The following is a 230,011-nucleotide window of genomic DNA, read 5'->3' on the forward strand; positions in this document are numbered from 1 at the left end:
TAATACTCTGGAAAAAAAACAAACCAAAACAACACACTGCCCATCCTGTCCAAAAGCCTCACCTCTGGAGAATTAAAATAGTTTTGGTAGAGGTCGTGATGTCCTCAGTATCTTAAAATAAAACCTAAAATAAAATAATCATCCCAGTTGTAAATTCTTTGTTCCCCACAAAAGCACCCTCGGGAAAAGCTTCGGGATTCCTCCTGGCCCTCTGAAAACCGTGTTTCTGATGCAACCGGCCATTAAGAAAACACAATCCCAAATTGAAAACCCAAAACACGGGAGCAGCGGGCCCGGCGCCGTCGCCCCGAGGCGAGGCGGCCTTTCCCGGCCACACCCGGCGGGCGCCCGGGCCCTTCCCGGGCAGTTCCCGGAGCTAAATAAATCGCTCCTTGTTTTTTCCAGACCTGAAATTAGCAGTGACTCACAGCGCTCGGTATGGCCACCGTCGCCTCCGGAAGGAGGAAAAATGGACAGATTTTTTCTCCCCGCACGAGGGCCCGGCGTGCCGCGCTGGGCCAATCAGGGGCGGACGGCGGAATCGCACCAAAGTAGGTAAAATATGCGGGACGCGCGCCCTCCGCCGCCGCCCGCGCCTCCGCGCCCGCGGCTCCCGCTCGCAGCGCCCTCCGCGCAGCCCCCTCCGCGCAGCCCCGCCCACTCGCCCCGCCCCGCCCCAGGCCCCGCCCCCCGCGCGGCGCACACCTGGCCAGGTAGCTGCTTCCTTGTACGGCCCGCGGCTTTCCAGCGGGCGGGGCGCCGTGAGGCTCCGCCTCCTGGGGGGGAAGGGCCACCCGCCCCGCAGGTGCCAGTCCACGCTCCGCCTCCTCGCCCCCAGCGGAAGAGAGAGGACCCACCCCCACTCCCGTGATGCCCGAGCTGGCGAGGAGCGACCCCAGTCTCCAGAAGGTGAGGAAGACCCCCCGCCGCCGGTAGTCTTGAGGGCCGCCCGGACGGGGCGTTACCAGGCCTTCCGGTTGCGTAGCAACGGCGGGCCGCGCGTGACGTGCGCCGTCGTGTTTGGGCCCGAGGCGCGCGTCCGCGCTCCCTCCCCTCCGCAGGCTCGCTCCCGGCGTCGCCGCCTCGCTCGGTCGCTCGGCCCTGCGGCTCTGAGGAGGACGCGCAGCAGACTCCGCCGGCTCCGCAGACCCGGCACCCGCCGACCCCCTGCCCCGCGTCCTTGCGACCGCCGCGGCGAAGATGGTGAGTGGAAGGGAGAGCGAGGCGTGAGCTGACGCGGCGGGGGCGGCGGGGGTCTGGGCGCCGCGGGGGTCGCGCTGAGGGGCGAGCGCCGCCTCCTCGCCCACAAGGGACCGGGGTCGGGCTGCTGTCCTCCGGCGGGGGAGGCTCTCGGGCGTCTGCCGCCTGTGGGCCCGCTGGGCCCCCGGGTCCCGGGGCGGTTCCGCGGCCGCTGCGTCGGTCGCAGCTGCTGCTTGGCCGCCGCCCCGGAGCGACGCCTCCGCCGTTCCTCCCGCCCGGGCCTTGGTAGCCCCAGGCGGGGTTGAGCCCCCCCTTCCCTTGGTGCAGTCGATTGGGGGTCGGGGGTCCCGCAACCCGGGGTGGGGAGCGGGAGAACCCGGAGCGGGCCTTGTTGCGGCGCGTTTCCCCAAAGCCCGGCGCAGATGCGGCCGGGAAGGACTGTCCATCTCGGTCTGGAGAATAGGGCCTGTATTGGACGGCCGTAGAGGGCGGAATGACCACTCCGAGCGGGACCGTGGCGGCGAGAAGGGCGGGCGGGCGGCCTCGCAGCCGCGCCGTTGGTCGCCTCCGGCCCTCGGCTTCCTGCGGCGCCCGCGGCGCCCGGCCGAGCGCGGCCGCGGCCGCTTTAACCCTCGCCCGCCCAATCTCCGTGCGGGGCTCGACATTTTCCTTTACCTGTAAACCGTTTGGCTGTGCCGGACCTCAGCGTGCGAGCTGTGGGCAGGACGCTGGGATACTAATAAAAACAAAGGAAAAAACTTTTACGTAGAAGTCCGTTAAGTTTTCCGAGCATCTGAAAAGTAAACAGATGCTCAGTATTTGCTAGGTGATGGATAATTTGCTTAACTGACACATTTCCCCGTCTACGCCGTCGTTCTAGTGTGCTGTAAAACTGTGTTCTTGCGATCAAGGAGAACGTTTTGTCGCTTTCTTTAGTCCGCACACGCTGTTACCATTTTTGGTCAGTGATTTGCAGGCAGAGGCTCACCAGACTTTGCTAGAAATATTACACTGTTGCATCTGTCTGCCTGGAAGCAGTTGGTACCGGTTTATTTGCATACAGAATGTTTCTACTGAATAATAATTTTGGTTTTCTTAAGATTTGCAACTTTCGTGACTGTGCATACGGTCTCATTAGTGGAAGAAAATGAGATTAATCAGTAGTTTCTTGGTGATTGAGGATATGTATCAGGAATTTGTTACTGTTCAGTTTCTGGTTCTTCTTTGGTTTAATTCTGTAAGCCACAAAGAGGATGAGCATTTTAAGACTTTTTAACCTCTTTAAGACTATAAATATATATTCTACTTTATACTGAAAGACTTTGAATCTAGGGTTTTGCATTCTAATAATAATGTAAGACCATCAGCTCCGATGAAAGTGCTTTGGAACCTGCTTTAGGGTCTTCTGATTTGGCATTATATGTTTTTGAGTTGCTAGACTGCAAACTATTTTGTTTCAAGCATTTTGTTTCAAATGCTTGAAAATAGGACCAAGCATTTTAATTTTAGTTAAATGGTTAAACTTTAGTTAAAGCTTTACTTCCATATTTCTGTAATTCACATAAAATGAAGAATCTGTTTTATTTACTGATTCCTGGGGGAGGAGAAATAAAAATCAAGATGGGCGATTCCAAATACCTTTCAAATACATTCTCTGCTTGGCGTAGAGAGGGCAAGGAGATCTTATAAAGCTCGTGGTGTTTGGATGCTTGCAAAGGAAGTTCAGAATATAGACTGACCACTTCTAAGGTTCCTCTTGTGTTTAGCCTCATGAGAACAGAGTGTTTCCCTCTGGTACAACTATTAGAGAATATTGTTAAGATGGAAAGTTCCTTTATTATCCCAGATTTTAGTATTTCACCTCTGTATCTGAAACTGTTTACATCTGTTGGCTGGATACTTGGTTCAAATTTTTAATTTTTTTAGGTTACATTTTAACTGCTGATGGTTTTGTTCTACATTAACAAAATAACTTCCTGCTACTCACCAAGTCTTCTAGAAGCACTTTCGAGTAAAGCAATTTAAAACCAACTCAAAAGATAACACTCAGAGCACTTTACCATGAAATTTCATGTTTCAGTCTCACTTTACAGTGCCAATAAGAGAGGGAGGGAGGGAGAAAAGAAAGGAAAAAAGGGAAAGAAAGAAAAGAAAGAAAAGGAAGGGAGGAAAGAAAGGAAGAAAGAGCCTACCCTCCAAGTTCTTTGGGCCATCTACTCAGTAGTTCTGGTGTTGGGTGTGGATTGAGACATACACAGACCCACCTAGCTCCTCTTGTCGCTGATAGTATGTGCGTTTGCAGTACAGCTATATTGCTCTCTGGGAAGTAGGAGTGTAGTGTTGCCCCTGAAACAGAGTAAAGGTCTGTATGATAATCTAACCCTTAACTTTATCCTAATCCAAACACTGCTGTAACAAACTGAACTAATTGACTCAAACTGAATTACAAACGTATTGTACCACTTGATGACTAGCAAAAACACTTATAACAACCAAGTGGAATATGTTGGGCATGTATTCATGTGCCTGTTTAACGTATCAGAAAACTGACTAGCAGACTGACTTGTGAATTCACATCAAGTTTTAAAATAATTTAATAATTAATTTAGAATTTTGCAGAAAACTACACAGAAGAACAGGTCCCTTTGTACAAAAACTAGAAAAAAGGTTTTTGCTGTATTTCAGGTTACATTACCATTTTATCTAAGTGTGCATCTTCTTATCCCAGTCCCTCCCCTCCCCAGAGATAACCAGCCACTCCAGTGTCAAAGACATAATGTGCCATAACTTAAGGAAATTATTTATTTGTTAATCCTCACCAGAGAATATTTTTTCCATTGATTCTAGAGAGAGCGGAAGGGAAGGGGGGGAGGGGGAAGAAGAAACATCAGTGTGAGAGAGCCCCAACTGGGGATGGGGAACCTGCAACCCAGGCATCCACCCCATTGTGCCCTTGACTAACCCTTAACTTTAACCCTTAACATTGTGGAATTGAACCTGGGACCCTTCCATGTGCAGGCCGACTCTCTAACCACTGAGCACACCAGCCAGGGCAAGGAAATGATTTTTTTTAGGCTATTGCAATTGGGAAGACATCAATTAATGGGATCATCTCCCCAAAAAAGGGGTGGGGTGGGGACATGGGGCAGGTAAACCAGGAGCCTTAAGCATATGCCGGGACTGGTCTTAACTCCCAGTGAGCAAGGGCCGAATCCTTTTGTTAGTGCTTCCCAGAACACAAAATGATGGGGGTGGGTTTCTTAACCAGCACTACTTTCCAGGAGCTCAGGGCTCAGGTAAAATTCAGCATAGTCACCTGAAATTAATGTGTTTCATTCTCATTGATATTTCCATACTTTTAGCTATACATGTACGCATCTGCAGTAATATATACTGTATTGCCTTGTGTTTTTAAATTTTATATAAATGTTATGCTTTGTGTCTCCTGTTGCGACTTAAAAAAATTAAAATTGGTCAGTTTTCAGGGTGGTGATTTTTAGTTTTAGTTGTGTCTCTAGTTCTTTATTGTAATGGCTGAATACTTTTCATTTTATGACTATATTAAGTTTAATCATTGCCCGGTTGGTAGAAATTTGCCCAACTTTTTGTCCTTTTAATTTTTTTTTTGTCTACTTCAACTATTTTTGCAATAGATTGTTTCCATTTTTGCATATTACTATATATTGCTTCTCTAGCCCTACAGGGTGTCTTCTTGGTTTATATCTAGAAGTGCAAGCCCTGGCTTGGAGACCATGCATATGTATTTTCTTTTCTACCAGCGGAGGTTCTAGTTTGCAGCCATCTCATTGTCTACATTCAGGAGCCTGTTTGTCGGTTTCTTTTCACTGCTTGCTATTATGAGCCTTAAAACCTTTGCCAGTCTGATGGGTGTGAAATATTTTCTCATTCTTTAATTTGTATTTCTCTGATTAGTAGTAGTTGAGTATCTTTTCATATGTTTATTGCATCTTATGTTTTTATATGCATGCACATTTGGTGAACTTGGCATTGTGTAAAATACTCATCATGTCTTCATCTAAGCTAATTTTTAGGGCCATCAAGTAAATCCAGAGTTAAAAGAAAATCAACGAGAAAGTGATTGTCAAGGCCTGAACTGCATACAGAGGATTCATTCCTCTCCTCTGGCACCTAGTTTCTTTGCAAGACTCTCAAGCTAAGTAAGGAAAGTTCAGTACACTCTCTCTTAATTCTAGACACCTGTCATTGTCAAGGCCTGGTAGTGGTAGAATACAGAGTGATCCAGGATAGAGTTTCATTTTTGCATCCTTTGCTTTATACTTGCACCTGTCTTTTTCCTAGGCAGTTCATCTAGCCAAAAATGTTAAAAACAAACAAAACATGATATATGGGAACTCTGTACTTTCTGCTCAATTTTTCTGTGAACCTAAGAGGTCTCTGGAAAGTAGTCTATTAAAAAACAAACAAACATGCAAAACAAAACCAATAACTGTGACTATTTTTTTATAAATAGAATTGGTTTAAATCAAAATGGTGTCCAGCCGGCATGGCTCAGCATTTGAGCATCAACCTATGATCCAGGAGATAGCGGTTCGATTCCCAGTCAGGGCACATGCCCGGGTTGCAGACTCGGTCCCCCCCACTCCCCCCCCCCCCCCGCTGCAGTGGGGGGCTTGCAGGAGGCAGCCGATCAATGACTTTCTCATCATTGATGTTTCTATCCCTCTCTCCCTGTCTTTGAAATCAATAAAGATATATTAAAAAACAAAAAACAAACCACCTTTAAAAAAAATCAAAATGGTGTTTAACTTACTATACAGGAAGACTCCAAACATTTGTGTTTCTATAATAAGTAACTATATTTTCTTTCAGTAATAATTAAGATACTTTGAGATGAACACCATATTTGAAATTTGAAAAAAATCTTGAAATTCTTGAAAAACTGGATTTAACATATATATATATATGTATTGCTTTTATCTACAGAGCAATTCTCTAGTCTTTGAGTAACTAGGCCTAGTCTTTTTACTGTACAGGCATACCTTTTTTATTGTGCTTTGCTTTATTGCTCTTCACATACGTTGAATTTTTTTAACAAATTGAAAGCAAGACCCTCCACCAGCAAAAAGATTACAGCTGGTTTTATTGCAGTGTTTTGGAACCCAAGCCACAATATCTCTGAGATATGTATGTATGCCTGTATTCTCTGCTATTTGCATACCTAAACCACAGAACATAATAAAGAAATAAGTAGAAGATTGTTACTGAAGTATCTTGAATTTCCTTCCCTTGTAGCATAATATTCCTCTCTAGATTGTCCATGAAAGCCATACCCAAAGATTTACACCTAACACTTCAGAAATATTTTAATCCCAGCTTTTTTCTTCTCTCCCTGCCTCTTTGCCTTGATGTTCGACGTTACTTTTCACTTGAACTTGTGCTTCTAAAAGCTATCCCTTGTTCATTTTTCTTGAAATTTTACTTTGGGAGAAGTATAGAAAAATAAACATCAGATTGGTTCATGTTAGTAATACTTTGACAAACTTGTTACTGACATTCGTCATGGAATTTTCTGTACAAGGACCCCCATAGAATTGAGTAGTTTTTAGTCTAGTGATTCTTAACTCCTGAAGATAAGTTTTTCAGTAGCTGACGTTGTAATATATGTCATTTGCTTTGGTATATTAAAATTTAAGAATCAGTTTTTATGTAGGTCTTTAAAAAGCCATTGACTTAAGTAAAAATGCAATTAAAATTCTAAAATTCACATTTTAATCTGTTGTTGAAGGTATGAAAAGACTGAGATTTTGGCTTTTTTTAACCCGGTGAGTGAACATCAAAGAGCTCTGTTTTGTTGCAGCAGGGCACAGGATGAGCATTTGAAAGTTGGATGCTTCAGTGCATACTGTAGCAGGAAACGTACATTTAAAACGAATTTCTTACTGTGTTTGTGCTTTTGGATTAATTCAATTAGTGTTTACTTTAAAGTGGTTTCTCATAGCATATTTTTGATGGTGGTAGTATTTTCATGTTGTAATAGAACAAAAACTAAAGCACAGGCAAATACTGGCAAGACTCCTTCAACTTGCTGGGGAGCAGTCTTGTAAGGAATTGTTGAAGCTCTAGAGCCTTGAGGAATTCTCATATCATTGAAATCTTGTTTTAAGAATGTTGTAAGTAACCTTTCAACCAGTGTTGTCGAACAGAAATAAAATACGAGTTACATATACACTTTCAAAAAATTTATTAGCCCGGCCAGTATGGCTCAGTGGTCAAGCATCGACCCATGAACCAAGAGGTCAGTGGTTTGATTCCTGGTCAGGACACATGCTTGGGCTGCAGGCTTGATCTTCAGTGGGGTCATGCAGGAGACAGCCAATCAATGATGTTTCTCTCTCATTGATTTTTCTATCTCTCCATCCCTCTCCCTTTCTCAAAAAAATCAATAAAAACATATTTTTAAAAATGTATTAAATTTATTGGGGTATTAGTTAATAAAAGTATATAAATTTCAAGTGTACAATTCCATAATGCGTCATCTGTATATTGCATTGCGTTCATCACCCGAAGTACATATGTACTTTTAAATTTTCTAGTAGCCCCATTAAAAAATAGAAAATGTGAAATTTATTTAACCCAACATATCTGAAATATGTCGACATTTAATCTATATAAAAATTAATGAGACATTTACATTCCTTTTCATACAAGTTTGAAATCAGTATATATTTTAAACCTACAATACATTAATTAAAATGTTCAGTTTTTGTAAGAAATATTTGATATGTATTTAGATTTAGATTTAAATTTTACTGTTGAAAAAGTAGATTCACATACCTAATTTGTTCTGGGCATACTTACAAGTTTTCCAGTAATGGAATTGATAATCAATTTTAAAGCTTAAGTTAATTAAAATGAAATAAAACTTAAAATGCAGTTTTTCAGTCCCATTAGCCACATTTAATAGACACACTAAACCATGTGTGTGTGGTTAGTGACCACTTTAATGAACTATCTTCAGACTTTGTGAATTGGCCTATTGGTAATGGGAAGTTAGTATGGATACTAACACTGGTGTTAATTCTCTGCATTTCTGTACATGTCTAAGGACCAGTGCTAAGATAGCACATGAATTCCTTTTATGGCACTAATGTAGATGTTTTTATTTTATTCTATTTACTTTTAAATCCTTAACTGAGGGCATGTTTTTCCATTGATGTTAGAGGGAGGAAGGGAGACAGTGAGAGCAAGAGAGAGAAACATTGATGTGAGAGTAAAACACTGATAGGTTGCCAGCTGGGGATCGAACCCTGAAACCTGGGTATTTGCCCTGACTGGAATTGAACCTTTGACCTTTCAGTGTATGGGACGATGCTCCAGCCAACTGAGCCACACTGGCCCAGGCAAAGGGCATTCTTAGTTGAGAGGGATAGGATCCCATGGAGATGGATTACTTTAATTTTTATAGTTTCTATTCCAGTATACTTTTTTTTTTTTAATATATCTTTATTGATTTCAGGGAGAGAGAGATAGAAACATCCCTGATTAGTCATTGATTGGCTGCCTCCTGCACGCCCCCTACTGGGGATCGAACCCACAGCCCGGGCATGTGCCCTGACCTGGATCCTAGGTCGATGCTCAACCGCTGAGCCACTCCTCCCCAGGCTCCTCTATACTTTTTAAATGCAATGGAAATTGAGTTTTAACTACTAAATTGAATAGTACCTCCCCTTTGTACACTGCATTGCATTTGTTTTATTTTATTGATTTTTAGAGAAAGGAAGGCAGAGAGATAGAAACATCGATTTGTTGTTCCACGTATTTGTGCAATCATTGGTTGATTCTTGTATGTGCCCTACCAGCGATTGAACCCACAACCTTGGCGTATTGGGATGATGCTCTAACCAACTGAGCTGCCACGCCAGAGCTTGTTTTATTTCTTTAATGTTATTTTACTTGGAATCATTGTATTTTCTCAACTTTTTTTCATGACCAGCTTTTTAAATTTGATTTTTCAGGTGACTCAATTCTTGATTAAAAATACCTTTTGGTTATTAAAGAGTTAAGTAACTGTTATATTTTTCCTGAAGTAATTAATGGAAAATCAAATATAGTTCTTCATTGTCTGCAGGATTTAAAATAGCAACTATTTGTTCAGTAAATAGTTGAGAAATTTGATATGCCAAGAATTGATCCAGGTACTAGGGATACAGTACTGGAAAACAAAATCCTTTCCTTGTGAGAGTAATTCTGTGTGGGAGGAAAAATTAAAAAATGACAAGATCATGTCATAATCATAAGTGGTATGAAGGAAATAAGGTAACAATAGAGAGTAGTTGAAGAATTGGCTTCTTTTAGGTAGATTGTTAAGGAAGGCCTCTTAGGTCATATTTGAGCTAAGACTAGCATTGTAAGAGAGAGCGGGCCATGTGAAAAACATTTCAGGCAGAAGGAAGGAACTCTTAAGTAAAATTCCTTGAAAAGAAAATGAGTTTGACATGCCGGGGACAAAAAAGGTTTGTGTAGGTAGAATTCAGTGCAAATAGGGGAGAGAAGTAAGAAATGGATTGTAGGCAGGAACTAGAACAGGAAGTCTTTAGGCCAAGGTGAGGAATTTGAGTTTTATTCTGACTCCCTCAGGAAACCACTGGGTTTGTGGTGGTGGGAAGTGGTAGGGTGTAAAGTAGTGGAATGGGGTGTGATTTATCCCTGTCGCTAATGTATGGAGATTTACAAATGAGGACAAAGGCTAATTAAGAAACTTGCTATTGTTCAGGCAATTGATGATGGTGGTAGCTTGGATTGGGATTGTTAATGGGATAGTGAGAAGTAATTAGATTGGATATGCCGTTGACTCTTGAACAACATGGGGATTAGGGACACTGACCCCTGCGCAGTCGAAAATCCATGTATAACTTTTGACTCCCCCAAAACTTAACTACTGTTGGTATCTGTGGGAAATTGGTTCCAGGACCCCCCTCGGATACCAAAGCCCATGGATGCTCAAGTCTGTATAAAAAGAAGTAGATCAATGCATGCTGTCAGCCCTCTGCATTTGCAGGCTTCCAACCATGGATCGAAAACAGTACAGGTATTTATTGAAAAAAATCCTTTTATAGGTGGACCTGTGCAATTCAAACCCATGTTGTACAAGAGTCAACTGTATATTTTTGGGGGGAGAGCTGACAGAACTTACTGATAATTTAGATGTGTGGCATAAGGGAAAGAAAGACATCAAGAATAACTTCTAATATTTAGACCTGAGCTACTAGGTAGTTGGTGGTGTCATTGTGCTAGGGACCTGTAAAAGAAGCTAAAATAAAATAGTTTGGCAAAAATTGAGGTTCTTAGAACTTTGAAGAATATTAATTGATCCAGAAATATTACAAATCTTTAAAATACCTTAACTTCATATCGGATTATAATAATAACATATGTTCATTGTACAACATTAAGAAAAAGTTTAGTTGTAATGGGAATCCCAACCCAAGTATTAACATTTAGCTCATTTTATTCCAGGCCATTTTAAATATGTGCTCATTCTTTGAATAAATGATTGCTAGGTGTCTTCTAGGAACCAGGTACAGCAGATCCTCGTTTTATGTCACTTCATTATAATGCCATAGGAACTTATCTCTTGTTTATATCAACTAGCCTATGGTAAAATTGGCTTTATTATATGACATTTCTTTTAAAGTTGCTGAACCTATTGATGATGTTAAGGGAGGAGTGTGTTGTTGTAGGTTCTGGGGATCCAAATTCATTCTTTTGCATGTGAATATCCAGGTGTCCCAGCACCATTTGTTGAAGACACTATTCTTTCCCCCATTGAATTAGCTTGGCACCCTTGTCACTTTGGAACATGGGAAATAAAGAATATAAACTGTTATAGATGAACTCAACTGTGTAAGAAAAACCTGTATTGGTAATCTCCAGATATTCACTTTCTACCTTATTTTCATGGTAGTACTTATTACAACCTGCAGTTATCTCATTCAGTTGTTCATTTATTTCTTACCTGTTTCCCCATTATAATGTGCACTTCACAGGGACAGACACTTTGACTGTTAAGCTCCTTAAGAGAGGGTTTGTATATCTCAGTAGCAAGATGACTCTGTCATAGTAGACCCGCAACAGATGTTACTGAATGAACATGAATAGGTGAATAAGAGGACATTCTTAAATTTTTATTTATTGATTGATTTTAGAGAGAAGGGGGTGGAGAGAGAACCATCAATTTGTTGTTCAGCTTATTTATACATTCATTGGTTGCTTCTTGTATGTGCCCTGACTGGGTGGAGATTCCCTCTGGTGCTGACCGGGTATCTTAGTTGGTTAGAGTGTCGTCCTGATATTTTAAAAATACGCACATCACAGAAAACTTTGAAAATACAGAAAACTAGAGAGAAGATAAAAATTACTTGTATTCCCAAAGAGATAAACTTCCTTTTCTCTATGCTGTTTTACATAGTTGAGATTACACTGTATGTTAAACTTTATATCCAGCTTCTTTTTTTTTCCACTTAAATCATAGTTTCCTGTGTCATTAAAAACTTTCCATAAACATGATTTTAATGGATGTACCATTTAATGGATGTATCTGTGGATATACTATAATTTTCTTTGAAATTCTCCTGTTTTTATTTATTTGGGCCATCTGATTTTTAGTACTATGAAGATTATTTCCCCAAAATAAATTCCTCAAAGTGGGATTACTGAGTTAAAGGGTCAGAGGGTTTGGGTTATTTTGAGGCTCTTGATATAAATGGCCAAACTGCTTTCTGAAAGGTATGAGTGAATAATACAATTGCCTATGGTGGAAGATGAATCTGGAAAAGTAGGTTAGTTTGGATGATAAAGGGCTTTTTATACTCTGTTAATGAATATGGACTTTATCTTGTAGGTGCCTGGGAATTGGTGAAGACTCTTAATCTTGATAGTGTTATGAGATTTTAAGAGGAGATGAGAAGAAATAGAAATTCACATGTAAGGAGGAATTGGTAGGGCTTAGAAACTAAATGTGACCATGGAACAGAGGTAGAGCAATTAACCAACATCATCAAATCTGTTTTGTTTCCTATCTTGGGTTCACTTAATTAATCTTGGTACATGTTAGTTAATCATCCAGAGAGAAGCCAAATTGTTAAACCAAGGAGAAATCTTTTACCTTTAGCTCAGCAATTTTCAACTGGTGTGCCACTAGACTTTTTTAAAAATGCAATACCTGACTATTTAGTCAGGAGGCACTGACCTCTTTTCCCTTAGATTGTCAAATAAAAAAATGACAACAGCCAGCACAATAGCCCTCCAGTGTGAATGAGTCAAAATTAAACCTCTTTTTTTGTCAGATCGGCAAAAAAATATATTTTTTGGTATGCTGCAGAATTTTAGTAATTAATTTATATGTGCCATGAGATGAAAAAGGTTGAAAATTGCTGCTTTACCTTATTGTGTGTGCAAAACAATCTTTCTGAAAGGTGAATATAATATTTTTATATTGTTGCTCTTGAAATAAAGACTAGAACTAATGTATAATTTTTCCATCCAAAATAATTTACATAAAGTAAAATTCACCATTTTTAAAAATTTAAATTTATTGGGGTAACTTTGGTTAATAACATTATGTAAGTTTCAAGTGTACGATTCTATAACACATCATCAGTATACTGCATTGTGTGCTCACCATCCAGAGCCTCGTCTCCTTCTATCACCATACATCTGACCCCTTTACCTTTTTATCTTCTCCCCATTCCCCTCCCCCTCTAGTAACCACCATACTGTTGTCTATGAGTTTGTTCATTCACATGTTGATTTCTATTTTATATCTCACATATGACTGAAATCATAAGATTCTTGTCCTTTTTGTCTGACTTATTTCACTTAGCATGATACTCTCAAGACCCATCCATGTTGTTGCAAATGGTAATATTTCATTTTTTACGGCTGAGTAATATTTCATGTATATATGCTTCTAAGTCTGTCTGCAGGTTTTGGCAAATGTATACAGTTATATAACTACCACCATAATAAAAATATGGAATAGTTCCTTCACTCCAAAAAAATTCCCCATGTTAATTCTTCCTCCCACCCTGAACAATCACTGGTTAGACTTTGTCCCTATAGTTTTACCTTTGCAAAAATGTCATATAAATGGAATTGTCCAATCATGCACTTTGAATCTGGCTTCTTTTCGCTTAGAATAAGGCATTTGTGCATCAGCAGTTTGTTCCTCTTTATGGTGAGTAGTATTCCATCCCCCAGTTGTGGAATATATTCTTCTGTAAATTTCCTGTCTTACTGAAGGATGAGAGAATATTATAGAGGTCTTTTTCCAATATTGATAAATGCTTGAAACAGTCATTCTTTCTACCTGGGTAAACTTACTAATAGATATATTTTTACTTAATAATGCCTTTTTTATTTTTTGAGCTGCACAATCAAATAGTTATTTAAGAGGGGTATAGATTGCAGAAATTTTGAATTGTGTCAGTGTATTTTATGGGATGTTGATTTCTTAAAGGTCATGCTCTTTGTATATTGATTACTGTATACATTATTGGCTCTTATCTAGCATTTACCCTGAAATTAAGTGAAGCTTACATATCAGACACTTTAAAAAAAATACAATATATATATTTGTGACTTTTAAAATAGAACATGAAGTAGAGAACTTGTATTGATTAAGTGAACACTTACACAGCTTCACAATTCTGGGTAGATGGGGGATTGTGTGTATATGTTGGGCAGAAGGAATTGATAGAGATACTAAGAGTTAAGGTGATGTCTCACGTGGTTGTGATTTGTACTTCCCTGTTAATGTTGAGCACCTTTTGGCCATCTGTATGTCTTCTTTGGGAAAATGTCTGTTCAGATCTTAACCCTTTACGGGATACGTGATTTGCAAGTATTTTCTCCCATTTGTTAGGTTGTCTTCTCATTTTGTTTATGGTTTATTTTGCTTTGCAGGAGCATTTTAATTTGATGTAGTCCCACTTTATTTTTTGCTTTTGTTAGCTTTGCTTTTGGTGTAGGTCATTGCCAAGATCTATGTGAGAGTTTATAGCCTGTGTTTTCTTTTAGGAGTTTTATGATTTCGGGTCTTACATTCAAGTCTTTAATCCATTTTGAGTTAATTTTTGTGTATGGTATAAAATAGTGATCCAGTTTCATTCTTTTGCATGCGGCTGTCCAGTTTTCCCAACACCACTTACTGAAGAGACTGTTGTTTACACACTGTATATTCTTGGCTTTTTTGTCGTAAATTAATTGACTATATATGTGTTAGAATGGCTCTTATCAAAAACACAAGAAATAACAAATCATAAATTTAAATAATACACTGGTTTTTCAAGGTAGAAAAGTATGTACTATGTTTTATAAATTTGTTTACTCAAAGCATACTATTTTAGTATTGAGAGTTATTTTTATGTTAGTTTCTGTTAAATTATTTAAAATAAAATTAAAAATTTAATTCCTCAGTTGTATTAGTCACATTTCATGTGCTCAGTAGCCATGTGTGGTACTTCCTCCCATATAGGACAGTGCAAATATAGAACATTTGCATTGTCACAGAAAGTTCTGTTCGACAGTCGGGCTTCAGGATGGTGGGATGGTGGAAAGTGTCTTAGCATTTATTTGCATATGTTCTCCTATTTTCAGTATGATGACTAAGCCAGGAAGACCTACTGTGTACCCTCTCCAGATGATAAACTCCATAATTACAGGGATATAGGGGAGGTGGCAGGTCAGGAGGGGTCAGGGTCGCAAGTGCTTCTCAGACTAATTTCACTCCTTCCTTATTTGAACTCCCTTTTCCCCCCCCTGCTCTCCTTGTTCTTGTGAGTTTATGTTCTTTTTCATTTTTCTCTTTTTTTAAATCACCTTTTGCACTTTCAGTGGAGTTTTGGGAGGGAGATAAATTTTGATGGATGCATTGAGCTCCCATTTTAACACAGGGCCCTCAACACTTCTATATTGAAATGTTACTCATTTCTTAAGCACTGTCACTAGATTTTTTGTTGCTCAGAAGTATCAGCCAAAAGCCCAAATATTTTCTAGGCAGTTTTCTGTTTCTTTTGGTCCTTACACAAGACATGGTGTAAATAAAGGAGAATTGTGAACCCATTTTTAAACTCCCCAACTCCTTTGATTAGCAGTTATGCTGGGTTTGCAACAGTTGGTAGGTTAAGAAAGGAACTATTTTCTGCCAGGTGGTTTATAAACGTATTTTTCTGCTATGCAATATCCTACTGTAAAATATTTCAGACTCTCTTTGCTTAGAAAAATAATTTTTTTAAAATTAATTTTCTGAGGGAGGAAATAGCTTTTATTCCTGTTTTCTCCAATAAGGGAGGCTTGGGTAAAGTGTAGTTGGCATTAATTATGGAGCCAAAGTCAGGTATCCTACTTGAGTTAGTAGTATAGAAATAGACCACTGTTTCTGATATTTTGTTTGGGATGGGCGGCTGTAAATTACTACATTTAGGGTTTGAATTGGTTTAGTTGTTTACAAAAATTGATCCAGAAAAAACTTGATGCTCCTTTCAGAGATCACTACCCTTATGCTAGAATTGAGAAAATTGATGTTTTAAGTGTGTTCTCTCATTCTCAACTTTAAAATATCCAGTGTTACAAATTTTCTGTAACATTTACTTCGCCTTCTGTTTGTGAGTAGTAACTTTATTTAAAGAAGAGTATATTGAGTGAATCTCGAGTATTAAAGCAGTGCCTCAGATTCACTTAATCTCTGAATCAGTGTTTACAAAAGTTCTTCCAGTGGATACTCAGACAGGTTTGAGATCCATTATGCTTCATGAACAAGCTAAAAACTGGTAGTCAGGTGAGATAAAATACAGTGAAGTAATTATTTAACAGTAGCTGTTTTGACATGGGGTGGAGTTCTAAGAGCAACTGTTCTTCTCCAGGGGTCACTAGTACAGAACACAGTGAAACTGAAGTTGTGGATAACATATCTTTTTAAGGTAATCACAAAGCTCTTGTTGCAATAGCAGTCTATTTTTACTCCAGATTTTCCTTCCTAGCTGTGCAGCAAATTTTGGTGCTATGTTCAGAGTATCCTTTAATAGTCTTCATTCTTAAAACTTTGTAATTGAATATAAAAACTAAAATTTTAAAAATCAAAACAACTTGATTTTGCTTTTAAAAATAAACTTTAGCTTTCTCGACAGCTGAGTATTTAATATCTTAGTCTCTCACATTTTAGAGAAATACTGAAAAATGAGTGATGGGAGAGGACATTTTCTTTTAGGTAAAAGCACAGTGTAAAGGAAAAAAACAAATGATTCTGTATATCACAGCCATTTTGAGATTCATCATAATGTTTCTTTGTGATAACAAATCCAGCAAAATTAATACTGTCACAGGAATTCTTTTTTTTGTTTTAATTTTTATTTATTGATGGAGGGGGAGAGAATGAGGAACATCTATTTTTTATTCCACTAATTTATGCATTCACTGGTTGCCTCTTATATGTCCCCTGACTGGGGATCGAACCCACAACCTTGGCCTATCGGGACAGGGCTCCAACCAACTGAGCTACTTGGCCAGGGCTCTCACAGGGGTTCATAATCATCATCATAGATGAACTATATTTCAATATAGCCTGGGGCTTCTTTTGTAATGCTACATATTTTATTTTATTCAAAACATCATTTTGTGAAAGCACCCATAGGCTTCATCAACAGTCTGTGGCACAAAAAATGCTTTTACTTTGATACTCTTATTACTGTTGCTTCATTATAAAAATTAAACTTGTCAGCCCTGGCTGGTGTGGCTCAGTTGGTTGAACCCATACACCAAAAAGTCACTGGTTAGATTCCCAGGCAGGGCACAAGCTCTAGTTGTGTTTCAGGCTCAATCCCCAGTAGGGGGCGTGCAGGAGGCAGCTGATGGGTATTTCTGTCTCACATCCAATGTTTCTGTCTCCCTCTCCCTTCCTCTCTCTAAAATCAACAAAAGCATATTTTTTTAAAAAGGAAACTTATAGGCAAAGAAGTAAATTAGCATTGAACTAAGATTTTATTATATTTCATGAAATTTTAGAACTACATTTTAGTGATCTTTACCTGGAGCTTATTGGCAATGTAAAATCTCAGACTGTACCCCAGATACCCTGAGTCAGAATCTGTGAAATCTACATTTTAACGGGTTCCCCAGTTGATTCCTGTGCATTTTAAAATTTGATAACTGGTCTAGTGCTCTACCCTAAATAAATTAGTTGAAGGACTTAATTTACTTTGAAGATGTTAAATGATGTGCCCAAGGTTACAATAGCTAGTGAGTGGAGAAGCATGGATGGATTGGTTGCTCACGTAATTCTGGTGCTTTGATTTCAAGTTACCTTCTTTTGGCCTCCAAGATAATTATAAACTATAGTTACGTAAGGATTATTTTATCTTCTTTCCATCCCACTAATCTTTTTCCAAGCTTTCCAGTTCACCCCCTAGAATCAAAGGTAAAAGAATTACCAGCTTGTTGAGAGGAGCTATGCTGGTGCTAGAGGGTAGGAAGGGAGGAGCCCTGCAACAGTGTCAGACCAGGTTGTAGGAGCAACATTCCCTGCTTTCTCAGTCTGTCCTCATGGTTTTAGTTTTACTTTATAAAAATCATTGTCACGAATCTAGGGACCAGTTGTCTAATCTTTCATGTCAGTGCTAGTTCAAGGATATGCTAAGTAAATCAAGGTATAACAAATTTAAGCATATTTGTTCAATACAGTTGACTCTAATACATACTTTACCTGGTGGATTTTTTTCCTTTTTTAAAAATATTTTTTACTGATTTTTAGAGAGAGGAAGAGAGAGGGGAGAGAGAGAGAAGCATCAGTGTGAGAGCAGAATATCGATCTGCTGCCTCCTGCATGCCCCCTACTGGGGATTGAGCCCACAACTTGGGCATGTGCCCGGGCCGGAAATCGAACTGGCAACCTCTCGGCCCCCGGCACAACACCGAACCAACGGAGCCACACAGGCCAGGGCGATTTTTTTTTTTTTTTCATGGAAAAATTTAGTAGTATGTTACTAGTCATAGAGAACCATACTTCTCTAGCATCAACAACTCTAAAGCCATCACAGTGGAACGATGGGAGAAGATGAGCATTTGGAGATAATAATCAGCCACCTTTTTTTTTTAATCCTCACCTGAGGACATGCTCATTGATTTTAGAGAAAGGAAGGGAGAGAGAAACATCAATTGGCTTCCTCTCATACACACCCGAACACATACCAGCCTGGGGACTGAACCTGCAACGTAGGTATGTGCCCTGACTGGGAATCGAGCCTGTGACCTTTCATTGTACAGGACGCTGTTCCAACCAACCGAGCCACAGTGCGTCCAGGGCCTTAACCAGCCTCTTGACCACCAGACTAACCACTTTATTCTGACTCCTTCCCCCCATCATCCCTCTCCCAGCCAGCAGTCAAGCACAGATGTTTATGCCTGCACACTATCGGCACCCAGCTCTCTCTCTCGTACTCCCCCTACTGCCCTAGTGAAGGCTTTGATCACCTCTTGCCTTGCTTACTGAATTAGCCTTTTAGCTGGTCATTTTCACTTTTCTTTTTTAAAAATATCCATTGTCTCCAAACTCTTGAGCCTGTCATTTGTGGTCTTTTCCTCCTGAACCCAGTCCACATCTCAATTTCCTCCTCCCTTACCCTCCTCTCATACCAGATGTGCCAGGTTCCCTTTGCCAGGAGCTGTCCTTTCATCCTTCCAGTCCTCTTATCTTGGGGTGCTTTAGGTCATTTTATATGTGAGCCCCCAACTACCTGTGTCCCACTTTCCCTAACTTAATCCCTACCTTCTTTAAACTCCCATTCGAGTTTATCACGGAATCATCTCTTTACACCGAGTATTGACAATTTGTGTATTGCTGTCTTTATCTTCTCCAGTAGTCAAGTAAACCACATTGGGAGTCTTACTCCTCCCTGATTTTCTCAGAGGAACAGTAGTGAATAAGATGGACATAGCCTGTTTGGGGGGGACAGTCATTAAATAACCTTAAAGAGAGAGCATTGGAACTGGTTAAGTGCTGTGGGGTAAAGATACGTGATTTCATGGAAGCATGAAATAGTGGTTTTGACCCAGAAAACTTATTTGCAAAGTGAGAATTGATCTGAAAAGTGTATAGCAGAGTGTATAGTATGAACAAAGGCCCTGAGGTCAGAAGGAGCATGGCAAATAGGACTAAAAGAAGGCCCAGGTATTGAGGTTGCAGAGCATGAGGTATAAGATAAGGCTGGAGAGGTGGGTAGGGTGAGAGCATGCATGCTAAACAATTATTACTCTTTTTACCCTCAGGTCAGTGGAAAGCCATTGAAGTGTTTTAAACATGGAGGTAGGATTGGGTTTCAGATCCCTGGCTGCAATGTAGAAAATGAATTGGCGAGCGGAGGGGGCTCAGCAATGGGTATGGGCAGTCTGTTATATTTTAACAAACTATGGTAACAAATTGAATCCCAAATCTCATTGGCTTAACACAGTAAAGATTTCTCTCTCTCATGTAGAGTCAGCGGAGTTGGGCAGCCCTCTTCTATCTTGAAGTGTATCTCCCGAGGTCATTTTATCAGGGGAAGATGGAGCTAGATTACTTTTAAAGAGCCAGGCCAAGAAGTGGTTTATAGCTCTGTGTCCACCTGTTGCTGAGCAGAACTCAGTCATTTGGCCCCAGGTGAACTTTCAAGGAAGGCTGGGGAATATAGTCTTCCTGTGTGTCCAGGAAGAGAAAGTATGGTACACACATCCTGTTCCCACTCCCTTCCCCTGCAACCACTTGGGAGGTTATTTTAACAGTTAAGATAACAGGCAGTGATGGCTGGGCTGGAAGAGTGGCAACAGAGAGGGAGAGATGAATGTCTTGGAAAAATATATGAGAATCCAGAGAGCTTAGTGAGGCAAGGGAGAAGGAATTGTTGAGGGTGTCTCAGGCTTGGGGCTTATGTAACTCGGATGATGATGTCTTGGAAAAATACATGACAGTATCTTCCTGAGAAATCCAACTGACTAGAAGGGGACTCTGGACGTGCTGAGGGTCAGAGCCCTTTGAGACATCCAGCTGGAGATGTTAGGTAGCAAATTGGATGTAAAGGCTCAGAATAGCAGAAGTCTGAACAGTGTGTGAGTCATTGGGATTAGATGATTGAAACCTCAGGCTTGGATAAAAACTCCTGGAGATAATGCAGATTCCTTTCTTTCCACCTGCACTGCCATCCTGTCAGCATCTGCTTTCTGCCAGAGTGCTCTACCATCGCCGTCTCTGACCTCAGCTGAAACTTCTGATGTTCTCAGAGCCCTGTTGTTTGTCCTTGGGTGATTCCCTTTGGAACTCCCCATAAAAGCAATTCTAAATCTTTTTTTTTTTTTTTGCAATTCTAAATCTTGACCTAGTATGCTCTCAGACCTCTGTGCTACTCCTGCTGGCCTATACTTGACAAAGAAAATGGAGCCTGTCAAACACAATTTTTAGCAATGTCCCTTCCTCCAATAGTTACCCTCATTTCAGAGGAAACTAAGACTAACGTCTCCATCGGTGCCCTCCATCCCCTCAGTCTCTTTAGAGTGCTGCCTCTTAATTAGGAGTGTTTATGAGTATTCTGTGGAGCCAAATTGCATGAGTTCAAACCTCAGTTCCACTACCAGTTTCTGTGTGACCCTGGCCATGTTACTTAATCTTTCTATGCCTCAGTTTTCAAATCTGTAAGAAGCAAATAGTAGTAGTAGCTTTCTCATAGAATTTTTGTTATTTAGAAGTGTCTGACAATAATAAGTACTCAGTATTAGGTTTTTGGGGTTTTTTCTCTTTAGTGTTTGGCATCCTTTCTCTTGTTCCCTCAAGAGCTCTTAAACTTTTAGGATGGTCAGAATTTCCCTGATAAGAAGACAGCTTCCATGGTTAGCACTCGATCTTCCCTTTTCCCTTCACCATTAATCCTGTTTTCACCTCCTCAATTCCCTGTGGATCCTCAGCCCGTTACCCTGCTTCTGTCCCATTCCTCCAGTCTCCTGAAGTGCTCTGAGGTTTTCAGACATTCTCAAACTCTACAGTTTTGGGTATTAATAACCTCCTTCCTCAAAATACTCTCCCTTGGCTTCTGGAATGCTGTTTTCTCCCTTCTTTTACTTCTTAGCTTTCTTATCATTTCTTAGTCCCCTTGACCTGTTTCTCTTTTGCTACTTAATGTTGGTGCCTGTGGTAGACTGTAGTCCAAAATATCTGTTAGATCCATGCTCATATTTTCAGTTGAAATCTCCACCTAGATGTCTTGCACAATCTTTAAAATTAACATGTCAGATTGTACCCATCTCCCCTATCTGTTTACAACCTTTCTACTCACCAGTCTAGAGAATCCTGGGTCTTCTATGATGCTACTTCTTTATGGTTTCACTCAGCTATATTGGTTCTAGTTTGAAATGTCCTTGGATTTGTTATTTTGTTTTCAACTCCACTGCCTTAGTTCAGAGCTTTCTCCCCTGGATATTTGTAGCTGTCTCAGAAGTGGTCTCCCTGTGTCCATTGTCTTTGCCAGTTTCTCCTTGACAGTCTTCAGTGTTAATTTCTTCACGCAGAGGTGTCTCCTCATCAGAGACCTGCACAGACTTCATTTTTTTATAGAAAAAGCCCAAATTCCTCCTTACTGAGCTTTTTAAGGTGCCTGTAAATTACAACTTGGTTTGGCTGAGGTTAGTTGTTTTTTTAATTGCTGAATACAAATTTCTTTTCTGTTTTCAGTTAACTGGTGCATAATCAGTTTGATTAATTTCTAAGAATGTCAAGTGTTGGAGATACTTCACTTAGATGTTGACAGCTATTCAAATATTGATTGGTTGATAGAAGGCTTTAAATACCGCCTTCATGCTTTTAAAGATGGATTGGCAAGTGGGACTAACAAATTAACATTTGTAGACTTGGGAGTTGGAAGAATTGGGGTCTGTTTTTAGTTATTCACTATTTTGTTACTTTGAACATTTTATTCATCTTTGTTCAAAAAAGTAAACTAAAGTTTATTACCTTGCTGAACACAGATGAATTGTGAAGATTAGAACAGTACTATTCCTTAAAGCAGTTAGAGGTTGAAGAAGTGCTTTTTAAAAGTTGGAAAGTGATAAGATTGTGTAGTTTTTGAAGTAATTTTCTGGTCTTAATTTTCTGTATTTACCATGTCGTTATTTTAGAGTGAATTGTTCATTTATAAACAAAATGTGGATTAGATTAGATAGGAGTGAAGTAGATTATGATTACCTGTGGATAATATTAGATGGAATTTAAAGTGGATTATAGCTCTTTTAATTAACATGATTAAGTAAATGCTGGGATTTTAGTGTATTTTAGCCCCCAGAATTCTTACATACATTTTTAAGTAACAGCTTTATTGAGATATAATTCACACACCATAAAGTACAATTCACTGGTTTTCAGTGTATTTGTAGAGATGTGCATCCACCATTGTGCTATCAAGCTCCAAAACATTTTATCACTCCCAAAGAAACCCCATATCAGTTAGTAGGCAGTCCCATTCCTCTCTCCTCTTAGCTCCTGGAAACCACTGATCTACTTCCTGTCCATGTATTTGCCTATTTTAAACATTTTGTGGAAATAGAATCATGCAATGTGGCCTTTTATGTTTGGCTTATTTCACTTAGCATAATCTTTTTCAAGGTTCATCCATCTTGTAGCATGTATCAGTACCTCATTTTTTATGGCTGAATAATATTCTATTGTATGGATATTACCACATTTTGTTTATTCATTCATCAGTTCTTTTTAATTCTTGGCTATTACGAATTACACTGCTGTGAACATTCATGTACAAGTTTTTGTATGAGCATGTGTTTTCATTTCTCAGCATTCCTAGGTATTAACTGCATGTTTAACTTACTGAGGAACTGCCACACTGTTTCTTCTTGAAGCAGCAGCATCACTTAACAGTTCTGTCAGCAATGTATAAGGGTCCCAGTTTTTCAACAGCCTCACCAACATTTGTTGCTATTTTCTTTTTTGTTATAGCCATCCTAGTGGGTGTGAAGCAGTAGCTCATTGTGGTTTTGCTATACACTGTCCTAATGACTAAATGTCCTGAGCATTTTCCCCAAATGCTTATTGACCATTTTTATATCTTCTTTGAAGAAATATCTCTTTTATTATTGAGTTATAAGGGTTCTGTATGTATTCTGGATACAAGCTCCTTATTGCATGCATGATTTGCAAATATTTTCTCCCAGTGTATGGGTTATCTTTTCATCTCATATGTATTTTTATTTCTTAGTTAAATTACTTGACATTAATTTTGGGTTATCAATATTTTTGCATTGTTTAGTATTTATTTTCTATTAAGTTTAAATTATTGCTTTAGAAAAGCTAACATGCAAAACCAAAGTAGTTAAGCATACAAATATTATAGATATAGTAAAGTTAATATATAAACATTCCTTAAAGAAGACGAGAAGATTAAAAACTGGTTTTGGAGCTTTTGCTATCAAGATTCTGTGTAACTAAAATTAAAAAATCTTGTGTAACCGCTTTCTCACCTCAGAATAGCAAATATAACATGGTAAAAAGTTTATTTTTCTGGTCAGTATAATCCCAAATTAAGCTGTCCTCTTTGTCACAGCAGTAAATATTTTCTCATTTATTCTTTTTTAAAATTGAGATATAATTGACATATAACATTGTGTAAGTTTATGGTGTACAAGGTATTGATTTGATACATTTATATATTGCAATATGATTACCATCGTAGCATTAGCTAACACCTCTGTCACATCACGTAATTATTGTGTATTTTTTTAAATCTCCACCCGAGGATATTTTTTCCATTGTTTCTCAGAGAGAGTGGAAAGGAGAGCGAGAGAGAGACATCAGTGTGGGAGAGACACATCGATTGGCTGCCTCCTGCATGCGCGCCGACCGGGGCTGAGCCTGCAGCTGGGGTACGTGCTCTTGGTCGAAATCGAACCCAGGACCCTTCAGTCTGCAGGCCAACTCTCTAACCTCTGAGCCAAACTGGCCAGGAATAATTATCATTTCTTTTTGTGGTGGGAACAATTAGGATCTAGTCTCTTAACAATCTTATTTATTCTACTCTTAATTTAAAATTTGGAGATTTTTTTAAGTGAAAATTTAAAGGCATGTGACTATTATGTATTATGTTACTGAATATTAATCAAATAATTTTGAAATGTGAGTAGAACAAAGACCTTTTAATTATTCTTTTTTAAAAAATTTATTGATTTCAGAGAGAGGAAAGGAGAGGGAGAGAGAGAAATAGAAACATCAATGATGAGAAAGTCATTGATCGGCTACAGCCCACAACCCGGGCATGTGCCCTGACCGGGAATCGAACCCTGATCTTCTGGATCCTAGGTTGATGCTCAACCGCTGAGCCATGCCCGGCTAGGCTTAATTATTCTTTTATTAATGAAAGCCATGCCATAGGAATGGAATTTTTCCAGCCCAACCACTCTGACCATCTATTATGCATTATGAAAAGAATGGGGGGTAATATTAATAACCAGACTGGGGAGATGACTACCCCGTTAGGGCTCTGAGCAGCCTCTATAAGAAGAAAATAATCCAGTACCTCAGAAATAATTTTTTCAGGATTTAGGTACAAGGGGTTACATCGATGACTCTTCCCTAGTGATGAATGGTTTATATGTATAATCTTGTAAAAGTTCAGTGACTGAAATCAGTGGTTGCAGCACAGGTGTTCCAGTTTCCCTGCTGGATGATAAGTATACCTTAAAAATTGTGTCTATCAATCTGTAATCAAAAGTTACATCGTGTTTTATATTTGGAACAATAAAAATTATAAGCCTCTTTCTGATTTCCTTTTCTCATTATAGGCCTCAGGAGTGCAAGTTGCTGATGAAGTATGTCGCATTTTTTATGACATGAAAGTAAGGAAGTGTTCCACACCAGAAGAAATCAAGAAAAGAAAGAAGGCTGTCATTTTTTGTCTCAGTGCAGACAAAAAGTGCATCATTGTAGAAGAAGGCAAAGAGATCTTGGTTGGAGATGTTGGTGTAACCATAACTGATCCTTTCAAGCATTTTGTGGGAATGCTTCCTGAGAAGGATTGTCGCTATGCTTTGTATGATGCAAGCTTTGAAACCAAGGAATCCAGAAAAGAGGAGCTGATGTTTTTCTTATGGTAAGCATTGATAGAAATATTGAGCCTCTGTAAAACTCAATTAATCTCACTGCTTTGGAGAACCAGTTCCTGGGCTCTAAGTAATTTTCAGTCAAGCTGTCTGCAGTCATTGTCATTTAATTTTTATTTACAAGGTTTCATAAGGGCTGGGTGGAGGTGGGCAAAGGGGCAGAAAATGGGGGACATCTGCAATAGTGTCAACAATAAAACATTTAAATTTTTAAAAAAAGAAAAAAAGTAAAGGTCTTAGCTGGATTGATGTGGGGTTTTTTTGTTTGTTTTTTTCCTTACCCGAATATATTTTTTCCATTGTTTTTCAGAGAGAGAGAGAGAGAGAGAGTCGTCAATGTGAGAGAAAGACCTCGATTGGTTGCCTCCCACATGCGCCCCAACCAGGGCTGGGGATAGAGCCTGCAATCTAGGTACTTGCCCTTGGCCGGAGTCCAACTTGGGACCCTTCAGTCTGCAAGCCAACGCTCTGACCACTGAACCAAACTGGCTAGGGCTGGATTGATGTTTGTGGGACCAAAACTAAGTTTTAACTACTCTTTGTTTACTTGAAAGATGACTAAATAGTTGATTATTTTGGTGGTGGAAGGGGACAGGGGGGTAGATTTCTATGAACCCCATGTAAGCTAAAATTTCTCTAAAAATTCTTTCTAGAATACTGAGAAGAAAGTTTATCTTGCCAAAATCCTCTAACTTGCAATGCCAGGAACCAGCCTCCTTCTTTTTTATACACCTATGCTTGTGCCTCTGTGGTTTGCTACTTTTGACGTTGATACTATCATTGCCTCCAACTGTGATGGCTCAGTGTTCACACTGTCCATAAGGGTAGCCACTAGCCACTGTGGCTATTTAGATATAAAAGAATTAAATACAATTTAAAACTTATTTTCTTAGTTGAATCACCACATTTCAAATGCTCAGTAGCCACATGTGACTAGTGGCCACCTTATTGAGTAGCACAGATATAGAACATTTCCATGATTACAGAAAGCTCTGTTGGACAGTGTTGTTCTAAATCGGGTGAGGAACGTCTGGCCTGTGGGCCATATAAGTAAGGCCCACGAAATCATTTGGTCTGGCCCTGCCAAGGCAACCACAGGCGGGCCTCAAAATTCAATAATTTCAATGAAATGTTTGACCAAATGAGCAGGCTAATTTTTAAGTTGATAATTTTGTATCGCCTGCAATTGATGTTATAAATATCCAAATGGCCCTTGGCAGAATAAAGGTTCCACACTCCTGTTCTAAAGTGAAAAGGTGTTATATATGTACATACATAAAAATAGTAGTTGCTGAGACAAAAGGAGCACATTCCTGCTTTGAGTAAAGGTTCATTCATTAAACGTAATTTCTCTTACATGCCAGGTACTGTGTTAGGCCTGGGGAAATAGCTGTAAATAAAGCAGCTATTCTGAGATTTACAGCTGAGTGGCAGATACAGCAGCTAAATAAATAATTTAGCTTAAAAAAATTTTTTATTCGTAAAAAACGTATTTGGTAAGGCTTTAGCTTTTAAATTGGTGAATACAGGATAGGGGAAAAGTAGGCTTACAGTTGTGAGTACACAAAACAGATTTTTTCCTTGTATTATTACTTATTAATTAATGTCCTATTTTCCATACAAACAGCTATAAACCTAATTTTGCCCCACCCTCTTTTTCCTTTGTTTGCACTATTTCCCCCTAGTTTTTATGCTTTTTTCTTAAATTATGAAAATGATCCTTCATATAAAAAAGCATTTGGGGGGAAAAAGTAGAAAGACTTTTTGCATTGTTGCTTTTTTAAAGAAAAGGTAAAGCCATTAGGAATGTTCCATGACAAGCTCTGTTTAAAGGGCCCAGGGAACAACTCCTACTTAACCGAGTTGTAAAAATCTGGTCAGAGTACAATCAGAGCAGCAAATACTTGTTCCAATCCTTGATCTATTTTGCATAAGAAAAGTACCCACTTTGCAGTTCAAACATTTGCCAGACCTGAGGTGATTGTTATGACAGCCTTCCTCCTTGGACCTTAGAGTGAGGAAGAAGCTTCTGAGAGAGAGAGAGAGCTGCCCTTTTCCTGGTTCCCAGGAATAGTCTCTGCCACTGTGGGAGGAGTAGACTAGGTGAGGTCCATGCCAGCCCATGGTGTTAAGGACTGTGGAACATCCTGGAAATACGGCAGGGAATGGAGTTAAGTGCTTTAAAAGTATTTAACTACACTCCATTTACACTTCGGTATCTTGGTAGTGTGGAGTAGTGGTAGGCCCCGGTTGAGAGGTGATGCATTCACAGACAGCAGTTTGAATAGGCTGAGATTTTTCTGTCAGTTGTTAATACTTCTGTTATTTTTCAATATTGCTGGTGAAGAAAGTGGTGAAGCGTGTGTTTTAATTCCAGTATTCATTCAAGATGGGGCCAGCACAGAAAACCTTGTAATTACAAGATAGTAGTAATATTGACAATTAAGGCATAACTATAGCTGAATTGCCATTAAGCTTTAAAAAAGAAATCCTTTGGACACGTTTCATTATGTTAGACTAAGATGGAAAACAAGTACTTGTGGTCAGAATTTGCTATTGGAATAGACATAAATGAAGGGGTAATCAGGGAACTTTCACTTTATAATCTTTTTAACAAAACAATCTGAAGCAAAAATGCTAAATTACTAGCATTTAATTTGGGGTGGCAGATACTTGATTTACAGATTATTCTCAGTATTTTGAAACTTTTTCTAACCAGAAGGGGTTAAAAACCTTATATAAAGGTGGTGGTTATTACCTAAACTCAAGCTTTTATTGATAAAATTAAAAAAAAAATTATTGTAAATACAGAAAACGAATTCTGTAATACAGTGAATTATCCAGTCAATGTTGGTTCTTTTACTCTGGCCCCATTAATCTGATTTTTAGTCAGTGGTTCTCTCCTTTTTTCCCCAGTTGTTCAGCCTGAGTCATTCTATGTATGCCCACCTGTAACAGTTCTGTCTGAGGAGGTAGGGACATAGAAAAGTTGTGTAGTTAGGAAAACTCTCCCAGGATATTCTGAGGACCCTCCCCCATCACTGATGCAAATGTTTAACATGATGTAAATTGTACTTTCTCTAAACCAGTTTTTTCATTTTTGGCCTCTCTTTATCCAGGGCACCAGAGCTAGCACCCCTGAAAAGTAAAATGATCTATGCGAGCTCCAAGGATGCAATCAAAAAGAAATTTCAAGGTATGGTCTAGATTTACTTCCAAATACTTTAGAGGTGTGGTGAGCCCCTGGAATGGGGGCTACATCTTTTCTAGAAAGCACCTTATTTTCTTTGGAGCGCCTTGACCACAAAGAAGGGAAGCACTGACGGTTCTGAGGAAAAACCCAGAAGGTTGAACCTCGTTTTCAGTGTGTCCTCACCTTGTGCTCGTCATTTTGGGTCTGCATGGCCCATATCTAATAACTTTATTTCACATTGTGTATCACTTGTTCAGGCTGGTTTTAAACTCATTTGAGATGCTGCCAAGTTCTCATGTAACAGATGGAGACTAAATGATTTACATTGCTCATACTAAATGATAAATTTGCTCTTGCCTTTGATTGTAGTTGACATAAAGTTGAAAAGAGAAATGCTTATAAATGGGAAAGAATACTTTTATCTCTAGCTTTACTTTGGAATGGTATGATTTTAGGTAATTGACTCATCTGTATCCAATGGAAAGTTCCCTCCTTGAGCTGGCCAGTTATGTTTGACTTGCCCACTGGGTGATTGGGATCCTGATGAGAGGCCTGACCATACTGTCTCCAGCCAGGAGGAAATGTTGGTATGCTGGAAAGAGCATGGGGCAAGTGCCCAAAGGCCTGCACTTAGGGCTAAGCTTGTCATCTAACTGCTGTGTGACCTTGACCAAAACTGCTTAATCTCCTTGGGCCTTGATTCTCTCAGCTGTAGAATGAGATCGTCTTGGTTGTATGAGCTCGGTCTCAGAGGTTGCCCTGCCTCCTTCCTGCCGTGCTAGCTCCAAGCAGCTGGGTGAGCCAAGGTCACAAGGACTTGGCCCAGTGTGTTTTTTGTTTTGTTTGTTTGACTGTGACTGATTTTTACATTTTTGTAGTTGTACAGGTTTAACCTAACTTATTTTACTTAGGAAAACAAAATTCTCGCTTTCTTTCCTGGAACCTGCTGCTGCGTATGCTGCGTAGTTCAAGCCTTGCAGGTTCTCCATGCCTTTGAGTTCACACTGGGCCGTTTCCCAGAAGTGTGTTCACCAGTTGGTTAACTGATGTTTTAACATTGACTCCTTAGCTTCAACACTTCCACAATGCAATTGAAAAGGATTCAGGGTGGATTCCTCCTCACTCTTACTCTGCATTGCGTTTCAGTAAGGGAATTGCTACCTATACTTGATAGGGTAATATTAAAGATGGCCACCTTGTCACCTTTCTCCAGTGAAGCCATCACTGGCTTTTTCCAGTCAGTCCTAAATGGTCCAAAAGCTAGCTGACCTGTTACGCTTTCAGCAGCTTAAGAAATTATCTTAAAACTATGGAAAATCAGCCCTGCCGGGCATGACTTAGCAGTTGAGCATCTACCTAGAATCCAGGAGATCGAGGTTTGATTCCCGATCAGGGCACCTGCCTGGGTTGTGGGCTCCATCCCCAGTAGGGGGTGTGCAGGAGGCAGCTGATCAATGACTCTCATCATTGATGTTTCTACCTCTCTCTCCCCCTCTCCTTTCCTCTCTCTGAAATCAGTAAAGACATTTAATTAAAAAAAATTATGGAAAATCAGAAACAATGCAGGTAGTTAAAAGATAGTTATTTACAGAGGAGCTACTATATGTAGCTCCATAATTGAGCTCATTCTGCACTGTGGTGATGTAATTTTTCTGAGAAAGCAAATTAGTAACACATTTTACAATTTTCATTGTGATCGATTTCCTAAACATGTAATACCACTAAAGAGCTGTTTTATAGAACAAAAGAATGCCGTTTGTAAATATTCTTACTCTTCAGCAGTTGACTAAATCAGTTACAATCAAAATATCAAATTCTTATTTCTGTTTTAAAAAACAGGAAAAAATATTTCTAGACTTGCTCTTTAACTTTGTATTGAAGTACGTCATATCTATAAAAAAGCGTATGTCATAAATTATTGTAGAACTCAGTGAATTTTCAAACTGACATAATGGTGGTTTCTTGATTCAATGACCAGTCCCCGCAGGTCTCACTCGAGCCCCTTCCAGTCACACCTCCACTTCCTTTTACTCTTCCTCCAAAGGGAAGCCAGTACCCTGGCCTCTAACAGCATAAAATGGCTTTGGCTGATTTTGTGTTATACAAATAGAATAATCCAGAATGTATGCTTCAGTCACATTATGTTTGTTACTCATTTTTATGCATGTAATTACAGATTATTTATTCTCATTACTGTGTAGTATTTTGTTGTTTGTGTATACCACAGCTTTTCTATCCATATTAGAACTGGCCTTTTAAACAGCTTGATATCTTAGAGAAATAAAATGGGTAAACTACTGCCATAATTCTAAATAGAATTGTTATTTTTCCTCCCTAGGCATAAAACACGAATGTCAAGCAAATGGTCCAGAAGACCTCAATCGGGCCTGTATTGCTGAAAAGCTAGGTGGATCCTTAATTGTAGCTTTTGAAGGATGCCCTGTGTAGATCATCGTTCAGTGCCACAAATCAAAAGCTTCCATGTTTAATGTTATCCTCTTGCTATATAAGTAAAGCAAACATGTTTAGGCCAGGGTCTCACTGAGGGGGAGCTATCTTGTCATCTGTTAGAGTAAACTAAATAATCTATAAACATGTGCAAACACCCCTAAAGTAAATCTAAAATCTAAAGTTTTATTGGTGTGAAATTAAATTCTTATTGGCCAAATGCCTGTTTCAATGAGTTAGCTTGTAAAGATTTTTGCTAAGCTCATGATTTTTAATAATGCAGTTCACAAAACAGTACAAGGTCATATAAAGAGAATTACTGCAACTTTGTTAACCTCAGCAATTACTTTGTTTCTTTAGCTTAGAGAATTGGTCATAATGTGGTTATAATTTGCCCAAATTCTTTATTCTCTCTTGAGCTAAACTGAATGATGGAAAATAATTTTCACAACATGTAGTAACACTAATATACTAACTACCGTAAGATTAAGTCAGGCAGTCTTTTAATTCTACCAGATGTGTAATGAAGACTGTCTCAGAATTGTGTATGCTTATAATCAGCGCTGAGCTTGCAAAGCACTATTTCAGGCACGTAGTTGGAGTACAGGAAACTCCTTGCACCTGTGGTGAGCTCTCCACTTACTAGATGGGAGACTGTTCTGCGAGTGACCTTGCATCTTGAGAATCATGTGTCCTCAGGAAAATGTGCAGTATCTTGTAACAACCAATTATAATGCAAATTAGGGCTCCATTGTAATGTACCTTGTTAATGAAAATGATAAAACAGTATATTGATAAGCTGGGACACTTGTGATAGCTTTAATTATGTCCTTCTTCAGAACTGTTTCTGGCACAGTAAGGTGTGGAAGAGCATTAGGTATGTTTACTCTGGGGCCTGGGAGAACTTAATTTCCTAGAGCAGTTTGTCAGCTGTATGTGAAATGGGGAGCAGGTGTGACAAATGATGACACCCACAGAAAACTGCTACCTGATGACACTTGGAAGTGATTGTCTTTAACATCACAGGCATAGCAATATAGAGATGCACAGTTGAACTTAGAAGTAGCTGTATTGGCTTTATGTAATAAAGGAAGCATTTTTAACTTAATCTCTTGTGTATTATTCATGTTTGAATTGGGGATAAAGGAGTTTGTCTCCGTATATGGGGCAAGTTGTGGAGGTTTGGGTATTTCGGACAATTATAGTTAAGGTCACAGCTCCCTCCCCTTACTGAATGAGAAAAGTTGGTATAAAAGTTGCCGATATTTCTTGTTCCAAATGTTTATCCAAATACCAGGCTTTTTATCTCCTCTGATTTATTTGGGGTGCAAAAAAAGACTAATCAAAGTACTTCTTTCAAAATTGTGTAGAAAATAGTGCTGGTTATTGACTGTCATTCTTTCATCCCGAATTTTGTTTTTCTATTGCAGAGCTTTTAGTGACAGTATATAGTAAGAGGCCTCCTGAGGAGCATTGCAGGCCTAAGGTGTCCCTGCGCAGCCATCAGCCATGCAGATAGAGCCAGGTATTTGGTCAAGGAGTTCTAGGAGAAAGTCTTTCTGTGGTTTTTAGCTTGGAACATGGTACAGCTTGGTCTAACCTCGACTCTCTGCAGGTGTGTGTCCGTGTGTGTGGGAGATGCATGCTATGGGAAGGATTTTAGGCAGTGTACAGGGATGTAATACAATGTAAACAGCTCCCAACACTTCACTCTTATTCCAGAAATTGGGAATGTTAATCAGATTTCTACCTAGGGCAACTTTTGAGTCTTACTGGATTCCTGAGGGTTGGGCCCAAGAATCCTGCTAACGAGCACTCCAGGTAATTCTGATGCAAATTAGTTTGGGACCTCAGCTGACATTGGTAAGAAATAAAACTGCAGGTATATTCTGGTTTCAGCAAACATATTTATGCTTTTTCAAGAGTTAACACATGACAAAAATGTGTTTGTGGAAAGCTTAGGGTTCGTGTAGTGAGTATTCTTTTGCCCTAAGACAGCAGCAGATAATGCCACTGCTAATAGAAATTCAGAACTTGACTGTGAAGTTTGTTATTTCAGAGAACTTGAGAAAACAGTGAACACAAGGATTTGAATAGAATTAGGCTTAGCTAGGTGGTTTCCTTTTTGCAGAACTGCCCAGAGTGTTGGCTTGGTCAACGCACAGAAAGTGCAGCTTCTGTTTCTTGATGGTTTGTTGCTCTTTGAACTACCAGAGACTGGATATACCCAAGGGCATATCACTTTCTCATGATGTGGGACCTTTCTGAAATAAGTATCCAGACCAAGCTCTGGCAAAAAGGGCCATTAATTGCATTGTGGCTGGGAGAGAGGGAAGTTCCAGGTGCCAGGCTCTTGGAGGGGAAGGTTGGTTTTGTAAGGAGCTGTGTTGGGTGGGCCAGGGCTCTCCTTGGGTTCTGCTCAGGGCCAGAAGGGTAGCAGAAAGGAGACTTACCCAGCCTGTGGCCAGTGCCCTCAGTAGCCAGCCCTGAGAGGTCAAGTAACTTGCCTAAGTTCACACAACTCATGAGTAGCACAACCAGGGCAACTCGGGTTTTCTGGTCCTTAGCTCTTCCCCTTGGACCCTTGGAGAGGTCTTCATTTCTAACACCTGGAATTCTAGGTTAGAGGAGACTTGAACTGAGAAGGAAAACAATTCTTTTGGGCTTTGAATCCTGTTAGACTCAAACCTGAAGGAGGCTCTCTGAGGCCTTTGTGGAGGGTGACCAGTCCCAGCTCTGCTTGTTGGTGGTCTAAGATGGCGATTTTCAACCAGTGTGCCGCAACAATTTGTAAAACATGCACTACCTATTTATTCAGGGGCACTGACCTCTTTTCTCTTAGATTGTCAAATAAAAATATGACAACAGCTGTCTGGTGTGAGTGAATCAAAAGTATACCTGTGTGTTTTTTTGTCAGATCAAAATACATTTTTTGGTGTGCCTCGGAATTTTAGTAATTAGTTTACGTGTGCCGTGAGATGAAACAGGTTGAAAATTGCTGGTCTACAATGAGCATTCTCACTGCGCCCAGGCTGTGGGCTCTGCAGCAGGCTTTGGGATAGTGCTTCCTGATGGCAGGCCAGCTGGTGCCATTTAGTTGACAAATTCTCCATCCCAGCCTGGGTGATTCTTGCCTCCACACAAACTTCATTCCAAGTGACTACAAAGCCAGCACTCAGGTGCTGTAGGGGTGTCACTATACTTGCAGACCAGGGCCTGTGAGTTGCCAGGGCCATGAGCCAGGCTCCCGGACGTCAGTCCCATGTGGTGGGACACCAGGGGGCCTGTTGGCCTGTTATGCTACAATCTGCAGAGGGCGGCTGCCTCCGAAACCTTCCCAAATGTCTCTTTTCCTCCTTCCCCAGCCTGGTGATGAAGCCTTGCCCAGTAACAGTCCTCGTGACAAGGCCAGACTGAAGCCTGGCAGGCTGCCTGGAAAACTCTGGCTCCCTCTGCCGGCCTGGGAGATGCCACTGCTGGGCCTCAGAGCTTGAGCTCCAGGCAGCCTCTAAGGTAACCTTTTTCCTGAGCCCCACAGAACCTTGCACTTTTACACTCCTTCCCACAGGCAGACACTGAGTCCCCACCAGGTGGTCTGAGGAGGGAACAGGGCTGCAACCAGAACCCAAAGGCAGCCGTTTGGTACCCCCAAGGTTTCTTGTGCCTTTTCTTTCCCTGAGGTCCTCCCATTCCTATGCCTTCAGAGGTCATCTGCCCAGCCAGCATAGTTCTCAGTTCTGTAGTCAGTGAGGCAAGGTGGGGAACTTACTGGAAATGCAGGCTCCCAGGCCCATGGAGGGAACTCACCAAGGCCCCAAACACTGACCTTACATAAAGCCATGGTATGGGAGGACAAGTTGTGCCCCACAGGGCCAGCCCTCCAGTGCCAAGCCCCTGCCCCTGCTCCTGAGAGAGACACAGGGCACATAGGTGTGGTGTGAGGGGCCACAGGTTCATGGGGCTCAGTGGCCACTCTTCAGGGGGTCTGAACACTCTAGATGACACTCTCCCTCCCAATGACCCCCTGGGCTGCCTGATGCACTGCCAAGCATTGGAGATGGGTTCGTAACCTGCCTGCCTTTTACATGGTGCACTACCTTCTCTTCGTGGGATTGTCTGCAAAATGGGGGGAGTTCACCTCCCATGGGAACTGAAAAATTCACAGGAGAACCAGGCAGAGGACTAGGCACGTGGCTGGTGGCAGGTGTTAATAATGGTCACTTTCCCCTGCTCAGCCAGGAACCATGACATCCAAGTCCCATGGGCTTCCCTCAACTTCTGCCCTCTCTAGAGTTCTAGATCAGGTACAGGTGTTTTCCCTTGCTTAAATACCTGGGATCATTCCTACTGCCTTACCTGTCCAGACCCTCTATACTTCATAACCTATCCTGCACACCTGTCCCTTTAGCCTTAACTCTTCTTTCCCCTGACAAACGCGTCTGTTCTGGTTAACTCCAGCTTCAGCTCACTTCTCTGGGGAGGCTTCCCAGAATTCCCAGCACCGATTCCAATATGATTTTAACACACAAATGCCACGCAGCATGGTGAGGTGCCCATAGACCAGGCACTTCATGAAAGCAGGGGCAGGACTTGGCCATGCAGCTTGAGGTCAGCACTGCCCAGCCCCTGGCAGATGCTCAGTGTGGGGGCTGAAGGCAGTTCAAGGATACATATGCACAGTACTTCCCAAGGTCTTGAGGTTCTCATGACAACCTACCCGAGGGAGTCAAACCCGCCACCTGAAAGGAAGGCTGCATGAGATGCAGGGAGGTCCCAAAGCAGGTGGTGGAGACTAGCTCTTGGGCTGCCTTTCTCTGGGAGCCCACCATCCTCTCTGGCTGACTGGACCTGCTACAAAGTGCCTCGGCCTTCCCCCAGGCAAGTTCAGCCAGTCAGACCCCCCTCCCAGGATTCTGAGGGTTGGGCAATGGAAGTGCTTGGCTCAGGCAGCCCCTTGACAGAACTGGTTGATGTCTGCCCCCAAGAGCCCAGGCTACACAGATTCACCTTCCATTCTTGGCGTGTTTCAATTCCTGTGACAGCCCCTAAATCCATTTTTTGCTTAAACTCCAGGTTCCTAGTTCTCACAAAGTCCCCAATACACCTCTTGGCCCAAGATTTTTCTGGACCATGCTGTCTTGGGCCACCAAAGACATGGGGTCCTGGAGATCACACAGGAAGTCTCAGCTGGCTGCTCCAACCCTGGTCTGCCCCTCCTGAAGCGTGGGTGTTTGGACAGGGCCCAGCCAGAAGGACAGGGACCCCCCCTTATTTACTCACGGAGCTCAATGCACAAAGCAGCCGAGGCCACCCACAGCCTTGCTCAGATAACCTCAGATCCTCAAGGGTGGGGACTGCATGCAGTCAGTGCATCTGGCCACCTGGCATCCCAGGCCCTGCTCATCCTGCCTGGTGGGCACTGGGGCCTGGGTGTCACAATGGGGAAAAGTGCTGGGGACCAGGAAGCAGTGTGTTTCACCCCCCACTTCAGGCAGAGCTGCTGATCCCAATTGCAGAGAAACCAAGAACCACACTTGCTTTCTCCTAAGGGATCCAGCCCCTCTTCATTCATCCCAGGCCCAGCAGCCAGTGGGGAAGCCTCAGCAGAAGAGAAGACGAGACCGCAGTGCCGGGCGACAATGTTGATTTTAATGGCATTAACATCCAGGAGGTCACACATCAGTTCTGGTTGGCAACTTCTTCCAGGGGCAAGGGGCTGCTGCCTTGCTGGGCTGGGCTGGGCCCCTCCAGTCTGTGCCACAGCCTTTGAGACTCACCACCTGGTCCGCCCGCCTCCCGACCCACTGAGAGACAATTGCACTGATCTCGACATACAGACAGCCAGAGGTCCCGGCCTCCCCAGCACAGCCCCAGGATCTGTCACAACTGGTAAGGGCTTTGGTGTCTGCTCTGCGGTGATCCAGGGCTGGTCCTGGGGAATAGTGTTTATCGAATGTGACAAGTTCTTTTACAAACGGGGGTCTGGAAGATCTACTTCTGTGGTTCTAAGAGACTCTGGTCTCTAATGGCTTCTCAGAGCCACCGGAGTTGGGCCTGGATAACGCTGTTGGTTTGTGTATTTGTGAGGAATGTGTAAGGCATTTTGGTAAGTTGAACAGTAACTTCTTTTTCCACAGAGGAGACTCAGACAGAGGTGCCCTCCTTTGAGCTGCTACCATCCTGTAAACAGAAGGCAGAGGGAGGGAGAGAGTGGGGCCAAGGAGCCAAGGGGAGCGCTCACCCCAACTCCTAGGGACCTCCAGTTCCCCTGGATTAACACCCCACCACTCCAAGCCCTTCAAGGACCAGAGCTGATGCCTGAGGCTGGCAGAGACGCCTAAGGGTTGGCGGGAGCAGAGGGCCAGAGTTTGGGGGAGAGCCTTGGTCTCATAGGCCTTGGGCTGGCAGTGGGTCACAGACGTGCTTCTCACCAGAGAGCCATGGAGACTGCACATCCAGAGCTGCCTTCAGAAGTCTATCCCCACTATCATCTGCCCCAGGTCTGTGTCTCCCATTGGTCCTGCATCCGGGAGTCCTGGGGCTCCCAGCACCATGCCCAACCCTTCCTAGCAGCCCTTGAGAGAGCCAGTGGCCCTGCATGGCCAGGACACTCACTGTTTTCTCCAGCTGCTCCTGTAACTTCTTCACTGTGTCTTTCTCTTTCGCCAGCTGCTCCTGGGTCGTCTTCAGAAGCTCCTGTAATTTGGTGGCAGCACGGCCCAGGTCACTCGTTAACTTCTTCTCTTTTTCTAGTCTCTCCTGTGGATCAGAGGGTTGGAGGGGATCAGCCCTCACATGCCACACATCAGGAATGCCCCCTGACTGAGCCTGCGGGGCCCAATGCCGTGGGAACTGGGAGCCCTCTGGGGGCAGGAGGACGCTGTCCCTGGTCACCCAGATAGGCAGAGATGATCGGGAGCATATAGCCCAGGTTACAGTTAGGCCTATGCCCTGTGCACCAGCACAGCCAGCAGAGCTTCCTGTGACACTGGGCATGTTCTAATGTGCACTGTGCAACACAGCAGCCACTGGACAGACATGGTGGCTGCCAAACACGTGCAATATAGCCACTGTGACAGAGGAAATGAACTTCTAAATTTGAATAGCCATTCTGACTAGTGGCTGTCTTAAATGACACTGGAAGTTTAGGCAATGCCCCCAACCACCAAGTTAGGCTGCAGCCTGCCCGAGGAGTCGAAAGATGGCTCCTCTCCCATTCCTGCCCTAGGTGGTGACAATGGGAAGCCGGTGCCCAGAGCTGGCCTTGAGCAGAGCCACCCTTCTACCTTCAGCTGTGTGACTGCCTCTGCTTCTGTAGACTCGAGGGGGCTGGCACGGAGCTTCTCCAATTCCTCCTGCAGCCGACATGCCGCGTTCTGAGCCTTGGCAGAGAAGGGGCAGTGGGGTTAGGGCATGGGGTCAGGTGAGCTGCATCACAAACCCAACTAGCCCGCTTGGGGATGGAAGGGCACCCAGCATGATGGGACAACAGTTCCAGCCTTTGGACATGAGGCAGGTGACCAACTGCACAGCAACACTCTCAAGGGAGGGACCCTCCAGACCCGAAACCACTTCCCTAGGCCACACCCTCCACCATCCCCAAAATAGCTACTGGCTCAGGGCCGCCAGGCAGGGTCAAACCTCCTCAAATTCAGCCGTGAGCTTCTGCCGCTGCGTCTGTTCATCCTCCAGGATGGCTTCTGTCCGCTCCAACTGCGTTTTCAGCTGCATGGAAACACCACAAACATGCTTTGGGATCTGGAGAAGGGCCCTCTTGGGAGCCCAGGGCTCCTGGGCAGGCTGAGTCCTGGAGGCCCCACCTAGCTGCTTCTAGTGTTCCTGCCTTTCCCTGCCTCTGGCCCCCTGGAGTGGCCTTTGCCCACAAGCCAGCCAACCAGGTTGTTTCCACAGCTCTCCCTTTGGGGAAGATGGTGCCTCAGCCTCTGGGTACGAAAGCTGATGCGGCTGAAGGGAGATGCTGATGGACCTCTGCTGACTTCAGGCACCTTTAATGAGGCCCACAGGACAAGGCTGCCTCAGAGCCACTGGGCAACCCCCCCCACAGCGGTATCCCCACCCAGCAACCACCCACTGCTGCTCTGGTGACAGGCCCCGACCTCCTGGTGAGGGCTTTCGGGGGCAGTTACTTGGGTTAGAAGTCTGGAGAGCAAGGACCCTGCTAGTGATGTCCCAGCAAGCCCAGAGTGGGAGGTCAGACCCTAATCACAGGCCTGGAGCCCCACCTCCCTCTTGCAGTCCCTCTCGCGTATACACACACGTTGTTAGGAACAAGCCCCCAATATGGCCCTGTCCAGACACCTTCCCTGCCCTTTCATCTGCTCTGTGGCTTCCTCGGAGCCTAGATGACCCCCTCCTGGGTATCGGGGCAGAGTGGGGTGGGGACAGCAGGCAGTGAAGGCTGCACGTAGCGGTGTTTAGCCAGAACAGAGGCCTGCTGTCCCTGTGCTCCAACTGGGATGGAGGGGGCCCAGGGCGGTTAGTGACAAACATCTGAGGACCAGCTCACCACCCTAACCTCGACAGGGTCCTGCTCTGCTGGGGGAGCAGCCGGAGACCCAGCTACGTCACCATCCTCTACGTGGCTCTTCATCTCACTCAACTGCTGCCTGACCTGAAACAGGGAGGGGTGGGTTTGTGCAAATGCCCAGCGGGAAGCACACCCACCTTGCGTGCACACACAGATCCCTTAGGGAGGACCGCAAATGCTCTCAACAGGGGACTTGGTTTGGTTATTGTGACCTGTGCCAGAGTCCCCATGCAGGTTCACTGGGGCAGGGGGGCCAATGACACGACCCCTCACCTGTGCCAAGCCTAGGCCCAGGGCCCAATCGGGCCTGGGCTGGCCTGACCAATATGTTCTGCTCCAAGACCAGCTGGCACAAAATCTCCCCAGGAGCGAAGTGACCCCGGATGGACACAAGGCACACAGAGCTAAGGAACACAAAAGGGAGTGAGAGGCGGCCGACCAGCATAGCACACAGCCTCGGTCTGGATTCCTTCTAGACATAGTCCACTGTTTAGACACCTTTATGGAGTCTAGCAAAGATTATGAGATGACACTCTTGCCTAATAAGATCCCCCCAACACCTGAGTGCCACTACTGGGGCCAGGTGACACATCTGGTGGCCCCCAAGCCCCCAGACCATTGACCCTCATCTGAAGAGGCAGCATCACCCATGAAGCTCAGGTAAAGGTTCCAGTTAGGGGGTCTCCCTTGGCATGAGCTTTCCAGGGGATCAGAGTGATCTCAGACACCCAAGTGTCTGGGGCCTGCTCCCTCACTCCCAAAGCCCCAAAGGCAGCACCAAATCACGCAGGCCAATGAGGAGGACTCGGGCATCTTACCCACGTGTCCCCAGACTGGGCAGTGTCCCAGGAGCCTGTTACCCAGACTTTGCTTTAGGGAGCGGCCCCTCGGGCTCAGGCGGTGACTCGGTCTGTATGAAACCCACACTCTGGTGTGAGTCCCAAGTTAGGCCCCCGGGGAGTCAGGAGCGTGTGCGCCATGCAGGGGCTGGCTCAGCGGATGCTGCTGTGGGGATGACAGCCCACACCCAAGACGTCTGGTCCCCTCACAGAAACCCAGACACACACATTTGTACTCAAAAATCTCCCAATTTCTAAATATTAACTCAAAATTTTAAAAACGACTATGAAGGTCAAACAGAACACACGCCTGTGGCCTTCCAGGCTGTTGCTTGCAGCTCCAGCCCTGGAACTGGTACTGGGACTGGTGGGGCCCGCCTCTGTAAAGCTGGGCTGACCCTAATGAACCGGATTGTGATCAGACACCAACACTGAAAACCCAGAGGCCAAGTGCACAGCAGGGAGCCCTACAAGTCTGCTTCTACTACAAGTCTGCTTCTACTGCTAGAGCCTGGACGGAACTAGTCTCAGCCTCTGCTGCAGGCAGGAAAGGCCCAAGGCCCACAGAAGGCAAGGCATGTGTGACAGCCGGGGGGGGGGGGGGGGGGGGGGGGGGGGGGCAGAGCAGCCAAGCCCAGAAGCCCCAGGTGGCACTGGACTCGCAGAGATTAGACTTCCCTGGGTACCCAGCCCTGTGGCCTAGGACCAGTTTGCCCCAGGAGAGACAGGAGGTGGGGCCTGAGCACACTGGTCCTGGCAGCCCCAGGCCCAGCTTGGAGTTTTGAGCAAATGAGCAAGGAGCCCCTTCGGCACAGCCAATCAAAGCCTGGCCCCGTTACACTGTGTTACCTTTGATAGGATGTAAAAGCAAGACGAAGTTAATCTCACACACACACCCCCTCCATGTCTCACCCCCTGCCCCACCCCCGTTCACTCACCAGGGCAAGCTCATTGCTCTGTTTCTGGGCTTCGCTCTTGGCTGAATCCAGCTGAGATTGAGATTCTAATAAAAGTTGCCTCAGCTTGAGGAGTACACAGACCCAGGTGATGGGGGCAAAGGATAGAGAAGAGAAAACCAGCTCCTGTTAGCACCTAAACACACAATCTAATCCATCCCATCACCCTAACCCTTAAGAACACTGCAGGGCAGAGGAGCCCAGTGGGCTCACAAGCCTCCGACGGCTCCATTCTTTTTTGAAGACTTAGGAAAGCTGGCATCCACTGTCCGCCTCATCTGGAGCCTTTGCAAATGTTTACGGATTGTCTTGCAAAATAAGGCCAAAGTCTGAGATCAAACCAGAATCGGGGTGCCTGGTTTGTGCTTTCTGCTTCTGACATCAGAAAACATTATCAGATTTAAATCCACTTCCTCAGCAATGGTGTCACCAAGCGAGGTGGAGAATTCTCTTTCTGACAGCTGACCTGGCTCTACCCCGGCCCTGTCGGCTGGCCCATGGCCTACAGCAAAGCCTGAGAACTGGGGCTTCGAGCTCATCTGAATGAGAGCTGCTGAGGAGCAACTCCAGGCAGGCCGAGACCCCGGGGAAACTCACCCCCGCCACCTCCTTGGCGTAGCTCTGGCAATCGGCACTAGCGGCTGCCATGTGCTTCTCCAGCTCTGCCTCCAGAAGCGAGGTGTGCTCCCTCACCTGCACACGCACACGCACACGCACATGTCAGAGGCTCAAGTCAGCCAGCAAGGAAAAGGGTAGGGTGATGGGGTGACAGGTGTGGCTGGCCCTGGGATAAGGGCCTAGAGAGACCTACAAGGCCCGTCGGCTAAGCAGCCAACCAAAGCCAGGCAGAAACAAGTTCATGGCAACAGAACCCCTTCCTAAAAATGGTACCCGAACTCCAGCACTCCTGGGTCTGTGTCCTCAGACCTCAGCAGTCGGGGAGGAGAGCGTTCGGACTGGCTTGCTGGGTGGATACCAGGGGCCCCTTCTTCAAGGCCAAGGCTGACTGTCTGCAGGGGCAGTGGGGCCACCTCACACACCTCCCACGACTCCGAAGGCACTGCAGAAGCCACTGCTTACCAGGGCCGGGCATTCTGCACACGGCCCACATTGTCTCAGGCTGCTCGGGCTGGAAATGGCCCCCGCTAAGGAAAGCAGGGTTGACAAGCACCCCTAGCCATTAAGACACGTGGTCCTCAAGGGAAAGTAACTAACAGGCTCCGCGGTAACGCTTCTCTGTGGTAAGGAAAGCAGCTGTGAGCAGACCCTCGCACGTACCTGATCTGAACTTTCAAGTTCTCCTTTTAGCTTCTCTATAATCTCTTCGAGATGTCTCACTGTGACCCGTGACTACGAGGCAAGGGGAAAGCCCAGTGTCAGGCGCGAGCCCCATCTCAGGAATCCCAGTGCCCCCCCCCAAGCATGACCCAACAGCCTCTTCCTGGAGGCGAGGACGCAGCTGTCATTCCACAGCCACCGTACAAATATGGCATCACCGAAACCCAGCAAAGGGGACTCCTGCTTCCAAATGATACCACCGCCCCCCGGATGCTATGGAATTCCGGCCCAGCCACCCTCTTAGTACACTCTGCCTCAACTGCTAGGGAGGTGGAGCCCGGGCGGGGAGGGCAGCGCCTACCTTCTGGAGCTCGTCCTCTGCGGCGCCGACCTTGGCCTTCCACACCTGCTCCTCCTCCTCCACGCTCTTCTGCAGGTGCCTGAGCATGCCCTCCTGGGGGGCAGGCAGTGAGGCAGGGCCCCCGCGAGGCCCGCCCCGCCTCAACACTGTCCTCCTGCCCTCAGTCCCCCGGCGATGACCACCCGATGGCCAGCGTGGCCCTGCTCTGTCAGTCACATAGGGAGTGGGCCCTCTGGCCAGGGTGTGAACAAAGGCTTCGGCCACACATGGACTGAGGCCTGTGACCCACAGGAGGCCACAGGCACTCATCTCTGTTGAGTCCGCCACCAGTGCAACTCCGTGACCCAGGGTGAGGAACACAGGACAGACCTAGCACTGCTCCTGGAGGCCACAACTTCACACCAGCTGTCAGCCAAATGCTCACCTCTTCCTCTCCCTTCACAGACCGCTCCTTGTTTTTGCCAAGTCTTCCCACCCGAGGGCAGCCCCAAACCTCACCCCAGCCCTCGCCATAGCTTAGGAGCAATGAAGGCCCGAGCACCTTCCGCATCCCTCCCACCATTCAGCCAACAAAATGGGGCCCAGACTGGGGCAGTGACTAGCCCAAGGTCCCACAGAGCCTACATCTGAACCCAGGGCTCTTTCCAGAACGGCCATACCACCACCTGTCTCCTGCCCTAAAAACTCTTTCCTGGAAGCCCCCTGGAGGGTCGCCCAGCCAGAAGCCTAGCCAGAGGCCCAACCCTTGTGCCTTACTGTCTCTGCCAGAATGGTGCGATACTGGTCACACTCGGCCTGCAGGCTGCTCTGGGTCTCCTCGGCCTCCCTCAGCTTGGAGGCCAGGTCCTAAGGGGAGAGGGCAGAACAGGGCTCTGCTTAGCCAAGCACCAGGGTTTCTCGGGTGGCCTGCCGAAACCAAAACATCTCCCTTCCCAGGGACAGGAAAGCCATGCAGCCCTGTAAGGGCGTTTATGCCTCGCTTACCAAGGGTGTCTCTGTGTTCACTGGCAGCTGCTTCAGCAGTTCCGGGCCTTTCTCTTTGAGTTCTTGGAGCCACTCAGTGTAATTCTGCAACAAAATGTGCAAAGAGGGCTCAGTGACATTCTTGATGGGCAGTGGGGTTCCAGGGAACAGTTCCCCCTTCTACCTGGTGGGCTGAATTGGGAAGTGCTGGGAACAGAGCCAGCAGAGCCTCCTTGGTCTGTGCCTCCATCAGGCTGAGCTGCTTCTCGGATTCCTCCTGCAGGGGGGAAGGTGGTGTTCAGACAGGGAGGTTTAGGGCAACCCCCGGGGTTGTTCCTGGAGATGCTGGGGTCTCCACCCCAGGAAGGGGAGGGACAAGGATGAAAGAAGAAGGTGGGTGGCTTCGTGGCACTGACTGGGTGCGTGTGTTTAACCTCAGTGGCCAGTTCTGGCCACCCCAGCCTGTGCATGGTCTATATTAAACAGACTCAGCTCTAATAAAGGGAGATAGCAGGCTGGCCTATGTGACAGATACAGGTTAATCCAACACCTCCCAGCAGACACTCAGGCTAAATCAGTTCTCAATTTCCAGGCTGTGTGTGTGTGTGTGCACGCGTGCACACACACTATGGGGAGGGTGGGGTCCAAGCTGCTATGGGAGCCGACAAGGAGGCAAAGAGGTGTCTCTACCAGTAGCCACCAGAGTCAGGAGCTACTGCTGGCCAAGGGTGGCGGACACCTAGCAACCCTGGAGGGAGAATCACTACTCCCACTTTGCAGACGGAAACCAACTCGGTGGGGACAAGGCCTTGGTTGTGGTCACATCCTCCCAAAGCATGATCATGCTGTGGCCATGTAATGCTCGGCCAGCGGCCCCATTTGTCCTCCTTGAGGCTCCCACTCAAAGCATGGAGAAGGGCCAAAGTAACTATAAAGCAAAGCCTAGGACAGCGGCGTCCCCTGGACACAGGTAACACCCTTCTCTCCATACCCTGGGGGGGCGGCCACAGGAGACTTCTGGCTAAAAGAAAGTTTCTCTGATAACCTGTCCCCAGCAGGCTGAACCTACTGCCAGCTCTGCCACAATCTCTGCTCAGCTGGCCCCAGAGGCAGCAGTAGGAACTCCCCCTGGACTAGCGCTGTGGATTGGTGCTCGGGAGCGTGCACATGGGGGTAGCTGACACACCCAGCCTGACCACAGCGCCCACATGGTCTGGACTCAAGTCTTAGAAGCAGATGCTTCTTGGCTCACCAGTGACCCACAGGCAATGCCTGTGGCCTGCCATTCAGGCTCCAAATTATGGAAGTCCAAAGCCAGAGCAAGGGGACCCAGAGGCCAGCTCTTGTCTTTATCTGGCTGTGTGACCACAAGTAAGTCAAGCAACATCTCTGGTCATAGATTCTGCATTTGCCACAGAAAGGTCAGGCAGGCTCTCAAGTCACTTCTGGGAGTCTAAGTACAGCTACCACAATGGAACCCAAGGCCAGCCCTCCACCTCCCGCCTCATCTCAGGGGCCCATTTTTATACAGCCATCAGGCTTCCTGGGAAGCTCATGAAGTCCCTGCAAAGCTCCCGATAGCAGGACAGACATGAGACACGGTGGGCGAGGCTCCAACTGCTGCTGCTGCAGGCCATGCCCCCCTCCCCCCACCCCAGCCTGAGCCTCAGCACTGGCTCCCAGCCCAGGGCGCCGGAAGTGATGTGAGGGCCCCAGACACTGAGATGCCTGCGCTTTCCCCAACCCCAACTGCATGGAGCCTAGAACCAGCGTGGACTTCAGGGCCTGAGTGCTGCTAAACATATCTTTCCCCCTGTGACTTACTGTAAAGAGCAACCACAGAACCTACTGGACCATGATTCCAGAGGGCCTGAGAAAGCAGCAGGACCAGACAAAATATAAGGGTTTCAGAGACGGCCCAAGGTCGAGCTCACAGCCTCCACAGCCTCTACGGCCTCTGTCTCTACCCCCTGAGAGCAAAGGGCCCAGATAAGGAAAAGCAACCAAAAGTACACTTACACCTGTTATCTTAGGGCGCACTCAGAGGAGGGGGGGAGGAGGAAGGTGCAGGAGCGGGGCACTCTGGGTGCCGGCCTCCTGTTGGACCCTGCTGTGGATCTGAGACACCCCAGGGCCAAGGCTGCGCTGCATGCAGTTTATGAGTTTTGTGCTTTGCTAAACTACACAGGTGCTGCTGGTCGAGTCTTTACTAACAGGCAAGTCTAAGACGGGATTCTGACCTTGGCCTGGGTCAGGGAGCGCAGCTTCTCCTCGGAGGCTCTCTCGGCTGAGGCCAGTGCCTCCATTGCCTTCCAGTTCTTTTCTCGGAGATCCTGGAAGAAAGACGGGAAAGTCAGCAGCCAGGCGGGGCAGCACCCGACACATCCCACAGGAGCTGCCTCGGCGAGTCTCAGCAGGGCAGAGCTTCCCTGACCCCACTCTGGACCCCACAGGGGGCCTGCAAAGAGACGAAGCAGCCTTTCTCTTAGGCCACACCCACTGGGCCTCTCTCGGCAGCACTACCACCAGGCCAAGGTGCTGCAGGCCACTATGGGTGGCTGTGGCACAGGGCATGAGGCAGCTAAGTATCTTTTTAGGGAGGCTCTACTCTGGAGGAGGAAGGATCAGCCTGGCTCCTAAGAAAAAAGAGGTTCCTATAACCAAACAGTAAGCACTAACCCCTTGGCTGGCTCTGGCCAGGCCAGACACAGAGAGGTGTAGGTGGAACTTCCTCTGGGGAAAGCAGACAGGGCTGCCCGAAAGCCCAGGCTCTGTGAGGGGTGGTGGGTGGGCAGCTGGGTGGGGAAGACACAGCCAAGGCTCCACTGCACCTTGGCCTTGTGTTAATGCTGCCGAGAGGCCCAGTGGGGACCCCCCCCTCCCTACACACAGACAGTCGAGGGACTTCCACATCCCCCTCTCCTGACACTAGCCTCTCCACTTCAAGGTGACTGACCACGTGACCCCGGCAAGGACAATCAGCACATTCTGTCCCCATCATGGGAGTTTCATGCTGGGACACTGACCCAAGCTAATCTAATGGGAGTCTGCCCCAGGACTCTGGAGGGACCCCAAGGGCAGGCTTTCAGCGGTGAGTAGGCCCCTTCCTGACATCCAGACCAGCCCCATCCCCGGCCCTGCTGCGCACACACATTCTCAGTGCCTCCTCCACGTACACACGCGCCCAGTACTCACATTGTTCCTCCCTTTCTGCTGCTCAACAGCCTCCTGGAGCTCGGCGGCCTCCTTTTCCAGACACCGCACCTGGGACTCCAATTCCTCAAGGCTGAAGGGAGGTAGTGGGGTCACTGCTGGGCTCTGAAGGCACACGGTCCCTGCAGTCTTGTCTCGGGAGGGACCCTTCCTCTGCCTGGGTGGCCACCTTAGCCAGAAGCACCTCCCACTCCTCTCACTCATCCTGAGTGCCCAGGGACCAGGGTGCAGAACCCAGAGGCCACCAGAGTCCCACCTGGTGATTACAGTCACTGAGACTGTGGAGGTAAGAGCAGCCACAGCAGCCAGAGCAGGGACGGGCCCCGCCAGCAGGGTTTGCAGGAAGCTTTTTCCTCTAGTGAACAAAGCCCACTGCCTGGTTACACGGCTCTTGATCAACCTGGTCCTGCTGTCCCCAATGAACTTGTCCGCTGGCCCTTCTCAGAGTACACCTGAACTAGGCTCATGCAGCACTGTCACCTGCACACCTAGAGACTCAACGCCGCTATTCTCAGCAGCTCACTGGGTACAGTGGGACCATCCTTTGTCCAAAACCTAACTCCACTGAGACCCAAGGGCTCTTCCCTCAGTCTGTGGCCCAGGTCAGACCCCAGGAGACAGGGGGTTGGCAGGATGTCGGCCCCATCTTTTCACACTTCTCTCCAGATTCAGTGGCCCAGTGGGCTTTGTCCAATCTCACCATCCAGAAACTCAAAGGCTGACATTAGAACTGTACTAGCCTTTCTGAGGAACAGCTTCAAATGGACACATGGATATGTCACCTTCTGCATTAAGATTTAGGACCAGGCCCTGGACAGTATGGCTCAGTGGTTGGAGCGTCAGCCCATGCACCAAAGGGTGGAGGCTTCGATTCCCGGTCAAGGACACATACCTGGGTTGCAGGTTCCATCCCCAGCCCTGGCCGGGGCATGTGCAGGAGGCAACCAATCAATGTGTCGCTGTCACATCAATGTTTCTTCCTTTCTCTTTCCCTCCCTCCCTCTCTTCTCTCTCCGAAAATCAATGGAAAAAATATCCTCAGGTGAGGATTAACAAAGTCACTGAAGGGATGGAGACAAGGCAGGGGGCCTCTGAAAGGGGTTCCTGCCAGGAGAGCCGGGTGCCCTGCTGCAAGGCCCAGCTCCCAGGGTTCTGGGCACCCTTGCTGAGGCTGCGGCCCTCCACCTCCACCTACCGTGCCTGCTGCTGGTTGGCCTCCACTTGGCTGGCCTGGAACGAGACAATAGCACTCCTCAGTCACCATGCGTCTTACCTCATTTGGCTACTAGTTGGGGGAGAGGAGACTTGCTCTCATCCCCTACACAGTGGTGGTGGGGTCCGGGTCAGGTCCTATCAGCCCCAGGGAGGAAGTGCCAGCTGACCTGGGCATCCTGGGCATCCCGGGCCTGCCCTGCCTCCAACAGGGCTTCGATGGACCGGATTCTCTCTGTGAGCTGGGAATTTTCCGCCCTGGACTCCTTGAGCTGCCCGTGTAGACCACTCAGCTCCTTGCACTTGCTCTTCACCTCCGCCTCGGACGACTGTAATTTGCTGTGCAGCTCTGGCCAGAAGGGGAGCAAGAACCTCATTTCTAGTCCCCTGGACCACTCCTGCCCCTCCAGTCCATTCTCCACCCAGCATCAGAGCATCCAGAAGTGCAAATGAGACCATGCCATCCCAGCCCCAAACACTCTTAGCATTTCCATCCCTGAACACAGCACCCAAACTGCACAGGGAGGCCACCTACCTGGTCCCACACTGGCCACTTGCCTTCTTGCTTCAGTTACTCGCTGACCTTCTATTTCTTGCACAGACCAAGTTCAAGTTCATTCCCATTCGCACGGGTCCCTGCCGACCACTCTGCCCCTTCCTTCTCATCATCCAGACCTCAGCTTAAACACCCCAACCCAAACTGCCCAACTAAAGCCACACCTGGCTCCAAGAGCAGGGGTCAGCAAACCAAGCCCATGGGCCACCCGTTTTGTAAACAAAGCTTTATTGAAACACAGCCAATCCTGTCTATTTATACATTGTCTGGAGCTGCTTCTGCACTATGGCAGCAAAGTTAAGTTGTGACAGATACCATCTGGCCCACAGAGCCACAAATATTTACTACCTGGTTCTTCACAGAAGCAGCTTGCTAACGTGCTCTAGGTTGTGCTGTTCATCTGGTCTGTAGAACACATTCTGTCTGACCCTGTCGACGTGTGTCTATCTATCTGTCTGTCTCTCCTGCTAGAACGGTGCCCAGATGCCCACTGCTTCACTCCTGGCCATGCCCCAGGTGCCTACAGCAGTGCTCAGCCATGGCAGTCACTCAGGAAATACTGGTGAGCAAGTGACCATCAAGCTGTCACTGACATTGTCTGTCTTCTTTCCCTAGGGGCCCTAGATGCCCCGACTTCACCATCCTCTCCTGATTGTGAAGCAGACATGTAAGCACAGGGGGACCATGGGCCCACCTTCCAAACCTGGCCTCTTGAGCTAACTGAACCAGGAGAGCCAGAAAGGTCTAGAAGAAGTCAGCCGAGAAAGCCAGCAATGACCTCAGGAGCCCCTCAGCTCCCCGACAGACACAGCTCCAGGTGGGGCTTCACAGCAAACAAAGCTGGAGATGGCAGCTCCTTCGGCCAGCACCCAGCCCTCAAAGGCTGTTCCCACCTATCGTCCCCACACCCTGCCCTCACAAACTCCACCCCAATCCAGCTCTCCCACGGGAGTGAGACACACCCCTGCATCTCCAGTCAGTCCTGACAGGGCGCAACCTGTCTCACAGACTAATAGGACTAGCACACTCTACAGGTTCTGGCCCCTGCATAGAACCTACCGCCCCCCCAGGGGTCCCCAAGCCAAGCCTCAGCCCTCACCGGCCAGCTGCTGCTGCTGCTCCTGAGCCTTCTCGGCGTCTGCCCGAAGGCTGGCGTGGCTGGTCTGAGCGCGGCAGAGCTCCCGGCTGACCTCATCCAGGCGTTTCTGCAGGGCCTCCTCACTCTCCTTGTGAGACGCCTGGGGAGTGGGCAAAGGGAGAAGTGCCATGAGGACTCAGAAGGGAGGCCAGATCCTCAGCCAGCTGTGAGGTCACGCAGAACACTGTGCCAGCCACCCCGATGACTTTTATAAAACGCGCCCAGACCTCTAAAGTCAGTTCATCCACTGGAAAAAGCCAGAAGGCTATGACCACCCTGGCCCCTGAAGAGTTGGCTCGGGGTGGAGGGGCCCCAGGTGAAGGGGCACAGTCACAAAAGGGAAAAAAACCCATTTTCATTTCAGCACGACACAGAGAGATGCTTCCTACAATTAACCCCAGTCTAACTTGGAGATTTCCTGTGTGGGCTCTTGTATGGTTCACATTTATTGAGCCCTTTTTCTGTACAAGGCACTGTGTATGTGTTACAAGGTTAACCCCCAGCGCCCATGAGACAGGTACTACTGTCATGTACGTGTCACAGACGGGGAAACAGAGGCTCTGAAAGCCCACAACAGACACCAAGGGCCTCACTGTCAATGCCATGCCCTGGTCTCCCTCCACACATGGCCAGCCACTCCCAGAATCTTTGGTATCAGGAGGGGAAAGAATGGACACCCTGGTGTGGCCCGAGGCTGAGGAGGAGGCCTGAAAGGGCAGGAGATGCTCAGAGCCTAGAGCTTACTGATGAGCCAGGCCCAGGCCTTGGCCCCAGGCCAGGTCCTTAGAAATGACACATGGAATGGCAACACCCTGGGCACTGGAACCATCCCGTCCAGGAGCCGTTAGAACATAATCATGGCCATGCCTAGCCCAGCAGTTCTGATTTCATTGGTCTGGTGGACCCGCTTTACATGAAAATCAGTCACCACCACAGTTTCCACCTCAACTCCACCAGAACAACCCAAACATGTTTATTCATCCATATTCCGTTTTATAAAAGTCTCTGATATGTACACAAACACATTGGTCTTCGAGTTTTGTGTCATTCTAGTCCCTTCCACAAGACAGCCCCATTGCCCCATGTGCTACAGCCTAGCTTTAATGACTGGGCAGAAAAGAGGCCCAGAGCCCTTTGGACAGCAGGACTTCCTTGTTACCCAGAAAAGTTAAATGCAAAGCAGGCATGGTATCAAGGCTCCCCACAACCTGTCACCCTTGCCTGAAACAGGCCAACTTGGGGAGCCAGAAGTCATCAGGCCAATAAGCAGCTGAGTGGCCACACTAGATGCTGCCCAGTGCACTTTGAGAACAGGGGGACAATCTTCCTTCCCCTGGAAAAGGGCATCCTCCTGGGAAAAAGGAGTTGCCAGGCGACATGTGGAGGCTGAGAAGGAAGAACACTCACCCCACCTTGAGGCCAGAGGCTGCTAATGTTAGCTTGGATGGCTAGAGCCAGAGGTGTGGTGCCAGAGGTGGTAGTGAGTGTGGGAGCAAGCTCTGGGGCCTGACCCAGAGGTTGAAATTTTGCCTATGTGAACTTGGGGTAGTTGCTTAACTTCTTTGTGCCTTGAATTTCCTTATGTGTAAATTCTAGATAGTAACAGAATCTACCTCTTAGGATTACAGTAAGAATTAGCTGAATTAATGCTTGTAAAATGCTTAGACAATGGTTAGCACATAGAAAGCACCCATTCAAAACTAGCAAGCTAGCACTAATACTCAGGAGGCCATGGCTGAGGGCTCCAGCTCCAGCCCTGCCTGAGTCTCCAGCTGTCAGTCATGACTGAGAAGGCATGACTGTGTGGCTGGCAAGCCCTGGCCCATCCCTGCTACACAGACAGGTTTGCTGGGTGGGGTGAACAGTATACAGAGGTGGCCGCCACTCTGACTCACTTGCAACTGCAGGATCTGCTTCTCTAATGCAGCTGCTTTGGACTCCAGAACCTTCCGCTGCTGGTCCTCTTGTCGTGCTGCCTCCGACTTCTCTGCCAGCTCCTTGCTGACCTTGCTGAGCTCCTGCCGGAGCTTGGCCAACTCTGCATTCTGCCTGCAAGACAGTCACCAGCCCCCAACTGACAGACAGAAGAGGGCTCAAGTCAGCTGTTGCTAGCCTGAGAGCTGCCCTTGGCTGACTGTGACTGTGACAGAAGCCTTCCCTCGGGACATCTGCTCTTTCCTAAGTAGTTGCCTGAATCTTGGCACTATTGCTAAAGCCTCTCCTGCATTATCAGCCAGGTGGGGTTTGACCAGCACGCTGTATGGACCAGAGAGAGCAAAGAGCAAAATGTGCACTAAAATATCCCATGGGCGCCCCTCCCAAACATCTGGAAATTCAGATTAAAAAAAAGGCAAGACACTCTCTTCCTCACTGCCAACCGGGGTCCAAACAAGCCCTGGGATGCAGGCTGGCAGCAGCAGCCCTCTGGAGTGAATCCATGTGCCCCATTTCACTGGAGGCCACCTGAAGCGGTAGGCTGAAGCACTTGACAAAACAGCTTTCAACACTGCACAGAAGGTGGGTGTCAGGACCAGAGAAGTTCAGGAGGGAAGAAGACTTGATTGACAGGAAAAAGAGGCAGCTCAACAGCTGCCTTTCCTAGTGTGAGGAGGTAATCAGCATGCAAGACAGGACTGACGGTCCAGCCAAGGGACAGCACCAGGCAAGATGAAGGGGCAAGACAAGACTGTCCACAACCATGGGAGGCAGAACACCTGGCCAAGACCAGCTCTGGCTGCTGCTGGGAGTGGACTTGGGTTTCCTCATCTGCACCAGGGAGGCCATCCAAAGCCCTCTGCAGGGCCGTCAGCTCATGCTGTGTAGTACCAAGATCCAAGGCTGGAGAGCTCACAGGAGAGGCTAGACTCCAGGATCGTGGATGAAGGTGGGCGGCTGAGTGGGTGGCCCCTTGGGACTGATCTGCAGCTCTGCGAGGGGCCTGGGAACACCCATACACATGGGCAGAGCTCCCACAGACTGACAGTCAGTGGCTGCCACCTCAGGGCAACAGGACTCCATGCTTTGGAGCTTTCCCCAGGATGGAGCCACAGTAAATGCTCCGTGATGGGAAGCCAGAGTGCTCCTCCATCCCCATGTTCACCTTCTGCTTGTGGCTGCTAAAAAGAAACTGCCACAAACCTCCAACCGGCTGACAGACCAGGGTGGAGATGAAGGCATGTACACCCAAAGGGGACCTCCGGAGAGAAGAAACCAGCCTGGGGAAGGTGGCCTTAGGATCTCACTCTGTGCCAGGAGGGCCACCAGCAAAACAGGCGTATGGGCACTGATTTCCCTCTCTGGTCTACATCCCGGGCATGTCCGTACTCTCTACCTTAGTCCATTCTCCTCTTAACAAAAGGAGATGCTCTGTGGATAATGCAGATCCCCAGAAAGTCCCTTCAGGATGCTTCAGGCCAAGGGAAGACAAAGAAATGTGAATAAAAAGAAAGTGCAGGGGGCGTCTTCAAGCCAGCCTGTTGAGAATGTAATGCTCAAACTAGAGTGTCAGAAGAACGCCAAGGTCTTTAACATGGTGAGGCTCCGTGCTGCCCTCTGGGGTCAGACACTTGCTGTGGACTTCCTAGCACTTCAGCTCCTGAGAGTCAACGCTGAGATCAAGAACTCTGCTAAGCAGGCTGGGCCGGTGTGCTGTGAAGCAGGACTTATCACCAATGCATCAAAAGCAAATGTTTCTCTAGCACAGACCCCACCCCCAGTGGAGAAGCAAGGCGCTCAGGCCCATGGCAGGTCCTTACACCACATCAAACTCTGATCTTGGACAATCCACTTGGCCTTGATACTTTAGGTCACAATCAGAAGTTTTTAAAAGCCTCAAATCAGGATGTTGTGAAGAGAGACATGGAAAAAGTATCTGCTCATCCAGGGAAGCAGATGCTGGCACCAGCCAGGACCTGAGGGGCACTTGCTCACAGGCATGGGCACGGGCATGTTGGAGCTCACTTCTCTCTGCAGCTTGGCCAACTGAGAGGATGCCAGCCAAGTGCTAGAGGGCTCAGCCACTCGGAACCAGCTAAGGGATGGAGGATGAGGGCAGAGCCCCAAATGGAAGGTGCAGAGGCACAAGCCAGGCCCAGATCCAGTGAGAAACTAGAGTGCACCAGCCACAGCCTGGCAAGAGGCTCGCGGACCCACCCCAGCACTGGAGGCCCACAGGACTGTGCCACTGCAGTCTGATTGGGGGCACTGAGCTTACTTGCTCTCCACCTGGCTCGTGGCTTGGTTCAAGGCATCCCTCAGGATAGAGTTCTCCTGCTGTAGGCGGGCCAGCTGTGTGTTGGGGCCATTCTCCAGCTGCTCCTGAAGAGTCCGGATCTAAAAACCATTGATGGGAAAAAAATAAAAAAAAAGTCATTGATGGGGTATCAGAGTGCTGCTCAGCCTTACACAAAGAGAGCTGACTTCTGGAGCAAGGTCAGTGAGGTCACAGCCTGCAGACAAAACCCTCAAGGGCTCCGCTTCTCCACACAAGGTGGGAAGGGCCACTAAGAACAAGCAATCTAAAAACTGAACAGCTCTAGCATCGGGAGCTTAGGGCAAAAAGTGACCCCCAGCCACAAACCTCTTCTCTCCTGAGGCCTCCCAGCTAATGGTCTCCAGGCGGCAAAGTGTTCAGCCGAGTCCCAGGCAAGCTTCACACACACTGCCTCTTAGGTCTGAGACAAAGGACACAGCCACAGCCACGGCTACACCTAGCCCAAGGAAGCCTCAGTTTCTGCCCTCTGGCCTCCTGTGGCCCACCATGAGTAGAACGCAGGCTGGAGAAGATGAGGCCCAGGACTCTGACTACACAGGTCAAGCTGGACAGGCCTTCCCTTGGCCCCATTCCAGAGCTGGGCAGTTCTTGGGCCTTTTGCTTTAGGTGATCCTCCCAACCTCAAGTGGAAAAGGCAGAGCCAGCATTACTCCAGGGTCACATGGAGGCTGAGAGCTTGACTCACAGGCACCCAGGAAACAGGACTCAGGGCTGGCCACTTGGGACCAGACTGTTTTCAAAAAGTGCTCTTTCAAATGTATGTTACATCTTCCCAGTTAGTAACATGAAACACACAGTAGGCTGGTTGCCACTATCTGGCCAGATAAAACAGGTGCTTCCTCCAAAAACGAACCAGATTCTGTAGCTCCCACCTCCACCCCCCAAGGGCATCCTCAGCTGCCCTTTGGGAAGCACTCCAGCCCACCCTGGTCCCCTGACAGTGCCCCCACACCACTGCGCACCTTGCCCTGCAGCTGTTGCACCTCCTTCACATGCCCCTGGTAGCTAGCCTGCATTCGGGCCTGCATGGCTGTGATCTCCTGCTCCTTGGCCACCAGCTGCTTTTTCACCTTGGCCTCCCCGGCTGCTGCCTTGGCCTTTTCTGCTGTGAACTCCTGGAGAAAGCAGAGGGCTGGTTAGGCAGGGGCAGAAGCTTATCAGATGGGACCAGATCATCAGAACGCAGAGCATCAAATGGGGCTGGGGCTGAGAGGAGCATCAGAGCAGAGCCACAAGACCCCTTTTCCCAAGTTCTCAGGCAGATCCACGCCAGCCACAGCAGACAACAAGCAGGAGACAAAAGGTTACCAGAAAACCCTGTTGGCCTGGCCAGTTAAGGGCTGGATGTCAGGCCTTAGCCACAATAGATGTAGTGGACACAGGCAGGAGGTGAGTAAACACAGAACACTCTCCCTGGGCTCTTCAGGGACCCTGGCTCAGCCCTGCTGGGATTACGACACTCCAGTTGGCTTGGTCCCTGACATCCAGGCCCCAGAACACCTACCTCTACTTGAGCACCTTTGTCAGGACTGACAAGGCTCCAAGTTTTGATGGCTGGGGTGGGGACATGGTTCACTGCCTGTCCCACCATGGCTGAGGAGTCAGCCCCCCTCCTGGAGGGCCTGGGTCTGTGTGGGCGGCCACTCAGCCCAGGAAATGTCTGCTCTGGGCAGTGTCAGATGCCACGATGAACACAGGATGCTGGGCTAAGGGAGAGAAGTTGGCTGGGATCTGCGTCAGCCCAGAAGGAATGGCAGTAGACGCAGCCTTGTGGAAACAGGGAGTCACAGTGCGAGGAAGAGTTTAGGCAATAGGCATCTAGGGAGGGGGTACTCTCTGGCCAGTGGCCTTCCAGCCAGAATGACAAGTACTTGGCATGGGTCCAGTTGGCCTGGGTGACTTGAATCCCATGAGATTCAAGGCCCTGTCCCTTCCCCATCCTGGGCAATGAATGAGAGAAATGGGAAATCCTCTCCTTCTCTAGGCCAAGGCTGCCAGGGACACCCATCCCAAAGGGCCAGAGTGTCCCTCCTGTCTGAGATGGGAAACAATCGGAGGCAAGGGGTGGGGCTGGGTGCATCATGGGCCATTAGGTATCAGCGCTGCTCTGTGTGGTTGAGATCCCTGGAACCCACTAGCCCTACTTTTCAAAGATAACTCTCCTCCTGGCTCCACCAAGGAGAGAGCCCACGGGAGCATGAGGTCCAGACTCCGGAACACTTCATTGATTATCTACAGAAATGGGAGGGGAGGCTGACACTGTGTGCCCTGCCCCCCTGGGTCTCATTCCTTACTCTCCATAAGGTAAGGATCTTGATCACCAGTTTAAAGTTGAGCTCACTGACCCTTGGGGAGGGGATGTTGTCCCAGGCTGGGGAGCAGCTGTAAGTGGCAGCGGTGGTCTGGAACCTGGGACTGAGTCCACAAGGGTCCCAGAAAGTGGGAGGAACAAAAAGGTGCCCCACTCCTCTGGCTGGCCCGGCATCTCTGAAGAAGCAGGGCAAGGCAATGCAGCAGGAATTCAAAGCTCCACCAAGCTTCCTCTAACACACATGCCCCTGCCAGCCCCACCAGCAAAACTCTACACACTAGCAATGCAGGAGACCCCTTCTAGTACAGGATCCAGGTTCGGAAGAAAAAAACCAAAACTCAGAGAGATCCTGGAGTGCCCACAGCCACACCAGCAGCAAGTGGTGCAGCCACATATGCGTCATCCTCTGCCCACCTCTGCTGGCCACACCTAATGGATACCCAGAGGCTGGCATTGAGCATCTGTCTAGGGACAGCTTTCCCCACCCTGGGCAGGACTCCTGCAGTTCTGGGCATCCAGCCGGGGTCCCAAGGCCAGCAGAATTCAATGGGATTTCCCTTTCTTTTGCCTCTGGGCTTTTTTAAGGGCATAGAAAGGCCAGCTTTCCCTCAGGGCATTTGTTTAGCCCTCCTTGGCTTCGTCTTCTTCTAAGAGCTCAGAATCCCAGGATTCCTCTTGTTTGTCCAATTCTTAATTCAGTTGCAAGGGTCAGATTCAGGGTCATTTTCTTGAAAGGCGTGCCCAGTGGTGGTGGGGACTGGAGGACTGGAGCCCAGTTTTCTTTGGGCTGGAAAAGGAGGCTTGGCACCATCACAAGCACTGCTGGCTCAGCAACGGCACTCTGCTCTCCAGCCCCAGAGTGGGCCCTACTCAGTGTGGACTTCCAAGGCCTGCTAAGGCACGGACAGAAGGCAGCGCCTGTTAAAACAGTCTGCCACCAAGAATATCTCCCACCCCACCCCTGGGAGCACATCCACCCTGAGGGTCTCCCTGACTGCATGAAGTTAGACCCCGATCTCCCAGGCTGAGAGAACACAGGATGGGGTCTACTCCAGAGCTTTGCCTCAGGACAGGGGCCCCATGACAGAGCACCTGGTACCTGAGAAGACGACAGCTAGAAAGATGGGGTTTTCCAGAGGGCTGCACCAAAGCCATGCATGGTTCCTTAAACCCACGCACAGGGCCCAGAGGACTGTCAGAAAGCCAGGACAGAGGTCTAGGGTGCCCACACCTGTTAACTCCTGCAGCTGGTGCCTGAAATGGTCCTTGAGCCCAACTCTGCTGGGACTTCACCCATTTGTGAAACATGGATCTGTCGCAGAGAATAATCCACAAGGGAAAGAAAACACGTGGAGGGAACAATATCCTATCCCTCTCACCAGCTCCTATGGGGAATGAAGAGGAACTTCCACACTCCCTCAAATTTAGTTTCTCATTTAACTTTCCTCATTGGTGCTGGGCTAGGAGACGTGACAAGAATGAAGTCAACACATCAGCTCTGTCCAAAATTCTCAACCGAGAAACGCAGGGACCTGATGCCCACAGGTTCCAGAAGCAAAGGAAGGAAGGATGACAATGCAAAACCCATTCGAGGTATCCTCTTAGCTGGCCTCGGGCCTTGGTAGCCACTTGGTGATAGGTGGCCTGCTGGGCCAATCCAAGCAAGGTAGCCAGAAACACCAGAAGGGACAGGTACAATGAATGGCACATTATTGCAATGATGACCACTGTGCTGAGACACAAGACTGGGGCTCTGGAAGGATTCCCAAGGGAAAGCACATTGAGTCTTCAAGGGCAGGGAAAACGTTTCCAGCCAGCTCAGCAGTGAGAAGCATATGAAGTTAATGGAAGGCAGGAGAAGGGGACCAGAGGAGGCGATCAAGGTGCAGCAGGTTGTGGAGCAGATGGGGATAGGAGACAGAGGTGGTGCTCAGGGTGCAGACTCAGGTCTGAAGATTAGGAGCCACTGGCAGAACTTAAAGAGGGTCTCGCAGGACCAGGTTAGCACTTGAGAGCCCAAGAGGACCTCCTTAGGCTACAAGGAGGAGGGTGTAGTCAGAAAAGGGAGGGTGGGACGCACCATCAAACATCTCCTCACCTTGGAGCCAAGGCCTGGATTCCTGGAGGGTGAGATGAGTAATGAAAACCAAGGGCTGCGCCCCTGCATATCTCACAGGCCCCTGCAGTTGGCAGCCAGAGAGATCTACCATGGGAGGGCTGGAAATGTATCTAGGCCTGAGGGGAGGGTTTGTAAACTAGCTGCCACGGTGGCTTTGGAAATCTTGTGAAGTAGCCACCACTGAGGGAGAGCAGTAAGTGTCCGGCACAAGGGGCAGTGTCTAAAGGACCTCTGCAGGATGCACTTGCCCAAGGTGGCCGAGACACCAGCAGTGGGGAAGAGGCCAACATAACTGTCAGAGGCTGCACCTATTCACTCATCACACCTGCCGAATGCAAGGAACTAGCCAGGCAACCACATGACCAACCAGCCGTGGAAACTCTCACTCCTATTTCTTCTCACTTGAACTTTACTTTGGGGGTGTCAACAAATTTTCACAGGCATTATCAGTTCATCCAGAAAGAGGGTATGAAAGAATGGCTCCCCTAAACCACAGACTCTTAACCAGTAGTGTGCTGGTCAGCTGGCTCTCAAGAGGGAGGGCTGTGATTTGTAGTGCAGGCCCACTTCCATGGTGTAAATGCTCCTGGCATAGGGCACACTACGGAGTGTCTACCAGGAAGAGACATGTGCAATCAGCTCTTGGGAGGAGGGCAAATGGCTCCAGCCACCCTGCATTTAACCAACAAAAGGTAGGCTCGCATGAAGGCCACGTGTGGACAGATTTGAGAAGAGAGGCACCCACACCCTGCCCTGGGCAGAAGCTACCAAGCTCTAGTGAAGGCCGAGACCTGCCTTTTTCTTTCCTTCTCCTGGGCAGAGCATTAACCAAGAGTAATCAACCAAAGGCTCGTCTTCTACTCCTGCCGTCTCCCACCAAACTTTGTCATTTGGCTCAGAGCCATAGCCCTCCGATTTAGGACAGAAACTCAGGCTGCCTCATTTCTGATTCTTCTCCAATGGGCAGATGGAGATGCCCAGAGGAGGGGCTGCAGCCCAGACATCGTGAGGCATCCCGAGGCCCAGGCAATCCCTCTGCGCCTCCTGCACCAATGGAGGAGGCAGGTAAGCAGGGAGAGGGTGCGAGCAATGCTCAGTGTTTTGCTGGGAAAACCTAGCCCACAGGCTAGGGCACCAGGACATTCTCCTCAGGAGAGGGGAGAAGCCCCAGTGAGTTCTGGCAGCAGAGAGCAGCCCCTTGTGCATGTGCCTGACTCATCTGACTGTTGTTCACTAAGTACAAAGGTTACACACCAGCCATCAGCTGACACAAGAACAGGCTTTCCCTGTAGGATCACTCCACAGACAGCAGAAAGGGAGAAAAGCAGCACCCCCTGCCCAGTTCCCCATGAGTGTTTGCTCCAAGTCTCAAGAGAACTACTGTGGACCAACTGTGCCCGTCCTCCTTCCAGGGTGTATGCCCTAAAACGATGGCCTGCCACTGTGGGGCAGGCCAGTGACGTCATGCCGCACCCCCATCGCATACTGAGGGCCCTAGCCCCTACTTAACGACCCTGCACTTAGTCCTGAGAAGGCAGCCACCACAGGGGCTTCACAGGCTGGCCTCAGGCGCCAGGGTCGCAGTGGGCGTTGGTTTGAGGGAGTTACATTTGGCAGGCCCGAGTGAGGAGCCACAGTGGGGAGGCGACCCCACAATCCAGGGGCAGCCCTGGCCACAGCCCAGGGGCGCAGGGACAGGGCTTGCGCTCAGCAGTACCTTATTAAGTTCCCTCAGTTTGCTCTTGGCAGCAGCCGCATCTTCCTGCTCTGTGGCCAGCAGCTTTTCCTTCTCTTCCAGCTGGCGTTTCAGAATCGCCACAGGGTCACCCTTCTGCGTGGCCTAGAAATGTCCACAGAGCCACATTAACAGAGGGTACAGACAGACCCTTGGTTTGTCCCCCCAACCCAGCAATCAGAACCTGACCCAGGAAAAGAGCAGTGTACCAATGAAGTAGGAGGAGTTTCAAGACAAGCAGATTCCAACATGATTCCAGACACTTCTGGGGGGAGGCACCTCTGCCTTAGCCACCCACTCTGTAGAGCCTCCAGAACCCACGTGCACAGAAGCTGTTTAGCAAAAGCATCTTTGAGGCAGTTTTTAGAAGCATGGTGTTTCCGATGAACTCGGGTCAATGGTGGCCAGGGCCTCTTCCTGCCCCACTGAGGGCAGTGGCCATTGTTTCTGCTCCAGTGCCCACTGTTAGTGGCTGTGTATAGCCTATAGGCTGCTGGCTGAAGCACAGAAGCCATGGGAGGGGAAGTGTATTCTGGGGACAGTAACCTGAAGGGAGTTCAGGCCTCTCTCCTCAGAGAGAGTGGTCATCCTGACCTTCTCCAGCCACTCACACCCAGGAAACCTCCCCCCATGCTCACTAAGTGAGCAGCTCCCTGAGACTGCATGACCCATCACAGCTCAGCAAGGGCAAGGAGCAGGGGAAGCCCCACTGGCCTCTCAGGACATTCACCAACGTCTTGAACCACTAAGCTGTTACAAAAATCTCCATCAAAATTTCCTACAACTCCAACTCTGATTAAGGAACAAATAAATATGTGTCACGCAGCACTTGGCCAGCCTCTGAACTGGCCAACAGCAGGAGGGAAGGTGCTTCTGGGCCCATCACAGGGTTCCCTCACTCACAGTGTATCCCTACACACATTCCTTCCTGCACCCGGAGCCCTGGCCACAAACCGGCCAGGCCCCAGCTACTGTGTTCCATCCCTAGCTCTGCACTGGTTCTTTGTGTTTCAGTGGTCCGGCCAAAGCTGGTCTGTGGCTAAAGCCAAAGGATGTGCCAGGTGATTCACGCAGCCTCTGCTTGGGAAAGGGCAGCAGGGTTTTGCTGAGAAAGGTAAGTGGAAGCTGTTCCCTGTGCAGCTTAGCCAGCCAGGTGTGACCAGCCTTAGGACCAGGTAACCACTACAATTCACAGGTCCCTGAGTGGGAGAGAATAAGGGCACAACTACCCAGGCCAGCTGCAGAGGCCACTGAATGTGGACAGGGGAGTGTGGGCCCACCTTATGCCAGGTGTCCTGAATGATGCCAGCTTTCTCAGACAGGATCTCAATCAGCCGCTGGGCCTCACCCTCGCTGAAGACCATGCTTCCGACTGTGGAGACCAGCGTTTTGTAGGGGAGGTAGAGAGGACTGTCGGTGTCCAGGGGCCCTGTGCAGAGGGAAGGAGCAGGGACTCAGACATAAGTAACCAAGCCCCTCACACCCCGAAGCAGCAGGAGCCAGTCAGAGCTGAGGACTCTGTCCAGCTGCCTGGAGTACGGCTCCTTGATTTACGATGGGTTTACGTCCCAACAAATTCATCGTAAATTGAAAACATTGTAAGCCAAAATGCATTTAATGTACCTAACCTACTGAACATCATGGCTCAGCCTAGCTGACCTTAAACGTGCTCATAACACTTACATTAGGCCACAGTTGCGCAAAGTCATCAAACACAGAGCCTATTTTATAAGAGAGTGTTGAATATCTCATGCAATTTATTATGTGTATCACTTTCAAATCATCATAAAGTTGAAAGACTATAGTAGGAATGATGGGTGAGTCGGGGACTGTCTGTACTCAGAAATGGAATAGACTGAGGGCCTTGCTCAACCTTCCTGACTGTCCAAAGGTAGCCGAGGAGGTCCCCAAGCAAAGAAAGGCGGAGTTTTCCTGGGTTGAGGGAGATACTCCCCACCCTTATGATCAAAATAAGCAGAATTAATCAAGGCAAAGGTGCTTTTTCCTTCTTTCTCAGATAGGATCCTTCTTTCTTCCTTTTTTTCTCAAACAGCCCAGCAAGGCTCACCCCCTGCATGACCAAGCCCTATGGCCCTGTGGCCCTGATGACCAGTGAGCCTGTAATCCCCCACAAACACAGGTGCCCACAGCTGCACCCCATGGCCAGGGGAGAAGCATGGAAAGCAAAAGGCCCAGGTCTCCAAGGTTGCTTCTCTGAGGCCCCAGGGAAAAGGAGGCTGCCTCCCACACATCCAGGTTCAAACACGATTTCCGGCTCTCCCTGGATAAAGCTTAGGCACATTTTAGGAGACAGATGCTGGGCTGGGTTCTTCCAGAATGGGCCTGAGCCCTCCTCAGTCCATTAGTGACCTCTGGAGGAGACAGAGACATTTGCCGAAAACTGATGGTCACTTCTGAAACACTTCTGATGCCACCCCTCAAAAAACTTTGCTCTCATTGCAGGCTCTCAAAGCAAGAAAGATTGAACTGAGGTGCCCCGTCTAGCAGGAGCCCTGCCTGAAATGCCCGGGGAATTCCTTATGCTGAGGCTCAAAGCTGCCCTACCACTAAGTGACAGGGCCAAAAATGAGCTGAAACCAAGAAAACAAGCTGACCTGTAGCGGCCCCTTTAGCTAAGCCCACCTCACCAAGGACAATGAATGCAGGAGGTTTCCATAGCAACCCTAAATTCTCTGGCTTGTCACAATATTTTCATCACAAATCAAAACATTTAGCATGATACCTTAAGAAGGGGAATGTGGGACATGGGGGAGCTGGTTGCTATGAGCACCTTCATTTTAGAGCTTTCTACCTTGGTGAACCTCAAGATTAGAAATAACCATGGTGACATTAAAGGTCTAAGAGCTCAAGGGTATACTGAAAATGGGTGGTTGTGTGGGTGGGGGAAGGCCTATCCCCTTTAGCCTTCTGTCTTTTCATTGAAATATATATAAAATAAGCAGTAATTTTAATGGTAAACTTATGAACACTAGAAAAAAATTCTGAGTACAGCTAAGCCAAAAGAAAATTAAAAACACTCTCTAGTTCACTATCAGGAGAAAACCCCACTGATAGCATTTTGGTTTAAGGGCTTCCTGTTTTCCTCCCTCAGCCTGTAGACAGATGTTTACTGCCAGTGTTTTCCAGAAGGAGGACCACTCGTTTCAAATACACCACTGGAGTAAGACTGGGCAGCACAGTCTCTCTGAAGCTGATCACTGCACAGACAATTTCCTGTGATCACTCACAAAGTCCACTCCTGGGCTGTCTGGTACACTGGCCACCAGCCACAGGGGCTACTGGACAAAGGAAATGTAAACTGAGGTGTGTGACAAGTGGGGGTACACTATGGATTTCAAAAATTCCATATAAAAAAGTTACATATCTGTCATAATTTCTTATATTGATTGTATGTTGAAATTATAATATTTTGGATAAACTGGGTTAAATAAAATACATCCTAAAATGAATTCCATTTGTTTCTTGTTTGCCTTTTTAAATGTGGCTACTAGGAAGGTTTAAATTCCATACATGGTGCACACATGTGGCTCACACTGTATTACTACTAGACAGGCCAGTTGGCTCCTTTTCAGCCCCAGGGACCCCAAAGCACTCCCCGCTTAAGTCCTGGCAGCCCCTGTCCCCACAGAGGCCTCAGAGTGACCACGGGCTTGGGCCTCTCTTGAAGGCCATCCTTCTAGGCCCCCTGAGGCCCCAAGTGCACTGCTGGGGTGAAGGGAACATCAAGGTAACACAACTACACTTGTCTGTGAAATGTCATTTCCTTCACAAGCATCAATCACCCACTGGTCTTGAGAAATGTGCATTCCCTCCTGGAGGTCTAGGAGAGATGGACCCCAAGACACCCAGTCCACAAACCATTTCTGAGAGTACTCTGTGAGAGTGTCATTCTAATATATCTTTAATTAAACTTTAAGTGTAATTATATTAAATTTTATTAGATATAGTAATGAACAAATAAAAACTTCTAACAAGTGAAACAATCCAAAGCTATGTACAGCAAAACTTAATTCTCCCCTATCCATTCCCCTCACAGAAACTTTCCTGGCCTTCTCCATCCTCATACAAACACTATCTTCTACATTATTTTTAGAGGGCTATAACTTTACATTTTCATTAAGTCTTTTAGGTAAGAATGGTGCTGTCTCTATGGTTCCCAAATCAGGGAAGTAAAACTGAAAGGAAAAAAGACGTGGAAGCAGGAACCAGAACTTGTGGACATCTGTGGGGGTCACATTTATCTCGGTTTCAAGATCCTCTCGCCACATCAGCAGCACTAAGCCCACCCTGACGAGGTACCCGTTACTAGGAGACAGGCACACTGACTACATCAACAAACAGCATACTAACAGGAGTTAATACGTGTCTGCACATCACACGTCTCCAGCCAATACTCAGAAGATTAGAAATAATCCTTGGTATTGTGAAATCTTAAGGTACTTAAATAAATTTGTCAAAGATTCAACATCTAATCTCTCCAACCACAGACTTCATAAAGACTGTGAGGCAGTGAAATCTTATGAGATCAGCTCACTGAGGGCCTGCTCCTGTAGCTGATGTTTTGCCTACTTTGGTAAATCTGCAATACCAGCAACAGGCCAGGGAGGCCAGGGGAGGAATGAGGCAGCAGGAGAGTGAAGAGGGAGAGGCAGCATCCCACTGCTCTGGAGTAATCCAGGCGCCTGTCTGGCAGGGATGGGACAGGCCTGGGCTCAGGGGGAAGCCTCTTCTGAGCAGGGTGGCCTTGGGCATGTTCCTTCACCTCCAGGCGATGGACCTCATGATCTGAACCAGAAGCCTCAGGGCTGCGGACTTGTTTAGGAGAGCTGGAAACAGATTTTTATGTGCCATCTCCTGACCTTTAGTGCTGACAGCAACCTCAATGAAAAACAGATAAAGAAAACCACTGTGGGGCTAACCAAACACAACCATGGGTCAAGTCCAGCCTTCATGTCACCTCTGCCCTTGGGCAAAGGCACCATAGTCACAACAAGGCCCCTGGTGGCCTGAGCTCGAATTCCAGCTCAGCTCCTTCCTGCCTGCTCATCCTGGACAAGTGGCTTCACCTCTGTTTGCCTGTTTCCTCATCTGTGAACTGGGGGTGATTGTTCCTCCCTTACAGCCTCACTGCAGCTGGCTGGAACAATGCCTGCTACAGGGTAAAGCACTGAAGAATCCACTCACAGGGCCACCTTCAAGCCCCAGTCGCAGACGCTGACCTCTGCCCGGACAGTGCACCTAGGAGGGAGAGCTCAGGGTGGCTTAAGCAATTCTGCCCCTTCTCCTACTCCCATTAATGGAATGGAAGTCATACAAAGGGGGTGCCCAGGAGCCTGCCCTCCATGGACAGAGCACCACAGGCTGTGGACCCTCTGACTCCTGCCTTGCACTGCTGTCCTCACACAGCAGGTTAAAGGGGCAGCGCAAAGAGGTAAGCAAGGAGCCATCTCCTTCCTGGGCTCTCAACTCAGATAATGGGCATAATGCTTCAAATTCCAAAACTAAGCTCCCTTTTGTGACCACAATGGAGGCTTAATCACTTAAAATTAAACGTGTCTTTCAAAAAAAGGCACACAGGAATCTCTGTCAACTGGGGTCCTTTGGGAAAAATTTCTCTCTACCTGCATAGTTACCAGGCTCCCCAGCTGGCAGGTTCCAGCCAAAGAAGACTCATTGGGTCCCACAGCCCAGCACTGCTTTAGTACCAGCCCCTCCAGTACACAGTTCCTGGAACTCTCCTGGCACTGCTCATGTCCAGCTTACTAACTCAACACAGAGGGCATAGGAACCTCTCCAGTAACTGCCTCCTGAGCTCCAGACAGCTGGTGATCAATGGGAGACTATTGCCATAGCCCTGCCACGGCTCCAGCTCAACTCCAGCTGTTGTTGCAGGTGCCTGGCAGTCCTGCCTAGGGCAGCCAGATCCAGGTGGTCCTCATACACAAAGTATGGACCTACTGTGTATCTGGCAGTTTACAAAAGGCTGGGCCTGAAAAGGTAAGCTGGGGTGAAAGTGCCAGTTAAGACAGGCGGAGGAGACACAGGACACGTGGTACTCACGCAGCAGAGCCACAGAGGGAATCTGGGGAGTGTGCGTCGCTGCAGAAGCAACTATGGCTGTTTCCTTGGATTGGAGAAAAAAGCGATCTGTTAGCTAACTGGGAAATTGTGCTCTTCATGATGTCTAATGGATTTTTTTTTAAATCCATAAGTTGCATGACTTTATTCCCCTCAAATTCCAAAAAAAATCAACTTCATATCTGAACCATGAACACCACCTACAGCTTCTCTAAGACGTGGCAGTCCCACACTAATACTTGGCTTGCTTCCCTAGGAGATGCTTTTGTTCTTTTAAAAAAGAAAAGAAATGGATCTGAAGAACTAAGAGAAAGTGAATAAAGGCTCAGAAGCCCCACAGAGATCCCTTCAAAGCTGCAGACCCTGAAGAACTTAGCTAAGTTCAAAAGAAAGAGTATCAAACTTACTCTCAACACACAGCTGTCTGGCGCCTCAGCCCTCAGGGGGCGCCACAGAGGCTCAGGCTCGAGCTCTGATCCCTGCCTTGGCATTTGCTGGCTGCGTATTTCTGGGATGTCTCAAAACAGAGCTGAGCTTGGGTTTCTGTTTTTGTAAAACAGGTAAAAATACAAATCTACCTTTCGGAATGTTAGGGGCATACATTCATGGAGGAGAACTTCATGAACCAAGCACCTAACCAAACATCTGGTTGAGAGCAATGGCATCACGTTCCCTGTGCTGCCCCAGCACCAGGCCCCAGACACAGCAAGCCCACAGCACAAAGGACAGCATGGGGGGAAGGGAGGTGGAACAGGAGGAAGGAAGGGGTGGTTTCCTTATCAAGTTACACAGTTGAAGATGAGGCCCCTGCTAAGCTACAGACACCTTGAGTAAAGTTTTCCTGGTAGATCTGAAAATTTCTCCACATCTCCCTGACCTCTGGTGACCCCTGTCCCATTCATTAGGTTATAAAACATGATCCTATTTACATTTCCACCTGCTCGCTCTGGCAGAGGGAGGAGTGGCCTGTTGAGCCTGGCACAACATGCAGCTGCTAGGCCCCCGGTTCGCAAATGCAAGACCCACCTTCACATTTCCTTCTAAGCTCAGTTCCTGAGCATTTACTGGGAACCCAGGCCTGGGGCAGGCATGAGAAGAACTGGCCACTTTCTTTCTCCACCTGACCCCCTAAAAGTACAAGGACATCTTTCTGCTGCTCAGAGGACGCTCAGGGGACCTCTGGTCAGGGCTGCACTGCTCACAGCACTCAAAAGGACAGGAGTTCTGGTTGGTACAACGAGGGCCTGTTTATTTGACTCAGACAAATAATAGAGTTTTTGTTTCTTTTCTATTTAAAAAAATACATGTTACAGAAAAACTGGGAAATAATGCAGAAGAGTGAAAAGAAAATACTAAGTTTTACCCATAATCCTGTCCCCCAAAGATGCCCTCTTTCTCCCACATGGGCTGTGTGTCTGACAATGTGGTCATCATGGGGTTGTAAACACCTGTCTCCTGGAGGGTGGCTGGGCTCTACTGGACCCTGTCCTAGTGGCCTTCTGGCCCCAGAGTAAAGTCTGCATCTGTAGACAGGGAGTGTGTCAGGTATAAAGCCATCCAAGAGAGGAGGGCCATGCCCAGGGCATCCATTGGTTTCGGCCTTGCTCAGCTGCTACTCCACGCAAACCAAGCTCCAGCAGAAGCCCTATGTCCTAGAGCACATCTAAATGGGGAGTCTCCAGCACGAGCATCCTGTACATGCCAAGGCTAAGTCTTGGTTTATCCAGGGCCTAGACCCACACCGTGCTAATCTGAACTTACTTCCAGGTCCTAGGACAAACAGCTCTCCTGAAAGTGTAATGCTAACATGCCCATAGCACACGCTAGGTTTGGGGGAGGCAGGCCATCATAACTATGCAAGCAAGGACTGAGGACAAAAATAGGTTTTTAAAAAACCACCACCACCACATACACACATTTCCTGTGAAAGAAACATGGCTTTCCTAACGGGCACCACGCACACGGGCTGAGTAACTATCAGAGAATGAATCAACGGAGGTCCGCATGGCACTGCGAACGCTTAGGAGCTTTAATTCTGGGAAATTTCCACTTCTCTATGGTTCCGTGAATTCCCTCTTCTCCAAACACTGAGACAAGACAACATGCCCTTTGTTTCATAAACAGGTATTTTCTCCTTGTTCCACACCTGCATTTATGACCCTCCCCTGAAACTGTCACCATTTCCATGGTGCCACGAGCAGCAGTCAGCAGGAGGGCGATGGAAGCATTCATGTGGGCCTCTTGTGCTCTGCGACAATGGTAAATAGTGAAATGTGTTTGAAGAGTGAGGCTGTCTTGTCTTCCTAAATTAAAAACGTACCTACCTTCTGACTTAGTGATCACATGTCTAGGTCACATGTCTATTTTCTAGAGATACTCACACAATATATAATTTTAGCAGCAAAAAACCACACACTACTTAACGTCATTTAAATAATGACACATTCATGCTCTGAAAAGTGGCAGCCCTGTAGGAGATGTCACCAGTACGCTTGTAAGTAAAGAAAGCCAGTTCCAAAGCTGCGTGCACTGTAGGCCCCATCCAATGCGTCTGATGTGATGAGCAGAGTATCTCCTGGGGGTCCCCCTGGGAAGTGAGTGGTAAATGGGACAAAATGGAAAGAAAAACTTTGTATTTTCACCCTCCATCAGTCTATACCGCTTGAATTTTGTTTGCTGGAAGCACATATTTAAAAAGCAACAAATTTTAAAAAGCAAGGATTAGGAAGGCAGGTGTTCACTGTCAAATCTGGCCTCAGACAAGTGGTAAAAGCTGTCACGTGGCCCTGATCTGCTCTTGTAGGAAAATTAGATCACAAGTTCTGGAATAGTTCCAAGTTGGACCTGTAGAAGTGTGTCCTGTGCCCGCCTCCACACCTGCTGGGTCTCCCTCTGGGCATCTGTCAGAGAGGGCCCCATCTGGTGATGACTAAGGAAGCAACCCTGCCTCTGGTGGACCCCAGCTCTGGGGCAGGTTTTGCTACTGATTTGTCACATGTCATGGCCAGCCGTAGCCTCCATGACCTCCTTTGCCACATCTCACTGTGCTATGGAAGACAACAGGAGCTCACCCCCACCCCACTCAGAACACAGGCAGACAGAACAAAGCAGAAAGGAGCTACATGTACCACAAGGCTACAAGCACATTTGTTTGCAGAGTCACCTGTAAGGTGACCCAAGAGACCATCACCCTAATGACTCTTGTTTAGAGTAGCGCTGTCCAGCAGAAGTTACTGTGCTGATGGAAACATTTTCCTTCATCTGTACTGCCCCAAAGGGCAGCTGCTGGCCACATGTGACCACTGAGCATTTGGAACATGGCTAGTGTAACAGATTCTTTCATTTTATTGACTTTTGATTGACTCAAATGTTAACTTACATGGATGGCCCCATGTGACTAGCAGCTTCCATAGTGGACAACACAGACCTAGACTCTAGCTCTTTGGTGCCCATGGTCAAAACCTCATGGCCCTGGAACCTTCTCTGAGTCAAAATCTCCTCAATTTGGAGGAAGAACTCCCTTCCTGGCCTGCTCCACACCAGTGATTGGGAACCTACTCCCCAAGTACTTCCCCACTGTCATCAGGCCACCTCCCCGCCAACTAAGGCTACTCTCCAGGTCCCTGAGTTTCTGGACACCCAGGGCCAGCCAACCCACCCAGAGCTATGACCACAGTTCCCTTCTCCAGGGCATGCATAGCCCTGGAGAAGCTGGAGGTAGAAAAACCCTGGACAGACACAGAGAAGCTCAACCTCAGTTGGTAGGCAAGGTCAAGAGCATGCAGCTGGGGCTAACTCAAGGGACATGAGGCATAACTTTGTGAAAAGAACATGGCCTGCTTCTCACTCGGCAACACAGTCAGAGCCACAGATGCTAAATATGAGTCAGATTAATTCTGGAACACTAAACTCCACATATAAGATGTAATGACAAGATGAACATTACCTTAAAAGAGGGCAGTGTGCCCTCCCTCCAGCCTGTGGAAGCAGGGCTGAGGCTGAGCGATTTGGCTTTCAAGGGCCTGAGAGGCTGACCTGACCTATGGGGCCAGGTGGCTGGTCCCTGATCCTCAGCAGGAGCCCAAAGCCACTCACAGAGGATGGGTCCCCTCATATGAAGCAGAGTGCTGCCTAAACAAATGCCGCCACCTAAAAGTTGGGGGTGGGAGCCTGAGAAAAGGTAATATAACTTCACTAAGGGGCAAGAAAGGGAAACCCAGCTAAAAACATAGGACCTTGTGCTACCCAGCATAGGTCCAAACATTTCAGACCCCTTCGTATGCCTCATCAAGACAAATGCAATTCATTTTCCAAATCTACTAGGAAAACAAGATTATTTTAGCAAGGAGTGATGAACATGAAATAGAAACTCACTGGCCCAATTTCTACAGTAATATGAACTAAAAAGATAACAAGAAATTAATGTATATTATTTTATATATATAAAATGCTCCATTAAATAACTGGGATAGAGGGTAAGGAAGACAGGACTCTGGGGGTGGGAGGGGTGAAAACCATTGCTCCCTGAAAACATTATCACTCAACACACACAGAGAAATGAATGAGGCTATGCTAAAATACCAGGTGCCATACACAACAGAAAAGGCTTGCAGGAGGCAGCCAGACATTTAAGCAAGATTTGCCATCCCAATTCAGGCTCACTTACATGACTTGCTCTAGCCAATAGGACACTGGTTTGAAATGTGCCCTATAACTCTGTCATCACCATGAGAAGGGTCTCTGCCCTGAGAGTCGCTGAAGTCTCAGCCTGGGCCCCAGAATGAACACATGTGGAAGAGACCTACGCTCAACCTGCAGAAAGGAGTCAAACCCAGTTGAACCACAGTGTGAACAGAGCCACTCAGCAGAGCCAACCCAGATCAGTCAACCTCCAGCCAATTCTACAGAAGCATGAGCAAGAATGACTGCCGGTGTAAGTCACTGAAATCGGAAATGTTTGTTATGCAGCCTTGTTGTGGCAATAGCTAACTGATATAGATGGCTTCCCCGGCTAAAGGGAATCAATAAGCCATTTTAAGATAGCCTTTTCCTCCAAGTTCATAAAGAAATCAAAGCTACTTACCAGGCTCGCCTTTCTTCTTTGAACCAGACTTCTTCTTTGCAGGAGCCTCTTGCTTTGGTGCCTCCTGGCTCTGAAGCATATCTGCATTTTTGCCCTGGTTAGGAGCTGACTCTGCCTTTTTACCCTGATTGGCAGATGCATCTGCCTTTTTGCCTTGGTTGGGGGACCCTTCTGACTTTTTGCCCTGGTTTGGGGTTCCCTCTGCCTTCTTGCCTTGATTGGAGGCCCCATCTGCTTTTTTCCCCTGGTTCGCAATACCCTCTGCCTTTGTGCCCTGATTAGCAACTGAATCTGCCTTTTTGCCCTGATTCTGGGCCCCCTCCACCTTTTTGCCCTGATTCTGGGCCCCCTCCGCCTTTTTGCCCTGATTCTGGGCCCCCTCCGCCTTTTTGCCCTGATTCTGGGCCCCCTCCGCCTTTTTGCCCTGATTCTGGGCCCCCTCTGCCTTTTTGCCCTGATTCTGGGCCCCCTCTGCCTTTTTGCCCTGGTTGGGGGTGCCCTCTGCCTTTTTGCCCTGATTGGGGCCCCCCTCCGCCTTTTTGCCCTGATTCTGGGCCCCCTCTGCCTTTTTGCTCTGGTTGGGGGCCCCCTCCACCTTTTTGCCTTGGTTGGGGGCCCCCTCCACCTTTTTGCCCTGGTTCTGGGCCCCCTCTACCTTTTTGCCCTGGTTCTGGGCCCCCTCTGCCTTTTTGCCCTGGTTGGGGGTCCCCTCTGCCTTTTTGCCCTGGTTGGGGGCCCCCTCTGCCTTTTTACCTTGGTTGGATGTGCCCTCTACCTTTTTACCTTGGTTGAGGGTCCCGTCGGTGTTTTTGCCTTGGTTTGGGGCCCCTTCTGCCTTTTTGCCCTGGTTCTGGGCTCCCTCTGCCTTTCTACCCTGGTTTGGGTTTCCCTCCCCCTTTTTGCTCTGATTCTGAACTTCTACCTTTTTGCCTTGATTGGGGCTCCCCTCTGCCTTTTTGCCCTGGCTGGGGGCCCCCTCCTCTTTTTTACCCTGGTTTTGGGCCCCCTCTGCTTTTTTACCCTGGTTTTGGGCCCCCTCTGCTTTTTTACCCTGGTTTTGGGCCCCCTCTGCTTTTTTACCCTGATTCTGGGCCCCCTCTACTTTTTTGCCCTGGTTGGGGGCCCCTTCTCCCTTTTTGCCCTGGTTCTGGGCCCCCTCTGCCTTTTTGCCCTGGTTCTGGGCTCCCTCTGCCTTTTTACCCTGGTTTTGGGCCCCCTCTGCCTTTTTACCCTGGTTTTGGGCCCCTTCTGCCTTTTTGCCCTGGTTCTGGGGCCCCTCTACCTTTTTGCTCTGGCTCTGGGACCCCTCCGCCTTTTTGCCCTGGTTCTGGGCCCCCTCAGCCTTTTTGCCCTGGTTCTGGGCCCCCTCTGCCTTTTTGCCCTGATTCTGGGCCCCCTCGGCCTTTTTGCCCTGGTTCTGGGCCCCCTCTGCCTTTTTGCCCTGGTTCTGGGCCCCCTCTGCCTTTTTGCCCTGGTTCTGGGCCCCCTCTGCCTTTTTGCCCTGGTTCTGGGCCCCCTCTGCCTTTTTGCCCTGGTTCTGGGGTCCCTCTGTCTTTTTACCTTGGTTCTGGGTCCCCTCTGCCCTTTTGCCCTGGTTCTGGGGCCCTTCTGCTTTTTTGCCCTGGTTCTGGGGCCCCTCTGCCTTTTTGCCCTGGTTCAGAACCCCTTCTGACTTTTTGCTCTGATTTTGGGCCCCCTCTGACTTTTTGCCCTGGTTGGGGGTTCCTTCTGCCTTTTTGCCTTGGTTCTGGGTCCCTTCTGTCTTTTTGCCCTGCATGGCTCCAGTGGCCTTGGAACCCACTGGGGGCACAACGACCATAGGCACCTCCTTTGGAGCGGTTTCCAAGATGGCAGCCTTTGAGGCAAGAACCTGGACAGAATTCACCACAGAACTGACTGCTGGTTCCACTTTTGCTACTTTTTTCTCTTTCTTCTTTTTGTCCTTAGGGGAAGAGGCCAGCTTCTCTTGGGGCATGGCTGGCACCGTGGCTATAGGGAAAATGACCACAGGGGGATGGACTGAAGTTGGAGCCACAGCCACTGCAGGTGGCCGCCCTGGGTCTTTGAGGAGGACGGTCATTTGAGGGGCTGGCTCGTGGTCAGGGATCTTCCCGTTGGGTTTCTCATCTTTTTTCTTGGTCTTTCCTTTCTTCTCCACCGTTTTCTCCTTCTTTTTCTTTTCTACTTTCTGATGATAAGTTTTTGCCATCTCCTTGCGCTGGTTGGCTAGAGCTTCTTCATAGGACGTCTCCTTCATGGAGAAGGTCGACACCAGGAAAATGCCAATGGCGGACACCACCATGAATCCACCAAAGACCACAACGCCCAGGGTTTGAGTGTCGTAAATGTCCATTCTGGCTTGCTTTCCGTTCACCTGCCAAACACAGACACACAGATTACTTTCTACAGAAACTGGGGTATTCCTTTTCCATTCCCATCCCCACCAATAAACTTAAGGTTTCATTAATTCTTCAAACTGATAAAGTCAAAGAAGAAACAAATCCAGGCAATCTCTGATGCCATACATTCTCACCTGCCCCTCCTTAGAAGCAGATACAAAGCACTAGAGAGATGGCAGAGGGAAGGTCTGTACTTGGGCATGTGATACCCTGGGGACTCAGAAGCCTCAATCACAATTCAAGATATTCCCCACCACAGGAGTTAAAGATGCACATGAGCACAAGCACAGGTCAAGAGTAAAACAATGGGGAGTACTGAGGACTGTGGCAAAAATGCCCCACTAAATTAGGAGGCAGGTGTCAACCAGGCATAGCTGAAATGTAAGCACTGTGCAAAAAGAGCTTTTTCTTTTTCATATTAGGCCAGAAATCTTTACTCAATGTGAAATTGACAAATTAGAAAAATATGTGAGCCTGATATAGTAGGCAGTTAAACAGGCACAAGCAAAGCAGGAACTTGATAAGCCAGGTATGGAAGGTCATGAGTGTGAAAAGCCCCGGGAGCCTAGCAATGGACACCTGTAAGGTAGGACCTCACACCCCTAGGGTGACCTTTCCTTCCCTAACATATCGCAGGTAATGCACTTCAGATCCCCTGACCTTTCATATTGCTGGTCATCATGCGATTTGGACCCTCCTCTGACCTTTCCTCCCCTGGCATATTACTAGTCATGTGGTAGACCCCTTAGAGCAAGAACAAGGGGGCTGGAGAAAAGCCTCATATGATTCCCATATAAGCCCTTGCACAACCATTCCCTTAAGCATTAAGCCCCCAAGATGCATCAAATAATCTTAGGAACAAAGCCTCAGGTCTGTTGACCACTGAGACAGAGTATTAGTCAAACTAGAGATAACATCCCAGGCCTCAGTTATGTTTCAGCTCCAGGCCCAGAAAAGCAGCAAAGCCAGGCCAGGTGAGGCCATGGCTGACATCAAGATCAGCTATGGTAATGATCCCCTGCCCTAGTGCTGACCAATCAGTGGAGACCATGACCCTGAGGAGACACTCCTGGAAAGCTGATGAATATTCTATTGAGATCCTCCCAAGACTTCCAGGTAAAAGACCATAAGACCCAGAGGATGGTACCCCCCCCCCCCCAATCTATGTCCAGGCAGCCTAGCTAGCTCACATCTTCCATGGCTCACTTCTCTACCTCTGTGACTTTCTAAATAAACTTTCACTTGTATTTCGGTCTTGGCTCTGAAGTCTTTCAAGGACCCAGGTCTAACATCTGGTGGCATTTGCCATTAATGAGTCAAAGCAAACATTTCTAGTCTTTCAGCTATATACATTCTGGCCAGCAAGCCCCTGGTGTGCCATCTCTACTCTGTTGCCTCCCTTTCCCCAGTGTTGATAAATACAACTACGCAGGGTCAGGAAACCTTTTCATTACAATTCTGAAAAGTAACCAAGAATTTGGTGAGGAAAAAATGGCCTTCTGCCAGTGATAGCTGCTGAAAAGTTATGGAACCTGCAATTCACACATTAGGAAACGGGAGGTACCAGTCTTGGGAGGCTTCCACGCAATAAAAGACTCCAGGTTTGGAATTTCACATCCGGAGGCTGCAAAGAGGGAGGGAGGAAAGTGTCACCAGGCCCAATCCTCACCCTGGGGAGGGGGCCCTTTGCCCGGTGACACACTTCAAACCTAGAGGATGGATCACCCCTTCTTACTGTCCATGGACCAAAGTCCAAAGAGTCAGAGGCAGCCTGGTCCACACTTTCTTGGCTGACAGGCCAGGCTAGATTCAACTTTAGTGAGAAACTCCAAGAGGTTTATTTATTTGGATACACTCAACTTTTAGCAACTAATTTTGATGTTAGCACATTCCCATCCCTCTGAACTAGAGTGAGAAACAGAGCCTAGCCCCCTACAGAGGATCAGCGATGCAATTAGTGAACAGAATGAGTGTTAAGACAGGTAGGTAAAGGAAAGCTGAAAGGGGGAGAAGAGAGAGGAGCAAGAGAGGTGAACGCCCCTCCCTGGCATAACCCCTCCAAATCTCTAGACACAGTGTCCAGGCTTGTCATTGGCTTCGAAATTGAGATTCCTCTTTCCGTGGGAGTGGGAAAGGGAAAGAGAGTAGGAATTTCTAAACAATCATGAATCTAAATTTTGACCATAGGGCATTTAAAAGAAGGAACTGAGAAGAGAGACTGTTTTAAATGTCTCAGCGTTATGTCCTAAGAAAAATTACTCATTGCAGAACAAGCACAATGCTCCACTGTGCCTTTCTAATAAAACCCTGCTAGGCAGAGGGTTCAATGTGCTCCTGACAGACACTTCACCCAAGTGCTTTCCACGGTGGAAACTGTCAGCTGTAGCTGTGATACTGCTCCTAGTCTACCACCCTGGGTCTGCAGAACCAAGTCAAACTTTTCATTCCACTCGGAACCTCTGCAAATGAAGTCCGAGGTGGGCTCATGGAACCTTCAACCTGGGCAAGCAGATTCTGACCTTTCACGGTGCAACCCACAGCCAGGGCACTCTCATTTATGACAGTCAAGAGAGGCTGTCCCAAATTAGTCCTTCCAGGAACACACTTACAAGCTAAGTGTTGAAGAGGAAACTGCCTGCTTAGCCCTGAAGGGATCCACGAGTTGGGAAGGCAGGAACAAGAAGCCCTGGAATATTCTATGGTCAACCTCCATTTCTTGGTGAGCACCCACCAACCGAAACACCAGGTCCTCAGAAGGATCGCTCAGAACTTCGCCAACGTGGACACACTCAGGTACAAAAACTACTTTATCATCCCTATACTCAGTCTATTCAGATGACAGAATTCCTCGGAAAGAGCCCCCTTCTCCCGAGGCAGCACAACACCAGGGACGTGAGTCACCCAGGCAAAGAAGGCTCCATAAGCTCCAAGTGGCTTCCCAACAACTCTGCGCTTGAGGGGTGGTCTCCCAGGGAGCTGCAGGGTCACCAGCTACTACAAAGAGAGCCTGTCCCTTCCAACCACTGTGGGGCCTGTGCAGCCTTGTGGTTTGGGTAGAAAAGCCAAAGTTGCAAATCAGCCTTGAATCTTGCTCAAGCTAGGCAAACATGGGATCCAAAATATATTCTCTGCTGGGAGCTCAGAATCGGGAAAGGCTCGCTTGGGAGAATATTTCCCTCTGCAGCACACACAAGTTTATGTTTAATAGCAGTGTAAATGTGTCTCCCCAACTTATGCAGAACGAGTTGCTCTAAAAAGGAATTATATCCCCACTACTAATTCCTAGGCTAGAATTTTTTTAAAAAGGAATTATATCCCCACCACTAATACCTAGGTTAGGATTTTTTAAAAAGAAATCTTTCACAGAAAAATACAAAGCCCTAGTCTTAAGGAGTAATACACTGAAGCATTTTAAGGCTAAGGCCGTATGACCACAAACAGCAGAGAAACCTAAGTGAAAGCCAGCCTTCCTGCTGCTCTGCAGGGTCAGCTTGGGTGGGAACATCATGGGAGATCCCGGATTCCCAGGAATGATAAAGCCAGTGATGCCTCACAATGTGCTCTCAAGATCAGCATTTGGGGTGCTTTGCTTCTGAAATCCCCACTGGGTTTCCCATAGGCCATGTCCAGGTTGGTAGAGAAGGTGTGTGCCTGCCAGTTTCAAGACATAATTGACATAAAGCACTGTATAAGTTTAAGGTGTACAGCACAATGATTTGACTTACGTATATCGTGAAATGATTACAATAGGCTTAGTTAATATCTATCATTGCAAATCGATACAAAAACAAAAAAGAAAAAATTATTTTTCCTGTTATGAGAATTCTTACGATTTACTCTCTTAACTTTACAGCAGTCATCATGTCATTATATTATACATTACATCCCTAATATTTATTTATCTCACAACTGGAAGTCTGTACCTTTTGACTGCCTTTCTCCAATTCCCCCTCCCCTTTCCCTCTGCCTATGGTAACCACAAATCTGATCACTCTTTCCATGTGTTAAGTTTTTTAGTTAAGATTTCATACATAAGTGAGATCATACGGTATTTGTCATTTTCTGACTTATTTCACTTAGCATACTGCCCTCAAGGTCCATTCATGTTGTCACAAAAAGCAGTTCCTCCTTTTTATGGCTGAATAATATTCCTGTGTGTGTCCCACAACTTCCTTCTCCATTCATCTGCGGATGGACATTTGGTTGTTTCCATGTCCTGGATATTACAAATCGCTGATTCAATTTCAATGACAACTCCTGAACCAGCTTTTGGGTTTGTGATCCAGTATATGTAATTCTCATTATTCCTTCCTCCAGCTTCTATTGGTTTATTTTGTTCTAACTTCTTGACATGACATTTATTAATTTTTGGGCCTTTTTTTTTCTTGTAGAAAATCTTTAAGGTAATAAATTTCCCTCTAAGTACTGTTGTAGCTTCACCCTACAAGCTCCAACGCATAGTATTTTCGTTACTGTTCAATTTTAAGTATTTTCTAATTCCCATATGATCTCTTAGATTTGTGTGGTGGCAGTTTCCTTACCTTTCCAAGCACGTGGGGGATTGAATTACCACTGACAATTACTCGTTTAATTTCAATGTCATCAGAGAATCTGTTCTGTATGATCCATAAAAATAATTTTTTATGTGAACAAGGACGGACACACACACACGCACACACATACACTAGTATGCATATGTATGTATACACACATAAATAAAACATTCATGAGATAGTAACTCAGTATTAATAAGTGGGATACACTGATATTTTCTATGCCATCAAAAAATGTTAAAAGGTTTTTCACAACCAACTAAATTGACTTTGAGGCTCACAACAGTTTGAAAAACACTGATTTAGAGTATAATATTTGATGAGTTTTGTGAGACTGTGGTCAATTTTTATAAATACGTGTGTAATCTATGAAGTAAAGGGTTCCACTATATCCATAGTTGAGCTTAATAATCTTTTATAGAATGATAGTAATTTTTTGCCTGTTTAATCTAATAGTTGAGAGCTTTAAAAATCTCCTACTATAAACATGGACTTACCAATTTCTCCTGGGAATCTGGGAATCTGTGCTTTATTTGGAGGCCATCGCATTAAGTGAATGTGGGATCAGAATTGTTACACCCTCCTGATAAAGTAGCTGCTATTCCTCCCTCCCATCATCATGTAGTGACTGTCTTTATCCCTACAATAAATTGTGTGGGGTTTTTTTCATTAAAGTCTAGTATGTCTGATCATTTTAAAAGTTATTCCAACTGTTTTGGGGTTAATATTGACCTGGAATCATTTTCAATTTTTTACTTTCAAACCTTTCCGTGTTCATATATTTTAAGTAGCACTCTTAAAAATAGTGTACAGCTTAATTTTATTTTAAGACCAGTGTGTCAATTTGTCTTCTGAACGGGTACGCTTAGCTCATCAGTATCTACTGTGATTTCCTATACACTGGACTTACTTCTACCCTTACTTTGTGCTTCCTATTCACAATGCTTTTTCCTTTGCTTACTCTCCCCCACCTTTTTTTGCATTCTGTTGGACTATTTAAGTTATATCCCCTTTTCCTCTATGGTGTTTAAAAGTTATACATTGCACTTCTATTTTTTAGTGACTATTAAAATTATAATTAAAATGATTTTTACCTATACATTTCCCCAACAAACATATTTGACCTCATTTCACCAATGCCTCCAGTCATTTCCCCAACAGACCTGTAGAAGGCCTGAAGTTTGGCAGCCTTCCATCTGACGTGAGCCCCTTTTCTACCATGGTGCACCCCATCCCCCTTCTCCATCACACACACCGTGACTTCCCATTGTTGTTTTGTTCCAAACAGCTCGTTTAAATTAGCCAAATGTTGCCCGGCCGGGCGTGGCTCAGCAGTTGAGCGTCGACCTAGGATCCAGGCGATCGGGGTTCGATTCCCGGTCAGGGCACATGCCCGGGCTGCGGGCTGCAGCCGATCAATGACTCTCTCATCATCGATGTTTCTGTCTCTCTCTCTCTCCCTCTCCTTTCCACTCTCTGAAATCAATAAAGATATATTTTTAAAAAAGTAAAATAATTAAAAAAATAAATTAGCCAAATGTTTAGCAATTTACTTGCTCATCAATGCTTCTTGCATCTCACTTCCTTCTTTTTGGGTCCTCCCAAAGTATATTCTTGATGAATTTTCTCAGTCCTTATAGCCCTGAAGAAATTGAATGGATTAACTGAGTATAGATGACAGTTATTTTCTCTCATTGCTTTGAAGATATATTTTGTCTTCTGTGTGTTTTTTTTTGGGGGGGGGGTAGTTACTATTGAGAAACAGGCTGTCAATCAATTTGTCATTTCTTTATAATACCTTTTTAAAAATCTTTTTCAATGTGTACTTATTTTTATTGATCTTATTCAGGCTCATTGTGCTGAGTTTGAGAAGTCATGTTTTTCATCAATTCTGGAAAACCCTTGACCACTTAGTTATTTGAAAATGTTCTTGCCTGTTTCTTTGTGATAGAACTCCTAATTAGACCTCAATCTCTCTGTGCTAACTCCTCAGACATCTGGGAAAACTCCTCAGACATACGTTCCACTTCACCAACTGTCTGTTTAGCTAAATCTAACCAGCTCTATAATTGGTCCTTTAACTTATTCTATTTGTTCTTTTCAAGCCATTCTGTTTTTTCCCCTACTATTATTTTTCCCATTAATGTTTTTCATTACCTACTTCTATGCCTTTAATAATGATTTTGTATCATATCTTTGGTGGGACTTCAACAACGGCAATCCTGCCTGGCTCAGTTGTGGAGTTGTCTCTACAGAGCTGTTTTATCTTTGCTTCATTCAACCAGGCCCTACACTACTTTTTTACAACCAGCATGGACCCCCAGTTACAAATTCTCAGGAGACTTTGCCTCCCCAGCCTCAGGACAAAACAGATAAGCTCCACAGGTTACCACCCCTTGCCACTAGTCTCCTTTCATTGAGGGTGTGGACCTTCAAGGGTACAGGCTTTACTTGGGTGTATGAGGGGAGGCTCCTACTCCCCACCTTATACAAACCCCTGTCCCCAACTGGACATTAAAACCAAAGGCCAAAGACCCAAAAAGACTCTGGCTGACAATATCCCACCCACACCCCAGGGTTAATTTACTCCTGGATGCCAGTCACTCCCCTCACCCTTGGTTTATGACCTCTGGCAATCTCTTTTACTATCTTGTAAGCTCAGCTATGCTTTTAAAAGCATGTTTAGCCCTGCAGGTTGAGCACTGACCTATGTACCAGGAGGTCCCCATTCAATTCCTGCTAAGGACACATGCATATGCCTGGGTCTCAGGCTTGATCCTCAGCACGAGGTGTGCAGGAGGCAGCTGATCAATGAATTCTCTCTCATCACTAATGTTTCTATCTCTCTCCCTCTCCCTTCCTCTCTCTCCAAAAATCAATAAAAACATATTTAAAATAAAACAACACAACTGATTTGCTCATTATAACAGAAATGGAATTTTTAAAAAAATAAATAAAATAAAAGCAGGTTTATTCACTTTATTTAACATTTCTAAATGGAGAAGGTAATTTTCAGATCACCTGATCTAAAATTTTAATTATAATCACTGAATTTTTTTTGAATTTTTTTTTACCAAGAGAAATGCTGTAACTAAAAGATGTAGTCTGAAATAATTTATTTGATGCTTTAATAGGATGCAAGTAACTTTCTACTTTAAAGAAACAATGCTACTCATTTTAAAGAAAGATTAAACACTAAAAATAGAAATGTATTCTATTATAAGCCTTTGCTTATTCATCGGCCATTTCAGATTCAATTTATTTCTATGCCTAAGGAAAAATAATGAATTGACAAGTTTTTGTATTTCTCCACAATAGTCTTTGGAAAAGTAGGTACATAAATAGACCTAAATCTTCTGAGAGCTTATAAGAAGGCTATAGGCTTTGCCTCATTTATGAAGACAACATGCCTACAAGGTAGGAATCAAGAATCCTGACTTCTCAAAATGGACATGAACAGTTAGAATGTGCTAGCCCACGACAGAATTCTAACTGCAGTAGACATCAGGCTCCCAGAAAGCAGGGACCAGTCTCTTCTTCACTGTATCCACCAAGCAAACCTCAGCACATCCACTGAATGAAGGCTCTACTAAATATGACATCAGGATAGGAGTCACTCATTTATACGGTTATAAAGATCATATCTAAACAGAAAAACACAGGTATCCTGGTAGAGGAACTTTGATGCACTTGGGGACTTTCATGCTTTTGGAAAGTGATTTCCTGGTTCTTCATGGTTTTTACACTATTGCCAATGTTTCTCTTTTAGGTTTCATTTTCTGTTGTTGCTGGTATACAGAAATGCAATTGATTTTCCCCCAGCAACCTTGCCTAGTTCTAGTAACATATCTGTAGATCAAAAAAAATTTTCTACATATAAAAGCATATTGCCTATGAATCACAGTTTTTGTGCCTTTCTTCCCAATCTTTAAATCTTCTGCTTCACTTTTCCTGAATTTTGCACAGGATAGGACCTCCCACACAGTGCTAGAGAGAAGGAATGAGAGCAGACATCCTGTTTTTTCTAATCTCAAAGGGAAATTTAGGTGTCTTGCTATTTAGTGTGATGTTTGCTATAGGCTTGTCGTAGATATCCTTTTTATTAGGCTCTTGGTTCTCTTCTTGGTTCAGTGTTTAAGTTATATTTTCCTAGAAATTTATGTTGTCAGAACCTGCAAAACTATTGCCACGTTGAGAGGTAGAAAGAAGTCTTCTATCTATGATGTGTGGTACAGCACCCTCTCTGGATCTTTCAGATATTTTTAATGAACATCTATGATACTGACTTATTTTTATTTAGGACAAGTTTTCATAATAATCACTCATTTTTCTAATGCTGACCACATCTGTAGTGACGTTCCATCTTACATTCTTGATATTAATTATTTATGCCTTTTTCTTGGTCAATTTTGCTTGATATTTGTCAACACTATTCATCTTTTGCAAGAATAAAGTTTTGGCTTTGTTGAACTTTTCTGCTGTATATTTGTTTCCTGTTTCATTAATTCCTTCTTACTGTTACTTCCTTCTGATTGGTTTAACTTTATTTTACCTTCTGTAACTTCTGGAGAGAGATGCTTACTTAGCTCATTTATTTTTATCTTTTCTTTCTTAATGTATGTTTTAGTTTAAATACATACATTAAAGGCATATATTTAAGGCAAAGAAATGAAAAATAGATCCTAGATTCCAAGCTGTTTCTGACCAGAGGTGGTGTTTAAAATTGGTGTTAACCACTCCACTGTCTTGTATTCTGACAGATCTCTCCTCGTTCACGGTGCTCTGTACTCTGTGTTCAGTTACTCTTAATGAGGGGCTCCTCACTTTCCTCTATAAATTACACCTGGGGGTTCACTGAGCCTGGAATAAAGGTGCAGTCCTTCAAAGATCTGTTTGCTTGTGGCCTGAACCAAGAGTGCTATTTTGTCCAGGTCAACTCTAAAATAAAGAATTTAAAAATCGGCTTGAGAATTTATCATTTAGGTCATGGGATCTACGTGAGGGGCAACTTGTGAGTTCAACTTCACACCAGGCAAATGGGCCTACTTCTGACTTGCCTTCAGCCCGAATGTATGGGAGCCCTCTGTGGTTCCAGCTCTAAGCGTGAAGGTCTTCTGTCATCCTGCCCCCTGTGCCCAGAGAGTGCCATCAAAACTCAGTTTGCCCAGTTCGCCAAATGCCCTCAGGGTTGTGCTTGCAATCCAGGGTTATTCCTCATGGAGATTTCAGCTTCCTGTCTTCCTCAGTATCTTCCACATCTTTCAGTGCTTTCAGAAGATGTCTGTATGTTATGCAGCAATTGCCCTACCCAGCCCCAGTCCGATCACGCAGGCCACCCTATCACCAGAAACACAGTGCCCCTTCCTCTTTAAGCTACTGACATTTAGCGATGTTGTCACTCCTAGTCAACACAAATCCCAGCCAGCCAAGCTCTTGGAAGAAAAAGGAGATCATTTCTGTTACATGACAGGAGAAATGACTGTGCTAGGGAGCCTTCCAAAGCCAAACCTGGATATGTAACAATCCAGGAGGGGGGGAGCCTGCAGTGTCCTTATACCACCAACCCTGGGCTCTGCACAGGATTCCAGGAGGTGTGCAGATTTTCAGGTTAGAAACTGTGGGTTAGGGCTGAATGACCTCCGCCACCCAACTGCTGGCTCCTTTGTTTTTAAGAAATCCACTTAATATTCCAACACTCAGTACATTAACCTGGGCGGGGAGGGGGTCTGAGGAAAACCTCAAATCTCCAGATCAGAGCACTGCCGGGCTCCTCCCCTCACTTAACTACAGTGAGAGGAGCGGCCTTTCCGCTCAGATTTGTGATTAAGAGACGGCAATAAAATCTGACCCTCTTTCCAAGCCTTCTGCAAAGGCCCATCTTTGATTAAGGAATTCTGCAGCCAAACCTTCCCATCTCTCTAACAAGGGCAACTACGGCATGAGAGTTAGTTCTTATTAACAGCAATGGTAACTCGAACTTCATTCTGGCTCATTTTTAAAGTCAGCCATTGTATAATATATTCCAAGCTCTCATATATTGCCGGTGGGAGTACAAATTAATACCAGCACTTTGGAAAAAAGTCTATCACTCTCTTCTAAAGCTGAGCCTATGTCTCCAGGGGTCCCGAGATCCCACTTGTAGGAAGGAAATATAGACACGTGGTCAAGACTCTGTATTTTATAATATATTATAGGGCCCGAATTAGATACTATCCAAGTACTCATCTGTAGTGAAATGGATAAACTGTGATGCATTCACATGACAGAGTACTACACAACAAGAATGAACTAGCCCAACAGTATGAATGAACCCCACACATAACCAATGAAAGACCCAGGAGGGCATATGCCATATGATTCCACTTACATCAAGTTTAAACGCAGGCTGAATGAACCTGTGTGCTAGACAGAAATCAGGACAGCAGATATCCTGGGGGTTGGACAGCAACTAAAGGGGGCACAAGAGGAGCTGTGGCAGAGGGTGGCAGGGGGTGTGATCATCTTTGATCTTCACAGATTTGGCTAAACAGGGTGCTTAGTTTGAGTAAGTTATTTATACAGGGGTGTGCAAAAGTAGCTTTATAGTTGTGGGCATGCAAAACAGAGTTTATTCTTACATATTTTTCCAAAGGAACAACTGTAAACCTACATTTGCCCACCCCATATTGATCTATAGACTTATGACTGTGTTTTCCTGTGTATGTATTTTACTTGAGTAAAGAGAAAAATAGTACACATATGCCAACCTTGGTAGAGAGATGATCATGTGGACCTTGAAGGAGGAGCATCTTTAATGACTGGAGAACCTGTTACAGCACTTTCACTCCTGCCACCTCCCAGGCCTTGCCTGTGCGCGGGTGCACAGACGATGTTAGCTGGAACCAAGGTCAAGGCAGGCACCGTCCCAAGACCCTCACTGTCTGTGGCCAAGCCCACTGTGCCATCCTTCTCACCAACTTTTAAAAATCAAACTGTTCAGAGTAAGGCTCAGGATCTTCCAACTTAAGAGGGAAGCGAGGGAACACAGCAAAGAGTGGCTAGGCTTCAGAGTCATGGCTGAAGGTGACCTTTTAAATCTCCCTTGACACATCACTAATGAGACTTTCTATTCGGGGTGTCAATAATTCACTTATTATTTAGCACTGACTCCCTCCTTCCCTCCATCATCATGATTACTATTAAATTCTGAAAATTAAGATTCTTTCTAATTACTACAAATATCTAGAACTCACAAAGAAATGAAAATGTATTCAACAGAAATAAAGCTACATCTAATTCCTATTCGGGATGGGTCTTAACTGAAGAGAAAACACTTTTTGATGTAGTTGAGTTGTGCATTTTAACGACTGAATGAGAAGTTCCAGAAAAACATACCAGTTGAGCTTACGGCCAGACGAGTAGGCCAGATCCTCTGGTCAGAAACAACTAGGAATTCTAGGATCTATTTTTCATTTCTTTACCTAACAGCAAAGTAGGAAGAGAAGAGGAGAAATGAAGGATGGGGGCTAGGCCTGGAACGGCCTCTTACCAACCAGACCACCTGTCCCAATAACTTTCCTATACTCCCGACTTCCGCTGGCAAGTCCTCCCAGAGGAAAGAAAACCACCGTGCAGGGAGGCAGGAGGTGCATCTCAGCAACATTTCTTACTCCTCAGTCTGACTAAAAGAAGAGAGAATGGAATCCCAGCTATAATGAAAGAATTGTCCCTCCTATCACTGAGGAACACTGGTGCCACTAAACACAAAGTCTACCTCTCTTCAGAGCAAACCAGCTTTGTTCATACCAAAAATAACTTTGTTTTCTGGTGAGTGTGTCATCATTGACATGCTCAGTTACTCTGCAAGCCCCACCTGATGCTCATCAGCTACACAGGGAAATACAGAAGTGAGCTGCCAATTCACAGGGAACTGGAGTAAGGATCTGGGAAGAGCCCAGGCTGGTGAGGGATCCTGGCGCAAATGATGCTGCAAGGGCAAAGACGACAAAATAAGTTACATATGCAAACTGTCGGGTGGTGGTAATCAAGAGAATATCACACAGAGAAGTGGGGCAGGGAGCTGGAGCAGGGGTGGGGGATTGTCAGGGACTGTCACTTTAAATAGGGCGGCCAGGGAGGTAACACTTCACAGACTTGAAGAAGGTTGGGGGAGCAAGCAATGCGGCCATATGGGAAAAAGCTCCCCACTGAGAGCAACAGCATGTGCAAAGGCCCTGAGGCAGAAGCATGCCTGAGAAACAAAGAGGGAGCCAGTGTGACTGGAGCAGAGGACAAGGAAACAGTAGGAGTGAGACCAGAGTGAAAATGGGGTCCTTGGAGTGCCACTGTAGGCACTGTGGCCAAGGAGAATCTGAAACAGAAAAGTGACATTATTTTCTCTTAGAATAGTCTAGGAGGGAGGGGGTGAGAGCAAAAGCAAGAAGACCAGTTCAGAGTTAATGAAATAACCCAGGAAAAACAATATTTAATAAATATTTATCAAATAAAAAATAGCCCAGGCAACATGAGAGGGATTTGGATCAGGATGGTATCAGTGAAAGCAGTGAGAATGGCTGGATTCCAGCTCGGACCTGAAGGTAGAGCTGACAGGATTTGCTATTATACAAGTAGGAGAAAGCAAGGAGTTAAGGATAAACCAGGGAGTGTGGCCTAAAAGATGGAGCCATCTGGCCTAGTTTCATTTTACACGAGGAGGAAACCGAAGCCCAAGGAAGGGAAAAGTCCAAGTTCATACCACTTACTTCTGAGACTGAAAACCCCAACCAGTGCTTGTCCCACTGCAGCTCAACAGTAGACACTGGTGACCACTCAGGTGCCCCCCAACTCCTCTCTGCTCTCTAACGCTGGAGTAGACAGTGCCCTCTCAGGGATGGCCAATACTTACACAAGTCATGTAAACCAGGGTAGGATGCTGGTGAGAGAGAGTATGGCCCTTGCCTGCCATTCAAGAAGGGAGATCTGGTATGGCCAGAAATTCCCATTTTTCCAAGAGAACCCAAAAATCTAGATTTTATGGAAAAATTCTCCATTTTAAAAAAGTGGTTTAATTGTTTAGTAACGTGAGGTTGTCCAAGCAAACATCATGTGCAGACCAAGTTCTACATGGTGTCTATACAGGGCACCAGCCTGGAAGCAGTCTCAAAACAGTCTAAAACATATCTTGTTTGCTCATACCTCAACCAGGGTTAGGTTATGGAATTAAAGGTTTGGGCTTAAAATGGTCCTTTATCCCAGCTTTTGAGCCAGCAGATGATATTCATTATCACTAGAAAGAGCTGATAACTTCTGGCACAATCTTAGTGGGCCTCCTCCCTAACCAAGAAGAGAGTAAGTAGCTGCCCATCATTCTGGGTTGTTACCTTTGGTTTTATGTTATTCTACTCAGAGTACCAAGATCAGCCCACTAGTATAATAGAGCCTTGCAAACAGTCACTGACCCAGGAAACAATTTATGTCAGCCAAGTATAAAAACGCCAGTATATTGTAATATTTAAGGTTTGGGAACTGGCAGCTGTTCCAGTCTTGTCAAAGTAATTGAATATAGAAAACTTTCTTTATAAAGTTGTGTCCCATTGCTAGACAGGTGGGAGACACATGTCACTTATAGCACTTAAAAGAAATACACTAGCTACGCCTGGTTTTCAGATCTGGGAGTCAGGTTGCCTGTTTCAAGAGACTCATCAGAATTTGTTGGGCCAAGAAAACAGCCTCCTAGGAAGTACCCAAGTTAATTTTCTATAATACTAAGTGGCCCTCTTGCCCAGGTTCTCTCACTTAGAATTAAATATTTACTTTCCCTACGAGCCATATGCTTTGTGCCCAATAGTGATTTTTGTGTGTTTGGTTTGTCATTTTGATGCTATTGTTATTAAGGAAGAATCTCTCCAGGGCAGGGCCACTATCTGTGTGCCCACCCTCCTTTCTTTTTCTTGGTATGCAATTTACAATGTACCCAAAGAGTTGGGAGTGTTTTCTAAAGGTGAGATATCTCATTAGTTTGAAGAGCATGAACTGCTACTAGTCACTGTTTTTGACATATAGAATGGGCAATTTCATATAGTTCAACATATTAATATGCCTAAATGATCCAAGGAACAGAGTTGAATGTTTAGAGAATACTATCTCTAGACTAACACTGTCCAAGAGAACTTCTTGCGATGATGGAAATGATCTAAATCTCCACTGACCAAACACGTAGCTACTGAGCACTTGAAATGTGGGTAGCATGGCTAAGAATTTTAAATTTTATTTAACGTTAAGTTTAAATAGCTCTTTGTAGGTGCCATATTGGACAACACAGTTTTCTAGATGGAAGCTTCTTCAGGCAAGAACTAGGTCTCACAACTTTGTATTTATAGTGTTTGAAGGCCCAGCACACATGAGATGCTTGAGAAAGAAATGAAAAGTGCCCTCTTGCATTACCACATATTCAATTTAGTCCCCAACTTCCTTCCAGTGAAGCTCTTAAGAGCCTCATGCTCTACAGACTGAGCTAGCTGGGCACCTGAAGCTCTTAATTTAGATCTTTCTAGTTCCATGTCCTCCCTTGAGTAGTTACTATCCCAGCAAGTATGGAATTATATGGACCTATAGGTAAACATTATTAAGGCTGTGCCCACATCAATCAGCAACTGGGCAGTGGGAAATGGCCTGACAAGCACCTGACCAGCTGAGTCTCCATGTTCTCATCCACAGAATGGGGACAACCATACCTACTCTACAGAATGGGGTTGCTGCAAGACCTAGATGTATGTCAAAGTTGTGGAATCTAATTCTAAACAGTAAACCTTTAAAACCAAGTCGGGCTCAGCTTTATTTGTTCAATAAGACTAAGTTAATAGGTATTGTGGTGTACCTCATTTAGCCAACTTTTATTGTTTTACAGGCTAGGCCTTAACCGTTGCAGGTCCAGGATGTACAGATGAAATAGCACAGTCCTGCCTTCATAATTCTGACTGACCATTTTTTTGTCCAAATAAGATTTAGCAAACAAAAATCTGTCTCAAAAGACCTGCTCAAAAAGAGTCTCAAAAGACTCCCTGCCTATGTGTCCTTCACCTATTAGTTTAAGCTCCCAGGAATAAAAGAGCAAGAATCTGTGGTATGGTCACTTTTAAAAAGTGTCCTTGCTATATAATAACCAATATTCCAATTAAATCACTTGTATTCAACCACCTAAATGGAGTTTGGTGCTGTATAATTACTGCAGCCTGTTCACTTAGGGCTCATTTCAGCAAAGAGGAAAATTGCTCAAAGGTGACTCAATGATTTGGGATTTATTTAAACTTTCCCAACACCAAAAAATAATCATACACCAAGGTACCACTCTAACTTCTTAATCTCTTTATAGATGGTCAGAGGCAGATTCCTAACTATGAAAGAATTCTGCTATAGCATGCCGTTAGCTCTACCCATTGGACACCTTCTATTTTCAAACCCCAAGACACCATTCCTGTTCTCCTCCTGCCCTCAACAGGGCCCAGAATCCCTGCAAGCCAGGTTCAAATTGCTGTGTAAAGGGAAAACAACCTACCAGGTCTGTCCCCATCTTCTGTCCTTTACTTAAATAGAGAGGGAAGTGTTATCTCCAGGACCTTAACCAGAAGCTACTCTCTGGAAGGGAAACAGGTTGGCAGCCCATAGTTGGGCTGACCTTTGGAAAGTTCATAAAGAACTGAGACATCACCACAGTAAGCAGCAGTGTTGTAGGATGACCAAGACTTCTCTGGTGTCAAATTAACAGGAAGTTAGTTAAGACAACCAAGCACAGAGGGAAAGTATAAAGCAGGAGGCAGGGTCAGTGGAGAATACATGCTCCCCAAAAGCATAGGGATGGTGTAAAACATGCAGCTGCCCCTCCTGGGAGTGCTGGACAAAAGGCCTAGATGTCTGGACCCTCTGCAGCAGTGTTCTTGAAGAGATCTCTAGCCTGGGATGTGAGGCTAGAACTCCAGAAAGTGCCAGCCAGGTTCTGGCCTCACATCAAGAGATTCCAGCACACTAAGCAAACAGTGACACGGGAGGCTCCCAAGAGTCTTATAAGTTTCATTTCCTTGATGCTTCCTAGTCTCTGCTGACCTCCGACCCCTAGGAGGTATTGCCAAACTGCCTTCTGTTTGCACAAGGTCCTTGTTCTATCCAGCACTGGCCTGGGAGGCTGCCCAGCTCCCAATTGTGAGTGTGTTTTACTATTTCCAGGCTACAGATAAGGAAACCCAGGTTCAGAGAGGTTAAGGGACCTGTGCAGAGTGTAAGCATGGTGGCACAGGGATGGAATCCAGTTTGCAGCTGGCAGGATGGAGCCAGACCCAGGCTCCTCTTCCCTCCCGTGTCCCACAGGCCCCTAGAAACTCATCCCAACACTTGTTGACTACTGCCTACGTGTTGGGTCTTCACAAGTTTTCTCTTAAGTAGAAACATCAGCAGCTCTGATATGCACACAGGGAAGTGGAACCCGGAGTGAAACAGCTGGGTCGAGGTCACCCTCAACAGTGCTGGGGTTTCAGAAACCCCTTCCCATAACCATTTCAACATACTGACCTATCATTTATGGTCTGTAGTCTGGGGAGGGGTGCCTGAACTTCCCGGAAGCCCCAGTGGAAGCGCCGACCCCAGTCTGCCCTCCCCTGCCCCAGGGATAAGGCCGGGGCGGGCGCCAGGCCGGGTGCCAGCGCGCTTGGCCGACCGGGCCGGAGGTGCCTGCTTCCGCCCGGGCCTGGCACCGCCGGCCCATTCATCGTGGCGCGGCCGGGGCGGGGCGGGCAGGGCCCGAGGTGCCCCGGTCCCCACGCTGGGCACTCGAGAGCTGAGCTCCGCACCGCTGGGCGGGGAAAACGGTGCCCCCAGCCCCGCCGCCAGGGGGAGCAGGGAGCCGCCTCCCGCACTCCGGGAAGTTGCCACGGCGGCCGCGAAGGCTGAACTGGGACCGACCCGGTTCAGCCTTCGGTCCCCGCACGGCCTCCCCCACAGCCCCGCGTCCCAGGCCCGTCCCGTCGGAGCCCGCTTGGCCCTCAGAAGCGCTTCCAGGCCGCGGCCCGCAGGCGGGCGCACTCGGCCCGCCGGCCCCTCATTCAATCCCGCCCTCCTCCCCCAGGCCAGCCTCCGCTGCCTTCCGCCCGTCCCCCCACCCTCCCCAGGCCGGACTGCAGCCCGGCAACGTCATCCGGCCGCTTCCCGAAACGTAACCCCTTCCACCGCCAGCTGTGCGCCGCCCCGCCCCGCCGACAACTTTCTTCGCCCAACTTCGGAGCGCGCGGGGCCGGCCCGACGGCCCGGCGGTGAGGGAGGGGTCGCCACGTCGCGCCGCGGGGCCGCTGCAGGTGACCCGACAGCGAGGGGCTTCGGGTCCCCATCGCGGGGCGCACTGGGCCGACGCCCCTGCACAGGAGCGGCCCGGCACACGCCCCCGGGGCCCGACCCGACTCCGAGGGTCCGCGGCCGCGGAAGCTGCTGGTGGCGCTGCCGGGGGAGGGGCCGCCAAAGGAGACGTGTCACTAGCGGCGCGGCCGGCCCCGGCCCGGGCCCCGACGCCCCGACGGCCCGGCCCACGCGCCGTCGCCGCCGCTGCAGGGCCCGGCCAAGTTTCTTACCTGCAGCCTGAGAAGCGGGAGGGAGAGCGTGAGGGCAGAAGCCGCCGTCGCCGCCGCGGAACCGGGAGAGAGAAGCCGGCCGAGTCTCTACCGAAAACGCGCCCCCGAGCAGCTGCAGGCGCCGCGACCCCGACGCCGCCCGCCCCGTCCGCCGTCCGCTCCGGCCGCTAGCTGGCTGCGTGCGCGCGTGTGGAGTCGTGGCACTTTCTGCCTAAGAGCGGGCGAACGGCCCCCACCGCTGGGATCGCCGCCTCCTGCCTTCCCCACCCGCGCCAGCCATTCATCGGGCCGCCTCTCTCCATTGGCCCGCGCCCCGCCACTCCGCCGGCCGCTGGCCAGTCAGAGCCAAGTAGCGGCGGCGACCATTGGGCGGAGAGGAGGGTCTTCGCCTTGGCCAATGGGAGAAGGGAGGAGCTGCAGGGAACCGGAGGGCGGAGCCTGCGCGGGGCGGGGCCGCGCTGCGCAGCTCCCGGCCCTGCGCGGGGGCGGGGCGGGGCGGGGCCGGACGCTCCGCCAGACGGGGGAGGGGGCGCCGACCGGCCACGCCCACTCTGGGTCCGCCGGACTGGAAGCCCGCTCTGCCCGCGCGGGTGGCGGAAGGTTCGAGTCCCGGTGGCGCCGAGCCTGCGCCCCTGCACCCCGCCAGGCTGAGATCGCAGTGAGTGTTACCCTGAGCAGGGCTGCACAATCCACCAGCAGCCGGAAAAAATGCTTTATTTACACCCAACTAACTTCCCCCAGAACAGCCTCTGCTCAGGCCCGGGGTGTGAGAACAGGCTCTGCGGGGGGGGGGGGGGGGGGGATGTCAATCCAGGGAGGTCAAGTCTCTAGTTTCAAAGAGACTGAAATCAGCACCGGAAAGAATTTTCTTGAGTAAATGGAGGAATTGGGTGGAAAGGCCAGAAAATGCATAAGGAATTGGAGGATGGACGTCATTGCACTCATTTTTAGGGGGGGTACAACTGAGGCATAGTCTGAGTTTCTCATCCAAACCACAGCTGGCAGAGCAATAATCACAGGCCACCATATGGCTTTTACTCCTTGTGATGGGAGGGCGAGCGGGTCTGACTGAATAAAACATCCATTTCCCAGAAAACTGAGCGAACAGTACTTCTTCATTACATGAAGTTATTTCCCAGTGTAAGCCAACACTCTCTCTTCATAACCAAGCGAGTCTTTGAATTAAGATCATTTTAAGCCTGGTTTTTAACTGTTATATCAGTGTCTCTTAAAGCTAACTCTTTGAACTTGTCTTTGAAATTAAGGTTTCTGAGAGGCCAAAAGGGCTGCCCAAGCCTGATCTGCCCCACATGACTTCCCTGGCCCCTGTGGCTGCAGAATCCTGTTCCTAATATCCATTTCTTGGACAATTTCACATAACCGCCTTTTTGGTCACTGGTACTATACTAGTTAGTGTTAGGAAGATGTGGAAAATATAAGCTGTCGAGGGAATAAAGAGGGGCTGGGTTGAAATAACACCATTCATTCCTATTTTTAATCTCAGCAGTTCCTTAGCATATTAATGATTAATCAACAGGAATTAACCTGGATTAGCTTTCCAGTGGCGAGCTCTGGCTTGAAATAAAAATCAAGAAATCCAGCTCCTAGCTGGCATATGCTACCATCTAGTTCTAACTGAGCATGAGTAAACCAGTTAACTTCTCCAAAAATGGGTATATGCCTCTAGCATGATAATTGCCCCCTCTAGGTTTTAGACAGGAAATTCATTCATTCATTTGTGTTCGAAAGCTGCCTTGAGTGATACACTGACCCAGTAAAGACCCAACTGTCCTCAAGGGCCTTTCTGTGGGCAGAGGCTTCCTTTATATTACTTACTGTTTAGGTTTTCTCAGAAAGAGATCCTGACAGGAGGGTTTGGGTTCAAGTCACTCATTTTGGGGATGATCACAGGAAATCATGGCAGAGAAATCGGATGGGAAGGAGCTGATAAAGAGCACAGTATCAAGCGACTCCTGTATGCAACCAGGGCTCACTGTCTCTGGGCTTTCAGAAACCATGTGGTACACACCCCAAAGATGTCCTACCTGTGGGGTGAGGAAGTGGGTTATTTATCTACCCACTCCCAGGCCTTGTTGGTTGAGAGCTTTAACTTGTCTCCATCAGCCAGAGCAAAGCAGCAAGGAGCCCTTGGCTGAAGGTGAATGCCTAGAGGGCACAGAAGGGGGTGGGAGTTAGGAGGGGAGTGGTCACAATAGTGTCTTCTACCCAATTCTGACCTAGCACCTTCACAGAGTAGAGACTCAGTAAATACATGTTCCGTAAATATTATTCTGAACCAGAGAGGAGTGTGTGCGCGTGTGTGTATGGGGGAGGGGCGTGCAACAGGATTAAAAAAATGAAATATTGTACATGTTCGTGTTGACATTTCTGCACACATCTCACTCCCTGTCTGACTGTGGACTTGGAGTCAGTGGCTCTATCTGCTGCATCATTATGTTCCCTAAACACCTAGCCCAATGCCTTGGTTCTGGTAAAATTTCACCTTAGGTTGGAGGTCCTCAGATGACGACCTTGAGAAAAAGATTCGAGTGAAACCAGTTTATTTGGAAGGTGATCCCAGGAATCACCAGAAAGGAAGTAAAGACATGAGACAAGGAAGGGGAGACAGCCAGTGAACAGTGTATCATCAGCAAGGTCCACTGTGGACAGCTGAAGCCTAAGCCATTGAGGAACTCTGGGAGACAGTATCAAGGATGCCTCCGAGTTGCCCAAACTGAGAAGCAAGGATGCTGGAGTACTTACTCACCAACTCCTATCCATCATGGGTCAGCATGGCTAGGCAGCTCCTGGCGTTTCCAGCCCAAACCCCAGAGAAAGCCCTGGGGAAGAAGGTTGCTGGTATTTGAAATCAGAGGCTGTTGTTATGCACAGGAATGGCAGAGGGGATGTGAACAAGGCAACAACAGTGTTGGTCCAAAACTCATAAATATTTCTTTAATGAATGCATGAATGTAAGGACCTTTGAACACAGATGTAGCGTTTAAAAGTTTAAAAACAGAATGCAGATCCTTCTACTCTAAAGCCAGCACATTTCTAGAGCAGAGGACCTATGATATCCCAGACAATTTAAATTCTGAAGTATTGTTACTCAAAATCAGAGTAATGTTGTTATACACGTAAAGAAAAATCACTCCTTCAACATATGCAACATATGCAGATTGATCAGTGTAATACACCACATTAATAAAACAAAGGATAAAAATCATATGACCTTATCAATAAATGCAGAAAAAGCATTTGATAAGATGCAATGTCCATTTATGATTAAAACACTCAATAAAATGGGTATAGAAGGGAAGTACCTCAACATAATAAAGGTCACATATGGCAAACCCTATCAGCTAATATCATATCAATGGTGAAAAATTGAAAGCTTTTCCTCTAAAATCAGGAACAAGACAAGGATGCCCACTCTCACCACTCTTATTCAACATAGTTCTGGGAGTCCTAGCCAGAGCAATAGGGCAAGAGAAAGAAATAAAAGGCATCCAAATTGGGATTGAAGAAGTAAAAGTGTCACTTTTTGCAGATGACATGATTCTGAATATAGAAAACCTCAAAGACTCCACCAAAAGCAATTAGAAACCATAAACAAATACAGTAAAGTTGCAGGATACAAAATCAATATACAAAATCCACTGCTTGCCTGTATATGAATAGTAAAATTTCAGAAAAATAAATGGAAAAAAATCCTTTTGCAATTGCAGCCCAAAGAATAAAATACCTAGGAATAAACTTACAAAGGATGTGAAGGACCTACTAAAAACTACAAAGCATTATTAAAACAGATTGAAAAAGATACAATGAAATGGAAAGATATTCTGAGTTCATGGATTGGAAAAATCAACATAGTTAAAGTGGCCATATTACTCAAACCATTATACAGATTTAATGCAATCTCCACTAAAATCCCAATGTCATTTTTTAAAGAAATAGAATAAAAGAAAATCAGATTTGTATAGAACCACAAAAGATCCCTGATAGCCAAAGCAATCCTGAGAAAAAAGAATGAGGCCAAAGGTATCACACTACCTGACTTCAAATGATACTACAGAGCTACGATAATCAAAACAGCATGGTATTGGCAGAAAAACAGACACACAGACCAATGGAACAGAATTGAGAGCCCAGAAATAAAACCACATGTATATGGGCAAATAATTTTTGACAAAGGAGCCAAAAGCACACACAATGGAGAAAAGAAATCCTCCTCAATAAATGGTGCTGGGAAAATTGGAAAGCCACATGCAAAAGAATAAAACTACATTACAGTTTGTCCTCATGTACAAAAATTAACTCAATAGATTTAGGATCAAAGACCTAAATATAAGATCTGAAACAATAAATTAAGAAAAATTAATAAGGTAATAAACTTAAGAACCTTGGTCATAAAGAACATTTTACGAATTTGGCCCCAAAGGCAAGGGAAGTAAAGGCAAAAATAAATGAATGGGACTATATCAAACTACAAGGCTTCTGCACAGCAAAAGAAACTGACAAGAAAACAAAAAGGCAACCGACAGAATGGGAGATGATATTTGCAAACAACAGCTCCAAGGGGCGTTTATATTCAAAATGTATAAAGAGCTGATATAGCCTGGCCAGGCGTGGCTCAGCAGATGAGCGTCAACCGAGGATCCAGAAGATCGCGGTTCGATTCCTGGTCAGGGCACATGCCCATGTTGCAGGCTTGATCCCCAGTCAGGGGTGTGCAAGAGACAACTGATCAATGACTCATCACTGATGTTTCTATCTCTCTCTCTCTCCCTCTCCCTTCCTCTCTCTGAAATCAATAAAGATATATTATAAAATAAACAAATAAAATAAAGAACTCATATAACTCAACACCGACCAAACAAACAATCCAATTAAAAAATGGGTAAAGGACCTGAACAGACACTTCTCCCAAGACATACAAATGGCCAATAGATATATGAAAAGATGCTCAACTTCACTAGATATTAGGGAAATGCAAATCAAAACTACAATGAGAAACCACCTCACACCTGTGAGAATGGTAATTATCAACAAGACGGGTGACAAATATTGGCGAGGTTGTGGAGAAAAAGGAAACTTCATTAACTGCTGGCAGGAATTTAAACTGGTACGGCAACTATGGAAAACAGTATGGAGGTTCCTCAAAAAATTAAGAATAGAGTTATCACATGACCCAGCAATCCCTCGTCTGGTTATCTAGCCAGAAAACTCAAAAATATTTATTCACAAGGATATATGCACCCTATGTTCATTGCAGCATTATTCAAGGCGGCCAAGACATAGAGACAACCAAAATGTCCTTCGATAGAGGATTGGATAAAGAAGATGTGGTACATATATACTATGGAATACAACTCAGCCATAAGAAAAGATGAAATACTGCCATTTGCAACAACATGGATGGACCTTGAGAATATGCTAAGTGAAATAGGTAGTCAGGAAAAGCTAAGAACCATATGATTTCACTCATATGAGATACAAAACTAAAACTCATAGACACAGACAAGAGTATGGTGGTTACCAGAGGGAAGAGATGGGGGTAGTAGAGGGTAAAGGGGGCCAAATATATGGTGATGGAAGATTATTTGACTTTGGGTGGTGGGCACACGATGCAGTATACAAATCATGTATCATAGAAATGTACACTTGAAACCTATATGATCTTATTAACCAATGCCACCCCAATAAATTTAATTTAAAAAAAAGTTGGTCCAACAAAACTTTTTTAAAAATTTCTATAGATAAGTTGTAATAATTGGCAAAAGAAAAATAAAACTTACACAAAAAAGAGAGATGGTAAGAGTGAACCCAAATTACCAATTTTTATGGTTGCTAAGGGTAGCAAAAAATAACCTGGTTAAGAATGGTTTGCTGTGTGGATGATACTGGAAACTGAGCTTAGCTATAGGAGCTTTTGCAAAAATGAGGATTGATCCAATGGCTGGATATGAATCTCCAAAGAAAACAAGATGGGGAAACTAGATGAATGAGGGTTGCCTGGCACTTTCCTGTTTCTAAAGTGCTTTGCAAATGATCCTTACTAGAACCATGAGAGGGGGGAGTTATCATTACCCTCAGTTTACAGGTAAGGCAACTGACATTCAGAAAAGTGCAGTAGCTTGTTCAAGACTTCACACTTGTAAATGACAAAGTTAAATAAGCCTTGGAGACTCCAAAAATGGCATCTTTCCATGATTCATCTCTCTGCTTTTCCATGGAAAAGCCAATGGGGAAACGAGCAAGTGTAACAGATCCTATGACTTATTGAAATGTTTCTCCTTTCCACTGACCTTCCAGGACTCCATGGGGTCTCCCCTTCAGTTTACTCCTTGGAAAACAGTGAGCATTTGGTAAACTATCAAAAATGTTTTAATTGAACTGTAGACACTGTCCAGTTGTGCTGCCTAGCTATGTTGTCCTGGGAATTCTGGAATTATAGCTCTCTTTCTCAGATGGGAAATATCAGTCATGAGAAACACTTCATGGCCCTGAGGTCAGCCTGGCATGGCTAGATGCCTCACACTGATTGCTTTCCCCCATCTCTACTTGTCTATAAGCTAACTGAACATAGGGTCTTATTTTTCTTGAGACAAAATCCAAGGGCCATTGAGTTAGAAGGCACATGGGGCTTCATTCATTTTTTGTCCCTGAGCGGAAAGTATCCTTAACTAACCTAGATAGTCAGACATCTTCACTCTTCTCTAAGATTACCAGTGATGAAGAACTCAGGACTAGAACTTTCCCTGCAATTTCTGGTTTATTTACTTTATCCATAAATATTTATGGAGCACTGATGCATGCTAGGGCCTATACTAGGTGCCAAGAATTCAAAAGAAAACAAGAAAAATAGGACCCTATGTTCAGTGAGCTTATAGCCAAGTAGAGATGGGGGCAAGCAATCAATAATTCATTAGACTAATGTTCAGCTTGTGGTAAATGCTCCCAAGTAAAGAGTGAAATGGTATACAGATACTATGAAAGACCTATTTTTCTCTTTGTCTTTCCAATCCATCCTGCTCACTTTTAGCAAACCTAACATTCTAAAACCATTATTTCCATCTTGTCTTGCCTCCCCTTCAGGAGCCTAAAATGATTCCCGTCACATCAAACCTTCATCTCTCCACCTGGCTTTTGTGGAATCCCATAGCCTGGTTCCACCCCCTACAATTTCCACCTATTCCCATCTATGCCCACTTGGTACCTCTGCCCAAAGCACACTTTCCCCAACTGTGAACCATCTTCTCCCACTCCATCTCTCAAGGGCTGCCTTTGGTCACTCATTCTGGAATCGAGCGTTAGGTTTGCCAGGCACCCTCTTGTTGGTGGGGGGCACAAAGTTGGACTGAACTTGCTCCTTCTTTGCCCTTGAAGAACCCACAAAAAAACCGCTTCCTCCACAAAGTCTCTGAATACATTTTCTCCCCATGACCTCATTCATTGAGAGGCTGCTGCAGGACAACTGGGCACCAGAGTTTGTTGGTAGATTCTGTGTACAAGAATTATAGCTCTTCAATAATGATAAAAATTTATAAAAGGCCTGAGTCTTGTGTTTTTCTCTGAATTCCCTGTGATTTCCAGTTCTGCAATGAGCTGCTTTTAGCTTCGGGAAATCCTTTCTTACGTCTGTCTTAAATCACACCTACCTCACTGTGTACTCTGTTAAGTGTTCATGGAGTGTGTGCTAGTAAGTGCCTGGCACTTAAAAATCATTATTCTATCCCGTCTCCTGGGTTCTTCCCTCCAGACTTAAAAACAGCAGCTCCCTAAAGCTTTCTTCCATGTCTTTTCCTCAACCACGTAATCATCGTGTGGCTCTTCTCAAACTCTGTTAATCAGCTTTAAAGATTATTAGTGAGAATTTTGAAGAGAGTCTTTAAACCAGAAGCAAAAAAGAAAGAATAATAAAATCCAGAAGGGCCTGGTAGGGCAATTAAGTCCAGTTTTTTGCCTTTGGCCTGGCAGGCCCTTCGACCAACTAATAGATCAAGCAGACTGTCTCGGCTCACAAAACACTCCAATCTCCTATCTGAATGTGTGCTGCAGAAAGTTCCTATTTAGAGAGATGAGAACTTATTTGGTAGCCCCATTTGACACTCTTCAGATTGCTGTTGGTCACTGTGGTCAAGAAAACCCAGGCCTGGGCAGAATTCAGTTAGCCAGTTTAATTTAGGCAACTTCCATTCCTTCTTACAGTGTCATTTCATTGTGAGTTTACAGACTTACAGAGTTCTAGATGCTATCTGAGGGTGTGTGTGTGTGTGTGTGTGTGTGTGTGTGTGTGTACGTGCTTGTGTGTACATGTGCGAGAGAGAGAGAGAGAGAGAGATAAACTAGACTAACTCAGACTAAAGTTTTACTGACTTACCGTGCAATGCTCCTCAAACATTTTCACCCAAATGCCTGTAACGGCAGGAGAGAGTGAAGGTGGATGCTGAGGATGGAGGTCTCTGGCCTCTAAACCATTTGTACCAGGAAGGCGTTCAGTTTAAATTAAGGTCCATGGGATTTTTTGCATTATTTTCCAAAATACATCCACAAAGGCAGATTTTCTAAAAATGGAAACCATTTCACTGTTATTTTTATGACATGAGAGCGACGTATATGAATATATAATGAAGATAATACAACACAAAGTATCAAGAAAAATGTAGAAAATCACCTGAAGTCCCAAACACCCCAGGTGACATTTTCCACTCTTTCCTTTCTACACGATTTTCTATGAATAAATACGCGTTGTTTGCTTTAATAGAAAATGAAGTGTTACATTACATACCACTGTGAAAAAGATTCTGGCTATTTAAATGGTGGTGTCAAGTCCAGGCACTGGGGACGGCCCACCTGTTTTCCAGTTTGAAAAGCAGGGCCTCAGCTGTGACCGCCTCCAGGAGTCATGCACGTTTCAAAAGAGGAAGGAAGAGAGAGGGCAAAAGAACTTTCTGGAAATGTACCGGTGGGCACTTCAGGGAGAGACAGAGGTGCATTCCCGCCCCTGCTCGAGTCTCTGAGCAGTGCCACCCGGCCCTCGGCCCCGGGCAGCGCCGGGCCCTGGGTGTGGAGGTGCTCGGGCCTCGCAGGCCGTGGAGGCCTTGGCCGTGTGCTGGGTTTTCCCCGAATGACCCACCTACAACCTGGATTAATCCTCCCTGCAGAGAGGCCTCGCTCTCCTTCAGCAGCGCCCTGAACACGCCAGTTCCTAAAGAAGTGTTTTCTTTCTTTCAGGCAGGAAAATTAATGAGCTCCATCCTTGGCATGGATTCGAAAATTCCACTGTGGCGCTGGCAGGGCTTCTTCCGAGGCAGGAGCACTTGAAAGAAACCCCGCGTGGAGAGCCACGGGGAACAAAGGTGAGGCTGGCTGGCCCCATTCCGCCCCAGCAGTCGGGAAAGGAGGGGGGAAAGAGCAGGAGCAGGGCCCCTGGCTGGAAGAGGGGTGTGCAGTCGGAGGGGGTGCTTGCCCAGCCCTTCTCAGAGCCCCCATCTCTGTGGGCAGCACAAGGCTCCCCTTGTTCCCCGGGTCCTGGCCACACGGCGCTGGCTTGGAGCCTCACCCAGCACAGCGTCCGGGGCAAACATTTGGACCCGTGGCTGCCAGGCACGTCTCGGGCAGGGTCCTTCGGCCACTGGGGTGCCTTCCCGCTCTCGGCAGAGGTGGGGACCAGCGGTGTTTGCCTCATAGTCTCTTGTTTTTGGAAAACAGTTGGCAGACTGAACTGGATAAATAGTGTGTCACCTAGTTATCAATAAGTATTTGTTCATTCATTCAATAAATGATTTTTGAGCACCTCGTATGCTCCAGGGGCTGGAGATGGAGCAGCGAGCAAAACAGACATCTACTTTCTATACAAAACAAAGTGATTTCAGATACTAATAATAATAATACAGGGTCGGTGAGGTAGAAAATGATAGTGGGGAGGAAGCTATTGTAGGGTGTTTAGGTAAAGCCTCAAGTGACACTGGAATCGAAATCTGAGCCATCTGAAGGGACTAGCTGAGGGAAGAGGTAGGCACAATGGTCTTCTAAGCAGAGGTAATAACATGTGCAAAGGCCCTGAGGCAGGAATGTGCTTGACAGTTTTTAGGAACCTGAGTGAAAGATGGTGAGGAAAGGGTGAGGAAAGGCAGGGACCTACTTTATTATGAGAAACATCACAACTAACATTGTAAAATGTGTCCTAGTTTGCAGAAGGCTATGAACATTCTTGTACAATTGTGGATATGTTTTCATTTCTCTTAGGTAAGTGCCTGGAAGTGGAATTGCTGGGTCATAGAGGGTAGATCTGTATCTTTCACTTTATAGAAAATACCAAACAATTTCCCGAAGTGGTGGTACCATTTCATGGTGTCTGGGAGTTCAGTTTACTCCACAGCCTCACCAGCACCCAGGATTGCTGCTCTTCTTGGTCTTGTCCATTCCTGTGAGTGTGTGGTGGTTTTAACTTGTATTTTCCTGATCATTAATGATGCTGAGCATTTTTCACAGGCAAATGTTTTCGTAGTTGTAATTATTTATATTCTCTGTTTTTTAAATTTACCTTTAATCTTAACATTCTTCTCTGTTACCCTGTAGTCTTCATGACCATTAAATCATTAACAGCTCTTAATAGTCCAACAAGGAGATTCTCTACAATGTATTTAATCATTTCTCTATTAGACATTTAAATTATTTCCAATTTCCTACAATTCTAAATAATGCTGAAATTAACACATGAGTGCACAGATTTCTAGTTATTTAGAAATATCATTTCTATGTATATTTATATATATGTTCTATATAAAACAATATTTTTTGGTTTTTCCTTTAAATTAATCACAAAAGTAAAATGATTGGGTCAAAGGCATTTTTGTGGCTTTGGGTGTGTAAAATATGAGGTGGACATTGAGACTGCTATCTTTGAAGACATATAAGCCTTTTAAACCTCTTAGCTCTGTCCTGAGCTCTGTCAGAATTGGGCCCATTCATGATGTGATTCTTTTGTTTAGACACAGAGCTAATAGCTGTTTTGTAGCCAATTATTTTTTGAGCCCTGGGTAATGCTGAAAAGGTTAATACTGTTATTGACTCAGTGCTCTACTGCAAGAGGCTTCACTCTCCTTCTAAGCAAGTTGAAATGTGAGGAAAGAAGAACTTTGGAGTGCTTTGCTCCCTAAGATGACCTGTGAAATTGCCCAGCCAAGCAGCGACTGGGTCCATTCAGGGGCAGTTCCGGAACTTCTGTGCATGAAGGGTCTGATTAAAGGGGGGTGGGATCTTGATGTAAGGAGTATTTTGATGCCATGTGCAGTGTTGTCATTTGGACTGTATGTTTGTGTGGAGGGACTCTGGGAGGACTGCTGATGATAACGGAAAGGAATACATGGGAGGAGTTGCGGGGACTGTGGCCCATTTGAACACAATGGAGGAGTTGGATTAACTACAGGTGTGAGGCTGGGCACAGCCATGACTGGGGCTGGGCACCTAGGAAATCATATTAATCCGATCAGGCCAGCAGAGACCCCCATCAACCCTTCTCCAAGCATCCACCAGCCCCTGGACCTAACAGAGTCATATTTTATATGGTGCCAGGTCCACCTGCATATTTTTATCTCAGGAGGAATTGTCCGGAAAGGTGAAAAGCAGGAGGAATTTGCATAGCAATCAGTGCCCTGCCAGGTACCACATACTGGCCTTCCTGTGTGGAAGAAAAGGTCTGTGGGCCAGGTTGCCAGGCCCTTTCTCCCTGCTTGCCTCCACCTGAGAGTACAGGCTGAGCTCCCGCATTTCCCCAAAGCACCCTTGATGACACTCTAAAGGGCAACCAGCAGAACACCTTCATCTGCCCAGAGACCTGAAACTATCAGCAGTTCCTAGAAATTCCTAATCATGCGAAGTTACGTTATTTGTCTTACCCCCTCTAAATGTGAACTTAAGGACAGAAACCACTCCTTATTCATGATGTCTTAGTTTGGATTCCCCCAAAAGCAGACCCTGAAACCAGGACTCAAGTTGCAAGTCACTGACTTAGGGGGCCATCTCAGAAAACTCGGGGCAGCAAGGAAGTGAGCCAGGAGAGGGAGGGCAGCAAGGTAGGCTGCGTTATCAAGCCAGTTACCACTGTGGGCAGCTGAGACTCGGTCTTGTGGGGACCTCTGGGAGATGGTACTGGGCACGCCTCTACATTACCACACTGAGCGGGAGGGAGCTGGTATTTATCTACCAACCGCTAACAGTCATCAGTTGAGGATGTTCATGGGGAGACTTTAATTCCTGGCCTTGCATCTGTACCACCTGCAGGTAGGTGGGCTCCAGCAGCTGGAGGCAGTCCCCAAGCAAAGAGACACACACAGGTCGTGGCAGCAGGAAGTCAGGCTACTTTTGTGCCCTGAAGTGATAAAGCCAAGAGGCTGTGGGCAGGACACACACATCAGCTGTGCCTTCCCAACATGGCTCAGCATTGGCAGTGAGCAGATCTTCAATGAAGCAGGTTGGTGGAACCCAGAGGCCTCAGCTCCTGTTTGCTCTCCGGCAACCCCAGAATACTGCTGTCAGCCGGCACTGCTATTGTAGAATCAAACCCAGGAGCCCAGCACCCCTTACGTTTTCAAGCACTGTTGCTCAAAGTGTGCTCCCTGGACTAGTGGCAGCATCACTTGGGAACTTGTTAGAAATGCACACTCTTGGGACCTACCCCAGACCTCCTGAATCAGGAACTCTGGGGGTGAGGCCCAGGAATCTGTATTTTAATAAGCCTTTCAGGTGATTTAAACAAACCTAACATTTGAAAACCACTATTTTAGACTTCAAATTTTAGACTCCAAGGCAAGCTCACTTGCCCCTTTGGTAAGAATGCTTCTCGCTCCCAACCTGAAGCACCGGAGGAGAAAGGGGGTGGAGCTTCTAGAAACCTTTTAGACGTTGGCCCTTTTTGTGAGTTTTTCTTTAGGGAGGGGGCTTATTAAATATAAGTTGTGCCTAATTACCAATGACCGCCAATGGAAAAGACAAGCATACTATAGAAGATAACCTGAAAGATATCTGTGTTGGATTTGACTAAAGAGACAGACAGAGAGTGGGGGAGATTTATATTCCTGTTTGTTTTCCTTTATTCCTTTGGTTGCCCTCTGAACACACCAGGTGGGCAATAGGGGAAAAGTCAGAGGTCTGCCCTAGACTTTTAAATCAAACATAGAAAGTGTGCAAAGGGCCCGGCCGGGCGTGGCTCAGCGGTTGAACGTTGACCTGGGATCCGGGCGATCAGGGTCCGATTCCTGGTCGGGGCACATGCCCAGGTTGCAGGCTTGACCAATGGCTCTCTCATCATTGATGTTTCTCTCTCTCTCTTTCCCTCTCCTTTCCTCTCTCTGAAATTAATGAAGATATATTAAAAAAAAAAAAAAAAAGAAAGTGTGCAAAGGGAATGGTGAAAGGTTAGGATTACCCCCTTCGGTCTATTTGTGTGGGAAAACTAGGCGTGGTGTAACTGCATTGACCCAGGCTAGGCAGGGGTAAGAACTTGTGGCATTGGGGTGGTTTCTCCCAGGCTGACTGATCTCTTCCAGGACAGGCACCTCTCATTTTCTCCAGCTGTGCCAGCCCAGAACAGTACCCAGATGTGCTAATTTGTTCAGGAGGAGCTCTCAGTCCCCTGACACCAGCAGTGACAGCAGGTCTTGTGGGAGCCACCCCAGTGGTATGACATCACAATGTAGTCCATTCAGGATCTTGGGACTGACTTGCCCCTGGGCCCAGGATATAAGCTTACCTTCATAGGGCTGGCTTGCACTTACAGGGCCACAGCAACTGAGACAAGCTGACCTGTGCGCTGACCTACCAGGCACTCTTGGTGAGTATTCAGACTTCCTGAGACCCATGCAAAGAAATACAGCCGATGGCAGGCTGGCCCAGTGCTTTACTGGCTGCAGAAAGTGATATTCTAATCACCTCCAATACCCAGTTTACCACCTGCTCCAGCTCCCTGGACAAAGGTCAACTGCGTGTTTGATAGAGGCTCAGGGCAGAGAGGCCAGGCTCTCAGGTGGGAAATCCACTGGAGCATCTCTCCAAGTGTCAGCCGAGGTCACAGGCAGTCGTTGAGCCAATGAAGCTCCTCAGAGCAGTGTGGGTGGACACAGCTTCCCAGTGGGACAAGGCAGGCTGCAACCACCTCCCCTCCAAAAACGTGCATGGTGGCCCCTCCTCTCTGACACTTCGCCTTTTCTCTTTGGCTGTTTTTTGGGGGTTTTAAAAATATATCTTTATTGATTTCAGAGAGAGGAAGGGAGAGGGAGAGAGAGAAACATCAATGATGAGAGAGTCATTGATTGGCTGCCTCCTGCATACCCCCTACAGGGGATCGAGCCTGAAACCTGGGCATGTGCCCTGACCGGGAATCGAACCCTGATCTCCTGGATCCTAGGTCGATGCTCAACCGCTGAGCCACGCAGGGCCTGGCTCTTTGGCTGTTTTAAATCCAACTCCCCATGCCCCCAGGTTTATCAAATCTCTTCCTTCCCTTTAGGGACAGTGAAAGAGATTTGAGACCATGCTGGGAAGTGGGCAGATGGATTAGAACACCAGTAGAGTAGGCAGAATGGAAACTGGTGGGAGCATGGGAGCAGGGCTCCCATGAAAGCTGTCTCTCTGACAGGACGCTGGCTATTCCCAGCTGGGCCACCAGCAGTTGGTTGAGGGTGGTCTGAGGGCCACAGGCCTCTGCAGCCAACTGTGGGGACCGGGGCACCAGGAGGCAGAGCCAGCCTCCCCCACTGTGACGCACTCCACAGCCTATATGTCCCTCAGCTTCATGCATCCAGACGGGCCATTCACTGCCTGTGAGAACCAAGAGGTCTGCGCAGCTGCGGCACCTCCCACACAGGCGGTTTCTCAGGGGACCCAAGATTTTGAGCAGCTCCTGCCTTTACCTGAGTGTCTAAGGCAGAAAGCGAGGTGAGTGGGGGGGGGAGTTTTCTACCCTGAGGCTGCGCCTTCCTCCTTGGTCTTACTGTGATGGTGGACACAGTCCTCTGCTTCACGCAGAGTCTGCCAAGCCTGCCAAGAACACGTTAGGCCCAGCCCAGGCCCCACCAAAACGAAAGAGCTGACGAGGGGAACAGAGCTAGAGGGCCCGTGGTCCTCCGCCCGACCAGTTCTCCTTTGGAGAGCAGGGAGGGAACAAACACTTATTAAGCACCTACTGTGTGTCAAACCCACTACCTATGTTATTGCTCTTAATTCCTATCACCGGGAAGGGGAAGTAGGTATGCTCGTGCTCGCTGATAGATGCAGAAACTAAGAACTGTGCTCTGTGATGGTGCCACATTGTAAGAGGGACATTAACCTAGAATTTATATGCACTCCACATAGAGAAGTGTCCCTAACATTAGAGCTCTCTGAAAATAGAAGGGGAACAAGAGTGTGCCTGTGAAAGGGTCCAGGCAAAGTAGGTGCCTTCCATCAGTAAGGCTGGGACAGGATCCTTGTGATCAGTTGGGAGCTGGACCAAAAGATCTTTAAAGGTTGTGCCAAATCTCAGATTGTAGGATGTGGGTCTTGATACCTTGCAAATCCTCCAAGTTGAAACCCAGGTAGGTCAGGACTTCCAGGGTGGCTGTGAGCTTCGTTAGGAAGGGAAAGCAGGAAGGAACTGTAGAGATTAGCTCCATGGACCTGCTGGGCCGCAGGTAGGAACCAGGAAGCCAGGCTGGTTAAGGGGGTGGTCCAATTCGCAGAATGGATATTTGTTGAATAAAGGAAGGAGTGACAGCCCAGGATTGGAACCAGCGTGAAGGCTAATCAAACATCCCTTCGCCCATCTCTCTTCGTTTCCCAAGATTTTCCCATCAAGATTCTGCTTCGGCCAACATTTACTGAGCACCTACTGTATGCCAACTGTGTCCACAGAGATTCTTTCATGTAATCAGCCCCAGCTCATCAGGTGGGTGTCATTGTCCCCATTTCTCAGATAAAGATGGTTATGTAACTGTCACAGATGTTAGGAAACTTGTGAAGATGCCACAGATACTAAATGTCAATGCAGGTCTCTGTAACTCCACGGAGAGAATGCACCCGCATCTGCCGCCTCCAGGCATGTGCAAGGAAGCATTTTCCTATTTATCCGTCCGAAAAACAAACCACCAGTGACTCCTCCGTCCTCGGGGGCTGTTATTTCGCCCCTCTTTGGTTTTTTTCCTGGCTGATATTGGGCTTCCTGTAGGCCCTCCTGGTCCACTGCCCATGCTCCTTGCTTGACGGGAAAGATGGAGCAGCTGTTTCCACACCATTAGATGCTTTATACCAAGGAAGAAAATATGCTAATCGAAATCAGCTCTGGCTAATTGTAGCAATTTCCTTTCTGCATGTTGCCCTGAAATAGTAGCCATGCTCTGTTTTTGTTTTTTTTTTTCACATCAGGGAGCCCCAAATTGACAGCTTAAATGAGGTTGCAAAGAAGTCAGTTAAACAGGCCTCTTTGCTGCCAGTTACCATGGATGAGGCCTGGAACATGCCCTCTGGGTAAGACCCCGGTTTAGCTGCTCATGGCCTTGGCATCTCGCTGTGGATAATTTGGACCTACTGTCAGGCTGGAAGAGCCTCATTTAATCCTGGAGAAAACTGGAACCTCAAGGGATTTAATGAAGTACGAATGCCAAGAGTACATGGTTTGACCTTGAACCTTGGCTTACTTCTTACTTGTTCCATAGCCAGTGCTGGCCAATAGGACTTTCTGCATTGACGGTAATGTTTCATCTACGCTGCCCCGTATGGTAGCCACATGTGGCTATTGAGCACTTGAAATGTGGCTAGTGGGACTGAGGAACTGACTTTTTCAATTATACTTAATTTTAATGTTAAGTTTGAGTTTAATGTAAAATAGCCTTGTATGGCTAGTGGCCAATAAACTGGATGGAGCAGCCGTAGCCCTGACGACTTTTGTGACTTCATCTCTTGACCTCACCTCCCAGCCTCAGCTTTCCTCCTTCGGTCTGCATTCACCATCAGACAGCAAGCATGTCCCTACTCAGGGCTTTGGCACTTGCTGTCCCCTCTGCCAGCGTCACGTTTTCCCCTGATCTTTTTACTATTTGCCCCTGCTCAACATCAGGGCCTCAGATCAAGTGTGTGTCCTCAGAGAAACCTTCCTTACAGCCCCTTCGAGTGGGGATGGGGGTGATATCAGCTGTTGTCTGATACTGTCCCCATCCCCACTTGAAATTGTTTCTTATCTCTCTGAAACTATCATGTGCCTTAGTTCAGGCTGCTATAGCGAAGTACCATCAACTGGGTAGCTTATAAGCAATAAGCTTATAAGCTTATAAGACATTTATCACAGTTCTGGAGGCTGGAAGTCTGAGATCAGGGTGCCAGCGTGGTTGGATTCTGATGAAGATCCACTTCCAAGTTGCAGACAGTCATTTTCTCAGTGTATCCTCACATGGTGGAGGGAGAGAAAGAAAAAGAGAGCTAGAGAGAGGGAAAGAGAGAGAGAGAGAGAGAGCAGGGCTTTTATAAGGGCGCTTATCCTCATAAGTGCTGCACCCTAATTACCGAATGACCTCATCACTTCCCAGAGTCCTCACCTCCTATACCATCACACTGAGAGTTAGCATTTCAACATGTGAATTTGAGGACACAAACATTCAGTCCACTGCATTGTGTTTTCCCATTTATTGCTGTCTCCCTGCACAAGAACTTCAGTTCTGCAAAAGCAGGAGTGTGTCTGTCCTCATCAGCACTCTACCCCAGACCTGGAACAGTGCTTGGAACAGCACCTGGCCAGTGGAAAGTGCTCAGCCCAGGGTCCAAAGTGAATGAACATCCAGCAGATGGCCTGGGGCCATTCCTCAGCCTCCTTTCACTTGGAAGAAAGACAGTCACTGCCTCAATAATCTTTTGCTGTGTAACAAAATAGTCCCAAAACTTAGTGCCTTAAAACATCAATGATTAATTATTTCTCTTGATTCTATGGGCCAGAAATTTGAGTGGGGCTCAGCTCCATGTAACACCAATGAGGGTCACTTGCTCAGTTGCATTCAGCTAGGGGCTGGGCTGGACTAGGCAGTCCTAGAAGGCCTCCCTCAGTTGCCTGGAACTCATAGGTCCTCTGGTGGCATCTCCATGCAGTCTCAGAATAGTTGGAATTTTTATATGACAGCTGGCTTCTGTTGGTCCAAGCAAGTCACAGGGTGAGCCCAGAAAAAAGAGGAGTGGAAATTGTCCACCTCCTGATGGGTAGGGCAATGGTGCATACAGGAGGAACTGGTGATGGCCACCTTGCCTGCTACCAATAACTCTGTAGTGGTGCTTCCCAAACTGAGATGTGCACACGAACCACCTGAAATCTTGTTACAGTGCAGGTCCTGATTCAGCAGGTCTTGGGTGCGGCCTGAGGTTCTGCATTTTTAACAAGCTTCCAGGAGATTCAAAGACTGCAAATCCACAACCACAACTGAAGTAGCAAGGCTGGATTAGGGTACATGGTCAGGGCTGACCCTGTGTTTAGATTTGGCCTCACAGTGCCCCAAATCCCACCGGGGGTGCATCACTACACTGGGTTAAGCATTACCCACTCTTGCTGGAGTCCCTGTGATCAGTGATGAGCCCCTTCTCCTGGGCCTGTGGGCTTATGCTCACACCCTACCATGGGGAACCACCCACCCCATCTCCTGAATGCTTCCCACACATTTTCCACAAAGGCCTATGGCCCCTACCTCCTCTACTTTAATATTTGATGCTCACCATGTCCCTTGTACAACTGATGGGGCGGCAATTAGAAACCAAGAAGAATTAGAAACCAAACTCAAGCTAGTTTAAAGGAAAATGACTGAGGGCCACAGCTTCAGGACTGGTTGGATCCAGGCCCTCAGTGATACTGTCAAGACTCTATTTGTCCCCATCTTCAGTTATGCCTTCCTGTCTCAGGCATGCCCTCCCCAAGTGGGCGAAGAGACAACTTCCTGTTTTGCAACTACAGAAAAATGAGGGACAATTTATTTTCTAATTTTTCCAGCAAAAGTGCCTGAGTTCTCTCTGGTTGGCCTAGCCGGAGCCACATGCCCACAGTGAACGAATCACTGTGGCCAGGAAGAGTGTAATCTCATTGGGTAGGCCTGGATCGTGTGTACTCTCCCTTGGAGCCAGGTGGTGAGGACAGCCCCACCCAAGCCACACGGAATGAGAGTAGGAAAGGTCTGATTCTCCATGTAAAACTGGAAAGGAGGGAGAGCTGATGGGAAGCCAAGAAATCACCACAGTTGGCCATGAGAACAGATGTTCTGTGATGGCTGGCAAAGCAGAGGGCAGGGGCCTTATCAATTCCAGGAGGCCCATAGCTAACCAGGCTTCCTATCTCCCAGCACAGACTCAGAGGTACCATTGAGCTAAAGAACTTTAGCAGCAGAAGAGACTTGAAAATTAGCCAAGGCACAATCCATTGAACACTGGCCCAATGGATGTTAACTGATATTACTGAAAAGGCTGTGTGGCCCAGGAAGCTCAGGAAATAATGGATTAGGCCAAGTCAATTGTTCCCTCTCTGTGCAGGTCTTGTCAGGGCCTTGAATAAGCTGACATGCACTGTGAATCGCCAGGAGTATGGGGAAATTATTAAACTGACTCCACGTCACCCATTTTATAGATGAAGCAACTGAGGCCAAGAAAGGGAAACTGACTTGGGCAAGGTCACGCAACTAGTTAATATCGGACTTATCCCCTCCTGCTGTACCGTGCCATATCTGATGCTGCAGAGAAGCATGGCCGTGTACCTCAGGGCAGCCCTATCCCAGTGCTGGTTGCTTTCCTTCCCTCTGGAGAGTGTTTATTCTCTTTTCTCACAAACATCCTTGATTAACTGCTCTTAGGCTTCTGTGGCATGGCCTCTGTGAGGGGCTACGGGAGCACAGAGTGCTGGCCCTGCCTGGGACATGTCCCTCGCTGCTGCAGACCTGAAGGGAACTATTCAAAGTGCAGAAAGCCATGAGGGACTGGACTTAACAACACATGTCTACCTGACCTGCAAGATGACGCCATTGATGGGGTTGAGAGGCTCGATGCTTAGCCAAATGTGAAAGAATCATCAGCAACAAGGGTGCTGAGAGTGCCAGGAAGGACAGGCCAGAGGAAAATCTTGTTCCTGGAGGCAGGCATATGCCCTTTAAGTCAAGACAGATTGTGCATCAGGGCTGTGGCATGCTGACGCCAGGTGATTGTTATAACAGGATCATTTTTGAGGATCTCTCTAGTCTGGGCACTTCATACATGCTCCTTTTATGCCACTTAATGGCCCACAGTTATAAAAAAGAGAAAGTGGACATCAGTTAGTTGGCAGAACTCACAAGTATTAGCTAAACACAAAGGATTCAAGCTCTCCTTGCCAAGTGCACACTCTTGGATGTGTTATTAAACTCTCTAGGCCTTAGTTTCTTCACCTATTAAATGGGGCTAAAATGAGTTCCTGCCTTACAGCTTTGTTCTGAGAATTAAATAAGATAATGTCTGTGGAATTGCAACGTGCCTAACCTATCCATAGTAATGATTCCTTACGTGATGGCGGGAATGGAGAGGCTCATCAGATTTGAGCTCCCAGCTAGTAAAGGGCAAAGCCAAGATCAAACACAGATCTAACCAGCTCCAGCTGGGTGGCTCAGTTGGTTAGAGCATCATCCCATACACCAAAAGGTTGAGGGTTTGATTCCTGGTCAGGGCACATACCTATCTTGCAGGTTCGATCCCCATTAGGGGCGCATATGGGAGGCAACAGATCGGTTTCTCACATCGATGTTTCGCTCTCTCTCTCTTTCTCTCTCTCTCTGTCTCTCCCTTCCTCTCTAAAAATCAATAAAAACATATCCTTGGGTGGGGATTAAAAAATAAAATAAAATAACACAGTTCCAGCTAATGCAAAGGGCTTTTCCAAGTCTTCCTCTATATAAAAGGAGGGGTGGTATATGTGTCTCTTTACTCACTTTCAGGTGACTCTATCCAAAGGCCAGACAGAGAACTAGATGTAGACCAGGTTGGGGCATGTGAACCTGACCCCTCAGAGAAGAGCCAGTGCCAAGCATGACTTGGGTGGGCATCAGTCATCACACTCAAGGCCACCTGAGGGGAAGAGACTGGGGACCACTCCCTGGCATGCACTGGAAATCAAGTCTTCACCAGCAGATGCTTTTTTTTAAATTGAGATATAACTGGCATATAACATTACATTAGTTTCAGATGTACAACATAATTATTTGAAATGATCACCACAATAAGGCTACACCACACATAGCTACAGATATTTTTTTTCTCCTGAAGAGAACTTTTAAGATCTACTCTCTTAGCAACTTCCAAATATACAATACAGTATTATTAACTATAGTCACCATGTTGTATATAACATTCCCATGCTTATTTATTTTACAACTGGAGGCTGACCACTTTCACTCACATTTTGACCACCTTCACTCATTTTTCCCATCTCCCACTCCCCACCCAACACCTCTGGGAAGCACCAGTCTGTTCTCTGTATCTGTGAATTTGGTTTGTTTTTATCTTTAAATTTTTTAGATTCCACATATAAATGAGATTATATGTTACTTGTTTTTCTCTGACTTATTTCACTTAGCATAATGCCTTCAAGGTCCAACCACATTGCAAATGGCAAGATTTCCTTCATTTTTTTTAAAAAAAGTATTTTTCAATTGATTTTTTTTTTTTTTTTTTTTAATTTTAGAGCGAGAAGAAGGGAGAGGGAGAGAGAGGAATATCAATGTGAGAGTGAAACATCAATTAGCTGCCTCCTGTATGTCCTTACAGGGGATTGAGCTTATAACCCAGACATGTGACCTGATGTGGAATCAAACTGGCAACCTTTCAGAGCACAGGACAACACCCAACCAACCAAGCCACACCAGCCAGGGCAAGAATTACCTTTTTTTATGACCTGATATCTCACTGTATATATATATGCTACATTTTCTTTATCCACTCATCCATGTCTTGGCTATTATGAATAATCCTGCAATGAACATGGGTGTGCAGATATCTCTTCATGTTAGTGTTTTCATTTTGTTTGGATAAATACCCAGAAGTGGAATTGCTGGATCATAGTAGGTCTATTTTTAATTTTTGAGTAACCTCCATACTGTTTTCCATAGTGACTGCACTAATTTACATTCCCGCCATCAGTGCATATGGGTTCTCATTTCTCCACATCCTTGCCAACACTTGTTGTTGCTTGTCTTTTTTATAATAGCTATTCTAACAGGTGTGAATTGATATCATTGTAGTTTTTATTTGCATTTCCTGATGATTAGTGATGTTGAGCATCAATGGATGCTTTTGAGATGAAAATCCCAGTGAGGATTTAAGGGAAGGGGCTAGGAGTAGTGCCTGGCCACTGGGTGGAAGAAGGAGTGGAAGCAAGAATGGTGGCTACCCATTTGTAGATATCCTTGGGAAGATCAGAGCATGTTCCCAGGTTGAAGATGAGAACAACTCAGCCAAAGTCGAGGGTTTCATAAGAGCTGAAACTTGACAACAGAGGTTCCTAACCTGGGACCTTGGTCCACAGCCCCCAAAACTTGAAGTCAAACTATATATGTGCAAGTTGGGCATTTTGCTTGGAGGAAAGTCCGCAGCAAAAGAGGCTAACTGGTGGTGCAGCTTTGTTTTGTTGGGTCCATGTTGCATAACAGATATTTGAATCACTGCCCAATATTTTAAAATTGGTAACTTGCACATAAAGATCAAAGTTTGAGACTTCTCTTAAAATGACTCATAAGATCTGGACACCTGGGACCCACGAGGGTGCTACCTCCTTTTGGTGGGATGTGAGACCCCAGGCAACCACAGTCCATGACATTTTGTGACCTCCCTGATGAATGCCAAATGTCAGTCCTTGTTTATCATTGCCCTTGCACTGTCTTTGCTCACTGATGTATTTTTTTCACTTGCCTAGATTCTCTGGTTTTTGTGTTTGTAACCTCTAATCTGAACTTTTAATAGATACTCAAAAGGGTGTCTGATTTCAAAAAGGTGACCATGACTAAGATCCCTTCCAGCTTAAACTCTTTCCTCACAATCCAGCATTGAGACAAACCCTTACTATAGGTTTGTCAGGACATAACCCCATCAGGGTCCAGGAGTATCTGTACTTGTACTTAAATTAGACTCTCAAAATTGGTGACTGGGAAACTCAGCTTAAGAGAGCAGTTAATGCTCCTCCAGGTTCCCTCGGGAACACTGTCCTGCCCAGACCAAGGAAGCCAGAATCTCTTCCCCTTAAGGAATATGGTTATGTTCTGTGTCCATGAGTGTGCTTAAATAAACAGGCCCATCTTTTGATGGCTCCAAAAATCCAAAAGGTCTGCAGAAATTACTGAAACTCCTTCATACAGTCTCTGCAAGAGTCCTGTTTGTAATACAAATAGTTCATTATCTGCTCAGATGAGAATTCCATCAGTGAAATCAATGGCAATCTTTGGGAAATCCTTTCTTTATGGCTTTGAAAACCTGGCTTTTGAATGGATACAAATCAGAAAGAATATAACTCTTGCTAAGACCTCCTTTCTGAAGCCAGAGTCAACAAGGCTATGATTTTATTTATTTATTTATTTAGTGATTTATTTATTTATTTATTTATTTATTTATTTATTTATTTAAGTCTTTAGTAGGTCTTTGCATTTGGGAAGATTGGGCAAGTCACTTAGAGCCCATTTCTGAATAAAGACTCACAGATGCATGGATGCATACCCTCAGACCCTCAGACCCAGAGACATGCAGAACTGGAGGGGTCCTTAGAAGGTACTGAAACTGCTGTGCTGAGAACCAGCAGACAAAGGAAGGTGCACAAAATGTGAGCGCCAGAGGGATAGAGGAAAGTTGAATCTTGGACTGGGTTCTCTGTCTGCCCAAGAACAAGTAGAAGACACATAGAATGTGGGCCTTACATATCTTAGAATGGAAGCAGTGCAATGCTTAAAACACCAACCAGTTGTACAGCTCCACCTATACAGTAAGATGCCCCTTGCTAGCTGACAGCCAACGCTGCAGCCCCAGTTTGTATTTGCACCTCAGTAGAGGAATTCAGTCCAGAGCTGGAAAGAGAGAAAGTGATTGCTCAGAGCCCAGAAACCCAGTGGAAGCCTTTCTTGATGACCGAGTTGCTTGGAACACAGATTTAGCCTGAGATACACTTGTGTTTGAGGTGCAGCAATGCCCGGAGTCAATTAATGTATCTTATCTGTAAAATTGGGCATAATCATAGAACCTTACCTCCTCACATAGTGGGCAGATTAAATGAGATAACACATGAGAAATGCCTGGCCCTGTGCCTTAAGAAGACTGGAGGAACACTAACTACTCTGTTAGGCTGGGTTTCCTGGTCCCCAACTTTGAGAATCTAATTTAAGTACAAGTACAGATACTCCTGGACCCTTGATGGGGTTATGTCCCTGTAAACCCACGGTAAGTTGAAAATGAGGTAAGTCAGAAGTGCATTTAATACACCTAACTTACTGAGCATCACGGCTCAGCCTAGCCGACCTTAAACATGCTCAGAACACTTACATTAGCCCACAGATGGGCCGTCACCGAACGCAATGAACACACTGTAGAGCTTTGGTGGTTTACTCTCGTGGTCTCGTGGCTGCCCAGGAGCTGCGTCTATCTGCCGCTGCCCAGCATCACCAGAGTATCCTACGCATACACTAGGCTGGGAAAAGACCAAAATTCAAAATTCAGGTGTGGTTTCTACTGAATGTGTACCTTTTGCACCACCATAAAGTCAAAAAATCATAAGCCGAACCATCATAAATTGGGCCATTTGTAGTTAATCTGGGAGGGAATCCAGGTCACACAAGTAAGGGAGCGAGGCAGCAAGACAGGGAGGGGTAACTGTGATGGGGAGCAGGCTCCCTCCACAGGCAGTCGAGGCGCAGGCCCTCGGGACATCTGGGAGGCGACTTGGAACAAGCCTCAGATGCTCTGCCTGAGGGGCGCGGGGACTGTGTGTTCATTTACCTATCGGTGCTTTACCCACAGGTGCCTGCAGTGGGGACTGTGAGCCCTGAGGGGATGTCGGTAGGCAGGGGGGCATCTGCTACAATCGATTGCCTTTGCTCTTCTGACTGTGATCCTGCAGAGGGAAGAGCATGGGCTTTGGAGTACATCCCAGTACTGCCTTTCCCCCTGGGCCTCAGTTTCCCCATCTCTCAAAATAGGAAAAATTCTCTGGTGCTGCCAAGTTAATTTCGAGGGTTAAGTATGATGATGGCCATAAAGAGACAGGCGCGTAGTAGGTGCTCAACAAACACGGGCCCCCTTTGGTTCCGTTTCTCTCGCTTGCCTGCAACCCGTATTCTGTTCCGAGTCTCAGGGTGAGCCTCAGCTGGCACTAGACGTTCTTTCCAGATGAGCAGGGACATGCTGACGTCCAAACTAGTGTTTGTCTCTGAGGTGACTTCTGAGTGACATGTTGTCCTACCACAATGATCTCCCTCGCTATGTATTATTATGTTGTTTCCTCTTTAGCTCGAACTTCGTGAGTCCGTGGCTTTCAGCAGAATCAGAGTGGGAGGAGGCAGAAGTGGTTTGCCTGAAAGAGGCTGAGCCAGGAGCAAAACTCCAACAGGAAAACTCTCTGACTCCTGCAGCTCACTCAGTAGCTGAGGGTTGGGAGTGGGAGCAGATCTCGGGGCTTCTGCCGAGTCAGATGGTGTGGAAGAGGGCTGCCAGAAAAAATGCAGGATGCCAGTTAAACTGAATTTCAGATAGACAACAAATATCTCTTTTAGTATAAGTATGTCTTGTTAAATACTTGGATATACTAAAAAGTTACTTATTTATCTGAAATTCAAATTTAACTGGGCATCTTGTATTTATATTTCCTAAATGTGCCTATGCTAGTTTGGGGGAATGGATCCTCATGGGAGGTTTGGGTTACAGACCAGCCCAGCAGCCACCCAGTCAGCCCTGCAGGCAGAAAAGTGTGAAGTAGTCTTGACTGCCCGCCTCCAGACTGCATCCCTGGGAGTCTTCCGCCAGGGCCTGTAAACCCCTCATTAGAGTCACTCTTTCCTTAAGACATTGATAACTACACAGTGGAGACAGTCACAAATTCACTTGCATTATGCTTAGATGTGCAAAGAAAATGCACTTGTTTATTCTTAGGCACCACCCAGTGGTACAGGGACAGGTAGCTAAGTCAGCAAAGTGTTATGTCTCTGGCTGGTTCCCCGAGACCAGGATTCAGGTGCGTGTGGCCCAGTGAGGGAGAGAGCGGGGAGAGCAGGGCCGGGGAAGAAGCTGAGCAGGGCTGGTGCCTGCTGGAATCATCTTCCGCCTGATCCCACAGGAACTCTGGAGTAGGGTTGTGGCAGAGAGTTCATCCCACCTAGAGACAAGGGGTCCGGGTTGTTGTACCGCAGTGTCAGGGGTCATTGGCTGCCCTCAGACAGGGCCTGGGCCCCCTAACCTCCCAGGTGTCTCCAGGTGTGGGGGCTTCCATTAGCAATGGAAGCCAATACTCCCAGGAGAGCCATCGCGTGTTAGTGAGCACTTTTAGCAACTGGGAATGGGTGCACCAGCTGGTGCAAGGAATCTGGGCATGGCACCAATAACACCTACTACGCTCTCTCTTTTCAGTTTCTCACTGTGAGTAGTCAGCTATCCAGGCCACTTTAAAGAGCCTTCAATTAAAAAAAAAAATTTTTAAGAGTCTCTATTGTCCATGGAGGGTAACTAATACATGCATCAATTCCCTAGATGAATTATTTTTTTTAATTTTTTTTATTTTTAAAAAATATTTTTAAATCATCACCCAAGGATATGTTTTTGTTGATTTTTGGAGAGAGAGGGAGAGAGGGAGAGGGAAAACAATGTGAGAGAGAAACATTGATTGGCTGCCCCCCATACTCACCCTGACTGGAAATTAAACCTACAATCTTTTGGTATATGGAACGATGCTCCAACCAACTGAGCTACCCAGCTAGGGCGATGACTTACTTTTTTTAGATCAGCCCTTGATCCTTTGTAGAGAATGGGGCTTTGGAGGAGAGGAAATATTTTCATGAAGGAAAGATGCAACCAGAAACAGTCCCAACTAGAACCACTATCCACACAAAGGATATCCAGCATAGGTAGGATTTTAGAGAAAGGGGACAAGTTTATCCAGGGGAAGAAGATTGGGAGACTTAGAGCCATGATAAGAAAGGTGTAATGTAGACAAGCTGGGGAGACATGTGGCTTCTTCAGGGGACCATTGCAGCTGTCTTGGCTGCAGGCACAGTGATCTTAGCATAGGTCTAGAATACCTTACTCAAAACCCCTAGAGCCAGATGTTTTTGGGAATTAATTTTTTTTTTTTTTAATTTTAGAAAGGCATATTCTATATATTACAGAAAATTCCCAGTGGAGTCTGGCTCAGCACCTTGTAAACAAACCCATTAATATTCCTGTGACAAATGTATAAATATTCACACTAAGTGGGATAATAAAAACTATAAATAGCTTCATGTCAGTTCAGGCCAGGTTTTGCTGCCAAGTAGTTTTTTTAAAAATCTTCTGGTTTCCAGAAACTTTTGAATTCAAAAATGGCAGAATAGGGATCATAGACCCATATAAATTTTGTACCATCTAAAGACTATAAATTAACAAAGACATAAAATGTTGGAAGAGGTGAGAACAGTGGGTTCCAGCACATCCAGCATTATGATTTTATAAATATGAAACAAAAGTGACTTGCCCAAGGTCACACTGCTGGTCATGGGCAGAGCTAAGATCAGGCTCAGGTGTCCTACCCCCAACTCAGCATACCCAGAAGCAATCTAGCAGTTTCCTTCAGACCCAGATTGCCCTTTGAGTGGAGTCTAGGGTCCATAAAGTCAATCCTCCTTCTCATTTCTAGCTCCCTGAAGAGGGAACCTCTTGCCTCTAGGAATGCGACCCTTATCTCTGAGTTCTGCTTGTTATACCTCATGATGAGCCAATTACGTTTTCTCTGGAAGAGGTACCTACATTAGACCTGGTCCTCCAGGCTCATAGACTTAACTCAAGTCCCGGTATACAAATGGTGCTTGGTAAAAGTCTGAGGAATCACTGAATTTATTTGGGTATTAACCACTTACAGACTTTCCAATTAGCGATAGGTGATGATAAAATGTGGTATATACATACAGTGGAATATTTTCAGCCTTAAAGTGTCATGTGTAAGACAGCCACCAAAGGTCTTATTTGTCATTGTAGGCTTGGATCTAAGGACAAGGAAGGCAAATATTACCTTTATTTTTGAGCGGTGAACATTAATGGTCATTGAAAAGTGATTTTTTCCATCCCTGTTGCCTAAGCCAAGGGGACTAATTTTGTCACAAGTCTCTGGGCAGAACGAAGATGCTTTTGTGCTTAACATAGTACTTGGCACAAAGTAGGAACAGTGCCGTAACTTGCTGAATGACTAAGTGCGTGAAATCGGGGGCGTTTTCATTGGAACCCTTTGTTTCAAATAGCACAATCCCAACTTACACAGAATTAAACGAGAGTGAGAAATATTGCCTAACATAACTGAAGAGTCTGGGGATAGATGCCTTCAGGCATGGCTAAACCCAGGCCTGCAAATGATTATTGGGGCATCTGTCCCTTTCCTTCCCTCAGATTTGCTTTCCTACATGTTGCTTCCTTCCCAGGCAGGCTCTCCGGCGCAGGAAATGGCCAAGATGGTCACCAGCGGTTATGCACCCACATCCCACCAGCTCCCCAGTCTTTCCAGAGAAAGACAGCCTTTTTACAGTGATTCTAACAGAGCTCCCAGACTTGGCCTGGGCTAGGTAGGGTCCCCATTTCTGAAGCAATCACTATAGCCAAAGTGATACTGTAGTTTCATTGGCCGGGCCTGAACATGGTTGCCCCTTAGAGCCAGGGTGTCAGGAAGACAGAAAATGAGGTTTGGGGAAAACTGGTCCCTACAAGGAAGTAGGGGTGATGATCCCAGAAGAAGAGAGCGTGGATGCTGAGCAGGGTACACAGGGTGTCTCTCACAGGGATGGATGCCAAGAACTTTCCATGATGCATGAAGGACCCATTAAGCTCATGTTTTAGAAGATACTAGCGCTTGGAAGAAACAGATCAACTTGACCACATACCCATAGAGAATTGTTTGATAACAGGCTTGAGGAATAATGATTGAATGTAACCCCAGTGGATCAGTCCGCCTGTGGTGGTGCTTCCTCTATTCCAGACAGGATACTACGCATTTGACAGTCAGTTAACTCATCTGATCTGCACAACCGTGCTGTGGGTGGGGGATATGATCCTCACTTTACAGATGAGGAAACTGAGCTAAGGTCTCACAGCCAGTAATTGAAAGGACAGCTATTTCCACCCTCTTACTGCTGATGCCGTCGCTTGGGCACCTCTCCCGCCTGTCTGTGCTGCTGGAGGCCTCCTCTCGGATCTGCTTTTCTCTCTGTTAGTTCCTCCTCAGGTAGGCTACCCATGGGTGGTGGGGCAGAGGGCTGCCAGCCGGCTGAGATCCCCCAGGTGAGCAATTCTCATGCGAAAGCCATTCATAGGTGTGCCTGAGAAGGTGAGGAGTGGTTCCCCACCAGCCCCGGGACACTGTGGTGAGCACGGGCTCCCGGAAAGTAATCCTCTAGTTGACTACACATACCCGAGCTCTATGTCTTGAGTCCCTGAGCTTCCTTCCAAAAAGGGAGGCAGCCTTACGGGGTCTCCTCAGACACTTAGCAGCTTAACAGGGAAAAGGGGCTCCTCAGAGTCAGACCTCGATGTCATAGAAACATTACCACCCTTCTCCCCACCCTTTCTCTATGAGTGACTGGAGGGGGCCAGCCTGGTCTTTTGAAGCGAGAAGATGCAGCTTTGGGAGAGGGGAGGGGGTACTGAGAGTCAGGAATGGTGTTTGACAGGCAGCATCCTTTTGGACCCTGATTGGTGGGAAGTGTGTAGTTTCTTCCCTTCCTCCTGGTCCAACTCCATCATCCCACCATCCTGTCACTGGAGACCAAGGGCCTCTGTAGGGACAATCCTGAGGTCCTTCTCACCCCCATTCTCTTGCCTTCGTCTGGTGCTCTGAGGCTGCAGTGTTTTGAGGACATAGAATTGGATCCTGAATTTTCCCATAAATCTGCTTAGTTTAGAACTTTTTCTATTCTCCATATGTTTGGGGCTTTGAACATATAATAAAGCAGCTTTTAATTAAGGGTTGAGTACTTTGAGCACATGTATTTAAATTTGAAACTAAAGGTGGGAAGAGAAAATGAAGGCATTGAACAGACGAAGTAAATGAGCACTATGAGGGAGGGGTTTTAATCCACGCTAGTTTCTCTATACGGTCATCATGTTGAGCTCAAAGCTTCCTAGCAGGCTGAGTAAAAAGAGAAATATGTTTACAAATTCTTTTTATCATAAAGGTAGAAATATACCAATTTTGAAAGGTATACTTTTTTTCTCCGCATTAAATTCCAAAAGATTTATTACGTGGGACATTTTATAGAGCAAAATATTTTCAATAATGTTAACATATATGCAGATTCCCCTTCCCCCACCTACCCCTTGTTACCACCCTCAGTAAATGCTGAGGGCAAAAAAACTTGGTTTGACTTTTAACATCTCAGTTCCTGGGGCAATCCCATATATGCCGAAATATAAAGCAAGCATGAAAATATAATACCCCATTTTCTCAACAAGAAGACCCCCCAAAATGTTTGGCCATTTGAATATAAAATTTTAGGCGTATAAATAGTCTACTTATATCATTTGGTTCCATAATGTAATTCACACATATTGGTTCCATAATTTAATCCACACATTTAAAATCACACATATAAAATAATATACTTAGAAATATAGCACTTTTTCCATTTATATCTCAAGACACTGATCCGCATCAGTGTCTTCACCATTGTGGTCACTTTCTGAGTCACCTTGTAAGATTTTCAGAGAACAAGGACCAGTTTCAGCTAATGGTTGCTGTTAAGAGATGTCATTTTTTTGAATTCGTGTATAATATCCCATTGAAAATTGTATCCCAAGTCCCAAATACCCATTTTTTGTGGCATCACTTCCACCCCATTTATCTAATAGGGCATATTTGTGATGCCTCCCCGTAAAGACCTATTGTATAGATTTTTAAAATGATCTTTAAACAAAGTCAAACATCTGCAACTAAGAGGTCATTCCTTTGGGAACCATGATTAGATTCCATTGACTTTTATTCCTTGTTTAAACAGGTGACTTCTCTAAGCATCTAAAACCAGACTTGATTGAGGTCATTTCTTGTCAATGTGCCCTCCCACCCCCACACCAACAGTACTTTGTGGTTCAAAATGAAGTAATTGAGAGAATACACTGTAAACACGAGAATCTCTTACAGGACTATTTAAGGCATTTGCAGTAGTTTTGTCACATGGTGGCCAAGTGCTTAATCTGCCCATAACACAGCCACCTGGAAGCCCACCCAGGAAATGCTGAGTGATTTAGAAGGGGGACGCACCTCTGCGAAACATGGAGCCAACTGTACTTTGCTAGGTGCATGATCTTGAGCAGGTCACTTAAATTCTTGGGCCTCCATTTTCTTATGGGTAAAATGAGGGGTTTAGGCTAGATCAGAAAGGGTTTGGGGGAGTGCAAGGAGGGCCATGGAGATGACTTTGTGTTTTGGGGGAAGAGGAGCCTCTCTGGTACCCTCACCTCATTCCCAAGTCAACAGAGTAATTCTGCTTTGATCTATTTTATATAAAGGGATTCCAGGTAAAATTTCCTTTGAAGTAAAGAACCATTTTTTTTAAATTAAAAAGAAAAGGGGTGGATAGGCTGGTATTGAGGTCTGCTTGCTCTGAAGTTCTCTGACTTCAAAGCCATCAAGGGTCATAGTTAAACCTTCCTGTTGATGGTTAATGAAGATAAGATGTGCCTTGTGATTGGGGGTGAGGATGGGGGGTAGATACCGTCTGTGAGCTGCTGAGCATATGCCATCTGGTGCTTCAGATGCTAGAGAGCCCACCATAAAGTCCCACTTAGCTGGAGTCCCATCATCCCAGAAAACCTGCTCATAGTTTCATGAGAAAGAACCAAATGTCAAGGAAGCAGTGTCTCTCAAACTTTGCAGCATATTGAATCACCTGGGGAGTTTTTTAAAATCCCAATGTCCGGGCCACAAGCTATGCTAATTAAATCAAACCTTGGAAGTGGGACCCAAGCATCTGTAATTTGTAAATCTCCCAATGAGAGTCTAATGTTCTGTCAAGTTTAAGATTAAGTGACATTGGTCCAGCCACTACGGAAAACAGTATGGGTGTTTCTCAAAAGATTAAGCACAGAATTAATTACCTTATGATCCAACAGTCCCACTTCTGGGTATATACCCCCAAAGACTCGAAAGCAGGGTCTTGAAGAGATACTTGTGCACCTGTGTTCATAGCCACCTTTTCACAACAGCCAAAAGTCGGAAACCACCCAACACCCACCGACGGATGGACGGATAAGCAAGATGCGATGTATACATATAAAGTGAGCTTCCTTAAGGAGGGAGAAACTTCTAACACATGGCACAGCGTGGTTGACCTTTGAGGACATCAAGCTAAGTGAAACAAGTCAGTCACAAAAGGACAAAATGAGGCACCTACAGAAGTCAAATTCACAGAGACAGATGTTAGGATGGTGGTGGAAAGCCCGTTGGGGGAAGGTGGAAATGGGGATTTGTTGTTTGACGGGGACAGAGGTTCAGTTTTGCAAGATGAAGAGAGTTCTGGAGAATGATTGCACAACAATGTAAATACGCTTAACACCGCTGAACCGTGTGCCTAAAAATGGTTAAGATGGTAAGTTTTATGCTCTGTGTACAGTAGTCTGCCCTTATCTGCAGTTTGCTTTCCACAGTTTGTTACCCACAGTCAACGGCAGTCCAAAAATATTAAATGGAAAATTCCAGAAATAAATGATTCATAACTTTTGAGTTGTGCATCGCTCTGAGTAGCGTGATGAAATCTTGGGCTGTCCTGCTCCATCCCACATGGGCTGTGAATCATCCGCTGTCCACTGTCTCCACACTGTATGTGATCCCCACCCACGCATTAGTCATTTAAATAGCCTTCTTGGTTACCAGATTGACTGTCAGTAGGTATTGCAGTGCTTGTGTTCAAGTAACCCTTATTTCACTTACTAGTGGCCCCAGAGCACAGATGATGCTGGCAATCCAGACATGCCAAAGAGAAGTGGTAAAGCGCTTCCTTTAAGTAAAAAGGTACATGTGTGTAGGAAAAACAGCACCTCAGTGATTTCCAAGCTTTTTCTCATGCACACGTAAACTAATTACTAAAATTCTGCGGCGTACCAAAAAATATATTTTTTGCCGATCTGATAAAAAAATAAGTATAATTTTGATTCATTCATACTGGACAACTGTTGTTGGGTTGGCTGTTGTGATTTTTTTAGTTGACAATCTAAGAGAAAGGAGATCAGTGTCCCGGATTAAATAGTCAGGTATTGCATGTTTAAAAAATTCTTGTGGCACACCGGTTGAAAATCGCTGTAGTATATTACAGGGTTCGGTACTATCCACGGTTTCAGGCATCCACTGAGGGTCTTGGAATGTATTCCCCCAAAATAAGGGGAGACATCTGTACTTTAAATAGAAAATAACACAAATAGAAAATAACATAAAAAGAATAAGTGGCATCATGTAGCACCTTGCTACTTGACGTGTGACCTGTGGGCTGGCAGCATTGGCATCTTCTCAGGAGCTTGTTAGAAATGCAGCATCTTGGGCCCCACCCCAGACCTGCTGTATCAAGAAGACGTGCATTTTTAACAAGAACCCCCGGGTGGTCTGCACACATGGGAAACTTTGAGAAGCACTAGCTGTGATGGACGGAATATTAGAGCAGGGTTAGAAGACATAGTGGACACGGTCATTAGGTCGTTTGCTTACCCAGCTTCAACCTCCTCTCCCCCTTCTTCTTACAGAATCTTTCACTCTCTTGCATTCCCTGAGCAGCCACATGCTCAGGAGGCTGACTTCATCCACACTCCACGTGGTCCCTCTCTCCCAGATAGTAATTGGTTTTGGGGTGGGCGTGTTGCCTGGTCCGGCCAACGAAACTAAGGGAAGTTCTACTGAAGATGCTCCGGGGCCACCAGGAAGAAATGGCCTCTCCTTCCTTTGAAAGTCTCCATGTAGGCATCTTGGGGCCGTGGGGACAGCTAGGCTGGTACTTGATAACACAGAGCACTGACTGACAAAATCCTGGGTCCATCTCAGCAGTGGATTTCTGTTTATGTGAGATTAGAAATGTATTTCTTGTTTAACTGTTTGAATAAAGCTTTCTGTTACTTGTAGCCAACGGTTTATCAGCCTTGACACTATGGACATGGTGGCAGGATAATTGTTGGGGGTAGGGGGCTATTGTGTGCATTATAGGATGTTTAGCAACGACCCTGACCTCTACCCATTAGATGCTGATCACACTGTCCCCTCCCTCAGTTGTGACAGCCAAAAGTGTTCCCAACACCTTGCCAAATGTTATGGGGGTGCAATTTGTCCCTAGTTGAGAACCACTATTTCGGACAAAGGCATCCTAATTAATGCAAAGCCCTGTTATTTAGTTCGTCTTTGGGAGAGTAAAATCACTGCCCATGCTCCACAGCATTCCAAGGAACAAAGTGAGATCAGGTGTGCGAGAAAAGCAAACACATGCAAGGTATTACTAGGTATTACCTGTCTTTGATGTTGTTGGTAAACTGATAACGATGTTGTAGTTTCCATTTATTCTTATAATGGGCAGAGATGTTTGACTTAACAGGTGGCCAACATGGATAGTGAATGGAATTTTCCCTCAGCAGAGTTGGGGAGCCCTGCCAGCATGCTCAGGCCCTTTCTCCTACTCAGAAATCCCGATCTCTTACGTACCCACCCTGAGCTGAGCCACCAATCCTGGTTCATTGTCCACGAGGTGATGGGTGCTGCCGAGTTCACCCATCAACACATTTTCACAGATTGAGAGCAATCTTCATAGTTAGCTGCTAGAGAGAGAGATCAGTGCCCTCTGTATATAATGTATTTGCAGCTCACACATTCATGTATTTGAGACCCACAGGGTCAGGGGACCTGGACAACCTCTCTTGCCTTATGTTTCCTTTCCTAGAATCGGCCAGCACGTTTAGACCACTTTCCTTAGGAGCCCCCTGACTCCTAAGATTGGTGCCTTTAGATCCAGTACTTTTTTTTTTTTTAAGATTTTAAAATTGATTTTTAGAGGGAGAGAAACATTGATGTGAGAAACATCCTCACACAGCCTCCTGCATGCTTCTTACTGGGGATCGAGCCTGAAACCCAGGCATGTGCCCTAAAACCTTTTTGTGAGATGACACCCAACCAACTGAGCCACACCAGACAGGGCCAGATCCAGTACTTCCTGAACAGTTTAGTTTCATCTGAATTGTCACAAAACATCTGAGGGCAAGAAGGCTTACAGGGAGAGCTGGACTTTACAGAAAGGTCTGGAGGAGAATTGGGAGTGTGGAGACAGGCAAAGGGACTAGTGCTATGAAAGAGAGACATTTGAAAGCAATGGATGCAGCTGTCGTTTATGTCACTGAGTGCTTACCATGTGCAAGGCTCAGTACCAAGCACTGGGGCTGGGGCTCAGGTGGGGAGCAAAGGCCATCAGAGGCAGCTGAGGCCCTTGGGACCTTATGATCTACTGGGGAATATGTGGTGGTTCTGTATTGTGGTATAGGGTAACTACCCCCAGTGACATGGCAACTACCCCGATTTTGTGCCCCATCCCCACCCTACAGCCATTGTGATTTGCAGGTAACACTCACTTTCTGAACTAGAGGTAGGACACTCATATTAGGCCATAGATAGCATTTTAGAGCCTGGCATCTGATGATTTGGACTGAAGAAGGCATTTGTTGGTGGCTTCTAGGAAAAAACAGCATTTTTCTTGGCAGGGGGGTGGGGGGTTGGGGGGTAGCTTAAAAAGACCACTACAGGCCCTGCTGCAGCCTTATTATTTCCATGAAGAACCAAGCTGAGGATTGAGCCAATATGTAAAGAAAGGTTGAGTCAACAGTGTTGCAGGGACATCAAGCTGGAGTCTTGATCAAACCTCATGTGATTCACCTCTGGACTTTCGGGTAGCTTATGCTAATAAAGCCTCCTACTGTGTAAGCTATGCTGAGCTGGATTTTCTATTGCTTGTATCATAACCTAAGAGGATGTGACAGTGAGCAAACCTTAAATGTGGGTTGGCTGAAAACAGATGTTCACGCAGAGAGCAGCAAGGATGTCTTTGCTCCATCTAGGGAGACGGAGATCCTGGTTTAGCCAAATGGCTGGTCTGGTGGGCCTGTTGTACCCTGGGTCACGGGCCTTCTAAGCATGGAGACATGACACCTGGAGATCTGGTGGGAAATATTCAGGATGTTGGCTACCTCTGGTAGTCTTCATTAAGGTCCCAGAAGACTCATATTTAGGGGCAAGGTGCCCATTTGAGAGTGGAGAGAGATGATAATACAGCTTTGCTAGCAGAAGGCCTTTCTGCCTGTGGCCTGCAATCGAAAGTGACTGGACAGTGACGAGCAAGTCCTGATGGGTTGGAAAGCTGACTTTTCTGGCTAAAGTCAAAACAGAGGCAACAAGTTGGGTGACTTATCAGAAGGAAAAGAGTGGGGCCCCGGAAAAACTTTGCCCCAGTTTCCACATCTCTTCCAAGCATCTTAAGGATGTCAAGCTTGATAAAGGGGACAATTGACTTATTGTGAAGATGCAGCTGGGATACAGCTGGATGGAAAGGAACAAATTTGGGTAGCTCTCCACTTCAGAAATGAAGGAAGATGCCACTAATCTGAGGAGCTGGGCAGTGGGCAAGGCACAGAGGCCAGCTGCCAGACAAAGGATACTGAGGTCAGTAGCTCAGCTCAAACTACCAGCCCATGAACTTAAATAGAAGAAACCCATTAAATTTTTAAGGGAGCTGAATTGTCAAAGCAAGTGGTCAACTATGGCCTGAGATTGCCCATCACTCAGGACAATCTCTGAACTTGTACCTACAAGAAGTGGCTGTTAAAACAGGGACTCTCCTTGGAAGGCATCAACCTCATGCCCACTCAGATGTTAACATGGCAGTAGATGGAGTAGACACACTCAAACTCAGAACTGGGGGCTGCCGTCTTGTCTGACTTAGGAACTTGCTTTACCACCAGGACAATGAGTCCTCATTATTTCCTCAATATTGTTTGTACTATTGACCAAGGACAACCGAATGTGTTTCTCATTGCTCCCCTTTTCCAAATGGAGAACTCCCATTCTGGAAATGCTTAATGCAGGTCTCCTGGGTTTTTCTTGGCATTGCTGGCTATGCTGATGGTGGGGATCTTCAGAATTTAGTTCATAGGTTACCATTCCACCAGTAGCTACTTTCAGACATGATGGAAACTATGATGTGTCTTCCAAAAAATAATGAACTTGAATTGAATGCAACAACTGGCTGAATCATAGGACTTCACCCTTTAGGGGAAGGGATGAGTTTTTTTAAGCCAAGTGTGGGTATGATTGTTGGTTCACCAAAAGGGTGGACCATAGTGGGATGTTACGGTTACATGGCTCTAACACCTATCTCCCCAACTCTGAATAATAATCCTGGTTTTGTTCAGGTAACTATACTCGAACTCACAGCTTACATGTGACTTAGAGAAAGCCAATTCCACTCCCAGGTCTAGGACTGGGGCATACAGCTGACATTAGGCTTACACAGTGACTCTATGCAGACCTTCGAGACTGAATGAGGCTCTGCCTGGAACTCCTCAGAGACACCTTTCTCTCTTCTTTTTTGGGGTGCCACTGTTGGGGAATATAAGTGCTGGAGCCGCGATTTCACCACCGTGAGGGGAAACAACCATGACTGAAGCCAACGCAAGGAGGAAAAACGGAAAGAATCAGAGAAATGGAGCTGTGACCTGATTGTGCCTTACCCACCTTTACCCTTGGGCTTTTGTTATTGTCTTCTTTAATATTTGATCCAGTTTAAGAGCTTTCTGTTACTTACAACCAAACAACCAACTATTACAGAGTGTGATAAATGCTAAAAATAAAAATATGAAAAAGTGTTGTGTGATTCAGAAGGTGGAATAATTAGCTAAGAGAAGCAATGTTTCTTTAAGCATGTAGCATGGGAAGAGATGGAAAGGATCATTGCAGTTCTTAGTATCGAGCACACCCAGATATTTGTGGGGTTTTATTAGGCTCATGTGCAGCCATCATTACACATCTCAGTCCATCCAGGTGGAAACGGATGTGTAAAGGCCTTCAGTGCTGGGCATGGCACCTGGCATCTCAAAGTCCCCAATAAATCTGGGAGGTGAAAGGGATCCTGCCATCTCTCCCTGCCTGTCCCTCGGCAGGCTGAGGGAGTTCCCCGATGTCCACTCACACGGTGAGCGGCCAGCCGTTTCTTAACACTGTTCCTCCACTGCTGTTGCAGAGATGGATCACATGTCTGCCAGGCTGAGAGCTTTCCTCTCTGAACCCATTGGAGAAAAAGATGTTGTCTGGGTAGATGGGATCAGCCATGAACTTGCAATGAATTTGGTCTCCAAAGGTTTCAACAAGGTAATTCCTCTTTCCTCATTTCTCCAACTTCTCTTCCCAGCCTCTCTTCCCCTAGTTAGTTCTGCCAGATGGCAGCCACTGCTCCATGTCCCTCTGTAAGTGGCCGTGAGAGAGCAAACTGCCACTTGGCAGGGAGCCGCATGCTTCTGTGTGACCGGCTCCACCCACGTGCTCGGGCCGCCTCAAGGGCCAGTGGGTGATGGGGAAACTGAATCTCTTTGGCTGCGAGCAGCTGAGCCAGGCATGATTCACTCGGTGTTCAAACACCCGGAGGTCGACAGGGGCCCCAGCCTGGGGCTGAGCTGTTGGGATGGATGATTTGGGTGCAGGCCTCACACCCATAAAGAGACCTGTGGGGTCTCACTCGCCCTAGCAGGGCGCCGGCCTTGAGAAGGCAGGTGGAGTGACAGCAGCCTGGGGTCTACGCCGGAGTCAGAGGGTGGGAGCTGCTTGAAGATGTCACTCTCAGCCCAAGGGCCTCAAGGATGTATAATGGCACCTGAACACTCTTCTCTATGTGATTGTTTCTATGGAGCTGCTAGAAGGCTGCTTGGAACTTAAGGACGGAATGGGAGGTGGTCCCAGTGAGCACCCGAAGAGGGAGCACGCACAGAGGCCGACGGAAATTCACACGGAGCCTGGCACGGCTCCGGCTCCATCGAGAGAGGCGCCACCGGCAGAACTATTGTCACTTGCTCCCTTCAGTTGTCAACATCAGCCTGCACCTCCGGGCAGAAAGCGCAGAAACACCCGGCGAGGCGGGAGCTGCTGCGGGCACGGCCCACACGCAGCTTGGTTCGCACCCGCACGGTGCACGGCTGCTTCCAGGAGGCACCTGGACTACGGGGCCTTGGGTTTCCGACCCACACGCTGCTTTGCACCAGATGCTAAATAGTCTGAACATCACCCCGGTCTAGCAGCCAATTTACTATCCAATAGGTGGTACTGTTAGGAAGCTGGAGCTCCACGACTGAGGTACATTGAGTCTTTTCTTCTCAGAGAAAGGAGTTAGGACCGACCACTCCTGAGCGCACAGTAAAGTAGGCAAGTCTGACTAGGGGAGACGTTCTAAATTAAAAATTCTTTTAAAAAAAGAAACGATTGTCCCTTTTACTTTTCTACTGTGGTGCAGCACACTTACATTGACATGAAGGGTTCAGCTCAATGAATTTTGATGGACTCACTACCTCGATCTGATGGCCAGATGCCTCCAGAATTCCAGATGGTTCTGTGGCATTTCCAGATCACTGCCACCCCCCACACCGGATGTGACGAGTGGTCTGGCTTCTACCACCATCGACTTAATGTGTCCATAATTGTGAGGTTTCATCGTTGGTCAGACATATGCATCACTTAAGAAATAATTTCATTTACATACAGTAAATTTTACCGTTTTAGCACACAGTTCTGCAAGTTTGGGCAGGTGCATGCACTCATGTAGCCACTATCACAATCAAGACGTAAAATAATTCTGTCATTCCAAAGTGCGCCTCATGATCTTTACATTCCCCACCCTCAGTCCCTCACAACCACTGATTTTTCTGTCCCTATAGTTTTGCCTTTTCCAGCTTAACTGTGTTTTTAATGAGGATTACAGGTGGGGTGATAGGCATGTTTAAGACAATACACACTGCAATTTTAAAGGCTTAAAACAAAAATTCAAAGTATCTCATCAATATTTTTAGTTACAATATTATTGATTACATATTGAAAAAGAAACAGGTGAAATTAGTCCTAATAACGTTTTATTTTCTCCTGTGTTTTAAAACATGCAATCCTGACTACTTAGTCAGAGGCACTGGCCTCTTTTCCCTTAGATTGTCAAATATAAAAATGACAACAGCCAACACAGCGATAGCCGTCCAGTGTGTACGAGTCAAAATTATATCCATTATTTTTGTCAGATCGGTAAAAAATATATTTTTTGGTGTGCCGTGGATTTTCAGTAATTAGTCTGTGTGTCATGATATGAAAAAGGTTGAAAATCACTGAGTTAGAGAAACAGAGAGAAAGTTGTCCATCGCACAGTGGGGCCGTGTAGCGATGGAAAGTGCATCGCCGTGGGTGCTGAGGACCTGGGGGCTTTGGCAAAGGAAAGCAGAAGCTTGAGAAGGAGAGGAACGCCTCCCAGTCACTTTTTGAAAAAGCCGGGTGTCACAGTGAAGACTGAGAAGTTTAATCAGTGCGGACAAGGACCGGCCACCTGATTTGTGAGGCCCACTGCAAAATGAAGATGTGAGGCCCCTTGTTTAAAGGTATCAAGAATTTCTGGAATACTACGCAGCTGTAAAGAAGAATCTCGTACCCTTTGGGACAGTATGGATGGACCTGGAGAAAATTATGCTAAGAGAAATAAGCCAGGCAGCGAAAAACAAACATCACATGATCTCGCTTATACGTGGAATCTAAAGAACTTAATAAATTGATGAACAGAACAGATTCAATGACATGGAAGCATAGATGAGACTGATGAATGTCAGAGGGATGGAGGAAGGCAGGTGGGTGGAGGGGGAGAGAGTAACCAAAGAATTTATATGCATCTATGCACAACCCAAGGACATGGACAATGGTGGGGAGAGGGACTGGGAGGGGGAAGGGACGGGGTGGGACGGGTCATTGGGGAGAAAAAGGGGCATCTGTAATATTTTAAACAAAAATAAAATTAAAAAAAAAATTTTTCACAATTAGACCAAGTGGGGCCTCCTGAGCACAGGGCCCGGTGTGACTGCGTGGGTCACACACAAGGGAACCCAACCCCCGTGCAGGCGCAAATATTACTACTGTTTAGCAAGAGATTGAGCACGGCAAACGAGGGCAGTCCAGGCCTGCTCGCTGTTTGGACTTGAAGTTGAGGGGAAGTGTGCCCTTGGGCCACCATCCTGCCATGTGGACATGGCTGCCACAGGAAAGAATGAACATCCCTGGCTTCGAGGGGGCCACTGTCCAGGGTGGTAGGAGCGTGGGAATGCCTGCTCAGGATTTCTGTGTCTCTGCGTCATCATTCCTACAGTCAGATTTTTCTGAGCGTTGGCCCAAGGAGGGAGAGGGACAGTTTCTCCTCTCCAGGGTCAGGGGCTGGCTTTCTGAAGCCAGCAGGGAAAGCGAGCGGGCAGGGCCATGATGGGAGTCCAGGACTCCGGCGCCCCCTCGGGAGCAGGGTGAAGCAAGCCAACTGTCCCCCCTCACTGATGGAAGGCAGCAGGGTGAAACTCCAGAGAAAATGGAGACGGGAGCGTCAGGTTGCAACTTGGCTCTGGAGGCTGCAAGACGAGGCCCTGCTTCCCGCAGCATTCCTGGAAGGTTTGCTCCTGGCCCTGCGTACCATGCATTCCCTGGCCTCCCGGCTGCTGAGCCTGGTGTGGACGTGGAGTCTCCGATTACCAGACCAGGGGATGCTCGCAGTGAGGCCCTCAAAGTGGCAGAGGACCCCACAGATGCCAAGCCCGACTGGGGACCGTTGGGATGTGCAAAAATGGGGCTGAGGAAAACAGGGTCTCAACCTTCCAATTCTTGGTGACTCCATCTAGAGAATGGGACGGGGCACAGGTGAGGATAGAGGGATTAAAGTGACCTGGCTGGTGTGGCTCAGGGGTTGAGCATCAGCCTATGATCTAGGGGATCGAGGTTCGATGCCCAGGTTGCAGGCTCGATCCCCAGTCGGGGGCATGCAGGAGGCAGCCGATCAATGACTCTCTCATTATTGATGTTTCTCTCTCTCTCCCCCTCTCCCTTCCTCTCTCTGAAATCAATAAAGATACATTTTTTTTTAAGAAAATAAAAAGGGATTAAAATGTGCCAGGGGCCTGGAGCCCACCCAAGGTACTCAGAAGTGCCACCTACCATCATCATCATCATCCTCCTCATCAACGTTCTCTCTCCTTGGACGAAGCTCTGTGTTTCTTAATTCTGTTATATTCACGTCTGCACCTCCCACACCTACTGCAGCAACTGGCTCCACTAACATTCAATAAATTTAATTTTTTAAATGTTCAATTAAAAACATCTCAGTAAAATCCATTGCTGAAAATTTGAGAATACTTATAAAGTAAAAAGAGATTATTCTACGCAACTGTACTGCTTTTTAGGATGATTAAAAGAGCAGTTTTAAATGTCCATGAAATCCTGGCTTTTTCTCTTTGAAAAATAACTGGACCAAGTGTAAAAGCCCAAACTCTAATGCTTGGGTATGTTTTATGACGGGGATTCAGCTTTAATTTCTTTTAAAAAATATGTTCCCTTCAGTCAAGACGAAATTTGCTCTGTTTTATGGAACTGGAAGTAAACAGACGCCAGTGGGTTTCACTGGAGATGGCCCAGGACTCGAGATGTGGACACTGGTTCTTGTCCATTGCAGGCTGGAGAGCCTCCAAGCTGCTCCCAGAGGTGGGCACTTAACGTGACCTTAAATCTCCAGGCTTCACTGTTTGGTGGCTGGGCCAATGTGTGGTCATATAGTCTTGAATGTCCCTCTCTCCATGTGGTCCTTGTTCCTTACCAGTCAGAGTGTGATTAAAATGGGAAAAAAGGAATGAAGCATTGTGGGGAAAGTAGTTAGAAAACTAAGAATGACATAGACTAGGAATCCTGGAATCTTTGTTTTACACATGTTTTTCACCTTCAAGACTCTTCAGAAGAGAAAGATGGGAGTGTTTTATGCCTTCTGCTCCACCCACAGGGCTCTGCACCCAGGAGGAAAAGGGAATTGACACTGTGCTAATACTCTCACATTGAACTCACTTCATTCAGTCTGCAGGATGGGGCAGGGCATACTTTGCACCATCAAAAATGCAGAAACAGGCCCAGGTTTTGCAGGTTCTCATGCAGAAACAAATCTATGCTAAGAAGCCCTTCACCAGCTAGTCCCATGTACAGTGACTCTAATTGAAGGGAGATTTTTGTCCCCGAGGGGACATTCGGCAATGTCTGGAGATAATTATGTCACAATTCAGGGTGTGTGCTGCTGGCAATTACCAGGCCAGGGATGCTGCTAAACTTCCTACAATGCACAGAATGACCCTTCCTGCCCCCTCCCCCCACAACACACAATTATCCAAAATGTCAACAGTGTCAAGGGCTAGAAACCCTTTGCTAGACTAATTGAGAAAGTAGTGGAGTGGAGAGCATCTCTAACTCGGAGGGGGGGCGGGGGGGGTGAGAAATAGGAGATCAGAGGCCTGAAGGGAGCATCAGAGGTATGCTAGGCTCTTGCTACTCAAAATGTTTTCCTTAGACAACCACCAGCCAGGAGCATGTTAGAAATGCAGGCCCTCAGGTCCCACCCGACTTACTGAGTCAGAACCTGCCTTTTAACAAGATTCCAGGTCATTCGTCTGCTCACAGGCTCTGGTTCGTCCCAAACTGGATGGCCCCCAACCAGGCCCCGAGGGATGGGCATTTAACTTGGCCTTACATCTCACCAAGGGCCTGTCCCCAAATCCCCATCTCCCACTCAGGGTCCTGGGGACTGCCAGTCTCCCTCGAATATGACCCACCCTTCCTTCAATTTTCACGCGGGCCCTCGCGTTGGGGGAGGAAGAGCACATCTGAGCAGGTTTATTACAACTTTTCCCATTTTCCTGCCTGCTTCGTCCCCCCTCCACAGGCTTACACCCTTCTGGGACAGTTCCTTCTGATGCACAAGAACGAAGTGGAGTTTCAGAGGTGGCTCATTTGCTGTTGTGGCGCCACGGAGTGTGAGGCCCAGGAGAGCTCTAACTGCCTGAAGGAGTGGTGCTCCTGCTTCCTATGAACGCACCTCCTCACTCTGCCGCCTGGGTAATGATGACACGTGCTGTACCTACACCCGGGCTCAGAGTCATTATTTTTGTTTTTAATTTTAATGATACGTGCTTGTTACGAAAAGTGATTCGAGAATATAAAAAAAGACAAACGAGAAAAATGACCCAAAGTCCACCACCCAGAAGTAACTATCATTCTGCTGGCATCTATATCGTGCCAAATATCTCAGCATATATTTATATAAAAGAATGAACAATTTTGCTTAAGAATGGGAATTAAATTTTGTCAGTGTATTAGTTATCTATTGCTGCATAACAAATAAACCCTAAACATAGTAGCTTAAACAATAGTATCTCACATAGTTTCTAAGGGTCAGGAATTAGCCGACAGGTTGACTTCTGTCTCGTGCTACATGTTCAGCAGATGCCATCAGGTGAGGGCTGCCTGTTGTCATCACTGAGACTGAAGCTGATGGAGATTCCCTCTCAATATGTGCTTGCATGGGCACCACTCAGTGGGAGGGAGCCATGGTGAATTACACACTGTCCTTGAAAGCCTCTGCCCAGAGTGATACCCTCCACTTATGTTTTCATTTCATTGACCAGAGCAAGTCACATAGTCATACCTAACTCCAAAGGGGCAGGGATTCTTCTGAACTCAGAAAAAGTGGAAATATATAGTGACGACAATACTCAATTACGTTCATTATTTTCCCCCTGAATGCCCCACAGCTGTTATATTTCCTAAGTTTATAATATGACTGGGATATTTCTATTGGGGTCTGCTTAACTCTCTAGCTTTGCTTCTTTAGCTCTCCCCAAAAAGAGGCCAAAAAGAATTCCAGGTGAGCCAGCTGGTTGGCCCAAAGATTTGAATAGCTCCATCTCCTGAGAGCTTAGGCTCTGACCGTCCAGCGCCTTTCCCCTGCTCCCTCCTGCACAGATTAATTCAGTGGATTAATTCTCCACTGAAATAGTCATGGTGTTGGAAGTCATTCAGTTTCTAAGTCAGGAGCAGGTTGGCTGTAGGGAAAGGAGAGAGGGAAGTAGTGTCCCTCACTCTATTTCCACATACCCGGCTCCCCAAAATCTCCGTCACAGACACTGGGAATGTTTCCCAGCAGCCATTCATTCCCTTGTGTCGAGTTTTGTCTTCCTCGTAGATAAAGTTATTGGCTCCAATTCCCCACTTCTCCCTGTATGGCCCAACTTTGTCTTGGGATCTTGCAGTTCCTCCCACTAGAGGGAGAGTAACTCCCAGCCCCTGGACATACACTTGTCCAATGTTTCGAGCCTAAAATGATGGCGCCAGTTCTGAGCCTCATTGCACATTTCCACTTGCTCTCCTGTGCTTCTGTCAACACCGAGAGAAGAGCTATGGCCAATACCACCTTACCCTGGGTGAGCTACTTAACCTCGCTGAGCCTCAGTTTCTTCATCTGGAAAGTGGGGGCAATAAGGTAATTACCCTGCCTCACAGGGTGAATGAACTAAAAGAGTATCTGTTAGGTATGTGGTGCGTAGCAGGAACACAGTCCCTATTCTTCAAATCTCCTCAAGCCGGGCCTCCTGAGAGCTCGGACATCATGTGGCACCCAGGAGAGAATTCACAGCTGTGAGTTGGAAGGGAGCCCAGCTATCAGCTTATCCAATCTGGTTCAATTCTGTTCCATGTACAAGTACTGGACACTGTACAACTGGTAGGGACACTCTAATGGGTGAGTAGAAAAGGACAACTAATGAAAATCAGGTTATTTCAGATTTTTATTGGGATCTTGTTAGGGTCGCATTAGCCCGTGGAGCCCCAAAAGCATTTTGAGGACACTCGGGAGGAGCGGGCTTGCCTTGTGCCCTCAGCCCGGTCAAAGCTCATCTGCTACTCGGCAGGGCAGTTGTTTCAATGATTTGGGAAAGGGTCGGTGCCTGAGAATATTTACAAATTGTCACGGATTTGACCAGCATCTTAAATAGGAGCTGAACTGTCTGCAAGGAAGAGGGGCCAGATGTCGACTCTTGGCTTGATCTCTGTAGTCTGGAAATACCCGTGAATCAATAAACGATTTGGATTAGCATTTATGGAGCGTCTAAGGTTCCCAGGATGATCACATGCCATGGAAAAAGCAAGAGAAGTGCGAGCTTCCCTAGCCTCAGGGAGCTTACAACTTAACGAGAGGCGACTGGGAAAGGGGAGGGCAAACTAGCCAAGGTGTTGGGAGGTGTGTCAGCTCCAGCCAGCCAGCCAGCCAGCCAGCAGCCGGCCCTGGAACATGGGCTGAGCGAAAGCAGGGTATTCAGGGGTGCTCCCGGGAAATGTGGTAGGGGAGGGAGGCGTGTGGCAGCGAGGGCAAAGCAGCCCATAAAGGTGGGTCATCACTGTCTGTCACTGTGGGCAACAGTGCTGCCGGGACTCCAGGGGCCAGTGCAGACAGGCATTTAGTTACCCCACCCTGGGGTATCTAAGCACCACTCTCAGTCATTTGTTGAGCGCTGCCCCCGTAGGAAGTGAATCCTTCAGCTCTCGAGCCTGCCACGTGGGCAGAATGAAGCCCATTGAGAGAGCAGCCGGGCAGAGAGATGCAGGCGCCGCAGCTGGAAGGCGGGCCAGCCGCGTGCACTGAAGTAGAAAGAGCGAGGCACATGGCCAGCAGGGCGCCCACAGCTTCTGCCGTGGTGGGTTTTGGAGCAGGACAGGCTTGGCTTTGAAAACAGAATCCACCCCTTACCACTCGTTCTATGCCCTTTGGAAAGTCACCCTCTTGGCCCAGCTGCCCAGCTGTAAAATGATAATGATAACAGTATCTACTCAAGCATTAGGAAGATGAAAATTCCTGGCACCTGCTAGGAGCTTCATGCATGGGTAGCTCTAAAAACCTAGGTATTAAAATGTACAGCACTGATTGTTTATTGGTATTTAAAGAAAGGAGAAGTGGGTATGGGTGAGAGTGGTCAGGGAAGGCTCCTAGGAAGAGGTGACATTTCAGCTTGGTGTTAAAGGGGGAGGGCAGCGCTGAATAAGCTGAGGATGGAGAAGAGGGAGGGGAAGAAGAAGAGAGACAGGGAGGGGGGAGAGGAGAAGCTATGAGGGGAAAGACAAACACAACTCGCCCAGAAAGAACAAGTTGAGGAACCCTGTAGGAACAGGTAAGGGGTAGGGCTGGAGTCTGTAGGGTAAGAGGCCTCCGCCCATTTCCCAGAGAAAGACCTTGTAGCAACTGATTCTAAAAATACCCACAACTCTTTGCTCCTCCTATCCATACCCTTCACGTGACTCCACAGCCCCTCCTGCAAAGAGGTGGAGTCAATCTCCCTCCCTATGGAATCTGGAGTAACCTTGTGACTTGCTTTGGCCAAAATATTATGGCAGATGTGACATTGTGACATCTGTGAACCTAGGCCTCTCTTGCTCTCCTGCACCTGTGACCACCATGCAAACAAACATGGGCTGCCCTCCAGGAGGATGAGAGGCACATGGCCCAGTTGTCCCCATTGCCTCTGCCAACAGCCAGCCGACCTCCATACATGTTAGTGAGGCTTTCCTGGACCAGCCAACCCATCAGCTGACCTCAGATCTGTGAGTGCAGCTGAGGTGAGCCATAGCTGGCCCAGACCAGAAAAACCGCCCAACTGACCCACAGACTCATGTAAATAAATCATATTATTCTAAGCTACTATATTTTGGGAGATGTTTGTCATGCAGCTATAGCTAACTGATAGAATTCCCACGTGAGGCCTCAGAGTGTAGAATATCTCCATGTGTATCATGGGAACCTCCTACTTTATTTACTTTTTAGAAACCATCCTGAGTCATACTTTTACCCAAAAACCAAGCAACTGTGGTGGGGGAACAAATGGGGAGAACTGTGGAACCTAAGCTTTGAACAGAGTATTTTTTTTAATTTATTTATTTTCTACTTTAATTTTTTTAATTTTTATTTTGAAAGTATTACAAATGTCCGCCTTTTCCCCCCATTGATCCCCTCTCCCCTGCACTCCTCCCCCCAGACCTTCACCACACTATTGTCTGTGTCCATGGGTTAGGCATATATGCATATAAGTTCGTAGGTTAATCTCTCCCCACCTACCTATCAACCCCCTGCCTTCCCTCTGAGATTCTGTGCTTCTATGCTTCTATGTCCCTTAATCTATTTTGTTCATGAGATTCCACATATGAGTAAGATCATGTGACATTGTCTTTCTCTGACTAGCATATTTCCCTTAGCATAATGCTCTCCAGGTCCCACCATGCTGTCTCATAGGGTAAGGGATCCTTCATATTTACAGCTGCATAATATTCCATGGTGTAAATGTCCGAATAATGATTGATATGATTTCAATCTTCTTGAACTTGTAGAGGTTTGTTTTGTGTCCTAACATGTGGTCTATCTTTGAGAATGTCCCATGTGCACTTGAGGAGACTGCATATTCTACAGCTTTGGGGTGAAATGGTCTGTAAATGTCAATTAAATCCATCTGATCTAGTGTGTCATTTAGAATCACTGTTTCCTTGTTGATTTTTTTGTCTGGAAGATCTAGCGAGTAAAGTCAGTGGGGTGTTAAATTCCTCTACTATGACTGTATTGCTGTTGATCTCTCCTTTAAAGTTCTCCAGAAAAAAAAAAAAAAATTCAGCCTATGTGAGTCTTTTTGAACAGAGTATTTTTTAAAAAGCGTGACTCAGAGTGGAAAAAGGTAGGACAAAACTATGACAATTACAGAAGGCAAGAGAGACAAGAGCTATCAATTGTGTGACCAGTTGTGGGTGGCCTGGATGATTTATTCCAAGAAACTGAAAGATAGCTGACTCACACAGATAAACCTTTTAGCAAGTATTTCTGAAAATATATATAATAATTTTAAAACATATATACAATTTTTAAATGTTCGCTGCTCTAAATCTTTACAAACAGAAATAAGAACAGTTGATTAAGCACACACTACCCCCCCATTTAGCATTCCCCAAATCCACCCAGATGTGAGGCCAGGGGTGTTCTCTCTGTCTTAGAGATGGGAAAACTGAGGACCAAAGAGGTTAAGTAACATGGCCACAATGATTTGGCAAATGATTTCAATCCAGGCTGCCTGACATTAAATCTGTACCCACTGCCTGCAGAGCCACCTTGGTGGTGGTGGTGGTGGAGGGTATATTTGGGGATTTAGACGTGCTCTCAGGGACGCAAAGGTCACACCTACCAGGGATAGGCATTAGAAGGGATAAGGGAGACCCATTCAAATGGTCATGGAAAGATGACTCTGATGCACTAAGAAGGAAAGCAGGTTATTTAAAAAGAACCACCCAACAAATATTTACTGAGCACCTTCTATGTGCCAGGTACAGTTCTAGGGATAGCAGATAACAGAGCAGACAAAACTATCTTTCCTCAGAAACTGGTATTTTAATGGGGAAGAGCAGAAAATGAAGGTTCATAGGTAAAATATATATTAATTTGGATGATATGAGTTGCCTTTTGGAGGAGTCAAAAATTATTGAGTATAGACAATTTAATATGTTTCAACCTTATATGTTAGTTTCAGGGTGAGGGCTATGAAGAAAATAAAGCAAGAAAAAAGAGGGTCAAGAGAAGTGAGGAGATGGGAAATTTTAAATAGGGTAGTTAGGGGAGGCCTCATTACAGAGGAGAAGTAAAGTCCTGAAAGAGATGAGGCTGAGAGTCATGGGACGATTGGGCGACCATTCCGGGCAGAGGCAACAGCCAGTGCAAAGGCCCTGAGGGAGGGTGTGCCTGATGAGTGCAGGAGTGCAAGGCCCTGAGGGAGGGTGTGCCTGATGAGTGCAGGAGTGCAAGGCCCTGAGGGAGGGTGTGCCTGATGAGTGCAGGAGTGCAAGGCCCTGAGGGAGGGTGTGCCTGATGAGTGCAGGAGTGAAGTGAGCCAGACGCAGCAGGAAATGAGGCCAGAGAGAAAAGGGTGGGGGTCAGAAAAGGGTGCAGGCCCTTGTGGGTCATCAGCAGGACTCTGGCTTTTGCTCAGGTAGAAATGGAAACTCATTAGAGAATCACATGATCAGACATATAAATGAGACGGGTCACTACTGTGTTTAGAACAGTCTCAAGGGGCAAGGGTGAGAACAGAGACCAGTTAGTAGCCTACACAATATCCCACTGAGAGACGATGGTGGGTCAGACCAGGATCTATTTTGAATGTAGGGCCACTGGGAGTGAGCCCTGGGCACTCCATGTTTAGATGACAAAGGGATAACAGAGAGCTACAGAGACTGGGTGGGGGCACACGGGAGTAGAGAGGAGGCAACTGTTCAAATGCTGCTGATGGGGCAGCAGCGGTGAGGACGGGGAATGGACGTTGGACAGTGTTTTTGCATGCTGTGCAGCCATTCCAGGGAGAGGGAAACTCTGGCGATACAGGAGAGAGGGGAGCATTGCTGGCACTGTGTTCTTGAGTAGGTGACAGGACACAGGAGGAAGGACTGGCCTTGGCTAGGAGCACACACAGCTCTCTCATAGTAGACCATTGCAAGGAAAGAAGGGCAGGGGACCCTGACCAGGGATGTGGGCCATCGTGGGGATGGGAGAGTGTGGAATTTCTCCTCTTTTCTCAGTGAGATAGGAAACAAGCTGGCAGACCGTGAGCGAGAATGGGGAGTGGAGTTATCTAGGGCAGTGGAAGGTAGATGGATTTTGTAGAGAGAAAGATTCATTTGCATAAACAATGTAGACAGATGACAGATAGATGATAGAGATGATAGATAGATGATAGATAGATAGATAGACAGACAGACAGACAGACAGACAGACAGATAGATAGATAGATAGATAGATAGATAGATTAAGATAGATAGATGATAGATAGATGATAGATAGATAGATAGATAGATAGATAGATAGATAGATAGATAGATAGATAGATAGATAGATAGATATAGATAGATGACAGATAGATATCCAACTGATATCTAATCTAGAACAGATCCTAGCTCTCCAATAGGTATATGCATAGAAAAAAGTCTGGACAGAGACAGAGAAACATCAAACTCTCAACAGTGGTTACAGAGGGCGGGATCCCTTTCACTTTCCACTTTGTACAGTGGTCCATCATTTGAACTTTTTAGCAGTATTACTTTTGTAAATCTGAAAAAAAAAGACATTTACATTTGGAATAGAAAGAATTAGAGCTCTAGAGACAGGTGGATTGAGGCCCTTCAGACACATTCCCACACATTTCTACCAGATTTTTCATAGGTTCAAACCATTCTTTACGGTTTCCCCTCCATAGTCAAATCTCCGGTTTATTTTAAGGAGAAACATTATTGCACAAATGATGCTGTTTTATTGCTTGATCTGGTCCAGTCATTGGATCTTTTTGGACCAGCCTGAGCAACCACTGCGGCCAGGACACTGGACAGAGTTAGAAGACCTGGATAATGCCGCTAAGTCAGTCTGGGACCATGGACAAATCACTTGACTCATCTGTGAAATAAGGAAAATATCTGATTCTCCTATCTCCCAACTTTGTTTTGAAGACAACTCAAAACAGAAAGGCGTTTTACATGGAAAAGGAGATGGCGTGCCTTCCGGCAACGCACTGTGACCTTACTGCGCCCGTTTATTTTGGACAGCAGCTACGGGTGGCTAACAGCAGCCGCAGCTCCTCGGAGCTCACCGTTTGCGCTCATTAGTCTGCACCGGCTGGGCGGTGACAACAGCGACACCAAACCCGGCCCCTCCCAAACTCAGTGGCTTAAAGGAACCAAGCCACGTGTCTCACATCACCTGCCCATCTCAGGTGCGCTGGGGACTGATGACAGAGCAGCCCCCACCTTGACTGTTTGAAGGCTGCCTCAGCATAAAGAGAGCCCTGGGGGTGCCTCACGCTGGCAATTACACGCTCTGGCTCAGAAGTAACATGTCATTTTTACTAGCAAATCACCGGCCGGAACTAGTTATGTCGTCCCACCCAACCCCAAGGGTACCATGCAGTGCTGTGGGCTGGAAGCGGGGAGAAAGGAAAATTGGGGCAAACATCACAAATCACTGCCATGGGAGGCGGGGGTGAGACGCACAGAAAGTCCCTGAGAACACTTTGTTCTATTCCATACTTGTCACTGTTCTTTGTCTTTGTGCAGGTTTATCACCATCACTGACATATAGGAGAATATATAGGAGAAAATTAACTCCCCCAAAAAACTACTGTCCAATATTTCATTGTACTTCTTTCCAGTCATTCTTCAATTGCACAGGTATACATTTGTTAACAACAGCCTTATTGAAATATATTTCACACACCATAAAATTCACCCTTTTAAAGTGTACAATTCAGTGATTTTTATTCTATGCAGAGTCGTGCAACGATCACCACTATTTAATTTCAGAATATTCTCATCACACCCCCCAAAACACCATTGGCAGTTCCATTAGCAGTTACTCCCCACCCCTAGCCCAGCCCCTGGCAACCACTAATCTTTCTGTCTCTATGGATTTGCCTATTCTGGACATTTCATGTAAATGGAATCATACAATATGTGGTCTTTTATGACTGGCCCCTTTCACTTAGTATGTTTTTTGGGGCTCATTCGTATGATAGTGTGGTAGGCAGTTCAACATGAGTAGAGCAAAGACGGTGGGTCAGGTACAGAAGGTCACCAGAGTGGAAAGCCCCGGGTGCCTAGCAAGAGGCAAAACTGGAAAAACAAGGACCTCACCCCCAGGGTGACCTTTCCTCCCCTAGCATATCACTGGTCATGCAGTTTAGACCCCCGACCTTTCATATCACTGGTCAGGCGGTTAGGACCCTCCCTGATCTTTCCTCCCCTAGCATGTTGCTAGTCCTGCGGGTGCCAGGGAATAGCCCTTAAGCATTAAGCCCCCAGTGCAATGAGGTTCTTACCGGAATCAAATACATCTAGGCCTCAGTCATGTTTCAGCTCCAGACCCAGAAAAGCAGCAAAACCAGACAAGCTACTCCACAGTCAACCTCAGGACCAGCTGCACTGACTAATGACCCCCTGCCCTAGCACCAACCAACCAGTGGAGACCATGAGCCTGAAAGGACACACCTGGGAAGCTGATGAATATTCTTTTGGGATCCTCCCCTGAGATCTCTAGATAAATACCCTCTAGCAGGAGGACCCAGTGTGGCTCTCTCTGTGGTACATGCCCTCACCTTTCCTACCCCTGTCCCCTAGGTGCATTTTCCTTGCCCCTCTCTTTTTCCTAAGCTCCAAGGGCCCTTCTTTTGTCTCTACAACTTGTTTCCTGAGCCCATTTCTTGTACTGCTCACTTCTTCTACCTCACTACTTCTATTTTCTAAATAAACTTTCTCTTATAGTTTGGGTCTTGGCTCTGAATTCTTTCTTAGCCAGAACTCGAGCACCGAGGTTGCTGAACCGAAGTCTAACACCTGGTGCCGTTTCGCTGCCAACAACAGCATGCACGTGTGTACATTTTTAAAAAGCAAATTGAGATCCTAGTTACCCTGTTTCCTTTATTCATATGTTTTAAACATTTTTCACTTATTATTAAATTGTTGAAAAATAGGTTTAACAATTATATAACGATTCATCCAATTTATGTGTAATAATGTGTTGAATTACACCCACTCACTGGCAGGCGGTCAGTGGCCTTTGCACTTCTCAATGAGGCCCTCTCAGCATTCCCTACCTCCTCTCCCAGCTTTATTTTTACTTTTCTCCATAGCACTTATCACCTTCTAATATACTACATACATTAGCTTACTTCATTTATTATTTCAACCCACAAAAATGAACCATTGGAGCCTGGTCCAGTGCCTGGTTTAGGAAGGCAGGCGCTCAAAAATATCTGTTGAATTTCATTGACAGATGGTGCTCAGAGCTCTCCTTATAAAATTGGGGGCCCACTTCCACCTTCCCCCTAGATATCAATGACAGACTGGTCTTCCAACAAGTCCTAATCAGCTGTTCTTTCTAGGCTCAGCTCCGGAGCAAACTGGTCAGGTAGCTGCCCTGAGTGTTGTTTGTTCTGCCCTGTAGATCAGCCAGCTTGTGGCTGGGTTTTAGGAATGCAAACTTCTCCAGGGCCCACGCAGAGCAGAGCCCACCAGTGACCCCCCCAGCCCTGGTCCCTGAGCTGCCCATCAGGCTCCTGTGAACTCACCAGGACCCTCCAGGGACCGGGCTCCCATGCCCAAACATGGACAGCAGCCACTGGTCCCTGCAGAGCAGGCGGTTTCCTGAGTCCAGCACAGGCGCAGGGCGGGAGAGGAAGAAACTGCTGGAAGCCAGGAAACTCCTTCTCTAGCCAGGCTGGCAAAGCAGCAGGGAGTCCCTCAGGAGCCTCCCATTGTGGGACATTTCCGACCAGGCTCCTGGGGTTTCCAGTTTGGGGGGGGAGAACGACCAGCATTCCCAAACTATACAGCAATGTTTTTAAGGAGTTCATAAGTGAATGGACAAAGTCCCATAATTAATGGTTATAGGGTTGGGTCCCGAGCAAAGGAAGAAAATTCAGAACTGGTCCCGACCCCAGAACTGCTCCTAGGTCACCTCTACCAGCAAGAGGTCCCAACTCAAGGGCCCAAGGACTTTCCCTCCTGATTTGCCCCATAAGTTCATTGGCCACCCTGTCCCCTGGAGAAGGAGCCACTGTGAGGGGCCATTCAGTCCCGGCTCAGAACATTTCTGGAATTCCTCCTTCAGAATGGCCACTAACACCCAAAATGTTCTTTTAAATATTATCAATATTGCACATCTCTGTCTTCTGAAAGTCCATTTGAGTTTTGGGAAGAATGAAGGTATTTAGAACAAAGTTTTATGAATATGATGGAACATGGTCTTTTAAAAAAAATTTTAGGTTTTGAAGTGTAATGTACACAACAAAACTGTGAACAAATCATAAATAAGTGGCTTGGAACTTTTCAGAAATGAAATACCGCCAGGTCATCATCAGCCAGAGCAAGAATAGAATATTACCAGCAGCCGGGGGGCCCCTTAGGTCCCTTCAGACAGACTCACCACCCCAAAGGTATCCGCTATCCTGACATCGAGCAGCAGAGATTGCTTAGCCTGCTCTTGAACTGGGTTCAGGGGGAGCTTCAATATGTACAGTTCCGTGCCTGGCTCTTTCCACATTGTGTTTGTGAGACTCGTGCATGACATTGCAGGCAGCAATTCATCCTTTGTTTCGGCTGCATACTATTCCGTTGCACAAATTGACTAATTGGCTTGTTGACTGTTACAAACAGTGCTGTTGAGAACACTCTTGTACGTCTTTAGGTGGATATATTATCATTCATCTTGGGAACTGCTGGCTAATAAGGGTATAGACACATTTAACTTTCCCAGATATTGCCAAACATATTCCAAGTGGGCTTCAGTAATTCAGGTGCTTCTCAGGGGCCTGGGGGCTGGGGGGGAGCATGGAGTGCCTCTCGGTGGCATTTCAGAATCCCTACAAATAATTCCTCAAACTCCCCATCTCTCCTTTAACCCCAAGATTCCTGAGTGCCCATCAAGGGAAGCCTGGCCCCTGGTTAAGAAAGTTTGCCTGACAAATTGGCAGTTACAGGATAGTCACAGGAATATAAAGTACAGCATGTGTATAGTGGGAGGATCACTTTATAAGTCATATAATGTCTAACCACTAGGCTGTACAATTGAAATTAATATAATATTCAATTGTAATTTTAAAAATATTTTCATTTAAAAAAAATGTCTGATAGGGAGGGTGCTGCCTCCCTCAGGAGGGTTGTGAGCCCCTGTCCTAACATCCCAGGCAGATGAGGGAGGGTGACAAGTGACAAGTGACAGTCCCTTTTGGGGATATTGCCAATGGCCTAGCATAGAAGCAATCACATCTTCTGGACCCCAAAGGTGCAGTCTCCCCTTCCCTCACCCTCATGTTTAGTTCATCATTAGTCCTATCAACTCTAACTCCAGAATGCATCCAGAACCTTCCCACTTCCTTAGCTCCATGCCACACCACAGGTTTTCTCTGGAAGATGACACCCGCTTCCCCACGCATCCACCGCTTCCACACCTGCCCCCACGGCCCATTCTCTGCCTGGAAGGGTTTTTTAAAAACGAAGTTAGATTATGACAGCACATCCTTAAAACTGCAGCACCCTTTCATCGCACTCAGAAAACACCCAAACGCTCTGGCACTGCCGGGTCCCACGTGACCTGCTCCTGTTTCCCTTTTCGACCTTGTTTGTATTTCTCTCCCTGTGTCCTCATCAAAGCTTCTTTCTGGCCTTAGCCGGGTGGCTCCATTGATTGAGTGTTGTCCCATCACCAAGGGGTCGCTGGTTTGATTCCTGGTCAGGGCACATGCCTGGGTTGGGCTCCATCCCCGGTAGGAGGAGTGCAGGAGGCAGCTGATGGATGTTTCTCTCTCTCTCTTCCCCCCTCTTCTTCTCTCTCTAAAATCAACAAAAACATATCCTCAGGTGAGGATTCAAAAAAAAAAAAAAGATGATAAGCTTCACCCAATCATTTTTAAAAACCAAATTGGCAAGCTGTGGTCTGCAGGCCAGCTGCCTACTTTTATAAACTAGGTTTTACTGGAACCAGGGCTGGGAAGTAAGTAAGGTAGGGTCAGACAAGTGCAGGATTGGATCCTGTCTCCATTTAAGGTTTTGATATTTTGTTCATCACAGATTTTTTTGCATTACTTTTGATTTTTAAAACTCCACATTAAAATATTATTTTTCCTAATTACTGAGTCTCGTGGTGCCCCTTAAATATTGCACCCAAGGCAAGCACCTCCTTGCTTTACAATAGTCCCAGCCCCAGCCTGGCCTTCTTGTTATGGTCCTTACCTCTCTGAAGAGCCTGGCATTTAGAGATGTGCCCAGCCCTGAGTGAGACTGGTGAAGACAGGGGAGGCGGAAACTCTCCCTGCTACAGGCTGGAGAAGGACTCCCTTAGGACCCATGGCCTGCAGGCCTGGAAGCCTTCCATTGTCCTCAGAACATGGCCCTGTGCACCTGGTGGAAGGTCCCAGTTAGTCCCAGAAGGCCTTTCTCCTCCTGCCAAGACTTCTACTGCTTCAGAAGTTGGCCCAGTGACCTCACTTAATCTCATTCCCTGGAGTCATTTTTTAGTTGAGTCTTCTGAGCCTTTCAAATTGAAGCCATACCTCACAACAGTTTGATTTTAAAACACAATTGTCACCTATTTGAAGCTATAGATTTTCCCCCAGATCTATTTGGTTTTACTTCACAACCCCCAGGTTTCATTCATTTTTGCTTTGCAGCTGATGGTGTCTTGCAGCTGGTGGTATCTCTGTCTTCAGTCTCTTTCTCTCCCTCTTTCCTACCCTCCCTCTCCCAACCCAACTCCCCCTCCCTTCTTCTGCCTCATCATGGTGATCACACCTCCACCTCGCTAGCCTTGGGGCAGGTCCTGCCCCTGAGCTGGGTTGGGAGGAAGAAGGAATGTGGTCCCACAGGATCCAGGCTCTGAAAGTTTCTTTGGAGGTCAGGATGTGGAAGGATGCAGCAGCTTCCTTTAAAATGAAAATATTTCCCAACAAAGTCAGGCAACTTGCACCCAACATAGAAAGGCCCAAAAGCCTTAGAAAACCATAGGTTGCCCCTCCCCCCAAGAAACGAACCATGTCCTGTGAATTAATGGCATTGACCTGCCACACACATTCATCCCGTGGCTCTGCTGTTTCCTCCCAGAAGTTGGCTAAAGGGGAAAGCAAGAGATACTTCGCATCAGTCATAGTCACCCCAAAATGAAAATTACCTGAATGTCCATCAACAATAAAATGAATAAATGAATTGAAAAAAGATGAATCAGCAATAATAATAAAAGGATGGATAAGTAAATAAATGCCACCCAGTGGAATAGCCTACAGTGAGGAGATGAAACAATCTACAGCTATGCACAGTGACATCACGTTAAGCAGAAGGAGCCAGACACAAGGCACATGGTGTATATATATATGAAAGATCAGGTCTACTGCTCTTTTTTTTTTCTTTTTGGCAGAAAGTTATGGTTTTATTAACACAGATACAGTGTGTATAGGTCTACTGCTCTTTATATATATATATATCTTTATTGATTTCAGAGAGAGGAAGGGAGAGGGAGAGAGACAGAAACATCAATGATGAGAGAGTCATTGATCGGCTGCCTCCTGCACGCCCCCGACTGGGGATCCAGCCTGCAACCCGGGCAAGTGCCCTGACGGGGAATTGAACCCCGATTGCCTGGATCCTAGGTTGACGCTCAACCGCTGAGCCACGCCCGGCCGGGCAGTCTACTGCTCTTAAAAGCCGATGTGATCTAGCTCCAGCCCCCCACGGCCTGAGAGCACCTTGTACTTCCCTTCCCATGTAATTCTAAACCACATCAGGTTTCTCTGGAGGCTAAGTATACTTAGTTACAATCAAAAAAAGAAACCTAAATTCTCTTCTAGAATTTAGAGCCACTTCCAAAATCAAAGTTCAGGTTACTTCAGGCTCTAGAGTAAAATGTGCAGGGAGAGTGCTAGCTGGCTCCATCTACCAAACCTCCTGAGGCCCTGCATACCTGCAGCACGTCATCCGGTTTTGCTCTTACTCTGTGATGGTCACATTTAATCCACTTGCTGACAAAAACAGTAAATTTTAAAGTTTTCCCCAAATATTTATAGGAGACGTTAAACATAGACAAAAATAATACATGACCATCATGATCCAACTTCAAATGTTATCGATTCACAACCAATCTTATTGCAGCTACACCTGATCCATCCTTTGCTTCTTGTATACTTTGAAACAAGTCCCAAACGTCCTATCATTTTGCCTGTAAAGATTTCAGTAAAAAGAAATTCCATTTTAATCTGAAAAACTCATTTAAACTGAGGTGAAAGTGAAAGATTAATGTGAATAAAGGAAAATTAAATTTATGAAAAGGGGATATCCAAAGAGAAGGGCTACACAGCACTGAGCCAAAGGGTATTAGGTCCATGATAGCAGCAAAAATACACGTGGGACAGCGAAACAAGGAAGGTCATAGAAGAGGCACCAGGAGCGCCCAGGCTGGGCGGCTCTGGCTCACTGAGAGGTCAGAGAGACAAGGGGGCCTTGGAGACAGGTTCAGCGGGTAATCCCGGGACAAGCTGCCACTGCCCATTGTTCCCCTGGTTGCAAGTCTCCTCCGGTCCCCTCCGAGGGATGGAGATGGCACTGGCATGCTTCCCTCCTGGGGAACGAGCCCTGGGTCCTTGGTCCTGAGCTTATTTGCCTCTTTCCTGCAGGTGGAATCTTAGGGGAGGCCTCAGGGGAGGGTCTCAATAGAATATTCATCAGCTCTCCAGGGGTGCTCTTTCTGAATCACAGTCTCCACTGATTGGTCGGTGCCAGGGCAGGGGGTTATTACTCAATGTAGCTGGTCCTGAGGCAGCCATAGGGTCACTCGTCTGGTTTTTCTGCCTTTCTGGGCCTGGAACTGAAATACAACTGAGGCCTAGATGTTATCTTTAGGGAGGAACCGCTCAGGGGTCTAAACCACAGGACGGGTGATATGCTGGGGGAGGAAAGGTTACCCTGGGGACAAAGTTCTTGTTTTCCCAGTTTTACCCCTTGCTAGGCATCCAGGGCTTTCTGCCCTAGTGAGTTTCGGTGCCTGGCCCACCGTTCTTGCTCTGCTCATGTCTGTCTAACAGATATATCCCTGGTGGAAGTCTCCTCAGTGGGGACTGAGGGTTGAGTCCCCAGCCTTCCTGCATCAAGAGTGTATGAGCCCGGCCGGGCGTGGCTCAGCGGTTGAGCGTCGACCTAGGATCCAGGCGATCGGGGTTCAATTCCCGTTCAGGGCACATGCCCAGGTGGTGGGCTCAATCAATGACTCATCATTGATGTTTCTGTCTCTCTCTCTCCCTCTCCTTTCCTCTCTTTGAAATCAATAAGGATATGTTAGAAAAAAAATAAAATAAAAAGTAAAAAAGAGTGTATGAGGCTGAGGAGAGAAGCTATTGGGTTGGCCCCAAGGGATTTTTTATGCAAAGCCTCCCAACTGAGAAGTGTTAGCAAACAATCCCATTTTCCAAAGGTTCTGAAAGGCGAACAGCACAAGTTGAACACCTGGGATGCAGCTTGTGGACCTCCAGGTGCCACCACGGCTGGATGAGGGCAAGACCCCACTGCATTCCCCCCCTCACCCCAGCCAAGAGGCTGCCTCCTCCAAGTCCTGGCCAGGACACCTCCCGCTCCATGGGGCCTAAAGAACCATGGGGCCCTCAGCGGCCAGTGGTTTTCCTACGGCTCCTCAGATGACTCTCAGTTATCCATGTGTCTGTCTGTCTTCTTCCCCACTTTAAAAACTCTAATGAATTTATCTGAACTGGAACCGAGCTCTGTATACTTGAAATTTATGGGGCTGGAACAAAACTAGAGCGTTCTTTGAAGAATTCAGATGTCCCTAGTGCAAGCCTCTGACTGGGGGTAAGAACAAGAACGGCTCTGCCAGCAGCAGGGACAATAGTCTGTTGGCAGGGTGTGATTTAGGTCCCTCCACAGCCCCCTCCCCCTCCTAAAAGCCTCACCTACCCAAATTCCCCCTGGGGGAACAGTGCCTGAGGCTGACATCACTGCACCATTCTTCAGCTTATGGCCCAGTTAAAAATTCCACAAAGTCTGAGAGGGCTGACAATTCAGGCCTCCTCAATTACTTACTGTTAAATGGGCCAGGTACAGACCCCAGGGGCAAAACTCCGGTACGAGACTCCCCAGGGCAGGAAGCCCTGGATGCCTAGCAGGGGGCAAAACTGGGAAAACAAGCACCTTGTCCCCAGGGTAACCTTTCCTCCCCCAGCATATTGCTGGTCACGCAGTTTAGACCCCTGAGGGTTTCCTCCCTAAAGATAACATCTAGGCCTCAGTTGCATTTCAGCTCCAGGCCCAGAAAGGCAGAAAAACCAGACGAGTGACCCTGTGGCTGCCTCAAGACCAGCTACATTGAGTAATGACCCCCTTGTCCTGGCACCGACCAATCAGTGGGGAGCACGACCCTGAAAGAGCACCCCTGGAGAGCTGATGAATATTCTATTGAGACACTCCCCTGAGGCCTTCCCTAAGGTTTCCCCCTGCAAGAAAGAGATAAATACACTCAGGACAAAGGACCCAGTGCATGCTCCCCACTAGGGGAGCCGCCAGCGCTGTCTCCATCCCCCTTCCTTCCTCCCAGGGGACCCCAGGAGACTTGCAACCAGGGAAGCACTGGGCAGTGGCAGCTTGTCCCCGGCTTACCCCCTGAACCTGTCTCCAAGGCCCCCTTTTCTCTCTGACTTCTCAGTGAGCCAGAGCAGCCCAGCCTGGGCTCTCCTGTCATTTCTCCTGTGCTCCTTCCTTGTTTCACTGTCCTCAGTATATTTTTGCTGCCATCGTGGGCCCAATGCCCTTCGCCTCAGTGCTGTGTAGCCCTTCCCTTTGGGTACCCTATCCTCCAATAAATTCAATTTTTCTTTATTTACCATTTGAGATGGCTACTTAGCCTGCCTGCGTACCACCAACCTCTAACCTTTCAGTATCCATGTTGGTGGAATAAATACTCCACCTTCCTTGCCCTAAGGTGGGCGACTGCAGCTTGTTTGGTGCAGGCTCCCAGGGCCCCAGAAACTGCCCATTTACACTCTGCCTGGGCCTCCCTCCCATCCCTCTCTCCCCTCCCCTCTCCCCTCCTCAGGCTTCCAGGAATTGCCTCCCAAGTCATCCACTAGCACTCTCTCCTTATCTGTTCCTGGAAGAATTAGGCCCAAGACACGTTCCACCAACTCTCAGCCCAGTCCTCCCAGTTACAAGCCTCTACCCCAGCTGAGCAAGTTTCTCCAGAGCCCCCACTGCGAACCAGTCATTGTGCGAGGGAGGCTGGGCGCAGAGATCAAAGAGGTCTCTGCATTCTGGAAAAATATTGGGTCAAATAGCATGTCATTTCAGAAAAGTTCCCAAGTACAGCATTTCCTGAGCTCTGCAATTACTGCCCCTTTCTCTGCTGGCTTTAAATGCCCCTGCAGGCAGCTATTTACTCTCCAGCCTGGTCACCACTAAAGCCTGGGGCTCATTCTAAATATATCCAGACAAACTCACACCCCTCAGGCTGCCCAGATGCATATTTGTGAGAGTCTCCCAGCATGTGGCTGAGTGTCTCCACATAAAACCCAGCCTGCAGCGTGTGGCTCAAAGAGGAGCCTCTTCTGGACTTGCCCCTTCTCCCAGCCCTACCTGAGAATCCGTGAGAAATTTCTACTGGGAAGAAAAAAATAGAGATTCATTGTTAGACTGGCTCCAAGAGAAGAGCTTCACAGACTCTAGCAACACTCTTGGCACTTAAAATACGCACCAATAAATATTTGTGAAATGAATTCTGAAGCCACATGGGTAGATTGCCTTCCTAACTCTTAACTTCTCTCTCCACAAGGTACACACATGATGCCATTTCTTGTAATAGGACAAAAAGTGGACACTACCTTGTGCCCGTGGGTATGGGAGGGTTAATTCCATTACGCTCTCTCCACCTAATGGAACACTCAGTGGCCTTTCCTGAGGGAGAGCTTTATGCTCTGAGCTGGAAGCACCTCCAAGGCCTAATGTTAAGTGAAAGAAGAGCATGCTGGAGAATGTGCCTCGTGTGCTTATAAATGCATCAAACATCTCTGGAAGTACAAAATACTGTCAGCAGGGTTGCCTGTGGGGAGAAGGGGAACTTAAGGGGTCGAGGAAAGAAACTTCACTTTGTATAACACACACACACACACACACACACACACACTTTTAAGGCAACATCAATTAAAGCACAAGGGAGCCCTGTTTTCTAGGCTGAATCCACTAACCGTGGTGAGCAGTCTCATGATGGGTTTCAGAATCCTGTCAGCTCCCCTCCCAGTGCCTGGCTCAGAGCGAATAACTCACAGGTCTCTCTTGAATAAAGCCAGTGTGGCCCCAGGTGTGGCCCCCACCTCTCTAAATCAGATCGGTCTTGCCAACTTGGTCTCCCCTGGGCAGAAACAACAAAATCAGAAGAAAGAGTTCTAATGGGAACACAGCAGGCACTCCTTCATTCATTCAGGACCTGTTTGCAGAGCATCTCCCGTGTGCCAGGCAGCATCGTAGCCTCAGGGGACACAGCAGAACAAGACAGATAAAAATCCCTGCTCTCCTGGTGTTTGCTTCCTAGCTGGGGCTGAGGGGGGTAAACAATGGGCAAATTAGATAACAGAGCATTGTGGTAAGTAGTGGAGAGACTTAAGGAGGGAGAGAGCAAGAAAGTGGACAGGAAGCGGAGGGAGGCAATTTTAGGGTGTTCAGGAATCTCACTGAGAAGGTCAAGGCCTGAGAGGTGAGGGAGTGGGCTCTCAGATATCTGGGGGGAAAGCCAGAGGGACTGGCAGGTGCAAAGGCCCCATGGGCTCCAGAGGAGAGAAATCCTTCATGTGTAAGGGTCTGTGGGCCCTGGAGCTCCTCAGAACTCCCCAGAGGCCTGGTTCCATCCTTTCCTGATTTAGACAAAATTGGACAAGTCAACCCGATGCTCAGATTTGGATGGAGCCAAAAGCAAGAGTGGACGGGCATTGCCGTGCCCACCCTGGCAGTCCCAAGAGAGATGCCTTGCTGGGCCCAACCTCTGCCTCAGGCTCAGATTTGGAGGAAAATAGACCCCAGGGACCAAAACAAAAATAAATGTTCTAAGAATACTTCATCCTAAATATCCCTCTACACAGACTTTCCCAGTGTGGGGTCTTCAGATCATTCATCCTGCAAAATGATCCACTGGGAGAAAAGGGGTGTAGGAGGCTCTTGGATATTCACCAAAGTAAGAAAGCCTGCCTCACTTTGTTCAATGGGGAGCATCTGGGCTCACTGGGCAGACAGGTGCCTGATATCAGGGTCACTGCCCAGCTGTGGGAGTACATTCGGCGTAAGGAAGTCCTGTTATCAGTGGGGCATGCTCTGCGGCCCACCTGTTGCTGGTGGAAGTGGGCTTCTTGGGGTGCCACAGGAATAAGAACTTCCTGAGGACCCCACAGGAGCTTGAGGTATTGTGGAAACCATAACTGATGATGTAACATTAAGGGAGTTCCCCTTCAAGGTCCCATCTCCCGCCGTCTTGCCATGGAAAAAGTCATCAGAGAGATGACCTACTTAGGGACCTGAAATGGGTTCTGTGGGGGAGAGGGAGATGAGGTGTAGGGGTGATGGGGAGTCTTTCAAAACCACAAAGCTGGGCAGGTCACTCCTGTGGTTGACTCTCTTCAATGCCTTGCCGCCGTCATCCTTAATATGGTTTACGCAGCCCTTCCAGAGCTGACTGCAGCCTGGTCTCTCACCACCGCTCCCCCATCCTTCCCCATCTCCCTCTGCCCTGCAGAGCCCACTTCAGGTCCCTGAGTAGGTCACATTTGTCAGCTCTCACCTACCAAGAACAGCAGTCTTCCCAGTGCACCAACCACCCTCAATAAGGGCCCCATCGCTCCTCCCGGCTCCCCCTCCAGCTCTCAGCCATCACAGAGGAGCCTTCCCTGACCCCTCCTGGTCATGGCCTTCACTCCTCATGGCATTCGTTGCATGTCCTGAAGTTTCCTGTTTAAGTATCTTTCTCTCCAGATGAAGCTCCAGGAGGGCAAAGACCTGCCTTGAAGAGCTGCTTGTGAGGATGACATGACATGGAGGATGCCAGGTGAGTGCCAGGTACTCGGTAAATGTTAGCTTCCCTTCCCTGGCTCTGAGGAAAGAAGGGCTGAGGGTGCAGGGGTTGGCTCTGGGCATCCCAAAAGGGCCTGGGGGGGGGCGGGGAGAGGGGGACAGAGACCAGGGCTGGGCAGCTCTCCCAACGGGCAGGAACTCTCCCCCCTCTGGGTTTTCCTCCACTTGGACCCTTCACCCTGTCCCGGGGGGGGGGGGGGGGGGGATGAGAGACCCCGGATGAGTCTGAGGGAAGCTTCAAAGTTCCCATAAGACCCTTCAAGTGGCGGCCACTGACCCCAGCCTGTTGCCCTCTCCCCCCCCACCAACCAGATGCTGGCTCTACTTGGGGCTTGGCACATGGCGAGAAATAGCTGTGGGTTATGAGTTTTTCCCCAAGGGATTTGGTGAAAGATTACTTGCTGAGTGAGTTTCAGGAACTGTCCCTTCCTCATGACAGGCTGGGGTGAGAGGTGCTGGTCAGTGACCTCTAGGTCACAGAACTGCCCCTTCACCTGGCCTCCCTCCCCTCGCGTCTGTTCTCTTGTGGCCAAACAAGACCGGGAGGGGGGAGGGAGGGGAAGGCCGGCTGGGAGGGGCTCAAAGGGAAGGAGGCTCTGACGCTCACTGCCCGCCTCCCGGTGCCTTCCCTTCTACAACGTGTCTTCACTCCACCCCTCTCTCAGTCTCTCCTCTCCCTGCCTTGGTTCCTAGATTTTCTTCTGGAAGCACAGAGCTAAATGGACCATCTTAGAACTCCCAGCTCCAAGAAAAACGTGTTGAAGGAGGTGGAAAAGACTCCCGAAGTGACTGAGTCTTCAAATTGCGTGAGTCCCCCAAAGAGGCTAAAGTCCCCCAAACAGAGGAATCCCCTGCGTGTTGGCCAAGACAACAGATGGGACTGAGGTGAAGCTGGGCTGTGAGAGCTGATCCCTGACGCAGCTGCCCTGGACGGCCGTCCAGCCCCTCTCCACACTCGTGGTCTCGGCCCTGCAGACCAGCTTGCAAATGTGCAGCTGGAAGGTCGGCACCTTCCCCCTTGTCCCCAACACCCCCCTGAGCCCCCAGGGCTCAATCTTCCCTCCCTTCACTGTTGGACATGCATTCCCACCACCAGCACTTGGTCTGGCACAGTAGATGGCCAACAGGACAATGAGTGGACGGATGTTCAGACCCGTCTGTAGCAGGTGTGGATGCCGTATTCTTTGGGCATTACCAATCCCAGCTGCCAGGATCTGCCTCTCTTTACAGAAATTCTTTGTCTGAAGCCTCAGAAGGCTGCTCTGCCCTTGAGTAGGCTGGGCTGGAAAGGTCAGGGAGGTTAACCCCACATCCCCTGAGGAGAACTGGTGCACAAACACCCCCTCCCTCCCTCCAGGGTGGTCCTCCTGAGGGCCACTACACTACCTCCCACAGCAGTCACCTGCTCCATAACACACCTACACTGGCTCCTTCCCTTCCCTGTCCCACTCCCCTAGTCCTTACCAACGTCTCCTGGAGTCACCTCCCAATAAACGACTTACCCTTGAGTCCCTGTTTCCAGCCCCAAATAGCAGGACTTCTCTTATACATACGGCATCCAATGCGGCACAAAACTAAATTTGGGCCTCCAGGCCTTGGGCCCTTGCCTGGACACTCACCGGGCACACACATTGGGTCCATGGCAGAGAGGACAGGGGATTCAGAAACAGGCAGGCTGTGATTGCTACACTGAAAGCAGCAGCCAGGATTCCAGGAGTAAAGGAATAGATGAGGCCACGGGGCCGCAGTAGAGTGGTGAGAGCAGAAGTTAAGGCTGGATGTGAGAAGCCTTCTACAGAACTGGGCTGGATGCCTGGAGCGGCTGGGTTCTCCCCTGTGTTCTGGATTTCGAGGAGGGCTTGAAGCTCAGACTTATGAAATGCAGCAGAAGCCCATTTGTCCCACCCCGTCCCACCCAGGAAGGCCCAGGAGTTCTACAGTCAAGCATAGAGCAACGCACTGGAGCCTGGACAGGGCCAGATCTGTTTTACTTGGCAGAGCAGTCTAAGGCGTAAAGTGGGCCCTGAACGCACGTTCCCAGATCCCCTGCAGGAGGGTCCATGCTTCTGGAAGCCTGGGGGCTACAGCCTTGATTTGAGCGTAGGGCTGAAGGTCTCTTGGTAGTCTTGAATTTGATCCTTTGGGATTCCAAATTAAAGGTGGCTCCCTGGCTTCAGAGGAGGGTGGGGCGGGTGTATAAGGTCAGTGAAGATGAAATGTGTGGATGGTAGAAGCCGGGAAGGGAAGCTGGGTGCCTGGAGAGGACCCACCCTAATGTGAGCTCAGCATGCTGTCCCCAAGCCAATGGGCCAACTGGATTCAGGTTAAACTAGGCCCAAGGAAGCCCAATTTACTGTGCCCTCCCCTGCTCAGTAGTCATAAATCTGTCCATCTTTCAGCTGGGCTTCCAAATATGTTTTTTTAAACACTAACCTCGGGTCACGTCTACTTGGCAGGATATTTACACTGCTCTGGACACACACAAAAAATGCTGGCGTGGGGGTGAGGGTGGGGTAGAAAAACTGCTGTTGAGAGCAATATAAGGATGCCTAGAGTCTGAGATATGAAACCTCTCTTGTGAGTTTGCCCCTTGGGCTGCTGTTAAATGGACATGGCCTTGTACTTATTGCATGGTTGTATTAACTCTATCCACACCTGCTATACACCCATGAAGATCAAGCACTGGAAATACAGCTAGTCCAGTTGACATGTTCTGTCTGCATAGAGCACACATTAATTTCAAGACTTAGAAGGAAAAAAGACGAAATAGCTCATTAACAATGGTTTCTATTGATTATATATTTATATATTGGGTTAAATAAAGTATATTATTAAAATTAATCTCACCTTGTTATGGGTTGAATTGTGCCTCCCAAAAGTATATGCTGGAATTGTAACCTCAGAATGTGACCTTATTTGGAAACAGTTGTCACAGATGAAATTAAGATGAGGTCATTCTAGAGCAAGGTCGGCCCCTAATCTAATACAATTGATGTCCTTCTAAGAAGAAGAGACCGACATACACAGTGAAAAGACAGGCATGTGGCAATGGGGGCAGAGATTTGAATGATGTGTCTACAAGCCAAGGAATGCCAAGAATTGCTGGCAAACATCAGAAGCTGGAAGAGGTCAGGAACAATCCTTCCCTAGAAAGCATGGCTGCTCACACCTTGGTTTTGGGCCTCTAATCTCCAGAACTGTGATACAATAAAATTTCTATTGTTTTTCAAGCCATCCCATTTGTGCTATTTTGTTACAGCAGCCCTAGGAAACTAATACATCTCTGTTTCTTTTTATTTATTTTAGTATGTCTACTAGAGTCTTGTGAAGTTGACATACTATTATTTTCATTTTCTAGATGAGAAAACTGAGGCTCAGAGAGGCCAAATGGTATGTGTAAAATTGACAAAGCTACTAAGCGACAGACACAGACTTCAGACACAGACTTCAGACACCTGTCTTCAGCCCTCGGGGCTCTCTCCATTGCTGATCAGAGATACTCATTTGTTCATCCAACACTATTTATTGAGCATCTTCAGTTTGTCAGATACTGTTCTAGGCACTTGAGATAGGTCAGATAACAAAACAAAAACCCCTGCCTTGCGGAGCTCGCGTTATTTCAGGGAAAGCAGACATTAAATAATAAACACATGAATAAGTAAATTATGTAGCATGTTGGAAAGAGCTCAATGCTGTGAGACAGGAAGGAGAACAGGGTAAGGGGCTGGGAGCGCAGGAGTGGGGGGTCAGGCTGTGGTATTAAATAGGGGGTCAGGGGCGGCCTCATGAGAAGGTGAGTTTTCAGCAAAGATGTGAAGGAGCTGAGGGCGTGAACCCTGCTGATATCTGGGGGAAGAGTGTCCCAGGCTTAGGGAACAGCCAGTGCAAAGCAATAGCATGAAGACCTAAGACACAGACAAGGGGAAATGAAGCAGCCTTCCAGGTGGGTTTATGGTGTGGTTAGAATCGCTGCTTCTGTTGCTCATTTTGGATGTTTCGGTCAAGCCTCTTCATGAGCCTGGACCACGAGATCCTTCCTGGAGAAGAGCCCCACCAGCTCACCGGGGGTGGTTTTGCATGGGTACGCGTCTCAGCCACAGTGGAAAACTCTCTCCTACTGCAAAGGTCCTGGGGCCACACCAATTGGGCTTCCTGGGTGAGAACCAAGCCTGGTACGTGAGGAGCTCAGATGTCCCCCCACCGAGGACAGTCTAGGGCAGCATGGTCTCATTGATTCTGGAAGCCCAGGGAAGACAAGTGCAAGACCCACCCACTGCTGAATGGAATAAAACAGGGTGCTATCCTTGAGTCTGGAGCCAGTATAGGGTGTGAGCCAGGGAGGGGGGGGGGCCATTTTTCTTAATCTGAATGACCTGGAAGTATAATGACAGTTGTGTTACTGTCAGCAGTGGGGTTAAAATAGGTAAAGATAATTTGTTTAAGGTGGTCCTGGCCCCAAAAATGTCCAGGGTGGTGCTGGGAGTATTTTGGGAAGATATCACAAGAAGAACAGTCTGAAATCAACTTCCAGGAAAGTAAACCCTTTCTCTCCACAGGGCGTGAACCTAATGGTCCCAGGGCTTTTGAGAAAATGATGCTCCTGCATGTTCAATTGTACAATGTCCCTGTTAATTATTTGTTCCAGCGAGAACGCCATTACTCTTACGAGACGCTGGCGTGGTGTTCAACCACACTTCCCTGCCAAGCCAAAGGACAGAACACCAGCAGTGATGCTGGGAGCTGGGGGATGTTACCCTGGCGTCCCCACCGCATCATCAGAGCGGTGGGGTGTCGGCCACATGAAAGAATTTTAATTCCTGGGGCTCCAGTTGTCCTGGCCAGAGGAGGGCAGGGCCAAGGGGCAGTTCCTTTTCTAGGTAGAAAAGGCAAAAAGAGATTTTCCTCCCGCCCTGTGCCCCACGCTCTCCATGCTTTTTGCTCCTTACATCTGTCTTCCCGTCGGCCCAGCATCACTCAACAGGGTGGTGGCTCTGGAGCGGGGTCCTCTTCTTGGCTGGGGACAGAGGAAAGGGAATGGGAGCCGGGGGCCTAGAGCATCCTCAGCTTCTCCCCATTCCCTGCCAGGGTTCCCCATGTGTGTCTATTTTCATTAAATCCCCATTTTGCAGATGGAGAAACTGAGACCCGAAGGGGACCAGAACCTACCTAAGGTCGCGCCTAGATCAAGACAGACTGGCCTCAAAGCTTCTGTCCTCCTACTGTCACACGGTCCCTCACTCACCGAAGTCCACCTCCTTGGGATAATGGAAAACACCTTCCAGGGAGAGAAACCCCACAGACATTTCAAACCTTGACAGAGGGTGTAGGACAGACAGGCTCAGTTACAAGTGGCTAGACCAGGAGCCTTCAAACTGTGTCCCAAGGACCCCCTGGCTTCCTTACCCCACCACCCATGACCGCACGAGAAGGTCTGGGCTCTCCTCGGCTCTGTGCTTTGAGTTCCCACATTGGATTTCATTGAAAGAATTTCCTATCTGACGAACAAGCTTGGGATAGATAAAGGGCAGCCCAGCTAGTTGCCGGACAACTATTCAGCATTACAAAGGAATGAAGTGAGACGTGTAGCAACAGGGATGGGTCCCAAAAGCATTATGCTGAGTGAAAGGAGCCAGACTCAAAAGGGCACATTTGATTCCTAGAAAAGATAAACCGATGGGGACAAAAAACAGATCAGTGTTCGTCAGGAGCTGGGGAAGGAAGCGTTGACCGTGACGGGTCACAGGGGTTTTGGGTTCGTGAGAACGTTCCATATCCTGATCATGGTGGTGGCCACATGCATTGTCAGAACTCATAGACCTGCACACTAAAAAGGGTGACTTCTGTACATAAATTACACCTGAATAAGCCTGACTTTAAAAAAAAACTTGGGCCCGGTCAGTGTGGCTCAGTGGGGCTCAGTGGTTGAGCACCGGGCCATGAGCCAAGAGGTCACAGGTTCCATTCCCCGTCAGGGCCCAGGCCCAGCTGTGGGTGCGATCTCCAGTAGGGGACAAACAGGAGGCAGCTGACCGATGGTTCTCTCATCAATGTTCCTATCTCTCTCCCTCTCCCTTCCTTTCCCTCTAAAATCAATAAAAACATATTTCAAAAAAAATTTTTTTAAAAGCTTGGCAATCACTGCCCAAGAAATCTTTCCTTCTAAGGTCTTCATGAACAATTAAAAAATGAAGCAAAAGGTAACAACAGCCTCTGAGTCCGAAGGGTCAGAAAGCACGTTAGGTGATCAGCTAGTTGTTTTAGCTCATTTTTTAAAATTCAAATTTTCATCTATATAACCCTCGCAATCGTTCCATGGAGAAGCTGAAACTCAAGAGGCTAATTGTATCAGATTGTATTTTCCAGAACAGCAAGTGATAATGTAAAAAACAAGTAATAAAAGGCCGTGTTTCAAGCCATTTGGTTTGGGAGTATGTGCTGTGCAGCAGCAGATAACTGGAACACTAGGCAGCCAGGTAAGCCAGCCGTGCCCCCCGCGTCCCCAGTCTGCCGCCTTTCTGTCCTGCTCGGTTCCTAGACTAGGGAGTGTGGATCTAGCCTCCAGACCCAGCCACCAAAAGAAACTCGAAATGTGCCACCCTCCAGAGCAGCCGGACCCAGCTCCTCCCTGCCAGCCAGGTGCCAAAGTGGTATCTGGCACACAGTAGGAGCTCAACAAATATATGGCAAATAAAGGAATCTATTCTAGGCTCACTCTAGGATTGGACATAACAGTGGAAAAGGTGCAGTTTCTGGTCGCACAGAGAATGCTCTTTTGGGAGGAGACAGCAATAAGGTGATTTTAGACACCAAATGCCATGAAGAAAACGAGCAGCGCTGGGTGACAGGGAGGGACTGGATGTGGCATGAAGTGTGTTCCTGACAGAGGAAACGGCCAACATTATTCAGCCCCTCCAGAGGTAAGGCCTCCCTCTCTCCACCTCTCCCTCTCTCCCTCCCTTTCCTCTTTTCCTTCCAAACCCAAGGCCTCCCGTGACTCAGACTTGGACTTGGGCATCGGGGAAGAGTAAACGAGCCCCCTTAGCCCACAGTGCATGCCCGCCCTGGGCTCAGAACAGAAGCAGGTCGGGGCTGCTCTCGACAGTGGTGCCCGGGCCTGGTCAGCAGGCATTGCCCCACCTTCTAGCAGAGCAGCCGCTGGCTTTTGCAGGTGGCCCCCCAGACGCTGTCGGCACCCACAGGCCCTTTTCCTGCAGACAGAAAGAAACAAGGACTTCCTTCCCCTCCTCTTCTGGAAGTGTGCGTGGGCTTAGCTCACTACAATGGGGCTAGGGCTGGGGGAGCTGCCTTCTGAGTCCCAGACTGGAGGCTGCCGCAGGCTTCCTGGCTGACCTTGCACAGATGGTTATGTTTTGTCTGTGCCTCTTTTTCCGCCATTGGCTGCCGCTTACCTCACGGCTGGGGACAGCTGGGTGGATGTCTGAGGCAGCCTCAAAAAGCAGACAATAGTTCCAAAACCCAGAGCTGGGTACATGGGCTGTGCTTCCACACCACCGAGAAAGGGGCAGAAACCCTGCCTCCGTGAGTGGGAGACTCTGGGGTGCAGGAACACTCATCATGGAAAATTCCAGGAAAAAAAACCCCAAAACCATTCACAAAGCAATGCCACCGCCCAAAGGAGACCGGAGAACTCTGGCAGGGAGGAGGCAGAGTGCGATGGGACTTGGAGTGGGAAGTAGAGGAAGGTACAGCTGAACTGAGAAGGACTCTCTCCTCCCCTTGCCTCTGAACGTCCCCTGCAGTGCTAGCTGTCTCCACCTCCCGGTCTGCATTCATTCCTCAGCCCCTGGGGCTGCCTCCCCCACACCCCGCAAGGATGTCAGTGGCCTTCCCACGGCTGGATCCGATGGCCACTCTTCAGAGCTTACCTTACCGCCCACTTAGTCCCTTTGGGAACTCTCCTTTGACCTCTTTTAGTTAAAACTCGCTACTCTCCTGCCTTCCCTTGGATCCACCCAAAGCAGAACCCAAGGCAAGGATGAGATGCGGGTAGTTCATTCGGGAGGTGGTCCCCGGAGGCAGGAGCGAAATGAGGAGAAACAAAGGCAGCATGTGTTATTGGGCTACTGCTGCGGGCGCCTGGGACTCCATTCCTCCTGGGCCCCCTGAGGAACGTGTAGGACACGCCTTGGAATTGCCCCTGCGAAGGACAAAAGGCAGGGATATTTAGCTGAACTTCTGGCCCCCGCTGGTGGAGGGTCACTTCTCAGGGCTGTGACTTCCCTGAGGCAGAGAACAAGAGAGCCGTGGTGGGTGCTTGAGGGGGGACCCATCCGCATGCACAGGGAGTGTTCATGCTGCAGCTGTGGTCAGTGGCGGCTGAGGGATGACACGGGACACCAGTGTGTCTCCAAGACCTGGCCTCCATGACAGCTCCTTGCAGTGATCCTACTCCCACATGTAACCACACCTCTCCATCTGCGCCCAGGTTTCTCTTCGCTCTGCCCCATGCCCCTTGCAGGCTCCTTAATCCACCATGCTCCTCACCGACACCCACCCTCTTGCCTTTCCCTTTTCCACCCAATGCCCTTAGCTTGTCTCCATCGCTGAGCTAAGTGCATGGTTTTAACGCTTTCTCTTGTGTTTCTTCCTCCCCCAGGAAACTTAATGGCAGGCTTTTTCTGGTGTTGGGCATGTAGAAGGAGTTTAAGGTGTAGCTCCTCTCTGCTTCCCCATAAAAAGCCTACCAATGGCGATGTCATGAAATCCATTTTCCCAGGTCCTTAAGACCCAATGTGAAGGTTCTATTGTCCCTGTTCCTGGTCTTGTGTTTTCCACCCTCCCCAACCCCATCTCCCCTCTACACATATGGGTATACACACAACTGTATCTCCTTGTTTATTTGATGTGGCCCCTGTTCGATGCAAGCTCTGTATTCTCAGAGATCACCTAATACCAGGCGGACATGTTATTGGCTCAATAAATATTTGTTGAATGGCTTGCATGTGTACCACACTGTGAACACAGCCCACAGCAGTTCTCAGTCTTGACTGCTCATTGGAATTACATGAGAAGCTTAAAAAGGTATGGAAGCCAGGTCCTCCCCCCCCGAGATCCTAGTTTGAGAGGTCTCGCTGGGGATTGAGGCATCAGGGCTTTTAAAGAATTCCCAGGTGACTCCAATGCGTGTGCAGCAGAGGTTCTCAATGCATCCGGATCACCTGGAGGACTTGTTAGAACACAGGCTTCTGGGGCTCGCCCCAGAGTTGCCCACTCAGCAGGTCTACAGTGGGGCTCTGGACCCTGCACTTCTCCCAAGGGGTGCAGGATAGGCTCAGGAAAGAGTAAATGCCTTCCTCCGGCAGAGATGGGAGCAGAAGTCCAGAGGATCAGGACCAAGGAGGGATGTGGGGAGATGAGGGGAAACGCTGTGCCTGAGGCGAAGGGGCAGAGTTCACGGGAAGGGAGTTGGGTGGGGCAGTAAGTAGCAGGCCCCATGGGATTTGAGAAGCTGGAAGCTGAGGTCTCCGATTCCCTCCTTCTTTGAGTGCCCCTGAGGACTGCAGTGGGCCAGGTCACCCAGCACCATCCTTTCCCCAGACAAGGGCACAGCCTCCCCCACCACCCAACCCTACACCCGCCCCTTCACCGCCGCCTCCCACCATCCCTTCTCTGCTCAGCAGCCAGAGTGACTGTTTAAAAACACCAATCAAAAATTAAATTTTAATTAGACTATAAAAAGCTATAGCCAAAATAAACATAAACTATAAAAGTAAAAAAAAAAACAACAAAACCACCAACCAGGCCATGTCACTGTCCTGGCTTAAATCCATCCAAGAGTTCCCCAACCCCCAACGTACCTGGAATAAAGTTCGAATTCTATACCCAGTTGGCTGTGCCCTTCTGTGGAGGCCATGAGACATCAAGCACAGGAGTCATAACTGACAGAGGGCCCAGCTGCTGGGCTCTGAAGCCTTCGCTATAAGTTGCCTGCGCCTCCTACCGGCTGCACCCAGCCCATGACTGAGCTGGCGGAGATGCTAGAGAGGCCAGTTCCTGGGGACACAGGGCTCTCTCATGGGCCACTTTGGGTCCAGGCCTTCACCAAGGCCTTGCGTGAAAGGAACAGGATCCAGAAGAGGAGGCAGCCAGGTAAGGTTGGATTTCAGCTGAAATCTAAGTGGGAACAGCCATCGTGTCACCCGGCGATCTCACATGTAGCCAAGCAGGCCATGCAGGCAAAGATTTGAACCACAGCTAATCTGAACTTGATGGGCAGAATAATACTCCCCAAAGATGTCCTTGTCCTAATCCATGGAACCTGTTAATATGCTACCTTGTATGGCAAGAACGATTTTGCAGATGGGATTAAGTTAAGGATCGTGAGATGGGGAGATTCTCCTGGATTATCTGAGTGGGCCCATCATAACCACAGGGGTCCTTGTAAGAAGGTGAGAGATGTGATGATGGAAGCAGAGGTCCCTTGGCAAGATGTGACTGCCGGCCAGGGCCACGACCCAAGGAACACAGTTGCCTCTAGAAGCTGAAAAAGGCAAAGAGGATGATTTTCCCCTAGAGCCCTGGGAAGGAGTGCAGCCCACAGCACCTTGATTTCAGCCCAGAGAAATCCTTGCAGACCTCTGGCCTCCGGGACTTTAAGATAAAAAGTTTGCATTGTGTGTGCCACCAAGCTTGTGATGGCTTGTTAGAGCAGCCACAGGAGCATGGACAGGATGCCTGGATCCTCCCAGAACAGGAGAGGTTGAGAGGCCCATGGGGGGGCCCAGAAGGTGCCTCACTCACCTCTCTGTCTCCCTGGGGCTGTCCTGAGTTTCTGATCACCTCCAGGGGTCTGATAAGGAACAGGACTTCCTACCCTACCCTCCTGAGCTGCAGCCTAGAACTGGCTCCTCAGTGACAGTGGGGTGGGGGTGGAGGTCCCCATTGCACTGGGTCATCTGGCCTCTCCTGTTGGTGCTGTCCCCTCTGGAGTGTGGAACAAGGACCTGGGGGGTTGGCACCATTGGCTCACTCTCCTTTTCATTGTCTATGTGAGTGATAAACCGTCTGAATGTACAAGTGGCATGTTGTGTTCACTGGCCAGGTCAGTCAGGGCTCGGTGTAGGCCTGCCCCATATGGGCACGAAGTGAGGGAGCCCCAGCCTCAGCCTCACCCCACAGAGTGCTGGGGCGGGAGCTACACCTGGAGGAGGCGGAGGAGCGAGGCTTTGGCCTCTGCTCCAGTCACCGGCAGTGGGCTGCCCGCAGGGAGACTGGGACTCCCAGGAACTTCAGGTTCCCCGTGTGAGCGGACCCCCGAGGGCCCAAGAGCAGGTCCGGGAAGGCTGCAGGTGAGCCACTAGCAGCAAAGCACACAGGCGTTGGAAAAGGGATCCCAAGAGACCCAGGAGGGAGAGAAGAAGAGACTAGAGTCTGTTACGCCCACCAGAATCACACAAGACTCCCTGCAGCGGTCATTGCTGGGCAAAGGGTTTGGCCCCCACGTACTGAAAATAGAAATGGCAGCCCCTGCTCCAGGGCTAGAGGAGCACCACCCAGGGCCCGCTCTTGGGACAGCCATCAAGCCTGCTGTTTAAAACCCCTGCCCGCGTCCAGGTGGGCAGCGGTAGTTGTCCACAGACAAGGGAAAGGTGGTGGGTTCTTTCAGGAAACAGCACAAGGCCCAAGCCTGCACTTTTCATACCAAACTACTCCTGGAAGCCAGTGGGCAGCCAGCTTCAGAAAGTGGCTCCACCTGGATACCAGGCCAAGCTGGCCAGGGTGGCCCTTCGGCGATAGCACGAAGGGGAGACCTCCGCCCCTCTTGTCCAGACGTACCTTTATCTTCTTTCACTTTTGCCAGCACCATGAGGTCCCTATTCCCTGAGTCCCCCCACTGGCTGGTCTCCTCCTTTCCTTCCGACTTAGGGATGCCAAAGGCCCTCAGGCACTTGGAATGTCCTCAGCCACCAGGGTGCTTGGGGACAGAGAGGCGTTCCCTCATGACCTGAAAGGAAAGATTGAAGGGAAAGAGGGAGTTTTAAATCGGAGGGTGCACAGCCTTTACTGTACAGGACCTGAAAGGAAATACCTGAGCCTCTGCGGGCCATACAGACTCTATCACAACCACCCATCTTCGCTGTTGTAGCGCAAAAGCAGCCCAAACACACAGACCAGTGGGCCTGGCTGCGCGCTAATAAAACTTTTATCACACCACAGGCAGGGGCAGGGTTTGGGCTGAGGGCATAGCTTTCCAATGCCTGGTTTACATGTTCACAGAGTCCAACAAGTTCAAATTAGAAGGAACCTTAGAGATCGTCCAGTCCAGGCATGGCAAACAAGTTTGAGCCCACCTGCCAGCTCTGGTTGCTCAGCTGTGCTGAGAAGGGTTCTGGGGCCAACACGTGGCTCAGAGAGAAGGCACTGTAACTGACCAGCACCCCGTGCCCTGGGCAGGCAGGGGGCAGTGGCCTAATGCTAACCACCCGATTAGCCCAACGCCCTCATTTCATATACGAATAACTAGGTCTCAGAGTGGGTGACTTCCCCAGAGTCACACGGCTGTGCCAGGGAGGTGCTTGTCCAGTGGCTTCTTCATCTTGCTCTGCAGCATCTAAACCAAAGAATTCCCCGAGGACCCTTTGGGCCAAGTTTCCTGGCCTGGCCCTTAGAGAGGAAAGTGACAGAGCCCAGGACCCCAGCGAGTCCTTGATTTGTGAGAATTGATGTTTGGGGGGCATTTACGTCCAGGAAAACATATCATATTTGTGATGTCTAAAAACTTAGGAGACTGGCTCCCAGGGAATACTGCCTGCCGGGTCCTTATTCGAGGTGGGGCGTGAAGTGGCCCCAGCGACAAGCTCTGGTTTCCCTTTTAGGCCGGAAACGCTTTGCAAGCACCGCGGACCACTGTCTTGGGGCCCTGCAGGGCTGACGCGACCTTGAGCCCACGTCAGCATCCTGAAGCATCAGACTCTCGTATTTCTCACCCGTTGGTCTGTTTCCTAAGGTTCTAAACAGTTGTGACTATCAGATAATAACTACCAGGGTCTTTATTAATGCCAGTTAATAAGCAACTGTAATGACAAACTCAAAACAGGATACAGGTCAAACTTTTGGAAGAACCTTTTAAAACCCAGAATTCTGTAAACTAAGTCATTTCATTTTTAAAAAGATCAGATTGCCCACTGTTAGAGCATGCCTGGTATTAGAGCTCTGAAATTGTTCGGGCTTAGTGTGCTTGGCTGGTAAATGGAGTACTGCAATGGCCAGGAGACAGATTGCGCCCCGGGCCAGGTGGTTCGGTTGGTAGGGACATGGTCCCATACAACAAAAAGGTTGTGGGTTCAATCCCCAGTCGGGGTGCATATGGGAGGCAACCAATTGATGTTTCTCTCTCCCAACACAAATCAGGGTTTTATTAGCAAGATGAATGGAACAGGCAAGGACTATTGAGTGGGCAAATTATGGAAGGCCAGGTTCTATTCAATCATTTTAATTCTGTGTCTGTGACTGTAAGGTAGAAGTCTTGCTTGGCAAATCTGCAGAAGACAAGAGACTGGGAGAAATAGAAAGTATGCTGGAGAACAGGATTAGGAGTCTCAATGAACTTTACAGAGCAATGGACTGAGTAGATCAAGATGAGGTTTAGTGGGAGTTAATGTGACAACCCAGTGGCCAGGTACTTATATATCAAGTCCCCCTCCATTATCAGTTGAGGGCTACTCTTGGGGGATATGAATTTTTCTGGCCCTTCTGATCTGATAATCATAGGCAGAGCAGCCCTCTGTGGTTTTTGGAAAAAGTCTTCCGGTACATACAGTTGGAGGCAGTTTTTGTTGGTTTTTTTTTGTCTGTTTTTGTTTTTGTTTTTTTAAATCCTCACCTGAGGAGCAGCCAAGGTACATGCCCTTGGCTGGACTCAAATCCAGGACCCTTCGATCCAGGGGCCGATGCTCTAACCACTGAGCCAAACCAGCCAGGGCGATACAGTTAGAAGTTGGCTGGAGCTCCCCATAGTTCCTAACTATTTAACAAAACAAACAAAAACCTATGAGAACAAAAACTGCCACACAAGTGTTAGATTGGAAAACAAAGCTTATCAAGAACACAGTGACAGAAACGTAGGGGGAAGATCCAGGTGTCAGCAGCACGGTGTGGCTGCCGATCTCCAGCAAGGTCACAGGCTAATCCATGAAGGATGGTGCGGAACTGGAGGGTGAGAGTCCTGTTCTCCTTGGCCTGGGCTGACTGTAGCTGGACACTGGCACCGCTGTGACATCCCTTGAAATAAGCAGCAGCCGAAGGAGGTGTGCTCAGGGGAGAGTGGCCAGGATGGAGACAGCCTGGGTGCCACATGATGGGAGAGAGGCACTTGCTGAAGGACATGATAAAGAAAAATCTAGAAGATGACAATATAGCCGAGCTCAAATATGTATTGTCACCTGGAAGAGACATAAACCTTGATACAACTCTAGTAATCCTGCTAACACAGTCTCTCAATCAATTTCTGTCAGGGAAACGGCAACCTCCTTAGGTATTTCAAAGGGACTGGAAGGGATAGAGCTGGAAGAGGGAAAGGGAAAGCCACCTAAAGATGAATAACTGCAGGAAGCCCTGATCGCCTGTGGGGCTAGAGGAGCAACGGGGAAGACAGGATAACCCAGAGCCACCAGTTGCTGAGCCCCTGGAGCTGCCTGAGCAGGGACCTGCGTTCATTCTGCCTCTGCTGGAGGGACAGTCTGAAACAGAAGATCAGCTTTCTCTTCTGCTGCTTTCCAGGATCTCTCCAGTACCCCCAACTGGCTGACCCTAAGCAGAAGCCTACTGGCAGGAGAGCCTGGGAAATGCCACTTGCAGAGTTCCAGCCTCTTTGACACGGCACAGAGGACAGAAATGGAGCAAGAGCGAATGAGTGGTTTATGGAGCAGGGTGGAGGTTGTAGAGAGAATCTGTGGGTGGACATAAGGAAGGCCCATCTAAGCCAGAACTCAACAAAAGCGAGAGAGAGAGAGAACAAGCCCCGTCTCTGCACTGCTTCAGCAGTAGTATAAGGGAGGTGCTAATGCCTCACAGGTTATTGAACAAGATGCCTCATAGGCCCCTTCAGTGCCTGAAAGTCTCAGATTCCAATCATGCATTGTCCGCATTCACATTTCCACGTTGGTCTTCAGTTGCATGGTCTTCTGCATTTCACAGGCATGTTGATTATGTGATTCCCATTAGACATCAATCTCCCTGGGAACTGGGCTCGCAGCAAACCTCTCATCCTCTTAGTGCAGCATTCGTTAATGTTACCACTAGGTTGGCAGGCTTTTCTATGTGGGGGGTTAATTTAAAACTCCACTCTGCTCTTGAACTGTGCCCAGGGTCTTAAAAAAAAAGATCCCTCCCAGAAAATAAACAGACACCAAAATAAATTATCCAAAAAAATAAAACCTCTTTGTCACAAAAGAAATTTAAGAGCTCATTAGCCTTAGGAGTAAATAGTATTTTCTAATGCATGAGGCCAGAAGGCAGAATCGTGAATATTCATGAGCATACTTCCTGCCCCTCCATCCACAAATAAAGTTGTTTGAAACCATCTTTTGCCCATCTGGGGGAAAGGTACATTAACTATTGGTAGGCTGGTTGACGCAAAATGCTCTAAAAATGGGTATTTGGTGTTTTTTGTTAGAATTTGCATCATTTCCGGACACAAGTTAATTCCCGGAGAAGGCAACAGAAGTTGGTCAAATTACCAACTTCGGATCAAAAGTCTGGGATCAAGAAGACTTCCAAGTAGTTTTATAAACCCTACTGGCCCCACCGACATTTACTAATAACTCTTTGTACCTTGGCTTCCATGCTGTTCTTCTAGTTCCCATTCCCCAACCCTCACATATGCTAACTACATGCAGAAAGCCCCATGGGAACCAAACCAACCAGGGCAGTGGGAGGAGCAGAGCCTCACAGACATCTCAGTAGGAACCTCCCAGGCCTCATGGGGCCAAGCCTTGGGTTCTTTCCCTTCTTGCATCTTTTGGGGTTTTTTCAGGGTTGTGTTAAGTCAATGGGTTTTAAGCTTGGCTATACATTAGAATCATCTTGGGACTTGCTGCTCTATGATGCTGCCAACAGCCAGGTCTCCCCACCATCCAATCTAGTCTCTGCCCTCCCAGGGCACAAATTAGGGTCTCTACGGCTCAGCCAAGATGGAACTGGTCTTCCACATGCTCATTCAGGCCTAGGCACCACCCTCTGAATTAGGAGGGTCCCCAATCCACATGTCAGATTGAGCACTCACAGTGACCAGAAACTCAAGAAGGATTAACTTGTGAATGCCCCATTCTCCACTCTCTGAGGAGGCCCTGTCCATGAACAAATGTGCAAGCAGAAGGCTCCTCCCCAGACCTCCCTGGAGGAGGCAAACCCCTGGCAGCTCCACTCCACACATTCCTTCTCTCCCAGACACGGTTTACCTCATGCGCTCAGAATTTCCTATTAAGAGAGGAAAAACTGATCTTAAGTCAATCTCAGGAAACGTTGTCTCTGCCAGAAAGAAGCAACAGTCTGCGAGGACAAGCCTCACTCCCCAGAAGGCTGGAAAAATTTAGGGCTCAGATTCATACCGCCTTCCCCCAAAAAATGATTTTGAAAAGAATTTCCTACCACCAGAGTTTCTCTCTTTGATTCTTGCTTTAAATCATAATCAAATATCCTTTGAAATTTTCCTTTGGCCTGACAACCACTGCACTAGCCTGTGCCCCGGCCTAACATTCAGGCCCCTGGTGAGTTGGCAAAGGGGCAAACAGACCCCCTCAGTGTGGTGCTGGAGCTGCAGCCGCGGTGTGGGGTGTGGTTCTTGGGTTGGAGAAGGCCAGGAATGAGCCCGCAGACAGGGCGGGCTCCTCTCCCTCTCTATATCACCCAGCTGCCACTAGTCTCAGCCTCATCGGTTAACTTCTTGTTAAGGAGTGAGGTCGGGGCCTGAAGGCACTTCCTTTCCCTCCTAGAAGGTCCCAGCACCTGCCTCTCAAGTAATTGGATTCCCTAAATCCAGCCTCTTAGAGGTTTGCCTGGCTCTACAGCCACTTGAGTTTGAGATGATCCAATGCTGTCTGCAGGGCTCCTAAAAGCACTAACACTTCTCTTAGCATGTCTATCACCCCTCAACTCTTCTTTGGGCAACATGCTCTGAGAGATATCTCATGGTGGTCATGGCTTCAGCCAGCCTTGGGCTTGCCCTATCTGGCACTTACAGGCTTGAGTCTCAGGGCCAAATAGAGGCCCACATTCACATTTGTCTAAATATCTAAATGTTATAAATCAAGCAAATGAGCTGTTCAATAAAAAATGTTCCATGCTCCTAACTTGACGATAGACTATATCATAAGACCTTGGAAGCCAAGTCTGAATTCAGAATTCTACGGCTCCACAGAGTTCCACTCCAGAATGTGGCAGTGCAGGGAGACCTGGCCAGACCAAGGCCTGGCCCCTTGCCTGCCCCCATCAACTCCACCAGACACTGCAAAGGCCTTTTGTACACACACAACAGTCATCCAGCCCCAAATCTAAGTTCCACCTACACTTCCACAGAGAGTTGCCCCTTGGCCACCCCTGCACCTGCATGCTCCAGTCATAGGTCCCCTTTGGAAGATGCACCCAGGGAGAAGACCCACACAGGTCCTGGGAGAAGGCTCTCTGCCCTTTGGGTAGGAAATCCAGGGTCTCACGGGCTCTGAGTAGGCACGTCCTATAGTCCCAGACTCCTTAGCCTGTGGGGGGAGCACAGCCAGAGAAGTGCCAGAGCAGAGCCCTCCAAAGTACAGTGTCCAAAGCAGGGTCTCCCTCTTGCTGGGACCTAGGGCAGTACTGGTGTGACATTCTCTCAACCCTTCTATGCCTCAGTTGCCTCATCTGTGAAAATGAAATAATAATAAGGCTTCGTTCATCATGGAGGCAATGTGAACCTTAACTGGGAGAAAACAAGTAAAACGCCCAGCACTGTGTCTGAAACATACTAATTAAGTAAGTAGTAAGTACTGCTACACAGCAAGTAACTCCAAAGCTCAGTGACCCCCAAATGGCACCATTCTATTCTATTATCTCTCATGATTTCATGGGCTAGAAGTTCAGGCAGGGATAGGCTGGGCGATTCTTCTGCTCCTCGTGGCATCTATGGCAGTTACTCAGTGTCCAGCTGAGGGATCAGTGGGTTGAAGCCTGGGCTCAACAGAAACTGTGATTAGAGTGCTCGCATGTGGCCTCTTTAGCATGACAAACTCAGACGTCAAACTTCTTTTTGGGCTCCAGAGCAGGCACCCCAGCACACGAAGTGGAGGCTTCCAGGCATGAAGCCTGAGTCCAGAAACCAGTGCAGCAGCACTTCAGCCATTTCCTACTGGCTAAGTGGCCGTAGAGCGATTGAAAGAGAAGGTACATAGGCTCCATAACACAATGGGAAAAGTAAGAAAAAATTTGTGACCATCTTTATTCTTTCTCAGATGGGAAAATTATAACTATTCTAATTTTTCAAACAAAGGAGGTAAAAACGGGAGGCCAGGTGATGGTGGGGCCATTTCGGCCCATGACATCTTGAAGTGTAACAGGGCCTTTGGGAAACCTTAGTATTCAGTACTGCCCTAATGCTCTCCCCCTCTGCGGACCCCACTACCTTACCCACCCCACGGCCCATTCAGTAGATCCTTGCTTCGCATGAGTCAATCCACACAACCAAGCTGACGTTCCCAATGAGTGCCGTGCATGTCAGGAGGTGTGCACAGGAAGATAAGTGGACTTGCAGAGAATCTCTCCCTCCCCTCATGCAGCTCACAGCCTCCTGAAAGGAATGTGTTGGGAAGCCAGCTCTCTGAGGGGGTGGGGGCCCTGATTTGCTGTGTTTGCTGACTTTCCTGGCACAAATACTCCCACCGTGGTTGATTTTAAACTGCCAGCATGATTTCACTGAATCTGGAGTTGGGAAGAGATGCACAAAATAGACTCTGGTGTGCACTGCCTCTAGCATCCGCTGAGGTTTCCAAAAAACAAAAACAAGATGGGGTATGGTGAATGCCAAGAACAAACTACAGGAGAGACCGTGCCCGGTTGGGGGTGAGCTGAGGGGGTGGTACCTCCTGAGAAAGATGACATTTAGGATGAGTTTTGAAGGATGGGTAGAGAGGAGTGAAGGAAGACATTCTGGGTAGGAGGAACAGCTTGGAAAAAGGCCCAGGACTGGGAAAGCCCAAGGTTATTGAAGAATAGCTAGAGGCAGGGGCCAGGGAGAATACTCAAGGATCTTACTGAAACAGGCAAGGCTAACCCCAAAGACAGGGGGACTGGAAAGCAGAGCTGAGGAGTTAGCTCATCAGGCAATGGGGAGCCGTGGAAGGCTTCTGAGCACGGTGGAGGGTGACCTGGAGGCAGAGAGACTCAGGAGATGGGATTGCAGGGGGAAGAGAGGAGGGCACGGCCCCAGCTGGGCAGATGGGCTCTGACGTGAGGGACAGCAAAGGACCTTGTGCAACTCTGCACCAAGGCTGTGAGCTGAGGACAGAGGTGATTTATTAGTTTGCTCTGAGGAGATACTCTCTCAGAGAAATTTAAAATGTTAATGGTCAATTCTTGAAAATGGCTCCATCTTCCAGACAAAGACTGAGGAGCTACCTACTGGCAGCTCACAGGGGAGATTTGGGGCCAGGGGACTTCTCCAAGGCCCCCCCTTTCTCCAGTAAGTAGCCTCCCTGCACTAGGCCCAGCATCCTTCGTGGACCCTCTGAGGTCTCAGATGCTTCCAGGCCACTGGTCTCCACAGTGACAAGGGGAAGCCAGGACAAGGAAAGCCAAGAATGTGTTTTGAATTTGAGATGCCTGGGCTGTGAGGTTAGTGGTTCATCCCTCAGCCCTATAGTGCTCAATCAACCTTGGTGTCATTTTAAATGAGAATGGGACATGAAGAGTCACCAAAGATGCTCTGCAGATGCCATGCTCTGCAGCCCATCAAGTGCTCTCAGAAGCAATATCCAGATTGTCAGACACATCCTGTCTGAAAGTCGGTGTCTACAGCCCCATTTTGCAAATGGAGAAGCTAAGGTCCACAGAGGGGAGGGACTTCAACAGGCAGTATGTGGTAGAGCAGCTGCTGGTTCCTGCCCAACACTTTTGCCTTGGAATGTCCAGCCCACTTGGGGACACAAAACTTGCACTCATGAAATAATTAAAGGGAAATAAAGTGAAGCTCTTTTTGTGTCTTCTCCAACTCAACAACCCTGATAACCCTGGGTCTGAAGAAGTCCTCAGGGAACCCTGTCAGGGCAACCTGTTTCACCTGTGTTTATTGAACAAAAGTAGCCCTTACAGTTGACCCAAATGATCTTACCTCCATTCATATGTGACCAGAATATACCTGAGCCACCTCGGGACCAGTCTCAACACAGAGTTAAATTCAAATGAAACAAGGTCCTCTGCCAAAGCCTTAGTTGTTGTTTTTTCTGTAGAGTCTCTTAAAGATGCAAGTGTAGGAGGAGAGGGAGTGGAGTGTGGGGGACCTATTCCAAACTCACAGCCCACTAGAAACTTCCTAAAAAATCCTTTTACACATCTCTCCCAAGCCCCACACTGCAGGGCAGGTGCCCACCCAATCTTCTCTCACCCTCAAACCCTCTGGCCCCTACCAGCTTTCTGTCCCACTCCCTTCTCCCTTCCTCCACCCTCTCTCCTACACGCCTTCTCCAAGAGATTTTCCTTCCGAGAGTAGCTCTAAATGTTCTCTTTCGAAAATCAATTTAGCCTCTCTGGCCTCTGGCATCTTCTGGTTGCCTTTCTATCCCTTACTCCAATTAACACAGCAAAGGGCTGGGTTAGAAAGCGTGTAATATCCCAGGGAAAAAGCTGTAAATAAAAACATGTTTGTCGCTGTCATTTAGTTTACCAGGTGCAATGGAAAAGATTCTGAGCTACTCTAGGGGTACCCAGATATCACCTCAGCTCTGTCATTAAGTGTGTAGGTTATTTAACTCTCGGGCCTTGGCGTAAGAATAAAAACTGGGCTTAGTGGCTCCTCCCTGTGGAATGACAGATGCTGTGAACTTTGCACCTACTAGGTCTGCAGATGGAGAGTGACTGGCAAGATCATATTTTTGAAAGAAGGCACAACCTGAATCTCATCATGAGGAAAGGGACAGGCCCAAACTTAAGAACATTTCCCAAAGAAATTGGTCTGTGGTCCTCAAAAATGCCAACATCGTAAACGACTGTTAAAAAAGAAATAATAGGTCCAAAGTGGAGTCACTTGTTCTAAGCTCCATGTCATAAACCAAGACTTAATTGCAGTTTCAGCCCCTCCCAGGATGTGACCAGTCAACCTGAAATTTTCTTAGCAGCACTGATGAGGTAACCTTCCTGATAGACCCCAGTTCTTCCCCCAAAGGGGAAACCAAAATGTTTTTTGTTTTTGTTTTTGTTTGTTTTTTGCTAGTAACATTCTTGTCCCACCCCCTTCCTGACTATAAAAGTCTTCTGTTTTGTACAGCTCCTCAGCGCTCCTTTCTATTTGCTAGATGGGATGCTCCCCGATTCATGAATCATTGAATAAAACCAATTTGATCTTTAAATTTATTCAGTTGAACTTTTGTTATTTAATAGGACAAAGATAGGAGACTACAGAGGTAAGAGGCAAGATGCAGTTAGCGTTGTAAGCTTTTCGGATATATCTGAGTTGTTGCCATGTATATATATCTATATATGTGTATATATATGTATACATATATATGTATATATATATATTACTTTGCTAAGTATAAATGTTTCTTAAATCCTTGCTTTATTGAGATCTGCCCTTATCTCAATCCCTCCAAGGCCCCAGAGACAGTTCAACCCATGTATCCTTCCAGCAGGTTGGCCCGCTCCCACCTATAGAACAGAAATGACCCTGCTTTAGCCACCTATTTTTGTGTCACAAAAAAACTTAAATCTTGGTGACTCAAAACAACAACAATGTATTATTTCGCACAAGTCCTTGGGTTGACCAGATGGTTTTCTGCCTCATGTGGTGTATATCTGGAACCCTGGAATGGCTGAGAGGTACAGAATGGCATAATTAATATGGCTCATCTGGACTGGCTGCCGACTGGGAGCTCAGGAGAGCTTTCTGTGTGGCCTCTCCACTTGGCTACTTGGGCTTCCTCATAAAGTGGCAGTTCAGTTCCAAAAAGCAGCAATTCAAGAGGCAAAGGCATAAGCTGCAGATCTCTGCAGCCTCAGTACTTATATAGCATCACTTGTGCTGCATTCTATTCATCAAAAGAAGTCACAGGCCAACGCAGATTCAAGGACAGGGAATCAGATCCAATCTTCACAGGAAAGGAAGTGGTAATGAACTGTGGTCATCCCAACAGAAAGGCACAAAAAAGCTTCATGGCAAAGGCTGAGGACCCCACATTGCCCAAACAGTGCTCGTGCCAGCCACATCTTGACTAACCCCCTATAAGTGACTTCCAATCTGCGTTTGTGCTTCTGAAGCACAGATTCCAGCCCTCTCAGGCCTATCCTTTGAGTCCTCTGTGTGCAACCCATGGTTCCAGACTGATGTAGTCACCTGGGCTCTTGATTTTTACTGGTATCTTATTTATTTTATTTTATTTATTTTTTATTTTTAAAATATATCTTTATTGATTTCAGAGAGAGAAAGGGAGAGGGAGAGAGATAGAAACATCAGTGATGAGAGAGTCATCATTGATCAGCTGCCTCCTGCACGTCCCCCACTGGGGATCGAGCCTGCAGCCCAGGCATGTGCCCTGACCGGGAATCAAACCTCAGTCTCCTGGATCGTAGGTTGATGCTCAACCGCTGAGCCACACCTGGCTGGGCAATCTGAATTGTTTTGGGCTGGGACCCAGACATCAGTATTTTTAAAGCAACCTAGGTGATTACAACATGCAGTCAAGATTTAGAACCTGCCCTAGTTGGTTTAGCTCAGTTGTTAGAGCATCAGCCTACGGACCAGAGGATCTCAGGTTCGATTCTGGTCAAGGGCACATACCTCCGTTGCAGGCTCGATTCCTGGCCCCATTCAGGGCATGTGCAAGAGGCAACCAACCGATGTGTCTCTCACACTGATGTTTTTCTCTCTGTCTCTCAGTCTCCCTTCCACTCTCTCTGAGAAGCAATGGAAAAAATATCCTCGGGTGAAGATTAAAAAAAAAAAAAAAATTTAGAACCAGTATTATCAGGAAACATGTATAGAATCTTTGAAAAGCTTTTATTTTTGTCATAAAAGTATAAAATAGTTGGCATTCATTGTAGAACATTTTGAAAGTGACAGAAAAAGCTAAAAAACAAACAACACAAGCCCACTTCCGTGCACTATTCCTTTGTTAGAATTTTTCTTTTTTCAGGGACTGTATTTCCCCATGGAGCCATCCAGGACATTCAAGGTGTGTCAGCCTCCATCCTGCCTCTCTCTTCAAAAGAGAAGGGAGAGGGAGAGGGAGAGGGGGCACTGCCTGTGAACTTCCCTTTTCCCTCTGACCTCAGGCCGAAAGTGGGAAAGCTCTTCGTCTGCAGGTTGGTCAGGCCCCTCCTTTAACCTTTCCTAGCTCAGGGGACACTGTAGAACTCAGGGGTCAAAGGTCGCACCCGAGGCCTTCTTGCTCCAGAGGTTGGAGGAAGACTTATTACCCTGGCTGGGCCTCAGCCTTGCCCTCCTGTGAGACTGGCACACATTGTTTCCCACGGCTCCTGGCATGGTAGAGGCAGGACCCTGCACGCTTCCCGAGCCTCTACAATCCCTTTAATAATCTTCAGGAGCACCCAGCCATAGCCGAGCCCCAGGCCCTCAGGCCTCAGGTCCTCCTCCCTGTTTGTGTGGGTCCCGGTTCTCATCTAATCCCGGGCTGATTCTCCTGGGACCTTGCCTGCTCCTCTCGGGAGCCCTGAGCCTCAGGCCCAGTTACCCACTTGCCCGCATCCAGCTGGCCCTAGTGCTGATTACTGCCCACTGTTGGCATACTTCTCTTCTTTAACTTGACCCTGGGTTGCTGCTGATAACAAGGAGAACCTTCTCCCCCCATAGGGGATCCCTCCACTCCCACCCTCAACCTAGCTCTGGTGCCTCCTGCGTAATAACGGAGGACTCTCAGGAGCATACACTCCCTGCAAATATTTACTGAAAGCCTATCACAGACCAGGCAGTGCGCCTGGTCCCCAAATGAAAACCAGTTCCTTCCTCCTGGAGCAAGAAGAGGGAACAGGTTGTCCTGAGAGGGCCTGATGAGAAGATGTAACTTTGTAAATTTGCTCCTACCATTCAAAGTTCTTGCGGGACTAAAATCAAATTAGTGTGAGACAGACCAACTGGAGAGAATTTATTATGTATGTGCATACAGGCGTTCCGTAAGAACATGGGGCCCGGGCACAGATCAGGAAGTTGGGGCTCCTATGCCATCTTGAGCTAAGGGGAAGGGGGTGTGGTTTTTGGACTTCAACAAACAGGAAGGTAATTCACTTGGGGACAGAAAAGCAAATGTTTGGTAAACAAATGTTTGCTGGGCCATCTTTAACAATGGGACACAGAGGACTTTGGACAAAGGTGCCTGGCAAGGTCCTCCCTGTCAATCACACTAGTTCATATTAAACTATAGTTATCTGTAATTATAGCTTCCTTCCTGGAGAAGGTTCTATCTGAATTCCTTTAGGCAATTGGGGGAAAGTCAAAGGCTTTTGCTGAGTCTTTTATTTCTTACAAATAAACAGCTTAAAAAAACCAATATCCCAAAAGGCATATTTTAGGGTGACAAACTCTGCCTCCTCTCATAACCCTGCCTGGGATTTGGGGATGGCTTTCTGGAGGGAGGAGCTGGTAGATGTGACATGCAGGATGACAAGAAGCTGGATAGCTGAAGGGGAGCAGGAGTGTTCCAGAAAGAGGGAACAGCATGTGCGAGGGTCTGTGGCAGAAAGGAGGCTAGAAGGGGGGCCACTGTGATTTGGTGAGCTGAGAGGGGGCCAGGCCAGAACACCAGATCCTGTGACTTCTGAGGTTTCTAAGCAAGCAAGTAACACAGTCAGACAGACACACACCCGCTGAACTACCAGTTAGAGGGAGGGAGGAAATATTACTGATATTTTGGACCAATGTATATGCTTCTATATTGAGAAAGAGATAAAGCAAATGCTGCAAAATGTTAACTGCTGGTGAACTTAATATTTATTCTTCCAGTTTTTTTATGGTTTAATTTTTTCAAATGAAGAGTCAGGAAAATTAAGCTTAACATGAAATAAAAATACCTTTTAAACAATTGCTTGTGAAAGGAAAAAAGAATGAGCGTTGGCAAATTCCAGAATGAATGTTGTAATTTTCATATTTTAAGCAAAATTGAATGCATCCCAGTTAGTGTGGAGCCCCCTGGCCTATCACCATTCCTATGAATGGCATAACCAGTTAGATGCTCATGCTTCCAGATGCCCTTTTAAAAACTCCTACTTTTGATGCCACAAAATGGGCGAAACACCTCACTGTGAAGGCCTGAGGAAGCTACATATTCAGAGAAATCTCAGGTCTTTTCAAGCATGTAAACATTTCCAACCATGTGATGCCCTGAATTTTTTCACAGGCTAAGCCAAAGTCAGCTTTCTTTGAATAAGCTCAGGTTTAGAAAAAGAAACCAATTACCCAGGTGGCCTTCAAAGAGTGACTGTTAGGATGGGAAGTCCCAGCACTGTGGCAGGAGGAGGGGGCAGGGTGATGGCTGGTGATTTGGGTCAGATGGACCCCAGAGATGCCCCTCTCCTCACTGGTCAGTTTCACCAGTGAACCCAGAGCTTAGACTGGCCACTATGTTGCCTGAACTAAAAAAAATGGAGATGAGAAATAAAACCCATTACCATCCATGGCTGCCCAGCAATGAGTGGGCCCTGACGCATTGGGGCTCTGGAGAAGAAGGTTTTGTGTACCAGGGAGTGATTTCTTGTTGGCTGGGCTGGGCCTGCAGTGGGGACTAGAGATGCAACATGGTGTGGAGACCTGGGGATGCTGAAGACAATACTCTTGAGCTTGACCCCACCTTCCCAGGGCCACTGGCCCTCCTCTCCCTTTGTGCAGCTGGAGCATCTGCAGGACCTGCAGGTTGCAGCTTTCTGATGAAGCATCCTAGGGAGTGAGGAGTTGAGGCTCTGGAGTCAGCTGGGTTCAAATCATGCACTTGTTACCCACAGTGGCTTAATCTCTCCAGGCCTCGTTTTCCTGGTCCCTAAAACAAAGTAGGTGAGTATCCACCGTGAAGTGTGTTCTAACAATGACATGAGATGAAGCCTCTAAGGCCCTCAGTATAGCTGAACTCAAAGTGGTGTCCAGACAGTGGTGGCCCCCAGAGCTCAGGTCTGAGTGGGTCAACCTGGAAGGACAGAGAGATAGAGAAAAGCACATTCCCCAGGGCTCTTCCAGCAGCTGTGGAGGGAGAGATGATTGGAAGGAGCACTTTGTGACATTGTGGGGAGGGATGGGGAAGGTGGGACTAACCAGTGACAGGCATTGTGAAGCTGCATGACATGCAGAGAGGCCTCATTAACCGCAGGGCTCCTGCTTCCCTCAGTGGAAACTGCAGTTTTGGATCCTGAGCTGAACTATTTGAGACAACAGAGCTGAGATCAAGGCAGCGCCAGCAGCCCACCTCCCTTAGCCTCCCTGCTAAATATATGCCAAAGAGGAGAGTTTTGTAATTTATATCCAAGGAGGAAAAATGGATCATTCAAAAGATCCCTATTCATTGGGATGACAGAGGTCTCGCAGGCTGGAAGCCCCCGTGCCAGGCTGGACAGAGTCAAGGAATCCCAGTAAGCAGACACCTCTTCCACCAAGCCACCAAACAGCTTCCGCCAGACGTGTAGTCAAGCTGGGCTCAGAAATCTGCATTCTGTAAGCTCCCCCGTTTCTCTGCGCCCAGGTTTTCTCCTCTGTGTCTCAGTTGTGTTCGTTTTGGAAATATTCAGCCCTTTTGGCACAGAAAGGAATTTTTCCAGAACTTAGTCAAAGATGTTGGCTCGGCTGGGTTGAGAGGGGAAGGTGATTTCGATGAGAAGCATGAAGGGGCTGCTGTGTCTGGGGTGATGGTGGGGAGGTTGTGAGACCCCAGGAAGCAGGACTGGGCTCCTCCTGCCCTGGGTATCCTTCCCAGGGCCACTCGCCCTGAGCCTGCTTTGCCTGCTTTGCAGCTCTCTAGTCTCTACTCACCTCCTAACCATACCATTACCTCTCAAGTCTCCTTTCCCGACAGTCACATACAACATAAGAGTTCCAGTGCCCCTGGAGAACTGAGTGCACAGGCGTTAGGTCATCTGCTGGGGCCCTGCTGTCTCCCCTCCGCTTCCCTCAGCTTATCTCCACCTCTCTCCCGCTAGACCAAAAAGAGAAAGTATTGGAAAAATAAACTCTTTGAAATCCACCCCAGCGAAAGTTGTTGAGGGAGACTCTGAGAGGACCCAGAAGATTCCACAGAGGCCGATACCCTGCCTGGACTCTGGGCGGTGCTTGCCTCTTGGGGTCTTCAGAGCCTGGGTTCAGTCTCCATGCCGAGCCCTCACCCCAGACCCCCACGCAGAATCTGCTTTCTCGGCGCTGTCTTCTTCCACCCGCTGCATGTTGATTTCCTGCCAAACCATTTCCCTCCTGGCTCCAAACTTTTGTCGGGAAAGAAATGAAATCAGCACTTGGAGAGCTGGAAGGGGAAAAACAGCTGCTTTTAACAAAATGGGACTGGGGGAGGGGGAACAGAGCAGCTGGATCTTGGTGGAAAAGCAAGACCAGTGAGGCTTGCTCATAGCAGGAGGGGCAAGCTCAACTGCCCAGTGGGCCCAGCAGGCACCGTGAAGGCGGCTTCCTAATGGTGTCCTGGGCTGAATTGTTCACACACAAATCCATCTTGTATCCACACTAACCCTCCTTGGACTGTGTATTTTCCTCCACTTCAGAGACGTGGATACAAAAAACATTTCTCTCTCCTCTTAGCTCTCCTATCAGAATAGTAGCACATGCTTTTGGGACACAATAGGAAATGATGGGGACTGTGGCATCAGGGCCACCGGGTAAAATTGCTTAGGTTGGGCAGACTCTGTGGCCTCCCTCAACTGTGGCCACGTGGAGATGTGGGCCTCTGATAACAAATCTGACCTAGATCTGGATTTTTGTGTCAAAATCATCTGAGATTTAAATGTTGGCATTTAATTCAGAGGCTTTAAGGTGAGTGAGCACAATGAAGGCTAAACACAATGCACCTGTGGCCGGAGCGGGACCTGCACGTCAGACTTGAGACCTCTGGTTTATGGTGAGAATGTACACCCAGGCTGAATGGGCATGGCAGCCTGGAGTGGGCCACGTCGGAGCCCCGCCCCATCCCTCAGATCACTGTTTACCATCTTGTGTCCCTGACCCCTCCCGGCTCTGAAGTGCTTCTGCTTCCCCAAGTGCGCTCCTGGTGCTCTTCTTTGGAGAGCTTCCCTCAGGCTACGGGAGTCTCCTCACCTGGAGCCAGAGGTGCCTAAATTTTATATTCTTCTCGATGCCTGCCATCCTTAGTAAAAGACTAATGGAAGCAGGACTATGGAAGCCCAGCCTTCTTGACTCAGGTCAGAATAACTCTGAGTATCCCTCACACTCCAGAACTCCCCAAAGCAGCAGGCCAAAGCCACCCCCTGTGGGACTTTGCCTGACATTGCTCCTGGCTTGGCCTCCTCCCTACCTTGACCTGTTTCCTTCATTCTCTTTGAAGTTTCTCCTGGGAGAACTTCCTTAATAAATTGCAGGTACATGAGCCCTTGTCCCAGGATCTATCTTGTAGGACCTCCCCTTAGACACAGCCAAGGCCAACAGACACCTCCTCCTGCACTGGAGAAAGAATCACCCTGCCATGGGCTGGTACCATAGTTTGAGAGTCTCAGAAAACAAAGGTCACTGCTTGTCTGAGAATCAACTGAGGATGCTTGGGCCCCTCCTATATCCTCTCTGCTCTCCCATCCCACCCCGCCCCTTCCTTTAGACTTGGGATTGCTCCCAAATATCCATCCTTCCCCTCCCCACCACCCCACCACCACATGGCAACCATGCAGATTGTGTGTGTCTGACTCTGTCCCAGGCCCAGGGGTGGGACTAGACTGTTTAGAAGTTTCAGTAGGTCCTACCCACTTGCATAGTGATTGATACGAAAATCCAGACTGAAGTCATTTAGCAAAAGGACTCTCCATGGAATGCTCCAGGGAGTGGTGCAGAGGTCAACCAGTTATCTTAAGCTGGGAATTCTGGAACAGAGATACAATCTAGAGAGTGTGCAGGCTTGGAATATGAGGGAAGCCAGCACAGAGAATAAAAGTGATTTACAAAGGAGGGCAGATGAAGGAATCGAAGGGAGAGGAAGCCAGAGCCCAAACCTGGTTTCTATTGTTTGCAACCAAAGCATCCTGGCACTTCCTGGAAAGTGAAGAAAGCCAATACAGGGCGTTTTATGGAGCCAGTTACTGCTGTGGGCAACTGGGCAACCACGGATAGAACCGGCCAACAGGTGAGGGTCACGTGCCTCAGAGTTATCCCAGCCAAGGGGAAGGAGCTGGAGTATTTATGCATTAGCTCACATCAGCCATTCACTACTCTGGTTCAATGGGTCTCAAACTAGGATCACCTGAGGAGTTGTTTTTTTAAATCACAATGCCTGGGCCGTACCTCCAGAAATCCTGAGTTAACGAGCCTGGGCACCGGGACTGGTAAAAGCCCCCTAGGGATTCATGCACACAGTATCATTTGGGAAGCCCTGGTCTAGCTGATTTCCCCGATCCCTTTGAGCCTACAAGTTTAGGGCCTCCCTGAACAAGTTCAGCTGAGGATGGAAACCCTGAGAAAGTCGCCAGTGCAGCTGGAGATAAATCACTCCCTGACTGGGGCTGCAGCTGGGGCAGCCTGAGAAATGAGGGTTTTGGCCTCAACTACACTGTTCGTGCTCCCGTGACCATAAAGGAGCCTTACCCACAGACTTTCTTTTTAGAGAAAAAAAAAATGTCATGCATATTTTCCGAGGTTTAATTCCCTTCCAATGTCCTGAAGAAACCTTCCTACAAACGTATGCTGCATCAACCCCAATCTCTTGGTCATAACATCAAAGACTTTGAAACTGAGACCCAGTATGACTTTGCTAAAGTAAATAAAACCCAGGAGAGGAGGGATATTAAAAAGAGCATGAATCTAGAGGCCAAACCTCTACCAAGAAAGTGAAAGAGGGAAGCTGGGGGGGGGGGGGGGGTGGTGCAGAATTCTGAGAGTTTAAAATTCAGGAAAGAAGGAAACTACACTAGGGTTGCCAGATTTAACAAATTAAAATCCAGGATGCCTAGTTCCATTTCAATTTCAGATGAACAATGAATTTTTTTTGTGTGTGTATAAACGTGTCCCATGCAGTATTTAGGGCATATGTATGTTAACTATTACGTGGAACATACTTATACAAAATACTTTTCATTGCCTATCTGAAATTCAACTTGAACTGGGCATCGTGGATTTTTATCTAGCAACCCTAAAACGTACAAACAGATTGGTCTCAACTGGTTAGTGCACCCTTATCGAGGTGTCTGGTCTTACGGGGCGTCCCTGGCCCATCCAGGTGTCTCTGGCCTCCTATCTGTTCATGGAGTGAAAATACCACATATGAAAATAAACAGATGAAAAGGGGAGGAGAGAGGAAGGAGGGGGTCCGCGCTGGGAGGGTGAGGGGCCCAGGATGCCCCACCTGCTCTCCCCATCCCCGCAACCTCCACGCCCAAAAGAGCTCCAGGCCCAGTCCCGGGCGAAGAGTTGCCTGTCCCTCTGCCAGCCAAGGATGTGGAGGGACCGTCTTCAGAAATCAGGGGAGCCCTGCGCTGGGCCACGCGGCGACGGGAAAGGGGATGGAGCCCGAACTACCCCCAACCCCCCGCGCAGCACACACACGCGCACACGCACACGCGCACACACGCGCGCACACACACGCGCGCACACACGCGCACACACACGCGCACACACACGCGCGCGCGCGGCCACTCGCCCATCCCCCGCTTCCCTGTGCCCCACACCGTCCTCCCGGGCGGCCTCCAGCCACCCTCCTTCCTCTCCCCCCACCTCCTCTCCGTCCAAATTAGGAAGCCGCGGCCGCGGAGGCCGAGCCGGGGGCGCGGGGCGCTGCCTCCCCCGGGGCGGGGCCGGGGCCGGGGCCGGGGCCGGGGCGCGGGCGGAGCGCGGCGGCCCGGGCGCGCCCTGCGGGGATGGGGGCGCTGCTCGCGGGGTCGGGGCGCTGCTCGCGGGGTCGGGGCGCCGCGCGCAGGTGGGAGAGGCCAGCGGCGCCCGGGCCCCGGTCGGCTCCTGCGCGGCGGGCGGCGCGGGGACGCGCCAGGTGACGTGGCAGCCGCGAGGAGCGCCACATGCAGGGGGCCCGGGGACGGTAGTCCAGACCTGGGGGGAGCAAGGGGTCCGGAAACGCTCGCAGCCGCGCGGGGGAGGGGCGGTTAGTAAAGCCGGGGCGCCCGCACCGATCGCGCCACGTGTTTCACGTCTCCCGGCGGCTTCAGCGAGCGCCCCTCGCTGGCGCCAGGCCACTAGGTGCGCCGGGCTGGGCACGAGCCAGCCTCCTTGCCCGGGGCCGCGGGGCGGGGGTCACCGGCCAAGATGATGGCAGTTAAGGCACAGACTCCAGAGCCAGGTGGCGGTCTGTCTCGTCTGCGAGTTGGGGACACAGGAGAGCGCAGAGAGGGGGTGGGGGTTCGGTGAGGTGATGCGCCCGAGGCACGTGGCACAGGGTCTGGCGTGTAGGCGACGCTCCCAGCAGTCACCAGCCGTCGCGATCGCCATTGCCCTTATTGTAGGGATGCGGTAGGTGCCATGGCAGAAGGGTGCCCAGCTGTGATGCGAGCACAGAGGGGGATGTGCCAAGTGCCACAACAGAAGACTGCACCAGCTCTGAGAGCACGGAGAAGGATGTTTACTTCTGCCCCGGGGATGTCACCCAAAGGTGATAGCTTAGCTGGGTCTTGAAGGATGTGTAGAAGTTCGCTGGATAGACAAGAAATGAAAAGGCATTTGGGGTAGAAGCAAATATGCTGCCAAGAGCAGAGAAGAGAAGGGGCAGGGTGAATTCCAAGAGCAACTTCCAAGTGTCCCGCGGAGAAGGAGCAGACTGGCATCCAGGGTTGTCACTTCTGTGCATCTGTCCATGTCACGCATGTGCCAAGCTGGCCCTCATGCTGTGACCATCTGGACCTTGGCTCTGCACGCTGGGGACCCCACCAGCACAGCCCTCGGTCATGGCCAGGTCCTCATTCTTTTCAACCCACTCAAGATGCTTTGACATCAACATCAAAAGGGGAGGTTCTGGGTCTTTAACTTTTCCTTCCCAAAATGATTCTTGGCCCCTGTGCATATTTGCCCACCCCTTCCCCAGCAACCTTTATGTTCCAAATATCAAGAGATAGTGGGAGGAACAGGGATGGGCCATTTTTATGTTCACTGACCCAAGTCCAAGTGAAAAGACCGCAAGTCCTTGAAAGAAGGGACTGTGGTAAAAATATTAGTCATAATAGTTAAACATGGTAACTTCCTCTCCATCGAGCATTTTTTCCCCCATCAAGCATTTTTTACATACACCATTGCTATGAATCGCTATTCTTACCCCCTGGTTTTAGAGAACACATCTGAGTTTAAGTAAAGTGCTCAAGGTCACCCAACGAGTAATGGTGACTCTGAGGTTCAAACCCAGGGCTGCCTTACTCCAGAGCCCATTCTCTTACCACTGGGCCATGCTATTTAAAAACTAAATGGGCCTAGTTAGGGCTTTGATCAAGAGTAGGGTAGAAGTACTCCTGACCTCTTCACTTGAGGGAGGGGTTAGCTGATGGGGTTGTCACAAGCCCATAAGGGGCCTCAGCCACACATTGAACATTTCCTATGCACCAGACACTGCCTTGCATGTCTTGTCAGGTGGGTTCCCAGCACAAAACCAAAACCATTTGAGGTCTTTCAACAGAGGGAATTTAACACAGGGGATTTGTTTTGCAGCTTTCTGAGAAGCCAAACAGGTTAACAAGGTGACCCAGAGTTTAGCAACAACAGGAAGTCATTGCTGCCATGACTAGAGCCAGGACAGAAAGGGCCAAAGGGAGAAGGTAGGGTTACCAGAGCCCATGGTTTGGAGCCACCCAACCAGAGCTGGAGGCGCAGTAGAGATGCAGCCAGGGGACACCACCAGAAGCAGGAGGGAGGGGCAGGGGAGAGATTTCTAACCCTGACTAGTACCCTTCAAGATAGCTATTTTGATCCCGTTTTAGAGATGAGGAAACACAGCTGGAGACGTTAAGTGACTGACCCAACCATGAGGAAACAACTTTTAGCTCAGGGAAGCTTTGATTTAAACGCAGGCCAAACTCATCCACCTCGGGGACTTTGTGAACCATCAAGAATTCAACAACAACAAAAGAAGACAATTTGGAAGCCTTGCAGTTCCAAAGACTTGGCCAGTGTGGGGTCAGGGATCAAAGGGCCTGGGGTAACGATGGTGCCTGTGTTTCCTTCTTTTGATTCCCCAAGGCTAGGCTACCCAGAATGAGAAATTAGGGCTACAGCCAGGTCTCAGGGAGTTGGGACTAAGGGTGATTTTTATTTTCTTTTTTGTGCTTTTTGGTATTTTCTAAATTTTCCTCAAGAAAGTTGCACAACTTTATTAATGGGAAAGACAGATAATCTTTAGGCAACAAAACCAGTAGCAGGCTCCAGGCAAAGCCTTTAGCAGGAAAAAGAGTTGGGGCAAAAGATGGTGACAGGAAGGAGGATTGGCCAGCACTGGTGGTTTGTCACCATCCTGCAGCCTCCTCCCCAGGAAGGGACAAAACCAGAAGCCAATAACATGACATGGTCTGGATACTTCTTCACAAATGCACACACACACACACACACACATACCCCTCGTATATGCACCCCCCATCGTATATGCACACACACACACCTCATATATACACACACATGCCACACATAAATACAAAAGCTCATACATGCACACACACATACACTTACACATGCTCTTATACACATACCCACTCACAACACACGTATATATACATATTTGCACACACATAAAACACATATACACACATTCTTCTGCACATATACATGCACACACACACATAAACATGTATATATCACACACATATATATGCACACATCACACCCATATACACATGTATACACACACCAAACACACAGGCTCATTCTGTTTCACTTTTTAAATGGAACTTAGCAAGTTTTTCCTGGCACAACTATCTCACAAGTGTTTCTGTGGCCTCCTCCAGGCAGCCCCCAGCAATGCCTCCAAGGAACGGGGAGGGTGCCTTCACATTTTGGCCCCAGGTGCCATTGCAGGAGCGGGCTCCAGAGAGCACTGCCCGCTGTGCTCACCCTAGAGGCTCTGCCTGTCCGTGAGCACCCAGCAGCCCAGCAGCGCCCAGAAGCTCACACACAGAAGGGCTGCCCAGGAGCTCCCTCAGGGCCACACCCTGCCAAGCCGTCCCACACTCTAAGGAGTGGCTGCAGTTGGCTGAATCCACATTTGTCTGAAGGAAGCCTGTGAGGCCAGACCAGCCTGGGCCCACACAAAGGTCTTTGGAGTCTGAACACTGGGGCGAATCCCCTGGTCCTCTGTGGGCCTGAACAGAAGGAGCCTCTCAGCTCTAAAGACCCAGCACAGCATGTCTCTTGGGTGCTGCAGCCTCCTGACTTTATAGGCAGCTGGGAAGGAATTGAATTCGAGTAAGAAGTGCACCCCAAATCCTCAAGCACCATTATTTACTCCCCGGGCTCCCACAGCCACTGCCACTATAAATACATATGCCACTCGCTCCAGCAGAGAGCCCTGGTGGCCCAGGGCTGAGGCAAGGCAGGAGAACCCCCAAGCAGTGCATTCAACGCCCCCTCCTCCCCCCGCAGGTTAACCACAGCCTAGTGGTTTGCCAAAAACATCTACCCACATTTCCTGGCTGACCCATTGAGCAGCAAAGGGTGTTGGTTAGGAGGGGACAGGTGAGAACTGAGGGCCTCAAGGGAGTCTAGAACAGGAAGTGTGTGGCAGGCACTGTACCTGCAGGTGTGGGGACAGGGTCACATGGTCAAGTCCCAGGCCTGTGGCTTTTGAGCATCAAGGCAGGGGATCCTCTCAGGGTGAGCTAAGATGCCCCCCTGTGCCAGGTAACCTTCCAAAGGTCTGCTAGTCTTTGGGCACTAAACCTCGCGCTTGTGATGGACTATTTTATTTCATCTTGTTAACAAACCTCAGATAAGCACCAAGTGTGTCCCCAGAAAAATCCCCCAAAAATGATTACAGTGAAAAGTTAAGTGTGTCCCAGGTGCCCAGAAATAATGTAACAAAGCCAAAGTCCTGCAACCGAAAATGAGAACACCCCAGAAGGTCTGAGTGTGTAGTGTGGCTGCTTGAGGTGAAGTTAGACCTTCGAGTCAACCTAATTTCCTGTTAAGTGGGTAGAAAAGGATGAACTTCTGACTATGTTCTGCGTCATAAAGCACGTGTCATCACCACAGACGGTTTCGTTCAATATTTATTGATTCCGCACTGTAGAAGTTTCACATGACATCATGTTTTAGGGGAAGAAATGGCGGATTAGTGAGGTAGAATAATCTGCCTAGGGTCACACAGCTTGTCAGCGAGGGACACTGCGTCACTCAGTGATGGGGTGACTGCTATTTAACCTCACACACTACTGGCTTTTCCTCACCTTCAGTCAGGTTCAAGGCTCCTGGTCCCTGAGCCAAGGTGGGCAGGAAAGGGGGGTGATGTTGAACGTCTATGTTCCGACAGCATCCCAAGGCCAAATACAAACTGAGGAGACACCAGAGTGCACAGCCTCTGCATCGTGTCAGCAAATGAGTACTTTGTGTACCCCAGTGGCAGAGTGACAGTCAACATTCAGCAGCCTCTCTGGCTCTCCCTGGCTTTTCCCTTTGACCAATGAAAAGACCACATTGAGAAGGGGCTGTGGAGCTCTCTAGTCTCCCTTGTCATTTGCAGGCCCAGAGGGGATGGGTGACTTGCCCAAGGTCACACAGCTGATGAGAAGAGAACCACACACAACCCCCACACACAGCTGCACATCTGTTTCATGGTCTGCTTCCTCTCATGTTTTCTAGAATGCCCCTTGGCTACTACAGAGTTTCAGGAGTTCAAATCTAGAGGGCAGAATGGCCTGGGTTGGGTTTTTCACATACTCCTTCATGCAGTAAGGCAAGATTTGACTCTTGAACTGAATGGGGAATTTTATTAAGTTTGGTTTAAGACATAGCTCTCTCCTTCCTCTTCATCCAAAATTTAGGACCCTCTATTCCTAACATCATAAAAGATCATTCTACAGGGCAGTGACGAGGAATTTGTGAATTTTCCCATTCCAAAAGGCAATTAAGTCTTTATTGCTCAGTCCCAGTCCTGTGGCTTCATGGGACAGGCAAAGTCAAAGGAGGGGAGAGCTCATTTTAGCTCAGGTCTGTGTCCACACAGTCCAACTCTTCTATCAGGGAGCCAGTGTGTCCACATCTTCTGGTTCCTATAGGCCATGTTTAGGAGAGGATTAATACTCTGCCAGAACCGGTGAGCTGCAGGGGTCAACAGTGCTGATCCCTGGAGCTCTGGCTCATGGCTGAGCAGTAACGGAACAGGAGGCTATTTCTACCTCAGTCACAGACGAACAATCCAGTCGAAAGCTATGCTACCTCTGAGTGCAAGGATAGTATTCTATCAGCTTTTGCTGAGTAACAAACCATCCCAAAACTTAGTGGTTTCAAACAACCACAATTTATTTAGCTCATGATTCCACAGGGTAGCAGTTTGGACTGGGCAAGTCTTTTGGTCCCAACTGGGCTCATTCTCCCATCTGTGACCAGCTGCTGGGTGTGCTGGACCTGGCTGATCAAGGTCAGCTCAGCTGCGATAGTGTGCTCTGCTCCATATAGCCTCTCATTCTCAGCAGGGTAGCCTGGGCTTTATACACCTGGCAGGATCCCAAGACAAGGGCAGAAGGACTCAAGGCTTCTTGAGGCTCAGGCTTAGGATGGTCATGAAGTCACCTCCACCATAATCCAATAGCTAAGTCAAGTCACGAGGCCAAGCCTGATTCAAGGGTTGGGAAACTGGCCCCAGATCTTATGGGAGAGGCTGCAAAGTCACGTTGCAAAAGGGAACGGATATAGGGAGGAAAGAATGGCTGTCACCATGTTCACAAATGACCTTCCCCAGATGTCTATTCTAAACTCTTCTAGAAACAAAGTAGGGGCTCCAGAAGAAAAGAGTTGAATCAAATTACCCACCCAAACAAGGATTCAGGTGACCAGCCAAGTGCGAACCTTAAACATAATCAGTGGTCAGACCTGTCAGCTGTGATGAGCTGGAGCCCACAAGTACTGGTTCACAAGAGGCAACTGTTAAATAGTTAGGAAGTTTCTGAGCCTGATATTAAACCACCATAGCTTGAAATTGGTCACAGTAAGTATTTATACCACGGGAATTGGCAAGCACTACAAATCAGAGCGCTTTTTCTTCCAGGGAGCTGGTTTATAGCACACCACTGCCCTTAGGGCAGACAAAGACTTTTTCTTTCCATCTAAAGAGTAAGATGAACAGATACGGAGGGAAAGTTATGACGCACCAATCAGAAGATGAAGAGCACAGTACAAGAAGTAACCTGAGACTGGAGACTTAGGGGGAAAGGAACTGATAGTTCCTGTGGAGCTGGAGATTAGGTGAGACATCTTGGAGGGGGTGGCCTTTTAGCTGGGCCTTAAAGGATAAATAAAGACTGTAATGGCCAGACGTCAGGCTGCAGCCTGAGCGGACAAGACAGGCAAATGCAGAGAGTGGGACTGAGGCCACAAGTGTATTAGTTAGTATCAGGCTTCTAATGACAGAAAACCCCAAACAACAGAAGTGTAATTCTCTCCCCATCACAATCTTGGGAAGGCACAGGTACCCAGCTCTGCCCTCTACCCAGCCCTTCATCCCACCTGGTATTCGAGAATCTCAGAGAACAGCTGCAGGACCTTCTCCCTCTCTCTCCCCTTCTCAGGAGCAGTGGGTTGTCCAATGGGCATCAGTGTGACACCCAGCTTCCCTTTCCCTGGCTGTGTGAGCTCAGACAAGTTGCTTAATCTTTCTGAATCCCGGTTTTCAATTAAGCCAAATGGAGCAAGAGTAGATCACAGGGTCACAAGGATTTGGGGGTGAGGCCCATCCGGAATTTAGCATGGCGGAGAAGCGGAGTATATGTGTGTAAAAGAGAGAGAGAGACTGAGGTAGTTCTTTCCTTCTTCCCAGGCCCAGCCCAACCCCCCTCAGCCTCCCTCTCCCTCCCAGGCTCAGGTGGGTGGGTGGACAGCTCTTTCGGGGAGAAGGCCGTGGGGGCCTGGCCTTGTGGAGTTTGGTTTTACGTGGGCAGGTGCACTGAACCTTGACCACATCAGCCCAGCTTTGCTGAGGTAGCCACTTCAAACAAAGGGTCTATGGGAATGCCAGGCCCATGCCCCAGCCTACCTACCTTCACCTGTAGCCCACATCCTGAGGAGGGGACTGCCAGCCACACCTGCCTGGAGAGGCCTCTTTGGGAAAGAGCACTGACCCTTCCAGGGTTAAGGAGTAGGGCTGCCCGGTTGTCGCAGGTCTAGGTACAAGCGGGGAGGGGTGAAGGCGGGAAGTCCACTGGGTCAGTGATCCAGACAAATATTTGGCAGATCAATGCTCAAGGCTGACCTTGCCAGTCCATCACCCGGGTCATCATGAAACAGCTTCCGGCGGCTCTGCCCTGCACCTGCCCTCACTGCCTCCTTCAGGGATGGTTGTTTCTGGCTGTGGTCAGGGGCCACCCAGCCTCCCAGCCCCTGTCCTAGAGCTCCTTGCCCTGCCCACCTAATCCCAGGTGGTCCCAGGACAAATCATCTTCTCCCCCAGAGTGAGTGGCTAGAGGAGGGGGCATCAGCACTGTGCAGTGTCCCTCCTGGTGAAAGACCAGCTTGTCTGCTCTCCTCCAAACCACCCAGGCACACGTCCCAGCCCCCTCCAGCTGGCAAGGACGTTCCTCTCCCCAGCCCCTATGGGAGAGAGACTCAGAGAGAGGAGAGGAACTGGACCCACATCTTGGCTGCTGATGAAGAGGGAGTCCTGCACTTTCTCAGAAAGCTGCTGAGCATTGCCCGGAGCCAAGAGCCAAGAGCACAGCACTGCCTCTCAGAGGGCTTTGTTCCACTTACTGAGGCCTAAAAATACACTGGCACCGCCAGAGGCAGTCTTCGAGAGCCCAGGGGAGCCAGTGTGGGGAACAGTTATCCTAGCACCTGGCACAATTAAAAGGAGAAACGCAGTCCTTCCTTCAACACAGAATTAGCCAGCCTCCAGGGCCCCCTGCCCCCTTTGCCTCCAAGACTCTTCCTCTGTTTCTTTTTCTTGAATGTGTGGGCTTCCCTGCACCCCTGCTCTGTCCTTGCCTCCTTTCTCTCTCCCAGCCTGGACCCCCTTCCTCTCGGGATGGAGCCCGGGGCTCCTACACGACTGTGCTTTTACACTTGTCCAAATCGCAGCTCTCCAGCAAAATGCCCAGGAAGCTTCAAATCCCTCTAGCAAAGCCACAATTAGCAACAAAGCTTAAAGTGAAAATCCCCTTAGAGGGCAACAACCCACTGGCTTAAACTCAAGAAACATGTATCGACACCCTGCCTCAATCAATCTTAATCTTTTTAGGACCTCCACAGCCTCTTTGAGAATCTGATGAAGGCTATCGACCCAGAATTGCTCAGAAGCAGTATTCTCCAAGCAATTTCAGGGAATTTATGGATAGTATGGACCCCATCCATGACCCACCCCACCCCCCCATCCTCAGCTGAGGAACCCTCGATGTGCTGGGAGCCAGGCACTGAGCCAGATCCTGAGCTGGACAGAGGGAGCAAACAGAGGACAGGCATGCAGGCAGATCCCAGCCAGCACTCCGAGTGCGGGGCCACGGGCGGGGAGAGAAGCCAGCGTGCAACCAGAGTGCGGAGGAGAAGAGATTTGAACATGGTTTTGAAGACAAACACTATTTTACCAGAGAGAAAATGTAGGGTTAGAGAATTTATGTACAGAACTAGTGTTCATTGCGGGGCATGAAAAAGAAAACCTGTTTGGAGCAGAGATGGCCTGAGGACTTATATAGCATCTAAAGGGCAGGTGTGTTGGGTTTCTATGGCTGTGTAACAAACGACCACAAACTCAAAGGTGTGAACCAGCACAGGCTCATATCTCACAGTTTCTGTGGGTCAGGACTGGGCACAGTCTGCTTGGTCCTCAGCTCTCTAGGAGCAAACAGGGCTGACTGGGGCTGTGATCCCATCTGAGGCTCAATGAGGGGAACCCTGTTTCCCAGTTCCTCCAGGTGGCTGGCAGAGTTCATTTCCTTGTGACTCCAGGGTTGAGCCCCAAATTCATATGGGTGGAGGCCGGAGGCCACCTTCAGCTCCTGGAGGCACTCGCAGTCCCACAGGCAGTTGGCAGCATGGCTGTTGGCTTTTTCAAGGCCAGCAGAAGAGCCTCTCTAGCAAAAGTTGGCTTGGACAGAATCTCATAGAATGTGACACTTGCCTTATCCCGTTGGCTAGTAGCCAGTACCTGCGCTTAGGAGAGGGATACGCAGGGGGTAACAAGGAAGGGTGAAGACTGCGGGTCATGTTAGCATCCTGCCCACCACAGTAAGACTTAGCTGGAAAGAGCAATTGTCACGGCCCTTGTTGGCCATAGTTAGGACTTTATTCTGTGGGAGACAAGAAGCCACCGAAAGGGGTCGGAGAGGGAAGGATGAAAGTGAAAGCAAAGAGGTCATTGCCATTTGGAAGGTGACTGCCATGGTTTGGGGGCAGAGAAGGAGAGGCTGTCCGTGGGGATGGAGAAGAAAGACCTGATATCCACATGGCTGACCCCCATTACCTTCTTGTAGCTACAGATCAGTAAGGCTCTCCCTGTGTACCTGACATAAAAGAACTGCCTTATCTCCTCTCCCACACCCTCACCCAGCCTTATTGTCTCACAGCACTTACCACCATTTGTTGTACTTTGCGTTTGCCCATTTATGTGCTCGTGGTCTTTCTGCCCCTCACAGAATGCAAAAACTCTGTTTGGCTTACTGGTATATCTTCAGCCAGCACAACAGTGCCTGGGGTACATACCCGATAAATATGTGCTAACTAAGAGAATGAACAAATGACGGAAGGAAGGAGTGAAGGGTTAAAAAGATATTCTGGCAACAGACTTGCTAGAACCTCATACTAGATTAAAATGCGGCAGTGGAAAAAGGACCCGTTAGTGATACGCTAAGGTCTCTGCCTTGGTAAACTGCATGGTGACTCTCAGGGCCATGGGAAGGAGTAGAGCAAAGTGGGAGGAAGACACTGAGTTTAACTTTGGTCTAGTGGAACCCAGATGGTCGGAGATCAGCCATTTTGGGGAAATCTAATGGAAATTTGGAAATGTGAGATTCAGAGCTCATGAGATAAGTAGGAAACAGGGAATAGATTCTGTAGTCAGGGGACAGAGGAAGTCATGGAGGTTCAATGAGAGGAGAGAGCCAAGGATGCATCCTGGGATGGAGGAGCCAGTCTGAGAGGTGGAAGAAGACGTGGGGTGCCAAGGAAAGAGTTCCGAGAAGGCAGGCAGACCACGATCAATGCCACAGGGAGGCCAAGCAAACGCGAGGAGAACTGAAAGAGTTGGTGATTAGAGGTTCCTAGAGACCATGTGAGAGCAGTCTCAGAGGAGTGAAGGTTTCCAGGTCAATGAAAAACTGAAAGTCACTCCGTGAAGAAGGAACATGGGACAATGCTGAGAACAGATTTGATATCGAGGAAGGGAGGAGTGGGAAGAGGGACAAATCCAAGGATAGGAGAAAGCGATTCTGGGATGGACAAAAGTTGCTGGCCTAAAAGCACAGACTTAGCAAACTCACCTGCATATTCCCTTCTCGCTTTGCCCCAACCCTCCCATCAGTGGGACGTAATGCAGGCACAGAGGAGCTGAAGAAAGAAGAGACTTGGGCACAGAACGTATCTGGGTCCCTAGGACAAGCTTTGTTTGTCCTAGCTGTTGAGAGGAGCTTAGCAGGGAACAGTCAGCGGGAGCTAGCGGGGCTCTGAGGCTCCTGGACTGTACCTGGAGAAGCCTGGGTCTCCCTTTTATCTCCAGGACTGGACTCCATTACAGCCCTGCTGCAGATGGCATTTTCCAAAGATGACCACAACCGTATCTCCTGTCCCATGTGCTCTTCTACAATGTGGCCTTGATACTCTCATCAAGAGGTGAGTGTGTCCCTTCACCTTGAACCTAATGGGTCTTTGTGACTACCTCAACTAGTAGAGTTTGGCATAAACCATGTTGGGTGGACCTCACCTTTGTAGCTGGACAGGGCTATGAAAATTTCCCCAGGTTTCTCTCTCTTGGGACATGTGTCTTTGAAGCCTTGAGTCATGGTGTAGTAAGTTATCCTAAAGCCATGACAAAGAGAGACCCCGAGCCCAGCCTCAGATGAGCTCCCAGCCAACACATCCAGCCACATTTCTTACCATAACTGGTGACCATAATCTGCCTTGTTCCCTGGGAGGCTTCACAAAGCCTTGCACCCCTTGCCTCACTGTGCATTCCCTATACATTCCCATATACACCCCACCCCGACTCCAGAGTAAGTGATAAGTAAGCAGGTCCTGGGTGAAGTGTCTTCCCTCAGCAGGTCCTGATGGTCATGGGCACAGGTCACCTGCCCAGCTCCCAGATCCCCACCCACTCCACTCCAGGAAACATGGAAAATCCACAGACCATCCCAGGCCCAGCTGCAGTCCAGGAAAAAGCTGGGCAGGCTGCCCAGAATTACACAAAATGGACTTTGAGTTGATTGCTCAAGCGGGACTAACGCCCCCATCTCCTTAGGCAGAGTGCTCTTTCTGGAACCAAGGCCATAGCTTGTCACAAGAGCCAAAGGCTGGCAGAGCAGGACAGGTGGGATGGGAGGGGCCCCTGGGGGCAGATGAGGCTCATCCCTGATGCCTCTCCCAGCCTGTGAGGAGAGGGAAGCCCTTGTTGCAGGCAGCCCAGCTGCTCCTGAGGATGGGCCCTTGAGGCATCTGGAACATGGCCCCTCATCCGAGTCTTTAGCAGTGAGATGAACAGAGTTGGGGAAGAGTAAAGGAGATGGCCGGGCTTGGCTCGACCTAGGACCCAGAAGGTCGTGGTTGGGTTCCCTGTGAGGGCACATGCCCGGGTTGTGGGCCTGATCCCCAGTCGGGGACATGCAGGAGGCAGCCGGTCAATGACTCTCTCATCATTGATGTTTCTCTCTCTCTCTCTCTCTCCCTCTCCCTTCCTCTCTCTGAACTCAATAAAAACATATTTTTTAAAAAAGGGATTCCTTAAAGCAAAACTGATCAAGTAAAAACTAGGAAAAACATTTTTCATATCCTGTATTTGCATTAAGATACATGTAACCTGTACTCCTGCAGCATTTAAGATAGGGTCTGGTTTATTGTTCAAATTGTTTAATTCTCAGTTATCCATTCTTTCTAATAAATACTCATTGAGCATCTACATGTGCCAAGCACCATAAGAAAAAGACATATTTTCATAAATACATATATGCGAGAATATACAAAGGGTATCTCTAAACAGTGGTTCTCAACCAGAGCCCCCAGGGATGTTTATCAGTGTCTGCAGACATTATTGGAATCTAATGGCGGAGGCCAGGGACGCTGCTAAATATCCTAAAATGCACAGGACAGCCCCGCGACAGTCCCTGGTGTCTAGAGCCTGTGAATCCATGTAGCATCCTTTAGACCAGGGCTTCTCAACTGTGGCCCCGCTGACATTATGGACCAGATCATTTCTTTGGGAGCCGTCCTGTGCATTGCAGGACATTTAGCAGCATCCCTGGCTCCTACCCACTTGATTTCAGTAGCACCCTTCCCCTAGTCATGACAACCCAAAATATTTCCAGATATTTCCAAATGTCCCGAGGGGGCAAGATCGCCCATGGTTGGGAACCACTGTGCTAGCCCTACTCTGCGCAGATCCAAACACAAAGACGTTCTCATTTACTGGCCTCTCGAACTTATGGTCCAGCTGAATCCTCAAGCATACAAATTAGCCCAAGGACGCAAAAAAGGAAGACAGCACATGGAGCACGGGGTGGGGGTGTCGCCCATGGGTCCCTGAGTGTAGAGAGGGGCCTCGGGGCTCCTCTGAACCATCCACCCATTTCAAGGCAGAAATAGGGCAGAGTGGTGATGTGGCCAAAGTCACACAATGAATGACGGCCAGGTGGACCAGGGATGGCTCTTCCCTGGAGCACCCCTAGACGTCCCTTGGAGACCTTCCTTACCCTTCATCCAATACCTGGCTCCATGGGCACCCCAGAGTCCCCTGGTCTTCCTGCCCCCCAAGGTGGGTCACCAACGGTGGCGCATGACTACAACCATATGTTTTCTGCATGGCCTTGTCTTTCCAGACCAGCGATCACTGTTCCCGACCACAGCAGCGGGCTCCAGTGTGCAGACCCGCAGAGGCGTCTCGGAAGGGCTGGAAGGCCGCACGAGCGTCCGGGCACGGCACGCCCAGAAAGTGTCCACCATCCCTGTGGCTGGGGCCCCCTCTGCAGCCACAGGCAGCTGAGACCTGGAAGAAACCCCGTTTACAAAACTCTCCGGCTTCGCCACAAAAGAGAGCAGCGAGGAGAAATAGCATGAGAATCAAAACCCGCCTTGTTCCAGCTCCTTGGGGAAGGCAAGTCATGGTGAGCCCGGCCTTCACCAAGAAAACCAACCCAGCCAGTCTGTCCCTCCTTTCCTTCTGGGGTGAAAAGCAGGTTCTCTTCCCATGGTTAAAAACCCATGCTTTGAAGCCACACTACCTGAGTTGGTAACCCCCTTCTGCTACTTTCTGGCTGTGTGATCTCAGACAAGTTATTTAACCTCTCTGAGCCCAAATCACTGCATCCATAAAATAGATACAATAACAGTGGCCTCTTCATAGTATCATTAGATCAGCTGAGATACAACACATGATGCTCTTAACACAGTGACCAGCACATGGTAACTACAAAGTACATGATTTCTGCTGCCGTTATTTTATTACTAAATCATAAATATAAAAATAAATACCTTACAATGGCTCATGAGCTGATAAGTGGAGCCAGATACAAATTTTCGCAAATGAATTCCGGTTTGGGGACAAAAGGGCTGGAAAATGAGTGAGACATTTCTGGTCCGTGTGTATAGCAGCCCCTCTAATTCCGTATTGGAAAATGAAGGAATCTCCTAAAAACACATTCGAATGGTGTTTGGCTCCTCTGAACAGCTAAGACACGATTGCCCTGCTCTTGGTTTCGGCTGTTTTCCAGCTGCCGTGTTTTTCTCATTGATCAGAGAGAAATCCCCACGGTCTGGAAAAGGAAGCTTTTCATTGCTCTGGATGGACCGATTTTTGGCTTAGCTGCTCAAGCATATAATTGAGTGACAGAGAGAGAGAGAATGAATCACTTTGAGATTGCTTTGAGATAAATATATAGTCAGACCTCCCCCTTCCTGAGCAGACCTAAGAGATCTCTGGCTGGGCTCCCACAAGCCCTGGGGAAGGAGGGCATGAAGCTGGAACTGCATTTCCCTGATCTTAATCAAAATAATAAGAAGAGTGATAATAGGAACCGCTATCCTTTATCAGATGTGCTTACTATAGGCTGGATTTCCCAAAAAGCAGATCCTGAGACAGACATTCTAGTCGATCTACTTTAGTTGCAGGGAACCCTGGAAAAGTGAGACAGAGAATGGAAGTCAGCCAGGAAAGAGTGTGTTATTGAGCAGTTTACCCCGGGAACTGCGGGACCCCGTGCAAAACACACTTCAGCATCATTTCCTTTAAGGTTTGAGGGAGCTGGAGAATTTACACCCCAAGCCCATTAGCCACTGGGCGAGGGCTGATGCTAGGGTGTCAATGCCCTGCGTTTGCAGCCATTCCTTATGCAGGCAGCCAGAAGAAACCCTGGGTCCGAGTCACACGAGATAGCTGTCAGGAGTGGGGCCTTCTGGAAAGGGGATGTTTGGGAAAGGGGGGCACCAACAGCACCCAAATAAAAAATTCCAAAACTGTGAGTCCCCATTTCTCCACTCAAAAGATCCAAGGATATGTGACCTAATTGAATCTACAATCTTCATTAAAGTAGATGCAATATTTAAATATCTGTCTCCAACAATTCATTTATTACCTGCCCCACATGCCTACAATCCTATATCGCATGGGCCACTGTACGAATGCACCCTCCTTCCAGAGCTCAGTTTCCTGCTGCTTCTTCCAACTCATCTCTGCCATCATCAAAGCCATCTTTTGAGTCATCAGAGGTTTCTGAGCTCAGCTTCTTCCCTCCCCCCCATCTGGGTTCTTGGTGATACAGCATTTTTGGATCTGGAGGAGGCTTTTGAAGGAATTTTTATCCCAAGCCTGGAGCACCTATTTGCATAACACTAGGGCAGCTGGTTGTTCATTCATCCCGCAGGGGAGGTGTCCGTGAGCAGCGTGGTACCCATAATGTAACCACTGACGATGGCTTTCTCAAGTGTCCTTAAAAGACTTGCTCACGCTCACTTTGCAAAGCGATGACACCACACCCTTGGGATTCAGCTCCAAATCTGGGTTAGACTTCCTAGCCTCCTGTGTGCAGTTCCATCAGATGACCTCAGTAAATGGCCTAACGACCACCAACGGAGGTTGTTTCAGGTAACTCGTCTCATTCAAACAAGCGCCTGGTTGTTCAAGATAAAGTAATTGAGAGCCTCCGTGAAGTGAAAGACTGGGCGAGGCCTTTCTTGAAAATGAAGAGCCTCGATCCCAGGCACCATCTGGGGAGTGGGAAACGTCACCGTGTGTTAAAACATAGTGGTTTTGGTGGCTGCATGCCTAAGCTCATCTAATCCTCACAACCACGCCACGAAGTGAGTCATTTTACAGACAGAGACCTGAGGCTCCGGGAGGCTCACAGAGCGGTCTAGTGACGGGGGAGATGTGACTCCAGGCTGTGCACACCCTCCCCCTCACCACGCTCCCACCCCGACAGGACAGGCGAGGGCTGTGATGTGGGCATGCCTGGGAGGCTCCCTCACCAAACAGGAAACTCTGGGGGCAGAAAAGCCCCAGGTGACCCAGAAGCACGGTGGGGTCCTCTCTTCCCTGGGTTTCCTGAGCTAGGGAAGAAAGGTGCAACCTCCACCATTTCAGCTAAAAACTTTTACAAGGAAATGCAAGGAATTTTTTGTACGCAGGGATCTGGGGCTCTTTCCAAACACGAGGCCTGAGACCATTTCAGATGGGCAGGCAAATGTCTACAAGGGGGTTAAAAACAAGACAAAGCCGGGAAACCTTGACCGCCTGCCCTCCCTCCTGCTGCTTCGTCAACCACACTTGGGCTGTCTGCTGAGTGATGGAGCAGAAGGACAGAAGGACGAGAGAGGGCAGAGGGAAGAGGCGGAATCCACCATGAACCCGGTGTCACAGGAAGACCATGGGCTTTGGAGGCCGGTGAGGCTGCGTTCCCCACCTCCTTGTGCTCTCAGCCTCAGTTTCACCATCTGTAAGATGGGTAGCTCTCCCTACCTCACAGAACCAGATGAACATTAAGCAGATGCAGCAGCAGATACCAGCCAGAGCTCAACAGTGTTAACCCCCTTCCCCAGCGTCTCAACCAACAATCCTTTGCACACCTACTGGGTGCCATACACTGTAGGAAATTAAAGGGTGAGAGAAAACGAAAGAGAGATTCATCGCCTAATCCAACTAGGGAAAAAGACAAAAACACATAAAACAACAATAATAGTGGCCCCACATGCAATTTATATGCACGCACTGTCTTTGGGACAGGTCTTATTGTCACCATTTTACAAATAAGGAAACCTAATTGCCCAAGGGCACATAGTAAGTGGCAGTGGGGCGATTTGAACCCGGATCTGACTGGAAACAGAGGAGAGAAGGGGCGGTAGTGACGGCTGCCAAGGGGCTGCAATGGGCAGACTGGGTCTCTTTGCAACTGGGCAGGGTGCCTGGGTGGAGAGGAGGAAGCTGCCCCACAGGAACAGAGAGCTGGGCACACAGCTTCTTGCCCTGGCCTGGCAGGGGCACCTCCACCAAAGCGCAAGGGCCTCCCGCTGGGGGACAGGGGATGTGCCTGTCGGCCAGAGCCCCTCCTCACCCCTCCTGGAGACCCCCAGTCCAGGCCTGGAGCCCCCAGCCATATGGGACACCCTGGTCTTCCCAAGCTGGTTGTCCAGCAGGCCCAGGGGTCACACTTGGACCCCAGGAGCCAAGGAGGAGTTTCCTGCCTTCTGGAAGTCGAGATGTGCGTGAGGGAGGGGGAGGAAGAAGCGGGAGAGGGAGGGTGGAGCCTCAGCAGGGAGAAGACAGGCACTCCTCCCTCCCCCCAAAAGGCCTGAGAGAGGGGACACAGTGCAGCCTGGCTGCCCAGTCCCCAGAGCTGTGGGCACCCCAGGGAAGGGGGATGCAGGGGTCCTGCTGGAAGGCTGTCCTTGGCCTTTAGCCACATCTCTTCACAGCTGTGATGTGCAGAGGGTTTCATTTTGCAAACGGGTCCTCAGAAAAATGTGCCTCCAGCTCCCCGCGACCAGCCACGTCAGCAAAACATACTGTGAAGAGAAGTCTGCTGCCAACGAAGCTGGGAAGCGGCCCAGGAGCCAAGCACTATTCGGGATGCTGTTTTAAATCAGCTGGGGGCTGTTCCCTCCCACTGGTGACAATATCCAGATTTGGGCGTGAGCAGGCATGCCCCATCTCACGGACATTTGACGGACAATCCCCAAAGCATGAGACTAGGCCCCTCTTACAGGCCACACGGAACCGCAGAGCATGCAGCTCAGTGACCTCAAGAGGAAAATGAGAGGACTCGCTCGAGGTGGCTTCCGTGACCCGCCCAGGGGGACATTCTCCAATTCCACATTTAACATATTTAATTCATGATGTCTCCACAGGCTCTTTTGGACTGGGCCCCTCAGTGATCTCCTGACTGTCTAAACAGGGAACATGTGTACTTTGTGGTGACCGTACTTACAGAAGGCACAATTTAGTCTCAAGAAAAGACTGGTAGACGGTCGTCACTTTTTGTAAGCTCTTTCCCTATTTGGGGAAAGGTGCTCCCATTGTGTGGATCTTGGTGGGTGGTAAGTCCCTGCCTCCTAGTCCAATGGGCCAGGATAAGAGAGGTAAGCTGATAAAAATAAAAGTAGAAATAGCCATCTGAAAGGGTGCCTCCCTAGGGACTCTATATTTTTTGGGCGTGTCTCCCTCCTTGCCGAGGACAGAACAGCAGACAACCAGGTTTGAAATAGGTGGCCCCGCCCCTGGTGGGGATTAGAATTTGGGCTCAGAAAGACCCAACCACAGTCAAGTGATGCGGACCCTGGAACGGTAAGAACATATAAAATTGGGGTTGTTACCATGGTAACCCAGAGTCTGTCACACACTGAGTTTGAGGGGAGCAGAAGCACAAAGCCTCAGGGACATAGTCAGTCTGCAGGGAGAGGGGCTCAGGCTGGCAGAGAAGGGACCACAGCCCCAGGCTGCCTGGCAACCTCTGGCCCGGGAAGCTGCGCGGCTCCTCCTACGAGCCAGGTACCTACGGGGGATCCCTTCTGGAGTTCACTTGAAGGGCTCTCTGCTCCTTGCCCCTAAACGGGCTTTAAGGATCCTGACAAACCCAGAGCCATTTCCTCCCCAACACCCACTCTCCCTGCATTTGGGGCAAAGTTTGCAGAAGAGTTGTTGAAGATTGAATGGCTGAATGAATAAACAATGACTGGTACAAAATCCCATCATTTTAATTCTTTCAGGAAAACCCTGGGCATTCCGCTTTACCTCCCACTGGTTTGCTAATTAACCGTTAATGGCTACCTTCCTGGAGCACCTACCCTGCGCCAGGCACCGTTCTAAGCTCTGCACCTTTCAGAGTGGGGAGGAGTTCAGAGCTGAGCCCTGGGCCAGCTGCCTGAGTGTGAAGCCTGGCTCTGATTCTTGCCAGCTGTGTGACCTTGAGAAAGTTACTTAGCCTCTCTGGGTGGCAGTTTCCTCACTCATAGAATGGAAACAATAACTTGCAGGTGGTTGTGGGGATTCAATTAGTGAAAACAGGCAAAATACTTAAAATGATGCCTGACACAAAGTCCTCCATAAATTTTGGATCCAATCTTCCAAACACCCTTCATAAGGTAAATACTCTCATTTAGGAGATAGGAAAACTAAAGCTTAGAAAAGTTAAGCCCTCTCCCGGACTAGTAAGCAGTCCCAGGGCTGAGGTTCAAACCATGGCTCATTTCAGACCTTGTTTGCCGAGATATTATCTTAGGCAGGTTAAATGTTTGTTAGGTACACGGTTTGAGGTGCTAGAGATACAGCTGTCACCAGGACCCGCCCAGACTCCAAGCTAATGGAGCCTGCCACCCCTATGCCCTCCCTGGAGGCTAAACCCTGACCCTTCAGAGCAGCCCTTGCTGAAGCCCTCTGCCCCCTGGCTCCCGGGGGGATGCCACAGGACGCCTCGGAGGACTCGGGCCTGTGGGCTGGACTGTTTACACGTTGGGGAAAGAAAGGGAGACCCATCGCAAAAGGGACATTCTCTTGCAGGTGGCCACTGTCTCCATCAGCGCCCATTGCATTATGCACTGAAGCTGGCAGCATTTAAATCCATCTTTTACTACAATCCAGCCTGAGCTGAAATAAAACCGGAGGGAGACCTCGGGCCAGCTGTGAAGCCCCGCCTGGCTCTCAGAGGGCTGACAGCGAGCTCGAGCTCTGGGCGAGCTGAAGGACGCCACGTAGCAGAGAGCCAGCCTTCCGGTCTCTAGCCTGTCCCAGTCCTCAATCTGCTTCTCATTAGTGGCACAAGTGAAACCTGGCTGGGGGCCAGGCCGGGAGGGCGGGCTTGGCAGGGCACGTCCCCCAGCGCCGCCTCCCCAGCCTGGGCTCTCTCTGCTCAGCCCTGCCGCCGGCTCCTCTCTCCACCGCCCCAGGCCCCCTCTGCTGTGGAGCAGCCCCTTCCCTGCGCACTCACACACACAGTGCACACGCATCCCTCCACTCAGCACCCTGTCCCCCCAAGCTTTCCTCTTAGAGCCCTTATAACCCTCAGACAGCGTAACCCAGAGGTTCACGGGCATGCACTCTAGCATTAGAGCAGCTTGGGGTCAAATTCCTTATGTACTGCTTCTAGCGATGTGACTTCTGCAAATTACTTAACCTCGTTGGGCCTTCGTTTCTCCAGCAGTAAAGTGGGGATGGTAGAAATAGTACCCATCTCGTAGGGTTATTGTGAGAATTAAATAACACAAATAAAAGGCCTGGCTTAAAATCAGGGCTGGTCTCCCATAGGGATAAAAAGTACTAATCAGAATTTAGAGCATTATTCTTCCCAAGAAGGCTTACTGTCGGCCAGAGGGCCCTGTTTTCAGGGACAGAAATGAACTCGTTTTGGAATAGGCACTGGGGAGTAGGAAGCTGAAAGGGCCTCTCTCTCTATTCTAGGCAGTCAGACTTCATCTATGTTTGTTCATTGAGCACTTACTGAGCCAGTGTGCCAGGCACTGTGCAGGGAACCACGGCCTCCTGCAGACCAAGGAACTCAGATGCAGTGGCAGAAAGGAACGTAAAAATAAATGGTCACCAAGCACATATTGCTGAAGTCAATAATAGTGTCCAGCTTCAAGTCGGTGAGGGCAGTTAGGAGACCTTGTTGGGTGACAGGGATCTGGGTCTCAAAGGGGGACCACACATGGACAGAAGGCGCTTTGGGGCACTTCCCTGCTTAGAGGCCTGGAAACAAATCTTGCTCCTTTCTGAGCTCTCAGGTTGTGTGGGGGTTCTATTTGCTTTGTAAAGCAAGCAGGCAGAATTCCTTAGCCCCATTTGGCTGATGATAAAGTAGAGGCGCTGAGAGCTAACGACAGTTTCCTCATGTGCAGACTTTTAGTAAAAGGATTTGCTCCCGGATCCCAAATGGCCAGCTCTTTCTGATTCTACGCTTGGCAGGAGTTTGCCAGGAAGAAAAGATGAGCGGGAGGAGCCAGGCTGGAAAGATAAGCCAGGGCTGGCTGGCCACGGGCCTGGTGTGGGGCCTGGACTTTGTCCCTTGTGGGCTCGGGGAGCCTGCACAGGAGTGTCCACACCCCTATGTTGCTCCACCAGTTGCAAGGCCAGACTTTGTCCTTGCAATTCCCAGAACTGCCCTTAAACAGGACTCCTCACCACTACTCCACGTGGTTGAAACACAGTGATTTCACAAGCAGCCTGCTCCAGGAGAGAGGCGCATTCCCCTTCGGAGAACCATTTCCCCACCTTTATAGCCCCTTGCTGTGTCAACGTGGGGAGCGGATACAAGGAGCACCGAGGGGGCACTATCGTCATCAGACACTGAGTGAACCAGGCCCTCCCCTCGGACCCTCACAAATATCAGTCCCCCCGCCGCCCCCGCCCTTAAAATCGGAACTCTGGAGCCAGCACCACTGGCACCACGTACAATGGAAACATCTGTGTCCCAGGCGCCTGGGATGAGAGTAGGACAGAAGCCCAGTTCTCAGGGGCTTGTGGAGGATTCAGGGGCCTCCTCAGTGCCGCAGGAAGGGAATGCCGGAGGGCAGGCTGGGGAGGCGGGGCTCCCCCGGTTTCTGCTGCGTCCACCGGGGTCTGACACCTCCTTGGCAGGGGCGAGGTCAGAATGGGTGGAGGCACTGACCAGCTGTGGCCCCTCATTGGCGTGAGGGGGCAGACTCACCGACTTAAAATACAAGATGCCCATTTACATTTGAATTTTAGATAACCCGGAAAAAAATGCTTAGTATAAGATGTTCCACAGACTAGGGCCATGGTGATGGCAATAAAATGAAGGGGACAGATTTTTTTTTGAAGATTCTTATTGATTTTTAGAGAGAGGAAGGGAGAGGAAGAAATATTGACGTGGGAGCATAGCATTGATTGGCTGCCTCCCGGCGAGACCACCTGAGTAAACTGCAGAATGTTGGCTGTCAGAGAAGTAGCCAGAGGGGAGGCCAGCGAAAGTGGCCGAGGAGGAGCTGATGGGGCCTTGGGGGGCTGGGGTTCTGAGTGAGAGACTCACAGGGACCCATCACCTCACTAAGCACGTCACCAGAGCAAACATGATAACAGTCACGGTTCGCATGAGCAACTCTGGGCTTTTGAGATGTGTAAGGCCCACCGGCGGGCCCCCTGGCCCCTGAGTGCTGAGCAGCTTGAATTAGCAAGGGGGCAAGTCAGGAGAGCCTTCAGCTCAGGCCAGGCTGTGACGGCTGCCCATTGTGTGGTGTTGCCTGGCTGGCCCAAGGGAACCTTCTCCGGGGACCTCCCATACCCAGCTTGCCATCTTCCCACCCTGTCTCTGTGGGGCCCTCACCCCACACACCACAGTGGAGCTGCTCCATGGAAAACCTGTTCCTGTGCCTCCAGCCACTGTCCCACCCCCAGCCAGGGCCTGGGCCCCACAAAGAGCGCCTGTGTTGGGCCCAGCACTGAGCAAGCAGACAGCCCACACAGCCCCCATGCCCCTCAGCACAAAGACTGGTCTGTGTGCTCCGCTGGGAGGGCCACCACCTCCCTTCCCTGCCAGGCACTACGGCCCAGTCATGGGAATCTCCCCTGAGGCTGCTGCTCGGAGTCTGCGGGCCAGGCGGCAGGGACACCCTCCACTGAAGCCCCTCAGGTGGCTCTGGCAGGCTCCAGCACGTCCAGCCAGCAGTGGCCGGTTCTGGGCTCGCTGGCTCAGTGTGGGCATCAGTCTCTCTGAGGCCCCTTGTCCCCTTGAGGGTCAGTCCAGCTGATGGCAGAAGGGCTCCATCCAGCCCTCCCCTAATTGGATCCCTGCCCTTGGCCTTCCCATGCCCTTCAACCCACCTTGAAAAAGACACCAGTGATGGGCACAAAGACCTGTGGCGGTCCCCACTGTCTGCAGGCAAAAGCCGTGTCCACCAGGCACTCAGAGTCCTCCTCATCAGAATCACTTTCCTGCCGAGGCTCATCTCGCCCCATTGTCTGCCCCTGAGGCACCAGCCCCTTTGCCTTCACACTCTGGGATGGCTGTCCTCCAGCTGAACCAGAGGCACCCTCCCTGAGTCCTCTCCAACCATTCAGTCTCCTCCATTCCCTCCACTTCGAGAACATTCCCTCCACAAACCTTTATTGTGAGCCACGCATGGTCTATGCAGTCCCATAGCGCTTTGCGTGTCTCCTTTAGTGCCTCCAGGACCTGAGCAGCAGTTAGCTCAACGAGTTCCTTGTCCAGAAGACCCCTCCGTCCACACCTGGCCTGCTGTGGTCCTACAGGCCCAGGCAATTTAGGACTCAGCTAGACTCTGCATCCAGGTCACCCCTGCCCCACCTGCACCCTGAAGAGCTGCGCCCAGGGACGGTGTTGCCTGGGCCTCTAGAACTCCTCTTCCCCGGGAGCCAGCCTACAGGAGACGGGGGGGGGGCGCCTGGGCGGGAGGGGGCAGAGTATCCCACCCTCCTCTCCTCTCCCCTCAGTGCCATTAGGGGCAGGGCCTCCTGCCATGTGGCCCTCCTCTCACCAGTGACTGCAAACACTCTCTTCCTGGTCCTTTCCCCACTGTTGCTAGTCAACACCCCTGGGGCTCCCTCCCTTCTGCCCACCACTAAGAAAATACCCCACTGAGTTGCTGCGCGGCTCCTGTTGCCCTGACCCACAGATCTGGATGCCATCCGGCTCCAGCACAGAGGCAAATCTTCAATATTGGACCCAGATGACCGAGGTTCAAATCTCAGGGCCACCCTTTACCTTCAGGTCTCTCAGCCTTTCTCAGTCTTCTCTTCCACATCTGGAAAATGGGTCTGATAATAGCAAGGCTAACCGTCTCAGTATTCCCAACATGGCTAATACCAGACCCCTCTTAAGACCCACTGAGGAGAAGAGGGGGGATTATGGAAGGGCACTGGGAGTCCTGATGAAAATGAGAAACTAGACTCAGGCTCTCCCTGCTGGTCCCCCTTGTCTCTTCATGTCTGTTTCTGTCCCGCTCCCCGTCTTTCTGCTACACCTCGCGTGTAGCCAAGCATGGTTCCCCTCCAGTTCATTATATACTCTGAGTAAATACAGAATTCATTCCACGAAAATAGGCTCACGGTTGCCTTCTGCACCACAACCTGCTTTTACCCGCTTATCACCAGGAGCCTCGCCCACATCACTGACGATTCTTCCACACAGGGGACAGCACCACCTTCCACCGGATGTTCTACCAATGTTTTATTTCGTGCCTTGTCCCGTAGCCTAGGATGTTTTCGCAGTAACTGTCGCTGGTGTTCGGGACTCACGCCCCTTCCCCAGAGCCAGCTCCCAGGACCCCTTTGAAGCAGGCGGCCCACCCACTCTGCCTTCATTTCTCTCCTCCGCCCCAGCCCTTGGCCTGGCCTTCACCTGAAGCTCACTGCCTCGGCGGTGGCAAACAGACAGCATCCTCCCTCTCCAGTCCCGCTGTGACTTCCTCTGAGCTTTCTGGAGATATCCCCCTTGGGGACAAAGCCATCTTCGGTTTGGTCCGTGCTCCCCAGCAGCGGTGACTTTTAAAAAAATGGTTCACTCTTGAGCTGAAGAAAAGCACAAAGCGGTTCTCTTTCTCCAAAGGCCAGCTCTGCTTTTTAAGTTCAAACAATTGTGATTTAAACACACGCATCACATCTCTCCAGAGGCCTTCAAAAGAAGAGGACACTGCAGAGCTTTTAAAAAATGTTGTACAGAATAAAATTTTGAATATCATGGCAGTCACAGCAGCTGGAGAGACAATGGCACACTCAAACTGGGCAATTTGAGGGAAGTTTGATCAAAAGACTATTTACAAAGGTGTAGGGAGAATTTAGGAAACCAGTGTCGGTGATGCAAAATCCAGGGGCCAGCAACATCAGGGGACCATTCCCGAAGGTGAATGAACGATTATGAGAACCCAGAGAGAACAACCCAGAGAGGACCCTGGGCAAGAGCTGGGGCCTTCAGGACAACGGGTACAACCAACCCGTGGGGATCCAGAAAGGAAGGAGCTGGAGGACAAATACTCAGACCTCACTTGCCTCCTGCCCCCCGATTATCATCTCATTTAACAGCCCCAGCTGGAAAACTAGATGCCATGGCTGCCCACTGATGCAGGCTTAAGGGCCCAGCATCCCAGGACACCCACCAGAGGGGGCAGGGACCAGGGAGGGCTCGGAGGGTAGCCCGGGAAGGAGCAAAAGGTATAACTTTCACAATGCTCTGAAAATGCACAACCCAACTAGAAATTATGAATTTAGTGACCAGAAACTAGGGAGTAATTATTTGCACAACCGATTTGTTTGCACAAATGATTTTTCAGTTTTAAGACCATTTTCAACTAGTTACCTTTAAAGAATAAACTTACCCCTGTAAATAAAATATGGTTTTATTTATGGAAAATGCAGTTTGCTCAGAGCTGTTCAGGACCCCACACATTCAGGTCAGTACAGGTATGGAGCAAACTTGGGTTGGCTTTGAGTTAAGCACATTTCCTGCAAACGTCCCCTCCAGGGACCTTTTTGATTACATTCAAATAGGGGGAGGGTGGATAGTTGCCCAGAAGGAAATTAGAGGGCTGCTGAAAGGGGAAGCAGCTGCTGGAAGGCCACGAGATGTCAGCCCTCCATTCCACCGAGGCGCAAATTAACTTGCAAAAGGTCACCCCATTGGTAAGTGGCTAAACCCCAATCGAAATACCAGCCTGTCCTCCCCAACAGGTCTGGAAAATATTCCAGGCAGCCTTACACCTTGAACTATGATCTTTAAGCGCCCGATCAGCAGTGTCTTTCCCAAAGATGTTCTCTCTCGGTGCTCCCATCAGGAATACTCAGGCCTACCATGGTGCCCCCTGCCTTGGGTGACCTGGCAGCCGCCAGCATTTCCAAGCAGAGTCCTTATAAGGGAACTTTTCTGTGCTCAGGTATGAGACATGATTGCAAAGTTGTGCTTCCCTGGAAATTAACATATGGCACCAATCAAGAGAGACCCTGCATCTAACTGGGGGTTCTGCTCAATGCCAAGGCCCAAGCTACCCACAGACAGCCCCCTCGCCAGCAGACATGTGGCTTCGTCCACAGGCCCAGCTCCTGGGACAGAATGTCAGCCAGCACTCTGGTGGACCCGTGATCTCAGGGACGGACATCATGGAAACCAGTCATGCTCAGACCCCCTGCTCCTAGTTCCCAACCTCTCCTCGCCTTATGCTAACGTAGATCAACTATAAACTTGGAAGATGGGTCAGGGAAGCGCCACCCTGAACCAAGTGAGGACAAACTGCACCAAGGTTAGAAGACACTGTGTGTTTAAAAAGCTGTTTTGAACAACTGACCTTTTCAGACAAATCCCAGCAAAATTTCTCCCTCGGCATCGGGTCTGAGACGGCAGAGTGGGAAGGATGTGAAGGGCATGGTACCGCTTCGCTGGCCACTCAGAAACCCCTCCCGTGCCCTCTTAAAACACCTATTGCTTCCTGCCGTGGTGGCCGTGGACTGCCTGGCCTGTTATGTCATATTTCCTCAATGGAGGCCATTGTCTCCTGCCAGCGGCCCCACAGCCCTTGTCTTCACGATGCACCACCCTCCCCACCCGAGCCCCCCGTGGATGCAGCAGTGCGCTCCCGGCAGGGCCCAGAGGAGGCCCCGCTCCCACCCCGCACCGGCAGGAGAGGCCCCTGACAGGCCCGAGGGGCGCAGAGCTCCATCCCGAACCAGGGCTGGAGCTTGGCCAGCCTGAGTTGGAGCAGATTTCATCACACCCTCCAGCTCCCGCCTCTCCAGGTTTTCTTTTGGCCACATCACTTCCCCACCCGCTGTTCCCTGTGGTAGCCAGGCTGCAAGGTGGACCCACCTGTGGCACTCCAGCCCTGGTGCTGTCCCCTCCCATATTACATAGGGCTCACCTGTGTAATGGGTCGTGGAAATGGCAGAATGCGAGAAGGTTACAGCAGACATTGTGGCTTCCACCTTCCTCTCTCTGGGATCCCTTCTTCTGGGGAGAGCCAGCTGCCATGTTGTGAGGACACTCAGGCAGCCCATAGAGAAATCCACGGGGGGAGAATGGAGGCCTCTTGGCAACGGCCAGCATCCCCGTGAGTGAGCCCTCTTGGAAGCCGGTCCTCCAGCCCCAGTTCAGCCTTCCGATGATGCAGACCCAGCGGCACCTTGATGGCAGCCTCATGAGACACCCTGAGGCAGGACCCCAGGGCTAAGCTGCTCCTGGGTTCTGGACCCACAGAAATTATGAGACACTTCATGATTATTGAGGCTTCAGGCCACTGCCTTTTGTTACACAAGGTGATTTGTTTCATAGCATTAGTTTAATATTCTGGGTGCTCAAGTCCAAAAAGTTCAGCCTCCAGCAGCTCAGAGCAGAGTAAAGAAAGGCAGGGAATGGACATGGAAGGGTAAAAGGTCATTAATTCAGCAAACTTGGATCCTTACTCTTTACAATCCTGCTTCTCATTTAAAAATGGAGAGGGGGGGGGAGAAAGGGGGGAGGGGGAGGGGAAGGAAGCATTAAAAACAGAACAAAGCCCTGGCCGGGCAGCTCAGTTGGTTAGGGTGTCATCCCAGCATGTCAAGGTTGCAGGTTCAATTCCCAGACAGAACATGTACAAGAACCAACTAGTGAATGCATAAAAAAATGGAGCAACAAATCTCTCTCCCCCTTCCTCTCTCTCAAATCAATAAACAAAAATTAAAATAAATAAATAAATAAATAAATAAATAAATAAATAAGGAACAAAGTTGTCCAATGCACTCCAACCAGCAATTCCTAAGACCATCCCCCTCCATAAGCTGGCACTACCCTCCCTCAAGTTGCCCCAAGTTATGTTCTTCTAAAAAACTACACCACACTATTGACTTCCAAAACCCTCTATCGAAATAACTTTCATCTCAATTTGGCTCTCTCTTTCCCTCCTCCCTCCAACGTTGCGTCACCTGAGCATGTGATGCCAGAGATTCTGCACCCAGAAAGCTGACTGAAATCATGACCTGGGCAAAGCTGGCCCTAGAGCCCTCAGCACTCCTCTACGGACTCCATCGCCACCTGGGTAACAGAATCCCCTTAATGACAAACACCATGCAGAGAGCTGGGCAACCTGCCATAAGTCCCCTGGAACGTTCTCATTATTGATGAGTTTGCCAAGCCTCTATTAACACGCTAGCCACACACAAAGTTTATGCACTCCATTCACCAGCACTGTCTACGTTATCTTAGCTGTGTATTAGTTTCCTGTGGCTGCTACAACAAATTACCCCGAACTTGGTGGTTTAAAACAATAAGAGGTTATTCTCTCACAGCTCTGGAGGTCAGAAGTCTGAAAGCACTGTCACTGGACCATAAAGTGCCTGCAGCTCCGTGCTCCCTCTGAAGGCTCCAGGGCAGAATCCACTCCTGCCTCTTCATCTCCTGGGGGCTGCTGGCATTCCTAAGTCTGTGGCCAAATCACACCAAATTTCAAGTTTCAAGTATAGTATCTTTAAATCTTCCTCTGCTCTGTCTTCACATCACTTTCTCCTCTGCATGTGTGTCAGGTCTCCTTCTGCCTCTCTCTTATAACGACACTTGTGATAGCATTTAGGGCCCACCCAGCTAATACGGGGGGGTCTGTCTCAAAATCCTTAATCACATCTGCAAAGACCCTTTTTCCTTGTAACATTTACAGGTTCCAGGGATTAGGGCCTGGTATCTCTTGGGGGCCATTATTCAGCCCACTGCAGGGGAGCAAAGCTCTCCTGCCACATGACCACTGCATTCTTCCTAAAGGTTACACAGAAGCCAAGCCATGCGCCATCATTTTCCAAAAGCCAGCATCAAAGTTACTCTCTCTACCTTTCAGAATTCACTTGAGACCTATACTTCCCCAGGCCACCTCAAGCTGGACATAAAAATTGTGTCATAATAAACAAAAACAGCATTTCTCGTTTGCTATTATTGCAGGTTCTCCAGCCCCCTCCCTAGAAATGACAGGAATCCCTAGAATGCATCTCTTAAGTGGAGGCAGCCCAGCAGTTGAGACCATGGTTTCTCCACTCAGACTGCCAGGGTTTGAATCCTCAGCCCATCACTGTGGCCAACTGTATTTTCCAAAGATAAGCACAAAAATATCTCTCAGCCCATATGCTCTTCTGCAATGTGGACCTGACCCCAACCCCATCAAGAGCGGGTCTCTTGAATCTGGGTGAGCCTGTGAGTGCTTTCCCTAATAGAATATGGTGTAAGCGTCACTGTGCCACTTGAGGCCAAGCCTTTGCCTGGGCTAGTGCCCTATTCCTGCCTGTTGGAACGTTTGTTCTCAGGATGCTCCTCTCTAGAGCCAGCCACGTGCTGTGAGGAAGCCCACACCACGTGGAGGGCCACCTGTGCTGACAGCCCCAGCTAAGCTCCAGCCACCGACGTCCAGCATGTGTGCAGCCAGCATGGACGTCCAGCACAGACGAGCCTCCGGGTGCCTCCAGCCCCACCAACATCTGACTGCAACCATGCTCCACCCCACATGGAAGGCACCCAGCCAAGCTCAGTGACAACACAGAACCAAGAGCAACAATAATCTGTTGTCTTAAACCATCAAGTTTTAGGTGGTTTGTTATACAGCAATATTCAGACAAACCACCTATTAACCGTGTAACCTGAAGCACGTGACATATGCTGCAACATAGATGCACCTTGAGGACATTGTGTTAAGTGAAATAAGCCAGTCACAGAAGGACAAATACTGCAAGATTCCACTTACAGGCAGTCAGATTCACAGAAACAGAAAGCAGAGTGGTGGTTGCCAAGGCTGGGGGAAGGGAAAAGAGAGCTGTTCTAGGGGTATAGCAGTTTAGTTTTGTAAGATGAAAAGGTTCTAGACATCTGTTGTACAACAAGGCGCACTTAGTTAACTCTATGTACCGCAAATTTAAAAGTGATTAAGATGGTAAATCATATGTAATGTATTTTCTACCACAATAAAAAATTTGTCTCATCGAAGAGCAAACAAGTTGAGGTATCCACCATCAGCTCCTTGGGTGGAAGTCACTCTCTTGGGGTGTTAATTCCCCACATTCCAAAGCCAGAGATCACCCTGCAGGGTGATGCAGGAAGCCATCAGCACATCCTGGGACTCTCTGGGTGACCTCTCCTGGTGACTGGGGTCACTGGGTGAGGCACCGATGGTCTCTGCCACGTCATTTACCTTTGAGTCTCGGTTTTCTTGTCTGTAAAACAGGAATGAGAAATACCCACCTGGACAGACAGTTGCGAAGGCTATTTTGGGTGACATATGTTCCCCGCCGGCCCCTGCCTTGTGGGCCTCCCCAGTCTGAATCAGGAGTGCACACAGCTTAAGTCTCAAGTTGAGACTCCCCAGTCACCACACAATCTCCCTCCTCCCTTTTATTTTTACAAATCAGTAAAATATGTACCCAGCTCCAGTCATTTTGAAACCAGCTTGAGTGTTGGAAGACCAGGTCAGCCGCTCTGGGCTCTCGAATACATGCTCTGCCTTCTCCCTGGCTCAGCTCTCCCCTCCCCAGGTTACAGGTGCCATCCTCACGGAGGGAGTGGACACAGGCCACCCTCTCTCGCTGGCCTCCACTGGTGTGACATCACCTTCCCCAGCAGAGAAGTCTTAGCTCTTCCTCACTCTGTTTCATGCTCGGACACAGCTTTAAATGCCCTTTCTGAAAGCTTGGAGGGATTGTGCCAAAAATTAGCCATGGCTGCTAGTTGCAGGACTTAGGGAGTAGCTATTTCCTTCTTTATACTTTTTGTATTTTCTACCATAGGCACATTCTATTTTTAATTGACAGAATAACAAATTAGTGTTTTTTAAGTAAGCAGTTTAAAAGCACACGTGGTTGCCTTCAGCATTTTTCATAGCCTCAGCTCACCCTGGGCGTCAGTCCTCAGCGAGTGTCCTCTGTTTCCTCCCTCTGCCTTGGAACCTTTGCTCCTGTCCTTCAGAACCCAGAGCTAATGGAGTTGTTCATGCAGAACTCACCAGGTTCCCATAGGCTTCTTGACTCTCCTTCCCACTGGAAACATGGGTAAGGGAACTTTGTTTTAAGTCTCCCTAACCAAGAAATTGGCCTCATGATCGCCTGGCATGAGGCACTGAGAAGAACGTGGCATTCCTCACATAGGGTCCTTGCCAAAGATGCACAGCCTGAGCGTAATCATGAAGAAGCACCAGACAGACCTGAACTGAGAGACATCCCACAAGACACCTGGCCCATATCCTTCAAAAATGCCCATGTTCTAAAGACAAAGAAGACCTGAGGACCGGGTTCAGGCTGGAGGAGAGCAGAGACAGGTAGCTAACGCAGCGTCTGGTCTGGATGCTGTTTTGCTAGACAGGACATGATTGGGACAGCTGGTGAAATCTGAATCTGAGTAAGGCCTGGGGATTAGATAACTGTATTGAACTGATACAAGTTTCCTGAGTTGGGTAATTGCACTGCGGTTAAATAAGAGAATGTCCTTTATAGTTTTAGGAATTGTACAACTGAATCTTTAGGGGTAAAGGGCATCATATCTGCAACTTATTCTCACCTTATTAAGAAAAAAAAATACACACAGAGGAATCTAGGGAAGAGGAAAAAAAATTCTTCGTTCTATTCTTGCAGTTTTTCTATAAGTCTGAAATTACGTTAAAATAAAAAGTTAAAAGGGAAAATATCCGGCAAACCTCAGGCACCACAGGCCCTTCAGGCCTCAGGGCTGTCCTTTCTTCACATGCATGTTTGGCTCTGTGACAAGAGCATCTCCCCTCCACAACTCCAGTTCCTGGCTGGCCTTCCCAGTTCCCATTTGGGATGATCTAAGACCCCCTTTCTTTAGTAAAGACAAAGAGACCTCCCCAGTCCAGCTCTAGAACAGGAATCCCCACCCCCACCCCACCCCCGCTGGTCCCCATCCATTAGGACAGTGGGTTCTAAAGCTGTGCTGCCTGGAACAATGACCACTGGGAACATATGGCTATTTAAGTTAATTAAAATTAAAATTTTTAATTTCATATCTCACTTGCACTAGCCACAGGTCAAGTGCTCGTTGGTGAAACATGGTTCTTGGTTACTGACATTGGACAACTCAGATTGTCAAAAGTTCTATTGGAAGGCACTAGTCCAGAAAAATTTACATATCCTGCACTACCCAAGGTCACTCTTCATTCAAAATTAACTTTTTTAAAATAAAACTTCAAATTCACCAAGTTTACTTTTACACTGTTCTCATGTGTCACATGTAAAACAAAATTTTCAGCCACTGGAGTATCGGGTGTTAAAAGGGAGGCACCTACAGGCAGCACATGGAATTACAACCTAGCACAATCAGACACTGGAAACTGGCCAGACTGGATCCAACAGCCCTCCGTGGGATGTCAGAGGATCCACAGGTGCTGGAGAAATCCCACACCGGGAGAGGATCAGGAGTGAGTGTCAGGAGGAGAAACTGAGTCAGAGAAGCCTTTCACCACCAGACTGAAATCTCCAGTATCATATACATCACCCAACGACTGGCACCAAAGACATACATAATAAATGTAGGTTAAGTAACTAACTAAAATGATTGATTGATTGATTCCGAGGATCCTAGAACTGCATCACTAAGCATTTTTTCCCTAACATTTTTTTTTGGTTGTTGTTAATCTCACCCAAGGATATTTTTTCCATTGATTTTTTTAGAGAGAGTGGAAGGGAGGGAGAGAGACAGAGAGAAGCATCGATGTGAGAGAAACACATCAATTGGCTGCAGCCCAGGTATGTGCCGGTGACTGGGAATCATATTGAGACCCTTCAGCCTGTGGGCCGATGATTTAACCACTGAGCCAAACTGGCCAGGGCCCTCTTAACATTTTTTTTTACCAGTTGGACACATCTTATATTATGATGTCAATGCAGGAATGGGATTTACTGTTTCAAACAATTTAGCAGCCACGAAAATGTTCAATAATCAAGGGATGTTAGGACTTCATGAAGTCATCAAGGACAAGACGACATCCAAAGTTTTGAGTCTCTGGAAAATCATGAAAAGATGTTTTTGCTTTTTCCTTTGGCCCACGGTGGCAGGAGTGAAAGATGGCTTGCCTGAGTAGGGGATGAGTCAGACCCTAAATCATTCATTTCTCCATTCAGTTCACAAACTGGTTGGACTGCTTGGGAGCCAGGTGGCAAAGGAGATGAGCTGGAAGCTGCTTATCAGAGTCCTGCATACAAAAGAACACAATGTATCCCACATTAATTCCCAATCTGGAAATCATCGTAGGTAGAGCAAATGGTCAACAAAGACCTGGGCAGGGAGGGCAGGCTGAGGTCTCTGGGGAACTCTTCTGGGGATCTAGGGATCTAGATGCTGGGAAACCTGTGCCATTGGATGCAAATCTTGACTTTAAAGAAACTGAAGCATAAATAGTGATGCAATCCCAGGGGACTTTGCAGGACCCCAGTTTCTGGGGAGGGTATTCATGGGACCCAAGCAGGCTTATCAACAAGTCTGAGTCAGGGCTGTATTAGCTATCTGTGGTCTGAGGCTGCTTATGAGCCCCTTGTCCAGCACTGGAAGAGGAAGAGATCCAAGATCTGACGCAGCTTCAGAGGGATGAAAGAGTAGAGAGTGACGAATATCATTGATTGCAAGGTCCACAACAGCCCACCACCCCTTCCAAAAAAAACAAAGGCCAGTCCCATATCTGATGAACTTTGACTGGGTTCCAGTCTTGTACCTGGCCCTCTTTTAGGCGCTGGGGAGACAGAGATCAATAAGTTTCAGGGGCCTGGGGAGCAGACTCAGTAAGAGGGACCCCTATCTCTGTCATCTTCCTTTTCACAAACTCACTTGAGACTCTCTCAATTCCTGGCATAAGTAAGACACTGTTTCACAACACTTTTAGTTAAAAGGTTCAGACACCCAATAGAAAAACATGGGCAAATACCTTGGGTAGGAACTTCACACAAAGGGATGTCCAAATGGCCAGGAATTGTGAAAAGATGCTGAGCATCAATGGTTACAGAAAACTGAAAATTAAAACTACAATGTGCTGCAACCACATACTCTCTAAAATAGCTAAAATCAAACTTCTGAAAATAGCAAGGATGAGTGAGGCTGGGGGGCAACCAGAACCCTCATATACTACTGATGGGTGCCTCATTTGTACAAGTACTTCGGAGAACTGGTTGGCAATTGCTTCTAAAATTAAACATAAACATATGACTGGGCATTTCCACTCCCAGTATATGCTCAAAAGAAATGAATGTTGACCTTGTCTGTATTTCTCTCCCTGTGTCCTCCTCAAAACTTCTTTCTGGCCTTAGCCGGTGTGGCTCAGTTGGCTGAGTGTTGTCCCGCGCACCAAAAGGTTGCCGGTTCAGTTTCCAGTCAAGGCACACGCCCAGGTTTCAGGCTTGATCCCTCGTAGGGGGCCTGCAGGAGGCAGCCAATAGATGGTTCTCTCTCATCAATGTTTCTCTCTCCCTCTCCCTTCCTCTCTCTCTCTAAAAAATAAAATAAATAATAAATAATTAAAAAATCAATAAAAACATATTTTTTAAAAAATATGTTTATACACAGCAAAGGATATATACAAAAATGTGCCCTGCAGCTGAACTGATAATAGCCAAAACCTAAATTCAACCCAAATGCCCATCAATAGGAGACTGGGTAAATACACTATGTATAGCACAGAAGGAAAATGAATGAATTGCTCTTATACACAATAATATGGATAAATCTCAAAGACAATGTTAAGAAAAAGAAACCAAACACAGAAGAACACACCCCATGTGACAATGTTCATATGAAGTTCAAGAACAGGCAAAACTCATCTATGTCAATACAGAGCAACGATTGGGGCAGTGGGAGTTGAGAATTGACTAAAAGGATATATACATTTTTGTATGTTTCCTTTGCTGTGTATAAACACTCATTTCTTTCTTAAAAATATGTTTTTGATTTTTTATTATGATTTTTTTTTAGAGAGAGAGAGGAAGGGAGAGGGAGAGAGAGAAACATTGATGAGAGAGAACCATCGATTGGCTGCCTCCTGCAGGCCCCCTACGAGGGATCAAGCCTGAAACCTGGGCGTGTGCCTCGAGGGAACTTACTGGGGTGATGGAAATGCTCTCCATGCGGATCTGGGTGGTGGTGACATTGTGTACACATAGGTAAAAATTCACTGAACTGCCTACTTAAGATGTGTGCATTTTACTGTACGTGGATTGTGCCTCAGTAAAAGAGTAAAAAGAATTAAAAGTCTTGGGTGGCCACACTTGACAGAAGCATGGCTGAGCATCGAAGGCTTGCGTGTAATACAATGAACACAGTCATCACAGAACAGCCTCAAATACAGCCCCAGTCCCGAGCCCTTGGCTCACCAGCAGTAAGTATCAAAAAGGACATGTTCCTCTCCAGCCACGCGGGCTGTGGCCCTGCCCAGGGCTCTCAGAGGACTAGCTCCCCTGAGTGGTCCTCTCACAGCTCCAGCAGCACCTGGGGCCAAGTGCTAACAGCCAGGCCCAGCACAGCCCTGCTCAGAGGCACGGTCAAGGCTTTGCAGGTCCTATGAGGAAACTTGCGGGGCCCTGAGCACACTGGTTGTGCAGGGCTGACATGTAAGGGAAAACTAGACAAGGGAAAAAGCCCTTTAGGAAGGTTCTGGATTTAAAATGCCTTTTATTCTCCTGGAATTGTGCAGCTCCAGCCACATTGTACCCCAGCCATGCACCAGGAGCTCTCACCTTCGGCTGCACATCAGAACCATGGGGAGCTTTTGAAACATTTTGGGATGAATCACTGAAAAATAAGTTGTAGATATTCCTAAATACTCATCACGCTTCTCCTAAGAACAAGGCCATTCCCCTACGTAACCTCAAGTGCCATATCCCACCTGATGGAATTTACTCCTGAAGCAGTTACATTACCTCATGAACAGACCACATCCATGCTTCCCAGCAGTCCAGAAACGTCCTCTCCAGCTGCTTTCATTTTTCCTGGTGCTGGATCCAATCGAGGTTTGTAAATTCCATTTGGTTGTCACGTCTCTGTACTCTCCTTAATCTAAAACAGTCCTCTGTATTTGTATTTGTATTTATTTTTTTGTCTTTCATGGCACTGACAGTCTGGAAGAGTTTGGGCCAGTTGTCACGTAGCATGTCCCACATCCTGGATTTGTCTGATTGTTTCCTCATGGTTGGATTCAGGTTAAACATTTCTGGTTTAGATGATGTGAACTTCTCCAGGGAGAGTTTTTATTAATTTTAGAGAGAGAAGGAGAGGCTTGTTCCACTTATTTATGCAGTCACTGGTTGATTCTCGTATGTGCCCTGACTGGGGGTCAAACCCACAACCATGCTCTAACCAACTGAGCTACCCGGCTGGGGCTCAAGGGAGTTTTTTTAAAAGAGAAAATACTCAGCCAGGTGCAGGCAATGGGGAAGGAACTGGAAAAATGAATGAGGTGAGGATTCCTTGAAGTGGGGGTGGAATCAGAAGATGGGATCAGCCACGACCAGCAGCGGGTGTGTCTCCTTGGTTGTAACAAACAGGGAGCAGATGGGAAGGTGGCCAAAAGGAAGGAACATTGTCTGATGCGAGGAGGGTAAGTATTTTGGATCTGATGGCTTCTACTTTCTCAGTGAAATGAGGCGAAGTCTGCAGCTGAACCTAAAAGTAAAAGTGGGGGAGGAGAGGAGTGAGTTTTGAGGAAGGTACAGTATGGCTTGATCACTGGTGGAAGGGGCGAAGTAGGCCTGCCAGAGAAATATAAGAAGTTTGGCTGCCCCGTGGGTGAGGGTGCAAAATTATGGAACATACTAAAAATACTATGGAAACAGCATAAAGTTTCCTCAAAAAATTAAACAGAGAATTACCATATGATACAGAAATTCCTCTTCCGGGTATATTCCAAAAAGAAATAAAAGCATGATCTCAAAGTTATTCATAACAATATTTTTCACAATGCCAAAGGTATAAGCCACCCAAGTGTCCATCGATGGATGAATGGATTGAAAAAATGCGGCATATCCATACAATGGAATATTGCTCAGTCTTAAAAAGGAAGGAAATTCTGCCACATGCTCCACCACGGATGAAGCTTGAGGACATTACAATGAGTGAAATAAGCCAGTCACAAAAAGACAAATACTATATAATTTCACTTATATGAGTAGTCAGATTCATAGAAACAGAAGGCAGAATGATAGTCGCCAAGGGCTGCGGAAAATGGGGAATGGGAAACTGGTTTAATGGGTCCAGACTTTCAATTTTGCAGGCTAAAAAGTTCTGGAGCTTGGTTGCCCAACAATGGGAATATACTTAACACTACTGTACACTTAGAAATGGTTAAGATAATAAAGTTTACATTATGCATTTTTTACCACAATAAAATATGAAATAAACAAACAGGGAAAAGGTTCGGCATGGCATTCTTAGCGTCCCGTGAGGCTTGAGATAACTCATTTGTAGAGGACTCAGCCAGTCAGCTCAGCTGCACAGTTTTCCTCCAACCAGTGTTCTGCTGCTCTGGTATATACAGAAAGAAGGCAAACACTTGTTCTCGTCCATAGGAAAGCAAACAATCCAATTAGAAAATGGGCAAAAGACACGAAGAGACATCTCCAAAGAGGATACATCGATAGCACGTAAGCATATAAAGAGATGTGCAACATTATTGGTCATGAGGGAAATACAAATTGAAACCGCTATGAGATGTTTATCAGAATGTCTAAAATACAAAACAATGACAGCAGCAAATGCTGGCAAGGGTGTGGAGACAATGAATCCCTCATACACTGGTCTGGCAGGGTCTTAAAAAACCTAAACATGCAACTCCCAGAGGGCCCAGCATTGCGCCCCTGGGCAATCATCTCAGAAAACGGGAACTTACATTTAAACTTGTACAGGAATGTTTACAGCAGCTTTATTTGCAATAGCCAAAAGCTAGAAACAAACTAAATTTCTCTAAGTGGCAAATAGTTAAAGAAATGGTAGTCCATCAATAATGTGGAATACTACTCAGCAATAAACAGGCGTGAACTATTAATACAAGCAGTAACCTGGATGGATCTCGGAGAATTACGCCCATCACACACACAAAAAAAAGCCAATCACAAAAGGTCACACACTGTGTGATTCCATTTATGAGTCCATTGTTAAAATGACAAAATTATAGAAATAAGTTAGAGGGAACAGGCGCTGGAGGCAAGTGGGTGTGTGACAGGGCACCGTGGAAGATCCTTGAGGTGACCAAGGGTTCTGTATCTCAACTGCATCAATGTCAATATTCTGATTGTAATATTGTCCTGTAGTTTTGCAAGATGTTATGACTGGAGGGAGGGTAAAGGGTACACAGGCTCTCTCTGTATGATTTCTTACAACCACATGTGCATCTACACAATAAAAGGTTTAACTTTTTAAAAAAATTCAATAGAAGCATTCAGAAGATAAAGACAATGACATTTTTCAAAAGTAGATCAGCATCAAATTTCACAATAAAAATCCGGGGCTTGTGCCTTGAAATGATAACATGGAAACTAGGAAAGAAAACAAGAAAAACACATCCAGCTAGGAAGAGTTCCAGGAAAAGAGGAGAGAAAACAGTGGGGAGGAGATTATCAAGGCAATTATGCAATAAAGCTACTAGAATGAAAGGAAGCAATTTTCCAGACCGGCAGATTCACGTGAAGGTAAATCAGCATGAATGTCAGGACTCTAAGGTCAAAGAACTCAGAGAGGGGAAAGCAAAAGGGCTTTGGGGTCCTGGGTGAAAGTCAGGCAGCCTCCCCTTCCCCGCTGCCCACTGAGGTTTCTGCTCTAGACTCATTCACATCCCTTCACCTGCCTTCCAGCCCCTGTCTTTCCATCTCTGCAGGGCCCTGTCTCCCTTTAGTGGCCTTTCAACCAGCAGTCGGGAGGGAGCCAATACTAACTACCTGTGTTCAATCTGCCTTCAACTCAGAAACCAGGTGCTAGAATTTTACTCTACAGTTGAATCTAAAATCCAAATCCTTTATTCTGCCCCTGGCCACCTCACGAGGGGCTCAGGTGCTACCAACCAACCAGCTAGGCCCCCTCCCAGCCTCTCAGGCTGCAGCTGGGGCCAGGGCATCTTCTCACACGAGTTTGCCCTGGACAATGATCGTTCGTTTAATCCATATTTCACCTGCATAGCAGTGTGTGGCGTGTCCCTCAGTGGGGAGGGAGCAAAAAGTCTGGAAAATTCAGTCTCCAATGTGACTTGAGAATTAGGGAGAGGCTTTGCCTGCCTTAGATCAATCTTGCTTAAATGTTAGTTTTTTAAAATTATACAGGTAATATTTGAATGCATTCTTTTCATAAAAATGAAACCATTGCCATTCTCAATAGCATTTCCAGTACCTTCTCTATATGTGTTTAAACAGATTTATACACACAGAGGAAATATATGGTGTTGTTTTATGGTAGATTTTTTTTCACCTTCAACACATGAGAAAGCTGTACCCTTTAGCAGCGTGTTTGCTTCTGTTTCTTTCTCCCATTCAGTCTCTCAGCCACCCTTCCTCATCAGGATTTATAAATCCCCCCATTTGATTCTTTACTAGTACACGGATTTCATAGTATGGACATAATATGTTTGTGCATACATTCTCTTACTGATAAATATTTAGGTTCTTTCCAGTTTTTTGTTTTGTTTGCAAGCAGCACAGCACAGTAGCACTCAACGCCTGTGGCTGCACGCCCGGTGTGGCCCTGAGCTGTTAGCAGCCCCTGATGACATGACAATGGACAGGGGTAAGCACTAGGAGCCTTTAGAGCAACTGGCCAGAGTGATGTTTTGTCAAATTTCACAATAAAAATCCAGGGCTTGTGCCTTGAAAGTCTTCAGTTTTAAAAATTTCACTTCTCTAGTCTTTTGCTGTAGTAAAAATGTACAAGTTTGCAACAGGTTGGAAATAAAGGCTGAGCTTGCCCATGGACCGTTGAGAAGCTCTGCCACTGGGAACGGTTCCATGCGCACCTGTGTCCTTGTGCATCTGTACATGAGACTGTCTGCTGCAGATGGAAAGAAGTGATTCTCTGGGATATGGGATATGGCTTTTTTATTGTGATAGCTGGTGTCAACTTGCCCCTCCAGGAGCTGGACACCGCCCCTGCCCCCACCACTAGTATCTTGTTTTAACTCACCTGTTCCTGAGTAGGGGAGCGGTGGGACTCCTTTTCATATGCTTAGGAACTGTTTTGATGTTTCTTGGAGCCCAGGAAGCGAGCCAGGCCCTGGGATGTGACAATCCTTTGGTAACTTCATCTGCTTTGAAGTCCCGGGCAGTCTGGGGAGGTCAGCCAGGCGAGGGTAATTTCCTCTTGAAACTTTCCATGCTTTCTGTGGGAAATTGAGGCTGGGGAAGCAGCCCGCTCCCACACGCCCGATTATTTGTCGGCAGAGCCCAGGTCTCCTGGCACAAAATTCCCTCCAAACTCATCAGGAGAGCCTAGGGCCCAAAGCTAACCAGGGGAAGAGCCTGGGAATATAGGAGGGGCTGTGGGGAGGGGTAGTCAGAAAAAGAACCAGGAACTAGACCTGGAAGTCCGGGAGAGGACTGGGAACAGTGAGAAACTGGGACACACCAAGTGCAGCCCCGTGCGAGGGGCGGAGGGTCCTACCTCCTGTAAGTGTCAGAGGAACCTGTCGGAGATAAACAGATTCTCTGTCAGCCCGACAGTCTAAGCAAACAAGAAGCCAGGAGTTCCTTCCACCTATTTGTCTAATCTTTTAACACTGCTTATTGGTAGGGTTGACATAACCAAGCCTCCTGAAATAATACAGGGGCCTGTCCCCATCCAACTCAAACAACGAACTTGCAACTACCAAGACATTAGGCCAAGCCATCACTCAAGTTGCTGGGGTGTGCTCTTGTGCAAATACACACTCCCTGCCAAGCCTGGGAGGTCATTTCCAGGCCAGCGAGCAAGCAATGGAGGCAGAACCTGCCCTAAGAAGCAGAGGCAAAGGGAGAAGATTTCAGAGAAGCCTCTAACACAGCCCTTACTCAAATTCCTAGCCTTAAGTACCAGCCCTCAGTCCCGTTTCTAGGCCTCAGGAGAGTCACTGAGCTTCTCTGCACCTCAGTTTCCTCATCTGTAAAGTGAGGACATGCCTGTAGTGGGTGCTATTGGTGCCCCACCTATATCCTGTAGACCCCTCCTATTTCTCAGCCCAAGGACTTTCTCTAGCGGCAAGAGCCCATGCTACCTGTGTCCTTAGAAGAGCTAGAGAATTAACACGCCCAGGAACAGCCCTCAACCAAAAACTAGTGGGAGTTGGTACATAAACACCCCAGCTCCTGAGGAACAGGAGAACTCTTAGGTGCGTGTCCTACACTGTCTCCCGGGTTCTCCAGCAGGACCGGGCTCCAATTGCACGTAGTAATGATGTGCTTGCTAATACAATAATGCAATAGTGGCGGCCCTCCGTTCCCTGGCTCACTTCTCTATTCCCCACTGAGGTCACCTCCCATAGAAAGTATTTGCACTTGAAGACTTAGAGTAAAGTCAGCTTCCGGGGGAACCCAAATCAAGAAACTTCCCAACTTTCTCAGTTGTTGGTAAAATCAGGTAAAGCTTGGGCAAAGGGCAAGGTTATCATCATGAAATCTTGGCACCCTTCTGTGAGCCAGGCAAAGGGAGCTACAAGTCAATATGATTGGGTATTCTGGAGCTTTTAAACTCAAGGTGTTGCCTGTGGAGACTTTCAGGTAGAAGGAACACA

General features: G+C 47.8%; 3 protein-coding genes across 4 annotated transcripts; 2 read left to right on the forward strand and 1 right to left on the reverse strand.

Moving 5' to 3' along the window:
- Positions 1-1,072: 1,072 nt before the first annotated feature.
- DSTN (destrin, actin depolymerizing factor) lies at positions 1,073-32,108 on the forward strand. Its single transcript, XM_087818885.1, has 4 exons — positions 1,073-1,203; positions 25,042-25,349; positions 28,479-28,555; positions 30,891-32,108. Exons 1-4 carry the CDS (start codon positions 1,201-1,203, stop codon positions 30,998-31,000), a joined length of 498 nt encoding a protein of 165 aa, XP_087675011.1. The 5' UTR covers positions 1,073-1,200; the 3' UTR covers positions 31,001-32,108.
- Positions 32,109-36,627: 4,519 nt separating this feature from the next.
- Positions 36,628-92,339, reverse strand: RRBP1 (ribosome binding protein 1). Of its 2 annotated transcripts, XM_087818886.1 has the most exons (24): positions 92,226-92,339; positions 71,685-74,058; positions 61,783-61,931; positions 60,485-60,607; positions 55,300-55,452; positions 54,278-54,396; positions 51,960-52,113; positions 50,026-50,164; positions 48,541-48,719; positions 48,354-48,388; positions 47,141-47,231; positions 46,186-46,278; positions 44,130-44,222; positions 43,967-44,050; positions 43,739-43,828; positions 42,983-43,075; positions 42,622-42,693; positions 41,941-42,036; positions 41,326-41,409; positions 39,537-39,632; positions 38,642-38,725; positions 38,287-38,382; positions 37,616-37,759; positions 36,628-37,180 (listed from the first exon to the last, which is right to left on the reverse strand). In XM_087818886.1, exons 2-24 carry the CDS (start codon positions 74,035-74,037, stop codon positions 37,145-37,147), a joined length of 4,656 nt encoding a protein of 1,551 aa, XP_087675012.1. In that variant the 5' UTR covers positions 74,038-74,058; positions 92,226-92,339; the 3' UTR covers positions 36,628-37,144. The 2 variants fall into 2 exon arrangements, with proteins under 2 accessions (XP_087675012.1, XP_087675013.1); XM_087818887.1 differs by lacking the exon at positions 39,537-39,632.
- A 447-nt stretch (positions 92,340-92,786) lies between these two features.
- On the forward strand, positions 92,787-136,866 carry BANF2 (BANF family member 2). Its single transcript, XM_016212030.2, has 4 exons — positions 92,787-92,883; positions 101,463-101,587; positions 130,700-130,827; positions 136,430-136,866. The coding sequence occupies exons 3-4, from the start codon at positions 130,702-130,704 to the stop codon at positions 136,574-136,576; spliced, it is 273 nt and encodes a 90-aa protein (XP_016067516.1). The 5' UTR covers positions 92,787-92,883; positions 101,463-101,587; positions 130,700-130,701; the 3' UTR covers positions 136,577-136,866.
- The last annotated feature ends 93,145 nt before the right edge of the window (positions 136,867-230,011 follow it).

This window comes from Miniopterus natalensis, chromosome 7 (assembly GCF_054644295.1).
Source record: "Miniopterus natalensis isolate mMinNat1 chromosome 7, mMinNat1.hap1, whole genome shotgun sequence".
Taxonomy (NCBI): domain Eukaryota; kingdom Metazoa; phylum Chordata; class Mammalia; order Chiroptera; family Miniopteridae; genus Miniopterus; species Miniopterus natalensis.

Coding starts and splice junctions, on each gene's coding strand:
- RRBP1 (XM_087818886.1), bottom strand. CDS start 74,037: ATGGACATTTACGACACTCAAACCCTGGGCGTTGTGGTCTTTGGTGGA. Junction 60,608..61,782: donor TTCAGGACACCTGGCATAAG/GTGGGCCCACAC, acceptor GGACATTTCTAG/GCCACGCAGAAGGGTGACCC. Junction 48,720..50,025: donor GCAGCAGCAGCAGCTGGCCG/GTGAGGGCTGAG, acceptor CCTTCTGGCCAG/AGCTGCACAGCAAATTACAG.
- DSTN (XM_087818885.1), top strand. Junction 25,350..28,478: donor GAGCTGATGTTTTTCTTATG/GTAAGCATTGAT, acceptor CTCTTTATCCAG/GGCACCAGAGCTAGCACCCC. Junction 28,556..30,890: donor AATCAAAAAGAAATTTCAAG/GTATGGTCTAGA, acceptor TTTCCTCCCTAG/GCATAAAACACGAATGTCAA.
- BANF2 (XM_016212030.2), top strand. CDS start 130,702: ATGGATCACATGTCTGCCAGGCTGAGAGCTTTCCTCTCTGAACCCATT. Junction 130,828..136,429: donor TCTCCAAAGGTTTCAACAAG/GTAATTCCTCTT, acceptor CCCCCTCCACAG/GCTTACACCCTTCTGGGACA.